The sequence below is a fragment of the Chiloscyllium plagiosum genome, unplaced genomic scaffold, assembly GCF_037043375.1.
Source record: "Chiloscyllium plagiosum isolate Xiang-an unplaced genomic scaffold, Cpla_swu_hap1 HiC_scaffold_47, whole genome shotgun sequence".
NCBI lineage: Eukaryota > Metazoa > Chordata > Chondrichthyes > Orectolobiformes > Hemiscylliidae > Chiloscyllium > Chiloscyllium plagiosum.
The window spans coordinates 21,034,680-21,323,037 of record NW_028270185.1 but is presented as its reverse complement, the minus strand read 5'-3'; the positions used below and the strand labels follow the sequence as shown (position 1 = coordinate 21,323,037).

Sequence of the window (288,358 nt, the reverse complement as noted above, 5' to 3'; positions counted from 1 at the left end):
CCCGGAACCAGGCACTGATACAATACACGGCCCGGAACCAGGCACTGATACAATACACGGCCCGGAACCAGGCACTGATACAATACACTGCCCGGAACCAGGCACTGATACAATACACGGCCCTGAACCAGGCATTGATACAATACACTGCCCTGAAACAGGCGTTGATACAATACACGGCCTGGAATCAGGCACTGATACAATATACGGCCCGGAACTAGGCACTGATACAATACACGGCCCGGAACCAGGCGCTGATACAGTACCCTACCCAGAACTAGGCACAGATGCAATACACTGCCCGGAACCAGGCACTGATACAATACACTGCCCTGAACCAGGCGCTGATACAATATACGGCCCGGAACCAGGCACTGATACAATACACGGCCCGGAACCAGGCGCTGATACAATACACGGCCCGGAACCAGACACTGATACAATTCACTGCCCGGAACCAGGCGCTGATACAATACACTGCCCTGAACCAGGCGCTGATACAATATACGGCCCGGAACCAGGCACTGATACAATACACGGCCCGGAACCAGGCGCTGATACAATACACGGCCCGGAACCAGACACTGATACAATACACTGCCCGGAACCTGGCGTTGATACAATACACTGCCCTGAACCAGGCGTTGATACAATACAGAGGCCGGAATCAGGCGTTGATACAATACACTGCCCTGAACCAGGCACTGATACAATACACTGCGCTGAACCAGGCGCTGATACAATACACTGCCCTGAACCAGGCACTGATACAATACACGGCCCGGAACCAGGCACTGATACAAAACACTGCCCTGAACCAGGCGTTGATACAATACAGAGGCCGGAATCAGGCACTGATACAATACACTGCCCTGAACCAGGCCCTGATACAATGACACTGCCCTGAACCAGGCGTTGATACAATACACGGCCCGGAACCCGGCGTTGATACAATACACGGCCCGGAACCAGGCACTGATACAATACAGAGGCCGGAATCAGGCACTGATACAATACACTGCCCTGAACCAGGCACTGATACAATACACTGCCCTGAATCAGGCACTAATACAATACACTGCCCTGAACGAGGCGCTGTTACAATACACTGCCCGGAACCAGGCGTTGATACAATACACTGCCCTGAACCAGGCGTTGATACAATACACTGCCCTGAACCAGGCGTTGATACAATACACTGCTCTGAACCAGGCACTGATACAATACACGGCCCTGAACAAGGCGTTGATACAATACACTGCCCTGAACCAGGCGTTGATACAATACACTGCCCTGAACCAGGCGTTGATACAATACACTGCTCTGAACCAGGCACTGATACAATACACGGCCCTGAACCAGGCGTTGATACAATACACTGCCCTGAACAAGGCGTTGATACAATACACTGCTCTGAACCAGGCACTGATACAATACACGGCCCTGAACAAGGCGTTGATACAATACATTGCCCTGAACCAGGCGTTGATACAATACACTGCTCTGAACCAGGCGTTGATACAATACACGGCCCTGAACAAGGCGTTGATACAATACACTGCTCTGAACCAGGCGTTGATACAATACACTGCCCTGAACCAGGCGTTGATACAATACACTGCTCTGAACCAGGCGTTGATACAATACACTGCCCTGAACCAGGCGTTGATACAATACACTGCCCTGAACCAGGCGTTGATACAATACACTGCCCTGAACCAGGCGTTGATACAATACACTGCCCTGAACCAGGCGCTGATACAATACAGGGGCCGGAATCAGGCATTGATACAATACACTGACCTGAACCAGGCGCTGATACAGTACACTACCCAGAACTAAGCACAGATGCAATACACTGACCGGAACCAGGCACTGATACAATATACTGTCTGGAAGCAGGCACTGATACAATACACTGCCCTGAAACAGGCCCTGATACAATACACTGCCCTGAACCAGGCACTGATACAATACACTGCCCTGAACCAGGCGCTGATACAAGACACTGCCCTGAACCAGGCCCTGATACAATATACCGCCCTGAACCAGGCACTGATACAATACACCGCCCTGAACCAGGCACTGATTCAATACACTGCCCCGTACCAGGCTCTGATACAATACACTGCGCTGAACCAGGCACTGATACAATACACGGCCCGGAACCAGGCACTGATACAATACACGGCCCGGAACCAGGCACTGATGCAATACACTGCCCTGAACCAGGCGCTGATACAATACATTGCCCTGAACCAGGCGCTGATACAATACACTGCCCTGAACCAGGCGCTGATACAATACACGGCCTGGAATCAGGCACTGATACAATATACGGCCCGGAACCAGGCACTGATACAATACACGGCCCGGAACCAGGCACTGATACAATACACGGCCCGGAACCAGGCACTGATACAATACACTGCCCGGAACCAGGCACTGATACAATACACGGCCCGGAACCAGGCACTGATACAATACACTGCCCTGAACCAGGCGTTGATACAATACAGAGGCCGGAATCAGGCACTGATACAATACACTGCCCTGAATCAGGCGCTGATACAATACACTGCCCTGAACCAGGCACTGATACAATACACTGCCCTGAACAAGGCGTTGATACAATACACTGCCCTGAACCAGGCGTTGATACAATACACTGCCCTGAACAAGGCGTTGATACAATACACTGCTCTGAACCAGGCGTTGATACAATACACTGCCCTGAACCAGGCGTTGATACAATACACTGCCCTGAACCAGGCGTTGATACAATACACTGCCCTGAACCAGGCGTTGATACAATACACTGCCCTGAACCAGGCGTTGATACAATACACGGCCCTGAACCAGGCACTGATACAATACACTGCCCGGAACCAGGCACTGATACAATACACTGCCCGGAACCAGGCACTGATACAATACACGGCCCGGAACCAGGCACTGATACAATACACTGCCCTGAACCAGGCGTTGATACAATACAGAGGCCGGAATCAGGCACTGATACAATACACTGCCCTGAATCAGGCGCTGATACAATGACACTGCCCTGAACCAGGCGTTGATACAATACACTGCCCTGAACCAGGCGTTGATACAATACACTGCTCTGAACCAGGCGTTGATACAATACACTGCCCTGAACCAGGCGTTGATACAATACACTGCCCTGAACAAGGCGTTGATACAATACACTGCCCTGAACCAGGCGTTGATACAATACACGGCCCTGAACAAGGCGTTGATACAATACACTGCTCTGAACCAGGCGTTGATACAATACACTGCCCTGAACCAGGCGTTGATACAATACACTGCCCTGAACCAGGCACTGATACAATACACTGCCCTGAACCAGGCGCTGATACAATACAGGGGCCGGAATCAGGCATTGATACAATACACTGACCTGAACCAGGCGCTGATACAGTACACTACCCAGAACTAAGCACAGATGCAATACACTGACCGGAACCAGGCTCTGATACAATATACTGTCTGGAAGCAGGCACTGATACAATACACTGCCCCGAACCAGGCACTGATACAATACACTGCCCCGAACCAGGCTCTGATACAATACACTGCCCTGAACCAGACACTGATAGAATACACTTCCCTGAACCACGCACTGATACAATACACCGCCCTGAACCAGACACTGACACAATACAGAGGCCGGAATCAGGCACTGATACAATACACTGCCCCAAAACAGGCCCTGATACAATACACCGCCCTGAACTAGGCTCTGATACAATACACTGCCCTGAACCAGGCCCTGATACAATACACTGCCCTGAACCAGGCACTGATACAATACACCGCCCTGAACCAGGCACTGAAACAGTACACGCCCCTGAACCAGGCACTGATACAATACACGGCCCTGAACCAGGCACTGATACAATACACTGCGCTGAACCATGCACTGATACAATACAACGCCCTGAACCAGGCACTGATACATTACACTGCCCTGAACCAGGCACTGATACAATCCACTGCCCTGAACCAGGCATTGATACAATCCACGGCCCGGAACCCGGCACTGATACAATACACGGCCTGGAACCAGGCACTGATACAATACATGGCCCTGAACCAGGCACTGATACAATACACGGCCCGGAACCAGGCACTGATACAATACACGGCCCGGAACCAGGCACTGATACAGTACACTGCCTGAACGAGGCGCTGTTACAGAACACTGCTCTGAACCAGGCACTGATACAATACATCGCCCTGAACCAGGTGTTGATACAATACACCGCCCGGAACCAGGTACTGATACAATACACGGCCCTGAACCAGGCACTGATACAATACATTGCCCTGAACCAGGCGTTGATACAATACACTGCCCTGAACCAGGCGTTGATACAATACACTGCCCTGAACCAGGCGTTGATACAATACACTGCCCTGAACCAGGCGCTGATACAATACAGAGGCCGGAATCAGGCACTGATACAATACACTGACCTGAACCAGGCGCTGATACAGTACACTACCCAGAACTAGGCACAGATGCAATACACTGACCGGAACCAGGCACTGATACAATATACTGTCTGGAAGCAGGCACTGATACAATACACTGCCCCGAACCAGGCTCTGATACAATACACTGCCCTGAACCAGACACTGATAGAATACACTTCCCTGAATCAGGCACTGATACAATACTGTGTACGCAATCAGACACAGATACAATACAGCGCTCTGAACCAGGCACTGATAAAATACACTGCCCTGAACCACGCACTGATACAATACACCGCCCTGAACCAGACACTGACACAATACAGAGGCCGGAATCAGGCACTGATACAATACACTGCCCCAAAACAGGCCCTGATACAATACACCGCCCTGAACTAGGCTCTGATACAATACACTGCCCTGAACCAGGCCCTGATACAATACACTGCCCTGAACCAGGCACTGATACAATACACCGCCCTGAACCAGGCACTGAAACAGTACACGCCCCTGAACCAGGCACTGATACAATACACGGCCCTGAACCAGGCACTGATACAATACAACGCCCTGAACCAGGCACTGATACATTACACTGCCCTGAACCAGGCGTTGATACAATACAACGCCCTGAACCAGGCATTGATACAATCCACGGCCCGGAACCCGGCACTGATACAATACACGGCCCGGAACCAGGCACTGATACAATACACGGCCCGGAACCAGGCACTGATACAATACACGGCCCGGAACCAGGCACTGATACAGTACACTGCCTGAACGAGGCGCTGTTACAGAACACTGCTCTGAACCAGGCACTGATACAATACATCGCCCTGAACCAGGTGTTGATACAATACACCGCCCGGAACCAGGTACTGATACAATACACGGCCCTGAACCAGGCACTGATACAATACATTGCCCTGAACCAGGCGTTGATACAATACACTGCCCTGAACCAGGCGTTGATACAATACACTGCCCTGAACCAGGCTCTGATACAATACATTGCCCTGAACCAGGCACTGATACAATACAGGGGCCGGAATCAGGACATTGATACAATACACTGACCTGAACCAGGCGCTGATACAGTACACTACCCAGAACTAGGCACAGATGCAATACACTGACCGGAACCAGGCACTGATACAATATACTGTCTGGAAGCAGGCACTGATACAATACACTGCCCCGAACCAGGCTCTGATACAATACACTGCCCTGAACCAGACACTGATTGAATACACTTCCCTGAATCAGGCACTGATACAATACTGTGTACGCAATCAGACACAGATACAATACAGCGCTCTGAACCAGGCACTGATAAAATACACTGCCCTGAACCACGCACTGATACAATACACCGCCCTGAACCAGACACTGACACAATACAGAGGCTGGAATCAGGCACTGATACAATACACTGCCCCAAAACAGGCCCTGATACAATACACTGCCCTGAACTAGGCTCTGATACAATACACTGCCCTGAACCAGGCCCTGATACAATACACTGCCCTGAACCAGGCACTGATACAATACACCGCCCTGAACCAGGCACTGATACAATACACTGCCCTGAACCAGGCGCTGATACAATACACTGCCCTGAACCAGGCCCTGATACAATACACCGCCCTGAACCAGGCACTGATACAATACACCGCCCTGAACCAGGCACTGATTCAATACACTGCCCCGTACCATGCTCTGATACAATACACTGCGCTGAACCAGGCACTGATACAATACACGGCCCGGAACCAGGCACTGATACAATACACAGCCCGGAACCAGGCACTGATACAATACACTGCCCTGAACCAGGCACTGATGCAATATACTGCCCTGAACCAGGCACTGATACAATACATTGCCCTGAACCAGGCACTGATACAATACACTGCCCTGAACCAGGCGCTGATACAATACACGGCCCGGAATCAGGCACTGATACAATATACGGCCCGGAACCAGGCACTGATACAATACACGGCCCGGAACCAGGCACTGATACAATACACCGCCCGGAACCAGGCACTGATACAATACACGGCCCGGAACCAGGCACTGATACAATACACTGCCCTGAACCAGGCACTGATACAATACATTGCCCTGAACCAGGCACTGATACAATACATTGCCCTGTACCAGGCGCTGATACAATACACTGCCCTGAACCAGGCGCTGATACAATACACGGCCCGGAATCAGGCACTGATACAATATACGGCCCGGAACCAGGCACTGATACAATACACGGCCCGGAACCAGGCACTGATACAATACACCGCCCGGAACCAGGCACTGATACAATACACCGCCCGGAACCAGGCACTGATACAATACACTGCCCGGAACCAGGCACTGATACAATACACGGCCCTGAACCAGGCATTGATACAATACACTGCCCTGAACCAGGCGCTGATACAGTACCCTACCCAGAACTAGGCACAGATGCAATACACTGACTGGAACCAGGCACTGATACAATACACGGCCCGGAACCAGGCACTGATACAATACACGGCCCGGAACCAGGCACTGATACAATACAAGCCCGGAACCAGACACTGATACAATACACGGCCCGGAACCAGGCACTGATACAGTACACGGCCCGGAACCAGGCACTGATACAGTACACGGCCCGGAACCAGGCACTGATACAATACACGGCCCTGAACGAGGCTCTGATACAGTACACTGCCCTGAACGAGGCTCTGTTACAATACACGGCCCGGAACCAGGCACTGATACAATACACTGCCCTGAACCAGGCACTGATACAATACACTGCCCTGAACCAGGCGTTGATACAATACACGGCCCGGAACCAGGCACTGATACAATACAGAGGCTGGAATCAGGCACTGATACAATACACTGCCCTGAATCAGGCGCTGATACAATACACTGCCCCAAAACAGGCCCTGATACAATGACACTGCCCTGAACCAGGCTCTGATACAATACACGGCCCTGAACCAGGCACTGATACAATACACTGCGCTGAACCAGGCACTAATACAATACAACGCCCTGAACCAGGCACTGATACAATACACTGCCCTGAACGAGGCTCTGTTACAGTACACTGCCCTGAACTAGGCACTGATACAATACACCGCCCTGAACCAGGCGTTGATACAATACACTGCCCTGAACCAGGCACTGATACAATACACTGCCCTGAACCAGGCGCTGATACAATACACCGCCCTGAACCAGGCACTGATACAATACACTGCCCTGAACCAGGCGCTGATACAATACACCGCCCTGAACCAGGCACTGATACAATACACTGCGCTGAACCAGGCACTAATACAATACAACGCCCTGAACCAGGCACTGATACAATACACTGCCCTGAACGAGGCTCTGTTACAGTACACTGCCCTGAACTAGGCACTGATACAATACACTGCCCTGAACAAGGCGTTGATACAATACACTGCCCTGAACCAGGCACTGATACAATACACTGCCCTGAACCAGGCGCTGATACAATACACCGCCCTGAACCAGGCACTGATACAATACACTGCCCTGAACCAGGCGCTGATACAGTACACTACCCAGAACTAAGCACAGATGCAATACACTGACCGGAACCAGGCACTGATACAATATACTGTCTGGAAGCAGGCACTGATACAATACACTGCCCTGAACCAGGCACTGATACAATACACTGCCCTGAACCAGACACTGATAGAATACACTTCCCTGAATCAGGCACTGATACAATACTGTGTACGCAATCAGACACAGATACAATACAGCGCTCTGAACCAGGCACTGATACAATACACTGCCCTGAACCACGCACTGATACAATACACCGCCCTGAACCAGACACTGACACAATACAGAGGCCGGAATCAGGCACTGATACAATACACTGCCCCAAAACAGGCCCTGATACAATACACCGCCCTGAACCAGGCACTGATACAATACACCGCCCTGAACCAGGCACTGAAACAGTACACGCCCCTGAACCAGGCACTGATACAATACACGGCCCTGAACCATGCACTGATACAATACAACGCCCTGAACCAGGCACTGATACATTACACTGCCCTGAACCAGGCATTGATACAATACACTGCCCTGAACCAGGCGCTGATACAATACAATGCCCTGAACCAGGCGCTGATACAATACATTGCCCTGAACCAGGCACTGATACAATACAGGGGCCGGAATCAGGACATTGATACAATACACTGACCTGAACCAGGCACTGATACAATACACCGCCCTGAACCAGGCACTGAAACAGTACACGCCCCTGAACCAGGCACTGATACAATACACGGCCCTGAACCATGCACTGATACAATACAACGCCCTGAACCAGGCACTGATACATTACACTGCCCTGAACCAGGCACTGATACAATACATTGCCCTGAACCAGGCGCTGATACAATACAACGCCCTGAACCAGGCACTGATACATTACACTGCCCTGAACCAGGCACTGATACAATACACTGCCCTGAACCAGGCGTTGATACAATCCACTGCCCTGAACCAGGCATTGATACAATACACGGCCTGGAACCAGGCTCTGATACAATACACTGCCCTGAACCAGGCGTTGATACAATACACTGCCCTGAACCAGGCGTTGATACAATACACTGCCCTGAACCAGGCGTTGATACAATACACTGCCCTGAACCAGGCGTTGATACAATACACTGCCCTGAACCAGGCGTTGATACAATACACTGCCCTGAACCAGGCACTGATACAATACACTGCCCTGAACCAGGCGTTGATACAATACACTGCCCTGAACCAGGCACTGATACAATACACTGCCCTGAACCAGGCGTTGATACAATACACTGCCCTGAACCAGGCGTTGATACAATACACTGCCCTGAACCAGGCGTTGATACAATACACTGCCCTGAACCAGGCGCTGATACAATACAGGGGCCGGAATCAGGACATTGATACAATACACTGACCTGAACCAGGCGCTGATACAGTACACTACCCAGAACTAAGCACAGATGCAATACACTGACCGGAACCAGGCACTGATACAATATACTGTCTGGAAGCAGGCACTGATACAATACACTGCCCCGAACCAGGCTCTGATAGAATACACTGCCCTGAACCAGGCTCTGATAGAATACACTGCCCTGAACCAGGCACTGATACAATACACTGCCCTGAATCAGGCACTGATACAATACAGAGGCCGGAATCAGGCACTGATACAATACACTGCCCCAAAACAGGCCCTGATACAATACACCGCCCTGAACTAGGCTCTGATACAATACACTGCCCTGAACCAGGCCCTGATACAATACACTGCCCTGAACCAGGCACTGATACAATACACGGCCCTGAACCAGGCACTGATACAATACACTGCGCTGAACCATGCACTGATACAATACAACGCCCTGAACCAGGCACTGATACAATCCACGGCCCGGAACCCGGCACTGATACAATACACGGCCTGGAACCCGGCACTGATACAATACACGGCCTGGAACCAGGCACTGATACAATCCACTGCCCTGAACCAGGCACTGATACAATACATGGCCCGGAACCAGGCACTGATACAATACAACGCCCTGAACCAGGCACTGATACATTACACTGCCCTGAACCAGGCGTTGATACAATACACTGCCCTGAACCAGGCGTTGATACAATACACTGCCCTGAACCAGGCGTTGATACAATACACCGCCCTGAACCAGGCACTGATACAATACACTGCCCTGAACCAGGCATGATACAATACAGAGGCCGGAATCAGGCATTGATACAATACACTGACCTGAACCAGGCACTGATACAGTACACTCCCCAGAACTAAGCACAGATGCAATACACTGATCCGGAACCAGGCACTGATACAATATACTGTCTGGAAGCAGGCACTGATACAATACACTGCCCCGAACCAGGCTCTGATACAATACACTGCCCTGAACCAGACACTGATAGAATACACTTCCCTGAATCAGGCACTGATACAATACTGTGTACGCAATCAGACACAGATACAATACAGCGCTCTGAACCAGGCACTGATACAATACACTGCCCTGAACCACGCACTGATACAATACACCGCCCTGAACCAGACACTGACACAATACAGAGGCTGGAATCAGGCACTGATACAATACACTGCCCCAAAACAGGCCCTGATACAATACACTGCCCTGAACTAGGCTCTGATACAATACACTGCCCTGAACCAGGCCCTGATACAATACACTGCCCTGAACCAGGCACTGATACAATACACCGCCCTGAACCAGGCGCTGATACAATACAGCGCTCTGAACCAGGCACTGATACAATACACTGCCCCAAAACAGGCCCTGATACAATACACCGCCCTGAACTAGGCTCTGATACAATACACTGCCCTGAACCAGGCCCTGATACAATACACTGCCCTGAACCAGGCACTGATACAATACACAACCCTGAACCAGGCACTGATACAATACACTGCCCTGAACCAGGCGCTGATACAATACACTGCCCTGAACCAGGCCCTGATACAATACACCGCCCTGAACCAGGCACTGATACAATACACCGCCCTGAACCAGGCACTGATTCAATACACTGCCCCGTACCAGGCTCTGATATAATACACTGCGCTGAACCAGGCACTGATACAATACACGGCCCGGAACCAGGCACTGATACAATACACAGCCCGGAACCAGCCACTGATACAATACACTGCCCTGAACCAGGCACTGATGCAATATACTGCCCTGAACCAGGCACTGATACAATACATTGCCCTGAACCAGGCACTGATACAATACATTGCCCTGAACCAGGCGCTGAAACAATACACTGCCCTGAACCAGGCGCTGATACAATACACGGCCCGGAATCAGGCACTGATACAATATACGGCCCGGAACCAGGCACTGATACAATACACGGCCCGGAACCAGGCACTGATACAATACACGGCCCGGAACCAGGCACTGATACAATACACTGCCCGGAACCAGGCACTGATACAATACACGGCCCTGAACCAGGCATTGATACAATACACTGCCCTGAACCAGGCGCTGATACAGTACCCTACCCAGAACTAGGCACAGATGCAATACACTGACTGGAACCAGTCACTGATACAATACACGGCCCGGAACCAGGCACTGATACAATACACGGCCCGGAACCAGGCACTGATACAATACAAGCCCGGAATCAGACACTGATACAATACACGGCCCGGAACCAGGCACTGATACAGTACACGGCCCGGAACCAGGCACTGATACAGTACACGGCCCGGAACCAGGCACTGATACAATACACGGCCCTGAATCAGGCACTGATACAGTACACGGCCCTGAACTAGGCACTGATACAATACACCACCCTGAACCAGGCGTTGATACAATACACTGCCCTGAACCAGGCGTTGATACAATACACTGCCCTGAACCAGGCGCTGATACAGTACCCTACCCAGAACTAGGCACAGATGTAATACACTGACCGGAACCAGGCACTGATACAATACACGGCCCGGAACCAGACACTGATACAATACACGGCCCGGAACCAGGCACTGATACAGTACACTGCCTGAACAAGGCGCTGTTACAGAACACTGCCCTGAACCAGGCACTGATACAATACATCGCCCTGAACCAGGTGTTGATACAATACACCGCCCGGAACCAGGTACTGATACAATACACGGCCCTGAACCACTGATACAATACACGGCCCGGAACCAGGCACTGATACAGTACACGGCCCGGAACCAGGCACTGATACAGTACACGGCCCGGAACCAGGCACTGATACAATACACGGCCCTGAATCAGGCACTGATACAGTACACTGCCCTGAACGAGGCTCTGATACAGTACACTGCCCTGAACGAGGCTCTGTTACAATACACTGCCCTGAACCAGGCACTGATACAATACACGGCCCGGAACCAGACACTGATACAATACACGGCCCGGAACCAGGCACTGATACAGTACACGGCCCGGAACCAGGCACTGATACAGTACACTGCCTGAACGAGGCGCTGTTACAGAACACTGCCCTGAACCAGGCACTGATACAATACATCGCCCTGAACCAGGTGTTGATACAATACACCGCCCGGAACCAGGTACTGATACAATACACGGCCCGGAACCAGGCACTGATACAGTACACGGCCCGGAACCAGGCACTGATACAGTACACGGCCCGGAAACAGGCACTGATACAATACACGGCCCTGAATCAGGCACTGATACAATACACTGCCCTGAACCCAGGCATTGATACAATACACTGCCCGGAACCTGGCGTTGATACAATACACGGCCCGGAACCAGGCGCTGATACAATACACTGCCCTGAACCAGGCACTGATACAATACACTGCCCTGAACCAGGCGTTGATACAATACACGGCCTGGAACCAGGCACTGATACAATACAGAGGCCGGAATCAGGCACTGATACAATACACTGCCCTGAATCAGGCGCTGATACAATACACTGCCCCAAAACAGGCCATGATACAATGACACTGCCCTGAACCAGGCTCTGATACAATACACGGCCCTGAACCAGGCACTGATACAATACACTGCGCTGAACCAGGCACTAATACAATACAACGCCCTGAACCAGGCACTGATACAATACACTGCCCTGAACGAGGCTCTGTTACAATACACCGCCCTGAACTAGGCGTTGATACAATACACTGCCCGGAACCAGGCACTGATACAATACACGGCCCTGAACCAGGCGTTGATACAATACACTGCCCTGAACCAGGCGTTGATACAATACACTGCCCTGAACCAGGCACTGATACAATACACTGCCCTGAACCAGGCGTTGATACAATACACTGCCCTGAACCAGGCGTTGATACAATACACTGCCCTGAACCAGGCGTTGATACAATACACTGCCCTGAACCAGGCACTGATACAATACACTGCCCTGAACCAGGCGTTGATACAATACACTGCCCTGAACCAGGCGTTGATACAATACACTGCCCTGAACCAGGCACTGATACAATACACTGCCCTGAACCAGGCGTTGATACAATACACTGCCCTGAACCAGGCACTGATACAATACATTGCCCTGAACCAGGCGTTGATACAATACACTGCCCTGAACCAGGCGCTGATACAATACAGGGGCCGGAATCAGGACATTGATACAATACACTGCCCTGAACCAGGCGTTGATACAATACACTGCCCTGAACCAGGCACTGATACAATACACTGCCCTGAACCAGGCGTTGATACAATACACTGCCCTGAACCAGGCACTGATACAATACATTGCCCTGAACCAGGCGTTGATACAATACACTGACCTGAACCAGGCGCTGATACAGTACACTACCCAGAACTAAGCACAGATGCAATACACTGACCGGAACCAGGCACTGATACAATATACTGTCTGGAAGCAGGCACTGATACAATACACTGCCCCGAACCAGGCTCTGATACAATACACTGCCCTGAACCAGACACTGATAGAATACACTTTCCTGAATCAGGCACTGATACAATACTGTGTACGCAATCAGACACAGATACAATACAGCGCTCTGAACCAGGCACTGATACAATACACTGCCCTGAACCACGCACTGATACAATACACCGCCCTGAACCAGACACTGACACAATACAGAGGCCGGAATCAGGCACTGATACAATACACTGCCCCAAAACAGGCCCTGATACAATACACCGCCCTGAACTAGGCTCTGATACAATACACTGCCCTGAACCAGGCCCTGATACAATACACTGCCCTGAACCAGGCACTGATACAATACACCGCCCTGAACCAGGCACTGAAACAGTACACGCCCCTGAACCAGGCACTGATACAATACACGGCCCTGAACCAGGCACTGATACAATACACTGCGCTGAACCATGCACTGATACAATACAACGCCCTGAACCAGGCTCTGATACAATACACTGCCCTGAACCAGGCACTGATACAATACACTGCCCTGAACCAGGCACTGATACAATACATGGCCCTGAACCAGGCACTGATACAATACACTGCCCTGAACCAGGCACTGATACAATACACTGCCCTGAACCAGGCACTGATACAATACATGGCCCTGAACCAGGCACTGATACAATACACTGCCCTGAACCAGGCGCTGATACAATACACCGCCCTGAACCAGGCGTTGATACAATCCACTGCCCTGAACCAGGCATTGATACAATCCACGGCCCAGAACCCGGCACTGATACAATACACGGCCTGGAACCAGGCACTGATACAATACACGGCCCGGAACCAGGCACTGATACAATACACTGCGCTGAACCATGCACTGATACAATACATGGCCCTGAACCAGGCACTGATACAATACACGGCCAGGAACCAGGCACTGATACAATACACTGCGCTGAACCATGCACTGATACAATACATGGCCCTGAACCAGGCACTGATACAATACACGGCCTGGAACCAGGCACTGATACAATACACTGCGCTGAACCATGCACTGATACAATACATGGCCCTGAACCAGGCACTGATACAATACACGGCCCGGAACCAGGCACTGATACAATACACTGCGCTGAACCATGCACTGATACAATACATGGCCCTGAACCAGGCACTGATACAATACACTGCCCTGAACCAGGCACTGATACAATACACGGCCAGGAACCAGGCACTGATACAATACACTGCGCTGAACCAGGCACTGATACAATACATGGCCCTGAACCAGGCTCTGATACAATACAACGCCCTGAACCAGGCACTGATACAATACACTGCGCTGAACCATGCACTGATACAATACATGGCCCTGAACCAGGCACTGATACAATACACTGCCCTGAACCAGGCACTGATACAATACACTGCCCTGAACCAGGCGCTGATACAATACACCGCCCTGAACCAGGCGTTGATACAATCCACTGCCCTGAACCAGGCATTGATACAATACACGGCCCGGAACCAGGCACTGATACAGTACACTGCCTGAACGAGGCGCTGTTACAGAACACTGGCCTGAACCAGGTACTGATACAATACACTGCCCTGAACCAGGCACTGATACAATACACTGCCCTGAACCAGGCACTGATACAATACACGGCCCTGAACCAGGCACTGATACAATACACGGCCCTGAACCACTGATACAATACACTGCCCGGAACCAGGCACTGATACAATACACTGCCCTGAACCAGGCACTGATACAATACACGGCCCTGAACCAGGCACTGATACAATACACGGCCCGGAACCAGGCACTGATACAATACACGGCCCTGAACCAGGCACTGATACAATACAACGCCCTGAACCAGGCACTGATACAATACACTGCCCTGAACCAGGCACTGATACAATACACTGCCCTGAACGAGGCGCTGTTACAGTACACTGCCCTGAACTAGGCACTGATACAATACACCGCCCTGAACCAGGCGTTGATACAATACACTGCCCGGAACCAGGCGTTGATACAATACACTGCCCTGAACCAGGCGTTGATACAATACACTGCCCTGAACCAGGCACTGATACAATACACTGCCCTGAACCAGGCACTGATACAATACAGAGGCCGGAATCAGGCATTGATACAATACACTGACCTGAACCAGGCGCTGATACAGTACACTACCCAGAACTAAGCACAGATGCAATACACTGACCGGAACCAGGCACTGATACAATATACTGTCTGGAAGCAGGCACTGATACAATACACTGCCCCGAACCAGGCTCTGATACAATACACTGCCCTGAACCAGACACTGATAGAATACACTTCCCTGAATCAGGCACTGATACAATACTGTGTACGCAATCAGACACAGATACAATACAGCGCTCTGAACCAGGCACTGATACAATACACTGCCCTGAACCACGCACTGATACAATACACCGCCCTGAACCAGACACTGACACAATACAGAGGCTGGAATCAGGCACTGATACAATACACTGCCCCAAAACAGGCCCTGATACAATACACCGCCCTGAACTAGGCTCTGATACAATACACTGCCCTGAACCAGGCCCTGATACAATACACTGCCCTGAACCAGGCCCTGATACAATACACTGCCCTGAACCAGGCACTGATACAATACACCGCCCTGAACCAGGCACTGATACAATACACTGCCCTGAACCAGGCGCTGATACAATACACTGCCCTGAACCAGGCCCTGATACAATACACCGCCCTGAACCAGGCACTGATACAATACACTGCCCTGAACCAGGCGCTGATACAATACACTGCCCTGAACCAGGCCCTGATACAATACACCGCCCTGAACCAGGCGCTGATACAATACACTGCCCTGAACCAGGCGCTGATACAATACACTGCCCTGAACCAGGCCCTGATACAATACACTGCCCTGAACCAGGCCCTGATACAATACACCGCCCTGAACCAGGCACTGATACAATACACTGCCCTGAACCAGGCGCTGATACAATACACTGCCCTGAACCAGGCCCTGATACAATACACCGCCCTGAACCAGGCACTGATACAATACACCGCCCTGAACTAGGCTCTGATACAATACACTGCCCTGAACCAGGCGTTGATACAATACACTGCCCTGAACCAGGCGTTGATACAATACACTGCCCTGAACCAGGCACTGATTCAATACACTGCCCCGTACCAGGCTCTGATACAATACACTGCCCTGAACCAGGCACTGATACAATACACGGCCCGGAACCAGGCACTGATACAATACACTGCCCTGAACCAGGCACTGATACAATACATTGCCCTGAACCAGGCGCTGATACAATACATTGCCCTGAACCAGGCGCTGATACAATACACTGCCCTGAACCAGGCGCTGATACAATACACGGCCCGGAATCAGGCACTGATACAATATACGGCCCGGAACCAGGCACTGATACAATACACGGCCCGGAACCAGGCACTGATACAATACACTGCCCGGAACCAGGCACTGATACAATACACGGCCCTGAACCAGGCACTGATACAATACACGGCCCGGAACCAGGCACTGATACAATACACCGCCCGGAACCAGGCACTGATACAATACACTGCCCGGAACCAGGCACTGATACAATACACTGCCCTGAACCAGGCGCTGATACAGTACCCTACCCAGAACTAGGCACAGATGCAATACACTGACTGGAACCAGGCACTGATACAATACACGGCCCGGAACCAGGCACTGATACAATACACGGCCCTGAATCAGGCACTGCCTGATTCAGTACACTGCCCTGAACGAGGCTCTGTTACAGTACACTGCCCTGAACTAGGCACTAATACAATACAACGCCCTGAACCAGGCACTGATACAATACACTGCCCTGAACCAGGCGCTGATACAATACACGGCCCGGAACCAGGCACTGATACAATACACGGCCCGGAACCAGACACTGATACAATACACGGCCCGGAACCAGACACTGATACAATACACGGCCCGGAACCAGGCACTGATACAATACACGGCCCGGAACCAGACACTGATACAATACACGGCCCGGAACCAGGCACTGATACAGTACACTGCCCTGAACTAGGCACTGATACAATACATTGCCCTCAACCAGGCGTTGATACAATTCACTGCCCGGAACCTGGCACTGGTACAATACACCGCCCTGAACCAGGCACTGATACAATACACTGCACTGAACCAGGCACTGTTACAATACGCCGCCCTGAGCCAGGCACTGTTACAATACACCGCCCTGAACCAGGCACTGATACAATACACTGCCCTGAACCAGGCACTGATACAATACACCGCCCTGAACCAGGCACTGATACAATACACTGCACTGAACCAGGCACTGTTACAATACGCCGCCCTGAGCCAGGCACTGTTACAATACACCGCCCTGAACCAGGCACTGATACAATACACTGCCCTGAACCAGGCCCTGATACAATACACTGCCCTGAACCAGGCCCTGATACAATACACTGCCCTGAACCAGGCTCTGATACAATACACTGCACTGAACCAGGCACTGTTACAATACACCGCCCTGAACCAGGCACTGATACAATACATTGCCCTGAACCAGGCACTGATACAATACACTGCCCTGAACCAGGCGTTGATACAATACACGGCCCTGAACCAGGCGTTGATACAATACACCGCCCTGAACCAGGCACTGATACAATACACTGCACTGAACCAGGCACTGTTACAATACGCCGCCCTGAGCCAGGCACTGTTACAATACACCGCCCTGAACCAGGCACTGATACAATACACTGCCCTGAACCAGGCACTGATACAATACACCGCCCTGAACCAGGCACTGATACAATACACTGCACTGAACCAGGCACTGTTACAATACGCCGCCCTGAGCCAGGCACTGTTACAATACACCGCCCTGAACCAGGCACTGATACAATACACTGCCCTGAACCAGGCCCTGATACAATACACTGCCCTGAACCAGGCCCTGATACAATACACTGCCCTGAACCAGGCTCTGATACAATACACTGCAGTGAACCAGGCACTGTTACAATACACCGCCCTGAACCAGGCACTGATACAATACATTGCCCTGAACCAGGCACTGATACAATACACTGCCCTGAACCAGGCGTTGATACAATACACGGCCCTGAACCAGGCGTTGATACAATACACTGCCCGGAACCAGGCACTGATGCAATACACTGCCCGGAACCAGGCGCTGATACAATACACTGCCCGGAACCAGGCACTGATGCAATACACTGCCCTGAATCAAAACTGATACAGTACACGGCCCGGAACCAGGCGTTGATACAATACACTGCCCTGAACCAGGCACTGATACAATACACGGCCCGGAACCAGGCACTGATACAATACACTGCCCGGAACCAGGCACTGATGCAATACACTGCCCGGAACCAGGCACTGATGCAATACACTGCCCGGAACCAGGCACTGATACAGTACACCGCCCTGAACCAGGCACTGATACAATACACTGCCCCGAACCAGGCACTGATTCAATACACTGCCCCGTACCAGGCTCTGATACAATACATTGCCCTGAACCAGGCACTGATACAATACACGGCCCGGAACCAGGCACTGATTCAATACACTGCCCCGTACCAGGCTCTGATACAATACATTGCCCTGAACCAGGCGCTGATACAATACACCGCCCTGAACCAGGCACTGATTCAATACACGGCCCTGAACCAGGCACTGATACAATACACTGCCCTGAACCAGGCACTGATACAATACACTGCCCTGAACCAGGCTCTGATACAATACATTGCCCTGAACCAGGCGCTGATACAATACACTGCCCTGAACCAGGCGTTGATACAATACACTGCCACGTACCAGGCACTGATACAATACACTGCCCCGTACCAGGCACTGATACAATACACTGCCCTGAACCAGGCACTGATACAATACACTGCCCCGTACCAGGCACTGATACAATACACTGCCCCGTACCAAGCTCTGATACAATACATTGCCCTGAACCAGGCACTGATACAATACACTGCCCGGAACCAGGCTCTGATACAATACACGGCCCTGAACCAGGCACTGATACAATACACTGCCCTGAACCAGGCTGTACTTGGATGGTTGTAGCTCGAACAACATTCACGAAGCTTGACACCCTCCAGGACAAAGCAGCCTCCGCTTGATTGGCACCACATCCACTCCCTCCACCACCGACACTCAGTAGCTGCAGTGTGTGCTATCTCCAAGATGCACTGCAACAATTACCCCCAAGGGTCCTTTAGACAGCACCTTCCAAACCCATGACCACAACCATCTCACAGGTCAAAGGGCAGCAGATACGTGTGATCACCACCACCTGCAAGCTCCTCTCCCTCCTGACTTGGAAATATATCGCTTTCTGTCACTGAAATCCTGGAACTGCCTCCCTCAGGGCTTTCTGGGTCAACCTATGGCACGCAGATTGCAGCGCTTCAAGAAGGCAGCTCGCCACCACTTTCTGAAAGGCAACCAGGGACGAGAAATAGATGCTGGGCCCGTCAGCAATGCCCATAGCACAAGATGACGATAAACCAATCCTGTGAATGTATAAAATAAAGGAAATAGTGTGAAGGGACTGGCTGGGGCCTGCTCCTTTGAACAGCTTCCTTCGCCATGCAATGGGGAAAGCAGGCACCCCGGACTCCCTCCAGGTCCGTCAGAGCAGGAATGGAGAGCACAGCCATGTGCAAACCGGGCCTCCTGCCTCATCCTCATAATCTCAGCTTCAGGTGGTGTGCTTCCTAGTGCGGTGTGGAAGGGTAACTCCAGAGGATTCCCCAATAGGTTGTTCCCCATAAAGAACAATGATATGGCTGAGTTGGCATGGAAACGGTCACCCAGCAACACCTTCCCAAGAAGCCCCACATAATTACCACCCCCACCCCTGTACTGTCAAATCCACCCCACACTCACCCCCACCATTGCATGTACCCCTAGATATCCCCACACCCTCAAGCACACCCTCCCACACTTTCACACACACACACAGCCCCACATTTACTTCTCCCCACACTCACTCACACCAGACTCACTGACTTAGTAACCCCTCCCCCACACACACACACACACACACGCACACATCAGTTGTGATTGTTTCAAAGACTGGACTGGGCTTGAAGGGCTGAATGGCCTACTCCTGTTCCTATTGATCAGTAGCTCACTGATGGTGAAATGCTATGAGTTTATGAAGACACTGTGCAAACCCGGGTCTTTTGTTCCTCTAACTAAAGCTCCATGTCTCTGTGCGCTGACAGACTGCAGCAGTGTGGCAGAGTGCTGAAAGCAGGATTGCCGTTTCTCACCGGTTTGTTTGGTGTCTCACTACAGGCAGACAATGATCTTCCTGTCCACCTGAAGGGAGGAACGGTCGACGCTGTGCTCTACCGTATCACCATGGCAATCACTGTCGGAGGTGAGGAGTAGTGCCTGGGATTGGAATAAAAACAGAAGCAGCTGGAGAAACTCAGCAAGTCTAGCAGCTTTTGCAGAGAGAAAGCAGAGTTCACGTTTCAGGTCCAGTGACCCTTCTTCAGCTGATTCTTGCCAGGCTGGAGCAGGGCTCCTATGATACAGTGGTAGTGTCTCTGCCTCTGGCCTAAGAGGGTGAGGTTCAAGTCTCATCTGTTCCAGAGGTGTGTCAGAATGTTTCTGAGCAGATTGAGTAGGAAATATCTCTTCCAGGTCTGACTGGGCTGTACTCCAGGTGCTCTGCGCTGTATTTCCTGATGACAATATTTTATTTCTGTCAGTAATTGTGCTTTCTCCTCATCTTTTCTCCCCGCAGGCACATTCTTCTCAATCTATCACTTATTCCAGGCAGCTCTACCTCGAAAAAAGAAATGAAGGCAGACAAGGAGCTCAGTGAGGCCTGGTCCAGCCTCCCCTTCAACCAAGTGATTTTGTTGGATAAATTAAAACTGCACGGAAATGTCCAGTCCTAAACGAGTTATTGTATGCCAGAGGGCCTGCTCACTACATGGGATACAGCTCGTTCCCTCGCTGTTTCCATTAGTGTTTGCCATTGCCATTAAAGTGTTTGAAAGAGAACGCTGTGCTTTCTGGGTTTTGGATAAACATGTCCTCGAGGTGTTGGTCTGCTTTTCCCCATGGATCACCCTGCGCCTGTGCTCGGTCTCACCGAGGCCCCCACCAGTCCGGGGGCAGCAGTGTCAGGAGGCCAAGACTGAATCCCCAACCCTTCCCTCCTCCTCCACGTGGCCACCAGCATTCGGAGCCAGAGAGCTAGGCTGGGCATGGGGTCTCACAATCTACCCCCACAACACCAGGCCATCAGGGGAGTGGCCTCTGTCTGGGCCACAGCAGAAGAGAGCTTGGTCTGGCAGAGATGGCCTCCAATTCCCTGCTGGGCAGGATGGACCCAAACCCCTGTGCCAAGTTGGAATTGGACTGTTCTAGGCTAGTGACTGGGCTTGCCAAGAGGCAAACATCTCACTGTCCATGCCAACATCCTGGGGAGGGTGGGGGGGGGGCGGTTACCATTGACCAGAAACTGACTGCAAAAGCAACTCAGAGGCTAGGAATACTGCGGCGAGTAACTCTCCTCCTGACTCCCCAAAGCCTGTCCACCATCTACAAGGGGCAGGTCAGGAGTCTGATGGAATGCTCCCCAATTGCCTGGATGGGGGCAGCTCCAACAACACTCAAGAAGCTCGACACCATCCAGGATAAAGCAGCCCCCACTTGACTAGCATCACATCCACTTCCTCCACCACTGACGCTCAGTAGCCGCAGTGTGTGCTATCTATAGGATGCGCTGCAGTAATTAGTCAGCACCTTCCAGACCCACTTCCATCTAGAAGGACAAGGGCAGCAGCTACGTGGGAAAGAACACCCCTTTGCAAAGGTCAAAATCCTGGAACTCCCTCGCTCAAGGCATTGTGGGTCAAGAAGGCAGCTCACTACCATTTTCTCAAGGGGCAACTGGGGACGGGCAATAAATGCTGACCAGCCGGCAATGTCCACTTCCCAAACAAATTTTAACAGGTTCAGCAGTGCTCCGCTGTAGATCCGTCCCCTGGTGTTCTCAGTTGCCTCTCTATCCAGGCTGTCCTTCTCCCTCCTGAGTGGTGGAGTGTGCTATCCACTCCTACCCTATTACTCACTGTGCACACATGCAGTTAAAGTGGGGGTGGGGGGGGTGCATTCAGAGCCAATGTAGGAACTGGCTGTCGGTGTGAGAATGAGTAACAGCCCCTCCCTCAGAGCTCACCCTGACCTCTCACTCCCCCACCTCCTTCTGCAGAGGCTGAACAGTGACAATTCCTGGCTGTTTACAACACAGAGCTCCTCCAGGGAGGGGGGGTTGAGTCAGGGAATCCTGAGCTGTGGAGGGGAATTCTGAAGTTGCACCATCTGCAGTTTCTGTTTCGATGCACCTTTCAGGCTGACTGTGAGGTGTTTGTGGAGAAGGTGGAGGAGGCAGGAACCTCGTCCTGGATGGGTCCCCAGTCTCATTACTACACCCACGGATTCACCGAACCATATCCTCGAGGATGCTGAGGGGAATGTAGCTCATCCTGGTCCTCTTCGCCACCCTGGTCTGGGAAGGCCCAGCCTATCTTGCACAGGGGAGGTCAGAGTGTTAGCAATGGATATTCATGTCTGAGATCAGAGAGTGGCATGTGTGGGCGTGTACGGGTGTGTGGGTGTCTGCCTGCTTTTAAGGAGGAAGTTCCAATATTTTGACCCAGCAAAGGAACAGCGATATATTTCCGAGTCAGAATGGTGAGTGGCTTGGAGGGGGTGGTGTTTCCATATATCGGCTGCCCTTCTCCTTCTAGATGGAAGTAGTTGTGGGTTTGGAAGGTCTAAGGAGCCTTGGGGAGTTGATGCAATGTTATCTAGTAGATAGAACACACTGCTGGTACCGAGTGTCGGTGATGGAGGGAGTGGGTGCTTGTGAATGTATTACAAATCAAACCTGGGTGGTGTGAGGCTTCATGAGCGTTGTTGGAGCTGTACCCACCCAGGCAAGTGCAGAATATTCCATCTCCCTCCTGACTTGTGCCCTGTGGATGGTGGACAGGCTTTGGGGAGTCAGGAGCTGAGTTACTAAATGCAGGATTCCTAGCCTCCGACCTGTTACAGTATTTTTCTGGCTCATCAAGTTCAGTTTCTGGTCAAAGATAATCCATGGTATGTTATTACCCTGGTATGTAATGTATAGGCAGATTTTGGGGATGGAAGCTTGGAAGAGATGGTCAATGGGAATATGGGGAGAGTAGCTAAAAAGGGAAACTAGAGGCTCATTTGGAGGCTGAGTGGGACCAGGAAGGAGAGACATTGAGACAGTACTGGATGAAGGAATATAACATGGGCTTTGCCACAGCAGGGGTATTTTTGCCTGATGTGACCAATCTTACCTTATCACTGGCAACACAAGAAACAGGAGTAGAGGAGGTGGTATTGAAGAATCTGACAGACATTTATTACCGCTGACTATTATATTGATATAGTACAATGATTGTATTGACAGATTTTAAAGGTACTTGCACCAATATTGGTGAAAAAAGAACATATTTCTCATACTGTTCAAGTGATCCCAAGGAGGATAGAATCTGAGACCTTCAGGCCACTTGCTAGGAAACTGAAGTGATCATGGGCTTGTTTCTTAAAGTGACGCTGGGACACCACACAATCCAATGGGAGCAGGAGTAAAGGTTTAGAGTTTGAGGTTTTTTGCTTAATTTATATTCTATCTGTAATTTCCAACTTCCAGTTGAACCCAAACACCATGGGTTCACCATTCCATTACTCTGTGTGAACAAGTTGACACTCACTTGCCATTTCACTCTGAAATTCTTCGTTTTGTAACCAGAGAGAACCGCTGTAGGTTATCAGGGTTCATACACGCGGCCTGCCAGTCCTTACTAACCCGGATCAAGGCGTCTCCGTGAAATCTGTCAATTCTCTTGCTCTTTTCAAAACCTTCCATTTCATATTCACTGAAATACCGGGCACAGCACCTCGATTCGTTTGTAAATGGTTCTGAGGGTGAAACCCAGTTTTGAATATTGGACAAAGTGGGTGATATTGAAATGCAGTGCAGACCCAAAGAGATCAGTTCCTTTTTTCATAAGAGGGCCCTGGGTCTGTTTTTTACTGTAAGACAGAAAAGTGTAGACACCATTGTGAATAGACTTTATTATTATATCTGTATTTGTTTTCTCCACCACCAGGAAAATACCCATGTGGCCAATTCAGCATTGACCAGCAAAGCCAGTTAAGGCAATGCTGTCACCAAAAAGTGAGGAGCGGCTAGGGGCAGGAAATCAAAATGGAATTGGAGGAGGAAATGAAGTGTTCTATTCCCCCACAGTGTCCACCTCTCTCTAAAGGCATTGTGCGCATTGATGGACATCGTGTGCTCCCTCTCCTAGGAAACCTGGGCTCGAACACCACCCAGAAGAGGGATAGACAGTCAGTAGAGATACCCCCCTCCACAGCCCTTTCCCAGAGCTGTTTATAACCAGCCTGGCCAGGCCCAGGAGCAGACCCACGAGGAGCTCTTCTGATCTGCCCACCCCACCTCTGCGCTGGGTAAAGAAGGGATTCATCACCTCCATGCCTAACTAGAGACAGTTTTAAACATTTTCCTGTCATGTAAGAATTGTTACTTTTTTTCTGAGCATGCTAACAGGCACCAAACAAGGCCAGCTCATCCCCCTGGAAAAAGCAATGAATCCAGGCTCACAGGAGAACCACACTCACAGCTTTCACTGGCACCTCAGCTGTCAACAGCTGCTGCTGGTGGTCCAGGTACACAGCCTTTTCTGGAAATATCACTGACTGATGGTTTCTAAATTCAACTAAACCTCCAAACGTTTATTGTCTTAGCTCTGTGTCGCAGTCACTCTCCATCTCGAAGGTGTTCCTGGATTTTATTGCTGGGATATTAACACAGAGGCACCGACTGTGATATTAATAGTGGGGTTCCTGTGGGATATTAGCAATAAGCGTTCTGTGGGACTATTAACAGTGAAAGTGCTGCTGAGATTTTAATAGTGAGCATTCTCCAGCGATATTACCAGTGGGATTCAGCTGGGGTATTAACAATGGGCCCCCTGAGGTTATGAACAGTGGGTTCCAGCTAGGGGTATTAACAGTGGGATCCAGATGGGGGTATTAACAATGGGATCCAGATGGGGGATTTAACAGTGAGCTATTTGCTGGGGTATTAACAGTGGAACACGTGCTGGAAATTAACATGTGAGAGACCTGCTGGAGTTATTCTGGGTTATTAACATTGAGAGTTTTGCTGGGATATTAACAGCGCATAACCTGTTGGGATCTTAACAATGGATGTTCTCCTGGGATATTAACAGTGAACACTAACAAAGTTAGGTGGACAGGCAGGTCGTTCTGAGGAGGTGGGGAGGCTGAAGAAAGATTTATAGACAGACTAGAAGAATGGTCCAAGAAATGGTTGATGAAGTTCAATGTGAGCGAATGCGAGGTCTTGCACTTTGGAAAAAAGAATACAGGCATGGACTATTTTCTAAATGGGGAGAAAATTCATAAAGCCAAAGTACAAAGGGATCTGGGAGTGCTAGTCCAGGATTCTCTAAAGGTTGACTTGCAGGTTGAGTCCATGGTTAAGAAAGCAAATGTAATGTTGTCATTTATCTCAAGAGGGTTGGAATATAAAAGCAGTGATGTGCTTCTGAGACTTTATAAAGCTCTAGTTCGGCCCCATTTAGAATACTGTGTCCAGTTCTGGGCCCCACACCTCAGGAAGAACATACTGGCACTGGAACGTGTCCAGCGGAGATTCACATGGATGATCCCTGGGGAATGGTAGGCCTAACATATGATGAACGGCTGAGGATCCTGGGATTGTATTCATTAGAGTTTAGAAGATTATGGGGAGATCGAATGGAAACTTACAAGATAATGCATGGCATAGAAAGGGTGGATGCTGGGAATTTGTCTCCGTGAGGCAGGGGAGACTAGGATCCGTGAGCACAGCCTTAGAATTAGAGGGGGTCAATTTAGAACGGAAATGAGGAGACATTTCTTCAGTCAGAGAGCGGTGGGCCTGTGGAATTCATTGCGCAGTGGAGGCCGGGACGTTAAATGTTTTCAAAGCAGAGATTGATAAATTGTTAATCTCACAAGGAATTGAGGGATACGGGGAGAGTGCGGGTAAGTGGCGCTGAAATGCCCATCAGCCATGATTAAATGGCGAGGTGGACTCAATGGGCCGAATGGCCTTACTTCCACTCCTATGTCCTATGGTCTAACATTCTGATGGGGTATTAACAGTGGAGGTTGTGCCTGGATATTAAAAGTGGGGATCCTGCTGGATTATTAACAATGACAGTTCTGCTGTGGTATTAGGAGTGAGGATTCTGTTGGGATAATAGCAATAAAGGTCCCAGCTGAGACACTAACATCGATGGCTCTGCTGGGATATTGAGTGTGAGGGAGCTGCTGGGATATTGAGTGTGAGGGAGCTGCTGGGATATTGAGTGTGAGGGAGCTGCTGGGATATTGAGTGTGAGGGAGCTGCTGGGATATTGAGTGTGAGGGAGCTGCTGGGATATTGAGTGAGAGTTTTGGATCATTAACAGTGAATAGCAACAATCAGCATGTTAATAGTTGGGATTCTAAAAGTGTGAGAGTTTAATTATCTGAGAACCACATGATACAACAACTATAACGTATGAGCTGACATCAAACTTAATCAACTGGTTTTTAGAAATTTTAAAAAAAAACCTGTCAAATAAAGCACCTCCTGCAATGTGCAGAGAGCTTGTTTGGTTACGATGAACAATCCAAACTGAATAGAAAAACAGGATGGAACCAAATTCAGACAAACTGCACTAAACCGACTCACTCTGAGGAAATGATGTAAAACAATGAATGTACCTAACCCATCACCATATTACATTGTGACCAGAAGTGTGTCCATTAAAACTAAATAGCTTTAAACCTTTAAGACCAAACTAAACCTACCAACTAAATCAAAACACACCAATCAAACCGTGTCTGCGGTAAACACCCTCCCAGATAACATTGTGCAATTAAACTCCATAGGGTCAGAGCACAAAAAACAGAATGACACTGACTGTCGTACTGAAAGAGTACGGCACTGTTGAAGAGTTAATACTGATAGAGTGCCCCGCTGCTGAAAGGGTCAGTACTGACGGAGTGCCACGCTATTGAAGGGTCAGATCTGGAGGAGTGCTGCACAGTCAGAGAATCAGTACTGAGGGAATGCTGCACGGTCAGAGGGTCAGTGCCTGAGGGAATGCTGCACGCTCAGAGGGTCAGTGCCTGAGGGAGTGCTGCACTGTCAGAGAATCAGTACTGAGGGAATGCTGCACGGTCAGAGGGTCAGTGCCTGAGGGAATGCTGCATGCTCAGAGGGTCAGTGCCTGAGGGAGTGCTGCACTGTCAGAGAATCAGTACTGAGGGAATGCTGCACGGTCAGAGGGTCAGTGCCTGAGGGAGTGCTGCACTGTCAGAGAATCAGTACTGAGGGAATGCTGCACGGTCAGAGGGTCAGTGCCTGAGGGAGTGCTGCACTGTTAGAGGTGCTGATATTTGAACATTTCAGTTGGATATTTAAAAAAAATCACCTACTTCCTGTGTTTTGGCCAATATTTATCTCTCAGCTGACATCTCTAAAAACTGGTTAGCAGAGCATTATCATCTTGCTGCTTGTGGGATCTTGCTGTGTGCTTCACGTTCAATGCTAAAACAGTCCCTATTCTTCGAAATGACACAATAGGTAGTGAAGCTGTTTGTCAGGTTCCGAGGTTGTGAACGACATCAGAGAAATGTTTCTGAGTTCCTTTAACATGAGGGATCAGGTTTTGGTTTTCCTGAATGATATAAAGCTACTAAACCCATTAGTGCCAATTTCCGTATAATAAACTCCTGTTAACTTGTTTCATCTCTTAAAAAGAGCAGGGAGCCTGTGCTAACTCCCCTAGTCGCCAAGTCAAACCTGAGCTGAGATAGGTTTCAAGATGGAGTTGGGGAGAACAAATTCAAATGTTGTGGAGAGTATAAAAATGGTCCCTTTACCAGTTAGTCATCACACAGATACTCACAAAAATAAACATTCTTTTTATTCACTCATGGGACGTGGGTTGGTCATCAGCCCCTAGGTGGTAGTGAGCTGCATCCTTGAACCGCTGCAGTGCATGTGCTGTAGGTTGAACCACGGTGCTCTGAGGGATGGAATTCCAGGATATTGAGCCAGCCATAGTGAAGGAGTGGCGATATATTTCCAAGTCCGGAGAGTGAATGGCTTGGAGGGGAACTTTCAGCTGGTAATCAAGATGGCGGCACAGTAGGACACTCCAGCTACACTTCCTCTGCTCGCCCATTTCCTTTTCCTTCTTTCTTTTTTCCCTCTTTGCTGCAGTTTTTCTCCCCCCCCCCCTCCTTCCCCCATCTGGAGGGAATGGAGAACGGAGCAGGCCAGTGTGGGAAGCGAGTCAGGGGCTGCAGCAGGGAGTGGGAGCAGGGTGAGTCCTGGAGGTGAGTCCAGGACTGAGGTCAGCGCATGGAGGCAATGTTCTGAAGCCCGATGGGCACAGACTTGGTGAGAAAAGGACCCAAAGTTGAGTACTTTAAAGATACTTTTTATTATCATTGTGGACTTTTTAAACTTTCTATTCCCATACCAGGTTGTTTTATTTCTCTATTTCAATTCTGTGACAACACTTAAAGTATTTGAATGTAGGTTCCCTGTACCTAAGATGGCACTAAGAGACAGCATTACAAACTTTTCACTCATTCGCGTGCACCTGACAATAAAGCCCAATCTAGTGCAAGAACAGTAGAGGCCCCCCCCACCCCCCATGCCCACAGGGGATATGTTCCAAGACTTACTGCAGAAACTCCAAACTGCGGATAGGAGTGAACCCAATTATTGTAAATGGGAAATTTACCTTCCCAGCAGTCCCTTGGTCCCCGGTTCTGGAGTGTTCCATCTAACATGTTCAGGCTACGGTAAACCACAGGTAACCGAAACAGCAGAAACTGCCTGCCCGGATACAGCTGCCGCCTGCCCGGATACAGCTGCCGCCTGCCCAGATACAGCTGCTGCCTGCCCGGATACAGCTGCTGCCTGCCCAGATACAGCTGTTGCCTGCCCAGATACAGCTGCTGCCTGCCCAGATACAGCTGTTGCCTGCCCAGATACAGCTGCTGCCTGCCCAGATACAGCTGCTGCCTGCCCAGATACAGCTGCTGCCTGCCCAGATACAGCTGTTGCCTGCCCAGATACAGCTGCTGCCTGCCCGGGTACAGCTGCCGCCTGCCCGGATACAGCTGCTGCCTGCCCGGATACAGCTGTTGCCTGCCCAGATACAGCTGTTGCCTGCCCGGATACAGCTGTTGCCTGCCCGGATACAGCTGTTGCCTGCCCAGATACAGCTGCTGCCTGCCCAGATACAGCTGCTGCCTGCCCGGATACAGCTGCTGCCTGCCCAGATACAGCTGTTGCCTGCCCAGATACAGCTGCTGCCTGCCCGGGTACAGCTGCCGCCTGCCCTGATAAAGCTGCCGCCTGCCCAGATACAGCTGCCGCCTGCCCAGATACAGCTGCTGCCTGCCCGGGTACAGCTGTTGCCTGCCCGGATACAGCTGCTGCCTGCCCGGATACAGTTGTTGCTCTTTTTGCCCTTGTCCTTCAAAGTGGAAGTGATCGTGGATTTTGCAAGGTCCTGTCTAAGGATCTTTGGTGAATTTCTACAGGGCATCTTGCAGATTGTATACACTGTTGTTACTGAGCAATGGTGGTGAAGGGACTGAATGCTCATGGATGTGGTGCCAATGGAATGGGTTGCTTTGTCCTGGATAGTGTCAAGCTTCTTGAGTGTTATTGGAGCTGTACTCATCTAGGCAAATGGGAAATATTCCGTCACACTCCTGAAATCAGGAGGTGAGTTACTCACCCAGTATTTCTAACTTCTGACTTGACCTATACTCAGTCGAAAATTACTTTATAACACGGGAGGGTGTACCTAAAAGAATACATGGATACAAAGTTTTAATTACCGAATAACCAAAATGCTTCAAATGGTTTATCAATGGGAACCAAATTAATTAACCAGTGAAAACAAAAGCAAATTAAATCAAATCACACAGGTAACCAAAGGACACAATCTATGTCGATCACTGGACCACAACAAACTCATCATCAAACACAGCAACCCTCACCACAACAAACATCAATGTCCAATAGCATAACATCAATGTCCAACAGTGAACATCAATGTCCAACTGTGAACATCAATGTGCATAGCGAACATCGATGTCCAATAGTCAACATCAATATCCAATAGAGAACATCAATGTCCATTAGTGAACATCAATGTCCAATAGTGAACATCAATATCCTATAGAGAACATCAACGTCCATAGCGAACATCAATGTCCCAATAATGAACATCAATGTCCAATAGTGAACATCAATGTCCAATAGCGAACAACATTGTCCAATAGTGAACATCGATGTCCATTAGTGAACATCAATTTCCATAGTGAACATCAATGTCCAATAGTGAACATCAATATCCTATAGAGAACATCAACGTCCATTAGTGAACATCAATGACCCAATAGCGAACATCAATATCCAATACAGAACATCAATGTCCATAGTGAGCATCAAAGTCCAATAGTGAACATCAATATCCAATAGCAAACATCAATGTCCATTAGTGAACATCAATATCCAATAGCAAACATCAATGTCCATTAGTGAGCATCAATGTCCAATACCGAACATCAATACCCACAGCGAATATCAATGTCCACAGCGAACATTAATGTCCATATCAAACATCAACGTCAATATTGACCATCAATGTCCAATAGCGAACATTAATGTCTATTAGTGAACATCAATGTCCATATTGAACATCAATGTCCTGAGCAAACATCAATGTCCAATAGTGAACATCAATGTCCAATAGTGAACATCAATGTCCAGTAGTGAACATCAATGTCCAATAGCGAACATCAATGTCCACAGCGAACATCAACGTCCAATAGTGAACTTCAATGTTCAATAGCGAACATCAAGGTCCAATAGTGAACATCAATGCCCAATAGCGAACATCAATGTCCAATAGTGAACTTCAATGTTCAATAGCGAACATCAAGATCCAATAGTGAACATCAATGTCCACAGCGAATATCAATGTCCAATAGCGAACATCAATATCCAATAGCGAACATCAATATCCATTAGTGAACATCAAACCCAATAGCGAACATCGATGTCCATAGTGAACATCAATGACCAATATCTAACATCAACGTCAACATCGAACATCAATGTCCAATAGCGAACACCAATGTCCAATAGCGAACATCAATGTCCATAGCGAACACCAATGTCCAATAGCGAACATCAATGTCCATAGCGAACATCAATGTCCATATTGAACATCAATGTCCTGAGCAAACATCAATGTCCATATTGAACATCAATGACCATTGCGAACATCAATGTCCAATAGCGAACATCAATATCCAATAGCGAACATCAAGGTCCAATAGTGAACATCAATGTCCATAGCGAACTTCAATCTCCAATAGAGAACACTGAGGTCCATAGCAAACATCAATGTCCAATAGCGAACATCAATATCCAATAGTGAACATCAGTGTCCAATAGCGATCATCAATGTCCAATAGTGAACATTAATGTCCAATACAGGACATCAATGTCCACAGCGAACATCAACGTCCAATAGCGAACACCAATATCCTGAGCAAACATCAATGTCCAATAGTGAACATCAATGTCCAATAGTGAACTTCAATGTTCAATAGTGAACATCAAGGTCCAATAGTGAACATCAATGTCCACAGCGAATATCAATGTCCAATAGCGAACATCAATATCCAATAGCGAACATCAATATCCATTAGTGAACATCAATCCCAATAGCGAACATCGATGTCCATAGTGAACATCAATGACCAATATCTAACATCAACGTCAACATCGAACATCAATGTCCAATAGCGAACACCAATGTCCATATTGAACATCAATGTCCTGAGCAAACATCAATGTCCAATAGTGAACATCAATGTCCAGTAGTGAACATCAAAGTCCAATAGCGAACATCAATATCCAATAGTGAACATCAAGGTTCAATAGTGAACATCAATGTCCATAGCGAACTTCAATCTCCAATAGAGAACACTGAGGTCCATAGCAAACATCAATGTCCAATAGCGAACATCAATATCCAACAGTGAACATCACTGTCCAATAGCGAACATCAATGTCCAATAGTGAACATTAATGTCCAATACAGGACATCAATGTCCACAGCGAACATCAACGTCCAATAGTGAACATCAACGTCCAATAGTGAACATCAATGTCCACAGCGACCATCAATTTCCAATAGTGAACATCAATGTCCAATGGTGAACATCAATGTCCACAGCGAACATCAATTTCCAATAGTGAACGTCAATGTCCATAGCGAACATCAGTGGCCAATAGTGAACATCAATGTCCAATAGTGAACATCATTATCCATAACGAACATCAAATATCCACAGCGTACATCAATGTCCAATAGCGAACATCAATGTCCAATAGTGAACATCAACATCCAATAGTGAACACCAACAGCCAATAGTGAACTCCAATGTTCAATAGCGAACATCAGTGTCCAATAGTGAACATGAATATCCACAGCGAACATCAATGTCCAATAGTGAACTTCAATGTCTAATAGTGAACATCAATGTCCAATAGTGAACGTTAATGTCCAATAGTGAACATCAATGTCCGTAGTGAACATCAATGTCCAATCGCGAACATCAATGTCCAATGTTGAACATCAATGTCCAATCGCGAACATCAATGTCCAATAGTGAATATCATTGTCCAATAGTGAACATCAATGTCCACAGCGAACTTTAATCTCCAATAGCGAACATCGAGGTCCATAGCAAACATCAATGTCCCACAGCGGACATCAATGTCCAATAGCAAACAACAATGTCCACAGTGAACATCGATGTCCATAGCAAACATCAAGGTCCAATAGTGAACATCAAAGTCCAATAGCAAACATCAATGTCCAATACAGAACATCAATGACCAATAGCAAACATCAATGTCCAATAAACATCAATGTCTCGCGGGTTCGAGTGGCTGTCGGAGGGGAGGGCCGTGACGGCAAGGGTGACCAGGGTCGGGGACGTGCTGGGTGATGGGGGCCTAGGCTGGACGCTGCCGCAGGACATAGTAAGCAGGGCAGCGGTAGACGTCCGGTACGTGGCCACCGCCATCCGATGCCTTAAAACGGCAGTGCTCGGACCTGACATAGTGCACCAGTTGGAGGACGCTCAGGTGTGCGGTGGGATCCCGTCTGCGCTCACCCCAGCCCGGACGGAATTTCACATTGGCCCCAAGGTCCCGTACTTCCCGCGGGAGCCTGTGCCCCACAACCTGAGCCGCCTCCGAAATTTTAATTTTGCTTCCTTCAAAGAGATAAAAAGGAGGGCCCTGTATAGACTGCTGCTGCACACCGTCCACCTCTTCTCCCTCATCCACCGTCCGGACACGCCTTGGCGTGCCCATTTGCCACCGGGCGGTGGGGATCCCCAGTGGAGGGCCCTCTACACAGGAGTCCTCCCCCTTTCTCTCGGGGATCTGGGGTGGAGGGTGCTGCACGCAGCAGTCCCCTGCAACCGCAGATTGCGGTGGTTCACGGACTCCCAGCCCAACTGCTTGTTCTGTGGCACTGTGGAGTCCGTGGACCATGTATATATTGGGTGTGGGCGTTTGCACTCCCTTTTTGATTTTCTTAAAAACCTTCTCCTCTGCTTTTGGCTGCACTTCAGTCCCACGCTCCTGATCTTTGGGCACCCGGTACAGAGGAAGGAGGGCAGGTCTGAAGACTTCCTTGTGGGTCTGCTCTTGGGCCTGGCCAAACTGGCCATTAACAGGTCGAGGCAGCGGGCCGTGGAGGGGGTCGTTAGGGCCGACTGCCTGCCCCTCTTCCGCGGTTACGTTAGAGCCCGGGTGTCCTTGGAGAAGGAGCACGCGGTGTCGACCAACACCCTGGAGTTGTTCAGGGAGAGGTGGGCGCAGTAGGGAGTGGAGTGTCTTATTTCTCCCTCCAACTCTATTTTGATTTAGTCCCTACCCTCCCCTTCACTGTTTTGATCACACAGCACTGCCCTTTGATGTGAAGGGCAGTGTTGTCACTGGCCACCCGGGTGTTTTCCTATCTTCCTGGTGGTGGAATTTGAATAAAGATTCGTGCACTTTGTGTCTTTCACTGTCTCACACCTGCACACACACCATGGATGCTGGGGAAAAAATAAGCACTACCGCACTTAGGCGGTAGTGTGGGGGGTAATATAAAAAAGGAAGAAAAAAAAGAATTTAAAAAAAATTAAACATCAATGTCCACAGCGAACATCAATGCCCAATAGCAAACATCAGTGCCCAATAGTGAACATTAATGTCCAATAATGAACATCAATGACCAATGGTGAACATCAATGTCCATAGCGAACATCAATGTCCAATAGTGAACGTCAATGTCCAATAGTGGACGTCAATGTCCAGTAGCGAACACCAACGTCCACTAGTGAACATCAATGTCCACAGTGAACATCAATGTCCACAGCGAACATCAATGTACAATAGTGAACATCAATGTCCATAGCGAACATCAATGTCTACAGCGAACATCAATGTCCAATAGTGAACATCAATGTCCATAGCGAACATCAATGTCTACAGCGAACATCAATGTACAATAGTGAACATCAATGTCCATAGCGAACATCAATGTCTACAGCGAACATCAATGTCCAATAGTGAACATCAATGTCCATAGCGAACATCAATGTCTACAGCGAACATCAATGTACAATAGTGAACATCAATGTCCACAGTGAACATCAATGTCCACAGCGAACATCAATGTCCAATAGTGAACATCAATGTCCATAGCGAACATCAATGTCTACAGCGAACATCAATGTCCAATAGTGAACATCAATGTCCAATAGTGAACATCAATGTCCAATAGTGAACATCAATGTCCATAGCGAACATCAATGTCCACAGCGAACATCAATGTACAATAGTGAACATCAATGTCCATAGCGAACATCAATGTCTACAGCGAACATCAATGTCCAATAGTGAACATCAATGTCCATAGCGAACATCAATGTCCAATAGTGAACATCAATGTCCAATAGTGAACATCAATGTCCATAGCGAACATCAATGTCTACAGCGAACATCAATGTCCAATAGTGAAGACCAATGTCCAATAGCGAACATCAATGTCCATATTGAACATCAATGTCCATAGTGAACATCAAATGCCCACAGCGAACATCAATGTCCAATAGTGAACGTCAATGTCCAGTAGCGAACACCAACGTCCAATAGTGAACATCAATGTCCATTAGTGAACATCAATGTCCAATAGTCAATATCAATGTCCAATAGAGAACAACAATGTCCACAGCGAACATCAACGTCCAATAGTCAATATTAATGTCCAATAGCAAACATCAATGTCCAATAGTAAACATCAATGTCCATAGCGAACATCAATGCCCAATAGCAAACATCAGTGTCCAATAGTGAACATCAACATCCAATAGTGAACATCAATTTCCAATACTGAACATCAACATCCAATAGTGAACATCAATGTCCAATAGCGAACATCAGTGTCCAATAGTGAATATCAATGTCCACAGTGAACATCAATGTCCAATTGTGAACACCAATGTCCAATAGCGAACACCAACGGCCAATAGTGAACTCCAATGTTCAATAGTGAACATCAGTGTCCAATAGTGAACACAAATGTCCACAGCGAACATCAATATCCAATAGTGAACTTCAATGTCCAATAGTGAACATCAGTGGGCATAGTGAACATCAATGTCCAATAGCGAACATCAATGTCCAATAGCGAACATCAATCTCCAATAGTGAACATCAATGTCCAATAGCGAACATCAATGTCCAATAGCGAACAGCAATCACCAATAGTGAACATCAATGTCCATACGGAACATCAATGTCCAAGAGCGAACATCAATGTCCATACGGAACATCAATGTCCAATAGCGAATATCATTGTCCAATAGTGAACATCAATGTCCACAGCGAACTACAATCTCCAATAGCGAGGTCCATAGCAAACATCAATGTCGACAGCAAAAATCGATGTCCATAGCAAACATCAAGGTTCAATAGTGAAAATCAAAGTGCAAAAGCAAACATCAATGTCCAAGAGCAAACATCAATGTCCAATACAGAACATCAATGACCATTGCGAACATCAATGTCCAATCGTGTACATCAATGTCCAATAGTGAACATCAATGTGCATAGCGAATATCAATATCCAATAGCGAACATCAATATCCAATAGTGAACATCAATGTCCAATCGTGTACATCAATGTCCAATAGTGAACATCAATGTGCATAGCAAATATCAATATCCAATGGCAAACATCAATGTCCAGTTGTGAACATCAATGTCCACAGTGAACATCAATGTCCATAGCAAACATCAATGCCCAATAGCAAACATCAGTGTCCAATAGTGAACATCAATGTCCAATACTGAACATCAATGACCAATCGTGTACGTCAATGTCCATAGCAAACATCAATGTCTAATAGCGAACATCAATGTCCACAGCGAGCATCGATGTCTAATAGCGAACATCAATGTCCAATAGCAAGCATCAATGGCCACAGCGAGCATCAATGTCCAAGAGCGAACATCAATGTCTAATACAGAACATCAATGACCATTGCGAACATCAATGTCCAATAGTGAACATCAATGTGCATAGCGAACATCAATATCCAATAACGAACATCAATGTTCATATCGAACATCAAAGTCCTTAGCCAACATCAATGTCCAATAGTGAACATCAATGTCCAATAGTCAACATCAATATCCAATAGAGAACATCAATGTCCATAGCGAACATCAATCTCCATATCAAACATCAACGTCAATATCGAACATTAATGTCCAATAGCGAACATCAATGTCCATATTGAACATCAATGTCTTTAGCAAACATCAATGTCCAATAGCGAACATCAATGTCCATTTGCGGACATCAATGTCCATTAGCGGACATCAATGTCCAATAGTCAACATCAATATCCAATAGAGAACATCAATGTCCAATAGCGAACATCAATGTCCATTTGCGGACATCAATGTCCATTAGCGGACATCAATGTCCATAGCGAACATCAATCTCAATGTCAAACATCAACGTCAATATCGAACATTAATGTCCATAGTGAACATCAATGTTCATATTGAACATCAATGTCCTTAGCAAACATCAATGTCCAATAGCGAACATCAATGTCCATTTGTGGACATCAATGTCCATTAGCGGACATCAATGTCCAATAGTCAACATCAATATCCAATAGAGAACATCAATGTCCAATAGTGAACATCAATGTCCATTAGCGAACATCAATGTCCATAGTGCACATCAATGTCCAATAGCGAACATCAATGTCCAATAGTGAACATCAATGTCCATTAGCGAACATCAATGTCCATAGTGCACATCAATGTCCATTAGTGAACATCAATGTCCAATAGTGAACATCAATGTCCAATAGCGAACATCAATCTCCATATCAAACATCAACGTCAATATCGAACATCAATGACCATAGTGAACATCAATGTCCATATTGAACATCAATGTCCTTAGCAAACATCAATGTCCAATAGCGAACATCAATGTCCTTAGCAAACATCAATGTCCAATAGCGAACATCAATGTCCTGAGCAAACATCAATGTCCAATAGCGAACATCAATCTCCATATCGAACATCAACGTCAATATCGAATATCAATGTCCTTAGCGAACATCAATGTCCAATAGAGAACATCAATGTCCATATCGAATATCAATGTCCATATCAAACATTATCGTCAATATCGAACATCAATATCCATAGCGATCATTAATGTCCAATAGCGAACATCAATGTCCTGAGCAAACATCTACGTCAATATAGAACATCAATGTCCAATAGAGAACATCAACGTCCAATAGCGAAACATCAATGTCCAATAGAGAACATCAATGTCCAATAGCGAAACATCAATGTCCTATCGTGAACATCAATACCCAATAGCAAACATCAATGTCCAATAGTGAACATCAATGTCCATATCGAACATCAATGTCCAATAGTGAACATCAATGTCCAATAGTCAACATCAATGTCCAATACAGAACATCAATGTCCATAGCGAACATCAATGTCCATATCAAACATTAATGTCAATATTGAACATCAATGTCCATAGCGATCATCAATGTCCATTAGTGAATATCAATGTCCATTAGTGAACATCAATGTCCAATAGTGAACATCAATGTCCAATAGAGAACATCAATGTCCATATCAAGCATCAACGTCAATATCGAACATCAAAGTCCATTAGCGAACATCAATGTCCAATAACGAACATCAACGTCCATTAGCGAACATCAATGTCCATTAGTGAACATCAATGTCCAATAGTGAACATCAATGTCCAATAGAGAACATCAATGTCCATATCAAGCATCAACGTCAATATCGAACATCAAAGTCCATTAGCGAACATCAATGTCCAATAACGAACATCAACGTCCATTAGCGAACATCAATGTCCAATAGTGAACATCAATGTCCAATAGTGAACATCAATGTCCAATAGTGAACATCAATGTCCAATAGCGAACATCAATGTCCAATAACGAACATCAACGTCCATTAGCGAACATCAATGTCCAATAGTGAACATCAATGTCCAATAGTGAACATCAATGTCCAATAACGAACATCAACGTCCATTAGCGAACATCAATGTCCAATAGTGAACATCAATGTCCAATAGTGAACATCAATGTCCAATAGTGAACATCAAAGTCCATTAGCGAACATCAATGTCCAATAACGAACATCAACGTCCATTAGCGAACATCAATGTCCAATAGTGAACATCAATGTCCAATAGTGAACATCAATGTCCAATAGTGAACATCAATGTCCAATAGAGAACATCAATGTCCATATCAAGCATCAACGTCAATATCGAACATCAAAGTCCATTAGCGAACATCAATGTCCAATAGTGAACATCAATGTCCAATAGTGAACATCAATGTCCAATAGAGAACATCAATGTCCATATCAAGCATCAACGTCAATATCGAACATCAAAGTCCATTAGCGAACATCAATGTCCAATAACGAACATCAACGTCCATTAGCGAACATCAATGTCCAATAGTGAACATCAATGTCCAATAGTGAACATCAATGTCCAATAGAGAACATCAATGTCCATATCAAGCATCAACGTCAATATCGAACATCAAAGTCCATTAGCGAACATCAATGTCCAATAACGAACATCAACGTCCATTAGCGAACATCAATGTCCAATAGTGAACATCAATGTCCAATAGTCAACATCAACGTCCAATAAAGAACATCAATGTCCATATCAAACATCAACGTTAATATCGAACATCAATGACCAATAGCGAACATTAATGTCCATAGCGAAGATCAATGTTCATATCTAACATCAACGTCAATATCAACCAATAGTGAACGTCAATGTCCAATAGTGAACATCAATACCAAATAGTGAACATCAATGTCCATAGCGAACATCAATATCCAACAGCGAACATCAATGTCCACAGCGAACATCAACGTCCAATAGTGAACATCAATGTCCAATAGCAAACATCAATGTCCACAGGGAACATTAACGTCCATATTGAACATCAATGTCCTTCGAGAACATCAATGTCCAATAGCGAACATCAATGCCCAATAGTGAACGTCAATGTCTAATAGTAAACATCAATGCCCAATAGTGAACATCAATGCCCAATAGTGAACATCAATGTCCACAGCGAACATCAATGTCCAATAGTGAACATCAATGTCCAATAGAGAACATTAATGCCCAATAGTGAACATCAATGTCCAGTAGTGAACATCAATGTCCACAGCGAACATCAATGTCCAATAGTGAATATCAATGTCCAATTGCGAACATCAATGTCCATAGCCAACATCAATGTCCACAGCGAACATCAATGTCCAATAGTGAACATCAATGTCCAATCGCAAACATCAATGTCCATAGCCAACATCAATAATCAATAGTGAACATCAATGTCCAATAGTCAACATCAACGTCCATAGCGAACATGAATCTCCAATAGCGAACATCAACACCCACAGCGAACATCAATGTCCAATATTGAACATCAAGGTCCATAGCGAACATCAATAATCAACAGTGAACATCAATGTCCAATAGCGAACATCAATATCCAATAGAGAACATCAATGTCCAATAACGAACATCAATGTCCAATAGTGAACGTCAATGTCCAATAGTGAATGTCAATGTCCAATAGAGAACACCAAGGCCCATAGCGAACATCAACGTCCAATAGCGAACATCAATGCCCAATAGCGAACATCAATGTCCAATAGTGAACATCAATGTCCAATAGTGAACATCAATGTCCAATAGCGAACATCAATGTCCATATTGAACATCAATGTCCATATTGAACATCAATGTCTAATAGCGAACATCAATGTCCAATAGTGAATGTCAATGTCCAATAGTGAATGTCAATGTCCAATAGTGAATGTCAATGTCCAATAGCGAACATCAATGCCCAATAGCGAACATCAATGTCCAATAGCGAACATCAATGTCCAATAGTGAACATCAATGTCCATATTGAACATCAATGTCTAATAGCGAACATCAATGTCCAATAGTGAATGTCAATGTCCAATAGTGAATGTCAATGTCCAATAGAGAACACCAAGGCCCATAGCGAACATCAACGTCCAATAGCGAACATCAATGTCCAATCATGAACATCAATGCCCAATAGTGAACATCAATGTCCATATTGAACATCAATGTCCAATAGCGAACATCAATGCCCAATAGTGAACATCAATGTCCAATAGTGAACATCAATGTCCATATTGAACATCAATGTCTAATAGCGAACATCAATGTCCAATAGTGAATGTCAATGTCCAATAGTGAATGTCAATGTCCAATAGAGAACACCAAGGCCCATAGCGAACATCAACGTCCAATAGCGAACATCAATGTCCAATCATGAACATCAATGCCCAATAGTGAACATCAATGTCCATATTGAACATCAATGTCCAATAGCGAACATCAATGTCCAATAGCGAACATCAATGTCCAATAGTGAACATCAATGTCCAATAGGGAACATCAATATCCAATAGCGAACATCAATGTCCAATAGCGAGCATCAATGTCCAATACAGAACATCAATGACCATTGCGAACATCAATGTCCAATCGTGTACATCAATGTCCAATAGTGAACATCAATGTGCATAGCGAACATCAATATCCAATAGCGAACATCAATGTCCAATAGTGAAAATCAATGTCCAATAGTGAAAATCAATGTTCATAGCAAACATCAATGTCCAATAGTGAACATCAATGTCCAATCATGAACATCAATGCCCAATAGTGAACATCAATGTCCATATTGAACATCAATGTCCAATAGCGAACATCAATGCCCAATAGTGAACATCAATGTCCATATTGAACATCAATGTCCAATAGCGAACATCAATGTCCAATAGTGAACATCAATGTCCAATAGGGAACATCAATATCCAATAGCGAACATCAATGTCCAATAGCGAGCATCAATGTCCAATACAGAACATCAATGACCATTGCGAACATCAATGTCCAATCGTGTACATCAATGTCCAATAGTGAACATCAATGTGCATAGCGAACATCAATATCCAATAGCGAACATCAATGTCCAATAGTGAAAATCAATGTCCAATAGTGAAAATCAATGTTCATAGCAAACATCAATGTCCAATAGTGAACATCAATGCCCAATAGCGAACATCAATATCCAATAGTGAACATCAATGTCCAATAGCTAACATCAATGCCCAATAGTGAACTTCAATGTTCAACAGCAAACATCAATGTCCAATAGTGAACATGAATGTCCAACAGCGAACATTAATGTCCAATAGTGAACTTCAATGTCCAATAGAGAACATCAATCCCAATAGCGAACATCATTGGCCAAAGCGAACATCAATGACCATATCAAACAACAATGTCAATATCGAACATCAATGTCCATTAGCGAACATCAATGTCCATTAGTGAACGTCAATGTCCATTAGCGAACATCAATGTCCATACTGCACATCAATGTCCATATCGAACATCAAAGTCCTGAGCGAACATCAATGTCCAATAGTGAACATCAATGTGCATAGCAAATATCAATATCCAATGGCAAACATCAATGTCCAGTTGTGAACATCAATGTCCACAGTGAACATCAATGTCCATAGCAAACATCAATGCCCAATAGCAAACATCAGTGTCCAATAGTGAACATCAATGTCCAATACTGAACATCAATGACCAATCGTGTACGTCAATGTCCATAGCAAACATCAATGTCCAATAGCGAACATCAATGTCCACAGCGAGCATCGATGTCTAATAGCGAACATCAATGTCCAATAGCAAGCATCAATGGCCACAGCGAGCATCAATGTCCAAGAGCGAACATCAATGTCCAATACAGAACATCAATGACCATTGCGAACATCAATGTCCAATAGTGAACATCAATGTGCATAGCGAACATCAATATCCAATAGCGAACATCAATGTTCATATCGAACATCAAAGTCCTTAGCCAACATCAATGTCCAATAGTGAACATCAATGTCCAATAGTCAACATCAATATCCAATAGAGAACATCAATGTCCATAGCGAACATCAATCTCCATATCAAACATCAACGTCAATATCGAACATTAATGTCCAATAGCGAACATCAATGTCCATATTGAACATCAATGTCTTTAGCAAACATCAATGTCCAATAGCGAACATCAATGTCCATTTGCGGACATCAATGTCCATTAGCGGACATCAATGTCCAATAGTCAACATCAATATCCAATAGAGAACATCAATGTCCAATAGCGAACATCAATGTCCATTTGCGGACATCAATGTCCATTAGCGGACATCAATGTCCATAGCGAACATCAATCTCAATATCAAACATCAACGTCAATATCGAACATTAATGTCCATAGTGAACATCAATGTTCATATTGAACATCAATGTCCTTAGCAAACATCAATGTCCAATAGCGAACATCAATGTCCAATAGTGAACATCAATGTCCATTAGCGAACATCAATGTCCAATAGTGAACATCAATGTCCATTAGTGAACATCAATGTCCAATAGTGAACATCAATGTCCATATCGAACATCAACGTCAATATCGAACATCAATGACCAATAGCGAACATTAATGTCTAATAGAGAACATCAATGTCCATATTGAACATCAATGTCCATATCAAACATCAACGTTAATATCAACCAATAGCGAACATCAATGTCCACAGCGAACATCAATGTCCAATAGTGAACATCAATGTCCAATAGTGAACATCAATGTCCAATAGTGAACATCAATGTCCATAGCGAACATCAATGTCCAATGGTGAACATCAATGCCAAATTGTGAACATCAATGTCCACAGCGAACATCAACGTCCAATAGTGAACATCAATGTCCATAAGCAAACATCAATGTCCACAGGGAACATCAACGTCCATAGCAAACATCAATGTCCAATAGAGAACATCAATGTCCGATAGAGAACATCAATGTCCAATAGTGAACATCAATGTCCATAAGCAAACATCAATGTCCACAGCGAACATCAACGTCCAATAGTGAACATCAATGTCCATAAGCAAACATCAATGTCCACAGCGAACATCAACGTCCAATAGTGAACATCAATGTCCATAAGCAAACATCAATGTCCACAGGGAACATCAACGTCCATAGCAAACATCAATGTCCAATAGAGAACATCAATGTCCGATAGAGAACATCAATGTCCAATAGCAAACATCAATGTCCACAGGGAACATCAACATCCAATAGTGAACACCAATGCCAAATTATGAACATCAATGTCCACAGCGAACATCAATGTCCAATAGTGAACATCAATGTCCAATAGTGAACATCAATGCCAAATTGTGAACATCAATGTCCATAGCGAACATCAATATCCAACAGCGAACATCAATGTCCACAGCGAACATCAACGTCCAATAGTGAACATCAACATCCATAGCGAACATCAATGTCCAATAGAGAACATCAATGTCCAATAGTGAACATCAATGTCCAAGAGCAAACATCAATGTCCAATACAGAACATCAATGACCATTGCGAACATCAATGTCCAATCGTGTACATCAATGTCCAATAGTGAACATCAATGTGCATAGCGAATATCAATATCCAATAGCGAACATCAATATCCAATAGTGAACATCAATGTCCAATCGTGTACATCAATGTCCGATAGTGAACATCAATGTGCATAGCAAATATCAATATCCAATGGCAAACATCAATGTCCAGTTGTGAACATCAATGTCCACAGTGAACATCAATGTCCATAGCAAACATCAATGCCCAATAGCAAACATCAGTGTCCAATAGTGAACATCAATGTCCAATACTGAACATCAATGACCAATCGTGTACGTCAATGTCCATAGCAAACATCAATGTCCAATAGCGAACATCAATGTCCACAGCGAGCATCGATGTCTAATAGCGAACATCAATGTCCAATAGCAAGCATCAATGGCCACAGCGAGCATCAATGTCCAAGAGCGAACATCAATGTCCAATACAGAACATCAATGACCATTGCGAACATCAATGTCCAATAGTGAACATCAATGTGCATAGCGAACATCAATATCCAATAGCGAACATCAATGTTCATATCGAACATCAAAGTCCTTAGCCAACATCAATGTCCAATAGTGAACATCAATGTCCAATAGTCAACATCAATATCCAATAGAGAACATCAATGTCCATAGCGAACATCAATCTCCATATCAAACATCAACGTCAATATCGAACATTAATGTCCAATAGCGAACATCAATGTCCATATTGAACATCAATGTCTTTAGCAAACATCAATGTCCAATAGCGAACATCAATGTCCATTTGCGGACATCAATGTCCATTAGCGGACATCAATGTCCAATAGTCAACATCAATATCCAATAGAGAACATCAAAGTCCAATAGCGAACATCAATGTCCATTTGCGGACATCAATGTCCATTAGCGGACATCAATGTCCATAGCGAACATCAATCTCAATATCAAACATCAACGTCAATATCGAACATTAATGTCCATAGTGAACATCAATGTTCATATTGAACATCAATGTCCTTAGCAAACATCAATGTCCAATAGCGAACATCAATGTCCAATAGTGAACATCAATGTCCATTAGCGAACATCAATGTCCATAGTGCACATCAATGTCCATATTGAACATCAATGTCCAATAGTGAACATCAATGTCCAATAGCGAACATCAATGTCCATAGAGAACATCAATGTCCATAGCGAACATCAATCTCCATATCAAACATCAACGTCAATATCGAACATCAATGACCATAGTGAACATCAATGTCCATATTGAACATCAATGTCCTTAGCAAACATCAATGTCCAATAGCGAACATCAATGTCCTGAGCAAACATCAATGTCCAATAGCGAACATCAATCTCCATATCGAACATCAACGTCAATATCGAATATCAATGTCCTTAGCGAACATCAATGTCCAATAGAGAACATCAATGTCCATATCGAATATCAATGTCCATATCAAACATTATCGTCAATATCGAACATCAATATCCATAGCGATCATTAATGTCCAATAGCGAACATCAATGTCCTGAGCAAACATCAACGTCAATATAGAACATCAATGTCCAATAGAGAACATCAATGTCCAATAGTGAACATCAATGTCCAAGAGCAAACATCAACGTCAATATAGAACATCAATGTCCAATAGAGAACATCAACGTCCAATAGCGAAACATCAATGTCCTATCGTGAACATCAATACCCAATAGCAAACATCAATGTCCTATCGTGAACATCAATACCCAATAGCAAACATCAATGTCCAATAGCGAACATCAATGTCCATATCGAACATCAATGTCCATATCGAACATCAATGTCCATATCAAACATTAACGACAATATCGAACATCAATGTCCATAGCGAACATCAACGTCAATATCGAACATCAATGTCTTTAGCGAACATCAATGTCCAATAGAGAACATCAATGTCCATATCAAACATCAATGTCCATATCAAACATTATCGTCAATATCGAACATCAATATCCATAGCTATCATTAATGTCCAATAGCGAACATCAATGTCCTGAGTAAACATCAACGTCAATATAGAACATCAATGTCCAATAGAGAACATCAATGTCCAATAGTGAACATCAATGTCCTATCATGAACATCAATACCCAATAGCGAACATCAATGTCCAACAGCGAACATCAAAGTCCAATAGTGAACTTCAATGTTCAATAGTGAACATCAATGTCGAATAGTTAACACGAATGTTCAACAGCGAACATCAGTGTCCACAGCAAATATCAATGTCCACAGCGAACATCAATGTCCAATCGTGTACATCAATGTCCAATAGTGAACATCAATGTCCAATAGAGAACATCAATCCCAATGGTGTCCAAAGCAAACACCAATGTCCATATTAAACAACAACATCAATATCGAACATCAATGTCCAACAGCAAACATCAATGTCCAACAGAGAACATCAATGTCCATAGCGAAGATCAATGTCCATATTGAACATCAATGTCCTTAGAGAACATCAATGTCCATTAGCGAACATAAATGTCCAATAGCGAACATCAATGTCCATTAGTGAACATCAATGTCCAATAGTGAACATCAATGTCCAATAGTCAACATCAATGTCCAATAGAGAACATCAATCCCAATGGTGTCCAAAGCAAACACCAATGTCCATATTAAACAACAACATCAATATCGAACATCAATGTCCAATAGCGAACATCAATGTCCAATAGCAAACATCAATGTCCAACAGAGAACATCAATGTCCATAGCGAAGATCAATGTCCATATTGAACATCAATGTCCTTAGAGAACATCAATGTCCATTAGTGAACATCAATGTCCAATAGTGAACATCAATGTCCAATAGTCAACATCAATGTCCAATACAGAACATCAATGTCCATAGCGAACATCAATGTCCATATCAAACATTAATGTCAATATTGAACATCAATGTCCATTAGCGATCATCAATGTCCATTAGCGATCATCAATGCCCAATAGTGAATATCAATGTCCATTAGTGAACATCAATATCCATTAGCGAACATCAATGTCCATTAGCGATCATCAATGCCCAATAGTGAATATCAATGTCCATTAGTGAACATCAATGTCCAATAGTGAACATCAATGTCCAATAGAGAACATCAATGTCCATATCAAGCATCAACGTCAATATCGAACATCAAAGTCCATTAGCGAACATCAATGTCCAATAACGAACATCAACGTCCATTAGCGAACATCAATGTCCAATAGTGAACATCAATGTCCAATAGCGAACATCAATGTCCATATCAAACATCAACGTTAATATCGAACATCAATGACCAATAGCGAACATTAATGTCCATAGCGAAGATCAATGTCCATATCTAACATCAACGTCAATATCAACCAATAGTGAACGTCAATGTCCAATAGTGAACATCAATACCAAATAGTGAACATCAATGTCCATAGCGAACATCAATATCCAACAGCGAACATCAATGTCCACAGCGAACATCAACGTCCAATAGTGAACATCAATGTCCAATAGCAAACATCAATGTCCACAGGGAACATTAACGTCCATATTGAACATCAATGTCCTTCGAGAACATCAATGTCCAATAGCGAACATCAATGCCCAATAGTGAACGTCAATGTCTAATAGTAAACATCAATGCCCAATAGTGAACATCAATGTCCACAGCGAACATCAATGTCCAATAGTGAACATCAATGTCCAATAGAGAACATTAATGCCCAATAGTGAACATCAATGTCCAGTAGTGAACATCAATGTCCACAGCGAACATCAATGTCCAATAGTGAATATCAATGTCCAATTGCGAACATCAATGTCCATAGCCAACATCAATGTCCACAGCGAACATCAATGTCCAATAGTGAACATCAATGTCCAATCGCAAACATCAATGTCCATAGCCAACATCAATAATCAATAGTGAACATCAATGTTCAATAGTCAACATCAACGTCCATAGCGAACATGAATCTCCAATCGCGAACATCAACACGCACAGCGAACATCAATGTCCAATATTGAACATCAAGGTCCATAGCGAACATCAATAATCAACAGTGAACATCAATGTCCAATAGCGAACATCAATATCCAATAGAGAACATCAATGTCCAATAACGAACATCAATGTCCAATAGTGAATGTCAATGTCCAATAGAGAACACCAAGGCCCATAGCGAACATCAACGTCCAATAGCGAACATCAATGCCCAATAGCGAACATCAATGTCCAATCATGAACATCAATGCCCAATAGTGAACATCAATGTCCATATTGAACATCAATGTCCAATAGCGAACATCAATGTCCAATAGTGAACATCAATGTCCAATAGGGAACATCAATATCCAATAGCGAACATCAATGTCCAATAGCGAGCATCAATGTCCAATACAGAACATCAATGACCATTGCGAACATCAATGTCCAATCGTGTACATCAATGTCCAATAGTGAACATCAATGTGCATAGCGAACATCAATATCCAATAGCGAACATCAATGTCCAATAGTGAAAATCAATGTCCAATAGTGAAAATCAATGTTCATAGCAAACATCAATGTCCAATAGTGAACATCAATGCCCAATAGCGAACATCAATATCCAATAGTGAACATCAATGTCCAATAGCTAACATCAATGCCCAATAGTGAACTTCAATGTTCAACAGCAAACATCAATGTCCAATAGTGAACATGAATGTCCAACAGCGAACATTAATGTCCAATAGTGAACTTCAATGTCCAATAGAGAACATCAACATCCATAGCGAACATCATTGGCCAAAGCGAACATCAATGACCATATCAAACAACAATGTCAATATCGAACATCAATGTCCATTAGCGAACATCAATGTCCATTAGTGAACGTCAATGTCCATTAGCGAACATCAATGTCCATACTGCACATCAATGTCCATATCGAACATCAAAGTCCTTAGCGAACATCAATGTCCAATAGTGAACATCAATGTGCATAGCAAATATCAATATCCAATGGCAAACATCAATGTCCAGTTGTGAACATCAATGTCCACAGTGAACATCAATGTCCATAGCAAACATCAATGCCCAATAGCAAACATCAGTGTCCAATAGTGAACATCAATGTCCAATACTGAACATCAATGACCAATCGTGTACGTCAATGTCCATAGCAAACATCAATGTCCAATAGCGAACATCAATGTCCACAGCGAGCATCGATGTCTAATAGCGAACATCAATGTCCAATAGCAAGCATCAATGGCCACAGCGAGCATCAATGTCCAAGAGCGAACATCAATGTCCAATACAGAACATCAATGACCATTGCGAACATCAATGTCCAATAGTGAACATCAATGTGCATAGCGAACATCAATATCCAATAGCGAACATCAATGTTCATATCGAACATCAAAGTCCTTAGCCAACATCAATGTCCAATAGTGAACATCAATGTCCAATAGTCAACATCAATATCCAATAGAGAACATCAATGTCCATAGCGAACATCAATCTCCATATCAAACATCAACGTCAATATCGAACATTAATGTCCAATAGCGAACATCAATGTCCATATTGAACATCAATGTCTTTAGCAAACATCAATGTCCAATAGCGAACATCAATGTCCAATAGTCAACATCAATATCCAATAGAGAACATCAATGTCCATTTGCGGACATCAATGTCCAATAGTCAACATCAATATCCAATAGAGAACATCAATGTCCATTTGCGGACATCAATGTCCATTAGCGGACATCAATGTCCATAGCGAACATCAATCTCAATATCAAACATCAACGTCAATATCGAACATTAATGTCCATAGTGCACATCAATGTTCATATTGAACATCAATGTCCTTAGCAAACATCAATGTCCAATAGCGAACATCAATGTCCAATAGTGAACATCAATGTCCATAGTGCACATCAATGTCCAATAGCGAACATCAATGTCCAATAGTGAACATCAATGTCCATTAGCGAACATCAATGTCCATAGTGCACATCAATGTCCATATTGAACATCAATGTCCAATAGTGAACATCAATGTCCATTAGCGAACATCAATGTCCATTAGCGAACATCAATGTCCATTAGTGAACATCAATGTCCAATAGTGAACATCAATGTCCATATCGAACATCAACGTCAATATCGAACATCAATGACCAATAGCGAACATTAATGTCTAATAGAGAACATCAATGTCCATATTGAACATCAATGTCCATATCAAACATCAACGTTAATATCAACCAATAGCGAACATCAATGTCCACAGCGAACATCAATGTCCAATAGTGAACATCAATGTCCAATAGTGAACATCAATGTCCATAGGGAACATCAACGTCCATAGCGAACATCAATGTCCAATGGTGAACATCAATGCCAAATTGTGAACATCAATATCCAACAGCGAACATCAATGTCCACAGCGAACATCAACGTCCAATAGTGAACATCAATGTCCATAAGCAAACATCAATGTCCAATAGAGAACATCAATGTCCGATAGAGAACATCAATGTCCAATAGCAAACATCTATGTCCACAGGGAACATCAACATCCAATAGTGAACACCAATGCCAAATTATGAACATCAATGTCCACAGCGAACATCAATGTCCAATAGTGAACATCAATGTCCAATAGTGAACATCAATGCCAAATTGTGAACATCAATGTCCATAGCGAACATCAATATCCAACAGCGAACATCAATGTCCACAGCGAACATCAATGTCCAATAGTGAACATCAATGTCCAATAGTGAACATCAATGTCCAATACTGAACATCAATGTCCAATAATGAACATCAATGTCCAATAGTGAATGTCAATATCCAATAGTGAACGTCAATGTCCAAAAGCAAACATCAATGTCCAATAGAGAACATTAATGCCCAATAGTGAACATCAATGTCCAGTAGTGAACATCAATGTCCACAGCGAACATCTATGTCCAATAGTGAATATCAATGTCCAATAGTGAACATCAATGTCCAATCGCGAACATCAATGTCCATAGCCAACATCAATGTCCACAGCGAACATCAATGTCCAATAGTGAACATCAATGTCCAATAGAGAACGTTAATGCCCAATAGTGAACATCAATGTCCACAGCGAACATCAATGTCCAATAGTGAATATCAATGTCCAATAGTGAACATCAATGTCCAATCACGAACATCAATGTCCATAGCCAACATCAATGTCCACAGTGAACATCAATGTCCAATAGTGAATATCAATGTCCAATAGTGAACATCAATGTCCAATCGCGAACATCAATGTCCATAGCCAACATCAATAATCAATAGTGAACATCAATGTCCAATAGTGAATATCAATGTCCATATTGAACATCAATGTCCTGAGCAAACATCAATGTCCAATAGCGAACATCAATGTCCTGAGCATACATCAATGTCCTTAGCAAACATCAGTGTCCAATAGTGCACATCAATGTCCAATACTGAACATCAATGTCCAACAGAGATCGTTAACGTCCAATAGCGAACATCAATGTTCAATAGTGAACACCAATACCCAATAGTAAACATTGTCCAATTGTGAACATCAATGCCAAATAGCAAACATCAATGCCCAATAGCGAACATCAAAGTCCAATCGTGAACATCAATGTCCATACGGAACATCAATGTTCAATAATGAACATCATTGTCCATACCGAACATCAATGTCCAACAGCGAACATCAATGTCCATAGTGAATTTCAATCTCCAATAGCGAACATCGAGGTCCATAGCAAACATCAATGTCCCACAGCGGACATCAATGTCCAATAGTGAACATCAATGTCCAATAGCGAACAACAATGTCCACAGCGAACATCGATGTGCATAGCAAACATCAAGGTCCAATAGTGAACATGAAAGACCAAAAGCAAACATCAATGTCCAATAGCGAACATCAATGTCCAATACAGAACATCAATGACCATTGCGAACATCAATGTCCAATCGTGTACATCAATGTCCAATAGTGAACATCAATGTGCATAACGAACATCAATGTCCAATTGTGTACATCAATGTCCAACAGTGAACATCAATGTGCATAACGAACATCAATATCTAATAGTGAACATCAATGTCCAACAGCAAACATCAATATCCAATAGCGAACATCAATGTCCAATAGAGAACATCAATGTCCATATTGAACATCAATGTCCATATCAAACATCAACGTCAATATCAAACATCAATGTCCTTAGCGAACATCAAGGTCCAATAGTGAACATCAATGTCCACAGCGAGCATCAATGTCCAATAGTGAACATCAATATCCACAGTGAACATCAATGCCCAATAGAGTTTAGCCCAGTCAAGCCAAACTTGACTAATCTAAACCAAACCAAGCTAAACAATACCAAACTCTAAACAATATCATGAAATGACATCAGGGCAAATAACTGAGCTCACTCCAACACCAAACAACCTCACATCAAACACAAAGTCAAAACAAATGACTTTAAAACCACCAAACCCACGCTCAACCACACCTCAACAATCCACCAGCCCAAACTGTCGATCAAACAAATGAATCAGAATGACATGGTGCCAAAGGATCAAGCTGGAGAGGCTTGAGCCACGTACCCTGGAACGTGTAATTAGCTGGTGGTTTGTGTGATGAGAAATGAGAGTACAGCAAGAATCACAAAGACCATCAATAAACAAAATGACAGGAACACCATATCACAGAACTCACCACAGGTGAATTCATCTCCAGTTGAATTTTAAGTTTGTGGAGAAACAGAAGTTGATTCTCACCAGGGCCAGTGTGTCCACCACTTAGGGTTACGCTACAGTACAGAACTCCCTGCAACAAATGCAGGTTTGTCCACATGGCTGCTCTGGTCCCAGACCTCCCTCAGGAGCTGCCAGTACTGGATAACCTGGCCCCCAGGTTAGTAAACACTGACGTCTAAATAAACTAATGTCCCATTAAATGGTGGGAGCAAGCCTTCAGCTCCACTCTGCACAATGTGGATATGTCCCATTACCCTGACACTGTGTGCATTCTGCAATCCCTGCAGAAATTGCTCACACCTTATATCACTCGCATGCTGCTTATTCCTTATGCTCTTGCATTCCTTTATAACTTGTTTGTCTTTCCCAAAGCAACAAAAAGACCTAATGTTGTACTATCCTTCCTAACCTTGTCTGATGCATTGGAAAGGATCATACGATCAATCATGCATTCTGAAGTGGATATACCAATAGGCTGGTTTATCTCAGTAATAATTCCTCAAAATCAGTTGGGAAACAGAGATTGACTAATGGATGATGGTTCCCAATTGTTTCTGCACTCCTATCAGCTATCACTGACCCTTTGTGTCACATTCTTTTCCCCCTCACCTATCAAATATTTAACCAACACAGTTAGGTCATCCCTTAATAATCTAGACTTCAGGGATTATAGGTCTAGTTGTGTTGACTGAGGACCAGAAATGATTGAGGTCCCACATGGTCAGACTCATGGTCCAGGCTGGTACGTGTATCTTGAGTGAGGTAAGGGAGGGTTACGATAGAAACTATCCTTTCGAACTGAGTCTGTGCATTCAGGAACTTGGGAAAAATGTGAGCAATAAGGTCCCAAAGTAAAGGAAATTAAAGTATCTAACAGGATCTGGAACACAAACACAAACTGGGCACCTGTGCATGGTATGAGCTGTTCCTCAGCACATCCTCCAGTACACACAGAAATGAATGAGTTACTGTCAAAGAAATTTCAAACCAACAGTTCAAGGGTAGACGCTTGGTACAAAGGAGACGACAACAGCCCCAAAGTTGTACTAGAAATTTTAATGCATTTCTTTATTTATTTTCTGTTTCACAGCAGTGTATTGCCAGAACTCATAGTTTAAGTTGTACATTGGACTGGGTGAATACAATAGTGATATAGCCATTGGTCACACAATCATTATTTCTGTGCATTGAACAGAAGTTACATGTTAAACACTAACATGCAGTAAACAAGGCAGATCATAGATCTACTGACAGTGAATCTCAGACAGGGCCGAAAGGGACAAAAGCACTTGATCAACCTGGGTGCAGGAGAAAACGTGAAAATGCAAGTTTGAAGGAGATGGGGAATGTCAGGAGCAAGTAATTGGAGAGAAAACGTTTTCTTCGCTGTGATTCCCGCGCCGATAGCGATGGTCTGTGGGGCTGGAATACCAAATGGATTTTCTTAGCCTTGGATACTTCAGTGTATCTGTTCCACATTTTCTTGCTGAATTGAATGACAAACCAAGCCTTACAGAAAAGCTCTGTGAATGACAGGGGATAGATCAATCAATGACATACAGATGGAAAAATGGCAATGACCTGCATGCCAACTGGGACCAACCAGTGGACATCCCATTTCATGATGCAAACTGCCCCAAGACAGCTAACGCACAGCCTGCAGAGAGCTTTAATCATCCACGGATTTAATACAGCCTGCACCTGATTTGCTTCAGGGTGTGGAAGAAACATCGAGTTAGAACGTCGTGTTACTAGCACCAGGTGATAACAGGGATAAGGTACCTCTGCAGATGTAAACATGGGCTTCGTTTGTCTGTCGTTTTAATGTTAGTGCCACATTGGTACAGTCTGTCTTACACTGCTGTAAACGTTAGATTGCAGTGGTGGCCAGTACGGACGCTCACAATGTACTTAATGCAGGTTGTATCTGAGCAGCCAAGATTAAAATGGAAGTATACATGAGAAATATTTACGAGGATAATTCCAAAACAGGCTAACTTCCAAAGGATCCATCTCCATCTCACAATAACCTCAGAATCATTCACAGTCAGAACTTCACAACAAGAGTCAATGACGGAATCCCCCATTCACATAAACTCAGAACATACAGCCATTACAGACCCTCACTCACAGGAACCCAACCGCACAGTCCCTCACTCACAGGAGCCCAACCGCACAGCCCCTCACTCACAGGAACCTAACCGCACAGTCCCTTACTCACAGGAACCCAATCACACAGCCCCGCACTTAGAGGAACACAACCACACCGTCCCTCACTTACAGGATCCAACCGCACAGTCCCTCACACACAAGAACACAACTGCATAGTCCCTCACTCACGGGAACACAACCACACAGTCCCTCACTCACAGGATCCCAACCGCACAGTCCCTCACACACAAGAACACAACTGCACAGCCCCTCACTCACAGGAACCCAACTGCACAGTCCCTCACTCACAGTAAACCAACTGCACAGCCCCTCACTCACAGGAACCTAACCGCAAGTCCCTCACACACAGGAACCAAGATGCACAGACCCTCACTCACACAAACCCAACCGCACAGCCCCTCACTCACAGAAACCCAACTGCACAGTCCCTCACTCACAGGAACCCAACCGCACAGTCCCTCACTCACAGGAACCCAACTGCACAGTCCCTCACTCACAGAAACCCAACCGCACAGTCCCTCACTCACAGGAACCAAACCGCACAGTCCGTCACTCACAAGAACGCAACTGCACAGCCCCTCACTCACAGGAACCCAACCGCACAGACCCTCACTCACAGGAACCCAACCGCACAGTCCGTCACTCACAAGAACGCAACTGCACAGCCCCTCACTCACAGGAACCCAACCGCACAGACCCTCACTCACAGGAACCCAACCGCACAGTCCCTCACGCACAGGAACCCAACTGCACAGTCCCTCACTCACAGGAACCCAACTGCACAGTCCCTCACTCACAGAAACCCAACTGCACAGTCCCTCACTCACAGGAACCCAACCGCACAGTCCCTCACTCACAGGAACGCAACTGCACAGCCCCTCACTCACAGGAACCCAACCGCACAGACCCTCACTCACAGGAACCCAACCGCACAGTCCCTCACTCACGGGAACCCAACTGCACAGTCCCTCACTCACAGGAATGAACCACATAGTTCCTCACTCACAAGAACACAACCGTACAGTCCCTCACTCACAGGAACCCAACCACACAGCCCCGCACTAACAGGAACACAACCACACAGTCCCCCACTCACGGGAACACAACCGCACAGTCCCTCACTCACGGGAACACAACTGCACGTCCCTCACTCACAGTAACCCAACTGCACAGTCCCTCACACACAAGAACACAACTGCACGTCCCTCACTCACGGGAACACAACTGCACGTCCCTCACTCACAGTAACCCAACAGCACAGTCCCTCACTCACAGTAACCCAACCGCACAGTCCCTCACTCACAGGAACACAACTGCACAGTCGCTCACTCACAGGAACCCAACCGCATAGTCCCTCACACACAAGAACACAACTGCACAGCCCCTCACTCACAGGAACCCAACCGCATAGTCCCTCACACACAAGAACACAACTGCACAGCCCCTCACTCACAGGAACCCAACCGCACAGTCCCTCACTCACAGGAACCCAACTGCACAGTCGCTCACTCACAGGAAACCAACTGCACAGCCCCTCACTCACAGGAACCTAACCGCAAGTCCCTCACTCACAGGAACCTAGATGCACACACCCTCACTCACACAAACCCAACCGCACAGCCCCTCACTCACAGAAACCCAACTGCACAGTCCCTCACGCACAGGAACCCAACTGCACAGTCCCTCACTCACAGGAACCCAACTGCACAGTCCCTCACTCACAGAAACCCAACTGCACAGTCCCTCACTCACAGGAACCCAACCGCACAGTCCCTCACTCACAGGAACGCAACTGCACAGCCCCTCACTCACAGGAACCCAACCGCACAGACCCTCACTCACAGGAACCCAACCGCACAGTCCCTCACTCACGGGAACCCAACTGCACAGTCCCTCACTCACAGGAATGAACCACATAGTTCCTCACTCACAAGAACACAACCGTACAGTCCCTCACTCACAGGAACCCAACCACACAGCCCCGCACTAACAGGAACACAACCACACAGTCCCCCACTCACGGGAACACAACCGCACAGTCCCTCACTCACGGGAACACAACTGCACGTCCCTCACTCACAGTAACCCAACTGCACAGTCCCTCACACACAAGAACACAACTGCACGTCCCTCACTCACGGGAACACAACTGCACGTCCCTCACTCACAGTAACCCAACCGCACAGTCCCTCACTCACAGGAACACAACTGCACAGCCCCGCACTCACAGGAACACAACCACACCGTCCCTCACTTACAGGATCCAACCGCACAGTCCCTCACACACAAGAACACAACTGCATAGTCCCTCACTCACGGGAACACAACCACACAGTCCCTCACTCACAGGAACCCAACCGCACAGACCCTCACTCACAGGAACCCAACTGCACAGCCCCTCACTCGCAGGAACCCAACTGCACAGCCCCTCACTCACAGGAACTCAACTGCACAGTCCCTCACTCACTGGAACCCAACCGTACAGTCCCTCACTCACAGGAACCCAACCGCACAGTCCCTCACTCACACAAACCCAACCGCACAGCCCCTCACTCACAGAAACCCAACTGCATAGTCCCTCACTCACAGGAACCCAACCGCACAGTCCCTCACTCACAGGAACCCAACTGCACAGTCCCTCACTCACAGAAACCCAACTGCACAGTCCCTCACTCACAGGAACCCAACCGCACAGTCCCTCACTCACAGGAACCCAACTGCACAGCCCCTCACTCACAGGAACCCAACCGCACAGCCCCTCACTCACAGGAACCCAACCGTACAGTCCCTTACTCACAGGAACCCAATCACACAGCCCCGCACTTAGAGGAACACAACCACACCGTCCCTCACTTACAGGATCCAACCGCACAGTCCCTCACACACAAGAACACAACTGCATAGTCCCTCACTCACGGGAACACAACCACACAGTCCCTCACTCACAGGATCCCAACCGCACAGTCCCTCACACACAAGAACACAACTGCACAGCCCCTCACTCACAGGAACCCAACTGCACAGTCCCTCACTCACATTAAACCAACTGCACAGCCCCTCACTCACAGGAACCTAACCGCAAGTCCCTCACACACAGGAACCAAGATGCACAGACCCTCACTCACACAAACCCAACCGCACAGCCCCTCACTCACAGAAACCCAACTGCACAGTCCCTCACTCACAGGAACCCAACCGCACAGTCCCTCACTCACAGGAACCCAACTGCACAGTCCCTCACTCACAGAAACCCAACTGCACAGTCCCTCACTCACAGGAACCCAACCGCACAGTCCGTCACTCACAAGAACGCAACTGCACAGCCCCTCACTCACAGGAACCCAACCGCACAGACCCTCACTCACAGGAACCCAACCGCACAGTCCCTCACGCACAGGAACCCAACTGCACAGTCCCTCACTCACAGGAACCCAACTGCACAGTCCCTCACTCACAGAAACCCAACTGCACAGTCCCTCACTCACAGGAACCCAACCGCACAGTCCCTCACTCACAGGAACGCAACTGCACAGCCCCTCACTCACAGGAACCCAACCGCACAGTCCCTCACTCACGGGAACCCAACCGCACAGACCCTCACTCACAGGAACCCAACCGCACAGACCCTCACTCACAGGAACCCAACCGCACAGTCCCTCACTCACAGGAACGCAACTGCACAGCCCCTCACTCACAGGAACCCAACCGTACAGTCCCTCACTCACAGGAACCCAACCACACAGCCCCGCACTAACAGGAACACAACCACACAGTCCCCCACTCACGGGAACACAACCGCACAGTCCCTCACTCACGGGAACACAACTGCACGTCCCTCACTCACAGTAACCCAACTGCACAGTCCCTCACACACAAGAACACAACTGCACGTCCCTCACTCACGGGAACACAACTGCACGTCCCTCACTCACAGTAACCCAACCGCACAGCCCCGCACTAACAGGAACACAACCACACAGTCCCCCACTCACAGGAACCCAACCGCATAGTCCCTCACACACAAGAACACAACTGCACAGCCCCTCACTCACAGGAACCCAACCGCATAGTCCCTCACACACAAGAACACAACTGCACAGCCCCTCACTCACAGGAACCCAACCGCACAGTCCCTCACTCACAGGAACCCAACTGCACAGTCGCTCACTCACAGGAAACCAACTGCACAGTCCCTCACTCACAGGAACCTAACCGCAAGTCCCTCACTCACAGGAACCTAGATGCACACACCCTCACTCACACAAACCCAACCGCACAGCCCCTCACTCACAGAAACCCAACTGCACAGCCCCTCACTCACAGCGACCAAAGCGCACAGTCCCTCACTCACAGGAATACAACAGCACAGACTCTCACTCACAGGAACCCAACCACACAGCTCCTCCCTCACAGGAAAACAACCGCACAGTCCCTCACTCACAGGAACAGAACCGCACAGCCCCTCACTCACAGGAACCCAACCGCACAGTCCCTCACTCACAGGAACCCGCCGCACAGTCCCTCACTCACAGGAATACAAACACACAGTCCCTCACTCACAGGAACTCAACTGCACAGCCCCTCACTTACAGGAACCCAACCGCACAGTCCCTCACGCACAGGAACCCAACCGCACAGTCACTCACTCACTGGAACCCAACTACACAGTCGCTCAATCACAGGAAACCAACCAAACAGCCCCTCACACACAAGAACACAACTGTACAGTCGCTCACGCACAGGAACCCAACCACACAGCCCCGCACTCAGGAACCAACCGCACAGTCCCTCACACACAAGAACACAACTGCACAGTCCCTCACTCACAGGAACCCAACCGCATAGCCCCGCACTCAAAGGAACACAACCACACAGTCCCTCACTCACAGTAACCCAACCGCACAGTCCCTCACACACAAAACACAACTGTACAGCCCCTCACTCACAGGAACCCAACTGCACAGTCCCTCACTCACAGGAACCCAACTGCACAGTCGCTCACTCACAGGAAACCAAACGCACAGTCCCTCACTCACACGAACCCAACCGCACAGTCCCTCACTCGTAGGAACCCAACCGCACAGTCCCTCACTCGTAGGAACCCAACCGCAAAGCCTCTCACTCACAGGAAACAACCGCACAGTCCCTCACACACAAGAACACAATGCACAGTCCCTCACTCACAGGAACACAACCGCACAGTTCCTCACTCACAGGAACCCAACCACACAGTCGCTCACTCTCAGGAACCCAACCGCACAGCCCCTCATTCACAGGAACCCGCCGCACAGTCCCTCACTCACAGGAACTCAACTGCACAGCCCCTCGCTCACAGGAACCCAACCACACAGTCCCTCAATCACAGGAACACAACTGCACAGCCCCTCACGCACAGGAACACAACCGCACAGTCCCTCACGCACAGGAACCCAACCGCACAGTCCCTCACTCACAGGAACCCAACCACACAGTCCCTCACTCACTGGAACCCAACTGCACAGTCCCTCACTCACAGGAACCCAACCACACAGTCCCTCACGCACAGGAAGCCAACCACACAGTCCCTCACTCACAGGAACCCAACCGCACAGTCCCTCACTCACAGGAACCCAACCACACAGTCCCTCACTCACTGGAACCCAACTGCACAGTCCCTCACTCACAGGAACCCAACCACACAGTCCCTCACTCACAAGAACCCAACTGCACAGTCGCTCACTTACAGGAAACCAACCACACAGCCCCTCACTCAGAAACCAACCACACAGCCCCTCACTCAGAAACCAACTGCACAGTCTCTCACACACAAGAACACAACTGCACAGTCCCTCACTCACAGGAACACAACCACACAGTCCCTCACTCACAGTAACCCAACAGCACAGTCCCTCACACACAGGAACCCAACCGCACAGTCCCTCACTCACAGGAACCCAACTGCACAGTCGCTCACTCACAAGCACACAACTGCACAGTCCCTCACTCACAGGAACCCAACCGCATAGTCCCTCACTCACAGGAACCCAACTGCACAGTCGCTCACTCACAGGAAACCAAACGCACAGCCCCTCACTCACACGAACCCAACTGCACAGTCCCTCACTCACAAGAACCTGCCGCACAGTCCCTCACTCACAGGAAACAACCGCACAGTCACTCACACAAAAGAACACAACTGCACAGTCCCTCACTCACAGTGACCCAACCGCACAGCCCCGCAATCACAGGAACCCAACCGCACAGCCCCTCACTCACATGAACCGCCGCACAATCCCTCACTCACAGGAATACAACATCACAATCCCTCACGCACAGGCACCCAGACGCACAGTCCGTCACTCACAGGAACTCAACTGCACAGCCCCTCGCTCACAGGAACCCAACCACACAGTCCCTCAATCACAGGAACACAACCGCACAGCCCCTCACGCACAGGAACACAACCGCACAGTCCCTCACGCACAGGAACACAACCGCACAGTCCCTCACGCACAGGAACACAACTGCACAGTCCCTCACTCACAGGAACCTAACCGCACAGTCCCTCACTCACAGGAATGAACCACATAGTTCCTCACTCACAGGAACCCAACCACACAGTCCCTCACTCACAAGAACCCAACCGCACAGTCCCTCTCATCTCAGTAACCCAACCGCACAGTCCCTCACACACAAGAACACAACTGCACAGTCCCTCACTCACAGGAACCCAACCGCACAGCCCCTCACACACGAACACAACCGCACAGCCCCTCACACACAAGAACACAACTGCACAGTCCCTCACTCACAGGAACACAATTGCACAGCCCCTCACTCACAGGAACACAACTGCACAGCCCCTCACTCACAGGCACCTAACCGCACAGTCCCTCACTCACAGGAACACAACCACACAGTCCCTCGCTCACAGGAACACAACCACACAGTCCCTCACTCACAGGAACCCAATGGCACAGTCCCTCACTCACAGGAACACAACCGCACAGTCTCTCACTCACAGGAACCCAATGGCACAGTCCCTCATGCACAGGAACACAACTACACAATCCCTCACCTACAGGAACCCAACCACACAGTCCCTCACTCACAGGAACACAACCACACAGTCCCTCACTCACAGTAACCCAACTATACAGCTTCATCCTACCTCAGACACTTAGCTACAGAACACATCTCTAGCTGGGCCGTACCACAATAGTCCTTCACGATCAGATTCACTAATACCTCAGATTAGTGCTAACTCAGAGTCCATCACAGGCAGAGTAACTCACCCATCCAGCCCTCCAACATAACTGATTGATATGCAAAATTCATCCATGGGTCAACATAGTGTCAACAACGATGTCCACACCCACTACCACAGAAACCAAACATAGCAGTGGTAGGCCATTCAGCCCTTCAAGCCAGTTCCACCAATCAATATAATCATGGCTAATTATCCAACTCCCTTTGATCTCTTTGGTCCTAACAACTATATCTACAACTTTCTCAAATATCTTCAATACTTTGGTGTCAGTGATTTCCTATCGCAGATAATTTCACTGGCTCAACCAGCTTAGGCTGTGGAAATTCCTCTCTCTCTTTATCCGAAAAGGCCTTCCTGCATCTTTAAACTGTGAACCCCTGCATCTTGCTCTGGGGTTCTCTGACCATTATGAAACTGCCCACACTTACTGACCATCACTGAGGTACCCACACTTACTGACCATCACTGAGGTGCCCACACGTACTGACCGTCACTGAGGTACCACACTTACTGACCATCACAGAGGTACCCACACTTACTGACCATATTGAGGTGTCCACACTTACTGACCTTCACAGAGTTGCTCACACTTACTGACCATCACTGAGGTACCACACTTACTGACCATCACTGAGGTACCCACACTTACTGACCGTCACAGAGGTACCCACACTTACTGACCATCACTGAGGTACCCACACTTACTGACCATCACTGAGGTGCCCACACGTACTGACCGTCACTGAGGTACCACACTTCCTGACCGTCACTGAGGTACCCACACCTACTGACCATCACTGAGGTGCCCACACTTACTGACCATCCCTGAGGTGCCAACTCCTACTGACCATCACAGAGGTGCCCACACTTACTGACCATCACTTAGTTACCCACACTTACTGACCTTCACTGAGGTACCCACACTCACTGACCGTCACTGAGGTGCCCACACTTACTGACCATCACTGAGGTACCCACACTCACTGACCGTCACTGAGGTGCCCACACTTACTGACCGTCACTGACGTACCCACGCTTACTGACCATCACAGAGGTGCCCACACTTATTGACCATCACAGAAGTACCCACACCTACTGACCATCACAGAGCTGCCCACACTTACTGACCATCACAGAGCTGCCCACACTTACTGACCATCACAGAGGTGCCCACACTTATTGATCATCACTGAGGTACCCACATTACTGACCATCACTGAGGTACCCACACTTACTGACCATCAGAGAGGTGCCCACACTTACCATCACTGAGGTGCCCACACCTACTGACCATCACTGAGGTGCCCACACTTACTGACCATCACTGAGGTGCCCACACCTACTGACCATCACTGAGGTACCCACACTTACTGACCATCACTGAGGTGCCCAGGCTTACTGACCATCACTGAGGTGCCCACACCTACTGACCATCACTGAGGTACCCACACTTACTGACCATCACTGCGGTGCCCACACTTCCTAACCATCACTGAGGTACCCACACTTACTGACCATCACTGAGGTACCCATATTTACTGACCATCACAGAGGTGCCCACACTTACTGACCATCACTGAGGTGCCCACACTTCCAGACCATCACTGAGGTACCCTCACTTCCTGACCATCACAGAGGTGCCCACACTTACTGACCATCACTGAGGTGCCCACACTTCCAGACCATCACTGAGGTACCCTCACTTCCTGACCATCACAGAGGTGCCCACACTTACTGACCATCACTGAGGTGCCCACACTTACTGACCACCACAGAGGTGCCCACACTTACCATCTTGGAAGTGACCCTGATAAAGCCCATTATTTGCGGAGTGCATTCACAGAAAATTCCCACATCAGCTGTAAAATAATTACAAGTTGCAATTTGAAATGTTTTGTCCTTGGGCTGAACATATGAGACAGGGAAAATATTATATGGTAAATATTAAGACATTTGTTTGACTTGCTCTATGGAGACAAACTGAATTTGATAGAAAATTATACAATATTCAAATTGAAATGTTTTTCAGATTTTATGAATAAAGTATTTTTAAATGATGTTTTATTGCATTCACTGTGTAATATAGGCAGTTCATAAATTTTCATTGCAGCAAATTTGTGTTGAACAGATACAGTGAAGCTGGGCTGAATGGATCCCTTTACAGCTCCTGGGATCTCCCTATCCTGATCTCATACATTATTCAGTATTTCCTACATTTTGCTAACGTACAAGTCTGGCTCACAAAGCAATGAACACAATTCGAATATCATTTGTTAAAAAACAGTATGGTCAGGTGGGGTGTGTGCATGTACACAATTTTAAAAAATATCATTAACGTAACTTGTAAACACACAGTGGTTGTTGGGTGTTTTAAAATTGCTTTTGCCTTATTACTTATTTTGACACTGTTGTGGGAACTCGATGAGGTGGGGGAGAAATTTCAGCAGCTTTATACACAAAGGCCTGTTTTGGTCCCCACGGTGACTGGTGATGGAGCAGCTGAGAGGGGGCTCAGGATTTGGTTCTCTGAGGCTCACCAGGAGGCAGTTTGTCTGATGTATCTTGTTTTGCTCCAATCTCCAATTGAAGCAAAACTTCCGGCTCAGGTGGGGGGGGGGGTCTCCAGCCGCTGGGGGTGGGACCCAATACAAAGAAATCCATCAAACCTTCAGACAGACAGACGGCCACTCCAATCTGAGCCACGAAACAGCGAGGAAAAGATGTTCAACACAAACAGTGGGGGAATGGTCTTGATGAGGCGGGGGGGGCTGGCCCTTCGCTTTCAGTTTGGAGAGCCCACCCGCTATCGGTGCGGAACACAAGCAGAAACTGGGCTGGGGAGGGGTGGGGGTGTCATTCTGGGGCTGGGGGGAGGGGTGGGGGTGTCATTCTGGGGCTGGGGAGGGGTGGGGGTGTCATTCTGGGGCTGGGGGGGGTGGGGGTGGGTTCAAAGACTGCCATGCACTGTTAGCAGATGCATCGTTTAAACTGGCGAAGGAAGAACAGATCTCGGAGCTGGGCGAGTGGTAACAAACCATCGGCACCACAAGCTCCCCCACCCCCGGCTGGCGGAGCAGGGAAAAAGGGGGCGGTTTGTATTTCCACACGGGCCGCATGCAGATCTCTTGCAAGGCCGGTTGGGGTTGGGTCAGGCCGTGATGACATTTGCAGAGAGACATTTGTGCTACTTTCATTGGTGCAGAAAACCATCAGGGAACCACAGGAACAGTGAGCCGACAAGTTAACGAGCATTTAAACAGACAGCATCCCCCCCCCCCCACTCCCCTGTTTAAAGTAAATTAAGAGCCTCAACATGTGATGGTGAAGCAGCTTCATCCTATTGTGTGCAGCCAGGAATTAAAACTCCCCACTTCACATTGGTCATAGTTTATGGAATTATTTGCTATATTTATAATTATGTAAAGTAAGTTTAAGCCCCCAATATGTACTTGTGGCCCCCAGTGTTGTTCTTTGTAACACTGGGGAGCATTCAGTTTCATTTGACCCTCTGTGTCCCTGCCTCTAGTTCCATTTCCTTGCTGGACTCTCCATTTGGAGTTTTTGTTTAAATTGTGCTGTTTTTTTTGTGTGTGTGCTGATTCATCCAGCTCCTGAATCACAAATCCTGCTGCCGGCCTGCTTAGGGACATCTGATCTCTTGCTGGGTTTTTTTTTAAGAGCAGGAGAAACCCAGACCCATCCTGCGAAGTGAACTTAGGAAAAATGAGCTTGGGGAAAGAATCCATGACAAGGCATGAGTGCAAAGTCCACATCATTCCAAAGGAATCCACTGCAGACGTTGGAAAATCTGAAATGGAAATGAAAACGCTGGAAACACTCAGCAGGTTCAGCAGCATCCAGGAACTTATAGCTTTCCATCAGTTCTGAACAAAGGTTGGAACCACGAACTCAGTTTCTCTGCACAGACCCTGCCTGACCTACTGAGCAATGTTCCCTGTTCCAGTTCTTCCACTGGGTGCAGCTCCAAGGCTAATATGCCAAATGCGCCAGTCAAACTGCACAGAACATCCTAAGGGCTGTGGCCTTGAGGGAACGATGCTGCTGCTGAGAGTTTCTAGAATGTTTCATTTAAGATGGAACTAGGTACAAAAAGCTAGAGCAGTGTGCATCACTCTGATGTGGAAATGTCCAGTCAGTCTGTGTAGTCAGCCCTTTAAGATTCCAGATCATTTGACGCCTTACTTAGCCACAAGCATCACTGGAACTGAATGCTCTCGAAAGGAGAATAAATTCAGGTGTACCTTTCAACCAGAAAGATGAAGAATTAAACTGGTGCCACTGGTGAGAAATTATGTTACCACAGGGCACAGGTTTAAAACATTTGTGTAGAGGAGGAGTTGAAGAGATGGCAGAAGAATGAGAGTAGATGGAGATTTTTTTTTAAAGACTTGTTCATTGCTGAAAAAAGACTTTTTTTGCAGATTTTCAACTCGCATTCATCAGGAATACATGCAAAAATAGCAATGTTACACTGTCACACTGTACGTGCAGTATCAATGTGGTTTTCCCACTACATTAGCATTTCTTGCAAATTGACCTGGTGAATGCAAGCTTTGATAAATGTTGTTATATTTCCAGAATACTCAGTTCTGTACATCCAAATAACCAGAGTAACACGGTGACATCTTGAGAGGGCAGTCCAAGTGATTGAAACTTCCCAAAGTGGCGTTCGATAAATACTTGAAAAGGACAAAATGAAAAAGGAAGCTGTGGGCAAAAAGCAGGGGAGTGCACCTAACAGTGAAATCCCCAAAAAGGCCAGCACAGACATAATGAGCCAAAGGCCCCCTTTTAACTGTCTGATATGAAAGGTGCCACACTTAAGAATATGCAGCTGTGTCACAAGATGTCAAAATCTCAGCATATAACAATGCTGCAAGTTAAATTTACTAACATAAACAACATTGCTGCCTGAAGATAAAATAGGACCACTAACAGTAACATCAGTTTTCATTGCAAAAAACTTCAGACTGGATATTGCATTTGGAGTTTCAAATTGGAGGTTTTAACAATGTGACCTGGGGCTGCACTGACCAACTGGTCTGGAACACATTGTTTTTGATTTTCTTGCTCCATATAACAGCAAAAATAAATGAGCAGTTCTTTCAATTTTTTTTAATGTTTTAATGATTTCTGTTGTGCCTGTACAGCAAAGCCCTGAATGTTACCTTGTATCTCAAAAGCAAGGCAATAATTGGAAGAGAAAAGACAGGTTAACTCTACCTCCGAAAGAAGGGTCTGACCTCACATGGTGATTGTTATTTACTTTTCAAACAATGATTGCAAACCTTAAACTTTCTGCTTTTATATCAGACATTCAGCAGTTGCAACTTTATAAAAAGACTGTTAATGCACTAAACACGCACATAATCATAAATGCAGTTCCTAAGTCTCTGAAAGGATAAAGGGTGAAGGCTGTCTCTTTACAATGAACAAGGCAAGCTCAGTTCTGTTCAAGACCCATTTGATCTCAGCTCCATACTCTAATTCCGAGCATCAAGTTGATTTCCATACAGAATGAAGTAAAAGCTACTGGAGCATACTGAGCCAAGAATAAACAAGAGCAAATTCTCAGCTGCCCCGAGGGCGACAAGACAAAAGCTGGACGTTTCCACTCCTTGGCGCACACTGCTCTGTGCAAAGGACTCACAGCAAAGTTCCGCATCATCAATTGTGCTCTTTGTCAGTCCTTAGTCCTCCTCTTTATTTCTGGCGGCCTGTGTTCTCTGCCTCAGCCCCAGTTTCAGAGGAGCTCTGTCCCTTTACTGCACTGGGGTGATAATTTAAGGAGGGTCGAGGAATCTGCTGTACGTTTATTGGCATATTCAGCTGCACACACTGAGCTTGGCTCATGCTCACGTTGTCATGTGATTACAGAGAACAATTCATTCATAAAAAGAACCAATCAGCACAGAGATTAGAAACAAAACAATACACTTAGTTCACTTTGGGCAGGCAATTACACACGTTGACACTGAAATATACACCTTGCACAACTGGAAAAATCCGCAACACTGCGAAATTATAAAATAAATTTAAATGTACAGAATAATATTGAACCTTGTGGTTTCCTATCACAGCACAGGGGACTTGCCCCTCCAGGACCTTTCAGATGCTGCAGTGGAGAATGGGATGGGTGTCTCTGGCAGAAGGGAGGCTTCTTCTGGAGAAGCAGCTCACAGCATCTTGGTGGCGTGCTTATTGGCTTCATCGATGCGAGCTTTGTTCATATCCCCCTGGAAAGGAAAACAGACAAAACTGAAATGAGCAGAACAGCAATTGTTGCTCTGAAAGAGCTGGCATGTGAGTGTGTGTGTGTGAAAAATCCTTCAATTATTTGAAAGAGATACATATGTAGCAATGATGGCAGTACAGTTCTGGATGGAAGAATTACGATTGACTGAATGGCCTTCCTCATCAGTAACTATCATGTGATGCAATCACTACATTTCTACCTGCTCCAGCGATCATACAAGGATGATCACAATTTCCCACAATGATGGCGATAGTGGCTCCATTGTTATGGGCTAGGCCAGACCACACAAAACAGGCAGCCCAGACCATAACTTTGTAATTTGTCTCTGTAAGTGTACAGTGAAAATTACCCGGGGTAAGTTGGCGAGGTTGACTACCAGGTTTAAAACAGATAAAAAATTTAATCACAAAACTACACAACGAAAACTACACAGAATAAAATAATGAACCCCTACAGAACTCAGTCTATCCAAACTAGACTTAATTATGCTGTTCTGAGTATATGCAACAGTCCCCAATAAGCAAACTCGCTTCAAAAACCAGTATAAATGGAACACATGCTTACAGGTTGAAGTTAGAAGAGAGTTTCCACACAGCTCCCTGATGAACTCCCAACCAGTTCTGGACTGAACTAAATGGCTCAGCTCAGCTAGAGAGCTGAACACTCCCCTTTCATTATACAGGTCACTTCTAAAACATGACCACTTTGGCTGGAAGTCTCATCTGTTTACATATAAACAATAAAGGCCTTTCAATACCCTTTATCGCTGTATGAAACCAGACAGATTGGAGCCCGGCCCGGTTTATTACCCCTCTGAAAAAATCAAGGACAGAGTCTTCTTGAGCCAAGGAACAGCTTTTAGAAAAAAAAGGGACTAGCTTTGTGACACCATTAATGGATATGGGCATTGCTGGCTGGGCTAACATCTAAAGCCGAGTTCTGATTGCTTCCTGAGAATGTAGTGTTGAGATGCCTGCCAGCAAGTTGCAGTCCATTTGGTGTAAGTACACCCACAATGCTCTGGGGGGGGGGCTGCTGGACATCAGCCTCTGGTTTCACCCTCAAGGAACTCAAATAGAGGGAGAATGTTTCTTTACAAGGTACTCGTGCTAGTGAACAGTGGGAACGCTCACACCAGAATCTGCTGGATTACAATGAAAAGGCATGTGAGACACAATAAAGCCAAAAAGAAAATGATACTTTAGCAACTCAATGAGTGCTCCCTGGGAATTTGTTAAACTTGCCACCTCAGGGATGATATTGCTTGAAGCTGAGGTTTGTTGGCGGGTATCGCTGCACAAGCAGTTCACAGCAAGGTTCTGAATGCTCCATTTTATTTGTTGCTGAATGTTTGCTCATCAGGACGAGGGACCTCGATATAGGAGGAAGGAGCAGACATCTCCTTGGTTCAACCATCTGCTGCCAACACTGCCAGCTAGGTCATCACCCTCATTTTGAGTCGCAGCCAACAATGACTCAGCACAAACCTCAGAAAAATCCCTCCTTTCCTGACTGTACTGATGAGACCCTGCTCCATATCCCACATCAATCTTCCTGTGGCATTGTGGGTTCTGAAGGACTAAATTTAATCTTGAGTCGTTCGAATGCTAGAGAATTGCACTTCTCAAGAGGTCATTTAGCATAAGGGGTAGCAGATTTAAAATAGAGACGAGGAGAAATTATTTCTCTCAAAGTTTCATCGATCTGTGGAATTCACTTCCCCAGAGTATGACGGATGCTGGGCATTGAATACATTTGAGGAGGAGATGGACTGATTTTCGATTAGTAATGGGTTGAGGGGTTGTGGAGAGTAAGCTGGAAAGTAGAGTTGAGGCTGAGATGAGATCAGCCATGATGGTATTGAATGGGGGGGGGCAGGCTGCAGGGGCTGACTTGCATATTCCTGCTCCCAGTACTCATGTTTCCCACTCTTTCCTAGGTTTCTTTCAATGTCTCTCCCCCGATCAGCAGCCATCCATATTCCTCCAGCGCCTTTCAATATACTCCTGAATCTGACTGAAAGTGGAAAACTTTAGCTCAGAAAATAAACGCATAAAAATCCCCTCAAATGGAGCCTGATCAAAATAGATGTTTTAGTGAACATTAATTGCCCTCTTAACAGCCTCAGTAGGGCAGCTCGACAGAGCTTCCAACACTAGACTTAAATAGGGTGAAGGTAAGTTGACAGAGACCCCAACCACTGCCCTCCAGCCTTGTCGATTCCTTCCCCAAACATGCACAGGTTCTCAAAATGCGAGTCTGCTGTTACTAAGTGGTTAAAGCATTCCTCTTTTATTCTTTTCCACCTTGGGTAGTGCCCTGGATTCCCGGAGTTTCACTTTTCACCCAGGATTCCTGGTGAGTACATTTAAACTCTTACCTTGACCACAATCCGGTCAATCTGGGCATTCTGGGAGCCAATCTCATTGCTCATGTCGAGAGCCATGTGTCGCAGGTTGCCGATGATGCTTCCCACCTGGTCCAGGTTTTCCTCCATCTCATTTTCCCGAGCGTCTTCCGTGACTCTGAAACCAGACCAAGCAGCATGTTACAACGTCTAGCTGTTTGTCAGGGTTTGTTCCAAGCTGAATCCAAACAATCGAGTCAGTGTCAAATCGCAATGTCTAAAATCACTGAGGTGAAGCCAACAGTGTAGGGGAGAGGTCAGCCCTACCTGTTAGCTTTCGCTGAGAGGGGGATCACGGAATAAGCAGAAAGAGGCCATTCAGTCCAACATGTCCATACTGGCTCTTCAAATGAGCATTCTAACTTAGTGCCATGGCTCCTGCCTTTTCCTTGCACATTGTGTCTCGTTGTAAAATCTTCCAAAAAAGAAATCCTTGAGCAAGAAGCAGAAGCCTCTTCACCACAAGCTTCCCAACAAACTATTCAAGACTGACTCCGTGTTTAATTTGGCTTTGCCTTTTGCTTGTCCCCTGCGTTCCTCAGAATTATAACGCCCCATCTTTTGGATTAACTATGACTCAGAGAGTCCTGCCATCACCTCAGAAGGCTCCGGTTTAAGCCCCTATTCTGGTTTTGACATCAGGCTGAAGGATGAATATCCTAGTGCGGTGCTGACAGGGTGCTTCACTGTTGGAGGTGCCTTCTTTGGATTGTATAAGTTCAAATGAGATTCTCAGGGGGTAATAAAAGATCCGATGATACCACTTTGAAAGGAACAGGGGACGTCTCCCCAATATCCTGACTAGTCCCAGTAGAGCATCTGGTCATTATCAGGTCAATGTTTGTGGGAGCCTAGTGTGCACCTATCAGCTGCTGTGCCTCTTACATTGTGACAGTGACTGCATTTCAAAAGATGGTGGTAAATGCTTTTAGCTGTTCCAAGGTTTAAAGATGCTATTGAAATGGAAGCCTGTCTTTAATACATATCAGAAGATTATCAAATTCTGTTCCCCAGTCTGTGTTGAGTCAGCAGTTCACAATTGTGAAGAATGTGGGCAGGGCAGGTGACACCCACCCTCCAGTCAGGAGCACAGAAAATCAGGCTCATTCTGATTGTTCGGAGACAAACAAACTGCAGATGCTGGAATCCAAAATAGACAGGCAGGAGGCTGAGGGAACACAGCAAGACTTCCTGATGCTGCCTGCCTTGCTGCGTTCCCCCAGCCTCCTGATGCTGCCTGCCTTGCTGTGTTCCCCCAGCCTCCTGATGCTGCCTGCCTTGCTGCGTTCCCCCAGCCTCCTGATGCTGCCTGCCTTGCTGTGTTCCCCCAGCCTCCTGATGCTGCCTGCCTTGCTGTGTTCCCCCAGCCTCCTGATGCTGCCTGCCTTGCTGTGTTCCCTCTCCCTCCTGATGCTGCATGCCTTGCTGTGTCCCTCTCCCTCCTGATGCTGCCTGCCTTGCTGCGTTCCCCCAGCCTCCTGATGCTGCCTGCCTTGCTGTGTTCCCCCAGCCTCCTGATGCTGCCTGCCTTGCTGTGTTCCCCCAGCCTCCTGATGCTGCCTGCCTTGCTGTGTCCCCTCTCCCTCCTGATGCTGCCTGCCTTGCTGTGTTCCCCCAGCCTCCTGATGCTGCCTGCCTTGCTGTGTTCCCCCAGCCTCCTGATGCTGCCTGCCTTGCTGTGTTCCCCCAGCCTCCCGATGCCTGGCTTGCTGTGTTCCCCCAGCCTCCTGATGCTGCCTGCTTTGCTGTGTTCCACTAGCCTCCTGATGCTGCCTGCCTTGCTGTGTTCCCCCAGCCTCCTGATGCTGCCTGCCTTGCTGTGTTCCCCCAGCCTCCTGATGCTGCCTGCCTTGCTGTGTTCCCCCAGCCTCCCGATGCCTGGCTTGCTGTGTTCCCCCAGCCTCCTGATGCTGCCTGCCTTGCTGTGTTCCCCCAGTCTCCTGATGCTGTCTGCCTTGCTGTGTTCCCCCAGTCTCCTGATGCTGCCTGCCTTGCTGTGTTCCCCCAGCCTCCTGATGCTGCCTGCCTTGCTGTGTTCCCCCAGCCTCCCGATGCCTGGCTTGCTGTGTTCCCCCAGCCTCCTGATGCTGCCTGCCTTGCTGTGTTCCCCCAGCCTCCCGATGCCTGGCTTGCTGTGTTCCCCCAGCCTCCCGATGCCTGGCTTGCTGCGTTCCCTCTCCCTCCTGATGCTGCCTGCCTTGCTGTGTTCCCCCAGCCTCCTGATGCTGCCTGCCTTGCTGTGTTCCCTCACCCTCCTGATGCTGCCTGCCTTGCTGTGTTCCCCCAGCCTCCTGATGCTGCCTGCCTTGCTGTGTTCCCCCAGCCTCCCAATGCCTGGCTTGCTGTGTTCCCTCTCCCTCCTGATGCTGCCTGCCTTGCTGTGTTCCCCCAGCCTCCTGATGCTGCCTGCCCTGCTGTGTTCCCCCAGCCTCCTGATGCTGCCTGCCTTGCTGTGTTCCCCCAGCCTCCTGATGCTGCCTGCCTTGCTGTGTTCCCCCAGCCTCCTGATGCTGCCTGCCCTGCTGTGTTCCCCCAGCCTCCTGATGCTGCCTGCCTTGCTGTGTTCCCCCAGCCTCCTGATGCTGCCTGCCCTGCTGTGTTCCCCCAGCCTCCTGATGCTGCCTGCCTTGCTGTGTTCCCCCAGCCTCCTGATGCTGCCTGCCTTGCTGTGTTCCCTCAGCCTCCTGATGCTGCCTGCCTTGCTGTGTTCCCCCAGCCTCCTGATGCTGCCTGCCTTGCTGTGTTCCCTCTCCCTCCTGATGCTGCCTGCCTTGCTGTGTTCCCTCAGCCTCCTGATGCTGCCTGCCTTGCTGTGTTCCCCCAGCCTCCTGATGCTGCCTGCCTTGCTGTGTTCCCTCACCCTCCTGATGCTGCCTGCCTTGCTGTGTTCCCCCAGCCTCCTGATGCTGCCTGCCCTGCTGTGTTCCCCCAGCCTCCTGATGCTGCCTGCCTTGCTGTGTTCCCCCAGCCTCCTGATGCTGCCTGCCTTGCTGTGTTCCCTCTCCCTCCTGATGCTGCCTGCCTTGCTGTGTTCCCCCAGCCTCCTGATGCTGCCTGCCTTGCTGTGTTCCCTCTCCCTCCTGATGCTGCCTGCCTTGCTGTGTTCCCCCAGCCTCCTGATGCTGCCTGCCTTGCTGTGTTCCCCCAGCCTCCTGATGCTGCCTGCCTTGCTGTGTTCCCTCTCCCTCCTGATGCTGCCTGCCTTGCTGTGTTCTTCCAGCATCATTCTGATGGTTAGCAGTGTTCCTCGAATTCAATGTCTTTCAGGTGTGAAGACACCATCTGTGATGGATTTCTCTTCCAGACCAAAATAATCAGACAACTTTAAAAGTGTGGTGACACCTCGAGGATCACACCTTCACCGTCTGGGGAGGACGTTGCACGCTTTTAAATGGAGTGGGTGCAAAATCAAATTCCCATTTCTTACAGCTCCAATTTTAGTCACTGTGGGAAAAGGAGAGAAGTGTGATTCACATAAGAAGGAATGCCATGCTCATCAGGGCCATTTGAACTTAGTGCTGAGTTCAGACAGACCCCAATTTGGTGTTTGCAAAGACTCTCAAAATGTGAGAGTCACAAATTTATAAAGCAGATGTGTACAATCATGAAGGGTCAATAAGGTGTTTTTAGGTGCATGGTCTGAGGATTGTAATTAGATTAGATTAGATTACTTTACAGTGTGGAAACAGGCCCTTCGGCCCAACAAGTCCACACCGACCCGCCGAAGCGCAACCCACCCATACATTTGCCCCTTACCTAACACTACGGGCAATTTAGCGTGGCCAATTCACCTAACCTGCACATTTTTGGACTGTGGGAGGAAACCGGAGCACCCGGAGAAAACCCACGCAGACACGGGGAGAACGTGCAAACTCCACACAGAGTCGCCTGAGGTGGGAACTGAACCCGGGTCTCTGGCACTGTGAGGCAGCAGTGCTAACCACTGTGCCACCATGTAATGAAAGCTGTCAGTGAGAATTTAAAACATTTAATTTTTTTAAAAACAGTTACAGAACTGCTTAAATTAACAAAGCATTTGGTGTTGGTTGGTAAAAGATTATCAGCTGATTACACAGTTTCAACAGAGGTCTCCACTCACATTTCCCTAAGGGCCACTGTTATATCATTTTGAATGCTTGGCTGAGTTTCAAAAGCTACAACTATTTCAGCAAGGTGTTTGAATTCCCACTCCGACTGACAGTTTAAAGGGACCATTAAAAGGTTAGCCACCTTCAAAAAAATAAAATATTATGATTATTGGAAAACTGAAGTAAAAACAGGTGCTAGGGAATTCCTAAACATCTCTGGCAATACTTGCACAGAAAGAAATATCCTGTACATTTCAGAAATGTGGCTCTTCACTAGACAATTAGGTCAATTACAGAAAAGTTAAAATTTTTTTGTTCTTTAATCATGGGTTCATGAGTTTCCCTGGCTTTCTGGAGGTAGTTAGTAATAGCTGGCGAGTAAACAATGTGAATGGAAAGCATTGAGGAAATGTCAGGGAAAGATACCAATGAATAATGACATTTCACAGTGGCTTTCTTACCTTCCTGCACCACAAGTTCCTTACATATTAGTTTTACAGCTCTAGAGGTGCTTTCTACAATATACATTCTGGAACTCTGTCAGCCTACCTTGGCTGTTGCTCATGCTGCAATATGTTGGACCTCAGGTAAGATTCAGTAATAGAACAAGCTAGGGCTACAGAGTGCTGCTTACAGACCTGTAGCAGACAGGTTTAACACAATGGAGCACCCAGGTACAGGCAGATGAAAGCTTCCTGTGCATGTCAAAGTCGTAGATTCTCAGCTGGACCAGTTTCAGACAGGTGTGGAGATTTGTTAAAGAGGTCAGATCAAGGATTTTGCGGTCAGGGCTTTTTATTTTGGCTCTTCATGGGATGTGGGCATTTCTGGCACAGCCAGCATCTGTTGCCCATCCCTAATTGCCCTGAGCTAAGCATTTTGCTACAGCCATTTCAGGCAGCAGAAAAGAGCCAACTACTAAATGATAAAAAAAACAAAGAACTGTGGATGCTGGAAATCTGAAAGAAAAACTGAAATTGCTGGAGAAACTTAGTAGGTCTAGCAGCAACTGTGGAGAGAAGATAGGGTCAATTTTTTGAGTTCAGTAACACTTCTTCGGAACTCAACAGTTAACTCAATTGCTTTGCGTTTGGAGTCACATGTAGGCCAGACTAGGTAAGGACAGCAGATTTCCTTCCCTAACAAGTGGCTCAGTGGTTAGCACTACTGCCTCACAGCACCAGGGTCCTAGGTTCATTTCCAGCCTCAGGCATCTGTCTGTGTGGAGTTTGTACATTCTCCACGTGTCTGCGTGGGTTTCCTCCCACAATCCAAAGATGTGCAGGTCAGGTGAATTGGCCACGCTAAATTGCCCATAGTGTTAGGTGCATTAGTCAAAGGGAAAATGGGTCTGGGTGGTTTACTCTTCGGAGGGTCAGTGTGGACTGGTTGGGCCGAAGGGCCTGTTTCCACACTGTAGGGGATCTAATCTAATCAAGAGCTACCTTAATAGAAAGGTTCTGCTTTTGAAACAATGCCACATAACAGACTTCTGAAGGAGGTTATAGGTCGTGCAATAAAAGAGTCAGTAGCAAACTGGATACAAAAATGGGCTGAGTGATAGGAAACAGACAGTAATGCTGAATGGATACTTTTCAGGCTGGAGGAAGATTTGTAGTGGAGTTCCTCAGGGCTCAGTATTGGGACCTCTGCTTTGCCTGATATATATTAATGATCTAGGTTTTTGTGTGCAGGGGCAATTTTCAAATTTGCAGATGATACAAAACTTGGAAGATTTATAAACTGTGAAGAGGACAGTGTGGAACTCCAAAAGGACATGTTGGTGGAGTGGGCAGATAGGTGCAGATTAGGTTTAATGCAGAGAGGTATGAGGTGATACATTTTGATCAGAAGAACATTGAAAGACAATATAAAATTCTAAAAGAATGCAGGAGCAGAGGGGCCTGAATGTAGGACCACAGACCATTTAAGGTGGCAGAACAGGTGGAGAGAGAACTTAATAAAGCATACAGTATCCTCAGCTTTATTAATAGGGGCATGGAGCGCAAGAGCAAGGTGGTGACATTGAACTTTTGTAAAACTCTTGTTAAAGAGCTGGAATATTGTGTATAGTTCTGGGCACCACATTTTGGGAAAGACATGAATGCATTGGAGAGACAGCAGGAGTGCTTTACAAGAATGGTTCCAGAGATGAGAAACTTCAGTTATGAGGATAGACTGAAGAAGTTGGAAATGATCTCCTTGGAAGAAGAAGGCTGAGAGGAAAGATTTCGAAAGTCATTTCTCGGTTGGACAGAGTATACCATATAGTGAGAAACTGTTCCCACTCTTAAAACGATCAAGGACAAGAAGGCATAGATTAAAGTGATCTACAAAGGAAGCAAAGGTAACGTGAAGGAAAACAGTTTTACTCAGCAAGTCATCAGGGTATGGAAATGTGTGGAGGCAGGTTCAATTGTGTGGAGGCATTGGATGTTAAATTGGATAAAAATAATGTGCAAGTATATAGGAAAAAAGGAAATTGGCACCAGGTAATGATACTACTTTAATGAGCTGGTACTGGCATGATAGGTTGAATTATCTCCTTCTGTAACAATTCTATAGTGAACCAGATGGGTTTGTATAGCAATAAATGAGGTTTTATAATCACCATCACTGAGATTAGCTTTCAAATCGAGAATTATTAATCAAGTTAAATTCCACCAGCTGCCATGGTGGGCTTTGAGGCAAAAATGAATACTGTAGATGCTGGAGATCAGAGTCAAAGATTACAGTGGTGCTGGAAAAGTACAGCAGGTCAGGCAGCATCCGAGGAGCAGGAAAGTCGATGTTCGGGCAAAAGTCGTTCATCAGGAATGAGAATGACGGGCTTTTGTCCGAAACGCCGATCTTCCTGCTCCTCAGATGCTGCCTGACCTGCTGTCCTTTTCCAGCACCACTCTAGTTTTGAACCCATGTTCCCAGAGCTTTACATTAGATTACTCATCCAGTGATATTACCACTGCATCATCATCTTCCCCCAGGAGACAGCAGTAACGTGCTGGAAGACCTGTTGCCAAATGGACCTGGTGGCAAAACCACCACTATCTTACACTTGGAAACTCTGATTCCTTTCAGACAGCTATCGCAGACAGGGTTTGGAGGAATATGGGCCAGGTGCTGGCAGGTGGGACTAGACTGGGTTGGGATAACTGGTCGGCATGGATGAATTGGACCGAAGGGTCTGTTTCCATGCTGTACATCTCTATGACTCTATTTGCCAAAACTCACAGCCAGTCACCCAGAAATGCTTAAGCTGTGGATCATTTGCTGTTTGAATTCATGTTTTGCTGGACATCAGAGTGCGTCTGGGAAAATTAACAACCAGTGAAATTCACAACTGATCTTGGAGAAACTGGGCGAAGTCACAGCACAGAAACAGATAAGTGAATTGTTTTAAGTGTAGCCTACAGAAAGTCTACAGTAGTGAGTAGAGTGGGTTCTTTCTTGATTATATGTTTTTTGAGATATATCTCTTGATTAAACTTAAAATATAAGCCATAACTATTAAATTAACCTGGAATAAATAGAGGAATAAGACGGTGTTATTTTCTGGGTCTGTAGATTGTGAAGGAGCAAAAATGGCCTTTAGTAGAGTGATATGCGCTTCTTGTCAGATGTAGGAGTTTAAGGAGAGTTACGGGTTACTGTAGATTATATCTGTAATAAATGCTGTTGATTGCGAATCCTATCAGATTGAATGGATCAGTTGGAGAGACAGTTAGAGACAAAGAGGAATTTGAAACAGCAACGGTACGCGATAGATGGCAGTTATAGGAAGGGGAGGGGAGTCTTAGATACAGTCACATAGATGGTTAAATCCAGGAAAGGTAAGAGAGGTAGGCAGTTAGTGTAGGAGTCTTCTGTGGTATCCCCATTTCAAACAAGTATGCTGGTTTGGAAAATGTAGGGGGTGATCGATTCACAGGGGAACGTAGCACAAACATCCTTGATCCTGGCACCAGGGAAACAATACACCATTCTGATTTTTTGAGGAAATGGCATTAAAAAGAATTTAAATAGGTTTGTTATGGTAGGGGATTTTAACTTACCAAACATCGACTGGGACTGCCATAGTGTCAAAGGTTTAGATGGAGAGGAATTTGTTAAGTGTGTACAAGACAATTTCTGATTCAGTTTGTGGGTATACCTATTAGAGAAGGTGCAAAACTTGACCTACTCTTGGGAAATAAGGCAGAATAGTAATATGTGGATTACTCCCGATGCTACGAGCTAGTGAGGCCAGGAATGGGAGGATAGAGCAGATGAATGCATGGCTGAGGAGCTGGTGTTTGGGAGAGGAATTCACATTTTTTGGATCATTGGAATCTCTTTTGGGGTAGAGGTGACCTGTACAAGAAGGACAGATTGCACCTAAATTGGAAAGGGACTAATATACTGGCAGGGAGATTTGCTAGAGTTGCTCGGGAGGATTTAAACTACTAAGGTGGGGGGGGGGGGGGGGGGGGGGGGGGGGCAGGGAGATAGTGAGGAAAGAGATCGATCTGAGACTGGTACAGTTGAGAACAGAAGTGAGTCAAACAGTCAGGGCAGGCTGGGACAAGGTAGGACTAATAAATTAAACTGCATTTATTTCAATGCAAGGGGCGTAACAGGGAAGGCAGATGAACTCAGGGCATGGTTAGGAACATGGGACTGGGATATCATAGCAATTACAGAAACATGGCTCAGGGATGGGCAGGACTGGCAGCTTAATGTTCCAGGATACAAATGCTACAGGAAGGATAGAAAGGGAGGCAAGAGAGGTGAGGGAATGGCGTTTTTGATAAGGGATAGCATTACAGCTGTACGGAGGGAGGATATTCCCGGATATACATCCAGGGAACTGAGAAATAAAAAAGGGATGATCACCTTATTGGGATTGTATTATAGACCCCCTAATAGTCAGAGGGAAATTGAGAAACAAACTTGTAAGGAGATCTCAGCTATCTGTAAGAATAATATGTTTGTTATGGTAGGGGATTTTAACTTACCAAACATTGACTGGGACTGCCATAGTGTCAAAGGTTTAGATGGAGAGGAATTTGTTAAGTGTGTACAAGACAAGTTCTGATTCAGTATGTGGGTGTACCTATTAGAGAAGGTGCAAAACGTGACCTACTCTTGGGAAATAAGGCAGGACAGGTGACTGAGGTGTCTGTGGGTGAGCACTTTGGGGCCAGCGACCATAATTCTATTAAATTTAAAATAATGATGGAAAAGGATAGACCAGATCTAAAAGTTTAAGTTCTAAATTGGAGAAAGGCTAATTTTGATGGTATTAGGCAAGAACTTTCAAAAGCTGATTGGGGGCAGATGTTCACAGGTAAAGGGACATCTGGAAAATGGGAAGCCTTCAGAAATGAGATAACAAGAATCCAGAGAAAGTATCTTCCTGTTTGGGTGAAAGGAAAGGCTGGTAGGCATAGGGAATGCTGGATGACTAAAGAAATTGAGAGTTGGGTTAAGAAAAAGAAAGAAGCATATGTCAGGTATAGACAGGATAGATCGAGTGTATAAAGGCAGAAGAGTATAAAGGCAGTAGGCGAATACTTAAGAGGGAAGTCAGGAGGGCAAAAAGGGGACATGAGATAGCTTTGGCAATAGCATTAAGCAGAATCCAAAGGGTTTTTATAAATACATTAAGGACAAAACGGTAACTAGGGAGAGAATAGGGCCACTCAAAGATCACCAAGGCAGCCTTTGTGTGGAGCCACAGAAAATGGGGAAGATACTAAATGAGTATTTTGCATCAGTATTTACTGTGGAAAAGGATATGGTAGATATAGAATGTAGGGAAACAGATGGTGACATCTTTTAAAATGTCCCTATTACAGAGGAGGAAGTGCTGGATGTCTTGAAATGCATAAAGGTGGATAAATCCCCAGGACCCGATCAGGTGTACCTAGAACTCTGTGGGAAGCTAGGGAAGTGATTGTTGGGCCTCTTGCTGAGATATTTGTATCATCGATAGTCAGAGGTGAGGTGCCGGAAGACTGGAGGTTGGCTAACGTGGTGCCACTGTTTAAGAAAGGACAAGCCAGGGAACTATAGACCAGTGAGCCTGATGTCGGTGGTGGGCAAGTTGTTGGAGAGAATCCTGAGGGACAGGGTGTACATGTATTTGGAAAGGCAAGGACTGATTAGGGATAGTCAACATGGCTTTGTGCGTGGGAAATCATGTCTCACAAACTTGGTTGAGTTTCTTCAGGAAGTAACAAAGAGGATTGATGAGGGCAGGACGGTAGATTAGATTAGATTACAGATTAGATTAGATTACTTACAGTGTGGAAACAGGCCCTTCGGCCCAACAAGTCCACACTGGCCCGCTGAAGCGCAAGCCACCCAGACCCATTCCCCTACATTTACCCCTTCACCTAACACTACGGGCAATTTAGCATGGCCAATTCACCTGACCTGCACATGTTTAGTCTGTGGGAGGAAACTGGAGCACCCAGAGGAAACCCACACAGACAGGGGAGAACGTGCAAACTCCACACAGTTGCCTGAGGTGGGAATTGAACCTGGGTCTCTGGCGCTGTGAGGCAGCAGTGCTAACCACTGTGCCACCGTGCCGCCCGTAAAGTCCATATAGATGTGATCTATATGGACTTAAATAAGGTGTTTGACAAGGTTCCCCATAGAAAACTGGTTAGCAAGGTTAGATCTCACGAAATACAGGGAGAACTGTACTGGCTCAAAGGTAGAAGACAGAGGGTGATGGTGGAGGGTTGTTTTTCAGACTGGAGGCCTGTGACCAGTGGAGTACCACAAGGATCGATGCTGGGTACTCTACTTTTTGTAATTTATATAAATGATTTGGATGCGAGCATAAGAGGTATAGTTAGTAAGTTTGCTGATGACATCAAAATTGAAGGTGTAGTGGAGAGCGAAGAAGGTTACCTAACATTACAACAGGATCTTGACCAGATGGGCCAATGGCTAAGAAATGGCAGATAGAGTTTAATTCAGATAAATGCGAGGAACTGCATTTTGAGAAAGCAAATCTTAGCAGGACTTATACACTTAATGGTAAGAACCTAGGGAGTGTTGCTGAACAAAGAGACCTTGGAGTGCAGGTTCATGGCTCCTTGAAAGTGGAGTCGCAGGTAGATAGGATAGTGAAGGAGGTGTTTGGTAATCTTTCCTTTATTGGTCAGAGTATTGAGTGCAGGAGTTGGGAGGTTGTGTTGCGGCTGTACAGGACATTGGTTAGGCCACTGTTGGAATATTGCGTGCAATTCTGGTCTCCTTTCTATCGGAAAGATGTTGTGAAACTTGAAAGGGTTCAGAAAAGATTTACAAGGATGTTGCCAGGGTTGGAGGATTTCAGACGTAGGGAGAGACTGAACAGTCTCGGGCTTTTTTCCCTGGAGTGTCGGAGGCTGAGGAGTGACCTTACAGAGGTTTACAAAATTATGAGGAGCATGGATAGGGTAAATAGACAAAGTATTTTCCCTGGGGAGGAGTCCAGAACTAGAGGGCATCGGTTTAGGGTGAGAGGGGAAAATTATAAAAGAGACCTAAGGGGAAACTTTTTCACACAGAGGGTGGTACGTTTATGGAATGAGCTGCCAGAGGAAGTGGTGGAGACTGGTACAATTACAACATTTAAGAGGCATTTGGATGGGTATACGAATAGGAAGGGTTTGGAGGGATATGCCAGGTGCTGGCAGGTGGGACTAGTTTGGGTTGGGATATCCCAACCCATGCTGGTCGGCATGGACAGGTTGGACCGAAGGGTCTGTTTCCATGCTGTACATCTCTATGACCTATGTCAAAATTTCCTGTGATGATGCAAGTGAGACTCAGAGACTCAGGGACTCAGCTTTGTTGATTCTGATGGCTTCCCATAGTCAAAGGACATAATGGAGCCACAGGCACAGGGCAGAACAGACCCATAGGCTTCCCATAGGCACAGGGCAGAACAGACCTATAGGAACAGGGCCTCCACACAATGCATACAATCAACCAGGAGTGCTCATGAATCCTCAGGATGGCCACTCCATCAATGTACAGCTTTATCCATCTCGTGGTGAGGAAGTATATCTCCCTGCAGCTGCCCCATCAGTGCAGGCAGAGAAGGGTCACTGAACTGACAAACAGCTTTTGAACATTTGTTCTCTATCCTGTCAATTGCTTCTGTCAGTATCCCAGTTTCAGTAACTTAATGGCTGCAGCGTTTCTTTAAATATTGGAATCTAACTCGACTCATGTGGGTTATCAATGTGCCCACTCATACCAACTAGTCAGAAAACACGGAATTAGTGCATTAAAACAATGACTGAGGTACAATATATCTAGACAGACTGTGGATCACACAAACTGCCAGCAGACTGCTCTCCCAGTTGCAAGGTTAAATCCTGCTCAGTCATGTTTAAAAAGAAAACTTTGACGAGATGACTGGGAACTAACTGGGAAGTGGGGCTGATTACAAAGCTCCACTAAAAGGCTATCACAGGCACATTGTATTAATGAAGCTTCCTCCCATGCTGTACGACCTTGTTAGACACAGTTTTCTCTGCAAACTCATGTGGGTTTTAGTCACTGAGGGGCTTGAAATGGCTGTAGACAACTGGGTTGTCACAGTTCTCATCAGAAAGTAGAGGAGTCATGCCGACCACGATGTCGGGTTAACACTTGGATCTACAGCAGTCAATGCAGAGCATTCTCTCTCTCTTTCTCTGTTCTTTCACAGAGCATCCAAACTCCACTTAGTGTCACTTACTGGCAGAGTTATATCTTGCTGTGTACGACAGTATTTATACTCCACATTTCAGCTGCCAATTGGGTCCTAGCATTTGAAGAGGAGCCCCTAATGAGCTTGTTTACCATGTGAAAAAATAAAATCTTTGCTTAAATAGCCTTGAACAACAGGAGCCATGTTTCTATCTACATTGGGAAGATTTTTCAGGATAGAGATGAAGAGGCTTTTCTCTCTGAGGGTTGTGTGACTTTGTAACTCTTTGCTGCAGTGGCAGTTTATTGAATTATTGTTTTACTTAATCCAATTTTCTAATCAACCTGTTCAGAAACCTTATTCCACACGTCTGGAGCAGGTGGGACTTGAACCTGGGCCTCGTGGTCCAGGGATAAGGAACCCTCCACTGCGCCACAAGAGAGGTGATTGATTTTTAAGCTAAAGGTGGATACAGTCTCTTTAGGGAATGTAATCAGAGGTTATTGGGGAATGTGGAAGTCAACACACAAGCGATCAGCCATGGTCTTCTTGAGTAGGCTCGAGGGGCCGAATGGTCTACTTCCGCTACTATTCCAGCTGCAACCTAAAACATTTCTCTTAATTATTCATTCAAGGGAACATGGGTATCACTGGCTAGGCCACATTTAACGTCCCTCTTAACTTTCAGCACACATTGATAATTAATGTATAGGTGCAGAAGGAGAACCTTATAGCTAAGACTGCCCATTGAACATCTTTCCAATGGGGATTTCTAACATCTGATCTCCGCAAACCTAAACGGTTTACCTTCGGATGTATCCGCCGCTCATAGCCATCTGTTCCCGATCGTCCATCACCCGGGCAGGCTGGCTGGCCACCACACCATCCTGGTTATTCCCCCACACCTTCTTGTAGGCTCCTCCTGCCTCAAAGTTCTTTAACCTTCGAAGCAGGAAATGTACAAGGAGTTTAGTTGATTTGATTTATCATGGCTTGGAACCATCACCTGCCCAGTGACACTGTGCCCATATTACACCCAAAGATCACTGGGCAATCTGTGGCATCCGATACAGACATAGTAAGTTACAAATCCTTCCCAGAGCTTTTTTACACTGAAGTGTGTTTCCCAACTGAGGCTTATCCAAAACACCTCCAAAGCTGAACCCAGGCAACAAACTTCTTTGAACTATTATGACTCCAGATCATGCACACATGCTAGCAATCCCAATGCCTCACTGGAATTCCATCACGGGCAACGTGCAATCAAAGTGTATCGTGGCTTCACCAAATATGCACACCCATAAAAAGGTATTTGTATTAGCACTCTTTTATGTAACTAAATGAGGGGTGTAGCTGTTTTTTCGTTCCCTGTCAATTTTCCCTTCTGTGTTCTGAAGGCAAGCTCAATGGACTTGGTTCTGAGAGTCCAGAGACATGCGGCTTTAAAATAATTGTTCAAATCATGGGTCTTAATCCTTTCAGAAAAGCAAAGTTAATGCTTCTACATTAATTGTTCAGAATCTGTTTCATGATGTATATGTCCAGACCACAAACACTGCTCCTATTGTCAATTCTTTTCAGTCACGTTTGTGTCAACATCTAACATTACAAACGGCAATTGTTTCTCCACATCACTATAGTGACCACACTTCAAAAATACTCCATTTTCTGTCAAGTGCTTTGAGACATCTTGAGGTCGTGAAGGATTCTATATAAATGTAAGTCACTTCTGAATTCATTTTCTCCCATGCCGCCTGTCATGATGCTGTAGCTGCAGATTCTTGCCACTAAATGACACTCTGGGGAAGAATCTGAAGTCCTTCTACTAGCACTTGTATATAAAGATAATTTAGATTAAATTCACTTCAGGCTATTACCATGCTATTTAAAAAAAGATATGAAATTTGATTTCATATTTGTACAAGTTCCTTAGTTTTTTTTTCTATAAAGGAAACAGGCGCATGGTTTAATTAAATGCATAGGCTGCAATTCTCTTAAATAAAGGCAGGAGTGTCCTCAGATGATGAGGAAAGTGAGTGGGAAAATGTCCTAAACAGCAACATCACATCGAGATCTGTAACTTCTATGGCCTAAACAGTTTATTTAATTTCAGGTTCTGTACAAAGGTAACAAATGCTAAATACTTGTGGCCAAGCTCCATGTACTAAATGCCATGCTTTGTGTGACTGTAGCCAAGGTCTTTGCATACTGATGGGCTAACCTTTGCATACCTATGACCAGCTTTAGATACCTACAACTAAGTTCTGCAAACCCCATCAACAGATTCTGCATTTTTTATGACTAAACTTTGCATCCCTGACAGCAAGCTCTGTGGAGATAAAACAAGGTTCTGCATTCCTAAAACCAAACTTTGCACATCTCTACCACCAGGATCTGCATCTCTATGAACAAGCTATGTAGACCTGGGTTAAAGTTTTGCATTCCTATGCCCAGGATCTTCATCCCTATGACCAAACTCTGCATCTCTAAGCTCGACATACATATGGCCAAGTTCTGTCGCCCTACAGCCAGAGATGTTTCCGAGATCTTTTTTGCCCCAAACTGATTTTGTGGCTTTTTTAGGTGGGTTGGGGTATGTAAAGGAATCGCGATAAGGAATCACAACTACATGAAACAGCCTGGATGGATTACAGGGTCAATGTAAGAAAGGAACCCAATGCACCGTCAAATACAGTAACATCCCCACCGTCTACAAACTCAAGAGCTCTGAACTGCTTTGTATTGAGGGTATTGATTTCTAGGCAGTACTAGCGGAGTAACGTTGGGTATATCCAGGCAGATGGCGATAAATGTTGCCCCTTCAAATTCTGACTTAATTACTGGAAAATAATATGTTGCTATATCATGGGAACACCAATCGAAAAGGTGCCTAATATTGAATACTGAAGTGGGAGTGGGAACAGGTCTCAGCTCATGCCTGCTAGTTACAGAGGGAAGTTGTAACTCCACACAGTTTCAGAAATGCAGTGTGTTGCAGAAGTATATCACAGTGAGGTATTTTTTAACAGTGACCGAGCCCAGAGGCTGGCTAACTGCTGTGGCAGTATCACAACAGGAAATAGGAAGTCAGATTCACAAACAAGGTAGCATAAGACATAGAGATGGAAATAGAAACATAGAGATTCTGATGGAGCCATGTGATTTGTGCACACAAATCTGAGCAATGTTTTATTCATTCCTGATAAGACCAACATTCACTTCCCATGGTTACATTTCCTTTCAGAAATCCCCTCAGGCAGATGATCTTCTTCTTAGTCCATGTTGTGAAGGTGCTCCCATAGTGCCATTAGTGAGAACCGGGAATGTGGACCCAGTGATTTTGAAGGAATGGTGATCTATGACCAAAGCTGGATAGAGCAAAACTTGCAGATGCCAGTATTCCAATATGCTTCTTGATGGAGGTCGTGGCCTTGGATAACTTACTGCAATGCATCTTTTGGTATACTCTGGTGCTACCGGTCGTTGGTTGTGAAGGGGAGGTGATAGATGTGATACCAACCAGGCGGAATATTTTATATGAATGTTATGGAGTTTCTCGAATGTTGGTGAACCTGCACTGATCCAGGCAAATGGAGAGTCTTCCACCACGCTCCTGACAATGTGCCTTGTAGATGGCAGATGGACTCTGGGGAGTCAGGAGGAGAGTTCTACCCCGCTGTTAGGAACACAACATCCACCCGTTCTGGTCATTGTCACCAGTGGGCTATTATAGTCTGCACACTCATTGTGCGGACAGCCCCAGATCAGACCCTATGGAGTGGGCACACTCAGAAAGATTTGCAAGTTAATACTGTAACTTTATTTGGGGCTTCCTTGTGGACCAATGAAAAGAAGGAATACTCCGACCTCCTTTTCTTCAGACACACTATTAATTCTAATTCCCTACATATTTGGAGAGTGGCTTCCACATGTTCCTCACTGCAGCATCGAAATTCCTGATCCACCCTACTCCCCCACCACCCACCCGAATGAGTGAGACACAAATAAAAATGAATTAAAGTCAAATCAGACACAGAAAGGTAAACATAGGGGGAGCAAATTAGTTAAGAGGAAAAAGGGGAGATAAAGGAAAAGTTTTGAAAAATTAACTTAAATGTAAAAATCTTTTGGGACAATGTACTACCTGCAGGAATGAGACCCCAACCCCCCCCCCCCCCACCACCCCTTACATCACTCAAGACTCTTCCTAACTTATTGCTATGAGTTTAATTTGTAGTTATGCCACAAATCCAGCAAACTCACTCGTTCTTGCCACATCAGCCGGGTGGGAAGGTCAATTGGTCAGGCAAATAAGGCCCTGAAGAGGTCAAATAATGGCACATAAGCAAACCAACTGACCACCTCCCTGATCACCTCACTCCACAATGGCGGGATTGAGTGGCTAGTTTCTGATTTGGAAGACCCAAATGAACTGCCAGCTGGATTTTGGGGTGGGGTGGGGTGGGGGTATGGCCTCCACATGCCCCAGTCTAGAGCGGTTGGAGGCACAAATGGGAGAGGGATATGGCCAATGGAAGCCACACGTCTATACAAAGCCCAATCCCTTTCTGCCCAAAGACCCTCAATCTGTGAGAAGAAAAATAAAAAATAATTTACCTTCTCACTGCAGGATCCTGAAGAGTGGGCCTTGACTTTAAGACCCAGGAGCAAGGCCTGTGGTGGAGTAAGATACTTCCCCTCACTCTACATGGGACAGTATGCCAATCAGCAACTTAGTGAACTGACTGGTGGATGATCTGGTTGGTTCCATCACTGATGGGGGAGCTGTGTTAGTCCCACGTAACATGTCTGCCCTGCTCTCTCCCCTACTGTTAGAAAAGCTATGAGACAATTCTGCTGTACATGTGTGAGAAAAGTCCATCCTCAACAAATCACTAGTTACTTGCCAGTTGGTCACCGTTCACTTGCTATGGATTGACGAGCAACACTTTGGCCTCTGAAGTCAATGGTGCGGGTTGAAGTCCACACAAAAAATGTGTTGAACGATCCAATGATGTTTCGAGGAAGTGTGGCACTGTCAGAGATCTTCCATGTGAGACATTAAACAAGACCCTGACTGCCCCCTCAGGTGGATGTAAAACAGCCCACCGCTCCATTGGGCAAACAGTTGGGTAGTTGCCTTGCTGTCTGACCAGTATTTATTGTACCGCCAACATCATTCTCTAGCCAGTCTCACAATGCTGGTTGGATAACCAGGGACTGCAGTGTTTCTGAGCATATGACCGTGACCATTCTTCTTTGGTTGAAAAGTACTTTGGTTGAAAAGTGGGTCTGAGATTGTGAAAGGCACTATATAAATGCAAGTCGTCCTTTCTTGTTTTTATTGGGTGGGAATTTGCCTGCCAATGGTTAGAGATTGTGGTATAACACATGGAAAAGATTTCATTTAAATTATGTGATGTACTGCAACAGTGTATTCACTGACCCTCTGCTCCCAATGAGAACTATGCTCACAAGCATTATGGCCACAGGTAAGATGTCAGCCACGTTGTGTTGATTCTGTGGGTTATATTCTCTTTGATGTTAACATTCAGCTGCGAGAATGTAATCCACCAATTATCATTGTCTGTCCATTTTCAAACTTGTCTGGGTGTACTCCATTACTTTCCCTCCATCCTCGGGCTGTTTACCCACTTTTCAACAATCCCGGACATTTGCAGAGTTTGAGATAGCCTTGCCCTTTTTAATATTTCACCAGCGCCTTTCCTGTCTTGTGCAAACAGCACAGGTCAACTTTGTACATGATGACCAGAGAGCCGTAGAAAGGTTACAGCAGAGAAAGAGGTTGCTTGGCCCATCACATCTGCACCAGCTGAATAAACGAGTGGCCCATTCCAACCCTGCTTACCAGCATCAGGTCCGTGGGCCTGCGGGTTACAGCCTTTCGGGTCAGATTCAGGTTCCTTTAAATTAGTTGTGGGTTTCCAACTCAACCACCAAACTAGACTGTGAATTCCACACAGCCATCACTTCCTGGGTGAAAAAGAATCCTCCTGTCCCTTTAATCCTTCTACTGATCACATTAAATCTGTGCCCCAACAATTTGTATGATACTGAATGCCTGGTTTATAATGTTCTGTTTCCTCACCAGTTACTGTATTGCCACAACATTGGCCAGGGAAGTATTGCAAATACAATCAGCCAGGCCAGTATTGAATGTTATAACGCTTACGTTGCTGACATCTATCTTATTTCTGAGAGAGTAGAGTTCTGAACAGTTGAACATCCTCCTTAATTGACCTCCTTCCAAAACTCTGTCTCCTGCAGCCTAACTCATACCAAGTCAATCTCACTCCTCAGCACCCCATCCCGAACTCACTGAGACACATTGGCTCCTGTGGTGACAACAGCTCGGTTTTTAAATATGTCACTCTCATGGTCAAATCCCTTTCCCCATCCCTGCAACCCCTTGAGATATCTATCTCCCTTCAGTGTTGGTCAATTGCAACATTCCCAATTGTAATCCCTCTACCATTGACGGCTCTACCATTAGAACTTGTGAGCCAAGCTCTGGAATTTCCACCTTTACACCTCTCCAACGTTCTCTCTCTCTCCTCAAATGTTCCTTAAACCAAGTCTTTGTCATATCTTTTGGTCACCTGTCCTAATATCTCTTCATGTGACATCAAGTTTAATTCCTTGGAAAGTGCCTTGGAACAATTTACTCACATTGTTGTTGCTGTCATTTCCCCCGAGAGACAGGCTGGCTTGCTGTGCTTTTCCGGCCCCTCTCATTATGGTCTAACATGGGAAATAATTTCTAAGGGAATGAAAAAACTTGCATATTTGCAGATTGCTTCTCAAAGTACTACTTCATTCATGAGGCTGTCAGTGGCGGTATGGAACCGTGTTAGCTCCGAGCAAGCAGCTTTTCAGGCAGGCATGCAGGCAGGCAGGCAGAGTGGCCTCTGGGGCCAACGGTTGGCACCTACTTATTGCAAGGACAGGAACAAAGGCCACAGCATTTGCCCAGATCCGAGAGATTTTTTTCTGCTTCTTTCATGTCCTTATTGATTTGATCCATTCCCTCTTCAATCCTCTCCAGTTGCTCTGAATGAGGAAGACAGTTAGTTTCCACAGACACCGACAACAAACAAACAGGGGATCAGCGGCACTCCCAAACTGATCGGGGTTGGACCGCGGTAACGGCAAAGCGAGGTACGGGAGCTGTCGGGGAAACCTCAGGCTGCTGGACGTTGATGTCCCCCATTGGCAACCGGACCACACTTTACAGCAACCCCTTTCAGTGTGGGATTCCCTCATCCCTCTGAAGAATTACACACTCATTGAATGAAGGAAAAGAGAGAAATGGACAGACACAAAAACAGTACCACATGGACACAGGAATTTCTTGCATATAGCTAACACATTACACCCGATGTTGGCCTTGGAAAGGCATTGGCTCAGAATTGAAGGAAAAGTTCCTCAGCTAACACTAAACCCTTTCTCTTATGGTTATGAGTGCTCTTTAGGGAAGGATGATAGTTCTGGAATTTCAGCATAATACAGATCGTGTTTCAGAGAGTAGATCCTTTCACATGACTGCAAAGATGTGCTTTGACTCCATGATCATCTAAGGGCCTTCAACTGCCTTTTCCTTTTCTCAAATTAGCTCTCCTTGTACTGTCCATCCTTACTAAGCAGCTTGCACCCTCTATATGTTTTATGAAGATTGTCCAACAATGATTAATGTGCTCACTTCAGTGTTTGTTTTAAATAGGGTAAATCAAGGAGAATAAGGCCAGTTCACTCAGTTGGCCAGGTGACCAGCGTATTGGTCAGAATAAACAGGTTCAATTTGTGTTCTGATTGAGGTAGATTTGGGAGCTGGCTCCTTGCCGTGCAATACCAAACCACTACTGATAGAAACTGCCAAAGGAATCAGCCCATAGGCTCCAAGGAAATTTGGCAACTTGGTTACAGAATTGGCTGAGGGGCAGGAAACAGAGGAAGAGGGTTTTTGTGACTGGAAGCCTGTGTTTTTGAGGTTCCACACGGATCTGTGTTGGGGTGCTTGCTGTTTGTGGTATAGATATATACAGCTTAGACTTTAACGTAGGAGGGTTGATCATCAAGTTCGCAGATGATACAAAAATTGGTGGGGTGGCAAACAATGAGGAGGATAGCCTTAGATTCAAGGAAGTTACAAATGGGCTGGTCAGATGGACTGAGCAGTAGCAAATGGAATTCAGTTTGGACAAATGTGAGTGACGCAAATTAAACAGGGCAAGGGAATACATGATGAATGGTAGGACCCTGGGAAGCATCAAGGATCAGTGGGACTTCAGTGTCCACCAGTCCCTCAAGGTAGCGGAACAGGTAGATAAAGTGTTTAAGTAGGCATATGGGATACTTGTCTTTTTTAAAGAAGATTGCTGTTTTTATTCTGTATTATTCACCAGTAAATGAAAATGTTAAACACACTTTTTCTAAGTAGCAATGCCTCAATCACATCATATATATCCACGGAACTCAGACTCAATTCTGTCACAGCACTCCCCTGTGTGCTGTTTGCTGAGGCAGGAAGTTACACAGCAGGGAGGGTGATGCTGAAGCTATCTAAAAGGCCACAACTTATGTACCATGTACAGTTGCAGAATCCACATTATAGGAAGGGCGTGATAACACAGAATAGGTTGCAGAGGAGATTTACCAGCATGCTGCCAGGGCTGGGCAATTTAAGTTATGAAGAGAGATTGCTTTCCTTGGAGCAGAGGAGATCGAGGTGGGTGAGGGGGGCATGATATAGATAAATAAAATTATGAGGGGCAATAGACAGGGTAGACCAGAATAAACCTTTCTCCTTGGTGGCAAGATCAATGACCCAGGGCATAGCTTTAAACTAAGGGGCAGGAGATTTGGGGAGAATGTGAGGAAAAATGTTTTGATCCAGAGGGTGATAGGAATCTGGCACTCACTGTCTGTAAGGGTGGTAGAAGCAAAAATGTTGATAACATTTAAGATTAAGGTGTACACTTGTGATGCCAAGGATATGGCCATATGCTGGGAAATGGGATGAAAATAGTTAGGTGCATGTTTCTGACTGGCACAGTCTTATGGGCCAAATAAAAGCAATGCATTTGAGATCTGAAATAAGAACAGGGAAGGCAGGTGAATCTCAGCTGTCTGGCAGTGCCTGTACAGACAGGGAAGGCAGGTGAACCTCAGTGATCTGGCAATGCCTGTCCAGACAGGGAAGGCAGGTGAATCTCAGTGATCTGGCAATGCCTGTCCAGACAGGGAAGGCAGGTGAATCTCAGTGATCTGGCAGTGCCTGTCCAGACAGGGAAGGCAGGTGAATCTCAGCTGTCTGGCAGTGCCTGTACAGACAGAGAAGGCAGGTGAATCTCAGCTGTCTGGCAGTGCCTGTACAGACAGGGAAGGCAGGTGAATCTCAGCTGTCTGGCAGTGCCTGGACAGATAGGGAAGGCAGGTGTATCTCAGTGATATGGCAGTGCCTGTACAGATAGGGAAGGCAGGTGTATCTCAGTGATCTGGCAGTGCCTGTACAGACAGGGAAGGTAGGTGAATCTCAGCGGTCTGGCAGTGCCTGTACAGATAGGGAAGGCAGGTGTATCTCAGCGGTCTGGCAGTGCCTGTACAGACAGGGAAGGCATGTGAATCTCTGCGGTGTGGCAGTGCCTGTACAGACAGGGAAGGCAGGTGAATCTCAGCGGTCTGGCAGTGCCTGTACAGACAGAGAAAGCTGCATTGACTGATCTTCTGAATTTAGAACTCGTAACAGCCCTGAAGTAGTCATGTTGGACTCAAAATGTTAATTATGTTTCTCTGTCTCACACAGATACTACCAGAAGTGCTGAATTTCTTCAGCATTTTGGCTCTTATTTTATAAATAGGAGATAGTGCTGTCCTGAATGTGATAAAATATTTGCCAAGTTCACTAATTCTCTGACTGAAAAGACTGACTTTAAAATTTGTTAAATCCCCCAACTGCTTGAAGAATCATCAAGGGGTATATCACCCCTTGATAATCAAAGGGATTACTTTAATTTATTTAAGCCTACTTTCTGTACCATTGTCAACTGATTAAGATGAGCAGATACCCCAAATGAAGTCTCAGTGAATGTGTTATCCAGAGGGGATACAGCTAATGTCCCTGGATATAAGACACTATTGTTATTGTGCTATAATTGTTAAGACAGATATCAACAGATTCTTGGTGCCCGAGGGTATGAAAGTATCAGAGATATGCAAGAATGTAGAGTTGAGGTTAAGATTAAATTGGCTATGATCTTGTTGAATGGTGGAACTGGCTCAACAAGCTGACTGGCCTATTCTTGTTACTTGATCATATGTCCGCATGTACGGTGCTGACATTGACGAAGGTCAGTGAAGTATTTGGCAGCTGTGTGCCAATAGCATTTCTGGACTGGGATACTAAGAACAGTCCTTCATCTCGCTTTGCAAATATAATACTAGCTAGAACTATATTGCTGCTTGTTTTGCACTCACAACAGTGTTTTATACCTTAGGTTAAATTAATGCAATAATTGTTGCCTTGACATTGTCTGTAAACTTGACCCTGTATCACACTTTGAAAGATGGCTCCCTCCTGGTGGGCTTAGCTGATAAAGGCACTGAGGCCCACAGACCATAGGCTTGGTTCAGGTTTTATGGATGTTAATGGGCTAAGCCCAAGTAGCAATGAAATAAAAATGGCTTTAGCACCAACACATTGAAGCAGAAGGGAAGAAACAGCCAGAATTCCCTTGTTCCAGCTCTGGAGAGGACGCGTGTGTCAGATGAGGGCCAGATAGGGACAACTCCTTGGTTGACAACATTCCAATGGATTACTTTATGTTCAGTGGGCAGGTCAATATGTCTTCTTTAGACTTGGTTTAATGGAGTACAGTAGTTAAAATGGTGTCTTTGCACAGTTTGTTCAGGCTAACAGAGAGAGAATAGGCTGGATGGGTGAAGTAGAGCAGGATTGATGCCTCACAGCACCTTCCCCTCCTCGCTCTGCAGTCAGCGCGGTTGGAAAATGTGCAAGGGTTATATGGGATGGAATTTTCAAAGTGCATCAAGGAGAGCTTTTGTTGCCAGTCCTACTAAAGATGGCAGTGCTTGTTGCCAGTGCATAGACAGTCCTACTAAAGAAGGGCAGTGCTTGTTGCCAGTGCATAGACAGTCCTACTAAAGAAGGGCAGTGCTTGTTGCCAGTGCATAGACAGTCCTACTAAAGATGGGCAGTGCTTGTTGCCAGTGCATAGACAGTCCTACTAAAGATGGGCAGTGCTTGTTGCCAGTGCATAGACAGTCCTACTAAAGATGGGCAGTGTTTGTTGCCAGTGCATAGACAGTCCTACTAAAGATGGCAGTGCTTGTTGCCAGTGCATAGACAGTCCTACTAAAGATGGGCAGTGCTTGTTGCCAGTGCATAGACAGTCCTACTAAAGATGTGCAGTGCTTGTTGCCAGTGCATAGACAGTCCTACTAAAGATGGCAGTGCTTGTTGCCAGTGCATAGACAGTCCTACTAAAGATGGGCAGTGCTTGTTGCCAGTGCATAGACAGTCCTACTAAAGATGGGCAGTGCTTGTTGCCAGTGCATAGACACTCCTACTAAAGATGGCAGTGCTTGTTGCCAGTGCATAGACAGTCCTACTAAAGATGGGCAGTGCTTGTTGCCAGTGCATAGGCAGTCCTACTAAAGATGGCAGTACTTGTTGCCAGTGCATAGACAGTCCTACTAAAGATGGGCAGTGCTTGTTGCCAGTGCATAGACAGTCCTACTAAAGATGGGCAGTGCTTGTTGCCAGTGCATAGACAGTCCTACTAATGATGGGCAGTGCTTGTTGCCAGTGCATAGACAGTCCTACTAAAGATGGCAGTGCTTGTTGCCAGTGCATAGACAGTCCTACTAAAGATGGGCAGTGCTTGTTGCCAGTGCATAGACAGTCCTACTAAAGATGGGCAGTGCTTGTTGCCAGTGCATAGACAGTCCTACTAATGATGGGCAGTGCTTGTTGCCAGTGCATAGACAGTCCTACTAAAGATGGGCAGTGTTTGTTACCAGTGCATAGACAGTCCTACTAAAGATGGGCAGTGCTTGTTGCCAGTGCATAGACAGTCCTACTAAAGATGGCAGTGCTTGTTGCCAGTGCATAGACAGTCCTACTAAAGATGGGCAGTGCTTGTTGCCAGTGCATAGACAGTCCTACTAAAGATGGGCAGTGTTTGACCTAATCCGAGGGAACAAAGCTGGTCAAGTAGTTGAAATGTCATGTGTGAGCATTTTGGGGATAGTGACCACAACTTTGTAAGATTCAAACTATTTACAGAAAGGGATAAGGACAGAAGCTAAGTGTCTACTTAAGAATTAAGAGCGTGGTAGATAAATGGAAATTGTTGAGTGGTAGAGGTAAGTACTATCACAACATTTAAGAAACGTCTGGATGAGTACTTAAAAAGCCATGGCATTGCAGGCTACAGATGAAGTACAGGTCCTAAAAATAGGATTAGTGTAGTTTGGTGTTTTCTGGCTGGCGTAGTCATGTTTCCAAGCTGTATGATTCAATGACTCTGGAGAGGAGTGGGCAAGGGAAATAAATAAAACCAACACAGTGAAATCTGCACTAATTAGATTCCCCCAGGCTACTGGTTGCCAGTCTGCAGTACACTTGCACAAGCTAAAAAATAGCTGCAAAATCTACTCATGAAACAGGCAGGAGGTGCCAACACATTGACTGGTGAATGATTTCCTTCCCTGACTTATTAACTGGGTAAAGAGCAATCAGCCACATCAACCAGGCAAGTAATTTTGTGGCTCACAGGTGAGGGGGAGGTGGAAAAGGGGGAAGGAAAAGCAGCAAATTTGTGATAAAAAGAGGAAATGCTTATCTTTCAACTCTGAGAAAGGGATGGCAGATTATTTCATTGGAGACAGTTCAGAGAAGGTTCACTAGGATGGACAGATTGTCTTAACAGCACAGGCTGAGCAGCTTGGGACTCTACTCACTGGAGTTTAGAAAAATGAGAGATGATTTCATTGAGACATATTGAATTCTTAAGGGATTTGACAGGGAAATGCTGAGGGGATGTTTCACTTTATAAGAGTGTGTAGGACCGAGGGCATAATCTCAGAATTACGGGCAATGGTTTAAGAATGAGATGAGGAGGAATTTCTTCTCTCAGAGATTGAGTGTCTTTGGAACTCTTTGCTACAGAGAGCTATAGGGACGGAGTCCTTATGCATATTTAAGGATGATGTTCAGAGATAATTGAGCCGTGAGGGGTATCAAGGGCCAAGGAGAAATGGCAGGAAAGCGGAATGTCAAATTAGCCATGGTCCTAATGAAAGCTCAAGGAGCCAAGCAGCCTTCTCCTGTTCCTATCTTTTATCACTTTTAGGTCACCATATTTCCATTGACCAGATGCCCCTCTCCAGACCCATTATGTGGTGTGGGAAGCCTTGGCAAACACAGCCACCCCATGTTCCACCCTGATGAAGGCTTGGTGTTGGCAAAGTGAGTGGGGCATATCAGCTGCTTCTATTACCCTGCACCCTCCCCAAACTTATCCCTTGGCATCACTATCATTCCTTACACCCCTTCTCCAGGCCATTATTTGCCTCCAAAAGGAAGGGCAAAAACTCTATGACCAATCACAGTATTCAGAGCTCAGCAGAATCGGCCAGACTTTAAGAACTGTTCACCAAAGAGGACAATCCAGGTAAGTGACACAGACACATTTATAGGGAATGTGAAAGTTTTTTTTAAAGAAGTAGTCACCATGGCGCCACTCTCTCATTACAGCGTGACAGCAGGTAATGAGTTTAACCTGAGGGTCACCACTGCTCAAGCAAGGGGTAAGGTTGAGACCTTCATGGTAACCTTAGCTGGTATGGGAATTGAACCTGCACTGTTGGTATCATTCTGTATTGTAAACCAGCTCTCCAGACAACTGAACTAAACAGGAACTATTGGATGAATATCCAGAGACATTTGGCATGTTATTGTGGAAAATATAAGTTCATGTTTAGGAGGTACCATATTGGCATGGATACAAGATTGGCTAACAGCGATTGGGTCAGTTTCTGGTTGGCAATATGTACAGGTAGTGTGCCAACTGGAGAGATCAGTTCTGGGACCTCAAAATTGTATAATTTAAACACGTAGCCGACCTGGACGAAGGGACCAAAGGTGTGACTGTTAAATATACTTATGACATAAAGATAATTAGGAAAGTAAGTTCTAAAAAGGTCATAAGAAAACTAAAAAGGTGATCTCGATAGGTTAGGTGATTGGGCAAAGATCTGATAAATGGAATATAATGTATGAAAATATGAAACTATACATTTTATCAGAACAAATAAGAAAGTAATATATTATCCGAATGGTGAGAGTTTGCAAAGCTCTGAGATGCAGAGGGATCTGGATCATGAAACATTTATATGCAGGTACAGTAAGTAATCAGAACAGTTAATCAAATGCTATTAAGTACAAGAACAGCAAGGTTATGCTTCAATGAGGCTAGTGAGATCATATCTAGAGAACAGTGTACAATATTGGTCTCCTTATTTAAGGAAGGATGTAAATACATTATAAGCATTTCAGAAAAGGTTTACCAGTCTGATAGCTAAAATGGGTGTATTGACTTGCGAGGAAAGGTTGAATAGGCTAGGCTTGTACTCAGTGGATTTTAGAGCAGAAAGTGGTGACTTGATTTAAAAAAAGCCAGATCCTGAGTGGTCTTGTTTACGGTCAGCTCTCTGAAATGGACACATCTATTACTGGATAAGGAGTGGGTGGCACGAACAGAAGGGGAACTAGAAAGATATGAGAGGACTAGAAGGATATGGCGATGGGGAGAGGTGAAGGGTGGGAGAAGCCCCATAAACAGCAGCATGGAATTGCTGGGCAGAATGGTCTGTTTCTGGAATTTTCAGGATTTTAAAAATACTTTGCAACACTAAGTCAGATCAGATCTGGGGTCTGCGCTGAGTTAGTAACTATGTATGCTTCCAATTAAACCTGTTGGACTATAACCTGGTGTTGTGTGATTTTTAACTGTGTTAATATAAGCAATTGCCCAACACCCCATTCTCGAACTAGAAAGGATCCAGGCTTCTCTCTGTTATCCAGTGACCTCTGCTGGACATCAGGTGAGTGCAGGGTTGGGGACAGCTATGATGCCCCATGCAGACAAACAGCTGGCAAATGTGGACTAACCTGCATGGTTAACCCACATGCAGCTAAGTGCTAGCTCCCACCAATGGGGTAAATATTAGCTTGAGGCCCTGATTTCAGGTCCATAGCCTGGAGCACCCCATCAGCACACAGCAGAAACTGGAAGACCCAAGTTGGCCTGACATTGGATCCCTGGCCAAGTTATCATTAACTCGCTGACCCTGGCACACGTGCCCATTTTAGAAATGTGACCTTCACAACACTTGGCCCAAGGGGAGGTCCTGGGAAAGGGGATGGAATGTCAATGGAGGAAGTTGGCTGTTATTGTGGAGCCTGTTTCTTTCTACAGGGACTGGTGCCACATCTGGCCCAGTTTCGCAGATCCCTAAACTGGTACTACATAAATGCAGTGTCCAACACCCATTTCAGGTGGCTGACTGGGGCACACAACAGGTCGATGTCCTTCAGGCATCATGGGGGTTCAATGCTTGGGTGTTGGAAATTTGCCTCTCATTGCACCAGTTTTGCCCTGGCACTCCCGCTGTAGTGTCTTTAGGATGGGAGGAGAGGAAACTCGGGGAAAAAAATTAATTCCCGACAGAAGGTGAACACTACAAACCTAGGGCTTGACAGCTCAGTTTGTTCTCTTCAGGTTACTTTCTCTGCCATTACTGCAAAAACACTCAACTAGGGTGCACTGCAATATTTATTCGTTTTACGTATAACATTTGAAGAAATCAGAATGGGGAGGATATGATAAGCCTGTTCATTGTTGATAGCTCTATCTGTACTCCATCTCTCCATCTGTATTCAGTTGGGACATTTAAATCTCCCACGTTGACAATTCCACTGCTCCTTTTGCAAGAAGAATTGCTCAGTTCTTGAAGAATTAAAGACAGTTTAAACCAAACTTGTGTTGACACTTTGCCTTCCACACTAATTCCCACTCGGCTATCATCCCCTACGGTGCCTCCCTAAACCACTATACTGCTGGCATGAAATTCTTGCCATTTAATCCCACGGTGGATCATGACCCCCTGCAGCTCCACCCCAGCTCATATTCTCCATCTCTCTGACTCCAGTCTCTTGCACATCACTCCTCTCCATGACCTTGGTTGGTGGTCAGTTCTTGGGCGGTCTACACCTAGATCTACTCACTTCTCCTTTTACCAAACTTTGGGTCGTCCCTCCCAGTTCACAAAGGTCCAATCTTTTCGGCAGCACCTTGCTACAGTAAGGATGCTGTAACATTTAAAGCAGTGTGTAATTCTGTGGTTAGTGGCACTTACAAAGACTGCTCCTCCTGATGTGTGTGGTCACTGCCTGAGATGAGCACCCTGTGAGTGCCATTTGCTGGAATACAGAGTATTCCCTTTCATGTGCTTAAGGCTTTGTTGGCAGCCTTTAACCCCACTGGGTTCTCACATTGTTCCCAATGGAAAGAATTACAAAAAGTATTTGTCAAATACTTTACAAAAGTAAAAGTGAACCGAAAGGAGCATCTGTTCAATGAAACCTTTCATTCAAGGTGCTGAATATTTTCCAGTGAGCACCTCACCTTGTGGGACATGGGGGGTAGTTCCCACTCATCCCTGTTGTCACAATGAGGTTGTAACATCCAAATGTTTGACAGAAATTAGCTGGTGAAATCAATAGATTAATGGGTCTGGGAGAAACCACTATATCTAATGCAGGAGCCACCATTAAAACGATCCCCATTTTCTATTTTTATGCAGTGGGTATTTACAAAGCACTGCTTGAGAGCTGGCTGGAGGAAACAAAGTGAAAACTTCAGAAAGGAATTAGCTGAATACTTGAAAAGAAGACATTTGCGGGGCTTTGGGGAAAGGGTAGGGGTATGGGCTCATTTGCATATCTTTTTGAGAGAGCCAAACCAGGGACAAAGGAAAGCATGGCTTCCTTCCATACTTCAAGATGTTTCAGCCCTGATACTATCCGAGGATTGGGGAGCCCGTGACAAAGTGAAGAACCTGGAGCCAGGGTTTCTTCAGAACGGTGATGGACAAATCCCAACTATCGACTGGCCCAGACTGACACACAGAGAGGTGATAGAGAGGAAGAGCCAAATGTGGCAGCATCACCTTCAGGTCATGAGCTGGCCTGGGCTATCGGGAGAGGGTGGGTGAGTTGGAGGATCAGACAGACGAGAGGCTTGTCGATAGCAGAGGGAAGCAGTGTTTTTTTTCCCCTTTGTTCATGTGATGTGTCTGTCACTGGCTAGGCCAGCAATTGCCCATCTCTAATAACCCAGAGGGCAGTAAAGGGTCAGCAACATTACTGCGGCTCTCGAGTCACATGTGGGCCAGATCTGGTAAGAATAGCAGATTTCCCTCCCTAAGGAATACTAGTGAACCAGATAGTTTTATTTTTTTTTAAACTGACAATTGATCGTGGTTAAATAGGCTTGCTTTTAAATTCCAAATCTTTATTGAATTCTAGTATCATCATCTGCCTTGCTGGGATTCAGACTCCCATCCCCACAGCATTACCAATCCAGTGATACTACTACCGGGTTCAGGAGAGGCTTGGGAGGGAGGGAGGGAGTCTCCTGCTGAAAGCACAGGTCTATAGAGCTTGAGTCACTGGCTGCACCCGCTTGGACCAGCTACTGGTCAGCTCACTGCTCTCTTCCAGTTAAATAGATCCTGATGCCCATGATACCGTTTGGCAGCCTCTCTCACTAACAGAACCTTGTCCTGTCTTTTGCAAAAAGCTCAAATGTCAATGCCCCAATTTCTGTGTATTATGGTCTCAAAGAGTGGGAATGGAGTTGGCCACCCCTGAACATTTCCTGCATGCAGTGGAAGAAGAAAGGGAGGTAATCGCAAGGCCTTTCGTGTCTCAGCAAAGAACCAGCTATTGCAGCAACTTGCAATTCTCACCAAGTGATCCTCGGGTGCAGCACTTGCTGAAACACCGGGCAGGACTCCAAGTGGTAGTGGAGGAAAGCTGATGTTCTGGAGCACGCTGAACTCTGAGCTAACACGTACTGCCAAGGAATGCCAGCCCCCTCTCTCCCTCCCCTGTTCTTCTTGGCTTTTGACCTAACACCACCCCCTCCCCATCTCCTCCCAATCACCTCGCAGTTTTCAAGCCTCAAAATCTGAAGGCAAAGGAAAGAAGGTAAATGGTGTGTTGGCCTTCATAGCAAGAGGATTCAAGTAGAGGAATAGGGATGTCTTGCTGAATAGTGTCTTGGTGAGACCACATCTGGAGTATTGTGTGCAGTTAACTTGGGAGGGATGTTCTAGCTATGGGGGGCATGCAATTAAGTTTACTAGACTGATTCCTGGGATGACATATGAAGAAACACTAGACTCGGTAGGACGGTATTCATCGGGGATTGGAAGAATGAAGGGAGGGGGGGGGGGATCTCACAGAAACCTACAAAATTGCAACTGGACCAGAAAGGGGAAATGCAGAAAGTATGTTCCTGAGGACAAGGGAGTCCAGAACCAGGGGTCAGTTGAATGGGACATAACCTGATTGAAACAAAAGGATTTTGAAGGGGCTTGACAGGGTCAACATTGAGAAGTTGTTTCCCCGGACTGGGGGGGATTATAGAACAAGGAGTACAGTCTCAGGATAAGTGGAGAATCAATCAGTTAGGGCTGGGGGGCCAGGAATTTACTTCACTCAAAGGATTTTGAATTTTTGGAATCCTCTACCCCAAAGGGTTGCAGACACTCCCTCATTGAATATATTGAGGACAGAGTTTGACAGGTGTTCAAGTGTCTCAGGAAATGGAGGGAACGGGCATGAAAGTGAAGTTAAAACCCAAAGCCTAGCCATCATTGTGTTGAATGGGGAAGTAGTTGTGTTGGGCTGAATGGTCTTCACCTGCTCCTATTTCCTGTGGTTGTTTCAAATTCCTTTGTGCACTGATTGATGACTAAACCTGTTAACAGAGTCACTAGAATAGGGAAATAGGAATTAATTTAACTGTGGGGAGTTTCCAAGTGTCTGTCAAGTCACAACCAGTTAGGAAGCTGCAGGAAGCTCTCTGAGATAATATCCAGAAACAGATCAGAGGCTCTAGATATTTGAATCAGAGGATGTGGTGAAACACAAAAGGCAGTGTTTGGGGAAGGGGTGCAGGTGTTGGGAGTGAGGAGTTGAGGGTTGTAGCTGGAAAATAATGTGGGTTTCACACCTCCTCACACCACATTTACTGTCAGTGGAGCTCTGGATAATCACAGAAAGCAGAAGTGTGACTGCCTGCATACATTTTGAGAATTGGTGATAATCAGAATAGTTTGTATTCTGATTATTTCAAACTAAATGATTTCAGATTGTGTTATCCAACCGGCTGGAATCAGATTCAGTTGACAGAAACATTTTGTAGTCTCTGACCTGAGAATTTTTACCACAGCAGACCCAGAAACCAGTACGGTTTTGGAAGCATGGGTATATGCAAGGATTTGAGGAAAGTATGTTCTGGGGGAGAGGAGCAAGGCAGGATGATTACTTCAGTCCTGGCCTAACAAAGAGGACATATTTAATCGATTTGTGCTACAAACTCCAAAACTTAATGAATCCTGGATATGAATAATATGAGCAAACTCTGAAGATTTAATTGAAGATTAAAAGTGAGTTCATTGGGCAATGTTTCATGTTGGAAGAAGAATTCAGAATTTTTAGAATTATACAGCAATTCTTGCTCCTGAGTATTTCCCTGTTGAAGATCTAGTTCCCTCCATCCCACTGTCAGGGAATGACATAGTGTGTCTGAAACACAGGGAGGACTTAAAAGCTTGAATCAGAGCGATCAACTGCACATCTGGTTCTCAGTCAATGTTACCTCTTAGAATTATTTACGAAAATAATTCACATTATTGGCTCCCACCTTTTTTCATTCACTCATGAGTCATGGGACACTACTGTCACTGACTGGATCAGCATTTCTTGCTGTTGGGTTTTGTGGAATGGGATATCTTTCCATGTTTTTAAAAACATAAACTGAACACAGAAGGATGGATCTTCTAGTCTGTTGAAAGGTGCAAAAGAGCTAGAGATGAGATGAAAAGGAATATTTTTCGAGTGTTGGGTGATAACATGATTGAGGTGTTGGGATCACATGGTTAGGGTGTTGGGATCACATGGTTAGATGTTGTGATCACATGGTTAGGGTGTTGTGATCACATGGTTAGGATGTTGGCATCACATGGTTCAGGTGTTGGGATCACATGGTTAGATGTTGTGATCACATGGTTAGGGTGTTGTGATCACATGGTTAGGGTGTTGGGATCACATGGTTCAGGTGTTGGGATCACATGGTTAGATGTTGTGATCACATGGTTAGGGTGTTGGGATCACATGGTTAGGGTGTTGGGATCACATGGTTCAGGTGTTGGGATCACATGGTTAGATGTTATGATCACATGGTTAGGGTGTTGTGATCACATGGTTAGGATGTTGGGATCACATGGTTCAGGTGTTGTGATCACATGGTTAGATGTTGTGATCACATGGTTAGGGTGTTGTGATCACATGTTTAGGATGTTGGGATCACATGGTTAGGGTGTTGTGATCACATGTTTAGGATGTTGGGATCACATGGTTCAGGTGTTGTGATCACATGGTTAGATGTTGTGATCACATGGTTAGGGTGTTGTGATCACATGGTTAGATGTTGTGATCACATGGTTAGGGTGTTGTGATCACATGTTTAGGATGTTGGGATCACATGGTTCAGGTGTTGTGATCACATGGTTAGATGTTGGGATCACATGTTTAGGATGTTGGGATCACATGGTTAGATGTTGCGATCACATGTTTAGGATGTTGGGATCACATGGTTCAGGTATTATGATCACATGGTTAGATGTTGTGATCACATGGTTAGGAAGTTGGGATCACATGGTTCAGGTATTGTGATCACATGGTTAGATGTTGTGATCACATGGTTAGGATGTTGGAATCACATGGTTCAGGTATTGTGATCACATGTTTAGGATGTTGGGATCACATGGTTCAGGTATTATGATCACATGGTTAGATGTTGTGATCACATGGTTAGGATGTTGGAATCACATGGTTCAGGTATTGTGATCACATGGTTGTGTCATTTGGAGATCACACACTTTCTGGATTGGTGATTTTATCTGGACATCAACAATCTCTTGTCTTTTCTCCAGCTTCCTACGTCACCATCCTAACTCACGTTATTCTCTGTGGTGGGTTAAATAAGTTTGTCAACTTGTGAATAATTAACTTGCATGCCTGTAATAAAGTCCTCATATTAATAATCCAGTCTGCAACAGGCTCCTCAATTTGTTCATTTTGGTTTGTCTTCCAAAAAGGGAGTTGCCCTGTAAAATGCTTCTGACATATCTAAACGACCTATGTCCATGTGCATACCAGGGCAGAGTGTGTAGAGGCTGCCTGTCCTAGATGAAACCACAGTCAAACATGCAGCCTTCATGACAGGAAGTGGGTTTCTTCCCTAACCCCCAGGTGGGAATCAGTTTACTTTACTTCAGTCCCTGCTTCAAGCTAAGACCATGAGGCTCAGAATCAGAAAGGTTCTGAATGAAGAAATCCGTGCTGTCGATCTGAGGTTTATGATTTGGAGTAAATGTCAATTGGTAAAACTGAATTCAACATTGTTCAGTGCTCATCATTTACACCACTGCCCTACCCCATCCCAGGCATGTACACGCACTTCCTCAGCTCAGGCATGTACACGCATTTCCCCATCCCAGGCATGTACACACACTTCCCCACCACAGGCATGTATACGCACTTCCCCATCCCAGGCATGTACACGCACTTCCCCATCCCAGGCATGTACATGCACTTCCCCATCCCAGGCATGTACACGCACTTGCCCATCCCAGGCATGTACATGCACTTTCCCATCCCAGACATGAACACGCACTTTCCCATCCCAGGCATGTACACACACTTGCCCATCCCAGGTATGTACACGCACTTCCCCATCCCAGGCACATGCACACACTTCCCCATCCCAGGCATGTACACGCACTTCCCCATCCCAGGTACGTAAACACACTTCCCCATACCAGGCATGTACACACTTCCCCATCCCAGGCATGTATACACTTCCCCATCCCAGGCATGTACACACACTTCCCCATCCCAGGCATGCACACGCACTTCCCCATCCCAGGCATGTACACGCACTTCTCCATCCCAGGCATGTCTGCGCAGTTTCTCTTCCCAGGCAAGTATGCACAATTCCCCATCTCAGGCATATACATATGGTTCCCTTTCCCAGGCCTGTATGCACACTTCCCCAACCCAGATATGCACACACAATTCCCCATCCCAGGCACATATGCACAATTCCTCAATACAGGCATGTACACACACTTTCCCATCTCAGACGTATCACATAATTCCCCATCCCAGGCATGCAAGTAAAACTCCCCATCCCAGGCATGTACACACAATTCCCCAACCAAGAAATGTATGCACATCTTCAAGATCCACTTACCGCCTTGTTCATCCAACATAACCAGAGTCCTGATCCCGGCATCTTTGCTCTGTGTGAGTAGGTAACGAAAAGAGTTTTAGAGGGATAAAATGAGAATTATTCAGAGTGGAACAAGTACATTTGGCAGTCCTTGTCTACCCATCAATGATCCAGCTCATTTTAGTAGACGCCTGATTACTGCTGCATGCTGGATTTTTGTAGATTAACATTTAAATTCAAATCCAATTACTCACAAATATTAACAATTCAGCATCTCAACTCTTGCTGAATTTTCATCAAACTGTTTCGTAGGATTTAGATTGCACGTAGGTTAAGCATGACACCTCAAAGCAGCTCAAAGCCAATGGGGACTTCTTTGAAAACTAGCCACCGTCACATTAATTCCAATCCACATTTCACCAGAGCAGGAAGCGTCCCAACAGGTGCTGCGTAAACGGAGGTGGACGGTGAAAATTCAGTTCAATCAACAAAGGCCTATTTCAGACACGAATTAGTGTAAACTGTTGAAAGGAATAGAACGTTTAGAAGGAATGACAGCACAGGTGTGAAAGGATTAGGAGGGTTGGAGTTTTTAAAGTGCATCCAGGATGTAGACAGAGATGGGGGCAATGCTCGACCAAATCCGAGAGAATGAAGCCGATTAAGTGGTTAAACTGTCAGTGTGTGAGCATTTTGGAGATAGTGACCATAATTCTAAGTTTCAAAGATGTGGAGTTAGAAAGATTATTTACAGTGTGGGAACAGACCCTTTGGCCCAGCAAGTCCACACCGACCCTCCGAAGAGCAACCCACCCAGACCCATTCCTCTACACTTACCCCTTCACCTAACACTACGGGCAATTTAGCCTGGCCAATTCACCTAACCTGCGCTGTTTTGGACTGTGGGAGGAAACCGGAGCGCCTGAAGGAAACCCACGCAGACACGGGGAGAATGTGCAAACTCCACACAGACAGTTGCCTGAGGCGGGAATTGAACCCGGGCCTCTGGTGCTGCGAGGCAGCAGTGCTAACCACTGTGCCACCGTGCCACCTGAGTTGCTGGTGTTGGACTGGGGTGGACAAAATTAAAAATCACACATCACCAGGTTATAGTCCAACAGGTTTATTTGGAAGCACTAGCTTTCAAAGTTACCTGTTGAAGGAGCAGCACTCTGAACACTAGTACTTCTAAATAAACCTGTTGGACTATAACCTGATGTTGTGGGATTTTTAACTAAGTTTCAAAGTCATTATAGGAAGGGAAAAGGAGAGTGCAGAAGCTGTGTCTAAATTGGGGGGAGGGTTAATTTCAATATAATTAGGCAGGATCTAGCAAACATAGACTGGGAGCAGCTACTTGCAAGGTAAGTCAACACTTGGAAAGCATGAGCCTTTTAAATGTAACTTGGTAAGAATTCAGGGCCTGGACACGTTCCTCTAACAGTGACAGGCAAGGACAAAAGATTCAGGGAACCCTCAATGGGTATTAATTATTAGTAAAGAAAAAGAAAGAAGCACATATCAGGTGCAGGGCATTAAACCAGGGGAGGCTCTTCAAAAAGTATAGAAACTAGTGGAGGTCACTTAAAAAGGAAATTAGGAGAGCACAGAGGGGCCACAAAATACCTTTGGAAGATGGGATCAAGGAAAACTTGGAGGCATTTTCTAAGTATATTAAGAGCAGGGTCGATGAAAGATCAAAGGGGCAATCCAGGCGTGGAGACAGTGGACGTGGGTAAAGTCTTGAATGAATATTTCTCATCAGTATTCTCAGAGGAGAAACGGCATACAAGTATAGAAATTCCCAGGGCCTGATGAGATTGTATCCCAGGCTGCAACAGGAGACAAGGGAGGAGGTTGCTGGGCCCCACGGGAGCTATTTAATAAGAAAAAGAGCCAGAAATTGCTGGAAAAGTTCAGCAGATCTGGCAGCATCTGTGAAGAAAAATCCGAGTTAACATTTCAGGTTGAGTGACCCTTCCTCAGAACTGGAAATCAGAATTAGCTTTCTTTAAACTCAGGCCCCGGTCTCAGATTTAACTGCATCATTTTCCATCTTAATGAAGAATTCTACCATATTATAGTCACTACTCCCCAAAGGATCTCACACCACAAGGTTGCTAATTAATCCTCCCTCATCACAATCATTCTGAGAAAGTTAAAAATCACACAACACCAGGTTATAGTGCAACAGGTTTAATTGGAAGCACACTAGCTTTCGGAGCGACGCTCCTTCATCAGGTGGTTGTCAACTGATGAAGGAGCGTCACTCCGAAAGCTAGTGCTTCCAATTAAACCTGTTGGATTATAACCTGGTGTTGTGTGATTGTTAACTTTGTCCACCCCAGTCCAACACCGGCATCTCCAAATCATTCTGAGAAAGGATTACTTCCCACCAGCCTGAAACATTAACTCTCATTTCTCTCCACAGAGTCTGCCAGACCTGCTGAGATTTTCCAGCAATTTCTGTTTTTGTTTCTGATTTACAGCATCCGCAATTTTTCGGGAAATAGTTAATACTTCACTGGCCAGAGATGAAGTGCCAGATGACTGGAGGATAGCTAATATGGTTTCTTTGTTCAAGAGGGGCAGCCTGGATAGGCCAGGTAATTACAGACCAGTTAGTTTGATATCAATCGGAGGGAAATTATTGGAAAAAAGTTCTGAAGGACAGGTTTAAACAATATTTGGAAAGGCAGTGATTGATCAGGGATAGTCAGCATTTAAGTGTTGGAGGGAGATCCTGTCTGACTAATTTAATTGAGTTTTTTTGAAAGATGACTAAATGTTTTGATTAGGGTAGTGCAGTTGATGGGGTTGACATGGACTTCAGTGAGGACTTTGACAAGGTCCACACAGAAGGCTGGTCCTTCCCAAATAAAACAAAGCTGACACAGCGGGGGAAGGTGGGGGGCTTTGTGGTGCAGTGGTAGTATCCTTACCTTTAAGCCAGAAGACTTGGGATCAAGTCCCACCTGTTTCCGAGGTGTTTCAAAACATTTCTGCACAGGTTGGTTAGAAAAAAAAAAGGCAGACCCAGTGCCCATAATAGGCTTTGCTTGTAAATAGAGTCAAGAATGTGGTGCTGGTAAAGTACAGCAGGTCAGGCAGCATCCGAGGAGGAGGAAAATCGTCATTTCAGGCAAAAGCCCTTCATCAGGAATTCATTTGCCCGAAACGTTGATTCTCCTGCTCTTCGGATGCTGCCTGACCTGCTGTACTTTTCCAGCACCACACTTTCGACTGTAATCTCCAGCATCTGCAGTCCTCATTTTCCCCTTTGCTTGTAAATACCTTTGGTGGTGGGAAAGTTACTGAGTTGTGTGCAATAGCACTTCTGGGTATAAAATAATTTTTTAAAAAGCAAATGTGGGAAGGTGTCGTGTGCTGGTAGTGTTCCCACATCTGAGCCTGAATGCCTGGCTTCAAGTCCCAGAGGGTGTCACAACATTCATGAACAGGTTGATTAAAATATTTTTCAAAAATAATAAAAGCAATCCCAGAGCCCCATGTAGTGCATCAGTAGTGCCCCTACCTCTGGCCAGGTCCCACCTGGTCCAGAGGTGGCACCTCTTAACAGGGCTGTTTAGGAAATAAACGATGAGCTGCTGATTTGGCCCCTGACGTTACCCAATGAATGACTTGCATTAAAATTAATCAAAAAGCAATGTCGAGTTTCTAAAACAAAACAAACCACACTCAGGAAATCTCATGGTGGTGGCCCCATCTCTGCACTAGGAGGCCTTGGTACAAATCCCACCTGCTTCAGAGGTGAGTCATAACGCTGCTGAACAAGCTGATTAGAAAATACTATAAAGCAGACCCAGTGGGGCTCTTGTGAAACAGTGGTAGTGTCCAAGCGTCTGAGTCAGAGACCCAGATTCAAATCCCACCTGCTCCAGAGGCGTGTCACAGTATCTGAACAGGTTAATTAAAAATATCTATAAAGCAGACCCAAGGTTGGATCTTCAGAACTGTCTATCCCAGGCTGGGACTAGCATATGTATACCATGAGTAGTGGGTCCTATTTTGGTCGGAGGAGAGTTTGGTGTTCAACAATAAATGATGTTCTTTCCAGTCAGTCTTCCTGAACTATTACAGCAGCATACAACAAAGTAGAGAGTACACTGTTTTGTTTGCAGGAGTCTGACTGATCGATTAAATAGCTCTATTGCAGTACTTCACATTCTCCAGGAATACAGGAATAGCATAGACTACAGACACCAGTGAACACAGACCAAATAAATATGGAGCACATAGAGCCGTGAACACAGATGAGAACATATATGGACCAAAATACTACCAGAGTCACATGAATATCCACCTTTTCATGACTATGTAATTGTATTATGATATATTTTGTAAAGAATAATAATCAGACTTTTAAGATGGATGCAGAATCTTACAAGATGATTCCTGGATGTCACATGACTGCTCTACTGATTCACTACAGCCAAAAAGCAGACAGACTGATGTGTTATCTCAGCATCAATTACAAAGGGAGACATTTAAAATTTGATTAATCCTTGGGAGACATCATAATGGGTCTTCTAAAGGTGTGAGAATTCAGAGTTTCTAAGAGTATAAGAGTCTTGAAGGACACCACAATGATTTCCAGCATAATTGACATTGGGCTTCGGGGAACAATGAATCATCGAAATTAACACAGAAGACATTTTGCTTTGACTTTGATAAGTTAGGCTGTGAGACACCATCTTAGCAAACTCCCCAGGAAGGAATCTGAAAGACACCCACAGGGATAGAGAGTCCTGAATCAAAGGCAGCATAAAGGAGAACAGCTTTTAGAACTCAACTGCTGGTTTGTTCAAGTAGCCCCGGTAATTTTCTAGTGTTGTAACCATAGAACTAGTGAGGAACAAAAAAAAACCTTTCTCTCTCCCATATTCTGCTCTACCTACAAGTCCACTTGCACAAGCAACCTCCAGTTATTCAGCTACAGAAACAATTGCAGCTTGCTGAATTCTGATTTCAAATTTTTGACCTGCTTTCCTGAGAAAGAGAAATCTTCAAGCAAGCCAGGATTGCCATGACATCAAACCAACCTTACTTTCATCTCTACAAGTATCTTTCCTCTGTATAGACTTATAAACTTTTGTACCTGTATTTTTAGCAAACAGCTTTATGACTTCTAGTTGAATTGTTAAAGAAGTTTTGCGGTAAAATATCCCTTCTCTTGTTTGAGAATAACTCCTTGTTGCTGGGGGTTGATCTTAAATTGACATGCCTGGTGAGGTCTTGACAACTTATAATCCAATGTTGCTGAGAGTTATGAGGACAATTGGTAAGTGCTGTTGAAGTCATGCATGAATATTAGACACAAATATAACAGACAAAGTCAATTCTGGAAAAACAATCATGTTTGGATTGCCACATTCTGCCTGAATTTGCCTTGCATTATTGTGCACTCCCAAATAATTTCCCAAACCATCCTGTTAGTGACTCGCTCATTTGCACCTCCCAGATTATCAATCTTAGCCTTAGCAAAGCTTTATCTGATCCAACGTGTGTGGGATATTTTAGCAGGTTTAAGCATGTCACAGAGTGCCATCAGCAACCTCTTTCAAATATCTTCCAGTATTGGTGAAACAAAAAAAAAATCTAATTTGTACTGGCCACCAGAGCCAGAAGCTATAGGCTTATTCATAAAATCTGTTTGAGCTCACAGAGCTTCTTTAAACATTTATTGCTAAATTGCCGTGTAGATACACTGAATATGGCTTCCCAATATGCAGCCTTGCTCTTAATGAGTTTCAAGCACAAATTCCGAAGCAGGCCTGCTAGTTGCGCAGTAGTTTTCAGATGATTTATCCAGGTAATTACATGTCCTCCAGGTGCTGGCTGAAGCACCTGCCTTAGACATCCAGGCATGTGGAGCAGATACCAAATAATTCAGCGCATCTACAGCCCCATCTGCTGTGGGAAGCCATCAGTATATGGCAGCTTGAAAAGAGAGAATTCATTTTCAGTAAAATCGCTGGATGTCTCTTTACTCACTCAATGAACATTTAAGGAGATATTTAATTCCTCTCAATAAGATATTCCACAGAGGACGATTGTCAGAGGGGGAAAATGCAACCACAACTAACCAAGAAAATTAAAGGAAACAAAGGCAAACGTAGGAGCAGGCTGGAGGATTGAGAAACTTTTAAAGGCCAGCAAAGGGTCACTAAAAGAGTAATAAAAAGAGCAAATCAGACTTATGAAAAATACTAGTGCAGTATATGAAGACAGACAGCAAACACTTCTTTCAGTATAAAACAAGTGAGAAAGTAGCTAAGATGAATGTTGGTCTCTTAGAGGACAAGGGAGTCGGTAATGGGAAACATGAAAATGGCGGAGACTAAATCAATATTTTTCCTCAGTTTCCAGGTAAAAGATACTTAAACCATCCCAATAGTAACAGGTTATAGAAAAGGAGTGGGGAGGCATGGGGGGTTGGGGGGGAAGTGGGTGGGGGGGGGGGGGGGGGGGGGGGGGAGTAGGAATCTGTAAGGTGGCTTTCAAAAGGTTAATATACAAGGGAAGATCATACAGGATTGGGGCAATATATTAGCTTAGATAGAGGATTGGTTAACCAACAGAAAGCAGAGTTTTGGCATAAATGGGTCTTTCTGGTTTTTAAGCTAACAGAGGTTGGTCAATGAGCTCCAACTATTTATAATCTATATTAATGACTTAGATAGAGCAACAGACTGTGCTCAGTCAAATTTGCAGGTGATACTCAACACCAAAGCCTATGAATGAATAAAAAGAGGCTAATTCAGAACCAACACAACTCAGTGAACAAATTGTAACAGCAGATATGAATTCGACTTCAGATGATAAAACCACACAAGTTCAAGATGGAATATTTCAATTCTTTGTCTCCCAAAGGAGGATTATCAATATGAGTTTCAGAACTTTGTCAATAGCACCCTCCAACAGCATGACTAAGGAGGTAAACATGTTGGGTTCACCAGTAAGACAACAACAGAGGGAGAATGAAGACGCTCAACTGAATCTACAAGTCAGAGTCATACAGCACAGTCAGTCCATGCTGAATATAATTCCAAACTAAACTAGTCCCACCTGCCTGCTCCTGGCCCATATCCCTCCAAATCGTTCCTATTCATGTATCTGTACAACATTTTAAATGTTGTAATTGCATCCTCATCCACCACTTTCTCGGGAAGTTCATTCCACACGCGAACCACGCTCCATGTAAAAGATTTGCCTTGCATATCTTTTTTAAATCTCTCTCCTCTCACCTTGCCCCCTCATCTTGAAATCCTCCATCCTACAGAAAAGACAACTCCCATTAACTCTACCTCTCATTATTTTACAAACTTCTATCAGGTCGCCTCTCAACCTCCTACACACCAGTGAAATGAAATCCCATTTCTTTATAAGTCAAACCTTCCATACCCAGCAACATCCTCTTCTGAAACTTCTCCAGCATGATAATATTCTTCCTGTAACTGGTGAGGCCAAGAGTTTGCATACTACAGATCTATCACTAGATTGAGAATGAAGTTTGCTTACACAGATTGAAGATCAGCTGCAAGCAACTCTACAGGAGCCAATTTTGGGACGACCAAAAATGCACAGATCCAGCACCCAGGCAAGAAGAAACTATCTGCAAGAGAACTAGGACATTGTCGAGATGAAACTGCTCGGCTTAGAAATGCAGGAGATGGCAAAAAAAAAATTTGTTCCAACAGAGCAGTGCTCTTACATGAAGTGCATTCATGAGATTTAACATCCCCCCCCCAACCCCTCACCTCCCACCCCCAACTCCCCACCATGATGTGATGGAGCACATTCAGGAGGGAAGACTGTGAAAGAAATTCAGAAAATGAAGAGTCCGATGGATAGGGATCGACTCCATGGTTTCGCAGGAATGACATCCCCAGGAAAAGAAACTGAAGACGTAAGAGGTCTTCCCAGTGGAGAGACGTAAAACTCAGAGACAAGAACTGAATCAAGGTCAACCATCTTCAAACCAAATCCCTACTAATCATCAAAGTCCAGATGGAAAGTGTTCTGGGAGATTGTGAAAACTCCAGACTGCTTGAATTTGTGAAATCAGGGCTTGGAGGAGATTGGTTAGTGGTAAATTTAATTATATACATGAATGTTCGAATGTTTTGGGAGAAAAGCTGGGGCAGGGGAGGAATATGTTCTATAATAGATTCACAGATAGACTCATAGATTCATACAAGGCAGAAAAGATCCTTCGGCCCATCAAGTCTGGCATAACTACCACTAAAGGCGCGCTAATCATAATTTTCTGCACTTGTCCCATGTCCTTGAATGTTAGATATTTAAAGTGCTCATACAAGTATTTTTTAACGGTTTTAAGATTTCTGGCCTCCAGTATGTTCCCAGATTCCCACCACCCACTGAGTGAAAACATTTTTCCCAAATCCTCTCTGAATTGCCTGCCCCTTCCCCTAAAACTATCTCTTGACTGACCCCCTCAACCAAGGGCAACAGCTACTCTCTATTCAACCTGTCCATACCCCTCATGTCTTACACACCTCAATCATATACCACCCCCTACCCCATCCCTCTCTGCTCTACAGCAAACAATTTAAGCCCATCTAGTCTCTCCTTATAGTGGTTTTTGAAAGGGTTAATTTTGGAGATTGCATTAACCTCCGCCAAGCTGATGATATCATACTGGTTTCAGTAGGGACAAGGCAGAACATCTGAGGATCTCATGGAGTGGAGACAGACCACCCACAGGTCTCCTCCTAGTCTGAGTAACAATGTTAATCTTACTCATGTTACTTGTACAAGTTTGCTTTCCTGTGATAAACCACATCTTGTTCAAGACAAGAGCCTCTCCTCATTAAGGCCCACAGCAAACTACCCAAACCTCCTGCTGCCGTGGTTGTTATTCAAATCATTCTCTGGGATCTGACATTCACCCAGGCAGAGGTGAGCAGACATCCCTCTCTGAAACAATTCAGGCTGCACCCAGCGTAACATCACTGGGCAGGAGCTGGGTTAGAAGGTGGGCAGGCTGGACACATACTTCCCTCTCAATGGGGTAGGGTGGGGAATATGAGCCTGTCCCTTAAATTCCAGCCCAGACTTTCCTCAGAGTCAATTGCAAAAAGCTGCTGAAAGTGCACCAAATTAATCCAGAATTCGCTATATTTGATAAAACATCAACATTTGTGGTGTCTTTCATCTTGAAGAGCCCGTTGGGTTTCAAATTCTGTTTGAGTCCTGTATGACCGGTTTAAACCGGGGAGAGGAGAGTCAACAGCAGAGAACACAGATTTCACTGGAGCTTTCAAAGGAGAACCAGTTTTGAACTTGCAGAGGACCGATTTGCAGAGTTATGGGGAGAAAGCTGGGCATGCGTCAAATTGGAGTACTTGATGTGAGTGCCAGCAGAGCCCTAGGGCTGAGTGGTCTCAGTCTGAGCTGCAAGATCCAATGCATCAAGTCTGGATCTCAATAGGATGAACTACATCTGAAAAGGACATCTAAAATGGTGAAGAGCTCCATTATTTCAGCAGAAAAAAAACAGCTGCTCTGATCATTCTGTACAGAAGTTGATGTTAACAATGCTACTATTCCCATTTACATCTCCTTTACCAACTAATGCTTCGTTACTCGGTCCATTCTATTTTGCCTTGCACCAATTATTCCTTTTGTCATTTTTCTCATGGTATTGCTGACCTTCCCTTCTGTTTCCTGCTCCTCTACTTGCTTCAAACCTGCGACATTGCTAAGCTGACTGAAATGGCAGTATGCTGCCTGACCTGCTGAGGATCTCCAGCATTTCCTGCCTTCCAGCAGCTGCAGTATTATCCTTCCGTCAGCATTCTTTCACTCCAGCAGTGACACCGACTACTAAAGTACCAACTTTAATTTCTCTCTTTATGCTGTAAATCAGGCTTTCTGTATTCTCACTGACAGATATACCTGGAGGGCGTGTATCAGCTGTTACACAGCTCAGGGAATGTATATCAATAATTTTTTAAATTCTTCCAATGCATGGTCCTTTGTTATAGTAAAGACTCTTCAAGAGAAGCCATCTTCACTGCCCCCGCTTTCTTTGTCTCTCTCATACTATCTCCATAACGTCCTCCAGCACTATAAGCCTCTGAGGTCATTGTGCTCCTTTATTCTGGCTTCATATTGCTGTAGGTGGGTCTGAAATGGTTACTACTGAGGTGTTCCATTACTAGCACCTGCTGGTCAAATGGGCCAGTGGGCACAACTGCTTTAGATCTGAAAGGAGCGAAGTTTAACTTCTGGTTGTCCTCAAAGTCTCTGTAACAATGTTTATCACTTCAATGCAAACTGTAACTTGCTGCTAACGTGCAATAACCTGGAATCTGTTAGTTACAAAAGACTCTTCCAGTTAGACCAAGGAAGTGGTTTTCCTTGATTACACTAGATTCTGCAGAATCATCCACTTCAAGGGAATGATGGCAGTAGCTTTCATCAAGTCATATAGCACTGTAAGCTGAAAGAAAGCATACTACTGCGGATGCTGGAATCTGAAACCAAAAGAGAAAATGCTGGAAAATCTCAGCAGGTCTGACAGCATCTGTAAGGAGAGAAAAGAGCTGACGTTTCGAGTCTAACTGACCCTTTGTCAAAACGTCAGCTCTTTTCTCTCCTTACAGATGCTGCCAGACCTGTTTCAGAGTTTCCAGCATTTTCTCTTTTGGTAGCAGTGTAAGCTGGCCTGCCATACAACAAAAGGCATCTCTAAATCACTTCATGCAAGCATGTCTTACACCCTGGAAATGCCTCCCTGAACCTCTCTAGCTCCCTTCTCCTCTCTTCATCTTTAAGACACTATTAAAAATGCCCTCTCCAACCAACTGTCCTAACGTCTCCTTTGCAGCTTAATGTCAAATCAATTACTGATCATGTACCTGTGAAACACTGTATTAAGAATATAATATATTATATATTTCACTATATTAAGAATATAAGTACGCATTGTCACAAGTCTTTCCACCAAAAATACAAAAAGACGAAAACTTGTGATAAAAGAAACTTTAACCAACTAGCAGAATCTGTTTGTAATTCACAAATAAACTTCAATACAAATAAATGGGTGGCACGGTGGCTAGCACTGCTGCCTCACAGCGCCAGACACCCGGGTTCAATTCCCGCCTCGGGCAACTGTCTGTGTGGAGTTTGCACGTTCTCCCCGTGCCTGCGTGGGGTACCTCCGGGTGCTCCGGTTTCCTCCCACAGTCACAAAGATGTGCTGGTCAGGTGAATTGGCCATGCTAAATTGCCTGTAAGTGTTAGGTGTAGGGGAATGGATCTGGGTGGGTTGCTCTTCGGAGGGTCGGTGTGGACTTGTTGGGCCGAAAGGCCTGTTTCCACACTAAGCAATCTAATCTAATCTAAAATGCAAGTTAAGACAGACAATAAATAAAACATATAAATCTTCTGCCAGTACACTTGAACAAGTAGCCGGCTTTCTGTCTCACTATCCATTCCCCTTTCTGCTGCCCACTCCCCTCACTGCCATCCCTTACTGTTTATAGAATCCCTACAGTGTGGAAGCAGACCATATGGCTCATTGAATCCACACCAACTCTCCAATGAGCATACCACCTGACTCACCCTTTCCCTGTAACCCTGCATTTCACATGTCTACACATCCCTAGACACTACATGACAATTTAGCACAGCCAATCCACCTAACCTGCACATCATTGGACTGTGGGTTGAAACTAGAGCATCCAGAAAAAGACCACGGGGACAACATGCAAACTCCACACAGGCAGTCACCCAAGGCTGGGATCGAACCCGAGTCCCTGGCGCTTTGAGGCAGCAGTGCTAACCACTGAGCCCAGTGTAGTGAGAATGTGGAGAAATGATACATAAGTTTTCAGATGACATGAAGACTGACTGAATGGTTAATTGAGGAAGAATACAGGAAGATATAGATGGGTTAGTCAGATGGGCAGATCAGTGGCAGGTGGGATTTAATCCTGATAAGTGTGAGGTGATGCACTTTGGAAGGTGTACTGAGTCACGGGAGTAATTAATAAATAGCAGGACATCAGGAAGCGCACAGAAGAGGGATGGTGGGGGGGCATATCCACAGATCCCTAAAGGTGGCAGGATGGGTTAATAGGATAGTTAAGATAGTTGCTTTTATAAGTCACAGGAGAGATTATAAGACCAGGAAGGCTAAGTTGGAGCTGAACAAAACTTTGTTGAGGCCACAACTGAAGTTCTGGTCACTGCATTCTAGAAAGGATGTGATTGCCCTGGAGGGGGTGCAGAGGAGATTCATCAGGACGTTGCCTGTGATGGAGAATTTAGCTAGGAAGAGGGACTAGTTAGGTTCTGGTTTTTTTCCCATTGCAGCACTCAAGAAGGTTGAGGGGGGGACCTGATTAAGGTGTATAAGATTATGAGGGGCATGGATAGGGTGGATAGAAATCAGCTGTTTACTTTCGTTGAAGGGCCAATAACGAGCAGGCAGAAGTTTAGGACAAAGGGCAGGAGGTTTGGCAAGGATGTAAGGACAACATCTTTCACTCAGAGGATGGTGGAATGCATTATAAGAAAGATAAAATGGCACTGCAGATGGTACCGGAATCAATGATAATGCCAAACAGGAAAGTTTGAACAGGCTCAGAATCACTTCTCTTGAAAATAGGATTCTAAGGGGTGACCTGATAGAGGCCTTGAAGAAAATAAAAAGGATTTGTTGGAGCAGATCACGTGTTTGAAGAGGGAGACCACAACCAGGCGCATGTCTAATTTCACTCCATTAACTACGCAACTCATTACTGAACACAGTCAAGGGACAGAGTTTTGGTCCCTTGGCAAATGACGGAATATCGGGAGTGGGCAAGAAAAGTGGAGTTGAAGCCCAAGATCAGGTATGATTGTGTTGAATGAGAGAGCAGGCTTGATGGACCGAATGGTCTACAGCAGCTTCTATTTCTTGTGGTCTTGTGCATCAAATTCCATTGTGTTCATTAAAGGGCAAACCCGTTAACAACTTTGCTAAAATAGAGGATAGGATTTTGATATGACAGCGTGGACTCTCCAGTGATCTCGAATACTGGGACCAAAAGCCACAGACACAATTAAGCTGTGGAAATCTTCCCGAAATAATACTGAGAAATAGATCACAGGCTGTGAACATTTGAATCAGAAGATATAAAGAATACAAAGGCTGGGGTTGGAGGAGGGAGGGAGGGTGTATGGGGTGGGGGATGTAGCTAGATAAAAGCACAGGGGTTCCACACCAGTCCATACTACGTTTACTGTCAGTCAAGTATTGAATGGTGCAGGAGACTCAATGGGCTGAATAGTCTACTCCAGCTCCTAATTATTTTATTCCTGTTAACCTCACTAATAAATCCATGTGGGAATTCAGAACAACCGGCTTTATGCACAGAATAACTCACGACCACAAGAAAATGATGAACTGGATAGATAGAGAACTGGCGAAACATTTGAGAAAGAAAGAATTAGAAGGGTGAGGGGCGGGGTTTAGTGGGGGTGACGTGCAAACTGCTTGGTCCCCCGGGAAGGGAAATTGTTGCCGGACTCTGAACTCCCAGATCTGCTCCGCAGCCATAACTCTGTGTGAGTGTGGAGTAGAAGGTCCAGTCCTCACCCTCTCTCAGGAGCTGCCCACCCAGGATCCGACTGTCCAGCAGTGCCAGGGCGTGGCCGCGGATGCTGATGGGATTTTAACCAATCCCAGGATAAAGGCTCCAATGGAAGCCCAGACTCAGACAAAGTTGGGGCACAGGGCAGCGAGGGAGGAGGTGGAGGGGATGGAACAGTGATATGAAAGCCTTTGCAGAAGAGAAGGCGAGGGGATACTATCTTCCTGGAGGTGGGAAGGTGCGTATGATGTGCAAAGGGGTATCCTTTAAGGCAGTAACCCCCTTTCCTGGGCCACACTTTCAAAAGGTTACTTTCATAAATTGGCTGCCCACAACAAACATCTGCAGTGTAATGTTCGTTTAATTAAAGTATTTTCTCTTAAAAATATAATTATTGATTTGTTTAAGCATGGTTACCAGTTTTGGCATTCACTCAGCATCTCTCCCGTGTTGTAGGGGTCAGCTTGGGTGTGGGCTGGTGAGCTGTCCTCCTTGCTAAAAACAAACCCCGTGTGAGCATGTGAACTACAGCCCAGGTACAGTGTATAAAGGGTTGGAGGCAGCTCACACAGTGACTGATCACTGTGTGACCTGATGGCCTGTTCCCAAGCTGTAAAAACTTTACAAACTGCTCAGAGAGAAATGATTAGTTCCCATAACCTCTGTTTTTTTTGAGATCTTATCAATGTCCATAAATATGGATAGAGTGATTGATCATCTTGAAAATTTTCAACTGCTCAGGAGGGTTCGGCATGGATTTGGAAATGTATGTGATGTCTGAATCAGAGAATCATTTGAAGAGGTAACAAAAGTATGAGGTCAGTGGATGTTTATACGGCATTTAGTGAAGTCCATCGTATGGGGTTGCTAGCTAAAAGTGAAGTGCATGGACTTGAAAACAAATTATTGACTTGGTTAGGAAGTTAGCTAATTAGCAGGAGACAGACAGTAGGGATAATGGATGATTAGGCTAATTGGCAGGATGTGTCACTTGATCAAAGAGCTATCTGCAGCGGTGCATCAATATTCAGTGAGTGAGTTGAGGGGATGGAAAGCCCAATATCCCAAGTTTATTGATGACACAAAGATAAGCAACTGTAAGCAGTATAGATAGGCGTATAAAACTACAGAGCAATGTTGATAGATTAAGGGAAGGGAAAAAAAACAGATTTCAACTATAGGCAGATTTTAACTCTAAAGACTGCAGTTAAGCCTTTCAGAAGTGAAGTTCTTAACACTTCTGGATACAAAGGGTGGAAGAAATTTGGATTATTCTTCTTGAATAGATGGTTGATACCAGATCAATTGTCAATTGTAAATCTAAAATGGTTAGATTTTTGATTAACTGATTGAAATAACTCCACAAAGGCTGGTATCCCGTCACCAAGTTACCGTTTGGTTGCATGTGCTTAATACAAGATACTGACCCAGCTAGCTCACAGCCGACTGCACAGTGAGCAGAACCCCTGACACTCCTGTTTCTTTTTTTTTTCAGTGCCCTTCACATCAAATCCTCTGGTTATTTTTTTTTTTCTTTTTAAAATTTAACCCCCACACTACCACCTAAGTGCAGTAGTGCTTATTTTTTCCCCAGCACCCATGGTGTGTGTATACGGGGACACTCCTGTTTCTTTTTTTTTTGGAAGAGGGGCAGGCAGGGTCCCTGTTTATTTTTTCTCTTTTTTTTCGCGGAAACACTCTGGTTCTTTTTTTTCTTTCTTTTTTTTCTTTTTTTTTTATAATTTAACCCCCACACTACCACCTAAGTGCAGTAGTGCTTATTTTTTCCCCAGCACCCATGGTGTGTGTGTGTATACGTGGACACTCCTGTTTCTACCTTTCTGATTGGACCAGGTTACAACCCCAATCAACGGACTCATGAGATCCAACCGGCTGACCTCATTCAAATCACTACACTGATGATACAAGAAAATGAGATAAAGGTGAGTAATTGGTACTAGCTCACTGAATGATGAAACAGGCTCGAGGGAAAAATGGCCTCTACCTGTTTCTATGTTAACAATAAATTGGGACTAAAAGGATTAAATTATAAAAACAGATTGCATAAAAGGCTTATGTTCCTTTCAGTATAAAATGATTGACAGGTTAGAGAATGTACAGGTAGTTTTCCTAAAATGCGGTGGTTTCATTCTGCGACACCGTGTTACAGAAAATCATGCAATATAAATAAGGTTGGGGCAAACCAACAAAAATATCAGTAAAAAATCGAAACAAAAATAGCCTCACGCAAGCAATAGCATATTCTAAGTAAATCTTTAAATCATATATTTTAATGTAACTATACAGTAAATGTAACACTAAAATCACTGACGACAGCACTGTATCTTTCACAACGCTCTTCAGCAAAGAAAGCGTGCAAGCTGACTGACCAGATGATGCCGACACGGAGTCCTGTCCCCAATTTGAAATAAAGCTCCTTCTAAATGTAGACTACAATCCTTAAGCTCAGTTTCAAGACCTGCAGAGCTGATTGCATTCCTGTTTTAGCTGAACACACTGAATTTGCATTTTGCAGACAGAGGATCCTGAGGCTGTGTTTTGCTGTTCAGCTCGTGCCGGGGATCGAAACGCGTAACAGCTTTATAAAAAACATGTGCAATTCACAAATCGCATTACAACCAAATTGCGTTTAATAAATGTGCGTTATCGGAGAACTACATAGATGAAGAGTCATAAAGTCGTACAATATGGAAATATGGGCGGCACGGTGGCACAGCGGTTAGCACTGCTGCCTCACAGCGCCTGAGACCCGGGTTCAATTCCCGCCTCAGGCGACTGACTGTGTGAAGTTTGCACATTCTCCCAGTGTCTGCGTGGGTTTCCTCCGGGTGCTCCGGTTTCCTCCCACAGTCCAAAGATGTGCAGGTCAGGTGAATTGGCCATGCTAAATTGCCCGTAGTGTTAGGTAAGGGATATGGGTGGGTTGCGCTTCGGCGGGTTGGTGTGGACTTGTTGGGCCGAAGGGCCTGTTTCCACACTGTAATGTAATCTAAAAAAAACTAGACTCTTCGGTCCAACCATTCCATGCCGAACATAATCCCAAACTAAACTAGTCCCACCTGCCTGCTCCTGGCCCGTACCCCCCCCAAACCTTTCCTATTCATGTATCCATCCAAATGTTTTTTAAATGCCTTAATGGCATCCGAATCCACCACTTCATCAGGAAGTTCATTCAACACGCAAACTACCCTCTACATAAAAAAAATTTGCCTTGCCTGTCTTTTTTAAATCTCTTTCCTCTCACCTTAAAAATGTGCTATCTAGTCTTGAAATCCCCCCTCCAAGGTAAAAGGCGACTAACATTAACTCTATCTATACCTCTCATTATTTTATGGACTTCTATCTGGTCACCTCTCAACCTCCTATGCTCCAGTGAAAGAAAGTCCCAGCCTATCCAGCCTTAGAATTCAAACCTTCCATATCCAGCAACATCCTGGTAAATCTGAACCCTTTGCATCTTGATAATATCCTTCCTTTATCAGGGTGACCAGAACTGGACACAGTGCTCCAGAAGAGGCCTCACCAATGTCCTGTACAACCTCAACATGGTTTCCTAACTCCTATACTCAAAGGACTGAGCAATGAAGGTAAGCTAAAGGACATTTCCTCCAGTGAGGAATGTCCAGAATGAGCAGTCATGACACTAGAGCTTCAGGACTTGAAGTCAGGGAGCACATCTTCACATAAAGGGAAATGGACATCTGGAACTCCCGCATCTCTAAAAATCCCTGTTGAGCTTAGAGATAAATTGAAGATTTCAGAAATGGAATTGAGAGATTGCTAGCGAAGGGAACTGAGGGATGTGCGACAGATCAGCCCAAATCGAACTATGGTGAAACATGGCCTTCCCTTTTCACAGCATTCTTGACTCCTGTCGCAAGTGTATGGGCTGAACACACAGTAAAGTTCTCTCATGAATCATTGGACGTCACACACACTTAACAGTTACTTGTAGGGTGATATTCAAATATTTAAATGAAGACTTTTCCTGTCTGTAACAACCCAAACAGGACTGACAGGAAAATGCCTGCTGGCAAGAAAATACACCCTCAGTTCCATGGCTGCCTGCGCTCAGTTCCTTAATGGGATCAGATTTCAGTGACCATGAATAAAAGAAATAGGCAGGTCAAGGCACTGTCCTGTTGCTCCTTAAACAAACACACTGCCAGCAAAATGAATTACAGAATCCAGCAGGCACTTAGAAGGCCTCACGATTATTTTGCTCATTTTCAAGCAACAGAAAATGCCCAAAAGACTTCACATTTAATTCATGACATCAAAATGCAGCCACTATTGGTAGGCGGCAAACACATCAATAATGTTGCACATTTCAGTAAAGTGAATCACGGGTAACTAGTGAATCTTTGTCTGCAGTTGTTCATGGATGGTTTATGACATAAAAATGCAAGCATCTTAGTCTGCTTGGAGATGATTATTTTTAGATTTGCTTATCCCTACCTGCCCAGAGAACAATTAAAACTCAACCACACTGTTGTGGTTCTGGAGTCACATGTCGGCTACACCAGGCAATGGTTGAAGATTTCCTTCCCTCAAGGGCATTAGTGAACCAGAAGGGTTTTTACAACAATGAACAGTGGTTACATGTGCAACATTAGGCTAACTTTTTATTCTAGACTTTCATTTAATTCAAATTTTGTTGTCAGGCATGGTTGGAATTTTTAAATTCATTTTTAATTCACTCGTGGGACATGGACATCATTGGTTGGCCAAACACATTTCCCCATCCCTAGTTTTCCTTGGTGAGCTGCCATCTTGAACCGCTGCAATCCACCTGCTGTGGGCTGACTCACAATTCCCTTAGGAAGGGAATTTGAACCAATGTCCTCGGGCATTAGCCTGGGCAGTTGTGTGAAAAAATCAGAACTTTATGCTAAAGCTTTACAATCCACCAATTTAGAACATAACTGTAAGACCATAAGGAGATGTAGGAGGATATTCCTCAATGCCATTTTCTTGTCTTTTCCACATAACCCTTGATTTCCTCACTGATTAATCATCTGCCTACCTCAACTTTGAATGTACTTAATGCCCTTGCCTCAACAGCCCACTGCAGATTCCACAGATTCACAATGTTCTGAGAGAATACATTTGTCCTCATCTCTGTCTTAAATGTGCATCCCTCTAGGACTTTTCCAGAATCTCAAGATTCTTGGAATTTTACCACCAGTACATCCATTGCCTCTGGAACCACTTCCTTTAATGTCCATCAGGTCCAGGTGGATTCTAGCCCCATTATTTCCCCTAGCACATTTTCTCTAGTAATAGTTATTGCATTTATTTTCTCTCCACCTTTTGCCTCTTGAATATTTAGTAATTTTGGAATATTACTCTATTCTAGGATAAAAGCTAATGCAACATATTTATTTAACTCCTCTATCTTTTGATTCTTTTCCATTATCTTTTCCCCAGCCTCATTTTCTGAGGGGCCAATGTTTGCTTTGGCTCCGCCCTTTTTAACATGTTTAAAGAAGCTTTTGCTGTCCAACTCAATATTACTTGTAAGTTTACCCTCAATGTTTATTTCCTCCCTTTTTTTTGGTTGTCGTTTTTTTAAACATTCCCAATTCTCTGGTTTACCATTGCCAAATTGTATATCCTTAATTTGCCTGACATGGTTGGATTATCCCTTTTCACATTCTAATCCTTATTCCTCACTGTGTTACAAAGTTGGTCCCTTTTTTCCCTAAAAGCTGTTCCTTGGCTCAAGGAGACCCTGTCCTTGATTTTTTTTCCAAAGTGGCAACAAACCAGGCCGGGCTCTGATCAGTCTGGTTTGGTACCGAGATGAAAATGATTTCGAGAGGCCTTTTGTTTATATGTAAACAGGTGAGACTTCAGGCCAAAGTGGTCATGTTTTAGAAGTGACCTGTATAATGAAAGGGGAGTGGTCAGCTCTCGAGCTGAGCTGAGCAGTTTTAGTTCAGTCTTGAACTGGTTGGAAGTTCAACAGGGAGCTGTGTGGAAACTCTCTCTTTTCTGCCCTTCAACCTCAACCTGTAAGCATGTGTTCCATTTGTACTGGTATTTAAAGGGAGTTTGCTTATTGGGGACTGTTGTGTACATTCGGAACAGCATAATTAAGTCTAGCTGGATAGGTTGAATTCTGTAAGGGTTCTTTATTTTGTTCTTTGTATTTCATTATGTAATTTTGTAAATAAATTCTTGTCTGTTTTAAAATCTAGTGGCTAACTTAATCTGGGTAATTTTCACTGTACACTTACTGAAACAAATTACAAAGTTATTGTCTGAGCTGCCTGCTGAAGAAGGTTTTGAGAGGCCTGGCTTAGTCCATAACAACTGGAATATGACTTTACTATGAGCCATGAATTATTTTCTTAAACATCTGCTATTATTCCTCTTTGCTGCTAAAATCCTTTGCCAGTCCTCTGCTCATCCCTTTGTAATTATCTTTATTTAAACTTAATATAGTTGCTTCCTTCCCCTCAAACTGAATATTAAATCCTACCATGTTTTCAAAACAATCTTTTGCTTTAGCTGGAGTCTTGTGACCAAATCTTAACACCACATCTTAAGAAGGACTTAGAAACTTCAGAGAGGATACTGAAGAAATTTACATGAATGGTTCTGGAGATGAGGAATTACAGTGATGTATAGATTTGGGAAACTGGGCTTATTCTCCAAGAGCAAAGAAAGCTAAAGTAATCAAAGTTAAAAATCCACAACACCAGGTTATAATCCAACAGGTTTATTTGGATGCACTAGCTCTCGGAGCGTTGCTCCTTCATTAGGTGGTTACAACCATCTGATGAAGGAGCAGCACTCTGAAAGCAGTTTTAGTTCAGTCTTGAACTTGTTGGAAGTTCAAAAGGGAGCTGTGTGGAAACTTTCTCTTTCTGCCCTTCAACTTCAACCTGTAAGCATGTGTTCCATTTATACTGGTTTTTAAAGGGAGTTGGCTTATTGGGTAAAGTGATGTTCAGGAACCTGAATGACATGGTCATTGCCATGGAACCTTTGATATTATAGTTTGAAAGATGCGTTTACAAGTAGAACTGTAGAAGAAATTGACTCTCATAGAGCATTATTTACCTCAGGCACAGTCTCTTTGAGTGTTTTGTTAACATCTCATGAACCTACGGCCTCTATGGCTTTGAAGGTCAAAGGACAGTAGGCACAAAGCAAGACCATCACCTTGAAGTCATGCCCCCTCCCGATTTGTACATATTGTTATTCTTCTACTGTCGCTGTATCAAGATTCATTAACAGCACTATCAGTGTCCTTTCACTCAATCAACTGCATGATTTCAAAAGGATGGCTCACGACTATCACCTTCTCGAGGGTAACTGGTCAAAATGATACCCTCACTAATGATATTATCTCCTATGGAATGAATTTACAAAAAGCTATACTTACATAGCTTTGTATACCTCTCCCCCAAAGTTCCTTCAGGCACTTCAGCACAGTCCTGATGGGGTATTGCAATGTCGGAGGCTCAGTGCCAGCAGAGGGCCTCACTGTGTGAGGGTCAGTACCAGGGGAGGGCTGCACTGTGTGAGGTTCAGTGCCGGGGAGGACTGCACTGTGTGAGTGTCCGCTCCAGGGGAGGGCCGCACCGAGTGAGGGTCAGTGCCGGGGAGGGTTTCACTGTGTGAGGGTCAGTGCCGGGGGAGGGCCGCACTGTGTGAGTGTCCGCTCCAGGGGAGGGCCGCACCGAGTGAGGGTCAGTGCCAGGGCAGGGTCTCACTGTGTAAGGGTCAGTGCCAGGGGAGGGTCGCACCATGTGAGGGTCAGTACCAGGGGAGGGCCGCACTGTGTGAGTGTCTGCTCCAGGGGAGGGCCGCACTGTTTGAGCGTCCGCTCCAGGGGAGGGCCGCACCATGTGAGGGTCAGTGTCAGGGGAGGGCCTCGTGTGAGGGTCAGTGCCAGGGGAGGGCTGCACTGTGTGAGGGTCAGTACCAGGGGAGGGCCACACTGTATGAGGGACAGTGCCAGGGGAGGGTCACGCCATGTGAGGGTCAGTGCCAGGGGAGAGCTGCACTGTGTGAGGGTTAGTACTGGGGAGGGACACACTGTGTGAGGGTCCGCTCCAAGGGAGGGCCACACTGTGTGAGGATCAGTACCAGGGGAGTGCACTGTGTGAGGGTCCGCTCCAAGGGAGGGCCACACTGTATGAGGGTCAGTACCAGGGGAGGGCCGCACTGTGTTAGGGTCAGTGTCAGGGGAGGGCTGCACTGTGAGGGTCAGTGCCAGGGGAGGGCTGCACTGTGTGAGGGTCCGCTCCAAGGGAGGGCCACACCGTGTGAGGGTCCACTCCAAGGGAGGACCGCACTGTGTGAGGGTCTGCTCCAGGGGAGGGCCGCACTGCCAAAGGATCAGTGCCAGGAGAATCCTGCACTGTCAGAGAGTCAGTGCAAAGGGATGGCTGCCCTGTTGGAGAGTCATTGCTCTGTGAGAGCTGACAGCTGACTTGTTGAACAGAGGTCCCTCTTCCTGCTCAAATGGACAGTAAAGATCAGGAGTGCAGTGGTGGAGTGGTAACCTCAATGTTCTAGTAATCCAAACCTACTAGGGCAGATTTTTGAATTGAGTAAAAAAACTGGCCTAACAGTAACCATTGTTGATCATCATTAAATCTCATATAGTTCACTAATATCCTTTTAAGGAGGGAAATTTGTCAGCCTTACCTGGTCTGGTGTACATGCTGCTTCTGAAATGACCTATCATTGTCAAAGGGCAATTAGATTTAGATTTACTGTCCCATAAATATAAAGATACAGTGAAAAGTGCTTTTTCCCTTGTGCAAAACACAAAGTGTTGCCATGCTCCGGAGCAATCTTGAAACACTGAATATAGTTAGATTAGATTCCCCTACAGCGTGGAAACAGGCCCTTTGGCCCAACAAGTCCACACCGATCCTCCCCAGAGTAACTCACCCAGACCCATTTCCCTCTGATTAATGCAGTTAACACTATGGGCAAGTTAGCATGACCAATCCACCCTAACCTGCACATCTTTGGACCGTGGGAGGAAACCAGAGCACCCGGAGGAAACCCACACAGACACGGGGAGAATGTGCAAACTCCACACAGACAGTCACCCGAGGCTGGAATCAAACCTGGGACCCTGGTGCTGTGAGGCAGCAGTGCTAACCACTGAGCCACCGTGCAAGATTTTACTGCATGCCCAAATTCCATTTACAAATAAGGAATATATGTCCACTGTCTGATATACTTTACTAACTCTTTACTAAGCTGTCCCGCCTACTTTCAAAATAAAAATGGAGCATTGTGTTCTGGATGTCACACTTTAGGAATGTTGGGAAGGCACTGGAGAGATTATAGAATAGGTTTCTGATAATGGTTCCAGGGAAGAGGAACTTCAGTTATGAAGATCAATCAGAGAAACTGGGATTGTTTCTCTTGGAGAAAAAATAGCTGAGAGATTTGACGGCAGTGTTCAAAATCATGCAGGGTTGGGACAGAGTAGAGAGGGAGAAACTGTAATTGGCAAAAGGAGCAAGTCTGGATTGCACTACCTGAGACTGTGGTGGAGGCAGATTCAATCAGGTTGTTTAAAAGGGAATTACAGTAAACTGTTGTCTGAAAAGGAAGAATGTGCAAGCTTACAGGAAAAGGCAGGAGAATGCCACAATAAATGAGATTCTCATCAGGAGCATCTGCCTCCAAGTTGTGGGTTCCAGATGCACACCAGATACTGAAAGCAAGTCCCTACGCAATGGGAATGTTGCAACATTGGGAGTGCTGTATCTGGAAAATGCCGTTAAACCTGGGCTCTGGCGTCTTCTCAGGTGAGGGGGATGAAAGATCCCACAGCATTATTTTGAAGGGCAGACAAGTTCTCCCCCAAAATGTACCCTTCAACCAAACTCACCGAAACAGATGATCCAACAACTTATCCTATTATTGCACGTGTCAAGTTGCTTTGCAGAAATTAATTATCACGATTCCCTACATTGCAACGGGGACAAGTTTTCAGAGTACTCAATTGACTATGAAGCAGTTTGCGTTTCCTTAAGGTTTTGAAAAGCGTTATATAAATGCAAATCTTTCTTCTTGGTTTCTATTTGGAACAAGTTCTGTTCTCCAAATTACAAAGAATAATTTACAAACTTGCAACATATTGTGCTGGGTCCTCATGTACTAACAATAAAACAGAGAAAGTTAATAGAATTGGCCAAACAGAATACAGCATGATGATACAGAGTCAGTTAAGGCTTCAACATTCTGGCAGAGTTCCATAATTACTTGCACATTCTCAGGGCTATCTGCTGAAAATTCAATTGCAGTTGATGATAGAGAGCCAGTAACTTCCTCAAGGTTCTGACAGAATTCCATAATTACCTCCACATTTTCGGAGCTATCTGCTGAAAATTCAATTCAAAATATTGGACACAAAGATCGATGAGACCTGGCTGCCACTCAATCTCCAGGAGGTTCGAAGCTGGAGTCAGGAGCAGAGAATTGATGCAGCATGAAAATCCAGCAGATTGTGAGGTGACCAGCCAATCTCTGCAGAGTGCACACTAGTGTCAATTAACAAGAAATATACTCTGCAGCTTTCCAGGCTATGTGCACCTTTATACCCATGTCCAAGTCTCCCCAATAGCCCTGTGGAGCAATTAAAGTTATACTGCCTGCTCCTGCAGTATGGTCTTGCCAGAGAGCAACGGGGATCTTCAAATTAGAGTTTTGAATGTTACTTAAATACAATCCTGTTGCTTTTGAAAATATAATATTTGCAGATTCGGAAACTCTCTGGGCTGTCCAGTGGCCAACTTCCTTCAAGATGTCTCATGATACAACTTCTGCTGAGATCCTGAAATGCTGACCCCCCCCCCCCCCCCCCGTTACATGGGGTAACAACAGGTACAGAATCTGTGATGATACAGAGTCAGTAAAGGCTTCAACATTCTGGCAGAATATCATAATTACTTGCACATTCTCAGGGCTATCTGCTGAAAATTCAATTTCAATTGATGATAGAGAGCCAGTAACTTCCTCAAGGTTCTGACTCTGTGACTGGCATCCATCACAAGGAGATGAAGCGCATGAGATTCTGGAGGGACTTTGCAGGGCACAGGAACAGGCCCTTCGGTCCTCCAAGCCTGCACTGATCCAGATCCTCTGTCGCCTGTCGCCTATTTTCTAAGGGTCTGTATCCCTTTGCTTCCTGCCCATTCATGTATCTGTCTAGACACATCTTAAATGATGCTATTCTGCCCTTCTCTACCACCTCCGCTGGCAACACGTTCCAGGCACTCACCATCCTCTGCATAACGAACTTTCCACGCATATCTCCCCTAAACCTTTCCTCTCTCACTTTGAACTTGTGACCCCTACCAATTGGGTTCCACACTCTGAGAAAAAGCTTCTTGCTATCCACCCTGTCTATATCTCTCATGATTTTGTAGACCTCAGTCAGGCCCCCCCCCCCCCTCAACCTCTGTCCTTCTAATGAAAATAATCCTAATCTATTCAACCTCTCTTCATAGCTAGCACCCCCCATACCAGGCAACATCCTGGTGAACCTCCTCTGCACCCTCTCCAAAACATCCACATCCTTTTGGTAATGTGGCAACCAGAACTGTACGCAGTGTCCCAAATGCAGCCAAACAGAAGTCCTATACAACTGTAACATGAAGGGGTTAATAATTTTAAGGACTTATTTACTTATGACCCTTTGGAATTCTCTCACCTCAGGCGAGGGAAGAGGTGAAAAGGACAGCCGTTCATGGTAATCTCAGCTCATATGGGAAGTGTATCACAGTATCAGCATCACACTGCTTCGCAAAGCAACCATCCAGCCAACTGAGCTAAACTGATGGAAGGTGTCATCGACAGTGATACTAAGCAGCACCTGCCCAGTGATGCCCAGTTTGGGTTCCGTCAGAGCCACTCAGCTCCTGACCTTGTTACAGCCTTGGTTCAAACATGGACAAAAGAGCTGAATTCCAGAGGTGAGGTGAGAGTGACAGCCCTTGACATCAAGGCTGCATTTAACCGAGTGTGGTATCAAGGAGCCCTAGCAAAACCGGAGTCAATGGGTATCAGAGGGCAAACCCTCTGGTGGTTGGAGTCATACCTGACACATACGAAGATGGTTGTGGTTGTTGGAGGTCAGTCATCTCAGCTCCAGGACATATCTGCAAGAGTTTCTCACCCTGGGCCCAAACATCATCAGCTGCTTCATCAATGACCTTCCCTTCATCATAAGGTCAGAAGTGGGGATGTTCGCCGATGATTGCGCAATGTTCCTGTACCATTTCAGCCTTGTCCCAGAGGGATGGTCTAGGCTTGGCGTGGTGGTCTCCAGGTTTGGCGGTCTTTTCCTAATGTGGAGGTATTCTTCAATGGTGGCTTCCTGATATTCCAGCATTGTTCATCTAAACCAACTTTTCCCCAAGTGAAATTGATCTGAGATGAACACTGTCTTAATTTTAACTTAATTTTTCTTACCTATGACTTCTGTTATTAATCCAGGTGCCATGGTATGGTGAATTTCAAAGCTTTTCACTGTTTTTCTTTGCAAAAACACATGTGACAATAAATTGCTTTATTTTATTCTATTCAATTATAACTCCTCACATACTGAAGCAGTTCATGTTCAAATGAATGTGCAAACTCCACACAGACAGTCATCTGAGGCTGGAATTGAACCTGGGTCCCTGGTTCTGTGAGGCAGCAGTGCTAACCACTGAGCCACCATGCCACCCAAAATTGACCCATGCATGATGGATCAAATGGTTTTTCAAGTAAATAGTCTGAGAGTAGACATAATACATGGCAGGACAGCTTGGCTAGGTGGATAGCTTGTTCTGTGCCATGTGTGGAGTTGTGGCTGATTCATGTGTCCTCCATGATCACACGTGCAGAATGCTTCCAAGTGCAAACACTTGATGTCAGGGTTTTGAAGTTCGAGTGACGGCTGTTTATTTATGAAACTCATGACTACATGGATAATGTGTTTATCAAATTGGTCTCACAACAAATTCAGACCAAGTAGGAATGGGCCATCGTTAGGTAGGCTAGAATGACCAGAAATCCCCTGAGTCTATCCCACTCATTAACCAGTTTTTCATTTTTAATACTGTATTGGTAATGGCTATGGTCCATCAGAAAACGTAGCAAAAACCAAGCCTGTGGCACTGAAACTGCTCAGCTGTACATTGGGAAGATAAAAGGAAGAATGGAAAGGCTACAATGGTCAGTGATTCAACAGTTAAGGGACCAAACAGGTGCTTCTGTGGCTTTGGACATGTCTCCAGTCTGGTGTGCTGGCTTTGTGAAGCTAGGGTCAAGGATGTTACACAAACACTGCAGACATTCCTTTGAGGAGTGCCAGAGATTATGGTTCACATTAGCATCAACACCACAGGTAGAAAGAGGAATGATATCCTGAAATTAAAATTTGGGAAAGTCAGCAAGAGACTGAAAAGCAGGATCTCTAGAGCAGTAATCTCAGGGTTGCTCCCAGGGCCACGTGTCAACATGTGGCTGGAAAAATGGAGCAGGAGGGAGGTCTTTATATTTCTGGAGCACTGGGACCAGTTCTGGGCAGGTGATACCTACACAAAGAGGATGGGTTACACCTTAGCAGAACTGGGATGAACTGTGTAGGGAGGTTTGCCAGTACTGTACGGGAGGGTTTAAACTTTCTGTGATGGAAACCCAAGATATAATTTGGGTAGAATAAAAGCAAAGCTCATTATGAGAAGTAGAAAAGCTGGAAGTTAATGTGGAAAGTAACAGTCCGACAAACAACCTAAACTAATGTTTGACAAAGCAAAATTAAAAGCATTCTATCTGAATGCAGGCAGCATTTGCAACAAGATATCTGAATTAAGGGCACTTGTAGAAGTAAGAGGCTATGATTTAATTGGCATTACGAGATATGGCTGCAGGAAGACCAAGACTGGGAACTGCAAGTCAACCTTCAGGAAGACAGCTGAAAAGGAAAATGAGGTGGGGCAGTGCTGCTAATAAAGGGTGGAATCTGATGGGATATGTGCTATAGTGACATAGAATCTTCAATAGGGAAAAAGAGGGTGTAGAATTTGTTTGGGTGGAGCCAAGGAAATGCAAGTGGTTGTAAACATTGTTCGGTGTGGTTTCTGAACCACTAAACAGCCGTGTAATCTTGAGCAAGATACATACCAAGAAATCGAGGTGCATCTAGCAAACGTAATGGGTGACCTGAACTTCCACATAGAGTGGGTAAACCTGATGAACAGCAATGCTGTGGAGAAATAATTCTTGGAGTTTATACAAAATGGAGTAATATATTGAGGAACCAATTAGAGAACAGGTGAGTAGTATTATGAAATGTGAAAGGGCTGATTAATAATATTTTTGTAAAACACCTTTAAGGAACAGTGACTATAGTTTGAGAGAATTTTCCATTATGCTTCAAAAAGATGTAATTCAATCTGGAACTAGTGACTTACAGGATTAGAAAAGTACATCAGAAGTTTACTAGTAGATAAGCAATGGCTCACATTTAAAGTTAATGTTTGTACATACATTCCTTTGAGGCAAAAATACCCAACAGGAAAGGTGAAAGGGACATGGCTAACAATGAAAGTTCAAGACAATATTTGATCAAAGGAAGAAGTCCAAAAATTTGACAAAAAATGCTATAATCCTGAAGTTTGGAAGAATTTTAGAATTTAGCAAAAGAGGATCAAAAATATTGATAAAGAAAGAGAGAATAGGACTGAAATTTAAAATAGCAAGAAACGTAAAAAACAGACTGTAAAATTAGGTATGTAAAAAATTTTCAAAAGCAAAAGCAAATCTGGATCCATTACATCAGAAACAGGAGAATTTATAATAGGAAATGGAGAAATGGCAGAGAAGTTAAATATTTATTTTGTGTTTGTCTTCACAGAGAAAAACACAAGATATGGCCCTGAAGTAATTAAGATCCAAGGAATTAGTGAGTGTGTGGAACTGAAATAAATTAGTCTCAGTAAAATGTAGCATTGGAGAAATAAATGGGAGTGGAAGTTGGAGTTGATGACCTTCACCCCAGAGTGTTGAAAGAAGATGGCTATAGAGATGGTCGGTGTACTGTGATCATCTTTCAAAATTCCTTTACTTCTATAACAGTGCCTGCAGATTGCAAAGTTGAAAACTTAATCCTATGGTTTAAAACAGGGAGAGGGAAAACAGGGAAACTATTACCTGATGTCAGTCATAGGGAAATGTATTTTTTATTCACTAAAAGGATGTGGACGTGGCTCATTGGCACCATTTATTGCCCATCCTTAGTTAGAATTTTAGAATTTTACAGTATAGGAGGCTATTCAACCCATAGTGCCTGGATAAGCTCCCAAAAGAGTTACTGAGCTAGCCCCATTTTCCAGCCCATTTCCGTAGTTCCCTAAATTCTAATTCTAGTTGTCCTTGACAAGGTGATAGTGAGCTGCCTTCTTAAACAGTGGAAGCCTACCTGTTACAGGTTGACCCTCAAAGCCCTTAAGGAGGAATTAGAGTTTTCACCCAGCGACACTGGAGGAATGGCAATATAGAATGGTGAGTGGTTTGGAGGGGAACTTGCAGGTGGAGGTGTTCCCAGGTATTTGCTGTCCATGTCTGTCTCGATGGAAGTGGTTGTGGGTTTGGAAGGTGCTAAGGAGTTTTGGTGAGTTAATGCAGTGCATTTTGTAGATAATGCACACTGTTGCTACGGAGTGTCGGTAACTGAGGGAGTGGACCTCTGTCAATGTGGTAGCAATCAAGTGGGCTGCTTTGTCCTGGATGGAGTCAAGCTTCTTTGGTGTTGTTGGAGTTGCCCCCACCCAGACAGGTGGGGAATATTCCATCACACTCCCGACTTATGTTTTGTAATGGTAAACAGGTTTGGGCAGTCAGGAGACGAGTTACCCACCACAGTAAAATCTATCATAAAAAATATGGTTACTGGATACTGACAAAATAACTATCTGATTAGACTGAATGAAGGGGAAATCATATTTGACAAACATGATAGAGTTTTTTTTAAGGCTGTTAATACCAGAGTCAATAAGAAGGAACCAATGGATTTGGTGTACTTGGATTATCAGAAGGCTTTTGATAAAGTCCCACCCAGAAGGTTTGTAAACAAATTAAAGCACATGGGATTGGGGGTAAAATACTCTATCCTCATGCAGGCGAGAAAGCAGACAGTATGAATAAATGGCTCATTCTCAAGTTGTCAGGCTCTGATCAGCAGGGCACCACAAGGAGCGGTGCTTGGCTCCCAGCCATTCACTATCTTCATTAGTGGTTTGGATTTGGGGTCCAATTGTAACATTTCTCTGGAGTACTGTGAGCAGCTTCGGTCCTCTTGTTTAAGGAAAGATATAATTTCACTGGAGACAGTTCAAAGGAAGTTCACAAGGATGATCCCTGTTATGGGGGATTGTCTTATGAGCAAAGGTTGAACCGATTAGGACTCTATTCATTGGAATTTAGAAGAATGAGAGGTGATTGAAAAACACAGGATGCTTAAGGGGCTTGACAGGGTTACTGCTGAGAGGATGATTCCTCTCATGGGAGACTTTAGGATGAGAGGGCATAGTCTCAGAACAAAGGGATGTCAATGTAATTCCTTGATGAGGAGGAATTCCTACTTCATAGGGTTTTGATCCCTTGGAACTCCTTGCCACAGAGAGCTGTTGGGGCAAAGAATCCTGCTTCAGCTGAATAGATTACTGTGAGACCACAGTCAGAGTACTGAGTACAGTTCTGGCCCCTTGCCTCAGGAAGGTTATACTTTCCATAGAGAGAGAGAGAGAGAGCGCAGCACGATCACTAGGCAGAATGATGGGAATGTTCTGTTAGAAGAAGTTGAGGAGGCTGAGCCTGCATTTTCCAAAGCTTAGAAGAATGAAAGGTGACCTCGTAGAACTGACAATAATTTAAGAGGATAGACAGCAGAAAGGATATTCTTCCATGGTTGTAGGGTCAAGAACCTGGTCTTAGAATAAAAGGTAAACCTTTTGGGATAAAGACCATGGCTGTTGGAGTCAAAGTGGACCTCTGAAGGCTTGAAAGAGTGGTCTAAAAATAGGGCTTGAATTGTGAGCTTGATATAAGGTAAATACATTGCGCATTTACTGGAGTGAAAGACTGGGGCTGATTATTAATGTCAGCATATTCGGATGAAAAAGGAGGGTCAACTTATATGCCGAGTATAGGAAAAACATGGGACCAGAAAAATGTGGTCTCCTTATATGTTGCCTTTTGTCTTATATGCCATGATTTATGGCAACTGACAAGGGGCGTATCTCACCCAGAAGCAAAGTCAGCTCTTATTGGCTCCGGATTCTTTAAAAGTTACACCGTTCAGTTCACTAGTTAGACATTCTCCACCTCTACTTTCCTGAGTGACATGGCTCCATATGGAGTTGAAGAGAGGGTGGAATGTTCCAGAAAACAGCAAAAAAAAACCATATCAGAAAAGTAAAGAACAAAATAGTGGTTGAGATGACATATGGTATACTTGTCTTTATTAGACAAGACATTGAGTGCAAGAGCATGGAGGTTATGATGGAACTGTGTATACTGTTAGTTTGGCCATTGCAAGAGTATTGAATGCAGTTCTGGTTGCCACATTATAGGAAGTATGTGACTGCACGAGAGAGGAGATTCACCAGGATGTTGGGCTGGAGTGATTCAGCTATGAAGAGAGACTAGATAGGCTGGTTTGTTTTCCTTACAGCAGAAAAGGCTGAGGGAGCATCTGATTAAGTTCTGAGGGCATAACATGCATAGATAGGGAGAAACGTTTCCCCTTAGTAGATGGTTAATAACTGGGGACACAGTTTTAAGATGAAGTGCAGAAAGTTTAGAGGAGATTTGGGGAAAAGAATTTTCACTGCGGGCTGGTGGGTATCTGGGATAAGCTGCCTAAGAGGGTGGTGGAGGCAGGAACCCTGTAGACATTTAAGAACGATATCAATGAACCCTTGAAATGCCACAGGATAAAAGGCGACAGAACAAGTGAAGGAAAGTGGGATTGGAATAGATGGATGCTTGATGACGGCAGGTGCACGATGAGCTAAAGGGCTCCTTTACATCCTGCAAAAACACTATGACTCTATGAAAATGGTCTAATTCATTCACAGGAGCACATACTGGCTTAGGATCCCATGCTGCAAAATTCTGAATCAGGCAGGATGTTGGTTTGCCAATGGCTCTTTGTTTTCACTTCTTAGCTGACAGTTCAAACGGATACGTGAATAATTCATGAAGCTTTCGGGATCACGTGGAGATAGATAATTGCAGCCATCCTCAAATCACTAGCCTCTCCAGACAGTCTCTGCATCCTAGTTCAAAGTCATCAACCTTTAGCAATTACAAGGCTATACATAATACCTGATCACTGGCAATTGTTCTCCAGCCAGCAGGGAAGGTTAAGGGCAGATTTAATAGAAGTATTCAAAATCATAATCGATGTTGGCTGAGTGGATTTGGAGAAATTGTGCCCACTAGTTGGAAACAAAAGAGGAATTTTGATTAATATAGACAATTCACTACCTTAAAGGGTGGTGGCTGCTGATTCAACGCTGCTGTTTGTAGCTACCCTTACAGGGGTTCTGCTGGCACGGTATGCCTTGTTTGTCCCGTTTTGTGCTATCCCTCTGCAGTAGCTCCTCTGTACCACTCCATGGCATCTGTTATCCAACTATAGATGGTCCTGTTATATCAGACAGTTAAGACCTGAAAGGGTTAACCGAGATCACAAGATAATTTCCGCCCCTGAGGACATGAAAGACTGATCTTAGGAGAAACTGACCAATCATCAGTGCTGTACATGTATCCAGTTTAGTCTGTTGTGTGTACTAGCGCGTTTCAGTCACAGTAACATGCACTTACCCTTACATTGGGCCTGACTGTTCCTTGTAAGATAATCCTGCACCTCAGATGTAGCATAATTAGCTATTAAGTACCATATAATAATCTTTTCCTCTTTATCAAGACTCAGCCTCTCCTCATGGAATCCCTACAGTGTGGAAACAGGCCCTTCGGCCCAACAAGTCCACATCAACCCTCCAAAGAGTAACCCACCCAGATCTATTCCCCTACCCCATTACTCAACATTTACCCCTGAGTAATGCCCCTAACCTACAAAATCCCTGCACACTATGGGCAATTTAGCATGGCCAATTCACCTAACTTGCACATCCTTGGATTGTGGGAGGAAACCCACGCAAACACGGGGAGGGTGTGCAAACTCCATACAGATTGAGGCTGGAATCGAACCTGGGCCCCTGGCGCTGTAAGGCAGCAGTGCTAATCACTGAGCACCGTTCTGCCAAAGATTTTGCATGATCATCCTTCCCCACATGGTATCAGTAGCTTAGACTAAAACTAATAAAAAGGATTCAGGGCAGTGAATGTACCCAAGGCATCTCAGATAGATCACATGGATGACCACAACACAATGATCCCTCTTTCTGTTGCACTCCACTTTGCCCTCTGGAAGAGATCTCTGTAACTTCTCAGCTCTGATCAAACGGTTGGAATACTGATATTTATTGTCCACTTTAGAGTTCTTTTGGTGTTTGCAATTTGAAGTACCTCTTCATTTGTCACATGGTGCATTATTGGAGATTTTAGCAATGTGCCTTGGCATCCACATTTTAAAGACCTTAATTTTCTTCTATTGATTGGGACTTGCATTTCAGGTTTCTGGGGCTGACTGGCAAGTGAATAGAGCGGAGCATCCTGGGAGTAGTTTTTCTTTGTTATGAGCTTGAATTTTTCCTGTTAACACCTTCGCAAAGTGACTTCTGACTATATTTTTCCTTTGAACTTTGGCATCACATCTGCTTTGTCTGTTCTCATTTGTTCTAAACCATCGGATCTACTCGCTCCAGAATGACAGATTCAATCACACCTTTCAAAAGCAAGTTGGGTAAGTACAGAAGGAGGAAAATCTTGCAGAAATGTAAGTAAAGGGCAGGGGAGTGGGGTCTAACTGGAAAGCTCTCTCTTTCCTAGTGTTTGTACAGGCATGATGGGCCATACAGTCTACCTCTCTGTAATATTATTCCCTGACTATTGTATCCTTCAGCACACCTAAACCAATTCTTCAGAACAACCATGAGAAGAACAGGAATTTACTGAGGCCTGTAATCTAGAAAAATGGTTAACAGGCAGTTCACAAACACAGGAGTAACAAGGAAAGGATTGTTTTCTAAAGAAAAGCTAGACAGGCTAGGCCTGTATGCTCTGGAGTCAGAGATGATTTAAACATATAAGACCCTAATGGCACTAGATTGGTGGATGTTGAAAGGCTGTTTCCTCTTGTGGGGAATCATAGTTTAAAAATATCGTGTCGCCTATTTAAGACAGAGACGATACTGCATGCAATTCTGCTCTCCCTGCGATACAAAAGATTTACAAGGATGTTGTCGGATTGGGAGGTTTGAAGGTTTGAGGCTACAGGGAGAGACTGAATAGGCTGGGGCTATTTTCCCTGGAGCATCGGAAGCTGAGGGGTGACCTTATTGAGGTTTATAAAATCGTGAGGGCATGGATAGGTTGAATAGCCAAGATCTTTTTCCAAGGGTAGGCGCGTCCAAAGTTAGAGGACATAGGCTTAAGGTGAGAGGGGAAAGATTTAAAATGGTCCGAAGGGGCAGATTTTCCACACAGAGGGTGGTGCATGTATAGGATGGGCTGCCAGAGGAGGTAGTGAAGGCTTGTGTAATTATGTTATGAATTTGAAAGCATGTACTGTACCTTTAAGAAAGAGTGAATGCTGTTCTGAATTAAGAGATTGCAAGCACCTGTACCAGATGGCAGTCCCAGAGTGTACTGGAAAATTGAAAATATGTAACATTCGGTTTTGAAATGGATACCTGACCTTTGGTTGCTGTTTTGACAACAATTCAAATATAACCAATCAGTTTAAATTATGCCCCAGGATACTAAAACCCAATCAAGTTTGAATTTATTGTTTTGCCAACATCAAACCAATGAGACAATCCGATGTTGGGGGTATAAAGAATGCAGGCATTTTGAAAGTTGGTCATAGAGCAACTGTCATAGAGAGAGAAACTGCTGGAGAGCTAACTGCCAATCTAACATCTTGCTGCCAAAGAAATTAGGAAACACTCTCTATCAAAAGTACCTTTTCAATAAAACACATTCACAGTAAAAATAAAGACGAGGACCCAGGAAAATCAGCAGCTGGAAGAGTGAAAACACAAAAGACGACAGAGACTGTGTGGTTTGAGATTAAGTTAAAGTAAGTGTCTTATTGGAACAGCAAATTATTTTTGTAGAGTTGGAGTCAGATAATAAGCAGTTAAGAGAAAGGGGGGCTTAGATTTGTGAATAGCTTTTGTTTAATGATTACGTTTGGAGATGGAAAATAAATTGAGGCTATTTTCTTTAAATAGTGGGATTTGGGAGTTCTCTGTCACTCACATTTTAACAGATTATGAGGCAAGGCAAGCTTTTCTGGGTGTTTGCTTTAATTAACAGACAGGTTCGACCTTCCACGTTGTAACAATTCCATCATTTAGAAGGCATCTGGATGGGTGTATGAATAGGAAGGGTTTAGAGGGATATGGGACAAATGCTGGCAAATGGGACTAGACTTAATTTAGGATATCTGCTCAGCATGGATGAGTTGGACTGAAGAATCAGTTTCTGTGCTATACAACTCTATGACTCTGAGGATTTTTTTAATATGAGGGTTGTGATTCTTTGGAATTCCCTTACTCAAAAGACAAAGGTTGCAGAATCCTCAAATATTTTTTAAGGCAGATAAAGGTATCTTCTTAATTACCAAAGGGATACATGATTAACAAGGATATGCAAGAATGTAGAGTTGAGATTAAAATTAGATCAACCATGATTTCATTGGATGGTGGAGCAGGTTCAAGTGCTGAGTGGCCTACTCCTATTCCTTGCTTGTATAACACAATCCCAAAGAGGTACTGGGAAAGGCCAGCACAAACATGCTGTGTTAAATGATCTCCTGTTGTGCTATAATGTCTGTGATTCTATAAATTCAGGTTTTGTTTAAAAGGCATTTGGATAACTACATGACCAGGAAAGGTTTGGATGGACATGGGCCAGAAACAGGTAGGTGGGACTAGTTTAGTTTGTTCAGCACGGACTGGTTGGACCGAAGGGTCTGTTTGACTCTACAAGAAGGGAATTCCAGTGTAGAACTGACAAAAGACTGGAGTCAGTGGAATACAGAACTTCGAAGTAAGGTAGGAAAGATAAGGAGTGAGGGCATGGAACAATTTAAACCCATGATCAAAACTCAATCTCCAAAGAACTTGGGATCAGATGAATGATGGGCATGCAGGACTTGGTGAGAAATGGCAGATAGGTAGCAGAGTTATGGACGAAAAGTTGGACTGTGAACTCTGCCAGGCCAGCCAAGAGAACATTAGGATAGGGGATGCTAGATTAATGGGATCAGCCCAGAAATAAGGCAAAGACCTGAGGCTAACCACGTTCAAAAACTGCTGAGAAAATAGTAGCCTCAGTACAGGCAAATATTGCCAAGGTGAGAGACATACGTCAAAGCTTTTCATTTTTCACTCATCAGGACAAGTTCGAGAATACCAAGTTTCAAAGAGAATGGCAATTTATATGCATGAAAAAAAAGGCTGCTGATTAGTTGGCAAGTAGACTCTGATTTGTCACGACATTGCCAAAGTGAATGCTTGAGGGAATAGTTACCCTCACAGCCTTTGTTCAAACTTAAAAAGGCAAGTCAACTCAAGATGTGCTATGGATACCAGGGATTGGCATCCTTCAAGCTTTAAACATGCAATGTCTGGACAGGTTCCTTTAGCCTGCAGAGGACTTGGCTCTACATAAGTATTTATGAAGCTTTTAGCAAGCTATATTGCAAAACTGATTAACAATTTTAAATTGGCTGTTAGTGTCATTTTGGCACACTCTGGGTTGTTCAGCAAATATTACCCAGTCACAGAATCACTTTAATGTTGGACAATGTGTGTTTTTCAAGCATAGGCTTCTGTACGGTTAAGCACTCTGCCGGTTATGTGATGTGCTATTTGATATGATCTGCTAGTCCTTAGGATGTAATGCCCACATATCTGGCAGCAAATGGACACTGAAATTTATATACCAAATTACAAACATGTGTGTTAAGCAGAATGTCAGTTTTAGCTTGGCAGGAGCATCCTGTTAGTGGAGAACACCAATCCTGTTGCAACTGCATTATTTTGCTAGTCTGCCATATTTTACAATGGTGCTTTAGTTAATTACATCACACAGAGAAGAGTCATAGAGTAATAGAGTATTACAACATGGGAAGAGGCCCTTCAGCCCATTATATCTGCATCAGCTATCCAATACCTATCTACTTTAATCCCACTTAATTTAATCTTTTAATTTAATTCCATTTCCCAAATGATCTTAATAATAGTAACAATGGGATCTATTTTACATGACTCTGGGTTGAGATTTGTCCTGCTTGCTCTCTCTGACAATCTGTATGTTGTGAATGATCCCACCACGCCACACAAATGCACAATTTGAATAATGATGATGAAAATGCACTCACCAGCAAATATATCCTGCCACAGTAAATCTTGCTGCCTGGCGGAAGATTTCAGGCCAGTAATCCTCCCTTTGCAGACAGGCCAGGAAAAGGTTTCCTGATTGAATTGCTATATTTTACAACTAATAGCAGTGCACACACAGCAGATGCTGCTTGCAAGTGTATTAACTGGGACATGTACCCAGTTACTCATTAGACAGAGTCCATGCATCAACAACAATTTGCTAAATTAATAAAACTCTTATTTTCAGTAGTTCAATAACTGGATGACACCTGTTCAGGTCCGATACTATACCAGTTTAATAAAAGAATCTTTATTACATTCTGCACAGTTATTGGGTCCCTTGTCAAAATGGGAGTGGGAGGGTCTCCTCTGGTGCATTCAGAAATTGTGGGGAACCTAGATAATCCTAGGTTTGAACCCCAGAAACTGGTTATTCGACTAACCTAATAAAATTGTCCACGAAACCACGAGACCACAAGGATTTCCTAGCCCCAATCACAGGTAGCATTGGCACTAAACTAGTAATCTAGAATGAGGCTAATGTTCTGGGCACATGATTTCAAATCCCACCATAGCACACGGTGAAATTTTAATTTAAAAATCCAGAATTAGAAGCGAGTCCAATAAAAATGTAAACATCCTCAATAGTCATTAAAAAGATTCATCTGGTTTACTAATGTCTTTTAGGGAAGGAAATCTATAATCCTTACCCCGTCTGTGACGTCAGTCTTAACTGCCCTCCAAAATGGCCAGGCAAGTCAGGATCGGTGCTGGGTCCACGACTTTTCGTCACTTATATAAATGATTTGGATGTGAGCATAAGAGGTATAGTTAGTAAGTTTGCAGATGACATCAAACTTGGAGGTGTAGTGGACAGTGAAGAAGGTTATCTCAGATTACAATGGGATCTCGATCAGATGGGCCAATGGGCTGAGGAGTGGCAGCTAGAGTTTAATTTAGATAAAAGTGAAGTGCTGTATTTTGGGAAATCAAATCTTAGCAGGACTTATACACTTAGTGGTTAGGTCCTAGGAAGTGTTGCTAACAAAGAGATCTTGGAGTGCAGGTTCATAGTTCCTTGAAAGTAGTGTTGCAGGTAGATAGGATCGTGAAGGCAGTGTTTGGTATGCTTTCCTTTATTGGTCAGAGTATTGAGTACAGGAATTGGGAGGTCATGTTGCGGCTGTACAGGACTTTGGTTAGGCTACTTTTGAAATATTGTGTGCAATTCTGGTCTCCTTCCTATCGGAAGGATGTTGTGAAACTTGAAAAGGTTCAGAAAAGATTTACAAGGACATTGCCAGGGTTGGAGGATTTGAACTATAGGGAAATGGTTGAATACTCCAGGGCTGTTTTCCCTGGAGCGCTGGAGGCTGAGGGGAGACCTTATAGAGGTTGATAAAATCATGAGGGGCATGGATAGGCTGAATAGACAAGATCTTTTTCCTGGGGTGGGGGAGTCCAGAACTAGAAAAGATATGAGACCAAGGGGCAACTTTTTCACACAGAGGGTGGTATGTGTGTGGAATGGGCTGTCAGAGGAAGTAGAGGAGGCTGGTACAATTGCAACATTTAAAAGGCATTTGGACGGATATATGAATAAGTAGGGTTTGGAGGGCTATGGGCCAGGTGCTGGCAGGTGGGACTAGATTGGGTTGGGATATCTGATCAGCATGGACAAGTTAGACCGAAGGGTCTGTTTCCATGCTGTACATCACTATAACTCTATGTCAGTCAGTTCAAGGGCAATTAGGGATGGGTAACAGAAGCTGACCTTGATAACACTTGAAAAACATTAACAGGGTTAGACGAAGATTAATCATTTATAAATATTAACAGTATCATTGGGTATGGAGAGAAAGTAGGATGATGCCCTTGAGATGGATGATCAGCCATGATCATATTGGATGGCAGAAGGGTCAAATGGCCGGCTGCTGTTCCTAATGTCTATATCTATAACTCACATCTTAGGTGGAAAAAAAGGGCATATAGCAAATGGCAGTGTGTCACACATGCTAGGTTCACTAGGGAGCAGTCTTGTCTGTGACATTGAAGGTTGTAGGTTTAAACTCTGGAAACTTAAAAATGCGCTGCACTGAAATACCAGTGCAATGCTGGGGAATACCGTAATGCCAGTTGGATCACCCAGCACAGTGCTGGGGAATACCGCAATGCCAGTTGGATCACCCAGCACAGTGCTGGGGAATACCGCAATGCCAGTTGGATCACCCAGCGCAGTGCTGGGGAATACCGCAATGCCAGTTGGATCACCCAGCGCAGTGCTGGGGAATACCGCAATGCCAGTTGGATCACCCAGCGCAGTGCTGGGGAATACCGCAATGCCAGTTGGATCACCCAGCACAGTGCTGGGGAATACCGCAATGCCAGTTGGATCACCCAGCACAGTGCTGGGGAATACCGCAATGCCAGTTGGATCACCCAGCGCAGTGCTGGGGAATACCGCAATGCCAGTTGGATCACCCAGCACAGTGCTGGGGAATACCGCAATGCCAGTTGGATCACCCAGCGCAGTGCTGGGGAATACCGCAATGCCAGTTGGATCACCCAGCACAGTGCTGGGGAATACCACAATGCCGGGCGGATCACCCAGCACAGTGCTGGGGAATACCACAATGCCAGTTGGATCACCCAGCACAGTGCTGGGGAATACCACAATGCCGGGCGGATCACCCAGCACAGTGCTGGGGAATACCACAATGCCGGGCGGATCACCCAGCGCAGTGCTGGGGAATACCGTAATGCCATTTGGATCACCCAGCACAGTGCTGGGGAATACCACAATGCCGGGCGGATCACCCAGCACAGTGCTGGGGAATACCGTAATGCCATTTGGATCACCCAGCGCAGTGCTGGGGAATACCGTAATGCCATTTGGATCACCCAGCACAGTGCTGGGGAATACCGTAATGCCATTTGGATCACCCAGCGCAGTGCTGGGGAATACCGTAATGCCAGTTGGATCACCCAGCGCAGTGCTGGGGAATAACGTAATGCTGGCCAGGTCGACCTGCACAGGAGTGATTACAACCAGAACTCTTCAGCTCTCTGAGGTTAAATGACACCAGGTCACAATTTCAAAGCTGAGCTCAGTCCTGCCCAATATCTAACCCTCAGCTAACGTGGTACACTGATCATCTGGGTGTTTATTTCTTAGACAGGAGATGGAGTGGGTGAGGGACGGGTGTGAAGGTGGAGAGGGCAAGGAGCAAGAGGAGATTGTAGGGGGAGGGCAGGGGCTGTGGGGAACGTTGTGGGCACAGATCATAGTGCGGTACAAGTATATGAGGGAACAGGAGGAGGAAAGCATGGGAAGAAGTGGGGGAAAGATTAGGACGGGGGATAGGGCAGGGTACTGAATTATATGGGCAGGAGGTTTGGGGGAGATGGAGATGTTTTAGTGGGAACAGTAGGTGCAGGGGTGAATGCGCCTGAGGCCTGGAACATCTAACAGTAGCAATACGATCTGGCCTTTCCAAACCAGTCTGTTTTTCCCTACAGTCAATCAGCTTCAGACAATGGAGGACCTCCCTCAATTTGAAGACCATGTCTTGCCTGGTAATGCACTTGCTCAGCTGTGTCTTCTCAAGGTCTGTAGGTTCTTGGCCCTCTGTGATGGGAGCCTCACTGATATCAAAGCTGGTAAAAATCAGCTGAGACCAGCTTGAGTCAAACTGACCTCAGGGATGTTATACCGACTTGGCTTCCTCCTAACCGTTCACCTACGCACAATCCTAGTGGAGCATAGGTTAAGACCACAGCTTGCAAATTTGCTGAGATAGGGTAGATGGCCACAACGACATTTGAAATGCATCACATTTCAGCTAGCTGTCACATAGGAGTTAAACATTTGACTCTGTCATTCAAATTCATGCTGACAATCAGTCGAAAGAACCCTTTCCAACACCAATCGGATCGAGTACCACGCTGTTGGCGTCTTCAGAATGGGAAAATGTAGCAGCTCAATGACAGTCTGTGACAAGAAAGCAAGGAAATCATTGCAAAGTAGCTGCTGCAGTCAAGAATTGGTTCATTCAAAGCAATTTAAGCATCTAGCAGTTTTAAATTCAGTTGCTTTACATGGACATCACAAATAATGAAAAACATAATGACCATTCCTTCATCTTTGGGTGTTTAGTGACTCAGATTCAGGGATGTAATTGTCATGCTGCCACCTTTCAATTTGTATCAGGAAGCTGGTCACACCAAGCTCCACTATCGTTTGGTCTCAACACGTGTGGCAATGGCTCCCCTATTTACATTATTAAAGCTGACTCGTATTCCCACATTTTGTTTGGGTCTACCAGCCTGATGGTTCCCGGGAGTTCAGCTGTTTTAGACAATGGGAATATGGTCAACTGGGAGCAGCAGGCCTGTCTGTAGTCAGCTGTATCACAGCGTAAAAGGGTCTTCGACATGTCAGCCTTTGGGTTTGGCGCAAGGTCACTGAATATCTCGAGGCTGCAGCAGGAGGCCACAGAGGGTTGTATGTGGTTGTTCGAAAGAAGATGAGGACACAGGAGATTGAGTCAGGACAGAAGCTACAGATTGAACATCAAAGCCTAGAGAGAATAAGAAAACACATGAGCTGCTTAGGTTCAGCCTCGGAAACGGGCAACTGTACAAAAAGGGGATCAAAAGAGATTTGTCATGAAGAGAGGATAATCCTTCAATTTTTTTATTCACTTGAGTGATGTGAGTGTCGTTAACTGGGCCAGCATTTATTGCCCATCCCTCGTGCCCCTTGAGAAGGTGATGGCGGGTTGCCTTCTTGTATCACTGCAGTCCGTGCACTGTAAGTAGACCCACTTATAGAGGGAATTCCAGGATTTTGACCCAGCGATGCTGAAGGAGTAGCGATATATTTCTCTGTCAGAATGGTGAGTAGCTTGGAGGAGACCTTGCAAATGGTGGTGTTCCCAAGTACCTATTGCCCTTGTCCTTCTAGATGCAAGTGGCTGTGGGCTTGGAAGGTGCTATCGAAGGATCTTTCATGATTTTCTACTGAGAATCTTGTAGATAGTATGCATTGCTGTAAATGAATGTTGGTGGTGGAAGGAATAGATGCTCGTTGATGTGGTGCCAATCAAACAGGCTGCTTTGTCCTGGAGTGTGTCAAGCTTCTTGAGTGTTGCAGGAGATGCACCCATCCAGGCAAGTGAGTTACTCACCGAAGTATTCCTAGTCTCTGATCCACTCTTGTAGCCACAGTATTTATATGGCTAGTTCAGTTTGGTTTCTCAAACCACGGTTCAGAAATGGCCAATCGGCAAAGCCCAGCAATGTCCAATGAGCATGGACTAGGAATGGCCAATGAGCAAGACCCAGGAATATCCAATGAGCTTGGCTCAGAACAACCAATGAGCCATGGTCCAGGTTGCCTGAAGAAGGGATTTTGCTCAAAATGTCAATTTTCCTGCTCTTCAGATGCTGCCTGACCTGCTGCTTTTCCAGCACCACTCTAATCTTGACCAAGGTCTAGATATGACCAATGAGCAAGGTCCAGGAATGGCCAATGAGCATGGCTCGGAACAGCCAATGAGCCAAGGACCAGGACTGACCATGTACAAGTTCCCAGAATGGCCAAAGTGTATGGTCAAGGAATGACAAATGCACAAGTTTCTCTATTTTGAAGTTTTGTAAGTAAGAACTGAACCTAAGAAATAACACATACAGCTATGAGACCACAATGTGTTTGGTGGTACAAGGGCATCAAACAGCAGCAGCACTGTTGATGAGAAAAACAAATGGGTAATCAGTGGTGGCTCAGATAGTGAACATATAAGGTGGGATGAATGGTTTGATGATCTACTTGACAAATGCTCCCTTCAAGTACAGCACTAACAGATAATCTGTTCAAATTGCAGTCCTAAAATAAACATTTACTTAAATTACATTTAGCAAACCATGTCAGATAAAACACACATAGCTTTGTGAGACTCAGTAATTGTTACTGAATCATTTAGCACCTTGCAATGGAGGGAGTTAATATCCCCAATCACACATTGGCATTCTAAACATGGATGAACAATCAGAGATGTCCCCATCCTATCATGGTGGGCCCTGAGTTAGAACTCTGACCCCTGCTCCTCAAATCAAATTCAGCAGACACATCCATGCTAGCTCTCCTTGATCAGCTGAAAATGGTTTGCATATTCAATCAGACGTAGGGATGAATTTTCTGATTAATGGTACAACAGCATTGTAGTTAACAGCACTTAACTTGGCAGGAAGGTCATTTGGGGTGTTAAAAGAATTGCTATTTTCTCTTTGGAAACTTTCATCTTAGTTATAAATTATCGGCGATGAGGAAAACAGGATCATTTGAATAAGTGGAAGTGGAATATGTCAAACCAAAACTGGCAACTGCAATCTGTGCTTGCACACGGGTGGATTCAACCAGAGGGAATATCACAGACAAATCTGCCTCATGTGCCTGAACATTTCCCAACAGGAAGAACTGACAAATCAGCAACAGGAACTTTGGTTTATTTCAACTAGCCCAGGGGAGCTGAGGTTACTTGGCTGGCAAGTGGATCCATGTGGTATTGATTATCAGAGCTGCAGAGCTCTCTCTCAGTGCAGATGTATAGCTAGTTTCATTGATTTCTGGTCAGTCTCACTGTTTCAAAGTAGAGGATTAGTGCGTCATCTGCATCCTATCCCATCACGTAAATCTGATGGAATTGTTACTCAATCTAATCATCGTATAAATTAATGATTGGTCACACTGTCAAATTTGATGTGTGGCTGACAGATGTGAGTTGTACTGTCAGCAGTGTATCACACACCAACCAGTCACATAGGAGCTTCTGCTTTCTCAAATCGTCTTCAACCTGATTTAAAACTCTCATTGGACTGCTCAGCATGTCTTGCTGACAAAATCTCCCAGGAATGTAGCCTTGACTTGATCAGGAATTGACCAACATAGAAAACAAATGAAATTATTGCTGGCCTCGTACCTCCTCCACCAGTTGCAGCATTCGACGGGTGCTTTCCAGGGACTGTGAAGAAAAATAGAGAGAGAAACATAGTTAGACCAATGTGAACAAACACAAAGCCTTCACTTTAATAAGCGCACATCCCCAAATCAGCAATTGTTGACTAAGCAAAAATTAGGACTGCAGATGCTGGAGATTAGAGTCAAGAGTGTGGTGCTGGAAAAGCAGGGCAGGCAGCATCCGAGGAGCAGCAGAGTTGACGTTTCAGGCAAAAACGTTTCAGCCTTCCTGATGAAGGACTTTTGCCCGAAACGTCGATTCTCCTGCTCCTCGAATGCTGCCTGACCTGCTTTTCCAGCACCACATTCTCAACGTTGTTAACCAAGACTCGACTGTCTGACATTAATGGATATCGAGGCACCAGAGGAGGAGCAAACTTAAGCAAGAATTTTACAGGAATAGAGGCATTCAGTCCATCAGGAAACAGCAGGCAGGAGAGGACATGCTTTACTGGAGCAGAGAATATTAAGGATGGTCTATAAAATTATGAAGAGCTTTGAAAGGGGGTGGTGGATGAAATTCAACATAAAGAGATGCAAAGTGATTCATTTTGGGACGAAGAATGAGGGAAGAGTTAAAATCTCCCATTGGTCTTGCCTTAGCTGGAGAGGTGACAGAGACAGCAGTGTTGTAGCTTCTGAGGAACAACTGCTGCAAGTTCTAAGGAGTGGCCGTGAAGAAACATTGCCAAGGACACTCAAGCTTTCCTCTGGAGTTAGTGGCAGAACAGGAAGATTGGCCATGGCATCTTCCCCCCAGGATATGGAATGCACTGCCTGAGTGTGTTGTGGAGGCATGTTCAATCAAGGCTTTCAAGAAGGGACCAGGTCATTATGTGTAAACGAAGGGCCATGGGGAAAGGCACAGAGAGAATTTCTCATTCAGAGAGTCAGCCCAGACACAATGGGTTGAATGGACTCCTTCAATGTTGCATCCATTTTTGTGACTCTGATAATATGCTCCCACATGTGGGCAGACAAGACCTCAGATCATAAACAGGGCAGTCATCAGTAAACCCAACAGGATTCAGGAGAAATGTCATCATGGAGAGACTGGTTAGAATACTGAATGTGCTAACGTGTCATTGCTGAGATGAATAGTGTAGCTATCCAGATGGGGAAGCTAGATGAACACACGAGGCATAAATAAATAGAAATACATGTGAATTGAGTTAAATTTTTAAAAAAGTTCAGTGGAGATTTGTATAGAGGACTGACCAGTTGAACAAGGTCTTGTGCCACAGTAGTACTGTCCTTATCTCTGAGCCAGGAGACCTAGATTCCAGTCCCAGAGGTGTGTAATAACATCGCTAATCAGCTTGATTAGAAAATTTCTAATCCAGTTGGGTTCAAAGGCCAGTTTCTGTGCCACAAATCCGATTTATTCACCAGCCCAACACTTGCAGTTACTGCCACTGGTTACAAGTTACTTTGTGTTTCATTATTGTTGATATTTTCTATCAGAGACGTGGACATACATTTTTGGAGTAGGTGGGACTTGAATGCAAGACTCCTGGCTTAGAGGTAAGGACACTACCATTGCACCACAACAGTCCCCTTGTTAACTTATTGTTTGAATGGCATTCAATCCATTTGTGGGATCAGACCATTTCCAGCCCAGGTCCAGACTCTTCCAGCTCCTGTGGTGCTGTAATCTGAACTGTGCTGGTAGGGGCTTGGGGGCTGGGGCTGAGTTCCTCTTCAACCAAAACCCCGAAACCTGATTCCCTACCTGTCACTGAGTAAAGAAAAGAAACGCCTGTATTTACAAATCTCTCTTCACAACCACCAGTCATCGCAAAAGTACTTTATATCTAGTAAGGCTCTTTATGAATGGTAGTCACTGTTGTAAAGTAAGAAACTAGGAGAAAGTGAGGACTGCAGATGCTGGAGATCAGAGCTGAAAAATGTGTTGCTGGAAAAGCGCAGCAGGTCAGGCAGCATCAAAGGACGTTTCGGGCATAAGCCCTTCTTCAGTAAGAAACAGCAGCTAATGCGCACACGGCAACATCCCATTAACAGCCATGATCAGTTCATCTGTTTTTGTGAATTTTTTTGCTATTCATTCACGTCATGGGTCACTGTTGCCCGTTCTTAATTGCCCTGTGAGCTGTCTTCTTAAACTGCTGCAGTCCATGTGGTGTAGCTGGACCCACAAGCGTCAGGGAGAGAATTTGAGGATTTTGACCTCAAAACATTGAACAATCGGTGATACAGTTCCAAGTCAGAATGGTGAGGTGGAGGGAACTTGCAGGTAGCGATGTTCTCATGTATCTGCTGCCCTTGCCCTTCTAGATAGAAATGGTCATGGGTTTGGAATTTGCTTTCGAGGGAGCACTGGTGAGTTTCTGCAGTGCATCTTGTAGATGCTATACACTGCTGCTACTGATCACCGATGATGGAGAGAGTAAATGTTGAAGATGGTGAATGGGGAACTAATGAATGCAGGCTACATGACTCTGATTGAACAATAAATATATAACTGGAAGAACTCCCCATCACCTCTTCGAAATAATTTCATGAGAGCTTTCCTATTCACATAAGCAAACATATTTACCTCACGTTTAATATCTCTTCCACAAACAGTATTTCTAACAATGTAGCGCTTCCTCAGCACTGACCCTCCAACTTTAGGAAGCAATACACCGTCAGCAAAAGAAACATGGAATACAGGAGCAGGAGAAAGCCATCTCTTTTTCCTTATTTATTCATGGGATGAGGGTGTTGCTGGCTAGGCCAGCGTTTATTGCCCATCCCTAATTACCCAGAAGGTAGTTGAGAGACAGCCACATTGCTGTGGGTCTGGAGTCACATGTAGGCCAGACCAGATAAGGGTGGCAGTTTCCTTTCCTAAAGGGCATCAGTGAACCAGGGTTCTTTTCCTGACAATCAACAATGGCTTTGTGGTCATCGTTCGTCTCTTAATTCCAGATTTATATTGAATTCAAATTCCACCATCTGTCATAGTGAGTCCCCAGAACATTACCTGGGTCGCTGGATTAACAGTCCAGTGGTAAGACCACCAGGCCATTGCCTTGCCCTATTCCTTTCAGCCCTTCAAGCCCGCTCCACATTCGATATGATTGCAGTTGATCATCCAACACACTCCCTTACTCCTCCAACAATGACCCTTGAAAAATGCATCACACCCTCAGTACTGACCCTTCAACCATGCAGTACATTCTCAATTCTGATTCTCCAACAATGCAGTACATGCACAATACGGACTCTTCAACAATACAGCACACAACCAGTGCAGCACTCCCTCACCACTGACCCTCCACCAATGCAGGGTACACTCTCAGCACGGATATGGAACATAGGACACAGACAGTACATCACAGGAACAGGCCATGCAGCCCACCATGTTTGTGCCAACCATGATGCTATTCTAAACCAATCCCAACTGCCTGCACATGGTCCATATCTCTCCATTCTCTGCCTGTTCGTTTGTTTGTCTAAATGCCTCCTAAACTTTTCTATCATATCTGCTTCCACCATCTCCTCCTTTAGCAACACATTGCAGGAACATACTACCCTCAGTATAAAAAAGTCTTTCCTTACACATCTCCTTTAAACTTTCCCCCTCTCACATGAAACCTTTGTTGCCTAGTATTTTGATATGTCCACCCTGGGAAAATGACTCCGACTATCCACCCTATCCATGTCTTTCATAATGTTATATGCTTCTATCAGCTCGCCCCTCAGCCACTGACACTTTAGTGAAAACAATCCATGTTTGTCCAACCTCTCCTTATAGCTAATATATTCCAATCCAGGTAGCACCTCAGTAAACATCTTCTGCATTCTCTCTAGAGCTTCTATATTCTTCCTAAAGTGCGGCACCCAGAACTGCACACAGCACTCCAAATGTGGCCTAACCAAAGGCTTATGTAGTTGCAGCATAACTTGCCAACCTTTATACTCCATGCCTCAAACATTGGTTGTAGACATGCCATATGCCTTCTTTACCACCTTATCCACTTGTGTTACCCTCCAATAATGCAGCACACCCTCAACAATGACCTTACACCAATGTAGCACATCATCACATCTTACCCTCCAACAATGCAGCATACTCTCAGCACTGACCCTCTAATAATGCAGCACAACGTCAGCATTGACCTTTCAACAATGCAGCACTCTCTCAGCGTTGACCCTCCAACTGTGCAGTACTCCCTCTGCACTGTCCAACAGTACCTCTTCAATACCAGCAGTCCAACAATGCAATTGCTGACTGGGGTGTAATGATCGTACCATTTTGAAGAGTCTTTCTGGCCATCAGAGCTATAAATGATACACATGCCTGTCATTGAGCATCAATTCCAGTCCCCATACCATCCCCACAACCCCTACTCCTCTCTCACAACCTCCTACTCCTTTCCCGTAGTGCCCTATGCCATTCCCAAAGCCTCCTACCCAAGACCCACAGCCCATTACTGCACTATTATGGTTCTCACTAAGAGAGTGTAACAACTTTCAAGTCTTGATATGGGCCACAGTGTCATAGAGTCATAGAGTCCTACAGCACAGAGACAGACCCTTTGGCCCAAACTGGTCCATGCCGACCAACATGTCCACCTATGCTATCACCATTTCCCTTATCCTTCTAAAACTTTCCTATCCATATATTTGTCCAAATGCCTTTTAAAAGATGTTAATTTACCCACCTCACCAACTTCTGCTGGCAGCTCATTCCGTACGTGTACCACCCTCTGTGTAAAAAAGTTGCCCCTCAGGCTTCCTCTTATTCTTTCCCCAACCTTAAACTGATGTCCTCTAGTCCACGATTCCTCAACCCTGGGTAAAGGACCGAGTTCATTCACCCCATCCGTGCCTCTCATGATCTTATACACTTCCCCCCCTCAGTCTCCTACACTCTAAAGAAAAAACTCCTAGCTTGTTCAACCTCTTCCTATAACTCAGAATGTTGACTCCAGGCAACAACCCTGTAAATTTGTCTCCACTCTTTCCAGTTTCATAACATCCTTCCTACAGCAAGGTGACCAACATTGGATACAATATTCCAAGTGCGGCCTCACCAACATTCTGTACAACCGCAACATAACTTCCCAATTTCAATACTCAATGCCCTGACTGATGAAGGTCAGTATGCCATCAAGCCAATTGTGTATCCAATTTGCTGGTGGGAAAAGATTTGGGAACTACTGGAATAGTGAGGGAGGTCCAGAGCTTAGGCCTCAGCAGCTGATGCTACAGCCCCCAGTGGTGGAGCATTTTTAATCTGGAATGCAGAACAGGCCAGCACTGGAGGGTTGCAAAGGTATTGCAAGATTGTAAGGCTGGGGAGATTACAGGCAACGCAAGGAAAATGGAAATGGAGGAAGTTCAAACTAAAGAAAGGAATCTTATAATAGCGATGTTGCCAAATTCAAAGTTATTCTTTTATTTAATTTATTTGATGCAAATCACAGGCATGGTGGCATAGTGGTTAGTTTCCAACCTCGGCCGACTGTGTGGAGTTTGCATGTTCTCCCCATGTCTGCATGGGTTTTCTCCAGGTGCTCTGGTTTCCTCCCACAGTCTCAACGATGTTCAGGTTAGGTGGATTGGCCATGCTGAATTGCCCATAGTGCTCAGGGATGTGCAGATTATGTGGATTAGCCATGGGAAATGCAGGGTTATGGGGGAAGAGTCTGGGTGGGATGCTTTTTATAGAGCTGGTGCAGACTCAATGGGCCTCTTCCTGAACTGTCAGGACAGATCATGTCATACATTTGCTGCAAAGAAACCAACTCTGAATTAAAGCAAAATCATGAGTTCTTTACCTTAAAGAAATTACCATTTCAGTTAGAGGTCAAATAGAAGTCACAGACACCAAATCTTGTAAAGATAAGTGTCTTTATACATAAATTGAGAAGACAATCAATATATGTATTGTAGAGGTCACCGCACACGGGTGAGATTATATTAGAGTGCTTTATATAGGTAGAAATTCAGTATCTTCATATTAGCATGCTGCATCATGTGTCGAAATCAGTCACCGTGTTTTTATCGGAATCACAGTCATTGTGCAGGTTGAGCTGAATGCAATTCTTTTTCTCTGAGCTAACATAAATATAATATTGACCCTTGTTTCTGTTGTTCGGTTTAATCCTCCTTCTTCCCCTCTGGGATCTTATTTTAAAAAACCCACTCATTCAAACCAAACGGTGGGTGTTTTATTTTTGCTTTTATCAACTCTAACAACCACACAGCCACAGCCAAGAGCTGTCAGCATTAATTATCCGCCTCCCTGTCACACACTGCAGGCTCCCATCTTGAAACCCTCCTCCATCCTCAAGGTCAAACCTCACCCAATCTTTCCTGCATCCCTTTTCACTCTCCCATTACACGCAGCCCCATGACCCTCCTGAGACTGTGGAAGACATTGCCAATCTGCCCCTTAAAAAACTTTAAAGACAGCGAAAGGATATTACGTGTTCAAGAGAAACTACACAGCAATCCCAGAATATCACAAGAAGCAAACCAGAGTCAGCACATCCCACTCACTCCCCATTATTCTTTCCTTTTGGCCCTGTCCCTACCACGATACTATCCCTTTTTCCCTTTGTCTCCACCTTCCACCAGCATTTAGTTTTTAACTGCACAGCCAATAACAAGGAAGAATTGTCATTTCATGCAGGCGACATGCTGCAGTGTAAGAATCTGCATTGCCACCGTTGTAACTTCATCAAGCTCTGATTAATCCTTCCCTGCTGCCACGGGGAGCAGCAGAATCACTGGTAGTGATTCTCTGATCCAATCCTCCCAATGTAGGAGGTTGGAATGTGGGTCCGAGAATCCGATCCACACTGTTCCAGCCCTAGCTCAGAGAACTGGCCGCACATTAGAATAGCCCATCTCATAGAATCTCTGGCCCATATCTGCTTCAAAATGGCTGTCTGCTGTGAGCAAAAAAAACCCCACTTATTTGGTCAGTTCAAAACTCAGAATCGCATCCATTGTTTCAAGGTGCTGTTTTGACACATTCCTTCACACGTGGACTATACACCATGTTGTAGAGATCTGCTGGTGATGTCCCATCGGATCTTGGGGCAGAAACATTCCTTCCAGGATGTGCAACTACAAATAATGGGAAAAGCTGCGCCTGGGTAGGCTGATTAAAAATATTTGAACCTGTAACACTAGGGGGTGGAAAGAGCTGTAAGGCTGAGTAGTTAATAAACTCTATCCACAAAGGAAGGTGTCTTGGTTTTCCTGTCTCACTGACTAGCTTGGATCCAGATTGAGATGCAGAACCAGGAACCAGTCTGGTGAATGAGAGAGTAATGAGGAGAAAGAATAACGGTTTAATTATTTTACTTTCCTATTGAAGGGAGATGAAGTTAAGTACAGTTCTCTGACCATTACTGTGGCTGAGAGTAGTAAAGACCAGGATCAAACCCAGTATATTCCTGGAATATTTGACACTGCTACCAGAGATCACTGGGAGCTGAGCTCAGGGAACCCAATTAAATGTATGAATGAAGTGAGCTTCACAGAGAACATTGAGAGATCAAAGCCCACATTGCTGTAAAAATGGAAGCCATCACATACATGACAAATTAGGGCCTTCTTTTTTCTTCTGTTTAGGACAGTAGATTAGATTAGATTCCCTACAGTGAGGAAACAGACCCTTCAGCCCAACAAGTCCATACTGACCCTCCGAAGAGAAACCCACCCAGTCCCATTTCCCTCTGATTAATGCACCCAACACAACGGGCAATTTAGCATGGCCAATTCACCTGACCTGCACATCTTTGGTCTGTGGGAGGAAACCACAGCACCCAGAGGAAACCCACAGAGACACGGGGGGGAATGTGCAAACTCCACACAGAGAGTCACCCGAGGCTGGAATTGAACCTGGGACCCTGGTGCTGTGAGGCAGCAGTGCTAACCACTGAGCTACCGTGCTGCCCCATGTAGGTTGATAATATTGAGACCAATGTGTTCACAAAGTAGGTTTAGGGAAATACCATTGGATTTTGTTAAACAGGAGCATCTTGTCAGTTCTCTAAATTGAATCCTTGTCTCACATCTAAACACAGATTACATATCAGCCTCAACTAACCCATGTCCGTTTCCCAGCTTCCTGCAGTTCTGAAGAAGAGTCATATTGGAGTCAAGATGTTAACTCTACTCCTCTACCCACAGATGCTGCCAGACCTGCCTAGATTTTCCAGCATTATCTGTTTTTAATTTCAACTAATTGATAAACACTACTATTATTATTATTATTGGGCAAGACTGTCTCTGGTCAAGTTTGACAAACAGCACAAGTGTGTCAAGGATTACACTTGAGCAGATGAAACATAAAAGTTAGCGTGGTGCTACAATCATTTTGTTTCCAAGCATTTTGGAGAATGGGATAGTCAAGTAGTTGGATATAGTACGCTTTTATTTTGGGTTCCTGGGTTCATATCCAGCCTTGATTGCCAGTAAAAGCTGTGAAAGAGGATGACTTTCACCATGTCCTTCTTATGTTCGGATTTAATCACTCGTAATTTGACTGGTTAATACTTTTGCTTTAATGGAGCCCTGTCTGGAGGTGACTGGTTGTTAACCTGGGCTGCAATAATTTTAGTCATAGGGATTTCTTTTTTAATTCATTCACACAGTGTGCGTGTCACTGGCATTTATTGCCTATCACTAATTACCTTTCAGAAGGTGCTGGTGAGCTGCTGTCTGCAACTGCAGCAGTCTGTGTTGTGACTGTAATGAATCAAACTGAATGATATCTTGGGCCCTGGAAGATTGGGTTTCATGTGAAAACCTGCAAGGTGTCAAGGTCGCTCTCAAATGCCTAAGTTTTTGCAGTAGGTCCTAATTGAGCTTCTGGCAGAGCTGACAAGGCCTTTGCTTAGCTCTACTTCCAATTGGGTCCATGAAAATTTGGGTACAGGGTGAAGTTTAGATAGGCTAGGCTTGTAACTGCTGGGGTTCAGAAGAACAAGAGGTGACTTGATTGAAACATGTAAGATCCTGAGGTTTACCTTGAAAGGTAGATGTGAAAAGAATGTGTCCTTTTGTGGAACTTGGGGTTCACCATTTAGATATCAAGGATTGACCGTTTAAAACAGAGGTAGAGTTAAATATTCTTTTTCTCAGACATTCATAAATCTTTGGAACTGTTTCCCTAAAAAGGTGGTGGAAGCAAAGTCCTTGAATATTTTCAAGCAAGAGCTGGACAGTTTTTTTAAAGTAAGAAGGTGAAAGGTCATGAGGGTAAATGGGAATGTGGATTTGAGGTTACAGTCAGATTCACGATGATCTTATAAAACAGCAGTGAAGGTTCAAGGGGCAGAATGACTTATTCTTGCTTCTTGTTCATGTGTGTCAAGGTCACCTGAACAATCGTAGGCATTATTTACTTGAAAAGGAGCAATCCTAAACAAGTATTTAAAATAACAAAGGTGTTTTATAGGGAAGACATAGAGAAAATATTGGAATGGGCATAGGAAGATATGCCACATTCCCATATAACTTGATCACCAAGGAAAGAGCAACCATAACATAGGTCTTTGGAGTATGTTCCCAGAGTTTTTGTTCGGCACAGGAAATGCCTGCACTAACGACAGCCCGAGGAGATCACCAATCGGCATTGTCCTAAACTACAGCCCGAGGAGATCTCCAATCGGCATTGTCCTAAACTACAGCCCGAGGAGATCTCCAATCGGCATTGTCCTAAACTACAGCCCGAGGAGATCTCCAATCTGCATTGTCCTAAACTACAGCCCGAGGAGATCTCCAATCTGCATTGTCCTAAACTACAGCCCGAGGAGATCTCCAATCGGCATTGTCCTAAACTACAGCTCGAGGAGATCTCCAATCTGCATTGTCACTAACTACAGCCCGAGGAGATCTCCAATCTGCATTGTCCTAAACTACAGCCCGAGGAGATCTCCAATCTGCATTGTCCTAAACTACAGCCCGAGGATATCTCCAATCTGCATTGTCCTAAACTACAGCCCGAGGAGATCTCCAATCGGCATTGTCCTAAACTACAGCCCAAGGAGATCTCCAATCGGCATTGTCCTAAACTACAGCCCGAGGATATCTCCAATCTGCATTGTCCTAAACTACAGCCCGAGGAGATCTCCAATCTGCATTGTCCTAAACTACAGCCCGAGGAGATCTCCAATCTGCATTGTCCTAAACTACAGCCCGAGGAGATCTCCAATCTGCATTGTCCTAAACTACAGCCCGAGGAGATCTCCAATCTGCATTGTCCTAAACTACAGCCCGAGGAGATCTCCAATCTGCATTGTCCTAAACTACAGCCCGAGGAGATCTCCAATCTGCATTGTCCTAAACTACAGCCCGAGGAGATCTCCAAACTGCATTGTCCTAAACTACAGCCCGAGGAGATCTCCAATCGGCATTGTCCTAAACTACATCCCGAGGAGATACTCAAACTGCATTGTTCTAAACTACAGCCCGAGGATATCTCCAATCTGCATTGTCCTAAACTACAGCCCGAGGAGATCTCCAATCTGCATTGTCCTAAACTACAGCCCGAGGATATCTCCAATCTGCATTGTCCTAAACTACAGCCCATGGAGATCTCCAATCTGCATTGTCCTAAACTACAGCCCGAGGAGATACTCAAACTGAATTGTCCTAAACTACAGCCCGAGGAGATCTCCAATCGGCATTGTCCTAAACTACACCCCGAGGATATCTCCAATCTGCATTGTCCTAAACTACAGCCCTAGGAGATCTCCAATCTGCATTGTCACTAACTACAGCCCATGGAGATCTCCAATCTGCATTGTCCTAAACTACAGCCCGAGGAGATCTCCAATCTGCATTGTCCTAAACTACAGCCCGAGGAGATCTCCAATCTGCATTGTCCTAAACTACAGCCCGAGGATATCTCCAATCTGCATTGTCCTAAACTACAGCCCGAGGAGATCTCCAATCTGCATTGTCCTAAACTACAGCCCGAGGAGATCTCCAATCTGCATTGTCCTAAACTACAGCCCGAGGAGATCTCCAATCTGCATTGTCCTAAACTACAGCCCGAGGATATCTCCAATCTGCATTGTCCTAAACTACAGCCCGAGGAGATCTCCAAACTGCATTGTCCTAAACTACAGCCCGAGGAGATCTCCAATCTGCATTGTCCTAAACTACACCCCGAGGATATCTCCAATCTGCATTGTCCTAAACTACAGCCCGAGGATCTCTCCAATCTGCATTTTCCTAAACTACAGCCCGAGGATATCTCCAATCTGCATTGTCCTAAACTACAGCCCGAGGATATCTCCAATCTGCATTGTCCTAAACTACAGCCCGAGGAGATCTCCAAACTGCATTGTCCTAAACTACAGCCCGAAGAGATCTCCAATCTGCATTGTCCTAAACTACAGCCCTAGGAGATCTCCAATCTGCATTGTCACTAACTACAGCCCATGGAGATCTCCAATCTGCATTGTCCTAAACTACAGCCCTAGGAGATCTACAATCTGCATTGTCACTAACTACAGCCCATGGAGATCTCCAATCTGCATTGTCCTAAACTACAGCCCGAGGAGATCTCCAAACTGCATTGTCCTAAACTACAGCCCGAGGATATCTCCAATCTGCATTGTCCTAAACTACAGCCCAAGGAGATCTCCAATCTGCATTGTCCTAAACTACAGCCCGAGGATATCTCCAATCTGCATTGTCCTAAACTACAGCCCGAGGAGATCTCCAATCTGCATTGTCCTAAACTACAGCCCGAGGAGATCTCCAATCTGCATTGTCCTAAACTACAGCCCGAGGAGATCTCCAATCTGCATTGTCCTAAACTACACCCCGAGGATATCTCCAATCTGCATTGTCCTAAACTACAGCCCGAGGATCTCTCCAATCTGCATTGTCCTAAACTATAGCCCGAGGATATCTCCAATCTGCATTGTCCTAAACTACAGCCCGAGGAGATACTCAAACTGCATTGTTCTAAACTACAGCCCGCGGAGATCTCCAATCTGCATTGTCCTAAACTACAGCCCGAGGATATCTCCAATCGGCATTGTCCTAAACTACAGCCCGAGGAGATCTCCAATCTGCATTGTCCTAAACTACAGCCTGAGGAGATCTCCAATCTGCATTGTCCTAAACTACAGCCCGAGGAGATCTCCAATCTGCATTGTCCTAAACTACAGCCCATGGAGATCTCCAAACTGCATTGTCCTAAACTACAGCCCGAGGAGATCTCCAAACTGCATTGTCCTAAACTACAGCCCGAGGAGATCTCCAAACTGCATTGTCCTAAACTACAGCCCGAGGATATCTCCAATCGGCATTGTCACTAACTACAGCCCATGGAGATCTCCAATCTGCATTGTCACTAACTACAGCCCATGGAGATCTCCAATCTGCATTGTCCTAAACTACAGCCCGAGGAGATCTCAAAACTGCATTGTCCTAAACTACAGCCCGAGGAGATCTCCAATCTGCATTGTCCTAAACTACAGCCCGAGGATATTTCCAATCGGCATTGTCACTAACTACAGCCCATGGAGATCTCCAATCTGCATTGTCACTAACTACAGCCCATGGAGATCTCCAATCTGCATTGTCCTAAACTACAGCCCGAGGATATCTCCAATCTGCATTGTCCTAAACTACAGCCCGAGGAGATCTCCAAACTGCATTGTCCTAAACTACAGCCCGAGGAGATCTCCAATCGGCATTGTCCTAAACTACACCCCGAGGATATCTCCAATCGGCATTGTCCTAAACTACAGCCTGTGGAGATCTCCAATCTGCATTGTCCTAAACTACACCCCGAGGAGATCTCCAATCTGCATTGTCACTAACTACAGCCCGAGGAGATCTCCAATCTGCATTGTCACTAACTACAGCCCATGGAGATCTCCAATCTGCATTGTCCTAAACTACAGCCCGAGGAGATCTCCAATCTGCATTGTCCTAAACTACAGCCCGAGGATATCTCCAATCTGCATTGTCCTAAACTACAGCCCGAGGAGATCTCCAATCTGCATTGTCCTAAACTACAGCCCGAGGAGATCTCCAAACTGCATTGTCCTAAACTACAGCCCGAGGAGATCTCCAAACTGGATCCAACTCTCTCTATGCTGTGGGGATGGGCCTACTTTACGGTGTCTTGGGCTGGCATTGATGTCCTCCAGAACATTCACCCCACTTTTAATGATATCCCTCCACATTACTCATAGCCCTGTTTGCACTGACCTTTTCCCACCATCTACTTCTGCTTCCTTTGCCACAATATTGACAGAAGAGAATCCTGTAGCTGGCCCTGTCAAACTATTTGCCTTGTTATGTAGGCCCACACCAACAAGTCGGCCTACGAGCTGTGTCTCAGTGGGCTATAATCTCATCTCTGACTGGTGGGAATACCAAGCCTCCAACCAGATACTGATGCTCCACTATATTAATAAAGTGACAGCCACAATGTTCAAGCTGCTGCCTTTCAAGAGATATCGAATCTCGTTGGGCTGGGGGGTTGTGGTCATCTGTCTGTAGGCACTGGGAGGTCCAGGACATGCTGGTTGGTGTGTTGTATATTATCTTCTGCTGCCACACACCAAGGTCAAAGATTCACACAGCAGGAAAACAAAAATTAGAGGAAACATTGCATATGAGATCTAATGGTACTGCTGCATTTTAAGGCAAAGTGGTGGAGATTCCTCCAGTGCCCTGACCAAAGTCACTAAAACAGATTATCTGGTCACTGCTGCTTTACTGTTTGCGGGAGCTTCCTATGCACAACTCAGCTGCTCTTCCTTCCACAATACAGCAGTGATTTCTTGTATGGTGTAACATACTTTCAGGCATCCAAAAAGCTCTATATAAATGCAAGTTCTTTCTTTACAATAGCATCCTTAAAATCTACACCATTGGTCATCAATTCTGCTTTGCTCATCTTGAGCTACGGTAAACTGCGGTCACTGACTTTGCAACTCTCAGGAAATGATTCTGCAAATGGCATTTGTCCAATAAAAAGCTCATTGAAATTCAGGCCTTCAAGTCAGATGGGAGACTCCTTGCTCAGAATTCAGGCGACATAGCCAATTGGCTGTGAGCTGCAGAAAGCTTGTTGACTTGGCTGTTAACATGGAGCTGTTTCTTTCACAGCCCTTCAAAGCAGCTCATTGCTATTCAGAGCAATCCGCCTCTGAAAGCCTGCTAGACTGTTACTAATGGACCGTTATTAATTTTTTATATGGAACTGGTTAATATTCATTAGCTGCGTCAGCCGCTTGGATTCATGATTGGCTTTCTTGCTGAGCAACACTGCCACTCATTGGTTCAATGATATTTCAATGCCGGATAAGTCACAAAAGAATTGTCAACAGCAGACAAATCCTGGTGTGAGATTTTCATCACGGTTCATATGACAAAAACCATGTTTCATAAATCATGTACAAGCAGAGTCACAGAGGCATTTACTTGCCCCAAGGACATCATGGGGTGGAAACTGACACAATAACAACTTTCAAAAGGAAATTAAATAAACATTTGAAACAGTGAAGAAACACATGCTAGGCAATGAGGAAAGAGAAGAAACCAACTGAACTGTTCTTGCAAGGAACTGACATACGCATGACAGGCATGTAGGTGAGGAATGTCCCCTTCCCTATCCATAGCAGCAATGCAGTACCACTGTTGGTTTACTTTGGGAGAAATGGTGACATTTAAATCCAATAGTAAGACACCATAAGATGTTCAGCTTCTAAAGATCATACATTCAACAACAACAACACTGTGCATTTATATAACGCTGTTAACTAGGGAATACAATGCAGAGCACCTCATGGAACTATCATCAGCCCACATACAGAAGCTTCAGAACAGGTAACCAAAAACGTATTCACAAAATGCCATCCAGACGAAGACAGGGGTAGAAAGCGGAGACATTTCTGGAGCAAACTCCAGAGCTTCGGGGTGGAGGACTTCAGTGACATACAATAGACCAGAACTGGGTGAGGGCAGCGATTTCAGGAAGAAGTTGGATGTAGTTACAGAGATAGAGAGAAGTGACACCATGAAGAGATTTGAGAGTTCTGAAATGAATGCATTGCTTGACTGAGCACTAATGGGAAACAAATGCTGGAAATGAGTAGGAACAGGGGCATATATATGAATATTGCAGTGCCCTGGACAAGCTTGGTCAAAAGCATTCATGTTCTACCCCAATGCAGAAAACTGATTCCTGAAAACCGATTAGGTCCATTTTTCAACCTCAAAATGAATAAGCACTCAGAAATAAAAGAATAGGGAAAGCGATAGTGTGAAAATAATATCAGATAAAAGATAATTGCAAGAGAAGGAGAAACAAAGCAAGTGAATGGGAAGCAGCTAAAGAAGGGGCGGAAGGTAGAAGGGTACAACAACTTGCATTTATCTAACACTTTTATGTAGCACAAGGTGCTTCAGAATGTCAGTTTTGTTGGCCAACAACCAATGTGTTAAAGAGAGAGAGACAACAGGACAGATTATTGAGGGTTACAGCACAGAATAAGGCCCTTCAGCCCATCAAGTCTGTGTCAGTCGGAAACAACCACCTAACTGTTCTAATCCCAAGTCTAGCTCTTGGCCCATAGTCATGTATGTCTTGGGATCACAAGTGCACATCTAAACATTTGTTAAATGTTACAAGAATCTCTCTCTCTCTCTCTGCCACCCTTTCAGGCAGTCATTTCCAGATTCTCATCACCATCTGAACAAAAAAAAATTTCCTCATCCTCTAATGCTCCTGCCTTTACCATAAACCTGTGACCTCTGGTCATTGATCCCTAAGGCTAAATATGTCTTCCTTTCTACAATATCTATGCCCTCAGAAATGTATACATCTCAATCTAGACCCAATTCAGTCTCCTCTGCTCCAAGGAAAACAAGGAAAATAACCAATGTTTCATTAATTATGACAACCGCCCTGTTCTTACACACTATGCCTCAGCTATTAAAAGTAAGTATCCCTAGGCCTTCTCATCCACTCTATCTACCTGTCCTGCTACCTTAAGGGATTAGTGGACATGCACACCAAGGTGCCTCTGATTCTCAGTGCATGTGTCCCCTTGTCTTAACTGTCCTTCCCAAGTGTATCACCTCACTGTTCAACCTGAGCAGGCTGCCTGGCCAGCTAGATTTGTTTGCCCATCCCTAGTTGCCATTGAGGTGGTGGTGGTGGTAAGCTGCCTTCTTGAACTGCTGCAGTCCACAGCTGGAGGGAGAACCACATGCCATTAGGGATGGAATTCTGGGATTTCGACTCAGCAACAGTGATGGAAAGGGAATACATTTCAAAGTCAGAATGGTGAGTGACTTGGAGGGGAACTTGCAGGTGATGGTTTTCCTATGTATTCACTGACCTTGTCCTTCTAAATGGAAGTAGGTTTGGAAGGTCCTGACTAAGGATATATGGTGATTTTTTTGTGCATCTTATAACTAGCACATTCTACTGCTACTGAGTGTCAGTGGTATAGGGAATGAATGCTTATAGAGGTTTGTCCTGGATAGTGTTGAGCTTAAGTATTTTTGGAGCTGTACACATCCCAGGCAACTGGGGCGTATTCTATCTCACTCCTGACTTGTGCTTTGTGGGTGATGGACAGTTTTTGGTGGGGCAGGTGGTGAATTATTTGGTGCAGGGTTCCTTGCCTCTAACCTGCTCTTGGTAGCTGCTGTAACTACATGGTGAGCCCAGTTTAGTTTCAGGTCAATAGTAACCCTCAGGATATTGATAGTGGGAATTCAGTGATGGTAACATCATTGAACGTCAAGAAGCAATCGTTAGATTGCCTCTTATTGGAGATGGTCATTGCCTGGCATTTGTTGGCACAAATGTTACTTGCTGCTTGTCAGCCCAAGCCTGGATATTGTTCAGGTCTTGCTACATATAAATATTGACGGCATCTGTATCAGAGGAATTATGAACTGTGCTGACCATTGCACAACATTGGTGAACATCGCCATTTCTAGCCTGATGATGAAGGGAAGGTAATTGATGAAGCAGCTGAAGATGGCTGAAACTGGATTCAATTCCATTTACACTGATCAGTGCACTTAGCCAACCTGCCTACATCCTCCCATTACCAAATTTCATCCTTCTCTCTTTTCACCACCCCACCAATTTTCGTATCATCTGCCCATGTAACTTACTGATCAACCCTCCAAATGCCTCAGATTATCAAACTTTTGTTCCAAAAGAGAGATTTTAAGTTCAGTCTTAGAGTAAAACAGAGAGGCTAAAAAGGCAGACTGACACAGGGAACGAATCAAAATATGGCAGCTTTCAGAAACTGAGGTTGTCAGAAAGCACACCGCAGCCAATGAACTGGCTTCATTTTGAAATGCAGTCACTGTAACGATGCAGGAAACAGCAATAATTTGTATACAGCAAGCTCCAAAAAAAGAAGCAGTTTGCCAAGACCAGCGAATTTGTTTTTGTCATATGGATTGAGATATTTTAGCCAGGACATCCAGAGATAACTCCTCTGCTGTTCTTTGACATAGAGGCAAGGGATCTTTTACAGGAAGACCTGAGAGGGCTGAAGTTTAATTCCTCTGGAAGGTAACATCTCCAACAGTGCAGCACTCTCTCTGTACAACACTGGAATGACAGTGAACCTGTGAAGAGTGAGATTTGAGCCCACACCTTGCTGAAACAAGTCAGTTTCAAAGAAGAATTGTATTAGTTTCAAAATGTTAACACAGTTTTTCTCTCCACAGATGTTGCCAGACCGGCTCAGTTTCTCCAGCACTCTGTTTTTATTTCATAATTAGACATGAAAGGATTTGAACTTACATCAAGCAACTTACTAGAATATTGGCATAACCATCAACCTACCACATCGTGTAATGATGGGGCCAAGGCTGGGTCATAGGCGGCCAAAGTTAGAGAAATGGAGAGCCCAGTTGGGGTGACACAGGTTAAGGGTTCCCTGGAAGGTGACAGTGCTTTTACATCAGCAAGTGATGATTGTGTATGCCTCCACAATCTCTACCTGGGGTAGGGCAAGGAGGCAATACCTGAATCCACCTCAACTCGAACTGATTCACACCAGCTGGCCAGGTAACTGCTCTTTCAAGGAATCCAAGTTGCCATGACAACAGACAGGGAATGAATGCTTATAGAGGTTTGTCCTGGATAGTGTTGAGCTTAAGTATTTTTGGAGCTGTACTCATCCCAGGCAACTGGGGCGTATTCTATCTCACTCCTGACGTTGTACTCTGGAGCTATGTTCTCTCTATTACATGATTGACCAGGAATCTTTCCTCCTTTTACTGCCTTCCATTTGCATGTGTTGGAAGCACTTGCAAGTTGATCTGCAATCTGTATGGCTGTGTATTAACACATTGACTGTCTCTTTGACTGTCAAATCCTGGTTGGTAAACGATAAGACAAAATCGATATGGCAAAACTCTTTGACTGTCAAGTCCTGGTTGGATACAAGACTTCCCTTAATTTCCTTACCTCCCAGCAAAACAAATTCAGCAAGTTCTAAGAGTTGAAAGCAAGACAAGGAATTCATGTTTTGCTATTCTTTCACGATATGTTGCCCAACCCTAATTCCTCTTGAATTAAATGTTAGGACATTTCAATGGACAGTTAAGAATCAACTACTTTGCTATGGGTCAGACACAGATAATATATCTACTTCCCTAACAGAAGGACTGATTAGGAATAGTCAACATGGATTTGTGCGTGGAAAATCATGTCTCACAAACTTGATTGAGTTTTTTGAAGAAGTAACAAAGAGGATTGATGAGGGCAGAGCAGTAGATGTGATCTATATGGACTTCAGTAAGGCGTTCGACAAGGTTCCCCATGGGAGACTGATTAGCAAGGTTAGATCTCATGGAATACAGGGAGAACTAGCCATTTGGATACAGAACTGGTTCAAAGGTAGAAGACAGAGGGTAGTGGTGGAGGATTGTTTTTCAGACTGGAGGCCTGTGACCAGTGGAGTGCCACAAGGATCGGTGCTGGGCCCTCTACTCTTTGTCATTTACGTAAATGATTTGGATGCGAGCATAAGAAGTACAGTTAGTAAGTTTGCAGATGACACCGAAATTGGAGGTATAGTGGACAGCAAAGATTACCTCAGATTACAACAGGATCTGGACCAGATGGGCCAGTGGGCTGAGAATTGGCAGATGGAGTTTAATTCAGATAAATGCGAGATGCTGCATTTTGGGAAAGCAAATCTTAGCAGGACTTATACACTTAATGGTAAGGTCCTAGGGGGTGTTGCTGAACAAAGAGACCTTGGTGTACAGGTTCATAGTTCCTTGAAAGTGGAGTCGCAGGTAGATAGAATAGTGAAGAAGGCGTTTGATATGCTTTCCTTTATTGGTCAGAGTATTGAGTACAGGAGTTGGGAGGTCATGTTGCGGCTGTACAGGACATTGGTTAGGCCACTGTTGGAATATTGCATGCAATTCTGGTCTCCTTCCTATCAGAAAGATGTTGTGAAACTTGAAAGGGTTCAGAAAAGGTTTACAAGGATGTTGCCAGGGTTGGAGGATTTGAGCTACAGGGAGAGGCTGAACAGGCTGGGGCTGTTTTCCCTGGAGCGTCGGAGGCCAAGGGGTGACCTTATAGAGGTTTACAAAATTATGAGGGGCATGGATAGGATAAATAGGCAAAATCTTTTCCGTGGGGTCGGGGAGTCCAGAACTAGAGGGCATAGGTTTAGGGTGAGAGGGGAAAGATATAAAAGGGACCTAAGGGGCAACTTTTTCACGCAGAGGGTGGAATGTGTATGGAATGAGCTGCCAGAGGAAGTGGTGGAAGCTGATACAATTGCAACATTTCAGAGGCATTTGGATAGGTATATGAATAGGAAGGGTTTGGAGGGATATGGGCCGGGTGCTGGCAGGTGGGACTAGATTGGGTTGGGATATCTGGTCGGCATGGGCAGGTTGGAGCGAAGGGTCTGTTTCCATGCTGTACATCCCTATGACTCTATGAGATACTGGTGACCAATTTTTTAACATCAAACTATGAGTTTCAACATTACTCGGACTAAAATTGCACTAACTGCCACAGGGGATTGAACCCATGTTTCCAGAGTATTGCCCCGGCCTCTGGATTACTGGTCCCATGAGATTACCATCACAGTACTATCTTCCTCTAGATAAACCGATAAATAATAGAACTGTACTTGGTGATTCGATTTCGTTAAATCATTTCTATTTCATAGCAGGGAAAACTAAATGAAATAATTTCAAACTTAGTAAATTTACTGGGGATTTGCTACTTTTCTGGCAATTCTCAAGAAGCTAAGTGATACCCCACGCTCTGATATGCCCCAATCCTCCAGTGTTATGCTGGGACTGATAAATGGTCATATTAACATTGAGACTACAGGTTCCAAAAAGAACAATAGCAACTGTAGTTTCTGAAATAACTAGGATGAGACACGGAATGGACAGAGTGGGAAAGGTCGTAGAAAAGAGGGAAGGAACGTTTTTCAGATATGGATATCATTCCCACTTTGATCACACCTATCCGCCCTCTAACCTCACAAACTGTCAAAATATCCAATAGCCAGTAAATTTATCACCACTATCTGGCCTAGAGGTTTATTCAATAATTGACTTTTATCAGATTCTGTTTGTGATTAACAGCATACGAAAAGGCCATCCGATACAACTCATTTCTGCTGTTCTTTTATCTTTTATACTGAAATGCCATCATCCATCCAATTGCATCTCACCCATGAAGCACATCCTTTGATCCCTTTCTCTCATGTCTATTTGACTTCTCTTAATGCATCTATGTTCATGTTTAATGCATCTATCTTGTAGTAACAAGCTTCACATCCTCACCCTTCAGAGTAAAGATATTTTGCTGAATTTCTGATTGTATTTATGAGTGACTGCATCATATTTGTGAGCCTCATTTTGCATACTCTTGCATCTACCCAAGTGAATGCCTTTTGAAGTTTGAAGACCTGTTCTGGGTCACCCCTTAGCTTTCCCTTTAGTGGATAGCCTGATAGCTGAAAACCTTAATCTGCTTTGTCCCAGTTTTAAAACTGATGCTCCTTGTAATCAGGGCTGAGCTTGAACTCCACTTATGAATCCTGAACTGATCACCATTTTAGATACTATAGATAGAACAACAGAATCTCAGACTGCATTCAGAATTTAGACTACTTTCCATTAATATTGTCCTAACTGTTTTATTTCTGATTTTCATGAAACAGTATTCCCAAAGTTTGTGAGAAGATTTGTAGCTCGGTTGCTCGTTGTTGAGGTTGTGTTCGCCGAGCTGGGAATTTGTGATGCAGACATTTTGTCCCTTGTCTAGGTAACATCCTCAGTGCTTGGGAGCCTCCTGTGAAGCGCTTCTGTGATCTTTCCTCCGGCATTTGTAGTGGTTTGTATCTGCCTCTTCCGGTTGTCAGTTCCAGCTGTCCGCTGCAGTGGTCGGTATATTGGGTCCAGGTCGATGTGCTTATTGATTGAATCTGTGGACAAGCAACACGAATTCGACTGGGACAACACTACTATTATAGGACAAGCCAAACAGAGAACAGCCAGGGAATTCCTAGAGGCATGGCACTCATCCACCGATTCAATCAATAAGCACATCGACCTGGACCCAATATATCGGCCACTGCAGCGGACAGCTGGATCTGACAACCGGAAGCGGCAGATTCAAACCACTACAAATGACGGAGGAAAGATCACAGAAGCGCTTCACAGGAGGCTCCCAAGCACTGAGGATGTCACCTAGACAGGGGACGAAACGTCTGCAACACAAATTCCCAGCTCGGCGAACACAACCACAACAATGGTATTCTGTATATCCAAGTCGGCATGTAACTTTATTTTTACTTGCCTGTGGGATGTGGGTGTCATGGTTTACTCAGCATTTATAGCCCACCCCTAGATACCCCTGGTAGAGGGTAGAGGCTGCCTTATTAAACCACAGCAGTCCATGTACTGTGGATATACCTACAATGCCCTCAGGGAGGGAATTCTGAGATTTTGACCAAGCAATAGTGAAGAGATGGCAATGTATTTCCAAGTCAGGATGGTGAGTGGCTCAGATAGGAATCTGCCAAAGGCAGTGTTGCCATGTAGCTGCTACCCTGTCCTTCTAGGTGGTAGAGATCCTGGTTTTGCAAGAAGCTATCAAAGGATTAACTGCAGTGCACTTGGAGATAGTATACACTGAAGCTACTGAGCGTTGATACCGGAGGGAGTGGTTGTTTGTGAATGTGGTGCAAATCCTGTGGCCAGTTTGTCCTGGGTGGTGTCAAGCTTCTGGAATGTATTTGGGGAGGAGGGGCCTAGTGGCTCAGTGTTTAGCATTACTGCCTCACAGTGACAGCAAAAGGGATCTGGGTTCAATTCCACACTTGGGCAACTGTCCGTGTGGAATGTGCACATTCTCCCTGTGTCTGCCTGGTTTTCCTCCAGGTGCTCAGGTTTCTGCCCAGAGTCCAAAGATGTGCAGGTGAGGTGGATTGGCCATGCCGAATTACCCATAGTGCCCCGGGTGTGCAGGTTATGTGGATTAGCCATTGGAAATACATGATTACAGGTATAGGGTGGGATGCTCTTCGGAGGCTCGATGTGGACTTGATGGGCCAAATGGCCTCTGTCCACATTGCAGGAATTCTACGATTCTTTTCATTTATTAGGCTGCACTTCTCCAAATGCCAAACATGATCCTTGATTATTATTTGCAAACATTTCATCAATACAAATGACAGGTCAGAATCTGAAAAGTTGGCTGCACTTTTCTCTCTCTCTGCAGGATGCTTCCTGACTTTGTGAGTGGTTTGTGGTTGCTGAGGTTTTCACTCTCTCTCCTTTTTTGAACTGGACAGCAACCTTCGAAACCCTCTGATTATTTTGCTGTGTCAGTTGAGGCACAATTAATTGCCTCTGAGTCACAAGACTATGATTAAATAGCCGTGTTGACAGGAGTTGTTCATCAGGGTAAAACCAAGAACATTGGATGCTGGAAATCGGAAACGAAAATGGAAATTGCTGGAGAAGCTCAGCAGGTCTGGCAGCATCTGTAGAGAGAACGCAGTCAAAGTTTTGGGATAATGATCCTTCATCAGAAACACTGAGTCTGTTTTTTCTCCACAGACTTATTGAGTTTCTCCAGCAATTTCTGTCATACATCAGGATGCTGTGGAATCCCTAATGCCACAAACTCCAAGGGAAATTGAACATTGGTCAGTTACCCTGTTCAAAAGTATCCATTTAAATCAGAGCATTCGGAAGGTTCGAGTGCAGTTAGTAGTTATCCAATAAAAATCAGATAAATAAAAGGGTCACTGGACCCGAAACATTAACTTAGCTTTCTCTCCACAGATGCTGCCAGACCTGCTGAGTTTTTCCAGCAATTTCTCTCTTGTTTCTAATTTCCAGCGTACACAGTTCTTTGTTTTTTCTCAGATAGCTAAGTCCTAGTGTAACTCCTGGGTAATTATTATACTCGGGCCCCCACTCCAACTTACCACACACCCCAAAATATACCTTCCCCAGATTCCTCACATCCCTCCAATATCTTGAGCTGAAGTCACCTCCTCTCCTCATTCCCCTCTTTCCTCTCGTCAGGAGACCTCCATATCTCTCATCGGACATAACAGCCCTCCCACCCCCTGTCAGGCCCTTGTGCCTGCCCAGGTGAGTGGAAAAGATTCCATGGCGTTATTTTGAAGGAGAGCAAGGGAACTCTCCCCAGTATCCTGGCCAATGTTGATCCCCAAATCAACATCAACACGACCAGATCTGGCAGCATTCTGTGGAGACAGAAACGGAGTCAATGGTTCAAATCCAATATAACTCTTTTTGAAACAGATGCTGCCAGATCTGCACGGTGGCACAGTGGTTAGCACTGCTGCCTCACAGCGCCAGAGACCTGGGTTCAATTCCCGCCTCAGGCGACTGACTGTGTGGAGTTTGCACGTTCTCCCCGTGTCTGCGTGGGTTTTCTCCGGGTGCTCCGGTTTCCTCCCATAGTTCAAACACGTGCAGGTTAGGTGAATTGGCCATGCTAAATTGCCCGTAGTGTTAGGTGTAGGGGCGTGGGTTGTGCTTCGGTGGGTCGGTGTGGACTTGTTGGGCTGAAGGGCCTGTTTCCACACTGTAAGTAATCTAATCTGCTGACTTTTTCCAGCAGTTTTTGTTTTTATTTCAGATCTCCAGCATCCGCAATATTTTATTTTAACATGAAAACAGATGATCTGGTCATTTGCACACTTGCTGTTTGGGTGGGAAGCTAGCTGTACATGGACGATCTGTAATGCCAGGAGTGTACAGTGACCACATTTTAAAAGTACTTAATTAGCTGTAAAGCATTTTAAGACCTCCCGTGGTTGGGGAAGGTGCTATAAAAATACAGGTCTTTTTTTTCTGGCATCACCTCCATATTGAGGAGAATTTCCAAACAGCATCGGAGCTGCCATTATTTTCCGTACTTTCCCATGGGTTCTGGGATTCTTCCCATCCTTATCTCCTTGGAGAACTACATGTTCCCTTACACTTCATCCTGTTTTAGCTTATCCCACATCCTTTTCTGTTAATTGCGTGGAGGCCTCATTGCTAGCAAAGATAACAGACTGACTGCATTTTGCTGTCACAGGATGCCCCTTCAGTCTCCAATCAGCCTTATTATTCTACTCACACTCTACAATATAGTTCAATGTTTGTTTGAGACTTTTAGGATCCCTTTTATGTGAACTGCCAACTCATTCTCAATCACTCTCTGTCTTTAGGCTTCCTTTTCAGCTCTTCTTTGTATTTCTATATCCACCTTAATCTCCTACTGCATCATGCAAATTATAATGGTCACAAGTGTTGCTTTGCTTCATTTTGATTCCGCTAACATTCAATAGGTTCCTGTCTGGTTTGGCAGGCTCTGATACCTCTACGTCCCTTCTCCGTGGATCATCACTCACCTCATCCGTGATCTGGTCAGCGCACCGCTGCATCTCATCCTGCTCCGACTTAGGCTCCATATTGTTTTCCAGGTTGTTCTCCATGGTGATTCCTGTTGTGGACAGTCAGGTGATGGCAATGAGACAGGACAGTGACCTTTCAGGAAGGGTTGAAAAGCAAAGAGCAGAACATGTTACGACATTTTATTATGTTTTGAACAGGACAGCCAACAAGAAGCATGGTCACAGGAACTAGAGGCTCTGAAGTGAACCATTCCCTTCACACTTCCCCTTCACCCCCCCCCCCACCCGCACTCTCTCCCACCCCCTTATAATGTTGGAGGTTGAGGTCCACTCACCTGGTCTTAGATCTACATCAAGAAAGACAGCATTTCAAAGTAAAGGATCACCCAGTTAAGACTGAGAAGTGGACAATTATTTTCTCACAGAAGGTCAGAGTGTTTGCGACTCTGCTTTCACCACCTTCTGAGGAACAGTCTTTTTTAAGGCAGAGGTGGAGTGATTCTTGATAAGTAAGAGGAGCAGTGAAAGGTTCTCGAGGGTAGGTAGGACTGAGGAGTCATCAGAGCAGCCATGATCTTAATGAATGTTGACCCAGGTTGGAGGGGCCAATGGTTATGGTATATACTCAAACGATATTCAGATAGCCCCTCAAGACAACCCAAGTGTTTTACAGCCAATCAAATATTTCTGAAATGTGGGCACTGTTGTAATGGAGCAAACACAGCAGCCAATGTAATGTACAGCAAACTCCTACAAACAGCAAGGAGAGGATATCCAAATAATTGGGATTACTCACTGGAGTTAGTTAAGATATTAATATCAGCCAGGACACCAAAAAGAATTCCTGTCGTTATTTAGAATAGTGTCTTTGCATTCCCATCCTTCCCCCTGCACCTCCGGGCTCGGTATTTCTTGTTTCTGTATGACAGTGTGAAATATTCAGTTTATTGTGATCTATGTCAGGTCTACAAAGGCTTGTGCCATGATCCTGTCATACTCGTGCCCTGTGGTTAAGTGTCAGCCAATGGCTATGTTAGTTGGGAAGTCCCACTCCATTTAATTCAGGTTTACACGCCAGTGCTGTACCTAGGGAATACATGAGGTGCCATCTGTGTCCCCATGTGCCCTCTCAGGATGATTCAGAAAGGTCCCCGTTGTCCTCTATGGTAAACAACAGCAAATGGCGAGCTGCCGAGTGGCCTGGTCAATATTTACGATATCCCTCAACGTGGCAAAATGAGGTGACCCTGATCAATGCTGGGACATTGCTGTGTATAAATTGGCAGTTGTGTTTCCACTGGCGTATAGGTTTGGAGTATAGTGAAAGGCACCATACAAATGCAGAGGGTCTGTTGTTTTATTGCGCATCACCTCGGAGATAAACGTGACCTTGTCCGGGAGAGCGGTCTGCACCATACAGGCTGGGCTCCCAGTGACTCCTGGATGCTCATGTGGCGCAGTGGTAGTGCCCGCTACCCAGGAACCTGAGTTCAACTCCCACCTGTTCCAGAGGTGTGCTAAGTTGATTAGGAAGGATATATTCAGTGGTGACATGTGTGAGCGTGAGTGTTTTTCAGAGAGAGCTGAAACCTGTCCCACAGTGGAGTCTCCCCCAGCCCAGTCCCATGATCAGGCGTGAGAAAGTGGCTGTTCAGCCGAGAGCCCCGACCCAGAGTCATCCTCACCTTCTGGAGAGGTGCAAACAGAATGGGGCTGGCGGGAGCTTGTGTTTATTCTCAGTCTCGGCTTGGTGTTTTGCTGAGACATAACAAACAGCTCATTAGGATTGCGACTCAGAAAGGAGCAGTCTGCCGTTTGCGGTGGGCCGTCACTGCGCCCTCCCGCCCACACCCCCCCCCCCCCACCCCCGGCTCCTGATGCAGGCGAATCCTGAGTGACAGCCGAGACACCCCGCCCCTCCCACTCCATCCCACCCCATCCCAAAGCATCTCTGGAACATCGCACCAACGCACTGCACCACCAGCTCTGTTCAACCTCCCCCCCCCCCCCCCCCCCAATTCAGGGCAGCTCCGTGCATCGTGAAATGCTGCAGACAGAGGGGGGGGGGGGGGGGGGAAGAGGAGAGGAGGGGGATAAGAGGATGTGAGGAGGGGGTAAGAGGATGTGAGGAGGGGGTAAGAGGATGTGAGGAGGGGGATAAGAGGGAGGGGGATAAGAGGGAGGGGGGTAAGAGGATGGGGGGTAAGAGGATGGGGGGTAAGAGGATGGGGGGTAAGAGGATGGGGGGTAAGAGGATGATGGGGAGAGGATGATGGGGAGAGGATGGGGGGGTAGATTAAGGGCTGGAACAGTGATCTGATTTGTGCTACGGACGTCCAACAGAGAATCACAAATAAATATTAGATAACTCGACTTGCGTCTGAAGGCCGGGACGCACTGAAAGGGCAAAATTACTCATTTAACCAACCCACAGCAATCAGACCCAGTCAAACCGGAGTAATCACAACCATGCAGCATTAGGACAAACAGGTTCAACTCCCAGAGGGGTGTTATAATACCTCTGAACAGGTTGACTAGAAAAAAAATAGGTTAAATAACAAAAAATAAAATTGAAAGAGAAGGGAGTTAGATAGCAAAGCAGCCCAGCGCACGGGTATGCAGAATAAGCCGGTCCTGTACTCACTGGTGTGTCTGCAGTTCCTCACTGCTCTGCCTTCCCGCTGCTGCTGAGATGGAGACTGGGGGCTGACATTGTGTGGAGAAACTCCTCTCAGCTGACATCATGTAACTCCTCCCCTGTGCTCTCACGGGTGGGCACTGGAGGCCGAGAGGCAGCCCCTCTCGGTACACGGTGACACTGGCCCGGGAACTCGATAAGGTCAGCAAAACAAAAACAAAAGGGGGGGGGGCGTTCGAGACAAGCTGTCTGTCCCCTGACAACGTGCCTTCAGCTCAGAATCACCCGCCTGTGGGGTGCAGAGGGAAGCCATTCAGCCCGTCCGACTCATGCTATTCCCCTGAACATCCCTAATACGCTCTCCAATACCTCTACCCCACTCCAAGCAGTGTGTTCCACATGTGAACCTCAGCGTGAGAAACTATTTTCGCACATCATATTTACTTCGGTTGCAAAATCAAGTTAAATCCCTGAAAACACGCGACAGACGAAGAATTAAGGGGCCCCAGCTAGGAGATGGAATTCCTCGCTTAGTTAAAAATCACACAACACCAAGTTATAGTCCAACAGGTTTATTTGGTTAAAAATCACAACACCAGGTTATAGTCCAAAAGGAAGGGTAGATGTTGAAATTAGATCGAATGACCTTGCCATAATAAAGAGACAATACTGGAGAAACTCAGCAGGTCTGGCAGTTAACTTCTCAAGTCTGACATAATGTGGTTCTGAAGAAGAATCACATCAGACTCCGTTTCTTTCTCTATCCGGGAGAAAGTGAGGACTGGGGATCAGAATTGTTGCTGGAAAAGCACAGCAGGTCAGGCAGCATCCGAGGAGCAGGAGCATCGACGTTTCGAACATAAGCTGATTCCTGATGAAGAGTTTATGGTCGAAACGTCGCCTCTCCTGTTCCTCAGATGTTTCCCGACCAGCTGTGCTTTTCCAGCACCAAACACTTGGGCTCACTTCTCCCTCTATCCGGAGACGCTGCCCAGACGCGCTGAGTTCCTTCAGCGTTTTCTGCTTATGTTTCCATTTACAACAAGCGCGGAATCTTGCTTTTACTCAGAGCCTGTCATATCACACCCAGAAGGCCGTTCAGCCCATTTGGACTTTGTAAGAATAAGGTATCACGAACACTTTGCCCCCCTCACCCCCACCCCCGCTCCCAAAGGTAGTGGGTCATTTCGAATGCTAGATACCTATCAACATGCTGCCCACTTTTCAGTTGGGTATCACTGTGGGGAGGCTATTTAACCATACAAGGAGAAAGTGAGGACTGCAGATGCTAGAGATCAGAGTCCAGAGTGTGGTGCTGAAAAAGCGCAGCAGGTCAGGCAGCATCCGAGGAGCAGGAGAATCGACGTTTCGGGCATAAGGCCTTCATCAGGAAACATCACACTGGCCTCACACTGTTCTGACTGGGATCATTGGTCAGAGGACAAGAGCAGAAATCCCCTTCAGTCCGTTGTCCCCTCTCTTACTGGTGTCACTGATCTGCCATGATTGTCACTAAAAGAGATTATCTCAGTCATTCCTGGAAGCTTGCTGTCCACATGACATTTGGCTGCTGCATTTTCTGCATCACAGCAAGTACCTCTCTACAAAATGACTGTGTCGGTTGTGAGACACCCTGAGGTGCTGTATGAATGCAAATTCTTTCTCCTTGCTTTTGTATGGGTGATGAATCCATGGCATTCCAGAAAGTCCTACGTGACTGATCTGCGGCTCTCTTTGTTGATACATTCCGCCTTTGATACCCTAAGGCTGTGAAAGGTGCTATACAAATTCAAGTCTTTCTGCCTAAAGGTAAGCGTAGCCTTTCAGCAGAGCACTGCACAGATGGGAAATTGCAGGAATTGCATGTTCACTTTCAAGGACAGCCGGACATTTCACTGTTCATGGAACTGGAGAGTCGGACAGTCATGAATAAAGCCATTTGACCCTCCACACCTGTCCTAACAAAACACCGCAGTCCCACAACATATTGTTTAACGTGTACACTCGCTTGGAAATATCTGTCGACCTGCCTTCTAAAATTATTTATGTGGTGTTCCAGACTGTAACAATCAATCCTTTAACCAATATTTAGTCTTGAATAACAAATGCAGACATCGGCTGCAGTAACAGCACAGTGGGTCTGACCAACTCTTCTCTGCTTTATACTAAATGCATTTGTCACACTGGCCTTACACTTTGTGAATGAAACATGTACAGCTCACAAGAACATGCACAGAGTCCAACTAATTACTAACAAGATTCTTTTTTCATTCCTGTTAGATTAGCTTGCTTTAAATTGAGATTCTTGTGGATTGATTCCAGCGACTTGGATTTTTACATAATGAACGCTGCCCTTGTTACTCCAGTCTCAGACCAAAGTCCAGCTGCAGCACCACAAGACCCAGTCAGCTTGCAAGTGACTGACCATTTACCCCAGCAATTGTTCCGGGGGCTGCCGTGCTGGAGGTTTCAGTTGGAGAAGTGAGCCTGCTGTAGTTTGGGTTCGGAGACTCTGCTGAGTCATGAATTTGCAGGACTGTAAGTTTGTGAATAAATTGCAATCACAACTCCCGACTCACTGGCTGAGCCAACGGTGTCAAAATTGACTCCGACAGAAGAGATCTAACTGAGACATCCACGGGGAGGGTGCAGTGAGATTTCGCAGTGGAGCGATTTCACAGAGAATTGGCTCTTCAGAATCCGAATCAAACAGCACCAGTCTAAAGGCAATATAAGATCCTCAGTCTCTGTGCAGATCACAAAGCACTTCACTGCCTTAGAAGGCGAGGTTGCTCCATCCCACCACTGTGCAAGTGAAAGGCTTCTATTAACGGTAATGCGACTGGAGGAAGGCGTTCCATTACCAGCGCGAACATCTCTCATCTTAATGAGGACAGGCCTCAAGTTCTCGCTGCAGCAGCCAAGTTGTGCGCTCATTAGGATGACAAATGTTCTGTTGGGGATGGAAAATTTCACCCCCTTTGCAACCAGTCTCCTGTATTAAACGCTCACAGGTCAGGTGCAGCATGGCTAAAACCGAGCTCTGTCCAAAGCTCAGTAGTCATCCGCTTTAACCTGAGTGTCAGGTGAACAATCTTCACCATGGTCCTATCAATGTTTCCATTCACTGGCTGGTCTGAAGTCTCTCCATGAGGGAGCCCTACTCCAGTATGCATGCAAACATCACTTTAAGAAACAAAATCCTGTAAATGCTCAATGTGCAATTTCAGAAAAATAATTGACACATTAGGTGGACCACAAGATTTGGTCAAGTTGTGGTTTTGAGAAGCATCTTAGATAGAAGTTTACAAACATAGAAAACAGGAGTAGGAGTCGGCTAGTTGTCCCTTAAAGCCTGCATAGGTAAACAAGCAGGAGGCTGGAGGAACACGGCAAGCCAGGCAGCATCAGAAGGTGGAAACGTCAACATTTCAGGTGTAACCTCTTCTTTAGGACTGGCTGAAGGGTTTTACCTGGCTGGCTGTGTTCTTCCAGCTTCCTGCCTGTCCAACTTGGATACCAGCATCTGCAGTTTTTTTTGTCCCTTCAAGCCTGCATGGCCATTCAATATGATCATGGCTGATCCTCCATCTCAGTACCATATTCCTAATTTCTGTCCAACCCCTTGGTACCTTTAAAATCTAAAAAAAAACGCACCTTTCTTGAATATATTCAGTTACTCTGCCTCCATAGTCTTTGGTGATAGAGAATTCCACAGGGTCACTAGTCTTCAGGTGAAGAAGTCTTTCCTCTTTTCTGTCTTAAATAGTCTCCCCTGTATCCTGTGACTGCATTGTCAATCCCACCAATCAAGGGAAACATCCTTCCTGCAGTCCAGCCCTGTTAGAATTACATACATTTCAACATCATCCTTCTAAACTCGAGTGAAGACAGGCTCAGTCGAACCAATCCCTTCTCAGAGAACAGTCCCATGATCCTTGGTATCAGCTTAGTGACCCCTGCTGCAACTCCTGCTATGGCAAGTATATTTTTTCTGGGGGGGGGGGGGGGTAATCAAAACTGTTCACAATACTCCAGGTGGGGGCCTCACCAAAGCCCTGTTCATCTGTAATTAGACCTCCCAACTTCTGAACTCAAATCTTCTTGCCAATGTCAATATACCATTTGTCTTTTTAATTGCTAACTCCTCCTGTATGGCTACTTTCAATGACTGGTGTACAAGGTCACCCAGATCCCTCTGTACAGCCAGATTTCCACACTTACCAAGATATCACAATTTCAATAATACTCTTCCTTTATGTTTTTCACTCCAAAGTGTATAACTTCACATTTCGCCTTGTTGTGCTGTTTCTGCCATCTGTTTGCTCATTCAGTCAACCTGTCTAAATCAATTTGAAGCCTCCTTACGTCCTCCAAAAACAACCCACAATCTCACCCAGATGGCAGCAGAGAAGGACGCTCCAGCCAGAGCTCCTCTGCTCTGTCCAGTCTTTTTTTTCTCTTTTTTTTCTTGAATTTGTTTAAAAAAGAATTTAAGTTTTTAAACTTGCTCAGAGTCGAATGGAGGAGGCAACTTCCAGATCAGAGGGCGTCCTGTGGAGGCGAATCCCAGACCAGAGGATGGCGCGGGAAGACCAGTCCACGACCGGGGGGGGTGGCGCGGGGAGAGGAGTCCCAGACGGGGGGGAATGGCGTGGGGAGACCAGTCCCAGACCGGGGGATGGGGGTTGGCACGGGAAGGGGAGTCCCAGTCCCGCCAGGGGGGAAGTCCCAGACCAGGGGGGTGGCACAGGAGGCAGATCTCAGACTGGAGCCCTTTGGGAAGAGGCGTGTCCGAGACCAGAGGCCATCACCAGGAGGTGAGGTCCTTGTAGGTTGGAGGCATGGCCTCATGTTTTGAAGCCGTGTGGTCTGAAGACTTGGCCCAGGATGGTCTGGAGGTTAGGTGCTAACACAAACTGGGCTGAAAGGACTGTTAATCAAGTACTTTTTATCCTTTTTATTCTTATGCAGGACTTTTATTTATTATTGTTTCAATTTTGTGCCAAATACTTAAGTAGTTGTACCTAGGTATCTTGTACCTAAGATGGTGCCCTAAGTGGTGACATTGCAAACTTTTCACTGCACTTGCTCGAGTGTCCTTGACAATAAAACTAAGTAAATTCAATTCAATTGTCAAGAAACCTGGAAATATTTCATTTGCTTCCCTCATCCAGATTTTTTTTTATTCACTCGTGGGACATGGGCATTTTTGTCTGGGCCATATTAATTGTCCATCTCTAGTTGACCTTGATGAGATACTGGTGACCTGCCTTCTTACCTCATTGTGGGTTTACCCACAATGCACCACAGGGAGTGAATTCCAGGATTTTGAGCCTACGACACTGAAGGAACAATATATTTCAGGATGGTTAGTGCCTTGGAGGGGAATGTTTTGTTCCCATGTGTCTGATGGAAGTGTTCGTGGCTTTGGAAGGTGCTGTCCAAGGAGCTGTGGTGAATTCCTGCAGCGCATCTTGTAGATACTGCTGGAATGGACTGTTGCTGGTGGAAGGAGTGGATGCTTGAGAATGTGGTGTGAATCAAGTAGGTTGCTTTGTCCTGGATGTGTCAAGCTTCTTGAGTGTTGTTGGAGCAAATGGGGTATATTCCATTACACTCCTGACTTGTGCCTTGTAGATGGTGGACAGGCTTTGGGGAGTTACTTGGTGCAGTACTCCTAGTCTTGACCTGCTCTAGTGGCCACTGTGTTTATTCGTGAGTCCAGTTTAGTTTCTAGTCAATGGTAATCACAAGGATGTTGATAGTGATGTTGATGGTAACTCTACTGAATATCAAAAGTGTGGCGAATATATTGTCTGTTGTTGGAGAGAGTTATTGCCTGGCATTTGTGTGGTGCAAATGTTACTTGCTGCTTGCTAAGCCTGGATATTGTCCAGATCTTGAACATTTGAACATGAACATGCTTCACTGTCAGAGGAATCATGAATGGTGCTGAATATTGAGCAATCATCAATAGACGTCCCCATTTTTGACCTTATGATGTAGGGAAGGACATTGATGAAGCAGTTTAAGATGGTTGGATAGGATACTATCCTGAGGAACCCTTGCAGAGATGTCCTGGAGCTGAGATCATTGACTTCCAAGAATTGGAACCATCATTTTTTGTGCCAGGTATTATTCCATTCAATGGAGAGTTTTCTCCTTGTAAACCATTAATTCCTGTTTGGCTATAGCTCCTTGATGCCACATATACCTTGTGAATAGCTGGGACTCAAGCAGGGATCCTTGCAGTACCAACTAGTCACAGCCTGTCACCTGAAGAGAGACACATCTATTCCCACTCTGTTTCCAGTCTGTCAATGGATTCCTGAGTGTTGTGCTGGCCTTTTATCCTACTCTAAGATCAGACTAACCTACATACCCTTCATTGCACTGTCATCTATGTGCCTATCCAAGAGTCGCTAAAATGTCCCTAATGTATCTGATTCTACTACCACCGTTGGCAATGCACCCACCACTCTCTGTATAAAGAACCTATCTCTGACATCTCCCCTAAACCGTCCATCAATCACCTTCAAATTATGCTCCCTTGACATAGTCATTTCTGCCCTGGGAAAAAGTCTCTGGTTATCCACTCAATCTATGCCTCTCAACATCTAGCACACCTCTATCAAGTCAACTCTCATCCTTCTTCACTCCAATAAGAAAAGCCCTCGCTTCCTCAACCTTTCTTTATAAGACATGCCCTCCAGTCCAGGCAGCTTCCTGATAAATCTCATCTAGCTCTCTAAAGCTTCCACATCCTTCCTATAATGAGGCAACCAGAACTGAACACAGTATTGCTAGTGTGGTCTAACTAGGGCTCTATAGGGCTGCAGCATAAGCTCGCTTCTCTTAAACTCAATCCCCCAACACACCATATGGCTTCTTGACAACCCTATCAACTTAGAGGGATCTATGGACATGGATCCCAAGATCCCTCTGTTCCTCCACACTGCCAAGAATCCTGCCTTTAATCTGGTATTCTACCTTCAAATTTGACCTTCCAAAGTGAATCACTTCACATTTTTCCAGGTTGAACTCCATCTGCCATGTATCAGCCCAGCTCTGCATCCTGTCAATGTCCCATTGCAATCTACAACAGCCCTCCACACTATCCACCACTCCACCAACCTTTGTGTGATCGGCAAACTTACTAACCCACCATTCCACTTCTTCATCCAAGTCATTTATAAAAATCACGAAGAGCAGAGGTCCCAGAACAGATCCCTGTGGAACACCACTGGTTACCGAGCTCCAGGCTTAATACTTTCCACAAACCACCACCCTCTGTCTTCTATGAGCCAGCCAATTTTGCCTGTATCCCAGATTTCCCTGTAACCCATGCCTCCTTACTTTCTGAATTAGCCTACCATGGGGAACCTTATCAAACGCCATGCTAAAATCCATGTACACCACATCCACCATACTACCTTCATCAATGTGTTTTGTCACATCCTCAAGGAATTCAATAAGGTTTGTGAGGCATGACTTGCCCCTCACAAAGCCAGACTGACTATCTCTAATCAAACAATGGTTTTCCAAGTAATCATAAATCCTGTTTCTCAGAATCCTCACCAATATTTTACCTACCATAGACCTAAGACTTACTGGTCTGTAATTCCCAGGGTTAGCCCTATTCCCTTTCTTGAATAACATCTGCCACTCTCCAATCATCTGGTACTACTCCAGTGAACAGTGAGGACACACATATCAAAGGCGCAGCAATATCTTCCCTTGCTTCCTGTAGTAACCAAAGGTATATACCATCTGGCCCCGGGAATTTATGTATCCTCATGATTTTCAAAATTTTCAGCACATCCTCCTTTTTAACATCAATTTATTTGAGCACATCAGTCTGTTTCATGCTGTCCTCAGAAACATTAAGGTTACTCTCAGTAATGAATATTGAAGCAAATTATTCATTAAGGAACTCCCCTCCCTCCTTTGACTCCAGGTACAAGTTCCCTCCACTATCCCTGATCAGCCCTACCCTCACTCTGGCCATTCTCTTGTTCCTCATGGAAGTCTAGAATGCCTAAAGCTTTTTCATGCCCCCTTCTAGCTCTCCTAAGTCCATTCTTCAGTTCCTTCCTGGCTACCTTGCAACCCTCTCGAGCCCTTTCTGATTCTTGCCTCCTCAACCTTAAGTAAGCTTCCTTCTTCCTCTTGACTAGATGTTCCACATCTCGTCACCCAAGGTTCCTTCACCCTACCATCCCGTCCTTGCCTCAGTGGGACAAATCTGTCCAGCGCTATCAGCAAGTGCTTCCTAAACAACCTCCATAGTTCTTTTGTGCATTTCCCTGAGAACCTTTGTTCTCCTATCCCTCTCCATGAGTATAGTAAAGGTCAGGGAGTTGTGATCACTATCAGTGAAATGCTCTCCCACTGAGAGATCTGACACCTGGTCTGGTTCATTGCCAAGCACCAAATCCAATATGGTCTCCCTCTAGTCAGCCTATCTACATATTGAGTCAAGAACCCTGCCTGGACACACCTGACAAAAATTGCTCCATCCAAACTATTTGAACTAAGTGTTGGAGGCTGGCTAACATGGTGCCATTATTTAAGAAAGGTGGTAAGGAAAAACCACGGACCTATAGACTGGTGAGCTTAACATCAGAGGTGGGCAAATTGTTGGAGGGAATCCTGAGGGTTGGATTTACATGTATTTGGAAAGGCAAGGACTGATTAGGGCTAGTCAATATGGCTTAGTGGGACATCATGTCTCATTAACTTAATAGAGTTTATTGAAGAGGTAACGAAGGTGTTTGATAAATGCAGAGAGGTGGACATGATTCCATATGGACTTCAGTAAGGCATCCAGCAAGACTTCTCATGGGAGACTGGTTAGCAAGGTTAGATCACATGGAATACAGGGAGAATTAGCCATTTGGATACAGAACTAGCGGTGGATGGTTGCTTTCCAGTCTGGAGGCCTGTGACCAGCATTATGCCACAGTGATCAGTGCTGGGTCCACTGCTTTTTGTCATCATATGATTGATGTGTATGTGAATATAGGAAGTATGGTTAGTAAGTTTGCAGATGACACCAAAATTAGAGATTCAGTGGACAGCGAAGAAGGTTATCTCAGAGTACAACTGGACTTCAATCAGATGGGCCAATATGCCAAGGAATGGCAGATGGAGGTTAATTTACATAAATATGAGGTGCTTCATTTTGGAAAGGTAAATCAGGGCAGGACTTATACACTTAATGGTAAGGTTCTGGGGAGTGTTACTGAACTAAGGGACCTTGGAGTTCAGGTTCATTGTTCTTTGAAAGTAGAGTTGCAGATAGACAGGATAGTGAAGAAGGCATCTGGTATGCTTGCCTTTATTAGTCAGAGCATTGAGTGTAGAAGTTGGGACACCATGTTGCGGCTGTACAGGACTTGGTTAGGCCACGTTTGGAGTACTGCATTCAATTCTGGTCACCCTGCTTTAGGAAAGATGTGGTGAAACTTGAAGGGATTCAGAAACGATTCACACGGATTTTGCCAGGCTGGAGGGTTTGAGCTATCGGGAGAGGCTGAATATGCTGAGGCTATTTTCCCTGGAATGTCAGAGGCTGAGGGGTGACCTTATAGATGTTTATAAAATTATGAGGAGCATAGATAGGGTAAATAGCAAAGTTTTTTTTACCCAGGATAGTGGAGTCCAAAACTAGAGGGCATAGATTTAAGGTGAGGGAGAAAATTTTAAAAAGGACCTAAGGGGCAACTTTTTCACCCAGAGGGTGGTACGTGTATGGAATGAGTTGCCAGAGGAAGTGGTACAGGCTGGTATAATTACAGCATTTAAAAGGCATCTGGATGGGTACATGAACAGTAAGGGTTTAGAGGGATATGAGCCAAGTATTGGCATGTGGGACTAGATTAATTTAGGATGTCTGGTCAGCATGGATGAGTTGCTTGAAAGGTCTGTTTCCATGCTGTACATCTCTATGACTATATAAATGCACACACAGAGTAGGTTTGTTTTTGTGTTCACAGATCAATTGAGCATTCCAAGTAGATAACCTTTCTCTCAATGAATCTCCACAGGCCAATCTCTGGCTACCTCAATGATCATACGGTTGTAACTTGTGATGATGTGCACCTGACTTAATCCTGAGGTGATGGCAAAGTCCAATGCCCTCAGTCCTTCAACGTCACATCTGATATTGTATGAATATGCTGCCAGTTCTGGTTAAAAACGATATCAGGGATCAAATGCACTGGTGTCAGCTGTTGAGAGATGCCAGTAAGGTTTAAGCTGACCTTTGGATGAAAGCAGAAGCATATAGGTTCAATAGCATAATGGGTTTGATGGCTTCAGGGTATGGTAACCAGTAATGTGAATGTAAAATCTTCAGCTACAAGAGTACAAATGTCTACAACAGTCACTCACTGCAGTATTCCTTAAAATGCTCTTGTAGCCACAGTATTTATATGGCGAGTCAAGTTCAGTTTCTGGTCAATGGAATCCCCAGGATGTTGACAGTGGGGGATTCAATGATGGTAATATCATTGACTGGAGCAATGGTTAGGTTCTGTCTTATTGGACATGGTCATTACCTGATCATTCTTAGTCAACTCAAGTGGGAACAAAGGCATGGATGAGAGTTTGAAGATGACACAAAAATAGGTGGGACGGCAAGTAATGAGGGTGACACAGAGAGATGTTAAGTGAGTGGGGAAAAGCTTGGCAGATAGAATACAATGTGAGGTTAAAATCGAGGAGCTGGATATGATTTAACTGTGAAAAGGCACTTTATTAACCCAAAGGCACTTAATGGAGGTGGCAGAGTCCTTTGATGTCTTCTCTCTGGCTAAATCTGCTCACCACCTGTAATGGAAAGAGTTGCCTTCTGCCTACTTGAAACCTAAGCCTAGTGTCGTTAGCTACTCTGTGTCTCATTTGGACTGCCATCTCACAAAATGGCAATAAACAGTGAATGTCTGTTCACGCTCTCTTCCCCACCATTAAACATTATTTGTCTATACATAGAAAGTCTCTACTTTCTCAAAGACCCAAATCAAAAATATTCAAACACCAAAGGGTTTGACTTTGGAGGCATTGCTGCAGTGGCCTGGTGCTCCACCTCAATAGATTTTTCAACCAGTTCTACGGACTAACAATCAGGAGCTGGGGTATTAGCCACCTCCCTCCTCAGGTCAGGCCAATTCTTTCCTGAGACACCTGTACAGAACCTAATGGTTTCAGGTCATCTGTTTGAATCTGGGTTTGAACACTCAATTCCCTCCAATTCTCTGATCCTCAACCAATCCCCTCTGATCCTCACCTAATCCTCCTTGATCCTCACCCAATCACCTCCAATTCCCAACCATTACCCCTTCAATTCTCACCTAACCCCCTCCTATTCTCACCCAATCCCCTCTCAACCATATTGATTCTCATTCAGCTCCACTGATCCCCACTCAACTCATTCCATCCTGAAGTTCCCCCAATTGCTACCAATTCCCATTCAATCCCCAATGATCCTCACCCAATTCCCTCAATCCTTACTCAAATCCCTTTGATCCTTATGCAAACTCCTCCAATCCTAATCCCCATTAAATCCCCCATAATCCCCACCCAAACCCCTTCTATCTCCAAACAATCCTTTCTGATCTCCACACAATCCTATTATCCTCACCCAATCCCCTCTAATCCTTCTTGATCCCCTTCAAACTCTATTCAATTCCCTCCAATCCCCAATCACTCCTGATCCTCACCTTATCCCCCCAATCTCAATCTAATCTCCAACTAATCCTGCGGATCCTACCTGTTCCTTTCTGAAGGATATTAAACTGGAGAGGGTTCAGAAAAGATTTACCAGGATGTTGCTGGGAATGGAGGGTTTGAGATATAAAAATAGACTGGAAAGGCTGGGACATTTTTTACTGGAATGTAGGAGGGTGAGGAGTGACCTTATTAAGGTTTATAAATCATGAGGGGCATGCATAAGAATGACAGGGGTCTTTTCCCTAGGGTGGAGAGATTAAAATTAGGGTCACATTTTTAAGGTGAGCCGAGAAAGGTTTAAAATGGACATGAGGGGCAATGTTTTACACAGAGAGTAGTTTGTGTGTGGAATGACCTGCCAGAGAAAGTGGTGGATGCATGTACAGTTACAACGTTCAGAAGACAGTTGGAGAAACTCATGAAAAGGAAAGGTCTGGAGGGAAATGGGCCAAGCGCAGGCAAGTGGGACTAGTTTAGTTTGGGAACATAGTCGGTGTGGACTGGTTGGTCTGAAGGCTCTATTTCCATGCTGGATGACTTTATGGCTCCAAGACAACCCATGTTGGATTTGGTTGATGGTAGACCCAGTGTGGACTGAGCTGGCACAGCTAGTGATCACCATGAGCAGAGAAAGAGAGAGACAGTGTAGGGAGGCATGGGGGGATCGAGGGAGACTGAACCCACATCCTTTTGTATTTGAAAGAAATAAAACGAGTGATAGATGTTAACGTGAAGGTTGAAAAGGCAAATCAGAATGTGATGGTTTGGGAAACGGAGGATGGGGATGAGAGCAGCTGGAGCAAAACAAATCGAGGAGCCCAAATGAGGTGGACAGATGCTCGGGATGTGATCCTGCACAAGATCAAAGTCGACACAGTGCGACAGGGTTTGATTTATCTGCTCATTTGTAGACCAAGGCCCAGGAAATGGCATAGAGTTTGTTGTGATAGGCCTCAGGCTGAATTTTATTGCAGACTGCCCTCCACATACCAACGCAAGAGAAACCCAACAGACAAAAAACTGTAGTCCTTAACAGCAACAGCAACCAATCCAACTCTAAAAAGGCTAGCATGCAGACAGCTCCAGCCTTCTGGGAAGAGAGCCTTGCACTTCACCTGTTTCATAGTTTGTATTATTAGAGAGAAGCTTTGCAAAGCTTCCAAAGCCCACAGCCAATTTCCATGTGATCACTCATGGCTGTGTCAAGGCTGCTCCCTCTGCAACCTGAAAGCTCTCAGCAACACAGATTCTTAACAGTGTGAGCCAAGGGCTAGGCAGAGAGAACGTGACATAGAAAAGGAGGTCATTGCAGTACCCAAGCTAAGCTGAATCTGTCATGGGGGTGCCCTCATGGTCTGGCAACCCAATTGATGGACAAGCCTTGTGCCAGCTGCCTGCTGGGAGTTTGCAGAAGTGAAGTAAACAGAAAATGGCAGAACGCTTAGAAGTATCAACATACAGAGGGATCTAGGTGTACAGGTCCACAGTTCCCTGAAAATGGCAACACAAGTGGATAAGGCGGTCAAGATGGAATATGGGATGCTTGCTTTCCTAGGCCGGGGCATAGAGCATTAAATTAGCAAGTCATATTGCAGCTGTATAGGACTTTAGTTAGGCCACATTCAGAATATCGTGGATAGTTCTGGTCACTAAACTACCAGAAAGATGTGGAGGCTTTGGAAAGGGGATAGAAATGGTTTACCAGGATGTTGCCTGGTTTGGAGGGTAATAGCTACGAAGAAAGAGTGGACAAACTTGGTTTGTTTTCACTTGAAAATTGAAGGATGAGGAACAGCCTGATAGAGATTTACAAAACTATGAGAGGCAGGGATAGAATGGATAGTTGGAGTCTTTTCTCTAAAGTACAAATATCACTGCGGATGTAGGTTTAAGTCAAAATGGGGAAAGTTTAAGGGAGATGTGATAAGCAAGTTTTTAAACAGAGAAATGGTAAATGCCTGGAATGTGATGCCAGAGGTGGTGATGGAGGCAAATATAACAGCAATGTTTAACAGGCATTTTGACAGATGCATGATTAAGCAGGGAATTGAGAGATATGGATGGCGTAGAGGCAAAAGGTTTTTAATTTAGAAAGGTATCATGTGCCAGAGCTGCCTTGGTGGGCCAAATGGCCTGTCCCTGTGTTGTATTGTTATTTTTATTCTTGAGAACCTCCAGATTCAGCTGCCAGTGCCAAGATATCAGTTAGCTCATTAATGGGTCAATAGACATCCATTATCCCTGAGGCCACTGCAATGTAATTATGCCTCTGGAATAGAACATAGAACATAAAACAGTATCACCAGGAACAGGCCCTTTGGCCCACCATATTGTGCTGAACATGATGCTAAATTAAACTAATCCCTTCTGCCTGCCCTTGGTCAATATTCCTCCATTCCTTTCATATTCATGTGCTTATCTAAAAGTCCCTTAAATGCCCCTGTCATATCTGCCTCCACCAGCACCCCGACAGTGTTTTCCAGAATCCTATCACTCCCTGTGTAAAAGCCTTGCCCCTCACATCTCCTTTGAACTTGCCCCCTTTCACCTTTAATGCATGCCCCCAAGTATTAGACATTTCAACCCTGGGAAAAAGATTCTGATCGTCAACCCTATCTATGCATCTCATAATATTATAGTCTTCTATCAAGTCTCGCCTCAGTCTCCGCTATTCCAGAGAAAACAACCTGAGTTTTTCTAGCCTTTCCTTATAGCTCATACCCTCTAATGCATCCTAGTAAATGTCTCCTGCAGCCTGTCCAAAGGTTCCACATCCTCCCTGTGATCTGGCAACCAGAATTGAATACAATACTCTAAGTGTGGCCTAACCAAATTCTTATAAAGCTGCAATATGACATCCTGACTCTTGCACTTAATTCCCTGACCAATTAAAGGCAAGGATTTAATCTCTGCAGAAGGTAGAGTTGTAGGGATCCCTCATTATCAGGCACTTTGTGTCCAATCAGGAGACTTGAAATTGAGAAGAGGAGGTGGGGGAGCTGCTGAAGGTCAATCCTTGTCTTCAACATGTCCATAATTACCCTTCTCCCACAATCCCTATCATGTTCTCACTTAGACTCAGTCTGGGTTCACACAATGTTCCTGGGCCTCTGCTGACTGCCATGATACCAACAGTGACAATTAGCTACTGAACTCTGATTGGTGACCACGGTGTCATGAAGGGGTGTTGACATCTGCTCCTATGGCCTTCCCACAGAATTGGGAGGGTTTCCCAAGTTCAATTGTTCTGCAAGTAAACTCCTGTCAGGACTCCTGTCAATGAAAAATATGATTTCCTCTGTTTCATTAAACAATACAATTATCTAGGGGGATGGAGGGAACAGTTGGTTACTATCCTCTGCAGGAAATGTGCATGTATGACAGGTGATAAGGTGGGATCCAGCACTGCCGTGACAGCCCCTATCATTGTGCAACACACCAACATTAAGCATGTAGTGCATGGACATGAATGATGAAGTATGAAGGGCACCAAGCACATACCAAATTTCTTCACCATGAGAGATGGCAACAAATCCTTTATGAAAACATCTTCTGAGTTTTTTTAAAAATGCCTTATGAGGCCTTATCTTCCTTAATTCCTACAGGAAGGGAGATATAACATTCAGGAATATTTGTTGTCACAATAACATCCCATAAAATATAAATTCATTGCATGGTTTGTCAAATATGAGCACTCAGGGTTAACAGAGTGTTGTCTGTCCTTCAATGCCTATAGTTTGCAATGCAGCCTGACCACCTGATGCAAATCCCCTCCTTAAATTGAATTGAATCTGTCTCAACGCAGTTCTAAGTGGGTATTAGAACCATGCTCAAACCTAATTGTTGTCATCCTCAAATTTTGAAATTCTATTTCTGATTCCCAATTCTAAGTCCTTCATGTAAAATATCTACTATTTCAGCACAGGTTCTTATAGAATTCCACTTCCTAATCTGAGTAGCTACCTTGAACTCTTAATCTCCATTCCCTGCCAGTGGTCACCTGATCCACATGTTCTGACTTTACTAATGAGTTTATGAAGTGGTAATTACTCAAGGCTTTTTTGAAATCCTATGTATGTTACAACTACTATTGTCCATTCTTGGAAAATGGAAGTCAGAGTTGCTGTATTGCAGAGAAAGAACCAGTTGTTTTTATTTCACAAATCAAAGGAAAAGCAGAATTGTGCAGTCACTTATGGATACACAAGTGCATGTCATTTTTGCTGAAACCAGATTTTATACTTTCATAAGACTAGCTGGCACTTGATACCTATGTATTGTAAATAAATGAACTGTCCCAGTTTTGACACAAAACTGAGAAAAATGAACAAGTTGCACTCATCCTTCCAAAAGCCTGAGAGCAAACCAGATCTCCCTCCCTCTAAATGGAAAAGGAATGACTCTCAAAGAACTTGCAATAATAAAAATTTCTAACCAAAGCCAAGACCCTAGGTCCAACAGATCAGCTGCCAACCTGAGGATTGCCACAGTCAGCAACAACATAGATGAAATCATCACCCAAAAATAAAACCTGGTAGAGAGTGACCTCACTTATCCATATGGTCTAGTCTCTTGGTCCACAGAATTTGTTCCTTTTTGTCTCTATTTTCAACACATATATTCTAGCAAAACAGTTTGTCTCATCTGCCTGTCTATCCTGTTTAAAAATGAACCTTGTATTGATTGGGTTTAAGGGGGGTACAGTCTAAATTTGCATGTCAGTTGTTAATAATCCATTTATCCTGTGATTTAGGACATTTGTTAAAATAAATATGTTTTGGTTTTCCTGTTCGTTGATGAAACCTAGTGTGTGCTTCTTTTAGATTGGGGTCACAGTCAGGCATTAACCACCTGAGAGATTAAGCTAGTCATATTTCACAACTTGTAGAAGAATTGGCTTGACCTCCAGTACAGACTTCCCATTAGGGCTGTGATTATGTAAGTGAATTCTGAGTAAGTTAAAACTGGAGCCTAGAAGATAATTGGTAAAGTAGATGCAAACACCCCTTGTGTTAAGGAGCAGGTCAATAAAACACCAAATACTCTTTATTGCTTGGAGGTTTTTATTGACCACAATAATATTGTCATTTTAAAAGAAATCAATCTTCTATTCAGTTGGGGGTGGAGGACGGTGATGGTGGGTGGGGGGGCTTTAGTTAATTTGGCCACTGCACCATATGTGTGTATGAACTCACACCAGTTTTCTGACATCATAGAACATAGAACAGTACAGCACAGTACAGGCCCTTCGGCCCTCAATATTGTGCCAGTCTTTTATCTTATTCTAAGATCATACTAACCTACATACCCTTCATTGTACTATCTTCCATGAGCCTATCCAAGAGTCACTTACATGCCCCTATTGTATCTGACTCTACTACCACTGCTGGCACACACCCCCCACTCTCTGTGTAAAAACCTACCTGTTATCTCCCCTAAACCTTCCTCCGATCACCTTAAAATTATGCCCCCTCTTGATTGATATTTTCGCTTTGGGAAAAAGTCTCTGGCTATGCACTCTATCTACACCTGTCATCACCTTGACTTGGAGGTGCTGGTGTTGGACTGGGGTGGACAAAGTTAAAAGTTACACAGCACCAGGTTATAGTCCAAGGTTTATTTGGAAGCACTAGCTTTCGGAGCGCTCCTCAGGTGGTTGTCTCATCATCCTGTATACCTCTATCAAGTCACCTCTCATCATTCTTCACTCCAATCAGAAAAGACCTAGCTCCCTCAACCTTTCTTGATTCTGGAAACAGCCAAATGAAAAGGCCTCCAGACATTACTGAAAGTTAGCTCCGTTGAGACTGCCAGAGGGAGTGGTAGACGCAGGTACTGGTACAATATTTAAAAGACATTTGGACAGGTACATGAAGAGGAAAGGTTTAGAGGGATATGGACCAAGCACAGGGAAGTGGGGCTATCTTAATTCGAGAAACCTGGTTGGCATGGGCGGGTTGGACCAAAAGGTCCGTTTCCATGCTGTATGATTCTTGGGACCTGAAATAAATGGCTACCATCATCAGTGAAGATAGGAGCCACTATAATATGTTTGATTCAATCCATTCTAGTTGGCATCCATGTATAACAAGCCTCAATCAATCAGCACCTTGACTGAACTTTCCAGACAATAAAGGAGCAGATCAACACTCCCCTAGTATAATACTGCAATATTAGCTTAGATTATGGGCTCATGTTTACATGGAACTTAAACTTCTACCCTTCTGACTTTATCCACATTGCAGGGTCCGTCTCAACCGCTGCATGCAGTTCCACCAGCCACCAGTGCTCATATTGATATTAGTGGTGACTAGTAACTGCTGGTTTATGATTGGCCAACAGCTCTCAGAAGGCAGGACGTACACTACTGAGGACCTCAATAACAGGGGAGGCTTGATGGTGATCACTTAGATGCCTGAGGGCCCTTTAATTCTGTCAGGCCTCCCTCATTTACTTGGCACGGCTTCATGAATTGATGTGTTTTCTGACAGTTGTTTTCATGATGCTTTTACAATTATGGTTGTTAGTCTGTGGAATGCTATACTCAAAGCAGTGCAGGCTGAGTTATTGAATTTATTCATAATTGAGCTGGAAGATTTTAATAGGCAAGATATACAAGAATTATTTTTTATGGATGGACAGACAGTAAAGTGGAATTGTGACCAAAATCAGATCAGCTCTGATCTTATTAAGTAGTGGTTTGGGTTCAAACAGCCAGGTGGCCTAATCCTGCTCCTATTTTCCTAAGATTCTGCGGGTAACACTCTCAACTCTCAGCTGGAATGTTCTGGGTTCAAGTCCCACTCCGCAGTCCTAATTCATAGGAATTAGGAGTGGGAGTAGGCAATTCAGCCCTTTCTCCCAGTCCACCATTTAACATGATCATGGCTGATCTTCTCATGGCCTCAACTCCACTGTCCTGCCTGTTTTCCCCATAGCCCTTTATCCAGCTTTTCATCAGAAATATATCTATTTCTTTCTTGAATCTGTTGGTTGATTCTGCATCACTGCGCTTTGGGGCAGTGAGTTCCACAGATTCACAACCCTCTGGGAGTAGTTCCTCCTCATCTCAGGCTTGAACCGACCTCCTCTCACTCTATATCTACAACCTCTTGTTCGAGATTGTCCCACAAGGGGAAATACCTGTTCAATGTCCAACTTATCAATCCCCTTTAGCATCTTATATACTTGAATTGGATTTCCCCTCATTCTCCATTGAGTTCAAACCCAAAATGTTCAATCGCTCTTCATACTACAGCTCTTTCATCCCTAGAAATCAATCTGGTGACCCTCCTCTAAACTGCACCCAGTGCCACCACATCCTTCCTCAAGCAAAGAGACCAAAACTGGATACAATATGCAGGTATCGTCTCACCAATGCTCCAAACAATTGTAAGGACACTTCTTTACTTCTACAATCCAGTCCTTTTGCAATAAATGCCAGATTTTCATTTGCCTTTCTCATTATATGCTGCACCTGCATGCCCACATTCTTCACTTCATGCATAAAGATCGCTCTGCACTGACGCATTTTGAATTTGCTTCCCATTTAAATAATAATTTGCCATTTTAGTTTTCCGGCCAACATGGGTAACGTCACACTTATCCACATTAAACTTCACCTGCCAGATTCAGTCCCATTCTCCTGGCCTATCAATATCCAACTGTAAACTCTTTATCTCCACATCGTGGCCTACTTTCCCACTTATTTTAGTACCATCTGCACATTTTGCTTTGTTACAATTTGTCCTTGCTTGCAGTTCATTTGTATAGATTGGAAACAGTTGATATCCAAGGCCTGAACCCTGTGTCACCCCACTAGTTACAGTTTGCCATTCAAATGAGGACCCATTTATCCTGACTCTCTGCTTTCTGTTAGTCAGCCGATTCTCTATCCAAGCCAAAACTCTACACTTAACCGCTTGAGATATAACCTTCTGGATCAGTCTTTATGTGGCATCTTGTCAAATGCCTTCTGAAAGTCTAAATATACCACATCCACTAGGTCCCCATTATCCACCTTACTGGTTGCATCCTCAAAGAACTCCAGGAAGCTTGTCAGGAACACTTGCCCTTTATGAAACCATGCTGACACCGGTCAATCAGGCTGTGTTTTTCCAGTATACATTTATCTCCTCCATTAACTCCAATAACTTCCCCACGACAGAGATCAAACTAACTGGTCTATAGTTTCACATTTTTTGCCTATCTCCTTTGTTGAATAAGGGTGTCACATTAGCATGTTTACAATCCACTGGTACCTTTTCAGAATTCAGGGAATTTTGGAATATCATAACTAATGCAACCTTTATCTCAGCTGCCACCTCCCTAGATGCAGGCCATCAGGTCCCAGGGACTTATGTGTCGTTAAGGCTCATCAATTTACTTAATACTTTCTCTCTGGTGATTGTAATTTCACCAAGTTCCTCTGTAGTAGGTGTAATATTTTGGGAAGAAGGTTATTAACTCCCACTGAGAAAACAGAGAAAATATTGGTGTAGCGCTTCTGCCATTTCTGAGATTCCCATTACTGCCTCACCATTTTTGTCTTCTAAAGGGCCAACATTTGCTTCCTTTTCATACATTTAAAGTCGACATTGGTGCAAGTGGTTGTGTTTTCTGCGAGTTTCCTTTCATAGTTCATTTTTGCTCTTTTGATTTTGTTTTCAGTAACCCTTTGCTGACATTTAAAGTTCTCCCAATCCTCCCAAATGTAGGTGCCACTTACATTTGCCATGCACATTTAGGCTGTCTCTATAGTGCTGTTCTGATGGACTGATACACACTCAGCATTGCCACTTTTAGATTAGTTGTGAATTGGAGGCCCCTTCTTTCCTCTTATAAAAATCCCATGACATCAGTAGGAGGAGGGAAGACAGTTGCTCTTACTGTTCTGGCTAATATTCATTACCTGACCAACATTGTTAGAATAGGTTATTATCTTAAAATTTGTTCATGAGAGGTGGGTGCTCTGGGAAAGATGTGGCGAGCTGCCATCTTGAATCACTGCGGTCCATGGTTGTAATTACATTGCTGGTTGTGGGAGCTTCCTCTACACAGATTGGCAGCTGCATTTCCCACATTATGGCAGTGACAACATTTCAATTATACTAAACTGGGTGTAACATGCTTCATAATGTTCTGAGGTAGTGAAAACAGGGACAGAGATAGAAGTCACAAGACCCAATGTGCTGCTGGCCTGGATCCCTGGCCCAGGACCCATGGCCTAGATCCTGTTAGACCTTGGTCCTGACCCAAGCACTGCATCCCATTCTACACACAGTGGACCCTTGAGAGCCCCAAGTCCCAGTTATTGAGCCCTGATGTATCTGCTGACATGAAGGTAGCTACAGAAATTCAAATTTCTTCCCCAAACCAAATGCCTGAACTATCCCATCCAAAGAAGTATCCAAACAGCTAATGGACCCATAATAACCACAAAAAAGAATTGGGCAGTCTAAGGTTGGAATTAATCAATAAATGTAGGTGTCTCAGGCCTGGGCATAGCAGAAACAGGTCACACTCCCCTCGTCGACTGTGCTATCTCTCAGTCAGTACCAGCTGCAGGATGGAAACAGGCTGGTCCACTGCCCTCTGCAAGGGGACTGGAGCCAGCTCCTGGTGCAGTGCTTTCAATTAAACTTTTTGTGGTGCAGCACTGTATTGATTAAGGACCCATCTAATTTGATTTAAGAACATGCAATTAAAATCTAGTAAGGGGAACGAATGTGCTAAAATTCAGACTAGTGCAAGGTAAATATTGTAGCCCTAGGATTCTTGGAGATACAACTGCTGCCTGAGCTCCACAATTGGAAAAATGTAACTCTGTGCTGCTTCCATGCAACATCAGTGTTCAAACCGATAAAGGAAATTCGATATTTCCTGTCCCTGCAATCTCCACTCCATCAATCCCCTAATTACCAGAATGTGTGTGACATCATCAATAACAGTGCCATTTGGCCCCTCAAGCCAATTAGATCAAGCATCGGCGAGGGTGGAGGATGTGGAGATGAATAATCTCAAAGAGAAATAGGTTTGCGTGGACTCAATGAGCTCAACTGCTGCTTTCTCTGCCATAATAACTCTGTGCTTAATGTGGTCCTTAAGTCCATATACATGGCTTAGCTAAATATCACCAAATACCCTTATAAAACTCAAATCCATTCCATTGACATTTTCAATTGATCTTCTCCATCAGGACACACAGCTTTTTATGGATGAGGGAGGATGAAGAGAAGAGAAAGAGAGAGATCTAGCCCTTTCTGTGAAACAGCATTTCTTAACCACGTTGAACAGGCTAGGCATCTAAGCCCTCTGTTTCTTCCTTTCCCACCAACCCAAACAGTATCCTTCCACCAACATACTCAGTCAATTGGCTGAACATGTCCTCACCCTCAACAATTTCTCTTTCGAATCCTCCCACTTCCTTCAGAACAAAGGGGTAGCCATGGGCACCCACATGGGATACGTGGAACAGTCCATCTTCCGCAGTTACACCGGCACCACTCCCCACCTTTTCCTCCGCTACATCGATGACTATATCGGCGCCGCCTCGTGCTCCTAAAAGGAGGTTGAATAGCTCATCAACTTCGCGAACACCTTCCACACTGACCTCAAGTTCACCTGCACCATCTCAGACACCTCCCTCCCCTTCCTGAACCTCTCCATCTCTATTTCACCAACTCAACACGGACATCTATTTCAAATCCACCGACTCCCAAATCCAGCTGGACTACACCTCCTCCCACTCCCCGCCTGTAAAAATGCTCTCTCTTCATCCCAATTCCTCCGCCTCAGCCGTACCTGCTCCCAGGAGAACCAATTCCACTCCAGGACATCCCAGATGGCCTCCTACTTCAAGGACCACAATTTCCCCTCCCACATGGTCAATAATGCTCTCCAGCGCATCTCCTCCACTTCCTGCACCTCCGCTCTTGAACCCCACCCCTCCAACTGCAACAAGGACAGAACCCCCTGGTCCTCACCTTCCACCCCACCAACCGCCGTATACAATCGCATCATCCTCTATCATCTCCGCCACCTATATTCAGACCCCACCAACAGCGATATATTTCCCTCCCCACCCCTATCAGCATTTCGCAGAGACCATTCCCTCCGTTACTCCCTCATTAGGTCCACGCACCCCACCAACCCACCCTCCACTCCTGGCATCCTCCCCTGCCGCCACATGGCTTGTAAAACCTGTGCCCACACCTCCTCCCTCACCTCCTTGCAAGGCCCCAAAGGATCCTTCCACATCCAGCAGAGATTTTCCTACACCTCTGAACACCTCATCTACTGTGTCCGTTGCTCTCAATGTGGTCTCCTCTACATTGGGGAGACAGGACGCCAACTTGTGGAATGGTTCAGAGAACATCTCTGGGACACATTCAGTAAACAACCCCACCACCCTGTGACCGATCACTTCAACTTTCCCTCCCATTCCGTCAAGGACATGCAAGTTCTGGACCTCCTCCACTTCCAAATCCAAGCCACCCAGCACCTGTTGGAAGAACACCTCATCTTCTGCCTTGGGACCCTCCAACCACACGGTATCAACATTGATTTCTCCAGTTTCCTTGTCTCCCCTCCCCCCACCTTATCCCAGATCCAACCCTCCAACATGGCATCGCCCTCTTGAACTGTCCTACCTGTCCATCTTCCTTTCCACCTATCCGCTCCACCCTCCACTCCAACCTATCACCCTCATCCCGCACCTTCATCCACCTATTACATTCCTAGCTACCTTCCCCACAAGCCCTATCCCCCTCACATTTATCTCTCAGCACTCCCCCACCCCCACCCTGCTTCCTGATGAAGGGCTTGCGCTCGAAACATTAATTCTCCTGCTCCTCGGAAGCTGTCTGACCTGCTGCGTTTTTCCAGTGCCACACCTTTTGACTCTGATCTCCAGCATCTACATCCCTTACTTTCTCCTAATTTTACCAAACCCTTTAATGATTCTAAATGCCTCAATTAAATCACCCCTTAATCCCCTCCACTCAAGAGAATACCAGCTAGTCTATTCAGCACGTTGTCACATTTCACTCTCTTAGCTATTCACGATTCTGTGAATCTACACCATAACCCTTCTAGACTGATGTATTTTGAGTGAGGCAATGTCCCTGGTACCTGCTGAAGTGGGTGGAGGTTAACAAGAGTTTTCTAAATGTTTAACATATATTCTTGCCCTTTGCTTTCCAAAGCTTTTGAGACAAAGTTTAACGTTCCCTTTGATTTTCTGATTGTGTCACTAAGTTTAGTGATTGCAGTAAACAGATGCCCAAATTACTGTGTTCCTCCCCCAGTCTCTAACTTCCCACTATTTGGCAAGTTTTCTGATCTAATTTTCTTAAATGCAGAGTGAGTAACCTCACATTTCTCCTCACTGAGCTCCCATTACTATAATTTTGCCCACACACTCACTCATCAAAATCACGGTGCAACATTCTGTTATTTTCCATTCTTTACTTGTTCATAAAATTTAACTAGATCAGTCCAATATAATTTGAAGTGAAGAATCAATGCTGATTCTCTCTGCTTGGTCCATACTTGTCCACGTGCCAGTGATAAGATTCTAGCAGCTTCCCCATGATGAAGTTCAGCTAAGTTTATGTTTACATAGCTTTCTCTCCCACCCTTTTTAGACAGTGAAGTGTCATTGGCAATTCAAGACACCTTCCGAAAATCATGACTTGATCTCGACAGATTCTGCACCAATTAATTTAGGTATCTGACAGTGGAAACATTTTGATCCTGACAATTTGACAATCTTTAATTTGATTACATTTTACTTGTATTATACTGAAAAAGTGCTTTTTTTGATTTTTAAAAGAAAGCTTCCTTTTGTCAGGAACTTAACTGTTCGCCTCCACTGTGTCTCCCATTATTTTTATTTTCAATTACATTCTCAGCTGCAGGCCCGGGCAGCATTCTCGTATCCCATTCAAGAGTGAAAGTAAAAAAAAACACATGGTTTTTCTTCTTCATCACAAAACAATCTTTTGTATAACCCTCTTCCCTGCCTCTTCCACCTTCACTACCAACAGGTTTCTTTGCCCATGACTGAATGGTGTGTGGGACAAGGCTCTCTCAAGAAGCCTCCAGATAAGGGGGGAATTTATAGGTTCAACAAGGCTGACTGCACTGATGTCATTTCTGGGACCTAGGTCAATAGCCATCTAGTTTTCTTTCTACATTTCTGTACGTTGATGCATGTGAGTGGTTTGTTTGGACATTTAAGAGGACACTGAAAAGGCGATCACTGAAAGTCTGGACTGACATGTAAATAGCATTCCCAAACCAGATGGAGTTTTAATGACAACTGAATAGTCATATTAGGATCAGCTTTGTTAATTAAATTTAAACTTCACCCATTGATGTATTGGGATTAGAGTCCCCTGGAAAATAGCCTTCCTTCTGGATTCCTAATTCAGTGACATTCCCACTCACAACAAGCTTGGCAATTGATTGATCATTTTGGATTATTGACTAGTTTTAGTAAAGACACTTCATGGCATATTATAATCATTCTGACCTCTGTACTTACACATTGCCCTAATTCATCGTGTCCATCAGGATTATAGATCACTCACCATTCTGACTAGGGAATACATCGCTTTTCCTTCCAAGTCCTGGAAACTATCCCAAACGAAGACAGTCACTGCCACCATCTCAAGGAGCAATTAAGGATGGGCAATAAATGCTGGCCCAGTCAGCAATGCCTACATTGCATGAATGAATTTTTAAACAACTCCCAAAATCATTCATCCAATCAGCTGCCTCTGCTGCACCCTCCTTTCCACCAGTCCACTGAACCAAACCTCCCCTACAGGTTGTTCCAGCCTTAGCCCTGAACTCAAATCTTCCATGTTTTTGGCTGATCAGATCTCACACTGTCTAAGCTCAACTTACGTATGAGATCCATCTCCTAAACCATTGATCCCATTCCCATTAAACTGCTGACAATGCAACTCCTGCTCCAGGCTCCCACATTAACTGATTCTGTAACCCTGGAAAAGCATAGCAGGTCAGATATTTTGGGCAGAAGCCCTTCAAACGTCGATTCTCCTGCTCTTGGGATTCTGCCTGACCTGCTGTGCTTTTCCAGCACCACACTCTCGACTCTGATCTCCAGCATCTGTAGTCCTCACTTTCTCCTTACACTGTAACCCACTCTCTGACATTTTCACCCCTCTACCCAAAAAAGCACATTCAAATTTTCATTCAAAACCCCAACCTCCTTTTCTGCCCCTAAATGCAATAACACATTGTTACCACCCAAATCCAGAGCTGTTTGAATCCTTTCTCATATGGGCTGAGGAAATCATACACACACTTGTTGCCCATCCCTATTTGTCTGGACAGCATTTATGAGTCAGCCCATTTGCTGTGGGTCTGGAGTCCCACATAAGCCAGACTGAGTAAGCACAGCAGATTTCCCCTTCTTAAACGACATTATGACAATCAGCAATGGTCACATGCTCACTAGTATGCCAACATTTCATTTCAGATTTTTTTACACTGAGTTCAAATGTGACCATCTGCTCTAATGGGATTCAAGGCCATGTCCCCAAGCACTAGCCTGGAGCTCGAGATACCAATCTAGTAACAGTACCACTACTCCACCCCCTCAGTTCTGAAATGATGCTTATAAAAGTCACAACTGACATCCTAAGTAACTGTGACAAAGGTGAATGCATCTCCTCATTCTTTCTGCAGGTTTTGACACAGTTCATTCCTCGCATGCCTCTCCATGGCGTTCTGATGGAGGGTCCTGCACTCGCCACACTCAATTCTTATCCATCTAATCCATAGCCAGAGAATTGGTTACAATGGCATCTCTGGATGTGCAGAAATTTCCTCCAAGTAGACATTGGGAAGTCCACAATTTGCTTGCTCCAAATTCCCACTGTATTCATGAGAACTGGTTCTGATGCTGAACCAGTTTGATCACACCAGATGGCCTCCTTCTTTCGAGACCGCAATTTCCCTTCCCACGTGGTTAAAGATGCCCTCCAACGCATCTCGTCTACATCCGGCACCTCCGCCCTCAGACCCCACCCCTCCAACCGTAACAAGGACAGAACGCCCCTGGTGCTCACCTTCCACCCTACCAACCTTCGCATAAACCAAATCATCCGCCAACATTTCCGCCACCTCCAAACAGACCCCACCACCAGGGATATATTTCCCTCCCCACCCCTTTCCGCCTTCCGCCAAGACCGTTCCCTCTGTGACTACCTGGTCAGGTCCATGCCCCCCTACAACCCACCCTCCCATCCTGGCACTTTCCCCTGCCACCGCAGGAACTGTAAAACCTGTGTCCACACCTTCCCCCTCACCTCCATCCAAGGCCCTAAAGAAGCCTTCCACATACATCAAAGTTTTACTTGCACATCCACTAATATCATTTATTGTATCCATTGCTCCCGATGCGGTCTCCTCTACATTGGGGAGACTGGGCGCCTCCTAGCAGAGCGCTTTAGGGAACATCTCTGGGACACCCGCACCAATCAACCACACCGCCCCATGGCCCAACATTTCAACTCCCCCTCCCACTCTGCCGAGGACATGGACGTCCTGGGCCTCCTTCACCGCCGCTCCCTCACCACCAGACGCCTGGAGGAAGAACGCCTCATCTTCTGCCTCAGAACACTTCAACCCCAGGGCATCAATGTGGACTTCAACAGTTTCCTCATTTCCCCTTCCCCCACCTCACCCTAGTTCTAAACTTCCAGCTCAGCACTGTACCCATGACTTGTCCGGACTTGTCCTACCTGCCTATCTCCTTTTCCACCTATCCACTCCACCCTGACCTATCACCTTCATCCCCTCCCCCACTCACCCATTGTACTCTATGCTACTTTCTCTCCACCCCCACCCTCCTCTAGCTTATCTCTCCACACTCCAGGCTCACTGCCTTTATTCCTGATGAAGGGCTTTTGCCCGAAACGTCGATTTCGAAGCTCCTCGGATGCTGCCTGAACTGCTGTGCTCTTCCAGCACCACTAATCCCAGAATCTGATGCTGAACCAGTCTGTTCACAATCTTGCTGTCATATCTGACCATGAGATGAGCTTTCAGCCTCATATCTGCACCATCACTAAGACTATTTCCATCTACAGAACATCACACAAATCCAGTCCTACCTCTCCACAGCTTATCTGCTGCTGAAATCCTCATTAGTGCCTTTGTTACATCTGCACTTGCCGATTCCAATATACTCTGGTAGTGTCTCCCATATTTGTTGCTTTTATAAGCCTCAGTTCATCCCAAACTGAACTCTGCTACCCATGTCTTTAACTGCATTGAATTCTATTCATTTATCATCACTGTGCTGACTGACTTATGCTGGACTCTGGGTGAGTACTAATATGAAAACTCTCCATTGCCATGCTCAATCTTTCGCCTCAACCAAGATATCTGTGTTAAAAATCTCACAACACCAGGTTATAGTCCAACAGGTTTATTTGGAAACACTAGCTTTCGGAGCGCTGCTCCTACACCAGGTGGTTGTGGAGTATAAAATCTGTGCTCTTCTAACTCTGACCTCTTCCTGAATTCAATCATTCCGCCATTGGTAACTGTGTTTTCAGCTGTCTTGATTTGATTTGAGTTGATTTATTGTCACATGTACCTAGGTACAGTGACCCATGTTTTCTTTTGAATGCACTATAAGCAGATCATAACATACAAAGGGAATAAGGGCAATAGAACAGAGCGACGAATACAATGTTGCAGCTGCACAAAGAGTGAGATCAACATTACATTTAAAATTTGAGAGGTCCATTCAGAAGTCTATTACCAATGAGGAAGGAGCTGTTCTTGAATTTGTTAGTACGTGTGTTTAAGCTTTTGTAGCTTCTCCCTGAAGGTAGAACTTGGAGGAGATTATAACTGGGATGGAGGGACCTTCCAGAGACAGCAAGGTGTATACTGTAGATGGAGTCAATAGATGGTCTCCTCCCCCACCCTCAGTCCCCAACGGAAGAAGCTTTTAAACCCCTTTGCCCAAGATTTTGGCCATTTAGCCTACGATGCCTTTCTGCAGCTCACTTTAGTTTTACTCTAGAATGCTCCCATAAAGTGCCTTGGGAAGCTTCATAACATAACATGATTCCACAACAATATGTTGTTGCATTAAAGCACTGGGTTGTCCTTAGGATGCTACTCAATTTTCATTTGTCCAGTCAACATCGAGAGCACGAAAGTGATAATTCTATCTGTTCTCAGCTTAAGGCAATTTGGACCATTGTAACTCCTCCCCGGGACTGCCCTCGCAGTATTCAGTGAAGTCAGCAAGTGGATGTGTTTAATACACTTGCACCATATTGATCAGAGAGTACCGCAGAGCCCTCTGAAAGCCGCAGCGCCCCACGTTTCCCGGAAGCATTATGCAGGTATTATAAATCTCCCCTTTTTTTTCCTTGACTGGGCTCACCGGAAGAGTCGAGCACGGAGCCTAAAACGCTGCTCACAACCTACTTCAACAATAAAACTTGGCACTTGCCAAGTCTGCGTGGTTCAGAATCATGTTGCCCCAAAGCACTTGATCAGTTGGCCGTTAGGGACTTAGCAAAATATTGAACAACGTACAACCAACTAACACTGTGCCAAACAATTAATCATCCTGCAATATGATTTTATAACAAGCGAACCTGCGGATCCATTCTCGACACAAGGCAACAATTCGGAATTGTGCAGCAAGGCAACAGCAAGCTGAAGCCTTGCCAATTTGCAACCTTCACATTTTCTTCCCTGTATTCGATTCAGACCCATTTCCCCGCCCAAAATACCGGAATTTCAGTTTCTCTGGCAGCACCTTAACCTCTTAAGTAAGTCAAGTGGTTTGTTATTATTTGGACTTGCTGAGGATGTTCCCTGTCCTTGGGCCATTTAATGGAAAATAGCAGAATTTGGGGCAGCAATTACTCCAGTGCAGAAATGAACGGAACAGCCCAGAAAGAGGTCATTCGGTCTGGGCTGAGCGTTTGGTAGAACTATCCAAATAAATATCCTCACTTTCTCCATAGCTCCGTAAATAGAAAATCCCACACAAGTACTTATTCAATTTTCGTTTGAATAGCAACTGTTGAATCCTCTTGCAACACCCTTTCAGGCAGAATATTCTAGTTACAAGTGTGCAAAAAAATGGTTTTCCTCATGTCATTCAGGCCCCTTTGCCAAATATCTTAAACCCGTATCCCTCTGGTTTCCCAATCCTCCAAGAAATCTTTTGAAAGAGATAAGGGAAAAGTCTCCTGGAAAAGCTCCTGCCTCTATTCTCTACAGCCAAACCCTTCCCTGATCAATCAAAACCCTGCCCAGAAGCACCTACATTTTTCAAGACTTTTCTTTTTTATTATTTCATGTGTGTCACTGACTGGACCAGTATTTATTACCTCTGAACATTCCTAATACTCACCTTGAACTGATTGGCTTGCTCAACCATTTCAGAGGGCAGTTAAGAGAGTGCACAGTTTAGGCAATTATGAGTGTGGTGTTGGAAAAGCACAGCAGGTCAGGCAGCATCCAAGGAGCAGGAGAATCGATGTTTTCGGGCAAAAGCTCTTCATCAGTTAAGTCACTCCAGACCCACAGCAATATGGTTGACTCTCACCTGCCCTCTGAAATGGCCACCCAGATGGATCAATTGCTACAAAGTCTCAACAAAGAAATGAAACTGGACAGACAACCTGGTATTGACCTAGGCACCAGGCTTCCTAATTTTGTAGTGTGGATGAGCAGAGAGATCTCGGTTTCCATGTACATCAATCCCTCAAAGTTGCCTGACATACCTCCCACTCAACCATTACCATCAAGCCAGGGGATTAACCCTGGTTCAATGGAGAGTGCGGGAGGGCATGCCAGGAGTAGCACCAGGCATTACTGAAAATGAGGTGTCAACCTGGTGAAGCCACCAAACAGGACTATTTGCACACCAAACAAGACAAGAAGCAGGTGATACACAGAGCTAAGCGATCCCAAAAGCAATGGATCAGATCTAAGCTTTGAAGTCTTGCCACATTCTGTTGTGAATGGTGGTGGACAACTAAACAACTCACTGCAGGAGGAGGCTCCATAAGTACCCCATCTTCAATGATGGAAGAGCCCAGCTCATCAGTGCAAATGATAAGGCTGAAGCATTTGCAGCAATCTTCAGTCAGAAGTGCCAAGTGGATGATCCATCTCAGTCTCCTTCAGTGTTCCCCAGCATCACACATACCAGTCTTCAGTCAATTCAATTCACTCCATGTGATATCAAGAAATGGTTTGAGGCACTGGATACTGGGCTATGGGCCCTGACAATATTTCAGCAATAATACTGAGGACCTATGCTTCAGAACTTGCCACTCCCCTAGACAAAATCTTCCAGTATTGTTATGACAATGAAATCTAGCTACCTGACAATATGTAAAATTGCCCAGCTATGTCCCATACAGTAAAAGCAGGACAAATCCAATCCAATAGTTCCCATCCCATGAATGTACTCTCAATTATCACTAAAGTGATGGAACATTAGGATGAAGGGCAAAACTGATAGGTGTAGGGAATGCTAGATGATGGAGAAATTGAGGTTTGGTTAAGCAAAAGAAGGAAACATATGTCAGATATAGATAGCAAGGATCGAATTAATCCCCAGATGAGTATAAAAGCAGTAGGAGTATACTTAAGAGGGAAATCAGGAGGGCAAAAAGGGTTAGGGAGAATACAAAGGGATTCTACAAATACATTAAGGACAAAGGGGAAACTAGGGAGAGAATACAGCCTCTTAAAGATCTGCAAGGGCTGCAGGAGACGGGGGAGATACTAAATGAGTATTTTCATCAGTGTTTACAGTGGAGAATGATATGGAAGCTACAGAACTTGGAAAAGTAAATAGGTACACCTTTAAAAATGTCCACATTACAAAGGAGGTGATGGACATCTTAAAATGCATAAAGATGGAAAAATCCCCAGGACCTGATCAGGCGTACCCTAGAACTCTGTGGGAAGGTAGGGAATTGATTGCTGGGCCTCTTGCTGAGATATTTGTATCATCAGTTGCCACAAGCGAGGTGCCAGAAGACTGGAGGTTGACTAATGTGATGCCACTATTTAATAAAGGTGGTAAGGAAAAGACAGGGAACAATAGACCACTGAGCCTGACATTGGTGGTGGGCAAGTTGTTGGAAGGGATCCTGAGGGACGGGATTTACATGTACTTGGAAGGGCAAGGATTCATTAGGGATAGTCAACATGGCTTTGTGCTTGGGAAATCATGTCGCACAAACTTGACTGAGTTTTTTGAAGAAGTACCAAAGAGGATTGATGAAGGCAGAGTGGTGGAGATGATCTAAATGAACTTCAGTAAGGCGTTTGACAAGGTTCCACATGGTAGACTGGTTAGCAAGGTTAGATCACATGCAAAACAGGGAGAACTAGCTATTTGGATACAGAACTGGTGGTGGTGGAGGGTTGCTTTTCTCAGTGATCGATGCTGAGTCCACTGCCTTTCGTCATTTATATAAATGATTTGGATGTGAACGAAGCAGGTATGGTTAGTAAGTTTGTCGCTGATACCAAAACTAGAAGTGTAGTGGACAGTGAAGAAAGTTACCTCAGAGTCCACCAGGACCTTGATCAGATGGGCCGGTGGGCCAAAGAGTGGCAGGTGGAGTTTAATTTAGATAAATGTAAGGTGCTGCATTTTGGAAAGGCAAATCAGGGCAAGACTTATATAGTTAATGGTAAAGTCTTGGGAAGTGTATCTGAATAAAGAGCCCTTGGAGTGCAAGGTCATAGTTCCTTGAAAGTGGAGTTCCAGGTAGACAAGATAGTGAAGAAGGCATTTGGGATGCTTTCCTTTATTGGTCAATGCATTGAGTATAGGATTTGGGAGCTCATGCTGTGGCTATAGAGGACAATGGTTATGCCACTTTTGGAATACTGCATTCACTTCTGGTCTCCCTGCTGTAGGAAATACGTTGTGAAACTTGAACGGGTTCAGAAAAATATTACAAGAATGTTGCCAGGGTTGGAGGGTTTGAGCTATAAGGAGAGGCTGAATAGGCTATGGAAGATGAGGGGTGACCTTGTAGAAGTTTATAAAATCATGAAGGGCATAAATAGAGTGAATAGCCAAGGTATTTTCTCCAGGGTAGTGGAGTCTAAATCTAGAAGGCATAGATTTAAGGTGAGAGGGGAAAGGTTTAAAAGAGACCTAGGAGGCAACCTTTTCATGCACAGGGTGGTGCATGTATAGAATGAGCTGCCAGAGGAAGTGGTGGAGGCTGGTACATTTACAACATTTAAAAGGCATCTGGATGGGTATACGAATAGGAACAGTTTAGAGGGATATGGGCCCGATGCTGGCAAATGGGACTAGATTAATTTAGGATATCTGGTCATAGAGTCATAGAGATGTTCAGCATGGAAACAGACCTTTCGGTCCAACCTGATCTAGACCCACCTGCCAGCACCCTGCCCATATCCCTCCAAACCCTTCCTATTCATATACCCATCCAAATGCCTTTTTAAATGTTGCAATTGTACCAGCTTCCACCACTTCCTCTGGCAGCTCATTCCATACACGTACCACCTTCTGCGTGAAAAAGTTGCCTCTTAGGTCCCTTTTATATCTTTCCCCTCTCATCCCAAGACATAAAAGGAACCTAAGTGGTGGTCGGCAGGATGAGTTGGGTCTGTTTCCATGCTGTACAGCTCCATGACTCTATTACACCATGTCATCAAGAGTGCTATCAAACAACACCCGGTCAGCAATCAGCTGCTCAGTGATGCCCAGTTTGGGTTCCACCAGGGCCACTTGGCTCCTGACCTCATTGCAGTCTTGGTTCAAAGATGGACAAAAGAGCCAAATTCCAAAGGTGAAATGAGTGTGACAGCCCCTAACATCAAGGCTGCTTTCAACTGAGTGTGGCATCAGGGAGCCTTAGTAAAACTGGAATCAATGGGAATTGGGAGCAAACTCTCCGCTGGCTGGAGTCATACCTGGTACATAGGAAAAAGATTGTGGTTGTTGGAAATCAGTCATCTCAGCTCCAGGACATCTTTACAGGAGTTCCTCTGGGTAGTGTCCTAGAGCCAACTTTCTTCAGCTGCTTCATCAATGACTTTCCCTCCATCACAAAGTCAGAAAAGGGAACGTTCGCCGATGATTGTACAATGTTCAACACCATTTGTAACCCCTCAAATACTGAAGCAATCCATGTTCAAATGCAACAAGATCTGGACAATATCTAGGCTTGGGCTGACAAGTGGCCAGTACCACTTGCATTAGGCGAATGCCCAATGACCATCTCCAATAAGGGATAAGCTGAGCACCGCCCCTTGACATTCAATGGTGTTACCATCACTAAATCCCCCACTATAAACATCCTTTGATTTACCATCTGGACACATAACCCAGTGGGTACAAGAGCAGGTCAGAGGCTAGGAATGTTGTGGTATGTAACTGACTCCCAACACCTGTCCACAGCCACAGGCATTCACTCTCTCCATTACTCAGTAGCAGCAGTGTGTACTATTGACAAAATGCAGAGCAGAAATTATCCAAAGATCCTTAGGCAGCATCTTCCAAACCCATGACCACTTCCATCTAGAAGGACAAGGGCAGCAGATACATGGGAACACCATTGCTTGCAAGTTCCCCTCCAAGCCACTCACCATCCTGACTTGCAAATATTTCCCAGTTCCTTCACAGTCACTGGGTCAAAAAATCCAAGAATTCCCTCCCTAAGAGTACTGTGGGTTGTCCATCAGCTTGTAGACTGCAGTGGTTTAAGAAGGCAGTTCTCTACCACCTTCTCAAGGGCAATAAATGCTGGCCAGCCATCAAAACCATGTCCCATGAGTGAACATTAAAAAAAATGTAGACGGGCGCAGAAAAGGATGGGAGGTTTCCTTCCCAAATTATATTAGTCAACCAGCTGAGTTTTTATGACAATCCATATGGTTACATGGACACGATTAGGCTAGCTTTTAATTCCAGCTTTATTTTGAATTCAAGTTCTACTCCACCTTAAAAAGATTCAAAGACTCCATTTCCATGCCTTTTTCAAGGACATTCAACCTCTGGGAGAAAACAAATATGTTGCATCTGTATTTTGGGCATGCCCTTATGTTGAAATGGTGCCCCCCCCCCCCCCCCAGTTGCTGATTCTCCTACAAAAGGAAACAGCAAGCCTGGCAAGACCCCTCAGGATCTTATGTTTCAAGCAAGTCGAGTCGTTCTTCCAAAATACAGATTGTGGCTATTCCTGCTGGGAGATCTGCTGCCATGGTGTGCCACACTTACCTATGTAGTGCCATCATCACACATCCACTGAAATAGTGACATTTTCTTTCCTGAATGTCCCATTTTGGAATTATTTTCGCCCTTGTAATTTCAAATTTGTTTTATAGTTTGTATATGGAACTTCAACATGCATCTTAACATCTCAATTTCAAAGTATCTGTTTCCTTCCAAAGCTCTTTTATTGTCCAGATTTCTAAGGCAGACAGGAAAGTGGATTGAGTCTCTCCTTCTTAATCAGTGGTTAATACAGAAGTTATATTTTTAGGTCAATAACCTGATTCAGGGTTGAAAACTATCCAGTATACACATCTTTTCAATGTGATAAATGGAAACATGGAAATCTGGCTATGTTCCCTCACTTCAATCCTTTTCCCAAGCAGAACAATGAATGGGAAATATGCCACAATCTATAAACAAATGGTCTTACCTAAATTATAAATTATTGTTCACTGTTTTTAAAGCATTTTTCCCCCCACACAAATCACAACCTATGGTGCGGAGGAGGTAATGAGTCTAGATGGACAAATAGGAGGTGGGGGGGCTGGGGTGAAGTGTTATATATAAACATCTGCAGTACCCCTGCACAGTTCTCTAGCAATTTAGCCTAGGAATAACTGGAGATGAGTTGCCTTTTTGAACTGCTGCAGTTCATATGGTGTAGGGACACCCAAAGTGCTGATAGGGACCAAGTCCCAGGATTTTGACTCAGTGACTTGGAGGGGAACTTGAGGGTGGTGGTGTTCCCATGTATCTGCTATCTTTGTCCTTCAAGATGGAAGTCATTGATAGTTTGGAAGATGCTGTCTGAGGATTTCTGCTATGCGTATTGCAGATGGTATAAACTGCTGCTGCCGAGCATTGATAGTGAAGAGAATGAATGTTTAAGGTGGTGGATGTAGTGCTAATCAAGTGGGCTGCTTTGTCCTGGATGCTGTTGAGCTTCTTGAATATCGTTGGAGCTGCACTCATATAGCTAAGCATTCAGGGGAGTATTCTATCTCATTCCCGACCAACGCCTTGTAGACGGTAGACGGTTTCTGGGGACTCAGGAGATGGGTTACTTATTACAGAATTCCTAGTTTCTGACTGGATCAAATTTGGATATTACTAAAATATTACTAAACTAAACACTACCTATAGAATCATTGAGTCAGTCAGCAGAGAAAAAGACCGTTTGGTCCCATCAGCCCATGCCAAACATAATCCCAAACTAAAGTGGTGCCTCCTGCCTGCTCCTGACTGATATTCCTCCAAACCTTTCTTATTCATGTATCTATCCAAATGTCTTTTAAACATTGTAATAGTATCTGTGTCTACCACTTTCTCAGAAAGTTCATTCCACACGCAAACGACCCTCTGTGTAAAACTTTTGCCTCCAATGTCTTTTTAAAATCTCTCTTTCACCTTAAAAATGTGCCCGGTAGTCTTGAAATCCCCCCTTCCTAGGGAAAAGACAACCGCCATTTCTCCTCTCTGCTGTGGCTGTAAGCTCAAACTGATTCTCAACTGGGTAAACCCATCACAGTCTTCAGCACAGCTCAAGAGCTTATGTATGACAGCATTGTAAATAAATCAGCACAAAGGTAATCACTGGTTTCACTACAGGAGGAAAGTACATCACGTCCGCTGTCTTTCATCTGCAGACATGGCTCATGAAGACACTTAAAAAAATTTTTTGGTAAATGTTATTTGGGTCAATGTTCTAATGCAATTCTGAAAAGGAGCCCTTTGTTAAAGTTTGGTCACATTCTGCTGTGCATCTATGGGGAAGCTGAAGAAACATATGAAGATGCAAGGAATGGATTAAAAAATATTAGACTGTTAGGATGAGAGAAAGAGGCATGCACAAATGTTTGTGAGAAATATATACATTGATGTGGGCCAGATGGGTTAACTAATCTGTTTCTGTGCATACCTTCTACTAAATCCATGTAGTTTTAAAACAGGCTGTTTCTTGTATGTTACTTGCTGAAGCATATACAGTGTCAATCTTAAAATATGGGGGTTAAACAAAAAAGATTTAAAAATGCGTGTTGCTGTTTCACTTCCTCCGAAGGAAAATAAGATTAAACTTCAAGAAATCCACCTTTACTGAATCCACAGAGCAATGATTGCACTCAGCAGTCCATACACATTCAACAGCCTCGAGCTGATAAAATGCCCAACAAAGTCAGAACATCATTCAGATAGCCAGAGTTGTGCTCCCTCAGGCCTGACTGATCAGACAGCTCTATAGACGTCAGTGTGCCTGGTTGACGTCATCTGTGCGTTGAAGGTGGGACTTGGCAGCAATCCCTGGTTGGGAAAGGCAATCAATGTACATCCCACGCTGTTAACTGCCTTGAACCGAGCATTCTGAGACTTATGATGACACTTTGCAGCCGAGCTCTCTTAGTACAATAGGAGCTGATATTTTGCGTTACCCTGTGTGTTAAAAGGGACGGTGGCACCCTGAAAAATGTTTTTTTGCAAATGCTTGACCGTATCCATACAGGGAACTGAATACACTATACAGTGATTTGCTCAACAATGATCAACCTATATCCTCGCTTTAATGTGGCAAACAAAGCATCAGGCCAGGCTCACTGCAGCAATCTGTTAGCAATAGACGGGTAGGATTGAAAATCTTTGTGCTAACCAAGGCTGTGGCTATGGGCAGTGCAACAGATGAGATTATTGGGCAGTGGATGAAAAACAGTGCATCAGCAGGTTCAGTTACCTCTGAAGAGGCTGCAATGAGAAATAACACTGGGGCCATGTCAAAAAAAAACAGAAAAATAAATCATTTCCGAATTCACTATGTCCAGATTCTCAAAGCATTTCACATACTATATATTGAATTTTATATGGTTGTAATGTAGTCAGTTTCCACAGCAATAAGATAACACTGTTTTAGTGATGCCAATTATGGAATTAACACTGAGCAGAATATTAAGGAGAACGCCCCTGCTTCTTTTCCCAGTAGTGTTGTTTACTTTGACAACTGTCTAGAAGCACACAATCTACAATTTAACTTTTGTTGTGAACAAGGGCATCCCACACTATCACAGAATTGTTAAGAGGCCAAAGGAAGTCACTCGGCCCATCGTATCTGCACTGGACCTCCAAATGAGCATCCTCTCTTCGTACCATTCACCTATCCTTTTCCCCAAGGCACTTACACATGATTTGCATTCAATAATCATCCAATGCCTCAGGTCCAACAGCACCTCTGACACTGCAGTACTGTACTGGAGTACCAGCCTAGATTTACTGCTCAAGGCACTGCAGTGCAATGTGAATTGATAGCATTTTGATCAGAGATAAGTGTGCCATCTCTAGAGTCCCAGTATGCCAGCAAGGTATGGTTGAACATCTACTATGGACTCCAGTGCCAGAGGAAAACATCACTGCATTCAACTATAGAGTCACGAGGGTCTTCTAGGTTCCCCTGATAATGAGAAAGAGAGATCATGGGGTGATTATGCCTCTGTTCTTCATCCACCTGAGAGGGGGAATAAATTGGGCTTCAGTTTAATGCCATAGTGACAGTACCTTTGGCAATGCAGCACGTCCCTATTCTGAAATACTGTCATAGAGTTTGATCAGAAGAAATGCTTAAGTGCAGAAAGTGCTGTGTTTTGGACATGACATCAAAAAAAGTTTTACCTCCCCAACATCCTGACTAATGTTTATCCTTAATTTTTGCATTGCAGTTTGTGGGAGTGTGGAGAGCGTCATGCAGAATCTGCTAGAAATTAGCTTGTAAAAGTAGGAAAATTAACTAATTGCAACTATACCCTGCTACCTCATTAACCAGAGCTTTTCCTTCTAAGTACACAGTCAGTTCCCTTTTTAGGTAATGTCACAGTTTATGCTAAAATAGCTTTTAGGGAGATAGTCCAGTAGTCCTTTGGGAGATTTTCCTGTCTACTCAAAAGCGGTTCACAGGGGCTTTTTTTGTATGATGGATAAAAGCATCGTCTGAATTGTTTAGAAGTGAGCAAGGATCATGGGGCTAAGGCAGGAAAATGGAGCTGAGGAATATCAGATCCTCACAATTTCATTAAATGGTGGAGGAGACACATTGGGCTGAATGACTTATTTCTGCTCTTACATATGATGGTTTCATGCTTGGTCAGAGCACACATCCTAAATGCCCTGCAAACTTTTACAGCAGGCCAAGAGGGCAGACAAGGTTTAACATCCCACCCGAAAGCCAACATCTCTGACAACACAGCACACCTTTAGTACTGTACTGGATTGTTAGTCTAGATCTCATGCTCTAGTTTCCCCATTATATGACTTGGCCCCTAAGCCTGAAGGCTATGAATTCAAGAGTGATACCAAAAGAGGCATAATTGTCTTCTTGGTCATCTCCAGTCAGGTCAGGTCCATGCCCGCCACAAACCCATCCTCCCTTCCCGGCATCTTCCCCTGCCATCGCAGGAATTGCAAAACTTGTGCCCACCCCCCCCCCCCCCCCCCCCCCCACCCCCTCACCTCCGTCCAAGGCCCCAAAGGAGCCTTCCAAATCCATCAGAGTTTTACCTGCACTTCCACACATGTCATGTACTGTGGTCTTCTCTATCGTGGCGGGACAGGATGCCTACTTGCAGAGCGCTTCAGAAAACATCTCTGGGATACCCGAACCAACCAACCCCCACTGCCCCATGGCTGAATACTTCAACTCCCCCTCCCACTCCACCATGGAAATGCAGGTCCTAGGCCTTCTCCATCACCATCCCTAACCACCCACCGCCTGGAGGAAGAATGCCTCATTTTCCGCCTCGGGACTCTCCAACCCACGGTATCAATGTGGATTTCACCAGTTTCCTCATTTCCCCTCCCCCCACCTTATCCCAGCTCCAATCTTCCAATTCAGCACCGCCCTCATGACCTGTCCATCTTCCTTCTTCTGGATTAGTAGTGCTGGAAGAGCACAGCAGTTCAGGCAGCATCCGAGGAGCAGTAAAATCGACATTTCGGGCAAAAGCCCTTCATCAAGAATAAAGGCAGAGAGCCTGAAGGGTGGAGAGATAAGCTAGAGAAGGGTGGGGGTGGGGAGAAAGTAGCAAAGAGTACAATAGGTGAGTGGGGAGGGGATGAAGGTGATAGGTCAGATAATTCAGATAGGTCCACATCTACCCCATTAAGCCCCCTAATAATCCTTTACGGTTCAATAATGCCACCTCTCATTCTTCTAAACTGCAATGAGTACAATATCTACTACTTAGGACCACACCCTCCAACAAGTTGAAAGGTTCCCAAATAGAACAAGTGAATCTTCCCACCAGGATATGAGTCCCTCTCCAGTTCAGGTGAAACCCATCTGTTTTAATAGATCTCTTCTGCCCCAGAAAGCTGAATGCCTGACGGTCCAGCAGCTCCTGAACCACGGAATTATCTTCCCTGTATCCCTATTCCTATACTCATTAGCAAGTGGCCCTGCGAGTAATCCAGAGATTACCACCTTTGAGGTTCTGCTTTTTAATCTCCTGTCTAACTTCCTGTACTCACTCTATCTTTTCCTTAACTATGTCTTCTACATGTACAACAACTTCTGGCTTTTCACTCTCCCCTGGAACTTCTTGAGACATCCTTGACCCTGGCACCAGGGGGGGCAACATACCATCCTTAATTCTTATTCACGGCTGCAGAATCGTGTGTCTGTGTCCCCGACAGGAGAGTCCCCTATTACAATTACTCTTTTGAACCTTGACAAGCCCTGCTTAACAGAAGATTCATTCTTGGTGCTGAAAATCTGGCTGCCACTTGTATCTTCCTCTGAGAGACTTTCCCCACCAACTGTACCCAAAATGGTATATATGTTTGAGAGAGGAATAGCCACAATAGACTCCTGAATTACCTTCCTCCCTGTCCTGACAGTCACCCATCTATCTGACTGAACTAAGGGGACCAAAACTGTTCACAGTATTCCAGCTGTGATTGGATCAATGTCTGATATAGTTTTAGCAAGATCTCCCTACTTTTGTAATCCATTCCCTTCTAAATAAATTCCTAAATACATTCCTGAAGAAGGGCTCATGCCCGAAATGTCGATTCTCCTGCTCCTTGGATGCTGCCTGACCTGCTGCGCTTTTCCAGCAACACATTTTCAGCACCTTCTAAATAAAAGCCAACATTCCGTTTGCCCTTCCTCTAACCAGCGGAATTTGGATGCTAGTCTTTTGTCAATCATGCATTTGGACCTCTCCCCACCCCCCCAAACCCCTCCATGCTGCAGCTTTCTGCACTTGTTATCGATTTAACTAATATTCAGTTCTTCTTTTCTTCCCATCAAAGTGCACAACCTTACATTTCCTTAAATTATATTCCAACTGCCAAGCTTTCACCCACTCACTCAATCTATATCCATCTGAAGAGATTTTGTGTCATCCTCACTACATGCCTTTCCTCTTATTTTTTGTGTCATGCTCAAACTTGTCTACAATACATTCACTTCCATCATCCAAGTCATGAATAAATATTGTACGTAATTGTGACCCTAGTACTGATCCTTGAGGTACTTCACCAGTTACAGGATGTCATCCTGAAAATGCCCTCTCATCTCAAGTTAACCAATCCTTTATCAGTGCTAATATATTACCACCAAGACCATGGGTTCTTATTAAGTATCCTAATATATGGTGCCTTATTGAACACCTTTTAGAAATCCAAATATATTATATCTACTGCTTCCCCTTTATCTATCCTGTTCATTACCTCCTTAAAGAATTCTAATACACTTGTAAGGTATTAGAACATAGAACATAGAAGAATACAGCGCAGTACAGGCCCTTTGGCCCTCGATGTTGCGCCGATCCAAGCCCACCTAACCTATACTAACCCACTATCCTCCATATACCTATCCAATGCCCGCTTAAATGCCCATAAAGAGGGAGAGTCCACCACTGCTACTGGCAGGGCATTCCATGAACTTACGACTCGCTGAGTGAAGAACCTACCCCTAACTTCAGTCCTATATCTACCCCCCCTTAATTTAAAGCTATGCCCCCTTGTAATACCCGACTCCATACGCGGGAAAAGGTTCACACTGTCAACCCTATCTAACCCCCTAATCATCTTGTACACCTCAATCAAGTCACCCCTAAACCTTCTTTTCTCTAATGAAAACAGCCCCAAGTGTCTCAGTCTTTCCTCATACGATCTTCCTTCCATACCAGGCAACATCCTGGTAAACCTCCTCTGCACCCGTTCCAGTGCCTCCACATCCTTCCTATAGTATGGCGACCAAAACTGCACACAATATTCCAGATGCGGCCGCACCAGAGTCTTATACAACTGCATCATGACCTCAGGACTCCGGAACTCAATTCCTCTACCAATAAAAGCCAATACGCCATATGCCTTCCTCACCGCACTATTTACCTGGGTGGCAACTTTCAGAGATCTGTGTACATGGACACCAAGATCCCTCTGCTCATCCACACTACCAAGTATCCGACCATTAGCCCAGTACCCCATCTTTTTGTTATTCTTCCCAAAGTGAATCACCTCACACTTAGCTACATTGAATTCCATTTGCCACCTTTCTGCCCAGCTCTGCAGCTTCTCTATATCCTGCTGTAACCTGCCACATCTTTCCTCACTGTCAACAACTCCTCCGACTTTCGTATCATCCGCAAACTTGCTCACCCAACCTTCTAACCCCTCTTCCAGGTCATTTATAAAAATGACAAACAGCAATGGTCCCAAAACAGATCCTTGCGGAACACCGCTAGTGACGGCACTCCATGAAGAAACTTTGCCATCAACTACTACCCTCTGTCTTCTTCCATCCAGCCAATTCCTAATCCAAACCTCCAACTCACCCTCAATGCCATATTTCCGTATTGTTTCCCCTTGGGAAGCTATGCTGACTCTGCTTGAGGATATTATGTATTTCTAAATTCCATGCTATTACATATTTTATAAAATTCCCAATTTTTATAACATTTCCCAATGACCAATATTAAGCCTACAATTACTTGCAATCATACATATGAACAAGAGTAGGCTACTGAGTCCTTGGATTGTTGAAAAATGTGGTGCAGGCCAGGCAGCATCTGAGGAGCAGGAGAATCGATGTTTCGGACATAAGCCCTTCTTCAGGAATCCTCAGATGCTGCCTGGCCTGTGTTTTTCCAGGACCACATTTTTCAACTCTGGTACTCCAGCATCTGCAGTCCTCACTTTCTCCTACTGAGTCCTTGGAGCCTGGTCCACTATTTGGTAAGATCATGGCTGTTCTCATTTTAACCTCAACTCTGCATTTCTGCATGTTCCCTATAACCAAGAAACTATCTATCCCTGCCTTATAATATTTAAAGATTCCATAACCATTGCCTTTTAGAGAAGGCAATTTTGAAGACTCTCAACCCTCAGAAAAAAACCCCTCATTTTTGTCTTAAATGGACAACCATTTTTTTTTAAATGATGCCCCATAGTTCTAGATTCACCCACAAGAGGAATAATCCTTTCCAACATCCACCTGGTTAAGTCCCCTTAGGACTTTGTGTTTCAAATAAGTAATCGCTGACCCTTATAAACTTTAAAAAAGATACAGATCTGGCCTGCCTAGCCTTTTCTCAGAAGGAAATCTGTTCATTTCAGATATCAGTCCAATAAATCTTCTCTGAATTGCTTCCAACATATTAACATCCTTCCTTAAGTACGGTGACCAGTACAATCCTCAGGATGCAGTATCACTAATGCTCTGTAAAACTGAAGCATAACCTCCCTACTCTTGCATTCAATTCCCCTCACAATAAAACATAACATTTATTAGCTTGATTATGTGCTGTACCTGTATACTAACATTCTGTGATTCATGCACTAGGGTATCACGATCTCTCCGCATCTCAGAACTGTGCAAACTCTCCCTAATTAAATACTGTACTTCTTTTAAAATGTTTTTTTCTGTGAAAATAGACAATTTCACATCTTCCAACGTTATAGTCTATTTGTTAGACCTTTGCGCACTCACTTAACCAATCGATGTTGCTTTGTAGGTTTCCTATGTCCTTTTCACAATTCACTTTCTTACCGATCTTTGTGTCATTTAGCTACCATATCTTTGGACCTTTCATCCAAATCATTTATATATGTTCTAAACAGTTGAGGCCTCAACATTGACTCCTGTGGCACACCACTCATGATGTTCTGTCAACCTGAAGAAGACCTTTTTATTCCTACTCTCTGCTTTCTGTTCGCCAGCCAATCTTCTATCCATGGCAATATGTTAGCCCTTCCATCATGAGCTTTTAATGTACACAATAAGCTTTGATGTTGCACTTTATTAATTGCATTTTGTAAATCTAAGTACAATACACCCACTGGTTTCCCCTCTGTCCACAGCACAAGTTGCTTCTACAAAGTATTCCCATAAATTAGTTAAACGTAATTTCCTTTTTGATATAACTAAGTTGGCTCTGCCTGATTACCTTGAACTTTAATAACATTTCTAACATTTTCCCTATGACAGATGTTAAGCTAATGGATTTGTAGTTTCCTACTTTCTGCTTCCCTCCTATTTTTAATAAAGGAATTATATTCTGGATTTTCCAATCTCAAGGAACCTTCCTCAAACCTAACAAATTTTGGAAAATTAAAACCAACACATCAACTATCTCAACAAAAGGAAGGGTAACCAGACCTGAAGCGTTAAATCTGATTACTCTTCACAGATGCTGCCAGACCTATGGAGCTTTTCCAGCAAGTTCTGTTTTTGTTTCTTACTTACAGCATTCGCAGTTCTTACAGCTTTTTCCATCATCTATCTCCCTAGCTACTTCCTTTAAGATCCTAGGGTGAAATCCACCAGGACTTAGCAATTTGTCAACTCACAGCTCCAATGTTTTCCTCAGCACTACTTCCCTGGTAATTGTCATTTTCTTGAGCCCTCTTCCCACCCCCCACCCCACCCCCACCCCACCCCTAAACCCCCATCAACCTTTCCATTCCAGATTTATAGCTATTTTTGGGATGTTACTTGTATCCTGTCTGGTGAAAACCAACACAAATTAGTGTTCAATTTCTCTGCCATCTCTTTGACCTCCATTACTAGCTCCCCAGTCTTATTGTCTATGGGAATGATACTTACCTTGTTCACTCTTTCTTTTGAAAAATATCTGAAACAACTGTTTTTATATGTTTGTCTAACTTTCTCCCATTCTCTAATTTTTCACTCCTTATAAATCTTTTTGTAACTCTTTGCTGTTTTTACATTCCATCCAATTTTCTGATTTCATACCTATCTTTTCGCAATATATTATTTTTCTTTGACTTTGATACTATCTGTGATTTTTTAGTTTAGCACAGAGGACAGGTCCCATCCCTTAGATTTGTTTTCTTATTTGTCAGAATGTATCTATTCTACACCATTTGGGACATGCCCTTAAATGTTTGCCATTGCATCTTCCTTGGACTATCCCTTAAACTGAATTGCCCATTCACTTTTGCTCGCTCTGCTTTCATGCCCTCAGAATTGCCCTTGTTTAAACTCAAAATAGTGATTTTAGACCCACACCTCTCTCCCTTAAACTGCTTATAAATTTCAAACATATTATGATCACTGCTACCCAGGGACATTTTCACATGAAATCAATAATTAATCCTATTTCTCTGGTCAAATCCAGGTCTAGTGTCACCCCACCCCACCTCCCTCTGGTGGGTACCCTGATTTTCTTTGTCTCCATCCCTTTTGAATAAGGGTGATTCATTGGCAGTTTTCCAATTCTCTAGGACTTTTCCAGAATCCAAGAATTCTTGGAAGATTACTACCAGTGCATCCACTATCTCTGTAGCTATTTCCTATAAAATCCTAGGATCATGTCCAGAGGATTAATCAGCATTGAGTCCCATTAGTTTCCTTAGTGATAGCTATTGTTATTTCCTCCCCATTTCACCTCCTCGATTATTTAGTATATTTGGAATGAAGACTGATGCAATGTTTATTCAACTCCTCTGCAATTTCCTAGTTTTAATTATCATTTCCTAGCTTCATTTTCTAAAGGGCCTATTTTCACATTGGCCTCTCTCTTCCTTTTCATATATTTAAAGCACTTCTTATGATATGTTTATATGTTACTTGCTAGTTTGCCCTCATAATTTATTTTCTCATACTTTTTTTTTATCATCTTTTGATGGCTTTTAAAATTTCCTCAATCATTTGGCTTACCAGCAATCTTTAGCATGATATATTTTTTCTCTTTCAATCAGATACTAGCCCTAACTTCCTTGTTTAATCATGGTCAGTTTATCCCCTTCATAGAATCCTTCTCTTCTATGCAATAAATCCTTGTTGAGAGCCATTAAGACTTTACTTTGATATCTGTCATTGTTCCTCAGCCTATTTTCAACTAAACTCCTTTCCATTTGATCCACAATAACAATATTTATCTAGCATCTTTAATGGAATTCATGTTTAAAGGTGCCTCACGGGAACATTACAAAACAGCTATGCTTATGCACAATGCAGCAATAAATATGTGTGAAGTGCAATGTTGTACATCCCTACAGTGTGGAAACAGGCCATTTGACCCAACAAGTCCACACAGACCCATTCCCCCTACCCTATACAGTATTTACCCCTGACTAATGCACCTAACCTACACATCCCTGAACACAATGGGCAATTTAGCATAGCCAATTCACCTAACCTGCACATCTCTGGATTGTGGGAAGAAGCTGGAGCACATGGAGGAAACTCACGCAGACACTAGGAGAATGTGCAAACTCCACACAGACAGTCACCCAAGGCTGGATTCGAACCTGAGTCCCTGGCGTTGTGAGGCAGCAGTGCTAACCACTGAGTCACCATGCCACTCTTGTTAGCTCTGATTGTGAAACAGGAATCTTTTCCAGCATGCTGGAATTGTGCCTCTCTTTACCCTCTGCTCTCATTTCAGAGAATTGCTAAAGTCGATGTTGTTACTTTGAAAAAACCATCTTGTCCCAGATTGGTGCTTTTCTGATCAAATGAGTTGGTGCCAGACTGTGCTGAGAATGAAAGAACTTGGTTGTCCGACAATTAATTTTCACTCTGCCTTACTTAAAATTAGACTCATCCAACCAAACACAATACGTTAGCTCTCAGATCTCATATCATAGTCTGTGCAAGGAACTTGCAGGGGAAAATTGTGAGATGGGCTTATCCAAGTCTGTTCACATTCCCTGGTCTTGAAGTTCCAACTGAGTGAAGCCTCATTTCTCTCAGTTCCATGATTCAGTTGTCTGGCGTCCTCAGTAATAGGAATCAAGATAATACAAGCAAGAAGAATGCAGAAATTGTTTTCCTCTTGATCAAGAGATTAGACATTTTGACAGTGAACTGAGGAACCAGTTCCAACCAAGAGGAATTTGTGTGCGCATAGTAGGTGTTATCACTTTATGTCATAGTATAGCTGTGTTGTGGATAGAGCACGTTATTAATATTGCTGCAGTATCCCCTGTGCTGAGAACACACGTTCCATTTAAGCCACATTAGGATATATTAGGACAGATGACCAAAAGCTTGGTCAAAGAAGTATGTTTGAAGGAGCATTCTAAAGGAGAAAGTGGGTTGAAGAGATGTAGGAAGTGAATTCCAGAGCTTGGGACCCAGCAACATAAAGTACTGTTGCCAAGAGTGCATGATTATGATTGGGAATGCACAAGAAGGCAGAATCATAGGGCTGCAGATATCTCAGGACAGGCTGTGGGCCTGGAGAAAATTACAGAGATAGGAAAGGTTACAGGGAGTTGAAAATAATGATGTTTAAAGTCAGGTGTTGCTCGATGGGGAAATAATGAAGGTCAATGAACACAGGGGCTGATGGGGGAACTGGACTTGCTGTGAGTTATAACACAGGCATTCAAATTTTGGATGACCTCTAGTTTCTGAAGGGTAGAATGTGGGACACCAGCCAGGAGTGCATTAGAATAGAAACAGAAAATGCTGGAAATGCTCACCAGGTCTGGAAGTACCTGTGGAGAGGAAAACTGAATTGACAATGAGTCAAGAACCTTCCAGCAGAATACTTTTTGAAAACTTCTCCCAAAGCTTTTCGTCCTGCACCAAGTTACACTCAGAGGCACCTCAATCCATTGATTTACAATAGAAATTCTTTGTCAGGCACACAGCCCAAGGGCTCTACAGTTTCCAGTCCCTCAGTACTGTGGCTGAAAGGCCTTAAATAGTGGCCTTTCCCCATTTTGACCTTGCAGTGCCTGCCCTAAGCTTCCTGTATCCCTCAGCATATAGTTCTCACCAGACTTAGAATCAGACGTGCAGCATGGAAACAGACCCTTTGGTCCAACCCGTCCATGCCAACCAGATATCCTAACCTAATTTAGTCCCATTTGCCAGCACTTGGCCCATATCCCTCTAAACCTTTCCTATTCATATACCCATCCAGATGCCTTTTAAATGTTGTAATTGTACCAGCTTCCACCACGTCCTCTGGCAGCTCATTCCATACTCGTACCATCCTCTGCGTGAAAAGGTTGCCTCTTAAGTCCCTTCTAAATCTTTCCCCTCTCACCCTAATACTATGCCCTCTAGTTCTGGGCTCACCCACTCTACGGGAAGGACATTGACTATTTATCCTATTCATGCCCCTCATGATTTTATAAACCTCTATAAGGCCACCACTCATCCTCCGATGCTCCAAGAAAAAGCTCCAGCCTGTTCAGCCTCTCCCTGTAGCTCAAATCCTCTAACCCTGGCAACATCCTTGTAAATCTTCTCTGAACCTTTCAAGTTTCACAACATCTTTCCGATAGGAAGGAAACCAGAATTGTATGCAATATTCCAAAAGTGGCCTAAACCAATGTCCTGTATAGACCTCCCAACTGCTATACGTTCCAAACCCACGACCACTTCCACATAGAAGGACAAGAGCAGCAGGTACTTCCGAACACCACCAGCTGCAAGTTCCCCTCCAAGCGACTTGGAAATATACCGCAATTCCTTCACAGCCACTGGGTCAAAATCCTGGAATTCCCTCACTATCAGTATTGTGGGTCAACCCATAGAAAGTGGACTACAGCAATTCAAGAAGGCAGCTCACCACCACCTTCTCGAGGGCAAATAGGAATGGGCTATCAATGCTGGCCAGCCAGTGATGCCTATGTCCCACAAATGAATAAAAAGAAACTCAATGCTCTGACCAATAAAGGAAAGCATATCAAATGCCTTCTTCACTATCTTATCTACCTGTGACTCTACTTTCAAGAGACTATGAACCTGCACTCCAAAGTCTCTTTGTTCAGCAACAGTCCCTAGCACCTTACCATTAAGTGTATAAGTCCTACTCTGATTTGCTTTTCAAAAATGCAGTACCTCACATTTATCTAAATTAAACCCATGTGCCACTCAGTCCATTGGCCCATCTGATCAAGATCTCGTTGTACTCTGAGGTAACCTTCTTCGCTGTCCAGTACACCTCCAAGTTTGATGTTATCTGCAAACTCACTAACTATACCTCCTATGTTCACATCCAAATCATTTATATAAATTATGAAAAGCAGTGGACCCAGCACCGATCCTTGTGGCACATCACTGTTCACAGGCCTCCAGTCTGAAAAGCAACTCTTAGTGAATGAGAGCCCAAATGAGAGGTCAATCATTTTTGGGCAGACCAAAGAATGCCTTTCACTGAGTTAATGGTCCTTCAGCCACAGCTGATGTTTGTCTTGATATGTGTAACACACACATAGCAAAGTCCTACAACACCAAGCTGCTCCAGATGGACCTCGATAAAAGACTTTATTTGTAAATGTACATTCCATCACAGCCACTTTAAAGGACAATGTGTTGTGGGGTGAGACTCCACGTAGTGGTCCACAGGCAACCAGATGTAGTTTTCCTTTAGAAAGGAGGATGAGATTATAGAGGTACTATTCCAAATCAAGCTTGGGTAAGACAAGGAGTCAGCCCTCTAGGAATTACCAGTCAGTGTATGGATCAAACTCAAGTAACATTGGTGTCATTCTGCACCAGGTTCCTTTCATCATGCCAAGTGAGCTAACCAATCCACACAAACCATCTTTCGTACTCTTGTAGTAGAATAAGAATGTTAATTACATGATAATGGATGTGACCAAATTCTGCTCCCAGCAGTCACATGCTATCAAGAATCTGAGGAGAGGATTGAACATCGACTACAGCACAGTGTACTGTCATCAGTGTTTTGTATAATCACCTATACAGGGGATCCTCGATTATCCGAATGAGATGGGCAGGCACTATTTCATTCAGATAATTGATTATTCGGTTAATTGATTCAATGCATTTCCTCTGGAGCTTGGAGTTTTTTGGTAGGTCTGCTCCCCGTCAAGAGACTAGGCAGCAGCACACTGCGTGAGAGTCCTCACCACCACCACCCCCCATCCCATCCAAAACTGACCCCACTCACCCCACAACCCCGTCAAACACCGCCCCCACCCAACCCACAACCCCGTCCAACACCGCCCCCACCCAACCCACAACCCCGTCCAACACCACCCCCTGCCCACCCCCAACCCCGTCCAACACCGCCCCCACCCAACCCACAACACCGTCCAACACCGCTCCCTGCCCACCCCCCAACCTTGTCCAACACCGCCCCCTGCCCACCCGCCAACCCCGTCCAACATCGACCCATGCCCAACTCACAACCCCGTCCAACACCGCCCCCTGCCCACCCCCAACGCCGTCCAACACCGCCTCCTGCCCATCCCCCCAACCGCGTCCAACACCGCCCCCTGCCCTCCCCCCAACCCCGTCAAACACCGCCCACTGCCCACCCCAACTCCATCCAACACCGCCCCCTGCCCAACTCACAAACCAGTCCTACACCAACCCCTGCCCAACTCACTACCCTGTCCAACACCGCCCCCCGCCCACCTCCCAACCCCGTCCAACACCGCCCCCAGCCCAACCCCCAACCCCGTCCAACACCTCCCCCTGGCCATCCCCTAACCACGTCCAACACTGCCCCCCGTCCACCCATCAACCCCATCCAACACCGCCCTCCGCTCACCCCCCAACCCCGTCCAACACCGCCCCCCGCCCACCCCCCAACCCCATCCAACACCGCCCCCTGCCCACCCCCCAACCCCGTCCACCCCCCAACCCCGTCCAACACCTCCCCGTGCCCAACCCCCAACCCCGTCCTGTGCCCAACCACCCAACCGCGTCCAACAATGCTCCCTGCCCTCCCCCAACCCCGTCAAACACCGCCCACTGCCCACCCCCCCAACCACATCCAACACCGCCCCTGCCCACTCCACAATCCCGTCCCAACACCCCCCTTGCCCACCCCATAACCCCGTCCAACACCGCCACCAGCCCACCACCCAACCCCATCCAACACCGTCCCACGCCCATCCCCCAGCCCTATCCAACACCGCCCCCGTCCACCCCCCAACCCCGTCCAACACCGCCCCCTGCCCACTCACAAACCAGTCCAACACCGCCCCATGCCCAACTCACAACCCTGTCCAACAGCACCTCCTGCCCACCCCCCAGCCCCCTCAAACACCGCACCTTGCCCAACCCCCAACCCCGTCCTGTGCCCAACCCTCCAACCGCATCCAACACTGCCCCGTGCCCTCCCCATAACCCCGTCCAACATCGCCCCCGGCCCACCTGCCAACCCTGTCCAACACCGCCCCCTGCCCAACTCACAAACCAGTCCTACACCGCCCCCTGCCCACTCCCCAACTCCGTCCAACAACGCCCCCTGCCCACCCCCTGCCCACCCCACAACCCCGTCCAATACCTCCCCTACCCACTCCAACCCCGTCCAACACCGCCCCCTGCCCAACTCACAAACCAGTCCTACACTGCCCCCTGCCCAACTCACAACCCTGTCCAACACCGTCCCCTGCCCACCCCCAACCCCATCCAACACCGCCCCCTGCCCACCCCCTAGCCCCGTTCAACACCGCCCCCTGCCCACCCGCCAACCTCGTCCAACACCGCCCCCTGCCCAACTAACAAACCAGTCCTACACTGCCCCCTGCCCAACTCACAACCCTGTCCAACACCGTCCCCTGCCCATCCCCCAACCCCATCCAACACCGCCCCCTGCCCACCCCCCAGCCCCGTTCAACACCGCCCCCTGCCCACCCGCCAACCTCGTCCAACACTGCCCCCTGCCCAAATCACAACCCTGTCCAACTCCGCCCCCTGCCCAACTCACAAACCAGTCCTACACCGCCCCCTGCCCAACTCACTACCCTGTCAACACCTCCCCCCGCCCACCCCCCAACACCATCCAACACCTCCCCCTGCCCAACCCCCAACCCCGTCTAGCCCAGCACCCGCCCACCCTCCAACCCCGTCCAACACCGCCCCCGCCCATCCCCCCACCCCGTCCAACACTGCCCCTGCCCACCCCCCAACCCCGTCCAACACCGCCCCCTGTCCACCCGCCAACCTCATCCAACTCCGCCCCCTGCCCAACTCACTACCCTGTCCAACACCGCCCCCTACCCACCCCCCAACCCCGTCCAACACCGCCCCCTGCTCACCCCACAATCCCTTCCAATACCGCCCCCTGCCCACCCCTCAACTCCGTCCAATACCTCCCCTACTCATTCCAACCCCATCCAACACCGCCCCCTGCACACCCCACAACCCCATCCAACACCGCCCCCCACCCACCTGCAACCCCACCCTCTGACCGCCCCTCCACCTGCCAATTCCCATCTTCCACACTCCCCTGCCCATCCCCAACCCTGTCCAACCCTGTCTGCCCCCAAACCCATCCAACGCTGTGCCCCGCCCGCGCGCCCAACCCCATCCAACACCGCCCCTAAATCCCGCCCACTCCCCAACCCTGTCCAACACCACCCCCCGCCCCAACCCTGTCCAACACCACCCCTCCTGCCCCCAACCCTGTCCAACACTTCCCCCCTCCCCTCACCCCCATCCAACACTGCCCCCCTCCCCCCAACCCCATCCAACACTGCCCCCTGCACTCCCCCACCCCTATCCCCTCTCCAGGGCAGCTGAAGTGGACACCAACAACAAGACTGCTGCTGCTGCCGCCTTTTGGAAGGGTGAGTCTCCAAATTTCCCACGCGACACACACACACACAACGTTTTACTGCAATGTTTTCTCAGGTTCTGCCTTTACCGTGTACAGGACAATGTTGGACAGATTATCTGGGGAAGGGGAGTTTCGGGTACACGCCTGTGTAGAACTCCAAGGGAAGTGTGTGGGGAGGGAGAGAGGGGGGCGGGAGGTCAGTCATTTGGAGATGGTGCCTGGGCCTCCACTGATGTCCAGGACTGTTCTTGGTAGCATTTCAGTAGCTGAGTTCACGTTTAATCACTGTAAACAAAAGGCACGATCAATGTTGGCCCATCGAGCAGCACATCGAGTCTGCTCTATTATTCAGGCATCCTGATTCCTGATGAAGGGCTTATGCCTGAAATCTCGATTCTCGTGTTCCTCGGATGCTGCCTGACCTGCTGTGCTTTTCCAGCACCACACTCTCGACTCTGACCTCCAGCATCTGCAGTCCTCACTTTCTCCTCCCTGCTCTACTATTCAATCATGGCTGATATGTTTCTTGACCCCATTCTCCTGCCTTCTTCCTTGATCCCCTTAACAATCAAGAACTCATCTATCTCAGTCTTAAAGCCTTAAAATGATTTTTTCTCCCCAGCCTTCTGCAGCATTGAGTTCCACAGATTCACTACTCTATGGCTGAAAAAATTCCTCCTCATCTCAGTTCTGAAGGGTTATCCCTTCACTCTGAAGCTGTGCCCTTGGGTGCTTATCTCTCCTAGCAGTGGAAACATCTTTTCCATGTCCAGTTCATCCAGGACTCTCAGGTTTCTTTAAGTTTCAAATACTAGGTGAAATTTTTCTCAGGTGAGAGGAGGAAAGTTTAAAGGAGATGTGCAAATTACCCATGGAGCGTAGTAGGTCCCTGGAACAGACTGCCAGGGGAGCTGGTAGAAGCAGATAAGAGACATTTCAACAGAAGCATGCACAGGTAAGTAATAGAGGGATATGGAACATGGGCAAGTAGATGGGATTAATTTAAAATGGTACAATGGTTGGTGTAAACATGGTAGACCAAAGGGCCAAAGGGCCTGTTCCTGTGCTGTACTGTTCTACGATCTTAGATCTTCCCTCATCCTTTTAACCTCCATCACTTCCATACCCAGGGTCCTCAGCTACTCCTCATATGGCAGGCCCTTCATTCTCAGAATCATTTTCATGAACTTCCTCTGGACACCATCCAAGGCCAGCACTTCTTTCCTTAGATACAGGACCCAAACCTGTTCACAATATTCCAAATGCTCTCTGACCAAAGCTTTATTCAGCCTCAGCAGCACATCCTGCACTTGTATTTGACTCCTAGCAAATTGAAAGGTAACATTGCATTTGTCCTCCTAACTGAACCCGCATGTTATTCTGAAGAGAATCCTGAAATAGGGCTCCTAACCCCTTTTGTGTTTCAGATTTCCGAAGCCTTTCCCCATTTACAAAATAGTTTACGTCTGTGTTCTTCCTTGCCAAATGAGAACCTCACGCTTTCCCACATTGTATTCCAACTGCCACTTGTTTGTCCACTCTCCTTGCCTGTCCAGGCTCTTTTCTCCCTGCTTCCTTAACACTACCTGTCCTACCACCTATCTTTGCATCATCTATAAACTTAGCAACAATATCCTCAGTTCCTCAGTCCAGATCATTTATGTATAACGTAAATAGTTGTGGTCCCAACACTGACTCCAGCCCACTAGTCAGCAGATGCCGTCCCCTTTATCCCCACTTTCTGTTTCTACCAGTCAGTCAATCCTCTATCTGTGCCCGTTCTTCGCCCCTAATTCCCTATGTCCTGTGGCACTTTGTCAAAGGCTTTCTGAAAATCCTAATAGATCACATCCTCTTGCTCTTGTTACCTCCTCAAAGAACTCTTACAGATATGTTGTTAATGAAGCCATGCTGACTTGGCCCAACTTTACCATGCAATTTCAGATAGTTGGAAAAATGCCACTTTTTCTTCCGTGTTGTTGGGTTAAAATCCTGCAATTCCCTCCCTTATGGCGTTATGGATCAGTACATGGACTGCAGTAATTCAACAAGACAGCTCACCAGCACATTCTCAAAGGCATGGGCAATAAATGCTGGTCCAACAGCAATGCACACGTCCCATGAGTGAATAAAAAAAGACAGAGTAGGAACATCCAAAACTAAAACAAACCTGCAGTGCAGGACTGAAGCCAGCACCCAGACAAAGGTTAGATGGAATATGAGAGGACAGAACAACTTAGGGTTGTATCTATGCAAGTAGATTAATCTATGGTGTCAGTTCAAATCTTTACTTTCCTATCAGCCTGTGGAAGCATCCTGTGCTCAAATTAGTTGCTGTATTCCTACCTCAAAATACAACCACCTGATGAAGGAGCAGCGCTCCGAAAGCAGTGCCTTCCAAATAGACCTGTTGGACTATAACCTGGTATTGTGTGATTTTTAACTTTACCTCAAAATAGTTTGTTTCATCCTTTCATACATACTATTTTTCCCCTTTGGGAAATAGTGGGAAGTGCTGGAAGGATTAACAGGCTGATTACTAACTGTTTGAATCATACCATCAACACATCTTCCATATTTTTTTTTTCAGAAATATACTTCATTTCTTAAAATTTGTAAAAAATATTTTACAAAACATTTCAATTCAAATATTACTAAATTTACAATAAAATTCTACTTGTATACATACAGCACGTTCCATTCAATAATGTAATCATTGAGTCATACAGCACAGAAATAAAACCTTCGCATCTTAATGTTCACAAAATAAACACTCCATCCATGGACAAGTCCTGGGCTGAGACCTGAACCCAGAGCTTCGGGTTCCGAAGCAGGGTTTACCTATTAATCCAGAAGATCTCCATAATAGTAACGACACTTCAAGAGTACTGCCCTGCTGTGAAGTGCTTTGGGCATCCTGTAGTGGTGATAATTTATATGTAAATACACTTTTTTTTATCCTGCTGCCTTAATTTGCAAGAGACATTTGAAAACAAAAGAAACAAACCTGTTTGTGCCTAAAATGAATGTCTCAAGTCTGCAAATGCAAATGTTGAGTTTGTGTTGTTGGTGGGGGGGGTCTTTACTGCTGAGTCTGAAAATGGTACGAGATCTGCCACCTAGTGGTGAATTCACAAACATCACTCAAAAATCATTTCAAATTTCTTCCTCTTTCTTCTAAAGGCATGCTGGGGAGAGGATTGGTTTAACGAGTTTCAATGGTCTTGCAATCCCTTACCAAACTTACCTTGGTTGTTCAGCGGTCTTCATGCTTTTCAGTAGCAGTTGAAGTGGGAGGAGTGACAGCGAGGACCAATTGAAAGGTAAATTTAAAGTATATAAACTTATCTCATGTATAGACGGAGTGCACACTGAGCAGGAGCGGGCACGGAACTGCTGAGTAAATGAGGCTTTATATTTGGGTGGTGTGACATTGTTAGTAAAGGACAGTATTACGGTTGCAGAAAGGACATTTGAGGACTCATCTACTGAGGTTAGAAACAGGAAAGGAGAGGTCACCCTGTTGGGAGTTTTCTATCGACCTCTGATTAGTTTCAGAGATGTCGTGGAAAGGAGAGCAAAGATGATTCTCGATAGGAGCATGTGTGACATGGTTGTTGTTATGTTGTTATGGTTGTTGTTGTTAATATTTTCCAAATATTAACTGGAAATACTATAGTTCAAGTACTTGAGATGAATCAGTTTTTGTCCAATGTGTGCAGGAGGGTTTCCTGACACAGTAGGTAGACAGGCCAACAAGGGGTGAGGCCACATTAAATTTGGTACTAGGTAATGAACTTGGCCTGTTGTTACATTTGGAGGTAGATGAGCACTGTTTGGTTATGTTTACTTTGGCAATGGAAAGGGATAGGTATATACCACAGGGCAAAAGTTATAGCTATGGGGAAGGCAGTTATGATGCGATTAGGCAAGATCTAGGATGCATAGGATGGGGAAGAAAACTGCAGGGGATGGACACAATTGAAATGTGGAGCTTATTCAAGGAACAGTCACTGCGGGTCCTTGCTAAGTATGTACCTGTCAGACAGGGAGGAAGTTGTCGAGCACGGAAGCCATGGTTTAGTAAGGAAGGTGAATCTCTTGTCAAGAGGATGAAGAAGGCTTATGTTAGGATGAGATATGAAGGCTCAGTTAGGGTGTTTGAGAGTTACAAGTTAACAAGGAAAGGTCTAAAGAGACAGTTAAGAAGAGCCAGGAGGAGACATAAGAAGTTGTGGGCAGATAGGATCAAGGAAAATCCTAAGGCTTTCTATAGGTGGCATCAGGAATAAAAGAATGACGAAAGTAAGATTAGGACCAATCAAGGATAGTAGTGGGAAGTTGTGCATGGAGTCCGAGAAGATAGGGGAAGTGCTAAATAAATACTTTCTTCAGTATTCACACTAGAAAAAGCCAACGTTGTTGAGGAGAATACTCAGATGCAGGCTACTAGACTAGTCAGGATTGAGGTTCACAAGGAAAGTGTGAAAATAGCTAAGTCCCCTGGACCAGATGGGATTTATCTTAGGATTCTCTGCAAAACCAGGGAGGAGATTGCAGAGCCTTTGGCTTTGACCTTTATGTCGTCATTATCTACAGGAATAGTACCAGAAGACTGAGGATAGCAAATGTTGTTCCTTGTTCAAGAAAGGGAGTAAAGACAACCCTGGTAATTATAGACCAATGAGCCTTTTGGTTGTGAGTAAAGTGTTGGAAAAGCTATAAGAGATAGGATTTATAATCATCCAGAGAGGAATAAGTTGATTAAGGATAGTCAACATGGTTTTGTGAAGGGTAGGTCATGCCTCACAAACCTTATTCAGGTCTTTGAGAAGGTGATCAAAGAGGCGGATAAGGGTAAAGCAGTTGATGTGGTGCTTATGGATTTCAGTAAGGTGTTTGATAAGATTCCCCATGGTAGATTATTGCACAAAATACAGAGGCATGAGATCGAGGGCGATTTAGCAGTTTGGATCGGAAATTGGCTAGCTGAAAGAAGACAGAGGATGGTGGCTGATGGGAAATGTTCATCCTGGAGTTCAATTACCGCAAGGATCTGTTTTGGGACCACTGCTGTTTGTCATTTTTATTCTTAATCCGCCATAGTGAGACCTAAATCTATGTTGCTTGGATCACCAGGTCATTAATATAACCCAAGCTTAAAAGGAAGTAAAGGTATAAATGGGATACTTCCTCCTGCTCTTATTTTATTTTAAGGTTTTATTCATTTGTTCTCACTCAATTGTTATTTTCCCATATTCCTGCAACTTTACCTTTTCAAGTACATATCACATATGGAAATTGAATCTGCTTACACCCATCAAGGCCCCCAACTTTCAAGGAATGCATTCTAGATCATAACAACTTGCTGTAGAAAATAAAATTCTCACTTTCCCTCTCGTTCCTTTGCCAACTGTCATAAATGTTTGCCTCTGGTCACTGATCTACTAGAAGTCGTTATCGGAGCAAATTAGTGCAGAGGCTAGAATCTGTACTGAAAACAACCAATTCTGGAGATCACAGCTGGTCAGACAACATCCATGGAGAGAGAGCAAGCTAACGTTTGTCTGTCCTTGACATGCTGCAGTATTCCAGTGAATCACGGCGCAAACTGGAGGAACATCTCATCTTCAGACCAGGCACTTCTGGACTTTATATTTAGTTCAACACCTTCAAATTATGAACCATTTCTTCCCTTATCTTTTCGCTTGTTACATTCTGTTCTCATGTTCTCCGTCCCCTCCCACCACCGCAGGAGGACTGTCTGTCCTTTCCAGTCTGGCAGGAATGCACCATGTTCTGCCATTCTCACATTCCGATCACTTAATCTGAACTAGCAACATCTTTTCTCCACCATCACCCTACACTCACTACCCCAACTCCTCCTTCCCACCCCCACCCCAAACTATAGCATTAATGCTGTTGTCTCCATACTTCACTTCAGCTCTCATCAAGACTCTTGACTCAAAACGTGAGCTTGCTCTCTCTCCATGGATGCTGTCTGACCTACTGTGATCTCCAGCATTGGTTGTTTTCAGTACTAAAAATAATTTATCTTTCTACAGTTTATCAAAACTCCTCCTGATTTTGAATACCTTAAAACTCTTCTCTTAATACTCTTTGGTTTAAGAAAGGCAATTATGGAAAGGGAATAAATGCAAGGGGAACTGGAACTAAATAATTTCAAGAAAAACTCATGTATGTTTTACAATTCTGAAAATACTTTTCAGCACAAAGTCTTTGGGGTGAATAATATTATGCTCGACTTCGGGCTGAAGATTGGGTTTGTTTTTCGAGAATGTCTGAAGGTCTCCAGTATGTTTGTGGTGCATTGATCACTGAGACAGTTCCCGCTGAAGAATTATAGGTTGCAGTATTGCAGGAACATGGCATTTTTCCAGCAGCTAGCTTGTTGATTTTGTGAGGCGTGTACTGAGGCTGACAGCACTAGCTCAGAGTCACCGATCCACCACAAAAATGAGATTTATAAATCTGTTTTGCTGCTCCCAAGAGCACCATACTGTAACAACATTACACACCTCACCCCCACAACCTGCCTAAAATGAATTCAGTTCCTGGATCAAAGTGCTGAACAGGCCATCACTAGTTCTGCTCAAATTTGCTGGAGGAATTTATCTTCTACCTGAATACAACATGATGATTGTCAAGAAGATGTAGCTGACCCAGCTGCAAAACTGCAATCTAATCGATCCTCAATTTGTCGCTTGCCACCTACAGACTTGAATTAGTGCCATGCTGCACCCTCATTACTGTCTGTTATGAACCAATACAGTAAATCAAGAGAAACTGTTTCCAGTGGATGAATGACTCATATCAAAGATTTATGGTGATTGCCCGAAGAGGCTGTAGCAACACAAGTATAACCATTTTCATGTAATGAGTGATTAAGGTTACAATGCCTGATAGGCTGGTAGATGCAGATTCTTCATATCCCTTGAAAGGGCCTGGATTACTGCTGGAAGAGAAAAGTCGATAGCAAAAAACGGCAAGAGTGGGGAATGGGACTAACTGATGTTTCAGTAGAATCGATGCAGCCTCAAGGAGATGAAGACCTCCTTCTTTGTTGCACTGCTCTATTCCCGTGCTAATTGTGAATTATTTGTGTAAAAACAACGTATAAAATCGTTAAGGGAGATGTTTTAGCTTCCCCTCAATGCACTACCATGTTGTTATATATGAATTAGGAGGAGGCCATACTGCTCATCAAGCCTCTTCCAGCATTCAGTAAGATCAGGACTAATTCGTTTGTGGTTCTTCTCAGTCCCTCTTCATATTCTTCGAAACTCTTGTCTGTCAAGAATCTATCAAACTTTGCCTTAACAATACTCAAAGACCCAGTCTCCACTGCTCTCTGAGGAAGAGAATTCCACAGGCTGATGCCCAAAGGAGTGAAAAAGTGTTTGCTGAGCTCTACAGTAAATGGGAGTTTCTTATTTTTAAACTGTGTCCCCTTATTCCAATGTCACCCATAAGAGGAAACATCCTCCCAGCATCCACCCAGTTGAGTCCCATCAGGCTCTTGAGCTCTTGCTTCCATTTAGCATTTGAAAATGTACTGTTTCAGTATCTGAGAAGTCACAAATGATGCTGAACATTTGTGCAATCATCAGAGAACATCCCCACTTCTGATCTTATGATGGGTGGAAGGTCATTGATGAAGCAGCTGAAGGTGGTTGAGCCTAGGACACTACCCTGAGATGTCCTGTAATTGAGATAACTGACCTCCAACAACCAAAACCACCTTCCTATTGCTAGGGATGACACCAACCAAAGGGGAGTCATCTCCAGATTCCGCTGACTCCAGTTTTGCTGGAGTCCTTAATGCTACACTTGGTCAAACCTTGCTTTGATGTCAAGGACAGTCACTCAAACCTCACCCTTGGACTTCAACTCTTTTTCCCATGTTTGGACCAAGGCTGTAATGAGGCCAGGAGTCGAGTGGCTTTGACAGAACCAAAAATAAACATCAATGAGCAGCTTATTGTGAAGCAAGTGCTGTTTGATAGGTGTCGATGACCCATTCAATCGCAGTAATTGCCTAGGTTTGATTTATTCTGGTTTTCGTGTACAGAACATACATAGGCAAGTTTCCACATTGTTGGAAAGATGCCCGTCTTGTATCTGTATTGGAACAGCTTGGCTGGTGGTGTGTCATCATCAGGAGCAGAATTCTTCAGTGCTATCGCCAGAATGTTGTCAGGGCCCATCGCGTTTGCAGTAACCAGTGCCTTCAGCCATTTCTTGATACCATGTGGAGTGAATTGAAATGGCTGAACAATGGCATCTATAATGCTGAGGACTTCAGGAGGAGGCCAAGACGGATCTGCGTCATGATAGATGGAAATTTTTCAGACCTGTCTTTTGCACTGAAGTCTGGGCTTTCCATTTATGGAGGCTACTCCCCCACTGCGTAGTTTAGTTGTCCACCAACATTCACAAGTGAATGTGGCGGAACTGCAGAACTTTAATCATTGGATATGGCATCACTTATCCCAATCTTATCCCCACTTGCTGCTTCTGCAGTTTGACATGCCATCATTGCAGTGTTGTGGTATCAGCAGGTGGACATCTTATTTTTAGGTGTGATGGTGCTGCTTCTAGTATGCCCTTCTTTACTCTTGATTCAACCAGGGTTGATCTCTTGGCTTGGTGATGACGATATTACAGAGGGGATATGCTGAGCCATGAGGTTACAGACGCGGTTGAAAATTTTTGTCCTGTTGGTGATGACCCACTGAACCTCATGGATGCTCAGTTTCGAGTTACTAGATGTTTTGGCACACTTTTTAAGTGGGTTAGGTGCTGTTTTATATACAAACCTATATATTAATAACAGAAGGAGGCCATTCAGCCCCTTGAACCTGCTCCACCATTTGATGAGATCATGTCTGATCTGATTATGGTCTCAACTCCACTTTCCAAATATCCTTTGATTCCCTTGTTATTCAAGGATCTATCAACTTCTGCCTAAAAAATATTCAATGATTCTGCCTTTATTTCTCTCTGGGGAAGACTAACACAGACTATTGAGAGAAATATGATTCTGTTCTACATCTTGATTGGGAGTTCACTTACTTTTAAACAGTGTCCCCAAGTTCTAGACTCACTCTTGAGAAGAAACATCCCCTCAGCTCCTCAGGATCTTACATATCTCAATAAGATTACCTCCCAATGGTTACAGGCCCAATAGGTTCAACATCACCTGAGAAGAAACCCCTTCTCTCCAGGAATCAGTCGATTGTGAACCTTTTCTGAACAACTGCTACTGCAATGTCATCCTTTTATAAGGACACCAAAACTGTACAGAGTACTTCACAACTTGTGTCAACATCCTGGACAACAGCAGCAAACGTTCCTTACTTTTATCTTCTATTCTCCTCTTTATAAGTGACATTTACCTTCCTACTTGAAGTACCTGCATACTAACTTTCTGCTGTTACTATATGTTACTATTAAATGTTCTATTACTACAAGGGAATTGATGTAATGTATCATGTGATTCAGGCTTAGTCAAGATTTGTTCTGAGGAAGCTATCAATTCAGACACATGTCCAAGTTTTCAGTTGTGTAATAATGACACCAACTTTTTAAATTATTAAGAAATGAATCTACCTGTTTTTGTGTAATATGTGATGTTTATCTATTTAATAAGCACAAGGACAAGTAAACTGTAATATTAGATCTGTTTACCCATCTCTCTCATTTGGCACAATACAAGGTGAGGACATCTTCAATGTGAAGATGGGACTTTGTCTCCACAAGATCTGTGCAGCAGCTGCTTAATACCAATGCTGTTATAGATGCATGAGCAACAGGAGAGGACAAAATCAAGTACACTCTTTACATCTAGTTAAGTCTCATACCACCTACTGCAGATCTAGCCTAGCAGCTTTGCCCTCAGGCCTCAGCAGACTCAGTTGATACTGTAATGGTACTACTGAGCCTGTCTTGCTGATGAGTACTGAAGTTTCCCACACAAAGTATATTGTCCTTGCCACTCTCTGAGTTTCTTCAATTGGTGTTTAACATGGAGGGGTACTGATTCATCAGCTGAGGGAGACAGTAGGTAATCTGTAGGAGGTTTTCTTGCCTGTGTTTTATGCAATGTTGTGGTGTCTGAAGTAGATAATGAGGGGTCCCATGGCAATTTGTTCCTATGACTGTGATGCCACTTCTGGTGGGTCTGTCCTGTTAGTAGGATAGGGATGGTGTTGGTGGTGGCTGTAAGGTACAATTTGATGAGTATGACCATGTTGCTGGTCTGATCTATGGGATACCTCTCCCAGTATTTGCACATTTCCTCCGAAGGCAGTTTTGACAGGGCTGGGTTTCCTTTTGGCTTTACGGTATAACGTTGAAATGACAGTGTGGATTCCTGGGCCATTTCAGGAGTCAGTTGCTGGAGTTCTGGAGTCACAAGTAGGCCAAGTAAGGTAAGGATGACAAAGTTTCCTCCCTAAAAGACATTAGTGAGCCAGAGGGTTTTTATAACCAATAATGAAAGTTGTTATGGTCAGCATTACTAAGACTAACTTTATATTCCAGATTCAGTAATTGAATTTAAATTATACCATTTGAACACAAGTCCTCAGGGCATTTACTAAACCAGTGTCATTATCATTATATCATCATCTTTCCACACACATGTCTGAGAGTTAGTCTTTAGTGGCCAGCTGAAAATCTTTAATGAGAATGTAACATTACCAATCATCATTCACATTCTAATCAGTCCCTCTGCTTTGATTGATTGGTTTTGGTTCTGGTGTAGTTTCTATTTCACTGCTCAGTTTGTAGTCCGCGTTATCAAGTCCAGATACATCATCTTCTTGTGTGAACTTTGCACATTGTGCAACAAATGCATCAATATTAGCTCAGCTTCTGGCTACTTTGTTATCTCCCTGGCTTTGTAATCTCTGTGAGCTGATTCATTAATATTGATGAGTTTACCTTTCTGTTGCATCAGGGCAAGCCAACAGCACAATGATTATTGTGATCTGATCTGTCTACACTGCTAAACCTTCTCCAGCTTCTTACAAAATGATGCAAAGTCACGTCCTTACACTGCTGCAGTGAAAGACATGAATGCCATGGGGCAACAAATTATTGAGCTGTAACTGAGATGATGCCCATTGAAGGACCTCGAAGTGAAGGAGCCATTGGGAAGTAGTGACCATAATACAATAAGCTTCAATCTGCAATTTGAGAGGGAGAGGGTACAATCGGTGGTGACAATATTTCAGTTGAATAAAGGGAACTATGGAGCGATGAGGGAGGAGCTGGCCAAAGTTCAATGGTGCAATACCTTCGCAGGGATGACAGTGGAGGAACAATGGCAGATATTTCTGTGTATAATGCAGAAGTTGCAGGATCAGTTCATTCCAAAAAGGAAGAAAGATCCTAAGAGGAGGCAGGGGTGGCCGTGGCTGACGAGGGGAGTTAAGAAACATATAAAGTTAAAAGACAAAAAGTATAACATAGCAAAGGTGAGTGGGGAAACGGAGACCTGGGATGTTTTTAAAGGACAACAGAGGATTACTAAGAAGGAAATACGCAGAGGAAAAATGAGGTACGAAGGTAAACTGGCCACAAACATAAAGGAGGATAGTAAAAGCTTTTTTAAGTATGTGCAAGGCAAAAAAATGGTTAAGACTAAAATTGGGCCCTTGATGACAGAAACATGGGAATATATTACGGGGCTGAAAATGTGTTGCTGGAAAAGCGCAGCAGGTCAGGCAGCATCCAGGGAACAGGAGAATCGACGTTTCGGGCATAAGCCCTTCTTCAGGAAGGCTTATGCCCGAAATGTCGATTCTCCTGTTCCCTGGATGCTGCCTGACCTGCTGCGCTTTTCCAGCAACACATTTTCAGCTCTGATCTCCAGCATCTGCAGTCCTCACTTTCTCCTCAATATATTACGGGGAACAAAGAAATGGCAGAAGAATTGAATTGGTACTTCAGATCTGTGTTCACTGGGGAAGACACAAGCAATCTCCCAAAGGTAACAGTGGCTGAAGGACCTGAACTGAATGGAATTTATATTTGCCAGGAATTGGTGTTGGAGAGACTGTTAGGTCTGAAGGTTGATAAGTCCCCGGGGCCTGATGGTCTACATCCCAGGGTACTGAAGGAGGTGGCTCTAGAAATCTTGGATGCGTTGGTGATTATTTTCCAGAGTTCGATAGATTCAGGATCAGTTCCTGCGGATTGGAGGGTGGCTAATGTTGTACCACCTTTTAAGTAAGGAGCGAGAGAGAAAGCAGGAAATTATAGACCAGTTAGTCTGACCTCAGTGGTGAGAAAGATGCTGGAGTCAATTATAAAGGATGAAATTACGACACATCTGGGCAGTAGTAACAGGATAGGTCAGAGTCAGTGTGGATTAGTGAAGGGGAAATCATGCTTGACTAATCTTCTGGAATTTTTCGAGGATGTAACTCTGAAGATGGACAAGGCAGATCCAGTGGATGTAGTGTACCTGGACTTTCAGAAAGCTTTTGATAAAGTCCCACATAGGAGGTTAGTGAGCAAAATTAGGGTGCATGGTACTGGGGGCAAAGTACTGACTTGGATTGAAAATTAGTTGGCTGACAGGAAACAAAGAGTAGTGATAAATGGCTCCCTTTCGGAATGGCAGGCGGTGACTAGTGGGATACCGCAGGGATCAGTGCTGGGACCGCAGCTTTTTACAATATATATTAATGATATAGAAGATGGTATTAATAGTAACATTAGCAAATTTGCTGATGATACAAAGCTGGGTGGTAGGGTGAAATGTGAGGAGGATGTTAGGAGATTACAGGGTGACATGGACAGGCTACGTGAGTGGACAGATGCATGGCAGATGCAGTTTAATGTGGATAAATGTATGGTTATCCACTTTGGTGGCAAGAACAGGAAGGCAGATTACTACCTAAATGGAGTCAAGTTAGGTAAAGGGGCAGTACAAAGAGATCTGGGTGTTCTTGTACACCAGTCAATGAAGATAAGCATGCAGGTACAGCAGGTAGTGAAGAAGGCTAATAGCATGCTGGCCTTCATAACAAGAGGGATTGAGTATAGAAGCAAAGAGGTTCTTCTGCAGCTGTACAGGGCCCTGGTGAGACCACACCTGGAGTACTGTGTGCAGTTCTGGTCTCCAAATTTGAGGAAAGACATTCTGGCTATTGAGGGAGTGCAGCATAGGTTCACGAGGTCAATTCCTGGAATGGCGGGATTACCTTACACTGAAAGACTGGAGCGACTGGGCTTGTATACCCTTGGGTTTAGAAGACTGAGAGGGGATCTGATTGAGACGTATAAGATTATTAAAGGATTGGACACTCTGGAGGCAGGAAACATGTTTCCGCTGATGGGTGAGTCCCGAACCAGAACAGCATAAAAATAAGAGGTAGGCCATTTAGGACAGAGATGAGGAGAAACTTCTTCACTCAGAGAGTGGTGGCTGTGTGGAATGCTCTGCCCTAGAAGGCAGTGGAGGCCCAGTCTCTGGATTTGTTTAAGAAAGATTTGGATAGAGTTCTCAAGGATAGTGGAATCAAGGGTTATAGAGATAAGGCAGGAACAGCTTACTGATTGAGGATGATCAGCCATGATCATATTGAATGGTGGTGCAGGCTCGAAGGGCAGAATGGCCTACTCCTGCACCTATTGTCTATTGTCTATCATTTAACAGGAGGGCAGAGGATGTTCTTGTGGCATCTTAGTTGTATTTATTGTGCTTATGGCAATAAACTAAACAATAATGCCTAATGTTGCAGAACATATAGTTTAATTTTGCTATGGGAAAGGCCAAGGAAAGATGCAGTGTAAAAACATTTAACTTGAATTTAAGAGGGATCAAAACAGACCTGGCAGTCTGGAATAGGTGGGACTTAAATCTGGAGACAGGGACACTATCTCTGTGCCACAAGGGAACTCTGCAAAGTGAGTATGAGTAACAAGGAAACTGAGTAACAGTGAATAGTTGATTAGCTGATTCTGCTCACTCCATCTGAGAGTGAGAGAGAGAGAGAGACATTGACTATCAACTACATGTGCATTCTGACTCAGTGACTCACCACCAATTTGCGCATGTGCAGACAACCAGATTTAGGCCAATCACACTAAAATTGGAATCAAAGATTGGCACAAAAAACTGTAACGCCATGATGGGCTATCTTTAAGTTGGAGATGGTTCAGGTAAAATCAAGATCTACTTAATGGGAGGAGCGGAAAAGGGCAAACAAAGCCAGAACTCGCTAGTTGATGGAAGAGATACTGGATAATGCAACCTAACTCCAGGCTGAATATAGAAGTTTCAGAAGGGAATTGAGAAAGGTAATAAAAACAGGGTATGAGAAGAGATGGTAGCTAACAAGAAAGGAATCCAAAAGTCTTCTATATATTATAAATAGGAATAGGGTAGTAAAAGGAGGGGTGTGGTCAGTTGTGGACCAAGAAAATAATGTATGCTCAGAAACAGGGGCAAGGCTGAAGTTCAAATAGAATACTTTCTACTTGTCCTCACTTAAGGGGCATGGGCAGTATGGTGGGTTAGCACTGTTGCCTCACAGCACGGGGGACCCGGGTTCGATTCCACCCTCGGGCAACTGTTTGCATTGAGCTTGCACATTCTCCCTGTGTCAGCATGGATTTCTTCCGGGTGCTCCGGTTTCCTCCCACAGTCCAACAATGTGCAGGTTAGGTGGATTGGCCATGGTAAATTGCCTATAATGTCGAGGGATGTGCAGGCTAGGTGGATTAGTCATAGGAAATGTAAGGTCCCAGGGATAGGATATGGGGGTGGGATGCTCTTCAGAGGGTCAGTACAGACTCAATGGGCCAAATTGCCTCCTTTCATACGTAGGGATCTAAAGAAAAAGGTGAAGGTGAAGCTGAAATAGAGTTAGTTGACACACTGGATAGGTTAAAAATTGAGAAAGAGGCTGTGCTGAAGTTGATAAATCACTAGGAGAAGATGAAGTGCAAGCAAAGATATTGAGGGAAGTGAGAGCTCCTAGCCATATAATCTTTGAATCTTCCTTTGACTCAGGGGTGGTGCCAGAGTACTGGGAAACACAGGGTTTAAGCGTAAACTTAGTACCCACAGGTCAGTCAGTGTAATGTGGCTGTGGCTAAGCTTTTAAAATGATAACCTGGAAAGAAATAGTCATGTTCGTGCTTCTATTTCTTCTGATCTTACATTGATTAATTAAGGAAAGCCAGTACAGTTTGTCAAAAAGAAATCATGTTTGCTAACACGCTTGACATTTCTGATGACATTACAGAGTGAGTTTGACGATTTAGGTTAATGTGGCTGAAGTGATATGCAGATTGGACTATTATTTAAACAGTGAAAAATTGCAGCTGTGCAGTGTGATCTGGGTGTCCTTGTGCATGAATCATAAACGTTGGTTTGCTGATGCAGCAGGTAATTAAGAAGGCAAATGGAATTTTGTCCTTCATTGCCAGAGAGATGGCTGATTTGCAAGGCTGAGGTTACCATGAAGGACTGTCCTTCTTAGCCTCTCCTCTCCCCTCACCTCACCTCCCCTCACCTGAGGCAAGGTGACCCTCACGTTAAACCATCACCAGTCACCTATCACATTACCTTTTATTAATCTAATCATTGATTGAAATCAGATGACAATTTTTACATAACTAAAGACGTACTCTGGATCTTTGTTAGAGTTGCTTAGCTCAGTCGGTTGGATGGGGTTAGTCGGTTATGCTGTAGCTGTATTGGGTCCTGGAGTAGTATGCACAGTTTTGGTCTCCTTAACCGAGAAAGAATGTACTGGCACGAGAGGGGGCACAGAAGCGGCTCATTAGGTTGATTCCGGAATTAGCAGGGTTGACTTATGAGGAGACTATACTCATTGGAACTTAGAAGAATGAGGTGGAATCTTATAGAAACATATAAAATTATGAAATGAATAGTGAAGATAGAAGTAGGGAGGTTGTTTCCACTGGTGGGTGAAACTAGAATGAGAGTCATAGCCTCAAAATAAAAGGGAATTTAGGACTGAGTTGAGGAGGAACATCTTCACCCAAAGGGTTGTGAATTTGTGGAATTCCCTGCCCAGTAAAGCAGTTGAGGCTACCTCATTGATCTTTTTAAGACAAAGGTAGGTAGATTTTTGAACAGTGAAGGAATTAATGGTTATGATAAGTAGGCGGTTAAGTGGAATTGAGGCCATGAAAAGATCAGCCATGATCTTATTGAATGGCAAAGCAAGCTCAATGGGCCAGATGGCCTACCCCTGCTCCTATTTCTTATTCTTTTGTTCTAAAGTCACCATAGTCCTGACAACAACAGGCATGCACTCTCATTAGAGACAGATGACCAGTGATGGTTTAACCTGAGGGTCACCACACCTCAGGTGAGGGGAGAAGCTAAGAAGGACAGTCCTCAGGCTTGCAAACCCAGCCATCCGACCAAGTGAGCTAACCAACTCTAACAATGGTCCAGAGTTTAAATCAATTTTAAAATTTTCATGTTTTTCAAATCAATCATGATGTCCCTGGGTCTGTAACCTCCACCAACCCACTTTGCTCTCCTATAATTCTGAACTCTTTTGTCTCGCCGACTTTCATCACAGAACCAAAGATCGTCAATTCCTCAGCCTGTCTGGGTCCTAAGCTGTGCATTTCTCTCCTAAATATCTCTTCCTTTCAATCTCTCTCTTGCTCCCTTTCTTTAAGATGTTCCTTAAAACCTATTTAGTCTAACCTGCCCAATTTTTGACCAATGTTCATTTGAAAATTGCTCTTGTGTTGTGCCTTGAGGGTTTTTAACTCTGTGAAAGATGTAATACAAATGCAAGATGTTTGTGCAGACAACTGTAATAATTCCTTTGCTATAGCAGTTAACGGAAGTTTGCACACATCAACATCCAAACTATTGGGACTGGATATGGAAGTGATTGGACCTGGCAATTAATGACTCCTGTGATTTTGTTGCCATCAGAAAACTTGCTTTCAAAGCTCAGATGTGTGAAGTCATTGATGGGAGTAGACCCGTAGATGTTTACTGCACAGCTACAGGCCATTTGGATCATTCTGTCCAAGCCGATAAAGATCTGACTACACAAATTCTGTTTTCCAGTTGTTGGTCCATAGCCCTGGAGGATATTGCAATGCAAGTGCATGTCTAAGTACTGCTTAAATATTAAGAGAGATTTTGATTCAACCTTCCTTTCAGGTAAGTGAGATCCAGTCTTCCACCATCTTCTGGTTGAAAACAATTCCTGTTAATTCTCCCCTCAGCCTTCTACCTCTCAGTTCAAATCTATGTTTCCTTGTTATTGACACATCTACTTGTGGAAAAAAAGTGTCTTCCTGTCTACCCTATGTATTTATGTCCCTCACAATCATACACACCTCGATGAGGTTCCTTCTCAACCTTCACACTGAAAGTGTAGGAAAAAGGAGAAAAGGGACAAAAATTAATTTCAATCAATTTCTCCACCTTAATGGGCAGTGCTCCAACAACACTGAAGAAGCTCAACACCATTAGCCACCATGATAAAGCAGCCCACTTGATTGGTATCCCATTAACCACCTCTCTCTCCACACTCTCCACCACCGACACGCTATAGCAGCATTGTGTACTATCTACAAGACACACTCCAGAACTCCCCAAGGTTCTTTCAACAGCGCTTCAACCTTCCCAAACTTACTACCTCTACCACCTAGGACAACAGATATATGGGAACACCATCAAATGCAAGTTCCCCTCTGAGCTACTCACCATCCTGATCTGTAAATATAATGCTGTTCCTTCAGTACTGCAGGGTCAACGTACTGGAGGTCTCTCGCTAACAGCATTGTTGCTCTGCCTACAGCACAAGGACTGCAGCGGTGTAAGAATGTAGCTCACCATCACCTTCTCAAGGACAGTTATGGATGGGCAATAAATATCAGCCTCAACAGAATAAATAAAAGCCAATAGTTATAAGCACAGAGTTCTGCAGTGAGACTCTGATCTTATGCAAGATGTCAAGTTGAGTGAGCTGTGAGGCTTCATCAGATTACTGCAGTTTATTCTCAGCCTATTGCAGCACAGTTCACAGCTGCAATACCTTGCATCTTGTGATGTTTGTGAAAGATCATGAAGGAGGAAGAGGAGAGGCAGGAGTGTGTGCCGACAGGTTTTCTGCAGCTAACAGGCTGTACTCTGGCAGGAAACCTTTTTTCTGGATAGCATGTGTTCCTAAGCTAGCCCAAAATTGGATCTTGTGCGTCATTTTGCCAATCGTCTGGTACCTGCCCTCCTCCAGGATGGGTTTCGGGAGCCAACCTCAATAGGAGCTGCCTTGAGGTATATACTGCAAGGGGCTGTCACAGCCAGCAGTAGCTGTCAGCTCACTCTTAGAATTGGGAGGAGTACACACACAGATTTAACCTAAAATAAGATTGATTGTTTCACAACCCCACCGGGGTTGAGCAAGAGAACACATGCAATCCAATGTCACTTCTCCTCCAGGCATCACAAATTCTCAGAGGGAGCCTGAAACAGGCCTGAGGTCTTTTGTTTATTGGACTCATTCTAAGACTCTGAGATATTGTTCACATGGATAACAGTAACTGGGTGAGTTGTTTTGAGCAAAAGCACAAAGAAAAAATCTCAACTGTAAATATTTATTTCCAAAGACTTCTCAGGGTGTCACTTTTACTCCCACAGAACGCTGAAATGCAGAAAATGATGTGATTTTTGCCAGGCTAATTAATCCAGATCTGCCAGCATTTCAGTTCCAACTGCGGAGAAGGAAGCCATTCTGAGGTAAGGAGATTTTTCTTTAATCAGTGGCAGCATTGCAGGAGCCAAGAGATTATGAGCCACTACAAAGGAATAAGTCGAACCTCAGCAAATATTCAAAGCTACTTTTCCAATAGTCAACATTGGCAGGAGGTGGGGAGGGGGTACTTTACACCAAACCTATTCACCCTAAACTTGTCACCCTCATTAAAAATTGAAGCATAAATAACCATCCTATCTCAAATAACCCACCACCCTATTCTAAACAATAGCATAAACACTAAATGACTCAAGATAAAACCTCAAAGGTTGGTGCAGGCTGGTAGTGTCCCTACATCTGGGCCAGAATGTCAGAGTTCAAGTCCCAACCTCCTCTGCTGCATGTCATAACATTTCTGAATGGGTTGATTAAAATAAGTAAAACCTGAAATGAAATTTTCTAAATCAAGGTTGACTTTGTCGAAGAATAATGCACTGTAGTCCTTCTTCTTGTTTGACCTCTCCCTCTCAGCCCCTGGCTGTGATATACCATGCCTCCCCATGCCCCGGTCCTACTTCCTCTGTCCTCTCCACCTCCAGATCTGCTAATTGCAGCCTTCCCACCTCCAACCCTGCTCACTGCTGCCCCTCGCGCTCTCGCTGTTCCTTCAGACTGGTTCCCTCATGCAGAGGATGTGTTCCAGAGACCAGGGCTTTCTTTATTCCAACTGATCGCCCTATGATTGAATTATCCCAGACAATTAGGCATCTTTCAGAGATGAGCCAGTAGCCCCATCCCTGACTCACAACCACATGTGTTTGGAGCATCAGGGTCTACTTAAGTTGTTGGAGTATACTGGCTGCCCGCTGCTGCTCAATGTGTTCTTTATCTTTTCAATCATAACGTGATAGGTAAAATCAGTGATGACAAGATAACATCAAACACCTTTTAGACCTGCACTGGTGTCAAACAGGGTTGTATTATAGCACACTCATCTCTTTGCTGCTGTCACATCTTAAGATCATCTACACAGCATGACCATGTACATACCACAACAGAAAGAAAGCTGCTTAGCTTCATTGACGTGAGATCCTAAACATATTCACCATTACCGCCCAGTGGCTCTGATCTCCCTAATAATGAAGTGCTTTGACAAGCTGGTCACGGCCCAGGTCAACTCTAACCTCTCTGCCTGCCTCAATCCCCTGCAATTTTTCTACTGACATAACAGCGGATGCCTTTCCCCAGCCCTGTACTCATCCCTGGAAAATCTGGACAACAAGGACACCTATGTCAGACTCCTACTTATCAACTACAGCTCCATCTTCAACACCATTATCCCTTCCAGATTGATCGCAAAACTCTGAGATCTACGGTCTCGGCTCTGCTTTCTGCAACTGGATCCTCAGCTTCCTGAGGAGTAAGTGAGGACTGCAGATGCTGGAGATCAGTGCTGAAAATGTGTTGCTGGAAAAGCGCAGCAGGTCAGGCAGCATCCAGGAAACAGGAGAATCGACGTTTCGGGCATAAGCCCTTCTTCAGGAAGAAGGGCTTATGCCCTTCCTGAAGAAGGGCTTATGCCTGAAACATCGATTCTCCTGTTCCCTGGATGCTGCCTCACCTGCTGCGCTTTTCCAGCAACACATTTCCTCAGCTTCCTGACCCACAGACCGCAATCAGTGAAGATTGACAACTGCATCTCCTCCATGGTAACCCTCAACAGTGGAGCCCCACAAGAATGCATTCTCAGTCCTCCTCTGTACTTCCTGTACACCCACGATTGTGTAGCAAAATTCTGAACGAATGCCATCTACGGGTTTGCTGATGACACTACCATGGTAGGATGGATAAAACAACAATGAGTCAGAATTCAAAAAGGAGATAGAGGGCTTGGTGTTGTGGTGCAATGTTGTCAGTAAAACAAAAACACTGATCAATGACTTCAGAAAGAAAGCCAGAGAATACGTCCCCATCTACATCAAGGAGTGGAGGTTGAGAGTGTCAAGTTCCTGGGGGTGATGATAGAAGTGACAGTCAAGAAGGTACAATACCTCGTCTTCCTCAGGTGGCTTAGGAAATTCAGCATAAGGACCCTAACCAATATTTACAAATGCATTATAGAAAGCATACAGTCTGGGTGTGAAACCTGGTACAGCAACTGCTCTGCCACGACCGAAAGAAACTACACAATGTTGTGCGCACAGCCCAGACCATCATGGAAGCCAACCTCCCATCTATGGACTCCATATACATGGCCCGTTGTTGTGGAAAGGCTGCCAACATCATCAACGATCTATCATACCTTGTAATGATCTCCTACAACCTCTTCTGTCAGGCAGAAGGTACAGAAGCTTGAACACCAGCAAGTTCAGGGACAGCTTCTTCCCTGCCATTATTAGACTGATGAATGAACTCTCTAACTTCAAATAATGTTGATCTTGTTAATGTTGATCTTGCTTCATGCATTTTCTGTGCAGTATATGCCTCACTCTGTCTAAGCACTGTATGATTTGTATGTCCTTGCTTGTTACGATCTGCCAGTACGGCTCACAAATAAAACTTTTCACTGTACCTAGGTACATCTGACTATAATAAATCAAATCAAACCCCTCATTAAAGAGTTGGTTTGCACTAATGGTCCCATACTAGCATTCCATTCTGAGGAAAGCTGAATTGGTCAATATGCAGTTTCTCTCATGCCTGTAGAGTTTGATTTATCCATAACAAGACAAATGTCATAGTCAATAGTGTTGCCATATTAAGTGATGCAGTTACAAAGTAACATTACTTGCTGTATTTGTGTTGACATTTGTGATGTATGCATAGATACTGAAGCCGAATTAGAAGAATTCACTGATATTCTCAATATTATCACCTATCCATTAAATTTAAGCCACGACACACAAGGAAAACTCAGATTTAAATTTAACAATTCACATTATAATAGTATCTTCTGCATTTTCTCAAAATAAACTAATTTCCGAAATTATGCAACCTTAAACTAGAGATCAATGTTCATTTGCAAAGAATTCTTTATTTTGTTGAATTCAAGTTTTCTTGGCTTCCAGTGTGCTGAGTGTTTCTTTATTAATAGACGTAAAATGTTTTCTCCCTGACAGCTTCCCTAACTGCTCCACTCCACCACCAGCCCTGCGGTCTCCTTCACAGTCACCCTTCAGATCTCCTTCCTTTCTCCGTCTTATACATTGCTTGCAGCCTCTTCCATCCCATCCCCTCCTGTAGTCTCCTTCTTCTTCCCTCCCACACTTCTTTATCTAGCTCCTCCCTCTCCCAGTATTTGTGTCACCCCACTCCTTCATTTAGACCCAGCAGATGGTTCCCCCGACTCCTGTTCCTGGCAAAACGACAGCTCCTGGCAAAGGACACAGACTCCATCAAACACCACAGCCTATGGCCCCGAGCAAAAGGCTGCTCCACCTAACCCAGCCCAAGACACAGCCACCAGCCCTTTAGCAAAAGGTATGGCTCACGGCCCAAAGCCCAGCCCACACATAGCTCATCCACTCACTTTTCAAATTTCCCTGTGAGCTGGAAGGAAAGACACAGAAATCTGGATGTTGTTTACTTTTCCTTTTCCTACCTGATGGTGTGCATTTCTCATCAATAAATCCAATGGCAACTCTTTTCTTGTTGGGCTTTTTCGACATTGGGTTAGAAAGGAATTCAGTAGGAACTCTATTCCTCTGTCAGCTTCACCTACCAAATTAATATCAGGAAAGTTGAATTTCTCCATAATTATTATTCTCTGCTTTTCGGAGTCCGGAGTCAGGGAAAGGAGGGAGTAAGTCTGAGGTGAGTGAAGGTTGTACTGAGTCTAGAACATGGGAATGGTGTAATGGAGGAAGGGAGAGTACGTGAATTGGGAGTGGGGAAAGGGACAGTGAATCCAGAGCAGGGGAAGGATGGACTGAGTCCAGAGCAGGGTCTGGGGAGGGGTTAGGGGAGCCCTAAGTGGACAAAGAGAGAAGTGGGTCCACAATGGGGTAAAGAGGAGTGAGTCCAGAATGGAAGAATTAGAAATGGGCCTGGAGCAAGGGAAAGAGGCAGTGTTTCTGGGCAGAATGATTCAGGAGTGGGGTCCAGACCAGGGCATGGGGGAAACTGGGTCTGAGATGGGAGATGGGGTCTGGGTCCAGATTGGGGATAGGGGAGTAGTTACGATTAGATTTAAATTAGATTAGATCCCCTACAGTGTGGAAACAGGCCCTTCGGCCCAACAGGTCTACACTGACCCTCTGAAGAGAAACCCACCCAGACCCATTTCCCTTTGACTAATGCACCTAAAATTATGGACAATTTAGTATGGCCAATCTACATACCCTGCACATCTTTGGGTTGTGGGACGAAACCGTAACACCCGGAAGGAACCCATGCAGACACGAGGAGAATGTGCAAACTCCACATAGACAGTTGCCTAAGGCTGGAATCAAACCTGGGACCCAGTGCTGTGAGGCAGCAGTGCGAACCACTGAGCCACTGTGCTGCCCCACCATCAGGGAGAGGGGAGTTGATCCAGTGCAGGGGAAGTGGGGAATGGGCCCAGAGCAGACAAAGGGAGGAGTGGGTCTGGAGTGGGGTAATTGGGAATGGGTGTGCAGTCAGGTAGTTGGGAGTCAGCTGTAAGTAGGGGAGGTGGGGAGTGAGCCTGGAGCCAGAGAAAGGGGGACTCAATCTGGAGCAGATGAAATGGGAGTGGGGTCCAGAGCGAGGAAAGAGCAGAGTGGGTCCAGAGTTGGGATGGGGAAGTGGTCCTAGAGTGGAGAAAGTGGGGAATTGGACCAGAGCAGGGAAAATGAGGAGCACACAAAGGGAGGAGTGGGTCTGCAGTGGGAAAAGGTGGATTGAGTCTGCAGTCAGTTAACTGAGAGTTGGTCAGAAGTAGGGGAAATGGGGAGTTGCCCAGGACTAGGGAAAGGAGGCATGAGTATGGAGCAGGTGAATCGAATGTGGGGTCCAGAGTGGGGGAAGAGGAGAGTTGGTTCAGAACGTGACATGGTTATCAGATCCAAGGAATCTCCAGTTAGGGTTAGGCCATGTAAAGTGGATCTGGGGAAAGTACATTTGGGATGTATGAGGTAAGTATGGGGTCAGTTGAATAGTTATGCAGTTGAATAAATCCTGAATACTTATTTACTTAATTTCACTGAGTCCATCTGAATCTCTGATTAAAACAGATATGTTCAGAGGGGTCCAGCATTGAGTAATTGCCTAGCAGGATTTTCAGTATCCCAGTCAACTCTTTTGGTGCGTATTACAATTAAGATCCCACAGGATCCCTGTGTGCAACTCCCATCGATGTTGCAATAACAACTAACTGGTCAGCAGAAAATCTGGAACATTATCACATTTCTTCACTGTCTCTGGGTCAATATCCTGTATCTCCCTCCTAACAGCACTCCAGCTACCTACATCACACGGACTGCAGCAGTTCAAGAGGAGGTACACCACTATCTTCTCAAGGGCAATTAGGGACAGACAATAAATATCAGTGATGCCTACATCTGAAGAATTAATTTTAAAATTAAACAAAAAGAAAATAAAGCACATCAGGAGATATTATATCAGGTGACCAAATTCCTTTGGCCTTCTTCAAATTAATGGCCCTGGAGTCTATTAACTCTCCTCGGAGGGCAGATGCAGCTTTAGTTTACCAGTTTATGTGAAGGTCAGTATTCTGCAACATTTCCTCAGAATTGCACAATATAGTCACACCAAATGTTATATTCACATCTCTTGCAGTGAGGCATGAGTTCACAACCTTTTGATTGAAGGCAAGAATGCCATTGCTGAGCTATGTATGTTTTTCATTTGTTTAGAAGGTGTGGCTGTTGCTGGTAAGGCTATCATTTATCAACCAGCCCTAACTGTCTTGAGAAAAGCTCATCAGATTGCTATCAGGCTGGAGTCACATGTAGGCCAGACCAGGTAAGGAGGGCAAATTTCCCTTCCTTAAGTGAACCAGATGAATAGTTGGTTTTCCTAACAATCAATAAAGGTTTCATTACTACTGTGCCTATTTTGAACTTCAGATATTTTATTTATTGAAATTAAATTCCACCAGTTGTGGTGGGATTTGAATCCATTTACCCAGAGCATTCAGCTGCGCCTTTGGATTTAGTAATATTATCCAGTGATATTACCTCTACACCATCACTTTATTTTGACAACAAAAGAGATACTGATGATGACATGGATTCCTGGTTATGAAATGAACCACAAAGGCTTTAGCCCCCCATAGACATTCCTCATCTGTTGTTGGATGTTCCAAATAGCACATTTGTGCTTTTATGGAAAAGATGTCAGATGGGGTAGTAGGTCTACATGCCATTCTTTCCAGTTTGGGAATTAAATTTGAAACCCATCTCTTTTGTGCTGTCCCTTATGATGCAATCAGAAGAGACTTAACCCAATTTTGACTAAATACAGGATTAGTGCACCAAACTGACACAAGCATGATGTCCTTCCCTGATTTGTTTTATTCATTCACGGGAGTGGACATCACTGGCCAGGCCAGTATTTATTTGCTCAACCCTAACTGCCCAAGAATCGACCACATTGCTGTGGGTCAAGAAGCGCATCGAGGCCAGGTTGGGTAATGATGGCACATTTCATTCCCTTAAAGACATTAGTGAACCAGATGGGTTTTTCTGAAATTGGCCATGGTTTTGTGGTCAGCATTAGACTATTAATCTCAGTTTTTGTTGTAAATTGAATTCAAGTTCCATGCCATTCCAGGATTTGACCTCAAGTCTCCAGAACATTACCTAGTTCCCTGGATTAATCATCTTGTGATAATACCACAAGACCACCACCTCCACTAAATGCAATATCCATAATGCTAAACCAGCAGAATTCAGAAGTATCACTCAGCTGTACTATCATTTCCAGGACACCAGTCAGCGAAGCAGAATCCCGTGAGTGAATTAAAAAAAGTTAATGAGCAAGTAAGTTTGCAGATGACATCAAAATTAGTGGTGTAGTGGAAAACGAAGAAGGTTACCTCTGGTTACAATGAGATCTTGATCAAATGGGCCAATGGACTGAGGAGCGGCAGATGGAGTTTAATTTAGATAAATATGAGGTGCTGCATTTTGGGAAAGCAAATCTTAGCAGGACTTATACACTTAATGGTAAGGTTCTAACAAGTGTTGCTGAGCAAAGAGACCTTGGAGTGCAGGTTCATAGCTCCTTGAAAGTAGAGTCTCAGGTAGATAGGATAGTGAAGGTGGCGTTTGGTATGCTTTCCTTTATTGGTCAGAGTATTGAATGCAGGAGTTGGGAGGTCATGTTGCAGCTGTACAGGACGTTGGTTAGGCCGCATTTGGAATATTACGTGCAATTCTGATCTCCTTCCTATCGGGAAAGGTGTTGTGAAACTTGAAAAGGTTCAGAAAAGATTTACAAAGATTATACCAGGGTTGGAGGATTTGAGCTATAGGAAGAGGTTGAATAGGCTGGAGCTGTTTTCCCTGGAGTATCAGAGGCTGAAGGGTGACCTTATAGAGGTTTATGAAATCATGAGGGGCATGGATTGGGTAAATAGGCAAGGTCTTTACCCTGGGGTGGGTGAGTCCAGAACTAGAGGGCATAGGTTTAGGGTGAGAGGGGAAAGATATAAAAGAGACCTAAGGGGTAATTGTTTCATGCAGAGGGTGGTGCGTGTGTGGAATGAGCTGCCAGAGGAAGTGGTGGAAGCTAGTAGAATTGCAACATTTAAAAGGCATCTGGATGGATATATGAATAGGAAAGGTTTGGAGGGATATGGGCCGGGTGCTGGCAGGTGGGACTAGATTGGGATGGGCTGTCTGATCAGCATGGACAAGTTGAACCAAAGGATCTGTTTCCATGATGTACATCTCTATGACTCTATGAGTTGTAATTATTGGACATGTGAATTCATAACAATGTGGATATGTGTATGTGCATATGTCCGTTTGTTGGCAAAATAGTAAAAACAAGATGTGATTTCCATTACTGTGAGCACGTAATTTGATTAAGTATTAATACTTATCAAATATATATGTGAACTTTATTTACTGTTCATTAGGTATTTTTACAATGTTTAAACGATATTACAGAGTTGCATTACCCATGTGATTAGCAACAGTTTCTGTTGGTCAACACTATTCTAAGACCAGAGTCAATTTCAATGATGCAGCTACGTGCTAAATGGAGTGGGGCATTCTTCACAGGAAGATAAAAGATCATAAGTGATGGAGGTTATCATGGGTTGGTGTCATAAATCTCCCAGAAAACTGTAAAAAATGAGGCTAGTAGAGGCTTGGAGAACAGAAAAGCAGACTGAGTAGCATCAAAACTGCAGACAGCTTCCCAGACACGCCAAAACAAAAAATTAACTCACGCTGAGGATGCTAGATGGGTTGCACATTTTCAGTTTCTTCTCTGATTTCCATTCAATTTAAATTTAAAAATATTCCCAGAAAATTAACTTCTTTGACGAGACATCGGAATGCTCACACTTATTATATAAGCATGCTGTAGGTTCAATTCAATCCAATTTTAAATTAAACCTTGCTCAGATTGCTACCTGGTTGAACAGAAAATGCAGTAAAATAAAGCACAAGGCCAACTCGATCAGCAACTGGCACTTACCGTGACTGGTCCCATTTGAAATGTTGTCCTATTTTTCTCTTTGGATAGGGTCATACAATAGAAACGTGAGGCCGTTTTACATAATGTGGCTCTGCCCAACATTCTGAAAGAACTATCCAAATACACTCTACACCTCTGCTCTTTCTCTTGAGTGGCTTCACCTTCAATTTTTTTTTCCTTCACTTCATAAGATGTGGGTTTTGTTGCTGATCAATATTTGTTACCCATCTTTAATTGTCATGCTGTATAAAGGAACATTCTTGCCAGATATCAATCCAAACCTGAACACTGTCCAGATCTCGCTGCATATGGACACAAGACCCTGCTTATTATTTTCGAAGCTGCGAAAAGCACTGACCATTTTGCAATCCTCAGAGACATCAGAGCAAAGCAGCTAATAACAACTGGGCCCAGGGCACTATCCTGGAACTCCAGCAGTCCTGTGGTGATGCAATGATAGTGTCCCTAATCCTGAACCGGGAGGCTTGGGTTCAAGTTTCATCTGCTCCAGAAATGTGTAATAACGTCTCTGAATAGGTTGATTTGGAAGAATAGGTTAAAATAAAAAAGAAATCCTGGAACTCCTGCAGTGACATTCATCAGTCAAATACTTTCTTGATGGTCCAAGGGCTGTCACTCTCAGCTCACCTCCACAGTTCAGTTCTTTCAGTCCGATTTACCGAGACTTTAATGAGTTAAGGAGCTGAGTAATATTGGCAGGAACTAAGAAAGCACCAGTGATCAGGCATCGATAGCACTGGCAATGACAGCTTCCATCACTTTACAAACAATTGAGTGTAGGTTCAGGAGGCTTGGATTGGATCTTGGACCTTTGACACTATTGCCAGGCAATTTCCAAGGTCCTGCCCCCGGTATCCAGAGCCTTCAACTGTTTCTTGAAATTATGTGGAATTAATGAAATTGGTTAAAGATTGACATCTGTGAGCTGGAGATGTCGAGATGAAGCTGAGATGGATCATCCACTTGACATTTCTGGCTGAAGATGGATGCAAATGCTTCAGCCTTATTTTTTGCACAGATTTGCAAGTGTCCCCTATTGTTGAGGATGGGAATGTTTATGGAGCCTTTCCCTCCAATTAGTTGTTCAACTGTTTGCCATCATTCACAATTAGATATGGCAGAACTGCAGAGCTTATATCTGATTCATTCACTGGATCATTTAGCTTTATCTATCACTTGTTGCTTCCACCAGCTGGTATGTAAATAATCCTGTTTTGTAGCTTCACCCCTCCACAACAGTATAGGAAAGAGGTACCTATACTGAGAGGTTGACACCTCACTGTTAGGTTTACCTGGTTCTGCTCCTGGCATTCCCACCTCCACTCTTCATTGAGACAGGGTTGATCCCTTAACTTGATGGTAATTACAGAGTGGGAGATTTGCAAGGCCATGAGGTTGTGGATTGTGTTTGAATACAATTCTGTTGCTGCTGATGACCTACAATACCTAGTCGTAAATTGCTATATCTGTCTAAGATCAGTCCCAATTGGTAGAGCAGCAATGCCACCCAACAGGGTGTCCTATGAAAGCTGGACTTTGTCTCCATGAGGACCTGTGTGCTGGTACCTGTTTCCTATACTGTTGTGGACAAATACATTTGTGACAGGTAGATTGATGTGGACAAGATTTATAAGGCTTTTTACTCTTGTTGATTCCTTCAACACCTGCTGAGACCCAGCCTGGCAGATATATTCTTCAGGAGCTTGCCAGCTCAGTTATGTGATTAGGCCACCCTTGGTGATGGATTTTGAAATTCCCCTCCGTGAGTATAACATGTACCTTTGTCACCCTCAGTGCATCCTCCAAATGCTATTTGACATGGAGGAATGCAGATTCATCAACTGAAAGAGGATGTTAGTTGGTAATCAGCAACTTGGCCATGTTGATACCATGAGACTTCATGGGGTCTGGAATTAATGTTGAGGACACTCAGAGCAAATCCTTCCTGATTATATATCACTGTGCCGCTATGTCTGTCGGTAGGATAGGATATACCCAGGATTTGTAATAGTATATCTGGGACATCGTAAGCCATGATTTCTGAGAGTATGACAATGTCAGACTATTGCTTGACAAATCTATGAGTCAACTCTCCAATTTTGGCACAAGCACCAAGGTGTTAGCAAGGGGGATTGGGCAAGTTTCCCTCCAAGTACCGAGGACCATAAAGCCAGGAGGAACATATTAAAAGTAAAGGGGATGCTACTTAGGACCAAGAAGAGGAGAAATTCCTTTATTCATAGGGTGGTGAATCTTTGGAATTTTCTGCCCCAGAGGGCACTGAAAGTCCTGTTTAAAATAGAGATTGATAGCAATGCTGTAAAGGATTATGGAGGTTGTGTGAGTAAAAAGTGTTCGATCACCCATGATTGTATTAAATGGTGAAGCTGGATCAACCAGTTTAATGCCCTATTTCTATTCCTATGTTTATACTCAGCAAAAAGCATGACCTGTCCTACCTGCCAATCTGAAGAAGGGCCTGTGCCAGAAACGTCGAATCTCCTGTTCCCTGGATGCTGCCTGACCTGCTGTGCTGTTCCAGCAATAAAGTTTCAACTACCTGCCAATCTCCCTTCCCACCTATCTGCTCCACCCTCCTCTCTGACCTATCACCTCCATCCCCACCCCCATTCACCTATTGTACTCTTGGTTACCTTCTCCCCAGCCTCCCCTCCCCCCCCCCCCCCATTTATCTCTCTACTATGGAGGCTTCCTGCCTCTATTCCTGATGAAGGGTTTTTGCCCAAAACCTCGATTTTCCTGCTCCTTGGATGCTGCCTGACCTGCTGTGCTTCTCCAGCACCACTCTGGTCTAAACTCTGGATTCCAGCATCTGCAGTCCTCACTTTTGCCTAAATGAGTGCAGCTCCAACAACACAAGAAGCTCAACACCATCCAGGACAAAGCAGCCCACTTAATTGGCATCACATTCACAAACACCCACTCCCTCTACACTGACACAGCAGCAGCAGTGTGCACCACCTACAAGTTGCACTGCAGCAACTCACTCAGGCTCCTTTCAACAGATCCTTCCAAACTATCCACCACCTAGCAGGTCAAGGCCAGCAGGAACATGGGAACACACCACCTGCAAGTTGTCCTCCAAGTCATTCACCATCCTAACTTTGAAATATATTACCATTTCTTCACTGTGACAGAGTCCAAAATTTCCTCCAAACAACACTGTGGGTGACCCTACACCTCAAGAACTTCAGTTTTTCAAGGCATTATCTTCTCATGAGCAATTAGTGATGGGCAGAAAATATTGGCCGAGGCAGTAATGCCTACATACTGTGCAAGAAATAAATCTTCCCTAAAGGGTATTAGTGGAACAGATTGTGTTTTATAGCAATTGATTCATGATTTCATGGCAACCTTATTAGTGCTAGTTTTCAGTATATCTAATTCTCTTTTGGAAGTTAGTTTAGAATCTGCCTCCAGCATTCTTTCAGGCAGTGTCTGATTCTGGTTCATAGTAACTCCTACTGCCACTTACCTCTTGGTCTCTGGTTACTAATCCTCCTGCCACTAGAGCGAAGCTCTCCTTACTGTCAAAACCTTGCAGAATTTGGAATGCCTTTATGCAGTCTCCTCTAAATCTCCCTGCTCTTAAGTGAGAACCATCCCATTAGATGGACTAATCCAATGCCTTCTGCTTTTCATTCCCATTTATCACATTTCACTTTTTTTATAGAAAGCCAAGGACTACCAAAAAAAGACCGACAATCTGCCTAGACCCACTTAACAAATAGGTTCAGTTCATTCAGTCCCATTTCACAGCCTTTCTGGAAAATAAGATGCTGCCAAAATCATTGTTTGCATGCTCTGATAGTGAGTGAAGTGGTTAGAATTTATTTTCTTGCCAGCATAACATTATAAGTGATGCAAAACTGATAGAACCGCGCCCCCTCCCATGCCACCCCCAACCTCCCGCCTGTACAATGGAACACATCTTCAAAATACATCTTCACAATACTACTCTGTCCGAGCAGGCACCACAGGGTGAGGGGAGGCAGAGTTGTGGCAGGATGCTGCAGCCTCACCCGGTGCAGGACCAGCTCCTTACATTAAAAGCGTTGGAAAACGTGCTTTAAGAGAGGATCGGCATTGCCACCAATCCTCCTCACACTCATTTATCCGTAATGATTCGACAGAAGGGTTAGCTCAGTCCCCGTGGAGTAGAACTTGTCCCCTTTAACCAAACGCCCAACAATGTTAGAAAATGCAGGCAGACAGGAGGAGCCTCAGGCAAGGGATTGCACAGCCTGACTTAGTACCCCAATGACAGATGAAGGAATACGCCCGGATTGCACCTCATCCCACAGGTTTAAAAAAAAACTACTTAAAATGTTGCCTCTCCCCTGTACGTCTTCGCTAATTGCACTGCAGCAATGTATTGGGAATATTAAGATTGCTGGCAGAGTAAATGTGTGCACAACGCCAATGCTGACACGAAATGTGTTACTGACCTTCTGCCTTCCGCCAGCTCTCTCCAACCTCGCGGAGCCGGTTCTGAACAGAATCGCCCGAAACCACACCCTCTGCTGCTTTTGCCTCACTCCCGTTCTCTCTCCAGCATTAGCCAGAATGGAGCCGCCCGGAGCCAGACTACCCCACAGAGGATAGTGATCCAGTGACTTGGACAACACTGACCAGTAATTCACTGACTTAAGCACTGCTGGAAAAGCCTGTGCACAATCCTAAACAAGGAGTGTGATGGAATACTCCCTATTTGCCTGGATGGGTGCAGTTCCAACAACATTGGAAAAGTTTTACACCATCCAGGACAAAAACAACCCATTTGATTGGTACCACATTGACAATCATCCACTCCCTTCACCCCACTCAGGCTCAGTACCACCGGTGTCTACTATCCACAAGATGTACTGCAGAAATTCATCAAAGATCTTTCAACAGCACCTCCCAGGCATACAGCCACTACCATCTGGAAGGACTAGGGCAGCAGATACATGGGAACACCAACACCTGCAAGTTCCCCTCCAAGTCGCTCACCATCCTGACTTGGAAATATATCACCGTTCCTTCACTGCCATTCAGTCAAAATCCTGGAAATCCCTCGCTAAAGGCAATGAGGTTCAGCACATGGACTGCAGCAGTTCAAGATGACAGCTCACTACCACTTTTTCACGAGCAACTAGGGATTGGCAATAAATGGTGGCCCAGACAGTGATGTCCACAATTCAAAATTCACATCACAAAATTCTCCCGGTGAAAATTTGGGTTAGTAACATGGTGAAATTTGGCTTTGGAGATTCAGGAGGTGAGTTACTTGCTGTGAGACTCCTGGCTTTTGACCTGCTCTTGTAGCCACTGTATTTATATAGAGTCATAGAGATGTACAGCATATGGCAAGTCCAGTTGAGTTTCTGGTCAATTCTAACCCCCATGATGTTGATCGTGGAGAATTCAGTAAGAGTAATACCATTGAATATCAAGGGATGGTGGTTAGTTTGTCTTTTATTGGAGATGGTCATTGCCTGGCATTTATGTAGCACAAATGTTTTTCACCACTTTTCAGCCCAAGCCTGGATATAATGCAGTTCCTGTCACATTTGAACACAGACTGCTTCAGTATCTGAGGAGTCATGGATGACATTGAATATTGTGGAATCATTGGCAAACATCCCCACTTCTGAACTTATGATGGAGAGAATGTCATTCATGAAGCAGCTGAAGATGATCGGACCTAAGACACTACCCCCAGGGACAAATACTCCAATGGTCTGCATATGGCGATCGGATTACTATAAAAGATTTATGCAAACCTAAGCACAGTTGGCTGCCTCACTTCACAATTTGCTGTGGAAATCAGAAAATGCCTATGGAGTCATTGGGAAAGGATGTATGAGGCATGATATTTCATAGGGTATCACAAGGAGTTGGACCACAGCATTTGAAGACTTCTTTTGCAATCTCAAGCAAAGAGGTTATCTCATCCCATGTCCTTGGCTACTCAGATTTCAAACTGGCTGTGATCAGTGTGCGAGACCATGATAATTTTAGTGAGAACAAAGAATAATGTAGAGAATGTAATTTAGCAAATCAGTAGCTGCAGAAATATCATAATTACTGGCAAGTCAAAGGATAGATAATTGGGAATAGGAAAGGGATTTGAGGGAGAGTTTTGTTCAGGGTGCAGTGGGGTGGGAGCAAGGGAAATATGTATATGAGGGAATGATCAGAGATTGCCTTACCAGTGATAACTATGATGAAAATGCTGAGTTGAGATAACAAACTTGAGGGGCAGCAGTGATTGTGGATCAGATACTTTATATGAAGGGAAAGGAAAAGGTTTCCTGGGAATAGAGGGCAGTGAACTCAGTGGAAAGATAGCAATATAGAATTAAGATAAAAATTGTATCTCACAAACTTGATTGAGTTTTTTGAGGTAGTTACCAAAAAGATTGGTGATGGCAGAGCTGTAGATATTACTTATTTGGATCTTAGCAAAGCTTTTGACAAGGTTCCGCATGGTAGACTAATTAGTAAAGTTAGGTCACATGGGATTCAGGGTGAGCTTGCCAATTGAAGACATAATTGCCTTAATGGCAGGAGACAGAGTGTAATGGTGGAGGGTTGCTTTTCAGACTGGAGGCCTGTGACCAGCGGTGTTCCACAGGGATCTGTTCTGAGTCCTGCTGTGTTTGTCATTTATGTAAATGATTTGGATGAGAATGTAGAAGGCATGGTTAGTAAGTTTGCGGATAACACAAAAATTGGTGGCATTGTCAACAGTGAAGAAGGTTTTTTTAAGATTACAAAGGGACTTTGATCAAATGGGTCAATGGGCTGAAAAATGGCAGATGGAGTTCAATTTGGAGAACTGCATGGCATTGCATCTTAGTACAACAAACAAGGGCAGGGCTTATACAATTAATGGTAGGGCCTTGCATAGTGTTGTAGAACAGAGTACCTAGTGGTGCAGGTACATAATTCTTTGAAGTTTGCATTACATACACAGGGTCATTAAAAGGCACTTGGCATGCTTGCCTTCAGTGCTCAATCCTTTAAGTGTAGGAATTGGGAAGTCATGTTGAGGTTGTACAGGACATTGGTGAGGCCTCTTCTGGCACACTGTGTCCAGTATTGGTCACCCAGTTATAGGAAGGATACTATCAAGCTGGAGAGGATTTAGAAGAAATTTACCAGGATGTTGCTGGATACTGAAGGTTTGAGTTATAAAGAAAGGCTGGATAGGCTGGGATTTTTTGTTTCACTGGAGTGTAGGAGATTGAGAGGTGGTCTGATAGAAGTTTATAAAATAATTGGCTTTTATAGCCAAAGGAATTGAATATAAAGGTACAGAAGTATTGTTGCAACTATACAAGGTATTGGTGAGACCGCACCTGGAGTATTGTGCACAGTTTTGGTCCCCTTATTTGAGGAAAGGTGTAGTGGCATTAGAGGCAGTTAAGAGGAATTCACGAGATTGATCCCAGAGACGAGGCGTTTGTCGCATGAAGAGAGATTTTACAGTTTAGAACTACACTCTCTGGAATTTAGAAGAATGAGGTGAGATCAAATCGAGGTATTCAAGATGATAAAAGGTGTAGATGAAATAGCGGATGCTTCCTCTTCTGGGGCATTCCAGGATGAGAGATCACAGTCTTAGGATAAGGGGCAGCAAATTTAAAACAGAATTGAGGAGAAACTACTTCTCTGAAAAGGTTGTGAATCTGTGGAATTCATTACCCCAAAGTACAGTGGATGCTGGGACAGTAAGTAAATTTGAGGAGGAGTTGGACAGATTTTTAATTGGTAATGGGTTGAAGGTATATGAAAAGAAGGCAGGAAAATGGGGGTGAAGAGCACGATCAAATGACGGTGCAGACCCGATGGGGTGAATGGCCCAATTCTGTTCCTATATCTTATGAACTTATGAATTAATGCGAGGCATAGATAGAGTTAATGGTAGTTGTCTTTTCCATAGGATGGGGGATTTCAAGATGAGGGAGCACATTTTAAAAAGACAGAAGAAGAATGTTTTTTGCACAGAGGGTGGTTTGAGCGTGAAATTAACTTCCTGAGAAAGAGATGGATGAGCATACATTTACAATGCTTAAAAGACACTTGGATAGATATAGGAATAGGAAAGATTTGGAGGGAAATGGGCCAGAAGCAGGCAGGTGGGATTAGTTTAGTTTGGGATTATGTTCAGCATGGACTGGTTGGACTGAAAGGTTTGTTTCCGTGCTGTATGACTCTGTGAAAGCTCAAATCACTAAGGATGAGAATTATGTGAGTGCAGAAGACATCTCAATGAGCAAATTGATATGATAGTCATGTGTGATACAGAACAAGGGTTTTAATTGAACAGTGTGAGGAATGGAACAAGTTGAGAAGGCGAGATGTTACAGAACAGTAGGCAAAGAGGCCAAAGTATGATTAAAGGTAAATGCTAAACTATCATGACTGGGTTGACAGGGAGCGAGATGTAGAAAGTGTAGCCTTTCAGTGAAAATTCATGGGAAGAATGAAAGCAAAGAGGGAAAAAGGAGAGAAAAAGGAAGATGGCAGTGATAGACTTGGGATAAATGTGGCAGCCAGAATGCATTTGGTAGTTACGTTACAATCAATGTACAAATTGATGTCTAGATGCCAGGAAGGTGAAGGGTGACATGTATGACAGTCATGCAATGTGATTTGCATTCCAATTGTTTAAGTGTTTCCTGAGGTAATTCTGAAGGGACTGAAGGTGATTAGGTTTCCACAGGGAGGAGAAGGCAATCACTGGTGACTGTGAATGGTCCCCCAGGGACCATATGACATATTCCTGTGCCTGTGTCCCTATCCGTCAACTAATCCAGAGGCAGTGGGATGTCACTTTTGGAAGTATCTTCACTTCAGCTACTGGTGGAAAATGTTCTTGGGGAGGTACACCAAAGAAAAGAGACTGAGCAGAGGTGAGATCCACACTGGTCAGATTCCCACTGATTTGGGATGATGAAATTGGTCTCCACCAGATGTGAGACAATATTGTTCTGACTCTGAAGACGTAGTTCACTCCATACCCTAACTCCTTGCTGTGTGAGAAAGGTTTTTTTTTCAGGTTACTTTAAATCTATGCCCTCTTATTCTTTTTTACTTTTACAGGAATAGCTTCTTTCTATCTACTCTGTCCAGCCTGTTCATGATTTTGAAAACCTCTCTCCAATCTCCTCTCAACCTTCTTAACTCGTCAAAACTGAAGTTTCCCATTCCTGAGGTCGAACAAATGTCTTGTACAAGTTCAACAACAGTTCCCTGCTCTTGTATTCTGTGTCACTATTAATAAAGCCTAGAACAATACTTTATTAACTGCTATCTCCATCTGTCCTGCCATCTTCAATATACACATATACACCCTCGGTCTCTCTGCTCGTGCACCCCTTTATAATTGCATGAAAGTCTGACATCAACAGATGAACTATACATGGAGTGGAAAATACAAAAAACAAATTGTTAGACTCATGAAGAAGTCAATGATGATAGCTGATCCTTCTATTAAAGGGCCTTTCCTGAGCCTTAATTCAGATAAAAGCTTTTCATTATTTATGAGGCCTTCTTGTGCACTTTTAAAAGTGCTGGGGAACAACATTCCTCTGATGAATAAAATACAAACCAAAACTAATGTAAACATAAACAAAACATAATCATCACCCACAGCTCCTCATATTACTGCTATTAATATTGCAGCAACTATCACACACAGTTGCAACATATTTCATTATATCAGCAACAAAATATGTTTGTATAGCTCTCATAAAAACTTCATAGTTCTATTAGGAAACAGTGCCGTATCTCATGTTTCACGTGGCTATGCAACAGGAGCCATAAGACTGCTTCTTACAAAGACAAGGTGATCTGAATAATGCTGTGTCTAATTGATCTGTATGTAAACAATGCCCACAATAAAGATGTGCCCAGTATGAGGAACAGAGGACTGAATGTTCACTCCCTTTTGAGACAGGCTGGGGTGGCAGCAGTTGGAAGACACAGGGATGGAAGACCAATATCTTCATGACAATTCTTAATATTGAAAAGGACAGCCCTTGAATAAAGGACAACATGCCATTTATCGTGCCATATGCTTACTGAAGCTGCATGTTACATTTTGGTGTTCACCTGTAAATCACTCTCAATATCAAAAATTACAAGTTTCACACCTTTAAAAGATATTCTGCTTTCTATTTGTAAAATCAGAGTGAATGAACCTGTCACTTTTCCACACTAAATGTGATCTGCCATTTTGTTGCTCATTCATTAACCTGTCTATATCTCTAGCAATCTCTTTTTGTTTTCAATTTTCTTCACTGCTTACCTTTCTAATCCGTTTCTATGATCATTACTCTCTGTCTCTTCGACTAAACGATTATTAAAGGTTCTAAATGTTTAAAGACCCAGCAACAGTCCTTGCAATATTTCATTAGTCACAATTTGCTGAGATGAACATGAGCTATTTATCCCTACTCTCAGCTTCCTTATCCGCACTAATATGCCATGTCCAACTAAATGAGCCCTTATACAAAGTGGTAAACATCACTGCGACACTTTATTGAAAGCCTTTTGAAAATCCAAGCATACTACATCTCCTCCTTTCAATTTATTAACTATTTTAATTTCATAAAATTGAGTTGTTCTTATCATACTGTATTTTTCTAAGCTCATTATTAGGATTTTCTTAATACAGATTCTTACCCGATGATGTAAGTCAGGCTAACTGACCTGTACTTCTCTGGTTTTTCTCTCACTCCTTTCTAGAGTAGTAGTGCTGTATTTACTAATTTTTAACCTCGAGAACTATTCCAGAATTGAGGGTGTGCTTAAAAATTGTAGCCAGCGCATCCATTTTCTCTTATAGCTGTTTATTTTAGAATCTGAAGATGTAAATCATCAGGCCTTATAGTTCGTCAGTTTTAAGTCCTTGAGTTTCTCCCACATTCTTGCTCTGTTGGTATTAAAGATCTTAATTTCCTCATTCTTATTAGTTCTTGGATTACTTTCTATTTATGCAATTGCAACTTGTGGCTTCTACTTGTGAAGATAGATAGACAATATTTGTACAACATCTCTGCCATTTCCTCATTTCCCCATAATAATTCCTTCTGTCTCTGCTTCTACAGGACTAAAGTTTACATAGCGACTATTTTCATTTACTTGAGAAAAGTTTTACAAACTGTTTTTATATTCTCAGTTACTCATTCTATATTTTCTCATTTTATCAATGTTTTGATGGTGATATGCTAGTTTCTAAAATACATCCAGTCCTTTGACTTAAAAAATATTCTGCTTTTCTATTTGTACAACCAAAGTTAATGAATCACACACTACCCCACATTATATGCTTCCTTACCCATTCAATAACCTGTCTATATCTCTAGCAATCTCTTTTTGTTTTCAGTTTTCCTCACTGCTTACCTTTCTAATCAGTTTTCTATGATCATTACTCTTTGTCTCTTTGACTGAAATATTATTAAAGTTTCAAAATGTCTAAGGACCCAGCAATAGTCCTTGCAATACTTTATTAGTCACAACTTACTCTTGGCTTCCTTATCCACACTAATTTGTCATGTCCAGCTAAATGCAATCACATTATCCTCGTCTTTGAATCTAATGTTATCCTTAATCTCCTGAGTGAGCCATAAATGGATCTTGTTCATTGAATTTTTGGTTTTCAACTTTTAGTCTATTTATCTAACAACTTGAGTCAGCTTTCTGCTCACACCAAGAAATTGGCTTTAAGATCCTTGTTTGTGACTGAAGCATTTCCTTTACGAACTTAACATGGAATTCAACTGTTGTGATCACTGTTTCAAAGTGAAACATTTGCTATGACATTGTCGATCACAATAGTAGATCTAAAGTAGCTTTATCCTTTATACATACCCTTTATACACATGTGCATAGTACATGACACTGGCCCAGCTAGCACAGACCTGGCTCATAGGATGATCAGAATTCCTGACACTCCTATTTACATCTGTCAGGCAGGACTCCCTGATTAGACCAGGTTAACAGCCCCAATCAGGGAAGTCATATTCTATGAGATCTACCTGACTATCATTGTTCCACTCGCTACAGACACCTTTTGCCAAGTTGAGTAGTCCAGTCTAATGGAGATAGACGTTACTCACATTTATTATATTGTCGTTGTTACAATCTCCAATAATTTTGTATATAATTATTTATCCAACAGTGGAACTACTGCTGGGTTGTGTGGGGTATAAACTACTCCCAGCCATTGGAAGCCTCAGCAAGGAAGGTGAAACAGTGCAGGCACTGGCATGGACTTTGAGCAAAAGAGCGAATGGTGCAAAAAGCAGTGAAGGCATACCACCTGGCTGGCACACCAAAGCTGCCACTTGTATGGATGAATAAAGGTTTTGGACTCTGACTGAACCAACAAACCACAGACTTCATTCATTCAGGTTTCAGCTTTGAGACAACTGAGGTGATTCACTTTGGAAGGAGTACCAGGAATGCAGAGTTCTGGGCGAATGGTAAGATTCTTGGTAGTGTAGATGAGCAGAGAGATCTCAGTGTTCATGTACATAGATCCCTCAAAGTTGCCACCCAGGTTGATAGGACTGTTTAGAAGCCATACAGTGTGTTAACTTTTATTGGAAGAGGGATTGAGTTTCGGAACCATGAGGTCATGCTGCAGCTGTACAAAACTCTGGTGCGGCCACATTTGGAGTATTGCGTACAGTTCTGGTCATCGTATTATAGAAAGAATGTGGAAGCTTTGGAAAGGGTTCAGAGGACATTTGCTAGGATGTTGCCTAGTATGGAGGGAAGGTCTTCCAAGGAAAGGTTGCAGGATTTGAGGCTGTTTTTGTTGGAGAGAAGAAGGTTGAGAGGTGACTTTATTGAGAGACTTTATTGAGACATATAAGATAATCAGAGGGTTAGATAAGTTGGACAGTGACAGCCTTTTTCCTCGGATGTTGATAGATAGCATGAGGAGGCATAGCTTCAAATTGAGGGGTGATAGATATAGGACAGATGTCAGAAATAGTTTCTTTACTCAGAGAGTGGTGGGGGCATGGAACGCACTGCCTGCCAACTTTGCCGGCATTTAAATGGTCATTGGATAAGCACATGGACGAGAATGGAATAGTGTAGGTTAGATGGGCTTCAGATTAGCTTCACAGGTCGGCGCAACATCGAGGGCCGAAGGGCCTCTACTACACTGTAATGTCCTATGTTCTATGCTCTATGAATCAATGGACAGCAGTGCAGAAACTGGGCCATACTTGGATGAAGTACAGGCACGCAATCAGTCTCCTGCAGAGAAGTTACTAACCAGCAAACAGGGACAGGGTTGATAAAGCATGGCGCTAGAAAAGGCATAGCAGGTCAGGCTGCATCCAAGGATTAAGAGAGTCAATGTTTCAGGTAGGAGCCTTCTTCAGATCTGGGGAGGGGGAAGGGGGTTGAGAGATAAATGGGGAGAAGTGGGTAGGGGTGAGGGGAAAGGTAGGCAAAGGTAGGCGAAGGTAGGAGCTGATAGTGATAGGTGGGAAGGGTGGAGCGGATAGGTGGGAAACAAGATGGACAGGTAGGTCAGGTAAAGAGTCAGAGGGTTGGATCTGGGATGGGGTGGGGGAGAGGGGAGATTTGGAAACTGGAGAATTCAATGTTCATGCTGTGTGGTTGTAGGCTCCCGAGGCAGAAGATGAGGTGTTCCTCCTCCAGTGTGCAGATGGCCTTGTGTAGGTGGTGGAGGAGGCCCAGAATGGATATGCTCTTAATGGAATGGGAGGGAGAATTGAAGTGGATGGACAGGGAAGGTGGGGGTTGGTTGGTGCGTACAGACCAGAGACATTCCCTGAACCATTCCATAATTTTGCACATGGTGTGTCCAATGTAGAGGAGACCACATCGAGAGCACCAGATACAATAGATGAGGTTGGAGGAAGAATAAGTAAATCTCTACCCAATTTGAAATGATCCTTGTTCCTAGGTTGGTGGTGAGGGGGGCAAGTGTGGGCGTAGGTTTTGCACGTCTACAGTCACAATACAGTCAACGATGACAGGGGAAGGTGCCAGCAGTGGAGAGGAGATTAATGGGGAGTGTGGACCTAGCAAGGGAGTCACGGAGGTAATGGACCCTATGGAATGCAAATAAGGTGGGGAGGGAAATATATATTTGGTGGTAGGGTCTGATTGTAGATGGTGAAAGTGGCGGAGGATGATGTGCTGGATTTTGAGTTTGGAGGGGTGAAATGTGAGGATCGGGGGGATTCTATCACTGATGGGCTGGGGGGGGGGGGTTTGAGGGCAGAAGTGTGGGAAATAGAGGAGATGCGATTGAGGGCACCATTGACCACTGGGGAGGGAAAATTGCGGTCCTTGAAGTAGGTGGACACCTGGGATGTCCTGGTATCGAAGAAATTTTCCAGACTCAGCCCTTGAGCATTGACAAATTTTATTGCATGATATTATGGGGAGCACACCTTTCCTAATCCAAAGCACTCTCGATCGCTGCGTATTTATATAGTATAACTGATGCCAAGCTGACAGTTTCTCAGGACTCAACCCAGATAGACGTTATCAATGGGCGAACGTACTATCTGGAGTATGTACTGACTCAAGGTCTGAAAACATTAGCTTGTTATGTACATCCTGAGAAGCTGTCAGCTTCGCATCCGTTGTACTATATAAATCCACAGCGATCAGGAGTGCTTTGGATTAGCACCAGACCATGGAAAGGTGTGCTTCCCACGATATCATGCAATAAAATTTGTCAATGCTCAAGGTCTGAGTCCAGAGAATTTCTTCGACACCTGAAATAGAATTGCTCATCCTGACAGCAGATAAAGGGGGAGGTGGAGGAATTGGGAATAGGGGATCTCGTTTTTACAAGAGCGGGTGTAGGAGGAGGTGTAATCAAGGTAGTGATGGAAGTAGGTGGGTTCGTAGTAGATGTCAGTGTGTAGTCAGTCACTGGAGATGAAGACATAGAGGTCCAGGAAGGGAATGGAGGTTTGGAGATGGACCAGGTGAATTTGAGGTTTGGATGGAAGATGTTGGTGTGATGAATGATCTATTCAAGCTGCACGTATGAGCACGAGACAGGACCAATACAGTCAACGATGTAGCGGAGGAAAAGATGGGGGATGGTGCCAGTGTAGCTGTGGGAGAGGGACTGTTCCACGGATCCTACGAAGAGACAGACATAGCTGGGACCCATGTGGATACCCATAGCCACCCCTCTGATTTGTAGAAAGTGGGAGGATTAAAAGGAGAAGTTATTGAGGGTGAGTACCAGTCTGCCAATCAAATGAAGGTGTCAGTGGAGGGGCACGAGGTGGGTCGGTGGAAGAGGAAGAAACAGAAGGAGTTTAGGCCTTCCTTTTGGGGGATACAGGCATAGAGAGACTGGATAGCCATGGTAAAGATGAGGTATTGGGAGTCAGAGAATCAGAAGTCATGGAGGAGGTGAGACCATGGGTGGGGTCTCGGACATATGTAGGGAGCACCTGGACCAAGGGGACAGGACAGAGTCGAGATAAACAGAGATAAGTTCAGTGGGGCAGGAGCAAGCAGAGATAATTGGTCAACCTGAGCAGTCAGGTTTGTGAATTTTTGGCAAGAGGTAGAACCGGGCAGTGCAGGCTTGGGGGACTATGAGATTGGAGACTGAGGGCAAGGGATCACCTGAGGTGATGAGATTGTGGATGGTCTTGGAGATGATGGAAGGTGGGGTCATGGCCAAGGAGGCAGTGGGTGGAGGTGTTGGCAAATTGGCGTCTGGCCTCAGCAGTGTAGAGATCGGTGCGCCATACTATCACTGCACCCTTCTTGTCCGCTGGTTTGATGGTGAGGTTGGATTTGGAGCAAAGGGAGTGGAGAGCTGCGTGTTGCGAAGGTGAGAGGTTGGAGTAGGTCAGAGAGGTGGAGATTGAAGTGGTTAATGTTGCAATGAGATGAAGAGACCGAGGGAGGGTCAGAGGCCAGCATGGAGTGTCCAGGAGGATGGAGTAGGTTGGAGGTGAGAGAAAGGGTCCTTGGAGGTTCGGTGGGAGTCACAATCAAATACATAGGCCCAGAGGCGACAGAAAAAGAGTTCAATATTGCGGCACGTACGGAATCCACTGACATGGAGTGGAGCGGAATGTAGGTAAGACTTTTGCAGACAATTGGCTGTTTGTCCTCAGTGAAGGGGAGGTCTTGGCATTGCTATCTTCAAATGTCAGCACAGCAGGGTCACAGAAGATTTCACCTTTTGAGGGAGGCAGTGGCAGAGCCACGTGCCATAATGAGTTGACCTTGATGGGAAGTGATGGTCACTCCATATCTGCGGCACTAAAGCTAAGTGTGGTGCTAAACCTCCATATCTCTGGATTATTGCACAGATCTACAGGATATTGTGAAGGATCCTGATCAGTACCCATTGCTATTTCAAGGCGGTCACCAAGAGAACTACGAATGACATGCACTTTTCGGAATGGTTCGAACAGTCAGGCTGCAGGTTTGGGATTGGAATGGACAATCAGGCTGCAGATTTGGGACTGGAATGGACAGACAGGCTGTGGATGCGGGATTGGAATGGACAGACAGGCTGCAGATTCGGGACTGGAATGAACAGACAGGTTGCAGATTCGGGATTGGAATGAACAGACAGGTTGCAGATTCGGGACTGGAATGGACAGACAGGCTGCAGATGCGGGATTGGAATGGACAGACAGGCTGCAGATTCGGGACTGGAATGAACAGACAGGTTGCAGATTCGGGATTGGAATGAACAGACAGGTTGCAGATTCGGGATTGGAATGGACAGACAGGCTGTAGATTCAGGACTGGAATGGACAGACAGGTTGCAGATTTGGAACTGGAATGGACAGACAGGTTGCAGATTCGGGATTGGAATGGACAGACAGGCTGCAGATTCAGGACTGGAATGGACAGACAGGTTGCAGATTCGGGACTGGAATGGACAGACAAATTGCAGATTCGGAATTGGAATGGACAGACAGGCTGCAGATTCGGGACTGGAATGGCCAGACAGGCTGCAGATTCGGGATTGGAATGGACAGACAGGTTGCAGATTCGGGACTGGAATGGCCAGACAGGCTGCAGATTCGGGATTGGAATGGACAGACAGGTTGCAGGTTCGGGACTGGAATGGACAGACAGGCTGCAGATTCAGGACTGGAATGGACAGACAGGTTGCAGATTCGGGACTGGAATGGACAGACAAATTGCAGATTCGGAATTGGAATGGACAGACCGGCTGCAGATTCGGGACTGGAATGGCCAGACAGGCTGCAGATTCGGGATTGGAATGGACAGACAGGTTGCAGATTCGGGACTGGAATGGCCAGACAGGCTGCAGATTCGGGATTGGAATGGACAGACAGGTTGCAGGTTCGGGACTGGAATGGCCAGACAGGCTGCAGATTCGGGACTGGAATGGACAGACAGGTTGCAGGTTCGGGACTGGAATGGACAGACAGGTTGCAGTTTCGGGACTGGAATGGACAGACAGGTTGCAGATTCGGGACTGGAATGGACAGATAGGTTGCAGGTTCGGGACTGGAATGGACAGGCAGGTTGCAGGTTCGGGACTGGAATGGACAGACAGGCTGCAAATTCGGGACTGGAATGGACAGACAGGTTGCAGGTTCGGGACTGGAATGGACAGACAGGCTGCAAATTCGGGACTGGAATGGACAGACAGGCTGCAAATTCGGGATTGGAATGGACAGGTTGCAGATTCAGGACAGGAATGGACAGTCAGGCTGCAGATTCAGGATTGGAATGGACAGACAACTTGCAGATTCAGGACTGGAATGGACAGACAGGCTGCAAATTCGGGATTGGAATGGACAGACAGGTTGCAGATTCAGGACTGGAATGGACAGTCAGGCTGCAGATTTCGGATTGGAATGGACAGCACTGAAAATGCGTTGCTGGAAAAGCGCAGCAAGTCAGGCAGCATCCAAGGAGCAGGAGAATCGACGTTTCGGGCATGAGCCCTTCCTCAGGAATGAGGAAAGTGTGCCAAGCAGGCTAAGATAAAAGGTAGGGAGGTGGGACTTGGGGGAGGAGCTTTGGAAATGCGATAGGTGGAAGGAGGTTAAGGTGAGGGTGATAGGCCGGAGTGGGGGTGTGGGCGGAGAGGTCAGGAAGAAGATTGCAGGTTAGGAAGGTGGTGCTGAATTCGAGGGTTGCGACTGAGACAAGGTGGGGGGAGAGGAAATGAGAAAACTGGGGAAATCTGAGTTCATCCCATGTGGTTGGAGGGTTCCTAGGCGGAAGATGAGGCGCTCTTCCTCCAGCTGTTGTGTTGTTATGGTCTGGCGATGGAGGAGTCCAAGGACCTGCATGTCCTTGGTGGAGTGGGAGGGGGAGTTGAAGTGTTGAGCCACGGGGTGGTTCAGCTTCAAATGGTTTAGTACATTGCCTTGAGATGGTTTACTCAGTTAATGGCACGATATAAATACAATAGTATTACTATTGTGACGAGGCAAGAAGGAGATATAAAACACATTTTATTGTAAAAGGTTCTTTGTAGCGATCATTTCTTCCTTTGTGTCGTGACCTTTCAGGCAAGTGTCATGTTCAGTCAGGGTGAAAGATGTTCTCTCGAAACTGAAAGAAGTGCTAACTCATTTCGAAAAAACTCTGTGGAAAAATTATGAACCCTCAGTGCTCCCGTCGCATGCATAAACTGATGTAAGTGAAAAAATAAAAAAGTCTCCATGCAGTTTATAGATATTTATATTTTAGACAAACTTTGTTCTGATCACAGGTCAAAACCTTCTATGTTGCTGTGCTTGAGTTTCCTGCCTTCTCAGTGTCCACTTGAATATACAGTCCTGGTGTTTGCATGTGCTGCTGAGAATTGATTTTTAAATGGACTCCCAAGATGTCCGTCAAGGCTTCAGATTTTTCTGTACATCAAAGGCTGTGTCTTATATTTCCTTGATTCTGTATTTATCTTATATTTATACACTCAATGCCATGTCAGGACATCTCTAATGCTGGCACTATTGTGTTTTGGATTTTCTGAGTGTCTACCAGAGGCTGGGACAAGTACTCTCCGGGAATATGTCAGTGTTTCCTCTGTCCCTGAGAACATGTCAGAGTTTGCACTGTGTCCCTGCGATTTTGTCAATATTCCTACAGCGTACCTGAGAACATGTCAACATTTCCACAGAATCCCCAGGAGCAGGTTGTTAAATGCTCCTTGATTTTTGGTCATGGAGCACAACAACATACTGAGATTTCCAAATCAAAAGATTTTCAACATTAGCAATAGTTAATGGGGAATGATTGCAGTGCCTATGCAAGCTACTCCTAATGGCAGGATGTTTTGCAACGTCTGCAAAATTACATCGTTGGTTACAGCTAACTCACAGTTCCAGGGACCCACGTTCATTTCCAGCCTGGGGCGACTGTCTGTGTAGCTTGCACATTTTCCTGTGTCTGTGTGGGGTTTCCTCTCGGTGCTCTGGTTTCCTCCTACAGTCCAAAGATGTGCAGGTTAGGTGGATTGGCCATGCTAGATTGCCCACAGTGTCCAGGGACGTGTAATTTAGGTGGATTAGCCATGAGAAATGCAGGGTTACAGGAAAAAGATGGTGGAGGTGGTGGGTGGCGGGGGGGGGGTGGCAGTGAGTCCAGCTGAGATGCTCTTCAGAGGGTAGGTGTAGACTTGTTGGGTCTAAAGGTCTGTTTCCACTCTGTAGGGATTCTATGGAGATCAACAGATAAAATGTAGTTCTGTAGCAGTTTAAGGAGGCAATACAGATTTTCCTTGACATTTTCATAACTGCAACTACTATGTCAACATGAATGCTTATGTGAGTTCTGGTCTCCAAATTTGAGGAAAGACATTCTGGCTATTGAGGGAGTGCAGCGTAGGTTCACGAGGTCAATTCCTGGAATGGTGGGATTACCTTACACTGAAAGACTGAAGCAATTGGGCTTGTATACCCTTGAGTTTAGGAGACTGAGAGGGGATATGATTGAGAGTTATAAGATTATTAAAGGATTGGACACTCTGGAGGCAGGAAACATGTTTCCACTGATGGGTGAGTGCTGAACCAGAGGACACAGCTTAAAAATACGGGGTAGACCATTTAGGACAGAGATGAGGAGAAACTTCTTCACCCAGAGAATGGGGCTGTGTGGAATGCTCTGCCCCAGAGGGCAGTGGAGGCCCAGTCTCTGGATTAATTTAAGAAAGAGTTGGATAGGGCTCTCAAGGATTGTGGAATCAAGGGTTATGGAGATAAGGCAGGAACAGGATACTGATTAAGGATGATCAGCCATGATCATATTGAATGGTGGTGCAGGCTCGAAGGGCAGAATGGCCTACTCCTGCACCTATTTCTATTGTCTATTGTCAAATCCTACTGTATGACCAATCCTAGGCGACAAGCCCCTAGTTATTACAATTTCTGATAGGATGTCCCAAATTATTAAGTTCTTGGATGTGGAAGAGTGAACTGGCTTCCCTTCTTTATTCACCTGCCCCTAGGTTGGCCAGAACAAGGTTAATGTACAAAGGATCACCTCCCTTGTGGATACCTTTCTCCCAGACAAAATGCATTTATAATCTAAAAGGAAACCATTTAATCAGTTTTTTCTTGATTTACCAAAGAATGAGGTTATTAGTCGCTAAGTACAAGAAGAAATAATATGACAGTGCACATACACAGATTAGAAATGAAAAGTGGGGTGGAAGGGGGCAGAAGTAAGGCAGAAGAGAGAGCCTAACAGCTTCTAAAACAACTGTGCAAAAATCCCAGACAATTGAGGCAAGCCTTCTGACCAGGCCAGCTCAGCATTTAGGAGGAGAAAGTGAGGTCTGCAGATGCTGGAGATCAAAGTTGAAACTTTATTGCTGGAACAGCACAGCAGGTCAGGCAGCATCCAGGGAACAGGAGATTCGACGTTTCGGGCACAGGCCCTTCTTCAGGAATGAGCAGAGAGTGTTCAGCAGGAGAAGATAAAAGGTAGGGAGGAGGGACTTGGAGGAGGGGCGTTGGCAATGTGATAGGTGGAAAGAGGTCAAGGTGAGGGTGATAGGTCGGAGTAGGATGGAGGCGGAGAGGTCAAGAAGAAGACTGCAGGTCAGGAAGGCGGTGCCGGGCTGGAGGGTTCCGGCTGAGACAAGGTGGGGGGAGGGGGGATGAAGAAACTGGTGAAGTCCAAGTTCATCCCCTGCGGTTGGAGGGTTCCCAGTCGGAAGATAAGACGCTCCTCCTCCGACCGTCGGGTTGTTGTGGTTTGGCGGTGGATTTATCCATCAGCATTTATCCATCCTGTAGCTGCTGACACTTAGCTTCTGGAGGGCATGGGCCTGACACTGTCCTGCCCCACTGGAACAAAAACTCCCTGCAAACTTTACAAGGATGTTGCCAGGGTTGGAGGATTTGAGCTATACGGAGAGGTTGAACAGGCTGGGACTGTGTTCCCTGGAGCATCGGAGGCTGAGGGGTGACCTTATTGAGGTTTACAAAATTATGAGGGGTATGGATAGGGTAAATAGGCAAAGTCTTTTCCCTGGGGTTGGGGAGTCCAGAACTAGTGGGCATAGGTTTACGGTGAGAGGGGAAAGATATAAAAGAGACCTAAGGGGCAACTTTTTTACACAGAGGGTGGTACGTGTATGGAATGAACTGCCAGAGGATGTGGTGGAGACTAGTACAATTGCAACATTTAAGAGGCATTTGGATGGGTATATGAATAGGAAGGGTTTGGAGGGACATAGTCCGGGTAATGGCAGGTGGGACTAGATTGAGTTGGGATATCTGGTTGGCATGGACTGGTTGGACTGAAGGGTCTGTTTCCATGCTGTACATCTCTATGACTCTACAGCTTAAGAATAGAGGTTGAGAATGCATAAAAGAGGCATATTCAAAATTATAACCAAAATTATTAAAATTTACAAAACATTTCTTTCACAATAACAACTGTTGCTAGCGTCATCTGACACCAAGAAATACTTGAAGAGAATAGGCTCACAATTACAGCTAACTCAGATAAAAGTTGATAAGGAGTTGATTTATGATGATTCACAATCAGCAAGGAAACCAAAGAGCAAGTTATTGGAGGTGGAACAAGACACACCAGAATGGAAACTTATGGGATCTCAGACCTTGGCTGCTGTCTGTTCTGAAGATGTTCTCAGCTTCTACCAATGAAAAGATGAATGCATGCAGAATAACAGAACTGTATGAAGGTACTTCAAAGACTCTCTGAAAAACATACAGCAGATGGTAGGCATAATGACAGAGTCTAGAGCTATCCTTTACAACACTATTAGTAGGAACTATGTGATTATCAGGTAGCATGTGATCTCACTGGAGTGTGAAAAGATCAGTCTATTTCGTATTCACGCCAGCTGTGTAAATATTTGTTACTGATACAGTTTAAAATGCTTAAATGCATGTGTCATTTTAAAGTGAGTTCAGTGTGATATTAACAGACATTTCAAACTGATCAATGACAGATCGTACAATATTCTGGGCCTTGGAGATCCAGTCCTGCTCTTCCCACTTTCAAAAATGCTGATGGGGTAGGGTGCAAGTGGGGGGTCTTCTTGTCTTTCCCTTTTGCCCTGACCTTAGTAAATAAACAGCAACTTTAGTAACTGATGTCCACCAGGAATTCTAACATTTCTGCAGCCGAAGGCAATTTCCTCTGCTTCCTTAAAATAAAGTTGAACCAAGAATATTATTTTTCTGAAGAGCAGCAACAACAATGGAGTTCCTTCAAGATTTCACAGGCATTTCAGAGGAAGGTTGGTTACCCGGCAAACTTTGATATTGAGCCATTTAAGAATGTATTAGGTTAGACAATCAAAACTTGGTCCAAACTAAAACTTGTTTAAAGAGGTAGGTCTTAAAGGAAGAGACAATGATAGAGGATTAAGAAGGAAAATCCAGAATTGAGGGCCAAAATAGCTAAAGGCATGGCTGCTGGTAGTGGAGAGTTGAGAATTACTTGTGTGCAAGAGACCAGACTAAGATGACAACAGAGATCTTGGAGGGTTTCTGGGCCATTTACATAACATCATTTGTAGAAAGGTAGGAAGGGACAAGACCATGGAAGGAAACTCAAAACAACAGTGAGAGTTTTAAAATCAAGCCATTGTTGGAATCAAGGTACTTTAGTGATTACAAGGATAATGATTGAAATATATTTGATGTTCGTGAGGACGGCATGTTTAGACACTAGAATACGAGAGAATTATATGGCCTTCAGCTGACCTGTATAATAGGATGGTGGCTACACACCATTTTCCCATCTACCCTGAACTGTGCCTTATCATACAGTGGGATTTAAGGTGTCAGGCAGCCTGCTGACCATGAGGCCCATTGTGTAGTGATTATAACAAGGTCAGCCAGGTGGATATCACGATATGAGTTCCACGATGGGGCTGTTAACCTGGCCCAATCAGGGAGCTCTGGTTGACAGATATAAACAGGAGCGTCAGAGGTTCTGCTCGCTCTGAGACTGGGTTCTGAGGAAGTCAGACCAGTGTCAAGTACTATGCATGTGTAAATAAAGGATGACTTGGTGACGGGCTACCAGTCTCTGTAGAGTTAATTCACATTACGCACTGTTTCAATCATTTAAGTGTAACAATAGTCTGCACTGAATCCAGTGAGAAGTTGAACATGATATTGGAAAGAGGTTAGAGTGCTGCAGACATTCCCTTCTCGATGACATTGGGTGGTCAGTCAGCCAGAATGGCACCTTGACCAAACTGCTGCACATGCTGAGTCTGAATATGGATGGATGATGGAGATATGTCCATTTTCTGGATGCAGTATACCTTACTGAAGCTGCTCAGTCCTCATCTGCAGGGTACACCACCAATGACTGTGCCGACATCTAAGAAACCTTTCTCTTCCCATTTTAGGTCATTTCCACCAAAGGTCCTGGGCTCTGTCACTGGTGAGATGTTGGCTGTTGTGGCTGCTTAACTAAGAAGGTGAAGACCGATTCAGGAGGACCAAGGCCAATGCCCAGTAGCAGCAGGCCGGTGTGGAGGACAAAGTGCATCCAGGTCAAGCAGAGGTCACTACAACAGACTCCTCAGGATGTATGGGATGCTCAGGAGGCCCAGAGTTTTACAGCTCCAACTCCATTTCCTGATCATTAGTGAGGCACAGTGCTGACACAGGCTCCAAGTTCCTGGACACATTAACAGAACTGTGCTGGATGCTGGAGCAGCATTTGCAGCCTACAGAAATGGGAAGCCATCCTCTTTAGGTGACTGTAAAAGGCTCTATGATGCCTAGTTTCTATGCCACTGGCTCCTTCCACAAAGCCATGGGTGACCTATCTGGGATCTTTCAATCAGGCACACATAAAAGTATCAGAACGTTGATGGCAAAGCGACAAAATCACACTGGTTCAGTTTGTTTCCTAATGGTAAAGTCAGTGCTGCTGCCCAGGCAGTGTGGAGGACAAGGAGAATTGAGTTCTATCCAGAATCCAGAAACACAGCTGGTTTCCCTCAGGTGCAGGACACCAAGGGGTTGTATCAGAGTGCTGTGGAATTCTTCAACAGCAAATGTTTCCATTCAATTACCTCCCAGGTGATCTGAGATCCCCAGTGACTGGGATTCTACCACGCTGGGTATATTTCCCGTGGCACAGCTTTTTACCTGATCCAAGTCTTTTGCTAAATCCAAATATGAGTTTGGTTTCTTTAAATGAATGAATCAGTAACTCTCACTTAATTTGCAAGAACACCTAAAAACAGAACCATGCTCACAGCAGGGGAGGCCTCCTAAAGCAAGTTATTGAGATCAGGGGTTTTCCTTAACCACTTCCCTTAGTTACTGTTCATAAACCCATACGAGAGAGATATTGGTAAAGTTTCTGCCAAGTATTATTTGTCTTAGTTCACAAGTATGTGATACAGCAATGTAAAATAAATGTAAAAGTGTTGTAGATTCCACAACTCTGAAAGAAGAAGAAACAATACTGGAAACACTCAGTAGGTCAGGTAGCATCCGTGGACAGAGAAGGAGAACATTTCAGGTTAATGAAGAAGTAAACTGTAGAAATATGAAATTGCGGGAAAAGAAAGTACTGGAGAATCTTAGCAGGTCTTGGAAGCATTTGTAAAGACAGACGCAGAGTCAATGGGCTGAATCTTACTAGAAATTGACTAAGTCTCATTTTCGTCAAGTTTCATTGAGAGGTTGTCACTACGGGGCCTAATGAGTTTTCCAGCACTAACATCCCAACCACCTGGATACTATGTCCTTTTGCTGCCTCGCTCATATGACTCTAGCCCGATTCTCCCACTCACTGCAAGTGGAAGTATTTGCCACTGTTGGGATATTCCAAGATTCCTGGTGCTGGTGCCCTATTTAAAAGACCATTGGGCATCTGGTCAAATGCTGACCGTCCAGATCTGCCTTGCATGATTTGTGACATTTGCTGGGACATGGCAGATAAGGGGTAAATGGCACCCCATTTTGTGGTGCTGGTTAATGAGGCAGTACAAAGGAGGTCACAACGCCAGGTCCTGGTTAATGGGGCGGTAAAAGGGAGGTCACAATGCCAGGTCCTGGTTAATTGGACGGTACAAGGGAGGTCACAATTCCAGGCCTTGGTTAATGGGGTGGCATGGAGGAGGTCACAATGCCAGGTCCTGGTTAATGGGGTGGTACAAAAGAGGTCACAATGCCAGGTCCTGGTTAATGGGGTGGTACAAGGGAGGTCACAATGCCAGGTCCTGGTTAATGGGGCGGTACAAGGGAGGTCACAATGCCAGGTCCTGGTTAATGGGGTGGTACAAGGGAGGTCACAATGCCAGGTCCTGGTTAATGGGGCGGTACAAGGGAGGTCACAATGCCAGGTCCTGGTTAATGGGGTAGTACAAGGGAGGTCACAATGCCAGGTCCTGGTTAATGGGGTGGTACAAGGGAGGTCACAATGCCAGGTCCTGGTTAATGGGATGGTACAAAGGAGGTCACAATGCCAGGTCCTGGTTAATGGGATGGTACAAAGATGGTCACAATGCCAGGTCCTGGTTAATGGGGCGGTACAAGGGAGGTCACAATGCCAGGTCCTGGTTAATGGGATGGTACAAAGGAGGTCACAACGCCAGGTCCTGGTTAATGGGATGGTACAAAGGAGGTCACAACGCCAGGTCCTGGTTAATAGGATGGTACAAAGATGGTCACAATGCCAGGTCCTGGTTAATGGGGCGGTACAAGGGAGGTCACAATGCCAGGTCCTGGTTAATGGGATGGTACAAAGGAGGTCACAATGCCAGGTCCTAGTTAATGTGGTGGTACAAGGGAGGTCACAATGCCAGGTCCTGGTTAATGGGATGGTACAAAGGATGTCACAATGCCAGGTCCTGGTTAATGGGGCGGTACAAGGGAGATCACAACGCCAGGTCCTGGTTAATGGGGCGGTACAAGGGAGGTCACAATGCCAGGTCCTGGTTAATGGGATGGTACAAAGATGGTCACAATGCCAGGTCCTGGTTAATGGGATGGTACAAAGATGGTCACAATGCCAGGTCCTGGTTAATGGGGCGGTACAAGGGAGATCACAATGCCAGGTCCTGGTTAATGGGATGGTACAAGGGAGGTCACAATGCCAGGTCCTGGTTAATGGGATTGTACAAAGGATGTCACAACGCCAGGTCCTGGTTAATGGGGCGGTACAAGGAAGGTCACAATTCTAGGTCCTGGTTAACGGGGTAGTATAGAGGAGGAATCAGCCGTTCTACTTCTCTGTTTGCAACATGGTAAAATTAAAACCATGGAATAACCCCAATAGCCACTTCAATGGTTCCTAATCCGACTTTAGAGTAATCAACACCAGACTTTGCAAATAATTAATTCCAGGCACCAACTTTGTATCTTAAACATAAGACAACAATTTATTAAATACACAATAATGTTAGAAGAGAAAAACTAAACCACAAGGTAATCTAATTAATGTCTATGCTTTTTAAACATGAAACATTTATTTTCAGCCTTCATTCACACAAAAGAGACAAAAAAAAACTGCAGATGCTGGAATCCAAGATAGACAAGCAGGAGGCTAGAAGAACACAGCAAGCCAGGCAGCATCAGAGGGTGGAGAAGTCCACATTTCGGGTGTAACCCTCCTTAAGAAGGGTCATATCCAAAATGTTGACTTCTCCACCTCCTGACGCTGCCTGGCTTGCTGTGCTCTTCCATCCTCCTGCTTGGCTACCTTCATTCACACAAAAGGCAGACAAAAAGACAGATAAATACAGTTAAGGGATAAATAAAGATAATAACAAAAACTGGTCAGATTTCTTGAATGTTTTTTATAATATGTTGTTTCATAAACATAGATGAGGACTTCTTGATTGCTTTTCTGCAGACGTTGACCAAGGTCATCTTTCAGTTCACTGAGGTAAAGGCTATAATACTTCCAATTCAGCCATCTACTCTTTGGACTTCTGACAGCCTCTGTGGGAGATTAGGCAGGAAGCTTTCAAATCTTCATACAATGTCACCAGCAGCCAAACTCATCTCCGAAAACACAGTTTGAAAGAAACAAATGCAACTCTCATTCCATCTGATAGACCTACTGCCTTTTACTGAGGCCTCAATTACCATTTAACATCAGCCATCTGCTTAAATATAGGGGCTCTTCCAGATTGCCAGAACCAATTCGCAAGTACTGACCCTGTTAATTGCCAATTTATCCTATCTGTTTAAACACAATGTTCTTTCTGGAGTCTGCTATGTCTGTAGGAGAAAGTGAGGACTGCAGATGCTGGAGATCAGAGCTTAAAAATGTGTTGCTGGAAAAGCGCAGCAGGTCAGGCAGCATCCAAGAAGAAGGAGAATCGACGTTTCGGGCATAAGCCCTTCTTCAGGAAGAAGAAGGGCTTATGCCCAAAACGTGATTCTCCTTCTCCTTGGATGCTGCCTGACCTGCTGCGCTTTTCCAGCAACACATTTTTGAGCTATGTCTGTAGGAGCCAATTTAATAAAGAATCAGCCTGCAATTAACTTCAGGCATGGCCTCACAAACAAACAAGCACTTGTTTGGTCTACTCTTTTCCACTTACCACAATCTGTTTCACAAAGTTCACAAGTCATCTTCAGCTCACAATTCCCAGTTCACAGCTCCAAACCAAAATTGATTTTAAAAAAAAGAAAAACCAATAAGGGCTCTAACACTACTAAAGTGTACTGCAGAGAACCAGATACAATACTCCAATTGAGGCCAAATGA

The 288,358-nt window shown here is 44.8% G+C and overlaps 2 protein-coding genes across 3 annotated transcripts in view; one reads left to right on the top strand and one right to left on the bottom strand.

The window, feature by feature from the left end:
* The window catches only part of cox7a1 (cytochrome c oxidase subunit 7A1), a 78,970-nt gene extending 56,762 nt beyond the window's left edge, over positions 1–22,208 (top strand). The window contains exons 3-4 of the mRNA XM_087984134.1: positions 21,489–21,573; positions 21,946–22,208. Coding sequence (XP_087840260.1) covers positions 21,489–21,573; positions 21,946–22,004 — 144 coding nt within the window. The 3' untranslated portion in view covers positions 22,005–22,208. The remainder of the gene's footprint in view (positions 1–21,488; positions 21,574–21,945) is intronic.
* Positions 22,209–67,049: 44,841 nt separating this feature from the next.
* LOC122542899 (synaptosomal-associated protein 25) lies at positions 67,050–264,688 on the bottom strand. Of its 2 annotated transcripts, none has more exons than XM_043681033.2 (8): positions 264,611–264,688; positions 177,069–177,204; positions 152,117–152,158; positions 107,954–108,002; positions 92,255–92,372; positions 86,109–86,243; positions 72,507–72,651; positions 67,050–70,106 (listed from the first exon to the last, which is right to left on the bottom strand). In XM_043681033.2, the coding sequence occupies exons 2-8, from the start codon at positions 177,150–177,152 to the stop codon at positions 70,047–70,049; spliced, it is 633 nt and encodes a 210-aa protein (XP_043536968.1). In that variant the 5' UTR covers positions 177,153–177,204; positions 264,611–264,688; the 3' UTR covers positions 67,050–70,046. The 2 variants fall into 2 exon arrangements, with proteins under 2 accessions (XP_043536968.1, XP_043536967.1); XM_043681032.2 differs by lacking the exon at positions 264,611–264,688 and adding an exon at positions 179,716–179,774.
* Positions 264,689–288,358: the final 23,670 nt, after the last annotated feature.

What these genes read in the sequence shown, in the direction of transcription:
- LOC122542899 (XM_043681033.2), bottom strand. Translation starts at nt 177,152, where the DNA reads ATGGAGAACAACCTGGAAAACAATATGGAGCCTAAGTCGGAGCAGGAT. An exon ending in TATGTTGGATGAACAAGGCG is followed by an intron (nt 92,373 to 107,953) that starts GTAAGTGGATCT and finishes TTCCTCATTCAG; the next exon opens with AGCAACTGGAGAGGATTGAA. An exon ending in TTGACCGGATTGTGGTCAAG is followed by an intron (nt 70,107 to 72,506) that starts GTAAGAGTTTAA and finishes TTTCCTTTCCAG; the next exon opens with GGGGATATGAACAAAGCTCG.